This window comes from Lepidochelys kempii, chromosome 4, assembly GCF_965140265.1.
Source record: "Lepidochelys kempii isolate rLepKem1 chromosome 4, rLepKem1.hap2, whole genome shotgun sequence".
NCBI lineage: Eukaryota > Metazoa > Chordata > Testudines > Cheloniidae > Lepidochelys > Lepidochelys kempii.
The window spans coordinates 114,202,347-114,490,704 of NC_133259.1; the positions used below are offsets into that span (position 1 = coordinate 114,202,347).

At 42.7% G+C, this 288,358-nt stretch overlaps 1 protein-coding gene and 1 long non-coding RNA gene across 5 annotated transcripts; one reads left to right on the plus strand and one right to left on the minus strand.

The window, feature by feature from the left end:
* The first annotated feature begins 7,227 nt into the window (after positions 1 to 7,227).
* SLC2A9 (solute carrier family 2 member 9) lies at positions 7,228 to 214,678 on the plus strand. Of its 4 annotated transcripts, none has more exons than XM_073342503.1 (13): positions 7,228 to 7,390; positions 37,358 to 37,440; positions 54,739 to 54,837; positions 79,437 to 79,597; positions 84,990 to 85,114; positions 86,814 to 86,959; positions 104,112 to 104,244; positions 121,555 to 121,730; positions 127,009 to 127,119; positions 140,531 to 140,632; positions 144,535 to 144,610; positions 179,068 to 179,195; positions 213,705 to 214,678. In XM_073342503.1, exons 2-13 carry the CDS (start codon positions 37,378 to 37,380, stop codon positions 213,960 to 213,962), a joined length of 1,578 nt encoding a protein of 525 aa, XP_073198604.1. In that variant the 5' UTR covers positions 7,228 to 7,390; positions 37,358 to 37,377; the 3' UTR covers positions 213,963 to 214,678. The 4 variants fall into 4 exon arrangements, with proteins under 4 accessions (XP_073198604.1, XP_073198605.1, XP_073198607.1 ...); XM_073342504.1 differs by lacking the exon at positions 7,228 to 7,390 and adding an exon at positions 29,417 to 29,868; XM_073342506.1 differs by lacking the exons at positions 7,228 to 7,390; positions 37,358 to 37,440 and adding an exon at positions 42,283 to 42,596.
* LOC140910751 (uncharacterized) lies at positions 29,762 to 42,164 on the minus strand. The gene is made up of 4 exons (XR_012158724.1): positions 41,952 to 42,164; positions 39,650 to 39,723; positions 35,091 to 35,240; positions 29,762 to 34,183 (listed from the first exon to the last, which is right to left on the minus strand). It is a non-coding gene; the product is annotated as an uncharacterized lncRNA (long non-coding RNA).
* Positions 214,679 to 288,358: the final 73,680 nt, after the last annotated feature.

Sequence of the window (288,358 nt, forward strand, 5' to 3'; positions counted from 1 at the left end):
AAGGACCACTCTGTGGCAGTGATAGCCTGTGAGAGGGCAGAGTGAACCCACCCACAGAGTGAAAATCAGCTCATGAGAGCTGGTAAACCTGAATGTACAGCTGGAAGCATTTTGATGAGAAGATCTGGGAGCTCTCACCTAACATTGGGTTCAAAGCTTTGTGTTGGCCTAATGCTGGGTTAAAGATGTTGTTTTAGAATCCTTAAAGGGCTAGATGAATACTCAAAAGTAGAAAGATAAAATATAGCTTTATTCCCTTGTGTATCTTTGCTGTTCAGTGTGTTTTTTTGGAGGAACATGAAAAAAAAATCATTGGAATTTCCCAGTGGTGCTTTACTGAATAAATAGCACATTTATGCACACTTGAATCAATAACCTTAGATGCTGCAGTTTTTTCTCTGACCAACAAATAACGCCACCTACACTTGCAAGTCTAAGATTTTTCAAAATGTAGCTTTGACTGGATTTCCCCCACCTCCCCTCTTGCCAAACCCCCACGAAAGTAACCCAAAACACTGATGTCACTCTTTGCTCCTATATCCTAAATACAATTCCAGCATGTGTGGACAAGTCATACCCCAATTGTGATGACCACGAAAGGACTACCACCACACTCACTGGACTCAGTAATAAGCAGCTCTATGTACATTTCACAGGAAGTAATTGGGGCTGACATTGCTGTCTTTGATTAATAACCTCCTGCTTTTTTGACCTCTTTCCTTTCCTCCGCCGGTTTGCACAGCAGGCTATTGCTAATGGAGTCCTCCCCTCTACTCCTCCGGCCTTGCTAGTCCCACTTAGCTAATCTCATTGTTTTCTTCCAGTTTTTACCACATCAAACTCAAGTACCTCAAAAGACAGAAGAGCAGAAATACCTTTGCTAAGTTAAGCTTGTATTGTGAAATCTTAAACGTGACTCACCAGTTAGTTAAAACGCATCCTATAATCTTCAGTCTCAGTCCCAGTTCATGTAAAAAATGCTTAAAAGATTATGAGAAACCTGAATTTGGCACTGTTTAGACTCAAAGGTGTGGTACTATATTGAATAACACATCTCTAACGCTTATCAAGTCCAACCATTACAGGTTGTTTTTGTTTTTTACCTGAGTGGGAAAGCTAAAGTGCATTTTTATATATAATATGTAAACTTTCTTTTCAAATTTCTGTGATGTCTGTCTATAACATGTTAACTCTCCTGAAGCTTGGGTTGGCAGTCAGATTTCCTTTAAATATTAGTACCTATAACACTTGTGCCTTTACCCCCTTTGTCTGTTGTCCGTCACAGTGTTTATATCTAAGTATACACTGTTGGCTCTTTGGAAGAGGGACAAAGCTTCTCTTTTATTCTCAAATACCAGGCACACTAATGGTGTTGTATAAATAACCCATATAATTCTAAATCATTTAATATGTAAGTTTCTAGATTACAAAAGGTCCCTTTCGGTTCATATTCCTTTTCTAACATTTTCAAGATCATTTGAAAAAGGACTTCTTTCCTAAGACCACAACAAGGGCCATGTTCAAGATCTAAGTGCTTTCAGTGTAGACATAGGTACCCAATACTGCAAAAGCAAGATTAATATTAGTCTTTATTCAGGCTACTCATATTCACATACAGATTATTCATATTAGGAATAACCTGAATGAGCCATGGGATGACTGAGTTAGCAGACATGAGCCTTATCAATTCTCGCAGTCAAAGGAAGGCCTCCTTTTGAAAACAGAAAAGGAGTACTTGTGGCACCTTAGAGACTAACCAATTTATTTGAGCATAAGCTTTCGTGAGCTACACTCAGTGAGTTTTAGACTGGGCTTCCTGTGTGCTGAAGGCCTGATCTTGTGCCACTGAAGTCAATGAGACTGCTTCCATTGACGTCAACAAAAACAGAATCAGGGCTTTAGTGCATGGACCAGATCGTCTGCAGAATGACCACTTCATGGTTCTGGCCATGGAGGTACAATAGAGTATGAATGCTGCAGCCAGCTTTCCTGTTTCCAGCTGTGGCTTTTCAGACTTGTACCTAGTCCCAGGCCAAGACTTGGATTTCACTCTAAGTGTTTAAGGGTTCTTTCTGATTATTGTTATCTTTGGTATGTTGCCAAGTAACCAGGTTAATCTGGGTGAATGAAACAAGGTAAAATCTCTTGTGAGGTTGTGTAGCAGCCTGCACTTAGCATATCTGCTTGGTTTTTGTTTTACCTCTTCTTTTTGAGAGAGACTTCTGGTGCACATTTGGTCTTCATGGATCTGCTTGCCATGTAAGATAGAATGAATGTGAAACTGGAGGGAGATGAACTGAATGAAATGGATTTACTTTGCATAATGGGCCTTTTCACTGAGAGGAGTCATTTAAAATACTTTTGTGCATTTAGGAGTTTCATTTACCTCCAACAGGAAGAATTAAAATGAATATTTAAAAAGGAGAGTCAGTAAAACACGTTGGCTGATTTTCCCAAATGAGTCATTCTGAGGAATGAGGTGGAATCTCATACAGGTGCTAAGTGCTCATTTTCCTTATGAGGTGAGAGAAAGCACAAGGGTGGGAGGTGGGGCACAGGAACTGGAACACACAAGGATCCCAGTGAGTAGGGTGATCAGATGTCCCATTTTTAAAGAGATAGTCCTGTTTTTTGGGATTTTTTTCTTATATAGGCACCTATTACCACCTACCCCCTATCTCGTTTTTTCACAGTTGCTATCTGGTAACCCTAACAGTGAGAGAATGCTGGCGTAAAGTGGAGAAACTTTCACCCCTGGAGCATGTAAGGGTGAGTCTTAGCAAAAAAACATCATGACAATATGCAAGGTTACAACAGTGTTTGTGCAGCTCAGAGCATCAGGAGGTACAATGCTCAAACAGAGGATTGTTTGTTTTTCTTTGTTTCTTCCCTCTCTTATATTTGGAGACAGTTAGGAAGAAGGATTAAGAAATTCTCACCTTTTTAGTGTCCCTTTCACATTACAGGCTGGCAGACTCCCGAGCACCATCACCTCTTCCAATTGCACTTTGATATGAGTGTGAAAAGATCCATCTTGTGATGCTGTGGCATGGTCAGCAGAGAGCAGATAGTGGCCACTGTTTATTTGTGAGCTGTGAACGGGTGTGTTAATGCAACAGTACACCCTTTAGTCAGATAGAGCATTGCTCAGAGTCCACTCGATCTAGCCAGCTCCTCTTGCCTGAGCCTCTGTGATAGCGCCACTCTAGGCTATGAAGGGTGTTAGCGGCAGTCCTGGTGGGGGTGTACGGGTTTGCCCCTTCCATTTGGCGGGTTCAGCTAGTCCTGGTACTCATGAAGTCTGGAAACTGGTTTGCTTCTTAAGTTTCTGAGGGTCCACCAGGTGTAACCCAGGTCCACCCATTCCACTGGGTTCCAGCTCAGGACCCTAAAACCAGGCAGGTGGAATCAGGCCTTAGCAACTCCTTCTGCTGTGCCCTGAGCTCCTTCCCTAGGTTCTGTAGGCTTCTCCAGCCTGTATATTCAGTCATCCCTTTTCTGGGTGCTGTCCCTGGACAGCTTCTCACCAAACTGTTAGCAGGACTTTCCTTCTCCAGCCTGCCTGCTCCTCCGGCAGCCACCCTCTGCCTCTCAGCTCTTTTATTCTCCCAGATGCTTTGAGGCTGTCGATGAGTGCTGGCTGGTGGTTGCTGCATTAACCTCTGGGTTGCCAGGCCAATATGGTGTATATACACCCTATGACATCAGCCCATTTGGCTTTGGCTCTATTTTGTACAGCGCTGAGCACAGAATCACTAATATTAAGTTCAGGGCCATATCTTGTTTGCCTAACTCATGCTAGTAGTCCCAGTAATGTCAATGGAACTCTTATTCTCTTGTGCATAAAGCAACTGAAACGTGGGCCTCTGTCTGGCTACCACACCAGGATACTCATGTCTCTCACTTCCTCATCCCCACAAAAGCATGTGAGCTATAGAAGGGACTTGCACAGCCTTCCGTGGCTTCAAAGACAGATTTCTGAAAAAGCAGGACAACTTTTCAAATAGTTTTGGAAGCCTAGTTGATGTGCACAATCCTTTCCCTCCCTCTCTCATATATTCCCAGGATGGGTTTGCACATGCACATACCTAGGTATTAACCTAGCTTGTGTAACCCTTCTGCCTGTCAGAGTTGGCAGCAACAAGGGCTAATTGGGGATTGGTCCTGCTTTGAGCAGGGGGTTGGACTAGATGACCTCCTGAGGTCCCTTCCAACCCTGATATTCTATGATTCTATGGGTTCAGTATCTAGGGGTTCCATTCCAATAACACAATGCAAAACCGGCTTGAGCCCCCACCCAGTGACCTGGGACAAATATATACCACCCCCGCTGGGCACCTCCAAGAGGCAATACTTCCCCTCTCGCAAGCACATAGTCCGAGTGTAGCAAAAAGCCTTTTAATAACAGAGAGAAACAATGTGGCATTATGCAGGGGAACCACCACCAACAGGATTCATAACACAACCCATGAGCAAAAAACCCACCCCAAGCACATTGGGACGTGTCCTTTCCCTTTGGTTCTTGAGTCCAGCAACCCAAAATCACCCAATGTCCCAAAAGTCCAATGACCCAAAAGTCTCTGTCCCTGGTCAGGGCAGCCCCAGAGTTCAAAAGTTCATCTGCAGAGTTTTACCTCCCAACCTGGGTGGAGATGGGGAGGAAAGGGGTTAAGGAGCACCTTACATGGTCCAAAGCTGATGGCCCCACCTCTCCATGGGGCTCCGCTCTACCAGCCACCCCATGAGGTGTTCTAGGCATCCAACAAACTGCTCCGCTCTGCTCGCCATCCCGCAAATTGCTCTGCTCCACAAGCCGCTCTGCTCGCCATCCCGCAAACTGCTCCACCATATATCTTCAGGCTCCCCCACTACTTAACCCAACACTCAGTGATTTCAGCTCTTAGTAAGTTTAGCTTTTTTGTGACTTCAGCTTGTAGTAGGGAAGCCTCAGTGCTAGTGCACCATTAGCCCAAAGTGAATTCAGCTCAGCAGCCTGTAACTAGACTCCTAATAGAATCAAAATTAGCTCTGATATTCCAAAGTGGAGAGAGAAGGAAGTGCAATTAGCATGTAATGCCCTCACCGGGACCACCAAGTATTAATACCTATCCCCAGCCTCTCTCAATTCATAGAGTTTTGGAACCCATGTCCCTTACTTAGCGAGTGCTACTTAGTTGATGGTGAGTCCCTCCATCATAACAAAAGGCCAAATACAGCTCCACTGTCCTTGATTCCCATAATCAGGGTAATAACAATTCATTCTTCCTGCCCCAATAACAGAGACACTGGGGATCTCACAGCAGCCAAAGTGACCATTTGGGCAGCTATGGCCTCATTCTAGGCGGGGTGGGTGTGCCTATGCAAATGAGATCGGCCCCTGAAGTTCTTTTCCACAACTTGCCACACCTCACCACCAGATGTCAGGGTGGAGCTCATCCTGACTCTGCTTACATCTGCATACATCAGTGAGTGGGATCTATGCACCTAACTCCTGGGTCTGCACCATGGCTGTGTTCAGAACACTAGTCAAGAGTATGGAAGCAATGAAGCCAGGACTGAATTACTCATAAAGAAACTATTTCAATAGCACCATCAGGCTGGAGTATTCTATGCAACACAAGTTTTCCTCAAAAGTTGCAGCAGGATACTAAGTGATAGACATTACATCATCAGCACAAACTCTCATTGGCTGATCAATGATCTTGAAGACCAACATAGTTGCATAGCACTTTCTGAAAGATGGATTTTGTACATTAAGCCATCTTTCCAGGTATCTCAGAGACATTTGGGATTGAGCGGAAAAAACCTCCACTGTGGAAATTAGAAACTATCAGTCTGTTGCATAGGTGCACCACATAACCTACTTTCATTACCCTTGTCCTCTTTTCCCCCTTTTGTTTATCCCACTCATTGCTGTGTCTTGTTCTCAAAAGGGAATATGAACTCCTCTGGGCCGGGACTCTGTCTGTTCATCTGTGTTTAGACAGCACATAACACAGTGGGATTCAGTCCTGACTGGGGCCTCTAGGCACTACTGCAATGCAAATAATGAATACTAAAAATAATGAGGAATAGGGAAATTAGATGTGTCACCTATATTAAGGTTACTGGCACTGCTATTAAAGTCTCTGGGATCTAAGCCAGAAGAGCTGGTGTTGTAGGCAATTTACTCGGACTATTAAGAAAGGCATTGATGGATCTACTAAAGTGTGTTCTATATCCCAGAGCCTACTTCAAAAAGTGTAGACAGTCCTTCTGGCTGAATAGTGCTGCCTCAGTGGGAGGTGCAGGGAACTTGGAAGTCTAGGATCGAGTTGTAATGAAGTTCCTACACAGGAGAAAAAAAATATTCAAAAAAACTTCTGAAAGCCAGACAGCGAAGAGAACCTATTTTATTAGAAAAACCCATGTGATTGGAATTATAAAAGTCAAGGTTTCTCAGATGCTATTTACTCTTGAAGACTTATTCTGCTCTTGTCCTTATGAGGTAGGAACAATCAGAAATTTAAAAAAATCTTAGAATATAAAAATTAAATGGGACTTTTTTCTAATATGAGATTACTGAGAGTTTAAAATCTTGTTCATTTAAATATGAATTGAAGTTACTATCATCTACTACATCTGCCCTGAGTCCTCCAGCCAATTTTTTGCGGTTGTATAGTTTGATTTCTTTCTTGCTGTGAGGCAGACCCACAAACAGGGAAATCTGACCAGGCCGGTAGTGTCAATGTAATAAAATAAACAGACTTTTTTCCTCTTATCCTATTCAGTTCCAGTAATCATTCTGCCCCTACACTTTCTCATGCAGTAATTGTAGCAGTGGTTTGTAACACCGTTTATTTTTATTTAGAAGGGGAGTAGTTAAATAATATTGCTTATGGAGTTTTTGAGTTCTTTTCAACCCCTTTCCTGCCGATTGATTTTATTTTCAGCTTCCAAATATTTAATGAAGTATCTCTGGGAAATGACAAATGGCTCTGTTCATTCACATTCTATTTCTGCTCATGTTCTAAAGACTTAGGGCTACATCCTGCTCTGCCCCGTGAACGAGTGTGAAGGCAGTAGCCAGGATAAGACTCCTCTTGGTGGGTTGACGTATGTGCTGTACTGCACATTTAGCCTGTAGGCAGGAGCAGAGGGACGCCCTACTTAGTGATTATAGTTAGCTGGCTCACTGGACACACCTCCTTGTCCATAGGTAATATACTGATTGGAATTTAGTTTGCAGTTTGAGTCTTTCCTAATGCTGTCTTGAATGTTTTCTGTTCTGCTGCTTGGTTGGGTGTGAGAAGACAGGAAGAGACTCCCCACTTTCTCATTTCTCCCCTTATGTGCCAGAGGATTCAACTCGAACCCTGCAGCTGCCTCTCTACTCATCAATCTAAAAAAGGTTTGTTTTGTTTAAAGAAATACTATGATCCAGAGAGTTGTCTGTTCTATATTTACCTCCTAAAGTAAATGTTCTGTTATCAGTGTGATCTGTGAAGAGTCAACAAATTCTTTCTTCCATGGACATAGGGACAAATTAAGGGCATCTCTCAAAGAGAAATCACATGCTCTCTTTCTAATTGTGTCTGAAAATAGAATATTTTTATATAATAGCCATGTGCTCCTTGTTTAGAAGGAAAAAAAAACCCATCCACGGTGGAAAATGAGCTGAACCTTCCTTCCAAGCCCAAGTTTCTGTGTGTCTTTATAGTGTCATTGTGTATTGACTAATAAATTAAGTTAAGCTGTAAAGGGAGGATGGGAAGGATAAGATGGTTTCTATGGGCATTCAAGGGTATTAAAAGCCCTTAAGATATGTGCTACCAGGTGGCAAAAACTGATGGTGCCTGGATGTCTCTTCACCTGCTGTAGACAAAGGCTCAGATCCAGTGCTTTAACGGGCACTAGATCTCACTCTAAATCCATGTCAGGCTTCTGAAGATTAATTCAGTGGTACAGGCTAAGTAGTAGAATTTCTTCCCACTAAGCTGGAAGACAAGCAAATAAAGTAGAAGTCATCTGGTTTGTTGGAGGGATACATAGCATGCAATAATAAAAGAGATCCCAGAACTAATCCCTGTAAGATCTGATTCTCTGCTGACATGAGTGCTACCGATGGTTCAGTTAACTGTGGATTAAAATGTTTTGGGAAAGAAAAATCAGGAGAAGTATCAATGTAAACTTCAGCTGGTTTTAAAGGGAATGCATCAAATAGTTTAGGCCCTACATTAAGATTTCATGTAAAAATTAAAGTCTCACTTCTTTACAAACATATCGAGGATTCTTCTGAATCTTTAAATGGAAAGGAAGACAAATAAACTATAACCACTACAGCCTCTCTATAGTGCATAAAAACAAATAGCTTAAATGATGCAAAGTAAGCTGGACTTCCATACATCATTTCTTTTAAATAATCTATGGCATTCATCTGTCTAGAATAAGAGTTTCTTCTAGAGATATAACTTCTGTTTTCAAAGTGTGGACTTCCTGGGGTTTAGCAATCCTTCTTTCTAGAGGTGGTATCTTAGGGCTTTACTATTTGTCTATGGTAATGCTAACTGCCACAATTAGATGTGGAATCAAGTACGCTGGCTGTGGAATCAAGTACGTTTCTAGTTTCGTTTTCATTGGATTCCCAGGTGGTTACTTGGAGACAGTTTGACTTGTTGCCCTTTTATTTCAGAACATTACATAGCAGTTTAATTCCAACGTTACTTCAGGGGCATTTCCACCGAATATATAAAACACAAAATCGCTAAGTTAAAAGAACATTAAGATTGCACAGTAGAGCAATCAAAAGTTAGGGAACCTCTGCCACTTGAGTTAATAGAATAATAAATAGCAGTAGCATCTTCATTGTGGACCAGAACTAGATGTGAATGAAACACTTTGCCAGTGGGGTTCATAGATATTTGCTGACAGCAGAGGAATGGCAAGACTCAAGAATCTTCGGTTCCATTGCAGGCTCTGGAGGGGAGTGTGGTTTAGTAGACAGACCTTCCAACTCTCCATCCAATTTCAGTGTACTTCCCTGCCCCTTCCCCAGTCAACTGGCTCCCAGTCTCCCACAACCACCCACAGCTTTGTGTCCCAGTCTTCTTGCCCAAACAGTCCTATTTTCCCCTGATTCTAAGTTCTAGTATTCTTGCCCAACCAGTCTCATTCAGTTTCTCTCCACTGCACCCTCCAGTTTCAGTCTCACCAGACTGTTTGTCCCAGTATACTCCTTTTCTCCTCCTGGGTTCAGATTTTGTCATCCTTGCATTTGAATCAGACAGCTTGCCCCTCCATGCTGCCTGGGTGCTGTGGGGGTGGGGGGAGGAGGATGGTGGGGAGGGTCATTGAGAGCACAGGAAAGACAAGCACCCTGCTCTAAGTTCCAGTGCCCCAGTCCCAACCTGGCCCAGCAACTATTACAGGTGAAGTCCTGCTATGCCCCCTTTAGTTCTGGGCTGGAGCACGTTCAGTTGCTTTGTTGGAATAGCACATGTGCAATCTGATCAACACTAGTAATTCTTTAGCCTCATTCTCAGACATGGCTGAGCTGTTTAGGGTGAAATTCAACAGTTTAAGGCAGACACCACCAAAAATTTTAGCCCCAGTGACCAGAGTTTGGCAAAGTTAACAGGGCCTTATAACAGTAAGTATTGTGAAACTTTTTATAGCCCTACCAGTCTCACCTATTAGAAACTACCAGAGGTCCTCCAATATAGAGCCAATGTGGAGTTGCCTATTGTATTTAGCTGTTGTGGTTAACATTTCACTGTTTCTCTATGCAAAAATGTATTCAATAACACCTTAGAATTTTAAAAGTTGCTTTTATTATAGTAATGCAAGTAGAAAAAGAGCACGCTATTTTTAAAAACCATTAAACTAGAACTGACCACGGGATGAGAATTCCATCTCATGGCAACTTCTGAGGTTTGAGAAGTTGCACTGGCACAAAAGCAAAACCCTTTGAACACTTTAAAAAAATATTTGAATTGTGTCAGGGAAGGAGAGTGGGGTGGTGTGTGTGTCACTCCATAGTCTGAGGGTTACAGTACTGGGATGAGACCCACACCCCAGGCCAATACCCTAATCATCTAGCTATTTTGTTTTTTCCTCTGTCCCAGACCCAAAAACGTTCCTAACAAAAGTTTAGTGGAAAGAAATATGTCTCCACAAAATGTTTTGTCTTTGATCAAACAGCATATTTTGGCAAAAATATTCCAACCAGTTCTATGTTAAATCACTGAAAATAGTAGTAGTATTAGTATTGTTCTTCCCAGTGTCAGTTTCTCTTCCCTCTGTTATTCTGAAAACAATCCCACACATGAGATGGGAGCTGTATGTCATCTTCCCCAGCCTTAGGTGATTTCCAGCATCTGGTACATACTTCTTACTTCTGCTACCAGACTTACCTCCCTACTAACCATCTGATGTAACTCACCTCTCCGTTGCTGGTTCCCACTTCAGACTAGTTGGGAACTATCATACGGGTTAGGAAAATCACGTTGGGAGAGCAACTCAAGGAAAAAACGTCTTTGCCCATAGGGTGAGGTAGAATAATTCCACCAAGACACCGTTGGTGATCTACCCTACTTTAATGGCAAAAATCCTTTCCTTTTCCCTGGCACAGTGCCCTTTCACTAATCCTGGAGTTACACTAGGGTGTAACTATGTGGTTTTTGGCTAGTACCAAATTTAGACTGGGAAGATGTTGTTCTATTTGGTCATAATGATAATCAGTAGGAATCAAAAATACTGGAGATCTGTTTAACCAGGGAGTTTTCAAAACATCTTATAAAATTGCAAGACTATATCCAACTGCACCATGCAGACAGAGGGAGTAATCTGCCAGTGAGAAAAACAATGTCTATGGGTAAAATAGCATTTTACCATTATTAGTTGTTTTCTTAATATCCAAGATAAGAAAGGTTCTTTTTGTGGTCTCTATAGTTAAAAGTATAGTCAGCACAGCTAGGCCTTATTAAATGACCTTAAGAGGAGTGGAGAAAATATTTTCAGGAACACACTGAGAATGGTAAATTGAGAGAGGATACTGTTGACTTTTCAGTGCATTGCTAAAAAAGATAAATAAATAAATAAGCCCCCCAAGGATTCAATTTCTATCATTTGAAGTTATTCCAATCTTTTAAACTCCAAACTGTTTTAAAAAGGACTGTTAATTGTGACTCTTACTGGAACTCTTGTGCAAATGAAGAGGACATTATTACACGTGTTATGATCTTGCCAGAAGTTCAGAATGTTTGGCAGCATGTGGAAGAGGACTGGTATCAGTTCTGTATTCAGACATAAAACTTGTTGAAACAGATTTCACACTGCAAATGGAAAAGCCTTGCATCAGTGCTTGTGGGACAAATGCCTCATTAAATGTTTCATCTGTTTAATTATCTGTATTTCAAAACACTTTTCACAAATAAACCTTTTTATGAGATAATATGCATCAGATGTGGGAGAGAGGACAGATCTGAAGACTAAGGAAATATAGTTGTGATCTTTCCTTAATGTAGTCATGTAAGAAAGATATCAGTTTGTGTGTTTATGGAGTGTTCTTTGAGTTCTAATACTCTAATCCCTGATCTGGGCTGTGTGCAGTCTCAAGAAGCTGTAATTTTCTTCCTTATGTGTTCTGTTCACCACTTTATTTTATATCCCACACACAAACAAAAGAGAGCTAGGAAATAAATTTGATCGTATATCCCTGCTCCGATAAATACTTAATCCTTTATACAAAGAGAAACAGCACCATCTGAGAGTGAAAGAGGCCTACCACAAGAGCCAGTAGCCTCTGATGTGGGAGGCCCAGGTTCGACACCCTACTCTGAATTGAGGAGCGCTGATGCAGAATGCGGGGTGGGGACTTACAAATTGTGAAAGCTTTCATGGGACAACGAAAACCATTTGCTGATCAGTTCTATTGCAACCTCAACACCTTGCACTCCATGTGCAAGGCATAGTTCTTTGACCTTGCCTTTGCTGAGAAAGAAAAGATCACTGTAGTCAGACAACCAAAAAAACCAAAACACTACTGTGCACACACTATTTTTAACTGGGGAGAGGATGAGAAAAAATGAACCACACATGTGACATATTAGTCAAATCCCCATATGCTCTACTGGAAGGTGTTCAGATATTCTATTGATGGGAGAAGTATAAAAACCTGTACAGGTCAGCACATAGTATTTATATTTGTTTTGTAGGCTTAATATCAGTTTATCTGTAGCTGGGATATGCCAAATCTTATGGCTTCAACCACCATCCATCAGCAGCAGAGATATGTTCTGTGTTTTCATTATTAAATTTTGAAGCAGAAATTGTGTTATATGTTCCTATGTATACTGGGATAACACTGTACAGTAGAACCTCAGCGTTACGAACACCAGAGTTATAAACTGACTGGTCAACCACACACCTTATTTGGAACTGGGAGTAGGCAACCAGACAGCAGCAGACAAAAAAACAAAACAAAACAAAAAAACAACCAACAAAGAAAACAGTACTGTGTTAAATGTAAACTACTAAGAAAAATAAAGGGAAAGTTTAAAAAACTGATAAGGTAAGGAAACTGTTTCTGTGTTTGTTTCATTTAAATTAAGATTATTAAAAGCAGCATTTTTCTTCTGCACAGTAAAGTTAGAAAGCTGTATTAAGTCAGTGTTCAGCTGTAAACTTTTGAAAGAACCATAATGTCCTGTTCAGAGTTATGAACATTTCAGGGTTACGAACAACCTCCCATCCTGAGGTGTTCATAACTCTGAGGTTCTACTGTACAATCTAAATTTCCCAATAACCCCCAGAATTTACCCATGTTACTGTAATTGACCTTCAGCCTATTGTTGTATGATACTTTCACCAGCTTTATGATGTAATCTTGTTTTTTTTTTTTAAACTAACTGAAGTATTTCTGTGTGAATTTTCTTCTTAAGACTAAGGCCCTGAATCAGCCAAGCATTTAAACAAATGCTTAACATTTGACTTAAGCATGTGCAAATGTTAAGCATATACTAAAGTTCTTTATTAAATCAGAGCCTTAAAGCTGATTCCTGCATGTCCTTGAACATCTCCTGATATGCTGAGCATCCTCAACTTTCACTGAAGCCAGTGGAAGATGAGGGCACTTAGACCAATGCAGATTTAGGCTCTATTAGCATTGCCTTCAATCAGACAGTGGCCAACGTGCCTCAATCATTATAATTCATGAGTCTGAGGTCTATCTTTAACCAATTACTTGCTATTTCAAAGTATGCAATACTTTCATGATATGGACAATCAGGACTGATTAACCTATGAGACTTTGAGTCCATTATCTCTCCAGATTAGAGGCTACTCAGTTAATCTGTTTCCCACCCAAACCCTAGAGATTGTTTTGCCTTTTCTTTCAAGATGCTGGCATCTTAGTACTCTCAGGTACAACTAGTTCTCTGCCCCTTCCCTTGAACTAAGTGAAAAATGAATTAAAGTTGCATTCTTCACAGTGACATGAGATTTACAATTAGATATAATCAAGTTATGGTCATGTGCAATGGGTGAAGTCTCCAATAAAGCTTGTAACAAGATAAACAGACTGGTGCAGTTTGTCATATAGCTAGAACAGAGATGCCTTTTAACAGAAAAATCCTGTCATAATGGCTGCATTGTGTCAGTTACATGTTAAAGAACGTCAAAATTTTGCTGATTTTAATTCATTGTAATATATCATTATACTTCCATTATAGTATATCAGTGGTTTCATCGTTTTGGCTTATTAACTTATACTACTAAATCACTGCAGATTTTCAGGCTTTAAATAAATCAGATATTATGGTCAATTGCGTGAGTGGGCACAGAATTAAATGCAGATATTCTGGTTATATTTTACACCTGTGCTGGGGATGCATTGAAACAGCAGCAGCCTCCAGTGTGCCTATCAAGGAGAAGGAAATTTGGGGGGTCTCATATCCCCCCCTCAACAAAAAGTGACTGATAATTCTCCAACTTCTTGTTAACTCAGACAATCCAGCCCCAAGCTCCATCCCAACCTGGTGGCACATGGGGGACTGGGCATCCCAACTGTATTGTCCCCTCTCATGGGTCTTGCTTTGAACGCTTGCTAAATTGATTGATGATAGTTCAGGCAGGAGGGATGCCTGCAAGCTCTGCAACAGGCTAGGGAGCCACAGGACGGAAAGCAGGAGGAAGTTGCTAGTGTATGTTGTCTACACACATATCAGGTTTCAGGAGGTGGAAGGCGTGGGGTAGTCATGTGCCCCCACAGAACCTTTCAATTGTGTCCCCTCACTATCCACCTGTGTCGCCTCTGCATAAAGACAAGCATTAACATTTTGTAGGGTGCATCAAAGAGTTTTATGGGACTACGAAAGCTCATGCTCAAATAAATTGGTTAGACTCTAAGGTGCCACAAGTACTCCTTTTCTTTTTGCGAATACAGACTAACACGGCTGTTACTCTGAAACCTATCTCAAAGGTGTCTGTCATAAATATAAAGGGAAGAGTAAACACCTTTAAAATCCCTCCTGGTCAGAGGAAAAACCCTTTCACCTGCAAAGGGTTAAGAAGCTAGGATAACCTTGCTGGCATCTGACCAAAATGACCAATGAGGAGACAAGATACTTTCAAAAGCTGGAGGTGGGGGGGAGAAACAAAGGCTCTCTTTCTGGCTGTGTGATGCTTTTGCCGGGGACAGAACAGGAATGGAGTCTTAGAACTTAGTAAGTAATCTAGCTAGAGATGCGTTAGATTCCGTTTTCTTTAAATGGCTGAGAAAATAAGCTGTGCTGAATGGAATGTATATTCCTGTTTTTGTGTGTTTTTGTAACTTAAGGTTTTGCCTAGAGGGATTCTCTATGTTTTGAATCTAATTACCATGTAAGGTATTTACCATCCTGATTTTACAGAGGTGATTCTTTTTTACTTTTTCTTCTATTAAAATTTTCTTTTAAGAATCTGGATTGCTTTTTCATTGTTCTTAAGATCCAAGGGTTTGGGTATGTGTTTACCTACGCAAATTGGTGAAGATTTTTATCAAACCTTCCCCAGGAAAGGGGGTGTAAGATTTGGGAGGATTTTTGGAGGGAAAGATGTTCCCAAACGGGCTCTTTCCCGGTTATATATCTGTTAGACGTTTGGTGGTGGCAGCGATAAAGTACAAGGACAAAAGGTAAAATAGTTTGTACCTTGGGGAAGTTTTAACCTAAGCTGGTAAAAATAAGCTTAGGAGGTGTTCATGCAGGTCCCCACATCTGTACCCTAGAGTTCACAGTGGGGAAGGAACCTTGACAGTGCCATACAACTCTTTAGAAAGCATGTCATTTTGACTGTACACTCTACCACGATGTAGATATTCTCAAAGGCCTTTAACATTGGGAGAAACAGATTTTTTCCCCTTAAACAATTTGGCTAGGTTTGTGTGACATATGTGGCTTGTAAATGCCAGATAGAAAGAATGTCAGTCTCTAGAGTGGTCATTCTCCCCAGCAGAGTCAGCTTCCTCTCCTCTCCAACGTTAGGGGGTCAAGCAGTGCTCTCCATGCCTCTTCCGTCCTTAGCACCTTTGCTGAGACTAATTCTTTCAAGCAGACAAACATAAACATTGTTCACAAGTTTTCCAAGACTGAAGATTTGCTTTGGATGCCAAATGATTCCCCCCCCCCCCCGCCCCTGGTCTTATCAGTCAGATGTATTGTTAGTCCTCATTCCCCTACCCCCACCTATGCTCAGCCAGAGGCTCCCATTAAAGCTAAGATGCAGCCAACGTAGTAGGCAACTGGGAATACTTGGTTATCTGGACAAAGAGGAGATGGGAGGCAGTTTGTGTGGTGGTAGGGGAGAGGAGAAAGTAAGATATTCCTTCCCCTCCCAAACAGCCAACTTCCAAAGGATGGTTTTTCAAATAAATGGGGGATCTGGGGCTGTCAGAGGGTCTTATGTGGATCTAGAAGGTCTGTAAAAAAAAGTTTCTGCTTTTATAGTCTTAAATAAGAATGCACACCTGAAACTGCCTGGCAGCTGAGTGGGGAAGGGCAGGTGGCTTATTAGGAAACCTGTCTCCAGCAAAAATCTTCATGTTTTCGTGGGACCAAATGCACCCTTGTAGTCACACTAGACATCATTGTAATAATCTTTGTACAAAATATTCCTTGTGAGGTATCATTTGAAAAACAACTTGCTGGTCAATATCAAGATGTATGTAGCAACGTTATGTGTAAAGTTATTAAATGTCCCCGTATGGTATTAGCACATGTCCCCTCCCCCCCCCCCCAAAAAAAAAATCACAAGCCCTCCCTAGGGAAAAGTTGTTGAACAGGTCTATCCTAAACAAAGGACTGTGGCTGTACATTTCAATTTACATGTAAATTGTAAACAGGGTCCTCAGACACAGGGCCGTCCTTACCAATACGCAAAGCACGCAGCTGCACAGGGCACCAGGAAATTTTGCATACTGCTCTGGCCCCTGCTCCCGCTCTTCCCCAGGCCCCCGCCCCTGCTCTGCCCTGCCCCTTCCCTGCCCCAGCCCCGCCCTCACTCCCCTGAAGATTGCACACAGGCCCAACCTTGCACTCACTGCGTGATAAGTGGAGCAACCTGGCCCCAGCCTGCTCCGCTTCCTGGCTCCCAGCTGCGCCACCGGCAAGTGCTGGGGGATAGTTCCCCCCTCCCCCCAAGCCTGGCAGCCAGCGGAGCAGAGCAGCCTGGGGCTCCAGGCCTCCGCAGGCAGGAGAAAGGGGAGCTGGCCCCAGGCCTCTGTGGGGGTGCTGTGTGGGGCCTCAGGACTCTGGGGGGGGCTGGCCCCAGGCCTCTGTTGGGAACAGGGGGGCCTGGACACTTCCTGAGGGAAGTGGAAAGACCCAGCCCCAGGCTGCTCTGCTCCCCTGGCTTTCAGGCTTGGGGGGAGGGGGGAACCGCCCCTCAGCACTCGCCAGTGACGCAGCTGGGAGTCAGGGGAGGGGAGCAGGCTGGGGCTGGGTCACTCCACTTCCTGCAGGAAGTGGCCAGCCCCCCACCCATGGAGGCCTGGGATGGGGCCCCACACAGCACCCCCGCTCCCGGAGGCCTGGGGCCCCACACAGCCCCTCCGCAGTGGGGCTGCATAGGGCACCAAAATAGCTAGGGACGGCCCTGCTCAGATAGCAAGAGGGCGAAGACAGAGAAGGAAAATCTGCATTTCAGCAAACAGACGTGAGAAGAAACAGCATGTAACCTCTTTCACCACCAGACACCATGTCACCGTCTTTACTATGTACTGCAGTAACCCTATGGAAAATGCATTTCAAAGGGTGACTGAACTATAAAAGGGAAGGGCAAGAACACCCCAAGTGAACACCTCGACCCATCTCTTTTTCCTTTACTTAAGACAAAAACAACAAAAACAAACAGCCTTTGGACATTGGAAACAAATCCTGACCTGAAACTTGGTCAACAATGTAGCTGGGAACTGTTGGTAAGAATTTCACCTTGAACCAAATCTAGTTTATTAAATTTATGAAGCATTTTATCTTTTTCCTCTTGTAACCATTTACAACTAACTACAAAGAGATTTTAAGTGAGTACAAGTAGAAGCCATTAAACAAAATTATTTTATTCTTTAATTAAAACTAGTCCAGGGTTGTGAATTGTTTGGGTAACTCTATTTAAAAGTAGCAGAGTGTTGTATATTGATCCCCTTAAAGGGGCAACAGGTCTAACATATCTGGACCATCCAGAAGAGGACTGGACAGTGCAGGACGCATGTTTTGAGGGAAAATGTGGGACTGGAAGTGTGTTGGGTCACCCTGCAAGTGGTAACCAAGGTGGTAGAAGCCAGAGTGACTGATGTGTGACTGGCAGGCAACAGTTATACATGGACCCTCCTGGTGTTACCTGCATGCTAGAAGGCTGTTTGTGAGTAGCCCAGGTGTGAGCTAGAGCAGCCAAGCATTGTCAGGCACCCGAGTTTGCAGAGAGTCTCTCACTGGTCTGGACAGCACCCTAGAATGCCATAGCTGGTGACTGCAAAATAAGCACCAAACAGCTGTACAAGAGGCACTCTTGTGTACTGGCGAGGTGTCCTGCACTGCTGCTTGCACTGAACACCCTCTTCTATGTTCCTCTTGTTGTTTAATATTTGTACTAGCAGACTGCCTCGAAGCCCCAGTCATGGACCAAGCCCCCACTGCAAACCAAACCTGGGACATCTTTGAATACAGACTTTTTAACAATATGCTAAGCATCTAGGTGTGAATGTAATGGAAACTAAATACAAGTGACGCTACAATGGGGCCCTGATCCCTGACTGAGGTCTCTAGGTGCTACTCTAATACAAATAGTAACTAGCTTTATGGAGCCATTTCATCTTGGTGGGTTGGCCCTGAACTGGTGAACATGATCTTTCTAGGTAATGATCATCTCCATCTCATGATCATGTCCTTTACAGCTTCAGGATGTGGTCATGTCAGGGTGACACTGACATTTAAAGAGCAGTAGGACCAGTGCACCTGTGACTCATCTGGCCAAAGAATTGGGCTTAAAAGAGGGCACCTGGGCCCTAGAGGAGGTGGGACTCAGTGCAGGAGAGACTTCATGAGTTGGGGAAAACGTATGAGGTGAGAGCTGCCAGAGCCAGGAGATTGACAGCGGTTCCTGAGAGAAGGCTGAAGTCTGACAGCAGCAAGAAGAGTTTGCTGGCCGCCATCCCCAAGTCAGAGGGCCAGGGCCAGAGAGCTGAAGGCCAGGGAACAGCAGAGGGAGGTGTGTGCTGGCTCTAAGCTGGAGAGCTCGTGCATAGGGCTGGAGAGGGCTGAAGGCAGGGGAGCAGTGAAGGGAAGAAGCTGATGTCTCTACACTGGAGAGCTGGACCCAGGTTGTGATAGGACTTAGGGGCATGAAAGATGCTGATGTCGGTGCCTGCTGGGAAAAGTGGGGTTTTAAGAACTACAAGTGGGAAATGGGCTATGTTTCGGACTCCTGTTACACTCAGTGATTTCTGCCTCTTGGCATTGTTCAAAGATAAACTTTCTATTCATCACACCCATGTGTGAACATATTATCTACTCATTCCTTGATTTCAAGGGAATTTACTTCTCCTTTTTGACATTCCTCTTTCATGTTGTTTTTGGCTAAAAATGAAGAAGCGTCCTGTTGCACAATCACATCTGGGATTTACATGGACAGAAATTAAGTGTCAGCTAGCCTCTGTTCAAAAGGGTAAGAATCATGTAAAGCTATCATCAGAGTTGTCAATACATTTGTCTCGCAGTAGTACCCCCAGCAGAGTGAGTCCCGGAAAATTCAGTTCCCTTTGCAGTGGCTAGTGTGGCAAAGCAGCTCTCTCATTCCTGACGATACCTGCCTGCTTAGTTAGTAAATGGGAGTTAGGATGGCACTGTCAGATTTATTTAGGACCTGAACCACCACCTGAACTTGGGTTTGCAGAGCAGAAAACGGGCAAACATATTAATCTAGTGAATTATTTATCTACCTTCTAAACTTGTTGTTTCGGAAGCATATATGGGGCACCAGACTAAGCTGGGAGACTTGGGCTCTGTTCTTGGTATTGCCATGGACTTACTGTATGGCCTTGAACATGTCTCTGAACCTCAGTTTCCCCATCAGTAAAATAGGGATATTATTGAGAACTCCCCTTTCGAAAGCGCTTTGAGATCTATTGAACAAAAGTGTCAGATAAGGCCCTTATTGTGCAACTGGCCCTTTGCAGGTAGTTCTCTGGGGAATCCCATTGCAATCAGCAGGAATCTACATGGAGCTACTGCAAGATTGAAGTCTGAGTGTTTTTCCTTGTCATTAACACTGTATTGATAGTGCTTAAGAGACTTCAGAATATTTTGTAAGACTAATTAGACTGTCTGAAAGATATTAAGAAAAGTAAACTTTAGTCGACTGGCTAATTATAGACAGGAGGCTAATAACTTTTACAAGCAGTTGTTTCACTGAGTCACTCTTGAATGAGGCACAGGGCTCTCCATTCAAAAGATCAGCATTTGCTAATGGAAACCACAGTTATTTCCTGTTCTACATATAAGCTACTAGGTTAAATACTACTGTGCAGTAATTGGTGTTGAATATGGACTTACAAAGGAAGCCACCGACTCACCTGTGTTTTGGAAATGGGTTGTGCTATGAAGAATAAAAAGTCATCAGGAAGTTAGAAGTTGCCGCACTTAAGGCACTATGCAATCTTACTTCCTGTTTCTTACTGAAAACTGGAATTAGATGGGTCCCAGCAGCAGTTGTGTGGCTAATTAGATGCTATAATGCAGGCAGTAAGTAGTTCACCAGAATTCATATTAGCTACACATAATTGGTTACGCTAAACCCAACCTCATTCCTCCATGAAAATAACAGTTGGTACCTCTAGTGGAAGGCATGGCTGAACACATCCTCACCTAGTCAAGGAGCTGACTGAACCATTAGCAATTATCTTCAAAAACTCATGGAAGACAGGAGAGATTCCAGAGGACTAGCAGAGGGCAAATATAGGGCCAATCTGTAAAAAGACAAAGTCCTGGGGTGCACTCACCACAAGTGGCACATCCTCCTAGTCACTCTGGTCACTTCTGGGTGCTGCACCCTTCTCTGGCAGTCTCTCCGCCCATCATCTTCTCTCACCCTGTGGCCTCTCTCACTCCAGGAGCTGCAGCTTCCTGTTCATGACTTGGCCCTCCAACCAAGTCACTATAGTCCTCTCCTTCTGAGGTATACTGTCCAAAGGAACTCCAGGCAGATGGGAGATCCACATCTTTGAAGACTCATTGTCTTTTTCTAATGGCCCATTAAGGCTGATTGCTTAATGTCTGGTGGGCATTTCCCAAGTATACATACAGATGTAATTGTTACATAGTCAATATTCCTAACTTTATATACAGAAATGATACATGCATACAAAGTGTATAATCACATTCAGTAAATTATAATCTTTCCCATGATACCTTACATGAACCATCTTGCATAAAATATAAAAAATACAGTGTGAAGTTATAAGATTCCTCTCTATGGGGGTGTTAACACATGTTCCAAACCCCACAACTCTACCCAAACAGAAGCTGGCACATATATCTGTCCTAAACAAAGGAACATGTGCTCTGCTTAGTTTGCATTTAAGCATTAAACAGAGTCAGCAATCAGGAGGGGTAGACAAAAGAAGTTCAAACAGGTGAAAAAACCAGCAGGCTCTTTGGCTGCTGCTTCCCAGCTGGAAATGTTTTTCAGGAGGAGAACTGAAAATATAAAAAGGAGGGACAACAACCCCAAGGCACCCATCTCTCTCTCCTTGCCTATCATATTCACTTCACCAGAAGAGACAAAGGCTGGTAAGAGCCAAGGTGTGTCTGGCTAACTACAGCAGACAGACACAGAGCTGGGAGTGACTTACATGCTGGAGGCTGTTTGTGAGTAGTCCAGGTTGGAAACTGCAGCAGCAAAGCATTATAAAGGGCATCCTAGGTTACAGGGTGGGGGTGACACAGCTACTCACTAGTCTGGATTGTATGGTATGTCACAGAAAAAAGCTCACCTACTACATTTTGAGCCTTACAGCTCTGAGCTTAATTGAATGGTTTTATATAACCCTTCAGACTTGCTTGAGCCAATCCTGCCAGCAAAAATTTACTGGTGGAATATGGCAGGACTGCTGCAGGGACATATTGACTTCAGGCCAATAAGGTTGGGTAATATCATCCAATGGCCCATCCTAGCAACATTATTTTTCTATTCTGAGAGTTAGTGCCAATCCCTATAGTATTCAAGAGCTGAATTCATCTGGAACAGGCTAATTACATTGACACTCGGCTAATTATTTGTGGTTCTTTACTACTTCTGTTGCTTCTGATGAATAGAGAAAGATAACTACAAGATACTGCTGCTCCCCTGTCTCTTGCTGGGGCCATAGATGAGGAACTCAAATTGGGTCCCAGGAAGTGGGCGGGCGCAAGCTGAGGGGTCAAATCCAGGAAGTAATTGGGAAATTAGAAGTATAGGAAATGATAACAAGATGTGTGAAATATTTGGAACATCTTTTTTTAAAAAAAAATCTAACTGCATTTCTGGGAAAACAATAATTAACAGATTTTAACTTTAATACTCTTTGAGGTGCAAAAATATGCACTTTATTCATTAGCCTGTACTGTAGAAATCTAAGGAAGTCTTGTATCTTTCCTTTCACTCAATCAAAATCCACTAAGAATGACTAATCATTCAGTGTAAAAGCTTTAAGCTGAAACTAAAGTCTGTATTTTTAGTTCATTCAAAATTTCAGGGAAATCAACCTTAATTCACTCTGGATTCTGCTTCTTCCAGAACTGAGAAGAACAAATATTTGTACTGCATGCTTAACTTTACATTCACCCATAAATAAAGCAGTATATAAATATAAAAGTAAACCATTTTAAAAGTAAACAATTGCCAACCATTACCACATGCATCTCCTACTCTAAATGCAGGGAAGTATTTTGCTCATCTCCGATACCAGAGATTGATGGCCAATACTGAGTTCTAAATGTGAACAACGAATAGTGTTAACACTTGGCATTGGATTCTTCCATTGGCTTTCGCTCTGTATAATAGAGGGCCAAATTCTACTCTCAAAATTCCCTGCTCCTCCACAGACTTCCCATGTGACCTTTGGTAAGTCTGAGCCTCTGTGCCTTGTTCCTCTTTTATAAAATGGGAATAATGAGACTTCCCTTCCCCAGAGAGGTGTAGGAAAGATTAATATATTAAAGACTGTGAATTGGAGATCTATTGATAAAAAGCTCTATTAGAGCGAGGTATTTTTAAGTTATTTACACTGGAGACTCAATTGGGTTGCTCAGATATAACAGAAAATGTAATTTGCCCCAGGTGTCTTTCCTTCCTTCCTTGCTATTCTGGACTCCTGGGGGTCCTTTTTTAATTCTACACTGCTACTGGATGCTCAAATAATTACAGCTGCAAAAAACAAAACCCAAAACATCCTGCTTTTCCCTCTGTAATTGGCTATAGGATGCAGCCCCATTCTATCAAATGAAAACCTGGCCACAATGATCTATGCCTTCATGTTCTGGGTTACAGCAATTTGCTATGCCTATGTAGCAGTTCACAGACCTTTTTAGAAGCTTCAGTTAGTTCAGAATACAGCCTGAATTCTCAACATCATCAGCTTCAAGAACATCACTCCAATAGTCTACTCTGCACAGTGGCTCCCCATAGATTAGCAGGTCAAGTTGTAAGTCTTAGTCAGAGGCCCAAGCCCTTCCACTGGACTGCACTTGCACCAAAGTATCCCCCATTACTGTCTTCCACAGTTGCTGTATTCCTGGGGATTTCTGAAGCTGTCGATCTCAGGAACAAAGCTTGTGAAAGTGGGAGAGATCGAACCTTCTCAGTAAAAGGACCAAGGCTTTGGACCTCATTGCTGCCAGCAATCAGAATAACCACCGTCTCATGACTTTCAGAGCAAAGGGCAAAACACACTACTTCAGCAGATCCAACTAAAAACACCAAAGCAAAAAAGAGGAGAGGGACCAGGAGAGAAGACCAGAAGGAAGAGAGGAGAGGACTAGTTGGCCAGGGGAGGAAGAAGAAAGAATTTTAAAAATTAAGGTTAAAAAAAACAAGACAGCAACCAAAGACCCATAATCTTCAGTACCTCATAAGATGTAGAGAGGGAAAAAATTAAATTAGACCATTCATCTGTTTTTTTTTAATTAACTATTTTTGTAAGGCGCTAGGTTGCTTACTCTGGTGATAAACATTGGATAAAAACCTGGATAGGTAAACTACAACTGCCCTTCCCTGTGCAAAAAGACTGAGGAAGATGGAAATACGGATATGTTAACGTAGCAGAAATAGCTTTGCAGGAGTATCTAAACAAATTAATTACTGAAATGAAGACATTTATAAGGTTAGAGGTGGCCAAATCTGTGTCAGTTTTTTTTCAATGAAGTGCGAATTCTTATTTTGCCTTTAATAGAAAACATTCACTTCAGCTTTAGATATATAATCTCCCCATTTATGCAAGAGGCTGCTAAGTCATATCAAAATCGATTTTGGCTTTTTCTCTCCCCTACCTACCCACTTCCACCCCAGGGAAAGAAAAGAGTGGATAAAACACATACACCCCCCCCCTTCCCAAAATGAAATATTTTCATTTCTCAAAAAACAAAACCAAATTAATATTATTGGGGGGAGGAGGTGTATGTGAATCAGAACATTCCATGAAAACTTCTCACTTCATTCAGAATTCCTGAAAATGTTCATGGAAAGATCTTACTATTTTCTGCAATCAACTCATGTATTATACATACCTACTCCCCATTATACCATATAAAATGAAAGCACAGAGGTCTGGCACAAGCTAGAGATGCATGAAATTGCTAGTTCAGTGAATGTTATGTGTGTACTTTTATGTATAGTTCATAAATCCATAGGTTTAACCCAGCAGGGACCATTAGATCAACTAATCTGAGTTTTTATATACCCTAGAATTCCACTCAGCTATCTTTGTTCTGAGCCCAGTAACACATTTGATTAAAGCCTATCTTCCAGCAAGGTATCCAGTCTTGATAAGAAAACAGAGAGATGGAATAGAGAGGAAGTCTGTATAAACATTTCTAAAAGCAATGAAATGTAATATAAATGGTTTATTGATTTGAAAAATCAATCTTTGAGATCCTGTAAGAAACTGCTGCATGTTTATGATCTGTCCTTTATAATAGAGATCTCTTATCCAAACTTAAGGCTATATCGGCCATTTAAAAAATATTTAACATTGTGTCCATAGCATCATGCTGAATGGAGAGAAGAAAGCCACTGTCCCTGCCCTGGGAAGCTTGTTATCTAATGGACTCAACTCTCAAAGTGCTGAATGCACTGCCCCCAGTTCAGCCAAGATCTTGTGCTTTGCTGAATTGGGGTAGTGCACTCATTACCTTATGGGAGCCATTTCCTAGGGTTCTTCTCCTGCAAACTTTGTATTACCAGCTGTGGTCCCTTCTACCAAGAATTGCTTCAGTGTGACTCCTGGTAGAAAGAACTACGTGTGGGATCTCTACAGGATCATGCCCCTAAGTCAGAGTCAACGTGACGCAAAGAAAGACAAAAGCAGACGGGCAGGGAAACTTCAGACAAAATAAAGAGATTTCTGGTTTCACATGCGATGCTGTGCTGGCTCCTTTATTGTGTTTTTACATTTAGATTTAGTAGGGTGAGGGATTGAGTCATAAACTCTTTAAGTAATTTATATTACTATGAAAAACAACATAGTAATCTCTGGTCCGGTGACAGCAGCCTTCAGCCGGATGTAAAAAAAAAAAAATCTTTAAAACTTTAAAAAAAAATCAGAATTGAATAGGCTCATTTTCACCACTCATGCAGCAAAAGAGCCAGATGCTGGCTGTAACTGGCTAGCTGAGAATTCCCACAGTGGAGGGGGAACTGTGAGCTGGTATACAGTTCCATGGCATACAGTTTCTAAAGGGAGTAAGTTAAAGTAGGTTTACACTGCAGTTAGACACCCACAGCTGGCCAATTCCAGCTGGCTCAGGCTAAGGGGCTGTTTAATTGTGGTGTAGACATGCCTCAGCTCTAGAACCCTGTGAGGTGGGATTGCAATTAAACAGCCCCGTGAGCCTGAGTCAGTTGGCACGGGCCAGCCATGGGCGTCTAACTGCAGTGTGGATATTTGAGCACCCTAAGAGATACTCTTACTTATGCCAGGGCATCCTGGCCCTCAGAATCAGGGAGCTATATCCCTCTTCTGTGCCAACTGGATCTCAGAAACAGGAGAAAATATCCCCCCCCCCCCCAGTTTTTACACCTAATTTCAGTTGCCTGGTTAAAAATCAGTGGGAGTTCCCTCAAATGACACCAGTCATTTGGGAAAAAAATTCCTTCTAGGGGTCTTTTGCCTTCTTGAAAAAGGAAGAGTGGGGAGCAGCTACTGTTGCTAGCTGCCCTAAAATAATTCCCACATTTCAGTAACTGGTGAATAAAATAGCATGTGGAAATCAGATGGTAAGCTTCTTTCACTTCAAATGGCACTTGCTGCTCCTGCTAAGAGCAGTTTGTAAAGGCTACTTTAGAGAGAGGGGGTTATATTAATCTTTTATCTATACTGGGAACAATGTAGTTCCCAAATATGTAGGAAAATTACAGGGGCACTTGCTAGGATTTTTCCTGGCAATGACATGTTTTTGTGTGTAAATAGAGAGGGAAATGATTAATCCACACTAATTGCCAAGGTAGTGAAGGATAAATTATTAACCATCACTGTTCAGAGGAAACAAGCTATGAAAATGCCTTGACTACATTCTGCAAGCTCTTTTACAGCAGCCAGACTAGACCCATAACTGAGCAGTACTATTTGGCTCTCTGTCATTACTACAGATAGCCCAAAATATCAATGGAAAACAGCAAATAATTGTTTTTAAAATATTTCATAATTCTTTGTTTTTATTTACTGATCAGCTCTAATGAATGTACTGTACATAAAAAGTTTTTGAGCATCTAGGAGCAATCTCAACTCACATGAAAGTTGAAGGTGATCAACACCTTACAGGACTGGGCCCTTTTCTGTTTTCCACAGACATTTTTGGCCAACTGTAGTAGTGACAGGGAGCCAACTAACACTGTTCAGACACGAGTCTATTCTGGCTTCTCTGAAAAACCTTGCAGGATATAGTCAAGGTGTTTTCATAACTTGTTTCCTCCAAACAGTGATGGTTACAGAGAGAAGAGGAAATGAATACAAGTATCTGATGGGTCAGATCATGCTGGACAAATGGATCCTGTGGATGCGGTACCATTATCATTTTTCTATACTCACCATTTTAAATATTTTTGCATTCAACATAGTAGATTTTACATCCACTTCTTAGGATTTCTTCTTCCCAGGCTGCTGTCAGGAAAGATACTCAATTCTGTGGTTTAAGGGCTCAATACAGCAAGGTACTAAGTGCTCTGGCCTTGATCTAGCAAAGTATTTAAGCATGTGTTTAATTGTAAGCAAGCAGGTAGTTCCATTGACTTCTGTGGCACTAATATGCACCTTTAAAACTAAGCACATGCTTAAATGCTTGGCTGGATCCAGACCAGAATGCTTAGCGCCTTGCAGGATCGAACCCTAAACACTGGATTTATCAATCTGAGGCCAGATTTCCAAAGAGCCTAGATGTACATGCAAGAGCAACATTTGCATGTGCACACAAGTACTACTGTGTAAACTCAGATAACTAGCTTCCCAACTATCCGACTTATAGTCAGAAATTTCCTGAGCGGTCTGTGGAACAAGAGACAGATCCTGCTCCATTCATGTTAATGGCAAAACCTGCACTAATTTCAGTGGTGCTGGATCAGCAATTAAGTAACCTTTAACTATGTATTTCTTAAATAAGTTGTCCTTTTTGGTTTTCTTGTTTGCATTCTGCTTGGGAGGCTGTCATAAATATAAAGGGAAGGGTAAACACCTTTAAATCCCTCCTGGCCAGAGGAAAAGCCCTTTCACCTGTAAAGGGTTAAGAAGCTAAGATAACCTCGCTGGCACCTGACCAAAATGACCAATGAGGAGACAAGATACTTTCAAAGCTGATGGGGGACGAGAAACAAAGGTCTTGTCTGTCTGTGATGCTTTATCTGGGAAGAGAGCAGGAATGCAGGTCAGAACTCCTGTAAAAAGTCAGTAAGCAATCTAGTTAGATATGCGTTAGATTCTGTTTTGTTTAAATGGCTGATAAAATAAGTTGTGCTAAATGGAACATATATTCCTGTTTTTGTATCTTTTGTAACTTAAGGTTTTGCCTAGAGGGAATCTCTATGTTTTGAATCGATTACCCTGTAAGGTATTTACCATCCTGATTTTACAGAGGTGATTCTTTTACTTTTTCTTTAATTATAATTCTTCTTTTAAGAACCTGATTGCTTTTCATTGTTCTTAAGATCCAAGGATTTGGGTCTCTGTTCACCTATGCAAATTGGTGAGGATTTTTATCAAGCCTTTCCCAGGAAAGGGGGTATAGTGCTTGGGGGGAAGACGTTTCCAAGAGGGCACTTTCCCTGTTCTTTGTGTAACACTTTGGTGGTGGCAGTGTTTAACCTAAGCTGGTAAGAATAAGCTTCGGGGGTCTTTCATGCAGATCCCCATATCTGTACTCTAGAGTTCAGAGTGGGGAAGGAACCTTGACATGGTGGCAGAGCGGTGGGATTTATTCGAAATCAATTTGAGATTTTTTGGGGGGATCATTTTGAACCAGAAGCACAGTGGGATCATTTTGAACCAGAAGCACAGATTTTAAAAGGACATTTTTTCCCCCTTTCGGCTGCTTGGAAACAGGTTTTAAGCTGAAAGCAGTTAGAGTTTTTTTGTCTTTGCCTGGCGGCCAGAGCAGAGACAAAAGGGAGCTTGCTTTTGTGAGCTGGAGTTTCTCTACCTAAAGGCAGGGAAGTTAACCTCCTGCAGGGAAATTCACAAATTCTTCACAGACCTGAAGAAGTTTTTTTTTTTTTTTTAAGCTAAGAGCAACTAGAGGGTTTTTCTGTCTATTTGCCTGGAGACAAAGGATTTTTCTGTAGGCGGAGAATACTATCAGAGAACATGGGTATCAGGTTACAGCACAACCTATTTTTTTGACAAGCCAAGTTTTTGTTTGTTTGTTTTTATTTCTAACTCTCGGGTGTAAAGTTAGTTAAAAACAGAGAGGCAAACATGACAGAGCCCAAGGCAGAAACAGCCAAAGAGGCTGCCCACAGGAGAGCTATGGAGGCACAGGAAAAAGAAATGGAGGAGAAGGAAAAAAGGAGAGGAAGCATGCTGAGGAGGAGAAGGAAAAAAGGAGAGGAAGCATGCACTGGAGATGGAAAAGGCAAAGGCTGAGCAGAATCTACTGGATAACCCTAACCACCCTTCCCCAACAATCCACCAATGGGACCGACTATGTTCACAGTATGATGCATCCAGTGATATTGCTGAATATTTTCTCACCTCTGTTAATTATCTCCTAGCATTCCCCACCTCCAACCGAAAGCCTATGGTGTACCATATTAATTCTCTAAAGCCCTTTTATTCCAGAGAATTAAAGGTTTGTCAGTTTACATCCCAGGGAGGAGATGACGCTGAGTGGCCTGAAGGTGTCTACTATGAAGGGAAAAGTGCTGGTGGTGTGGAAGAGGTGAACTTCTCCATGACCCTTGGGCGTATGCAGGGACAGCAGATCAAGGAGCTGTGCACTAGCTACGCGCCGACGTTCTCAGTCACCCGAGGACTGACTGAATGGGCATACCACTCCACTGACACAGGTAATGCTCACCCAATTAAAGCCCAACCTTACTGGGTGTCTCCTCAAGCTAAAACTGCTACAGAACGGGAGATCCAGGATATGCTACAGATAGGGGTAATCCGCCCCTCTGGCAGTGCATGGGCATCTCCAGTGGTTCTAGTTCCCAAACCAGATGGGGAGATACGTTTTTGCGTGGACTACCATAAGCTAAATGCTGTAACTCGCCCAGACAACTATCCAATGCCACGCACAGATGAACTATTAGAGAAACTGGGACGGGCCCAGTTCATCTCTACCTTAGACTTAACCAAGGGGTACTGGCAGGTACCGCTAAATGAATCTGCCAAGGAAAGGTCTGCCTTCACCACACGTCATGCTGTATGAATTTAATGTACTCCCTTTCGGGCTGCGGAATGTACCTGCCACCTTCCAAAGACTTGTAGATGGTCTCCTAGCAGGATTGGGAGAATATGCAGTCGCCTACCTTGACGACGTGGCCATATTTTCGGATTCCTGGGCAGAACACCTGGAACATCTACAAAAAGTCTTCAAGTGCATAAGAGAGGCAGGACTAACTGTTAAGGCTAAGAAGTGTCAAGTAGGCCTAAACAGAGTGACTTACCTTGGACAGCAGGTGGGTCAAGGAACTATCAGCAAAGTGGATGCTATCCAAAAGTGGCCTGTCCCAAAGTCAAAGAAACAGGTCCAATCCTTCTTAGGCTTGGCCGGATATTACAGGCAATTTGTACCGCAATACAGCCAAATCACTGCCCCACTGACAGATCTAACCAAAAAGAAACAGCCAAATGTTGTTCAGTGGACCGAAGAGTGTCAAAAGGCCTTTAACCCACTCGACAAGATGCTTCCAGTCTAAATAGCTGGTTGTTAAGGACCCATTCAGGGTAATGGGAAAATAGGCCTTAGGAGAAGCTTATCCCCCACCTGGTGAGCCTTCCTGTGGACGTTTCGGCCAGCCTGTAAGTAGTGGCTGCTATGATTCTGCAAGGACATGTGACCAGACCACATGTCTCTGGACTCCATTTTGGGGGCCTGTATTTTTCCACAAACAGGCTGGGAACTGTTTTTGGAACAAAGACTTCCCGTTCCCACCATATGCTAAAGCTGTATAAGGTGGGGAGTGACATCTGTTGTTCTTCATTTCCCCACGTGACTACATGTGAAATACAGATACACAGTCAATATTGATAACTTCAGATACAAAAGTGATACATGCATATGAATAGGATAATCATATTCAGCAAGTAACTTTTCCAATGACACCTTACACGCCCCACCTTGTACAAAATGCATCATAATTCTCTCATAATCATATCATAATAATATCACTATGAAGAATATGGGGTGCAGTGTCACGTGGTGTTTATAAATGCAGCATGTGGATGCCTCAGTAAGAGATGACTTAGCAGCCTCTTGCATAAATAGATGTACTCATTAAGACCTTTTGCTGTATCACAAATGTATTTTGAAGAAGTTCCATAATTCACATGCTTTTTCAACAGTTTCTTTGGGTAATTATTTTTCCATTAAAAGAATCAAAGCTATTACATTTTATTTTCAGACAGAGAGAGAGAGGCCCAAGGTCTATGATGGGAAAATAGGAATCACTATACAGGATCAATATGTTCACTATCTTATCTGCCAATGTCTAGTAGCAGATGCTTCAGAAAGTGCAACCTTCCTCTAAGCCTACCCCCCACCCCCAATAAATTAAAGTGTGCAGTAACATCTGTGCAGAAGTTTAGCATAAATAGCAATTGGTTCCACCTTGCGCTTTGCTGTGACGCTGAGAGTTCATTTTCCACACCTGAAGAAAAGCTCGGCGTGGCTGGAAAGCTTGTCTCTCTCACCAACAAAAGTTGGTCCAATAAAAAATATTACCTCACCCACCTTGTCTTTCTAATATCCTGGGACCAACACGGCTACAGCAACCCTGCATTTTTACGGATTGTCCATATTCAAGTTACAAAGCTGCATATCAAACATTTAAAGCCCAATAACTTAACTTTTTTAAAATAAAAACTAAAAGCAAGCCAAGATCAGGCTAAAAGCCAGCACAGAGGTGATGGCAAAATGCTTTTTCCTGGTGAGTGTGTAACATGCTTTGGCTGGGCATTCTTGTACTTCTAAATGCAGAGGAAGTGGAAAAGTGCTTTTAGAGGAGAGTTAGTCAAATAATGCTTGTCAGACAAAAATGTGGTTTTTCTGTTTTGGTTTGTGAACCATTTGTGAGCCTGCTAATGTTTTTGGTACTCATAACTATTTCAGCTCACTCATTCTCCCCTTAACCTCTGCTGCCCTCGACACAGACCCACATGGTGGTGGAGCTGTGGCTGGACTGGGTTTTCTGGGGCTTTCCTTGTAGAGACGCCCTCCAGACCAATCACACCATCTAGCTCTGAAGAGCCCTCTTTATTGGTCACAAGGGAGGGAGGAAGCTGCATCCTTGTGCACACACTTAGGCTGGGCTCAGGGAGGGAACAAAGGGTCATTCAGACTCTTATGCTACTGCAGAAAGTTTTTTCCTTTACACCTGCCTGTGCACTGGCAGCCAGGGATTAAGCCAAGCAGTTGGTTCTGTTCCTTGGAAAATTATATTGGTGTATAATTGCTCTTTGTTGTTGTGATGCTAACTATTGTTTCCTTTACTCTTCAAGCGAAGCCAGAATTCCGTTCAGGTTGAGGATCTTCCTCAACATCATGTCACAACTTTGGGGGTAGATGTAGCCTTTGCAGCAGCAGCAGCAGGGTAAATTTATTCAGCTGTTTGCACAGGCATGAAAAGTAGGGAGGGGTATGTATTTCCCACAGCTGGGATCCATGTGTAGCAGGGACTGAAAGGCTCAGAGGCTGAGACTTCCTGGTGTCTGTTCCAGCAGTGGCTCTAACTCTCTTTGGTAGGAGTGAAGTGTGGCTTGGTGAAAGCCACATGTCTAGGGCTGGATGGGCCTGATGGTATCTCTAGCCAGGTAGCCATTTTGATTTTGGGGTCTGTCAATCAGGACAAAGGGGTGGTTCATGCTTAGGCTGATTAGCTACAACCACATTTTGCTGCAAGCCTATGTTTATGTCCCTCCTTAATTTGTTTACATTCACATGTTTGTTTAAAAAAAGTTGTGGCCATTATGCCATAAATCAGGGGTAGGTAAACTTTTTGGCCCAAGGGCCACATCTGGGTATGGAAATTGTATGGCAGGCCATGAATGCTCACAAAATTGGGGGTTGGGGTGTGGGCTCCAGCTGGGGGTTCAGGCTCTGGGGTGGGGCCACAAATGAGGAGTTCAGGGTGTGGGAGGGGGCTCCAGGCTGTGGCGGGGGTTGAGGTGTGGGAGGGGATGAGGGCTCCAGCTGGGAGTGCAGGCTCTGGGGTGGAACTGGGGATGAGGGGTTGTGGGTGCAGGAGGGTGCTCCAGGCTGGGACCAAGGGGTTCAGACGGCCAGAGGGTGATCAGGGCTGGGGCAGGGCGTTGAGGAGCAGGAGGGGGTCTGGGGTGCAGGCTCGGGATGGCACCTACCTCAAGCAGCTCCCAGAAACAGCAGCATGTCCCCCCTCTGGCTCCTTTGTGGAGGCACAGCCAGGCGGCTCTGCACGCTGCCCTGTCTGCAGGCACTGCCCCTGCAGCTCCCATTGGCCTTGGTTCCCGGCCAGTGGGAGATGAGGGGGCAGCATGCGGAACCCCCTGGCTGCCCCTACACATAGGACCTGGAGGGGGGACATGCTGCTGCTTCCAGGAGCCTCAGGGAGCGGGGCAAGCCCTGGTCCCGGCTCCTCGTCGGGAGCTTGAGGGTCAGATTAAAACGTCTGGTGGGCCAGATGCAGCTCCCAGGCCAGAGTTTGCCCACCCCTGCCATAAATGATCCTTAACTTGTAAAGTGTCTTTGTGGGGACGCCCTAGGCAATTTACTTTCTTGATTTAAATGAATTTTAAAACTATGTGTATTTCAGGAACTTACGATTCGAGTATTTGCTGTTGGTGATGTGACTGGTCATTTTTAATTGCTTCTCCCGACTGACTGACTGAAATTCTTACCAGAAGGAAAAGAAATCATGGATATGCCATTGTTGCTTCAAATTCACCAGACTCTTGGGGCTCTCAAACCTTTGCATGATTACTCAGCAGTGGTTCAAATATGGAATACTATGGCCCCTACCACCAGCAGCAACAGCAAACTAAAATTGAGCTATATATATATGCATGTTCAAATCTGTTTTTTCATGATCTAACTCAACCTCATACGCAACAAGATTATCTTTATATGCTAGTAGGTACAGCCTACAAATAAACATGAGCTAAGTAGCTGTCTTAAAATGACCTCATTAATACTACTATCATAATACAGAGTAAAATTCTGGCCATCAGATTAATTTAAAAAAAAAAGAGCTTTTCCCTTTTCTTAGATTTCAGATCTCAGCACAATGACTGAATATTCTGGGGGAAGGATAATCTTCCACTGCTGTGACAAAGCACAAAAATTACATCATAATTATACAATCATTATGTCAATTGGAATAAAATAAAGAGTCCTCTCTTAAAATAAATGTTTTCTCTAGTGTAATCCACCTGAGCCTCCAGGAGAGATTAAAAATTTATATGTACAAATGATGAATGAAATGGTTAACAACAAAAAGTACAAATCTCAGCCTTTGACCTCCTTCACATAAAAAAAATTAAAAACCTTTCATTTAGGTTTAACAAAAGGCTAGATGTATGGACACTGTTCCTGCTGGCTTTACTCACATGATTAACATTCCGTCCCCCTCCCCATTCAAGTCAACCAGGTCATGCGAGATGTTGAGTGCTGTCATGTATGATTCCAGGGAACTCATAGGAGACTTGCAGCATCTTGCTTCATAGAATGCCAGGGGCTTCATTTTCAGAGTTACGGAGACCCTCATATTGACTTCCATTCTAACTGTGGGTGCTCAGGCCCTGTAGAAGTCCAAGAAGGGTTCAGTTCACTATGTGTGTTTTTGTTTGTTTGTTTGAGTAAACAGCTAACAAGAAAGAAAGTGCTTGTGGCATAAGTAGAAAATTTCTACCTTGGAATATTCTGGTCATGTAAACTGCCTGGGAATCCATCTTGGCAACACTTTATTTTGGTCTATGATTTATCGTCATCATAGCACTTTTGCATATTCAGGAATACATTTACTTGCTTGCTGATGCTGAGTTGAAATTTCAGCTGTAATTAAATTTGCCTGAAGCACCGTCATGAGGATCTAAGTTTATCACAAGGCTTACTTCTTCTTATACTGTAAATGCCATAGTAAAACACAAGCCCTATTATGTGGCTTTCACTTCAAACCATAAATTGTTTACTTAAGCCCCAGCTGAGACCAATCCTGAGCCAAACTTCAATAAACATGGGCTAAATTTAATAAGAAATCCAGAATCCAACAGAGTTATATTCTGCAGACTTGCATCAGTTTAAATGTTTACAGTACTGGGGTTGGAAACCGTAAGTATCATGGGCACTTACATGGTCCCATTACTGTAGTATCTGTGCACCTCCCAATCTGTTAGGGGTGCTGCAAGAATACACAAATGTGAGATGGGAAGTGCTATTATCCCCATGTTACAGATGGGGAGCTGAGGAAGAGAGAGCCTGAGCGACTCAGGGCTTTTTCTTCACTACGGGCTAAACTGGTGGTGCTGCAATCAATGCAGCAGTGTCGATATAGCGGGTCTGGTGTAGATGTGATAAGTCTATGGGAGAGTGTCCCACCACCCCCCCCCCCCCGACATAGGGCGGTGTAGACACCACTGTAAATTGATCTAAGCTACATTGACCTCAGTTAAGTAACTTACATAACTATCATAACTTAGATCAACTTACCTTGTTAGTGTAGACAACGCCTTACTCGAGATCATACAGGAAGTCTGTACGAGACCAAGGAATTGAACCTAGGTCTTCTGAGTCCCTGGAACATCCCTAACCACCAGATCATCCTTCCTTTCTCTGAAACTCCCACTAGTAATTGTTAGCCTGCAAATAAACAGGAGCTAAAATGTGTAACGTTAAAACACATAATGATTTGGGTATCTCAGAACAAGAATTAATAAAAAACTTAGAGCATTACTTATTTACTATTCTTCCCTGTGTCAGTTTTGATCTAATGCCCCAGCATGGTATTATAAGACACTGCTGTTGGAGGTAGTGTCGTCTTGATGAGCTGGTCAGCAAAGATAAGTGATTAGCTGTGGGGTACTAAGCCTAGTATCCTGGCTACAACCCAACACTAATATTGTAATTTCATCTAGCTACCTAAATTCCTCCTGTGGTTTCAATGGGTATTCTGTCTGAAAATCCTGCAGTGTGTTTTGCTGTGCATTGCTGAACAGCCGCTGCTTTCTACTCTAGAAGTTGATTAAATGATCCTTGTCCACAACTTTTTCATTAGGGCCTGAACCACCTCCTGCTGCTGCTCTTTATTTGTTAATAGTAGTGCCTAGAGGTCCCAACTAGGCCAGAAACCCGTTGCACTAGGTGCTGTGCGAACATATAGTAAAACACAGTCCCTGCCCTTACAATTTTAAAGGAGAAAAGACCCTGATTCAGTTAAGTACTTAAGCATGTGCTTAAGTTCATCCTATTTAGCACACCACTTAAGCACATGTGCTTAACTTTAAACGTATGCTTAAGCCCCAGTGACTTCAGTCAATTCAGTGCTGTCTTTAGTAGAGATGTTTTCCTGAACTGGACTGAGATGAGTAACTCAAGTCAGTAGGACTACTCCCAGGAGTAGTTTCATAGATTCCAAGGCTAAAAAGTGTCAGGGGAGACGTTGGCAGCGCAGCAAAATGCCCAGGCCACCACCAGTAACTGCTATACCAATTGCCATATTTATTGCCAAAAGCAGCTATGCTAGTAGGCTTTTGTAGCAGCCTTAGCACAACTAGGCAGGCCAGGAGGGGAAGGGGATGTGCACCAGAAGTGACCATGACCCTGCTGCCGTCCTTGTCAAAGCTTTCTATGAAACTGCTGAAGTCTGTCTTTTAAAAAAACAAACAAACAAACAAAAAACAGAAAGTCTAGCTATATCTTTGGACTGTTGTGTGGAAGTACAGCTGCAGGACTAATGGTTTTAAAAGTGCTTGCTTAATGTTTTTTCTTTGATTGACATGTTAATGTAATTATTGCAGTTACTAACATAAAAGGGGTAGATAGGTCTGAATAATTTGAATTTGACCTTCTCGACATCTCTTGGAATCCCCAGTGACAGGTGGATAGCTGACCACTTGAACCTTGTTGTTTGAACACTCGAGACCCCTCCAGACCATGGGTAACTAGTGGTTGGGGTGCTCTAACCTTTTGCGTCTCTGTGTGTGCTTGAGAGCTAATAAAATAGTAAGTTTGGATGAAAGCACTTTAGGTTTATGCCAATCTTTAATCAGATGGATGTGCTTTGTCCCCCTTTGATTTGTTCCTAACACTGTCTCACAAAGAGCATAGTTACCCTGAAGTTAGGGTTGAGAGAACCCTGAGTAACAAAGGGACCATTGTGATCATCTAGTCTGACCTTCTGTATAACAGACACCACTGAACTTCCTTTAAATTAATTAGTCTTTGAACTAGAGCATACCTTTTGGAAAAAAAATGTAAACTTGATTAAAAATATTCTACTGAAGGAGAATCTACCATTACCTTTGGTAAATTGTTCCAGTAATTAATTACCCTTACTGTTTAAAAAAATTATGCCTTATTTCCCATCTGAATTTGTCTAACTTAACCTTCCATACATTGGATCTCATTATATCTTTGTCTGCTAGACTGAAGAGTCCATTATCAAATATTTGTTCTCCATGTATGTAGGTGGAATGTGATCAAGTCACTCCTTAAAATTCTCTTTAAGTGAAACAGACTGAGCTTCTTGAATCTAGTATAAGGCATATTTTCCAACCCTTTAATCATTCTCATGGCTATTCTCCAGACCCTCCCCAATTTATCAACATGAAATAAGGTTTTCTCAGGTGCTTGCTGGATCAGGCACTATGGTGTGTGTATGTGTTTGTTTTTTTTTTTAAAGTGATTTCAGATTAAAGGTGCCACACTATACAAATGTACAGTAATTATAATAAATCTCCCCCCCCCACTATTAACAGATTAACAAGACGACAACAGAATGGAGAATAAAGAGAAAAGCAATGGTGAGATTAAAGAAAAACAGCCAGAGAAAAAGAAAGTGGTGAGTTGTTTTTCCCCCCCCACCTCTTCCTCCTAAATCTTTTATCAAGACAAACATTCACTTTGGGAGTAAAGATACAGAAGACAATTGACAACGAGCAGACTACTATCACTAATGCTCAGATCTGTAAAGGTATTTAGGCATTGCAGCGCTCAGAGTTGCAACATTTAATTATTTAGGCACCTAAATCTCATTTTTAGAAAGGGATTTAGGCACTTAAGAGCCAAAATCCCATTGACAGTCTGTCTTAAGAGCCTAAATCCCTTTCTGATCATGAGATTTAAGCTCCTAAATAATTTAGGCATTGAAATGGTGAGTGCAGAAGTGCCTAAATATCTTTACAAATCTGGGCCTAATTGCTTTACGATTTCTTTGAGGTGGAAGAAGAGTCCTGTGGTTCAGGTACAGTCATGGGATTTATGGGACTGGAGTTCAGTTTCTGGGATATCTTTCACCCTCTGTTGGTCTTATCTATTCAGACTGTAAGCTTTCTGGGATGGGGACTGTCTCTTACTGTATATCTGCACAGTGTCTAGCACACTGAGACCCTGAACTCTGGGTTGTTCCAAAATCTGTATAATGGTAGCAACTCAAATACTGCTTGGGGCAAACTAAACGTTTTAGGAGGTTTGAAGGAGAGGTGCTGATAGGACCCTTCCTGTGGAAACCCCTCAGTTTTGCTCCTCCCCTTGCTGTGCCAGAGCCTGTTTGTCAACTTTCTAGAAATGTTGCATAACCCTTCTCTCACAGCAAGAAGGGAGAAAGCTAAGTTGTCCTTGAGTAGGAGAGCTGGGGAGTTGTGTGAGGGAATGATGATTCGATGGCCATACATTAAGGTGGATGGCAGAGTATTTTGTTTGGTTGCTGATGGTCTATTATGAATGATAAGAAGCCAAAAGTGTTTAGTGTGTCCCGGCAAGGCTTGTGACAGTGTGTATGAATTTTTGTACAGATGCAGTTGCCCTGAAACTGTTTTTCCCCCTTCATGGTCCACCACTGGCATCCACTTAAAGGTTTCCAGCTCCCAGCCATGACCTGTCCTGCACAGAGACCCATGTCACTCCCTCCTGACCAAGGTTTTAAGGCTGCACAGCTCCCTGGATTTATATTGTGATATCCCCAACAAGCCAGGCTGCCTAAACAGAACAGTGTCTGCACTTTGCTTTCTCTCCAAAGGCTACGACCAGTGTATTGCCCATAGTTATAAGTTACCACACAGCTCCTTCTAAGAAAGTGTAATGCCCACAGACCCCAGTTGTCAGCGGGCGGGATTGAACCTGGGACCTCTGGAGCTCAGTACATGAGCCTCTACCACCTGAGCTAAAAGCCAACTGACTAATAGCTAAGGCTGTAGAGCAGACTCATTTTATTTCTAAGTTGTTTCCGTGCCACTAGATGGGACAGAACATCACATCCAGAAGGTGTGTGGGTTACACAAGCCCTCTTATTCTTAAAGTAAAAGCGTTACAGAGAAAACTTACTAAACAATCAGAATTCCTATACGCATGCTAAAGAGCTTACCACAGGTCAACCCCAACTGCAACCAAGGGCTCTAATTTGTTTTAGTCCTTAAAAACCCACTGCTGGGTTTTCTCTGTGGTTAGAAGTTCATATCCATCTTAGATCCAGAACAAAAGGGGGAACATCAGTTGTTTCTTTATACAGTTTAGGTCTTTGATTTTGACCTTCTGTAACAGGGAATCAGTGGACAATAACCCGCTCCTCAGAGTAGCTTCAAAAGTTCCCCCCCCCCCCCCCCATAACTGGAATGGCGTAATTTTCATTAACCTCTACCTAGGGATTCCCCAGGAAATCCACTTAACACTTATTGTCCCCGAAGTCCATACTTGTCTGGCATAGTTTCAATATAGTCTTTTTGAACTCCAGGGTCTTACAACTGATGTATCTCCCCGCCCTTGCCCAGAGAGGTAACATACAATCCTGGCTCATGATTATACATAAACTTATACAATAAGGTCTTTCAGGAACATCGCAGGAAATTTCCCTGTGTCTCACACACATTCCAAAGTTGAGGAGTGTATGTCTGGCTGGGACAAGGGGATTGGGGCAGGAGGAAGCAGTGTTTAAATGAGAAATACATATAGGGTGAGTGGGTGTCAGATTGCACCAGCACTGCTGTTTTTGCAAGTAAGAATGTAAAACTTGTGAATTAAATGAACCAGAAAAGAATATCAGGGTATTTGCTTACTTCTTTCTATCCTAAAAAGGAATTCTCCTACTCCAAAGGCCAGATTCTCCACTGATTTGAATCTTGCATCATTGCTGTGCAAAGCAAATGTAATATGTTATAAATAATGACAACATTTACACTCAGGTATCAATGAGTACACAAGGTACGTCAATGGAAAAATCAAATCCCACGAGCCACGTCCTGGTTTCAGAACAATCCAGGAAACATCAAAAGTTTCCACATTATAGCTCCTTTCACATTCACAATACTTTGCCACAACAAGCTAGGCATTTTTGTTAGTTATGAAATGAGCGACTGCAGCTGTATAGTCTGTCAGAAGTGGAATCAGTACAGATTTATGGCACTAATAAGTGCACGTGGTTGGGAACCATTCCAAAACATACTTTTCATTATTGCCAAGGGAACATTATTGTTGACTAGGTGACTTCCATAAAACTCTTCCAAATTCATAATCTACTGGTTTAGGGTGGACACATTAAAAAAGCAGTAGTTCCGACTTGAGTTTTTCCCTGCTCACATGTCTAACTACGATCCGTTATATAATACTACTGTAGGTGTGTCATGTCTGTTTGCCTGAAGGCTGGTGAAAACATTTAACTGCAGCATAGTTAAAGTCTCAAAATTCTCGGTACAACTGAAGCTTGTTCCATGTCACTCTTTCTGTGACCTGCCAACTGGAAATGTAGTGCACTGGATGAAAGCCCGTAGGCCTTAGTTGGGCAGAACTCCCATTGCATTCTAACAGGCATCTTTCCCAAGTAAGAATGGTGTATGGACAGCAGGATTGCACCCACAGTGAATGTACTTTACACAATCTGGTGCACCACATCAATAGTATGAGATTATATAGTTTCAAAGCAATTAACTGCTAGTTTAGATGGACTGGAGTGTTTGGATTTTAACTAAAGCACTTGTAAACTTCTAACAAAGCTGACTGTTCAACAATGGTTGTTTCTTCGTATGTGGATAGTCTTGTAATCTGCAAATCCCTGCTAGGGGGACATACTGACTTGATATTTAAGAACTAAAAAAGATGGACATGCAATTTCATGGCTAATTTGCATATACCACCATGTTTAAAATGACCACTGAGCCAAAGGTGCATGCAATCAATTGACAGGCACATGCAATCATGGTAGCTGTGCACCACAGAATGGCAGAAATCGAGGGCTCAAAAAGTCATTGAGTCCATCCCCCACCCATGTTGACGCGGGATTAAGCGTACCTGGACCATCCCTGCCAGATGTTTGTCTAACCTTAAAAACGTTAAATGATAGTGATTCCTCAATCTCTCTAGGTAACCAATTCCAGTATTTAACTATTTTCATAGTTAGAAAGCTTTCCCCAGTATCTTGCTTACATCTGACTAAAGTTTAATAATTTTGTTGTATTATAAACCAAAATCCACTATGTTCCTGTCTCAAAGTGTGATGCCAATAAAAAAAAACACAACAGCTAAAATATATCCTTAAAGGTCCACAGAGTAACTGCACCAAGCTTCTACTTTACAGAAGGAAAGACACTTACTGCTATATGGTGGTACAATATCACCCTACAAATCTGACCTCTGTAATTCCTCACTAAGACCTCTGACAATTACAGACCACCATGCAAGTACCAAATATCAGGGGTTATATGTCTCTTAGAGGTGAAATTGCTTGTAATTACTGCAGTGACTCTGGGGGCAACAGAAATGGAGCAACTGAGTAGGACAGAGTGTAGTCATATAATGCAGGTCACATAGAATCACAGGACTGGAAGGGCCCCCCAGAGGTCACCTAGTCCAGTCCCCTGCACTCAAGGCAGGACAGCTGATTACGTGTTTTTGCATGTGATAACACTGTTCCTATTCTGTATGGATAACAAAGGACAACTGCAGGGACTGTCCTGTTCTATGCAGGGCAGAGCCAGGCAATGGCGAGAACGGAACCAGCTGGTTTCACTGAGGTATTGAACTTCCCCTTGATTGCTCCTAGATCCGCACTGGCGCGGGGAGACACCGACCTGTCCCCGACTCAAATGCGCCTTCACAGGGGAACGCCATCTGCAGGGGTCATCGGTCGTTGAAAAAAAAAAAAATCACGCAGAAAGAGCGCGGGTCTCGCCCCCCGGTGGCAGGTCCCCAACACCCGCTCCTGCGGCTGCGGCCCCGGCGCAGGGAAACCCGTGACACAACCCTGTCACCGCGGCGGGCCTCTACCGCACGGTTCGCAGGAACGCGGTGGTGCGGGCGCCCCGCAAGCGCGCGCTGGGATTTCAACACGCGCAAGCGGCGGACAGCGCCGCGCACTGAACTCACCCCGGCTCCCGCAGGGGCCTCCTCCCCGCTGCCGGACTTTGCAGCGTGCTAGCCCCGGGCTGCCCGGCCACCCTCCCGCCCCCCAGGCGCAGCTGCGGCCGCTCCGCGGGTTTCCTCTCCCCGCTGTCCTCCGGCAGCCGCCCTGCAGGGCTGCTCCGGCACGCCCGCTGCACGTGCGCACGGAGTGGCTGGCTCGCCGCGCAGAGAGCTGGGCGAAGGCGGCGCCACGGGCCCAGACCGCCCCCGAAGACGGCCAGTGTAACGCCCCCAGCACCCGCTGCGGAGAGGAAGACGCAAGCAGCGCCACGTGGCTGCTAACGGTAATTTCGGCCGGCTTTGGGAAATGAAACCAGAGCGAGTCCGGCTGGCCCCGGGGAGCTGCGTTTGCACGGTTGCCCAACGCGCTCCGTTTCCCCATGTGCGGCTCGGCGGAGCGACCCGGCGGAAAGCGCGCAGAGCTCGGCGCGCGGGCGGCCCCTTCCCCGCGGGCGGCCCCTTGCCCGCGGCCGCTTTGCCCACCGCGCGCAGGGCCCGGCCGCCTGCTGGCCGACAGCTGGGCTCAGGCGGCAGCCCAGGCCCCCACCTCACCCGGAAATGGCCAACTCGGCGCCCCTGCTCCAGGGGACCGGCCGGAGAGGGAACAACGTAAGTAGCACCACGTGGCTGCTTAACGGTAATTCGTGCCGGGCTGGGAGCATGAAACGAGCCAGCCTCACCCCGAGGAGCTGCGTTTGCATTTCCATTGTGTGGCTCAACTAAGTAGTTTAGTGGAAAGACCAGACATGGCGTAGGATTGTCATGGACTTTATCCGCCAACACCGTGCAAATTGTACCATGACCAGAGGGCAACTGGAACCAAGTCTCTTGTGTCTGAAAGAAAGACAAAAATAAACGGGGAGGGACAAAAAGGGATTTTTTTTTTTTGTTCCATCTTGGTGGAACAAGTGAGTAGGGATGCACGGTACCTGGCACAGGTAACTGGGAGAGTGGAGCAAAAAACCCACCTTCTTTCTCTTTTAGGAAAGTTGTGGTGCTGTTGTTTTAGTAGAGAGACGCTGTCTGATACACAGCTGTGAAACTACACAGCTAAAAATACTGCCATTAGCAGAGTACCACACAGAGGTACGTGGGGGAAGGGAGTGAACTGTTGTCACCATTACTGAAGATAAGGAGAATGACCTTTACAGGTGCAAGACAAAGACTGCTACTTCAGCAACTTTGGAATAGGCTTCGAAGGGAGGTTGTGGAATCCTAAGGCAGGGCCACACTTGCAGATGTAGAGCGCGTTGAGTTAAATCAGCCTTCGCAGCACAGTAGGGAAAGTGCTGTAAGCTGTCCACACTGACAGCTGCAAGCACGCTGGCGTGGCCACATTAGTAGCTCTTGCAATGGCCACAGAGAGCAGTGCATGGTGGTAGCTATCCCAGCATGTAAGTGGCTGCAACGTGCTTTTCAAATGGTGGGGTGGGGTGGAGTGTGACAGGTCATTTGTTATGTGTATGTGGGGGGAGAGAGAGTGGGTTTTTGGGGGGCTAAGAGCATGTCAGCTTGCTGTCTTGTAAGTTCAGACAGCAGCAGACCCCTCCTCCTCCTCCCGCCTCTCGTACACAGCATTCTACAGTAATGGTTGCTTTGTCTCGGAGCAGATAAGCAGCCAGCTGTCAGAAACAGAGCTTTCAAAGGGCATATCTGCATTCCTACAGCGAGTTCAAAACAATGAGAAGAGTGGCCACTTGACTTAAGGGGATTATGGGATATTTCCGGAGGTTGATTAGAGGGCAGTAAATGCAACTCCTCGTTTACACTGATGCCCGGGCATTTCAACTAATGCGCAGCAACTGTTAATCTTCTCGTCGAGGTGGAGTACCAGGAGCTCTCTAGCCGTGGAGTCAGAGCGCTCTACGTGCCTTGCCAGTGTGGACGGATAGTGAGCTAGGGCTCCTGGGGCTGCTTTAATGCTCTCTAACTCGCAAGTGTAGACATGCCCCTAGTAGTTGGAGGTTTCTAAGAACAGGTTGGACAGTCATCTGTCAGGGATGGTCTAAGTCAGGGGTGGCCAGCCTGAGCCTGAGAAGGAGCCAGAATTTACTAATGTACATTACCAAAGAGCCACAGTGATACGTCAGCAGCCCCCCCATCACCTTCCCCCACCCTGCTCCCAGTGCCTCCTACCCACTGGCAGCCCCGCTGATCAGCACCTCCCCCTCCCTCCCCGCACCTCCTGATCAGCTGTTTCGTGGTGTGCAGGAGGCTGGGGGGGTGGGAGGGGGAAGGAGCGAGGGCACTGTAGGCTTAGGGGAGGGGGTGGAGTGGGGGCAGAGCCTGTGGCAGAGGCAGGGGTTGAGCAGTGAGCACCCCCGGCACATTGGAGAGTTGGCACCTGTCGCTCCAGCCCCAGAGTCAGTGCCTATACAAGGAGCCACATATTAACTTCGGAAGAGCTGCATGTGGCTCCGGAGCTACAGGTTGGCCTCCTCTGGTCTAAGTGAACTATATCCTTTCTCAGCACAAGAGGCTGGACTAGATGACCTGCATTTTATTTCTTCCTAAAATCACTTGTCTCATTGACAAGCCCATCTGAGCAAGAAAAGGACCAGAAATGGGGGATTTGGACTTCATTCCTGTCCCAGATTCCGAAAGAGCAAACTAAACTGAGGAGTCAAGATGTAAATATGCCAGCTTGTGCAAAGAAATATGGGTCAAGATTTGAAAAAGTGACTTGATTTTTGGGTGTCTTGGCTTGAGTGTCCCATCTTGAGATACCTGAAAAGCTTTCAGAGAGTAGGTGCTCAGCACTTCCTTAAAATTGGGCCCCTTTCAGGTGTCTCAAAAATCCAGGAACCTATATTAGTCACTTTTGAAAATCTAGACAGTATCTCTTTAAGTCACCCACGTACTGGTAAAATATTACATTTTACAGCTTGCTGTTTAATTGTAAAAAGAAAAGGAGTACTTGTGGCACCTTAGAGACTAACCAATTTATTTGAGTATGAGCTTTCGTGAGCTTTTCACGAAAGCTCATGCTCAAATAAATTGGTTAGTCTCTAAGGTGCCACAAGTACTCCTTTTCTTTTTGCGAATACAGACTAACACGGCTGTTACTCTGAAACCTGTTTAATTGTAGTCTTAGAAATGGACTGTAACTCTGTATAACTAAAAGTTTGAATTAGGCTTTAAACAACAGGGCTGCAAATGTTGCAATTCAAAATAAAAGACTGAATTTAAGAGTTGCACTCATTAGTGGATAAATCTTCTGTTAATTTCTGGACAAGAGAGACATGCTGTGAGTAAAAAAAAATGTTAAGATATGTAGGGGACAGTATGACTCGTAGGCCATGCTGTTGCGAGTTTTGGTGTTAATGGGGACATTTGGTTACCTGAATTTTGAGAGGCTCCCCCTGGATTGTTCAGAGATCTTTGTTCTGAACTCACTTTTAAAACGTCACCTAAAGGAGTGTCATCAGTGTGGTACAGGCAGAACTGTGCCTTGAATGGTGACCTCTGACTGATACAAGGAAACTGATGGCATAAAGTGTAAAGCAAAGGAGTGTGTGAGGAGTGGTAGTTTACTTTCCCAGTGATCATCCAAGTGTGTTTGTAAGGAATAAGGAAAAGAACTTTTGAAGTGCTTAGGATCCCATTAGAATTAATATTTTTCTCAAAAGCATTTGTCTGATAAAGCTCTTACTTAATTCTGCTTTCTTCTGTGTCTTGCTTTCCTGAAATTTGAGTAAATCTGCACTAGTGGGAGCAGAGAGGCAGGTCACAAACAAAAGTGAAGCATGCTGCTTTAAAACCCTGGAGCAAGCAATTTTGAGTGTTGGGGAACTTCCTATAGTGGTTAGAAGAGAGGTTGCATGGCACACAAAGGGTATGTCTACACTATGAAATTAGGTTGAATTTATAGAAGTTGGTTTTTTAGAAATCGTTTTTATATAGTGGATTGTGTGTGTCCCCACACAAAATGCTCTAAGCGCATTAACTCGGCGGAGTGCTTCCACAGTACCAAGGCTAGCATTGACTTCCGGAGTGTTGAACTGTAGCTATCCCACAGTTCCCACAGTCTCCGCCACCCACTGGAATTCTAGGTTGAGATCCCAATGCCTGATGGGGCAAAAAACATTGTCGCGGGTAGTTCTGGGTACATGTCATCAGGCCGGCCGGCCCTCTCTCCCTCCCTCCCTCTGTGAAAGCAACAGCAGACAATCATTTCACGCCTTTTTTCCTGAGTTACCTGTGCAGACGCCATACCACAGCAAGCATGGAGCCCGCTCAGCTCACTGTCACCGTATCTCTCCTGGGTGCCTGCAGTAATGCGATACTGCATTGCTACACAGCAGCAACAACCCATTGCCTTGTGGCAGCAGATGGTGCAATAGGCCTGAAAACTATCATCATCGTGTCTGAGGTGCTCCTGGCTGCCTCGGTAAGGTCGGTCCAGAGCGCCTGGGCAGACATGGGCGCAGGGACTAAATTAAGAGTGACTCGACCAGGTCATTCTCTTCAGTCCTGCAGGCAGTCCTATTGTACCATCTTATGGTGAGCAGGCAGGAGATGAGGATGGCTAGTAGTCCTATTGCACCATCTTCTGCCGGACAGGCAGGAGATGAGGATGGCTAGCAGTCCTACTGCACCTTCTGCTGCCAGCAAAAGATGTAAAAGATAGGTGGAGTGGATCAAAACAAGAAATACACCAGATTTGTTTTTTATTCATTTGCTCCTCCCTCCGTGAAATCAACGGCCGACAATTGTTTTGGTGAGGTCTGTCAGGGGCATCTTGAAAACTTTAATGGACATTCAGTCCTGCCTGAAATACCAGAAGGAGGGATAGTTGAGTGGGTTGAGCATTGGCCTGCAAAACCCAGGGTTTTGAGTTCAATCCTTGAGGGGGCCATTCTGTGTGACCGTTGTTTTTGTTTCTCCTTGATGTAAAGTCACCGCCGTTGTTGATTTTAATTCCCTGTAAGCCAACCCTGTAAGCCATGTCGCCCCCCCCCCCCCGTCAGAGCAACAGCAGACAATCGTTCCGTTCCTTTTTTCTGTGCAGACGCCATAACACGGCAAGCATGGAGCCTGCTCAGATCACTTCGGCAATTAGGAGCACATTAAACACCACACGCATTATCCAGCAGTATATGCAGCACCAGAACCTGGCAAAGTGAAATCGGGCAAGTAGGCTATGTCAGCACGGTGACGAGAGTGATGAGGACATGGACACAGACTTCTCTCAAATCGCAGGCCCTAGCAGTGTGGGCATCATGGTGCTAATAGGGCAGGTTCATGCAGTGGAATGCCGATTTTGGGCCTGGGAAACAAGCACAGACTGGTGGGACCTCATAGTGTTGCAGGTCTGGGACGATTCCCAGTGGCCGCTAAACTTTCGGATGCATAAGGGCACTTTCATGGAACTTTGTGACTTGCTTTCCCCTGCCCTGAAGTGCATGAACACCAAGATGAGCGCAGCACTCACAGTTGAGAAGCGAGTGGCAATAGTCCTGTGGAAGCTTGCAATGCCAGACAGCTACCGGTGAGTCGGGAATCAGTTTGGAGTGGGCAAATCTGCTGTGGGGGCTGCTGTGATGCAAGTAGCCAACACTATTACTGAGCTGCTGATATCAAGGGTAGTGACCCTGGGAAATGTGCAGGTCATAGTGGATGACTTTGCTGCAATGGGATTCCCTAACTGTGGTGGGGCCATAGACGGAACCCATTCCCTATCTTGACACCGGAGCACCAAGCTGGCGAGTAAGGGGGGAGATGTTTATGGTGAGGTGGGAGGTTGAGGCAAATTGCCTGGCCGCTGGTTACACGCAGCCAGACACCAGGGCAGTTAGAAGAGCACAGGAGGGTGCGGTGTGCATCAGAGAAGCTTTGAAAACCATTTTCATGGCTGGCAAAGCTACAGTGTGAAAGTTCTGTTTGTTTCTTCTTGATGAAACTCTCCCGCCCCTTGGTTCACTCTCCTTCCCTGTAAGCTATCCACCCTCCCCTCGTTCCTTTGATCACCGCTTGAGGCAATAAATCGTTGTTGCTTCACGTTCGTGCATTCTTTATTAATTCATCACACAAGTAGGGGGATAACTGCCAAGGTAGCCCGGGAGGGGTGGTGGAGGAGAGAAGCACCGGGAGGGGTGGCGGACGTGGGAAGGACAAGGCCACACAGCACTTTAAAACTTATTGAATGCCAGCCTTCTGTTGCTTGGGCAATCCTCTGGGGTGGAGTGGCTGGGTGGCCGGAGGTCCCCCTACCGTGTTCTTGGGTGTCTGGGTGAGGAGGCTATGGAACTTGGGGGGGAGGGCGGTTGGTTACCATAGGGGCTGTAGCGGTGGTCTGTGCTCCAGCTGCCTTTGCTGCAGCTCAACCATACGCTGGAGCATATTAGTTTGATTCTCCAGCAGCCTCAGCATTGAATCCTGCCTCCTCTCATCACGCTGCCGCCACCTTTCAGCTTCAGCCCTCTCTTCAGCCCACCACCTCTCCTCCTGGTCATTTTGTGCTTTCCTGCACTCTGACATTGTCTGCCTCCACGCATTCGTCTGTGCTCTGTCAGTGTGGGAGGACAGCATGAGCTCAGCGAACATTTCATCGTGAGTGTGTTTTTTTTCGCCTTCTAATCTTCTCTAGCCTCTGAGAAGGAGAAGATCTTGTGATCCTTGAAACACATGCAGCTGGTGGAGGAAAAAGAAAAGGGAGAGTGGTAGTTAAAAAGACACATTTTATAGAACAATGGGTACACTCTTTCATGGTAAATCTTGCTGTTAACGTTACATACATAGCACATGTGCTTTCATTCCAAGGTCGCGTTTTGCCTCCCCCCACCGTGTGGCTAGCCCCTCTCCCCTCCCCGTGGCTAACAGCGGGGAATGTTTCTGTTCAGCCACAGGCAAACAGCCCAGCAGGAACGGGCACCTCTGAATGTCCCCTTAAGAAAAGCACCCTATTTCAACCACGTGACCATGAATGATATCACTCTCTTGAGGATAACACAGAGAGATAAAGAACCAATGTTGTTTGAATGCCAGCAAACATACACTGCAATGCTTCGTTCTACAGTGATTCCCGAGTACGTGCTAGTGGCCTGGTGTGGTAAAGTGTCCTACAATGGTGGACGGAATAAGGCTGCCCTCCCCTTTTGCAAAGGCTTTGGGAGTACATCCAGGAGAGCTGCGAATGCCAGGGCAAATTAATCATTAAACATGCTTGCTTTTAAACCATGTATATTATTTTAAAAGGTACACTCACCAGAGGTCCCTTCTCCGCTTGGCAGGTCCAGGAGGCAGCCTTGGGTGGGTTCGGGAGGTACTGGCTCCAGGTCCAGGGTGAGAAACAGTTCCTGGCTGTTGGGAAAACCGGTTTCTCCGCTTGCTTGCTGTGAGCTATCTACAACCTCATCATCATCATCTTCCTCGTTTCCAAAACCTGCTTCCATGTTGCCTCCATCTCCACTGAAGGAGTCAAACAACATGGTTGGGGTAGTGGTGGCTGAACCCCCTAAAATGGCATGCAGCTCATCATAGAAGCGGTATGTTTTGGGCTCTGACCCGGAGTGGCCGTTTGCGTCTCTAGTTTTCTGGTTGGCTTGCCTCAGCGCCTTAAGTTTTCATGTGGCACTGCTTCGGGTCCCTGTTATGGCCTCTGTCCTTCATGCCCTGGGAGATTTTGACAAATGTTTTGGCATTTTGAAAACTGGAACGAAGTTCTGATAGCACAGATTCCTCTCTCCATACAGCGATCAGATCCTGTACCTCCCGTTCGGTCCATGCTGGAGCTCTTTTGCGATTCTGTGACTCTATCATGGTCACCTCTGCTGATGAGTTCTGCACTCACCTGCAGCTTGCCACGCTGGCCAAACAGGAAATTGAAATTCAAAAGTTCGCGGGCCTTTTCCTGTCTACCTGGCCAGTGCATCTGAGTTGAGAGCGCTGTCCAGAGTGGTCACAATGGAGCACTCTGGGATAGCTCCCGGAGGCCAATATCATCTAATTGCATCCACAGTACCCCAAATTCGACCCGGCAAGGCCGATTTCAGCGCTAATCCCCTTGTCAGGGGTGGAGTAAGGAAATCTATTTTAAGAGCCCTTTAAGTAAAAAAAAAGAAAAAAAGAGAAAAAGGGCTTCGTTGTGTGGATGGGTGCAGGGTTAAATCGATTTAACGCTGCTAAATTCGACCTCAACTCCTAGTGTAGACCAGGGCAAAGTGACACATAAACCCTGTGCAGGAGTGACCATTACCATTATAAAAGGATGAGGTAGAGGGCTATTCCTAATTGGCAGCATTTCTTAGACTTGTTGTCAAGGTTCCTTCCCCACTCTGAACTCTAGGGTACAGATGTGGGGACCTGCATGAAAGACCCTCTAAGCTTATTCTTACCAGCTTAGGTTAAAAACTTCCTCAAGGTACAAACTTTGCCTTGTCCTTGAACCCTATGCTGCCACCACCAATCATGTTAAACAAAGAACAGGGAAAGAGACCACTTGGAGACGTCTTCCCCCAAAATATCCCCCCAAGCCCTACACCCCCTTTCCTGGGGAAGGCTTGATAAAAATCCTCACCAGTTTGTACAGGTGAACACAGACCCTTAGATCTTAAGAACAATGAAAAAACAATCAGGTTCTTAAAAGAAGAATTTTAATTAAAGAAAAAGTAAACGCATCACCTCTGTAAAATCAGGATGATAAATACCTTACAGGGTAATCAGATTAAAAACATAGAGAATCCCTCTAGGCAAAACCTTAAGTTACAAAAAGACACAAAAACAGGAATATACATTCCATTCAGCACAACTTATTTTACCAGCCATTAAACAAAAGAAATCTAACGCATTTCTAGCTAGGTTACTTACTAACTTTTTGCAGGAGTTCTGAGCTGCATTCCTGATCTGTTCCAGGCAAAAGCATCACACAGACAGACAGACCCTTTGTTCCCCCCACTCCAGCTTTGAAAATATCTTGTCTCCTCATTGGTCATTTTGGTCAGGTGCCAGCGAGGTTATCTTAGCTTCTTAACCCTTTACAGGGTGAAAGGGTTTTGCCTCTGGCCAGGAGGGATTTTATAGCACTGTGGACAGAAAGGTGGTTACCCTTCCTTTTATATTTATGACACTTGTACTCTGGGTCTTCTTTAACCCAGTAGGCATATGTATCTAGTCTCTTGCTGCAAACCTCATTCTTTCACTGAGTTTTGGAATGCCTAGAGTGCCTGTCCGTGACCATGATTTGGGAATGCCCAGCTGGATCTGTTCTTTTAATTGCTTTTTTGCTATTTACCTTCTAGCCTGCCTTTAACTCAATATTTGAAGCAATTCTAGTGGTGCAATAACACTGGTATGAAGGGTGGCAAGTATCAAGTACTTGGACGCTTCTATTGATAGGTGTAAAGAGCCTGCATTTCTAAAATTGCCCCTTCTAATCAAAACTGAATGACACATTTTTGTTTCGTTGTTTCCTTCTGGAAAATTGGCTGATCGTAACAAACCATCTTGTAGTAAGCGGTAAACGCAATGGAATACATTTCCCACCCACGACTTCCTGCACATAATTCTCACTGCCTTGAATGGGAGAAGAATGGTTAACAAGCTGTGTAATTCTCTGAAATTTACCATAGTGCACAGAAGAAGTTATAAACTCTAGGCCCTCCAACATAGCATGTTTGTGAGCTCTCCCTGACTTCAAATACAGGAGGTGACTGACCTCAGCAGACATTGTCCCCTCATGGTGCAGCCTTTGCCTCGACACATTAATCTCCCACAGTTTATTATGGTCAGGCATGGTTTACTAACAGTGCAAAGGGAAAGGATGCTTAAGAGCCTCTCTGTCAACTTCAGTAGACGACGGACACTGTATGCTGATCCACTAACCAGTTGCAGCAATGATTCCCAGGATGAGGCAGCTATAAAGTCCCTAATTATCCCCCGGAAATGCTCTGGAGCCAGTAGATTATTTCTAAAGTGGCTCCATTTTAACAGGCCCATCCATTCCTGAGAGGAATAGAGACTATGATAATTGTCCTTAGGAACTTTTTTTACCCTGTATCTGCATTCCAGATGCAGACTCATCTGTTTAAGCCCAGTCTGATTTATTTCCTAAATCCCATTTTCAAAAGGATTTAAGCATTTAGAAGACTAAAACCTTTGACTTTCAATTACTGTAACCGCTTCGGACAAATTTATGGGATATCTGCATGCCACAAATTCAAGGGCCAATAAAGATGAGCTGTCATCTAGGATCAGCGTCCCAAAGTGACTCTTCCAGCGGGCCAGGAATTTCCATGAGCAATTCTGTAGAGCTTTGATTCACAGGAGGTACAGGTCGCTTCTCTGACTGTGCTCTGGTACCCATGCTGAGGACACCTTCCATTCTAGTCAGCTTTGACACAGAGAACAAAGTGGATAATGTTGGGGAAATAGGAGGAACATTTAAATCCCAAACCTATCACTGTCCATAAAAGGGACAGCTTTCACAGGCATAATCAGAAACTGAGAGAAACCGACATTTTTGTGGTGTCGATCTTGACTTGTGATTATGAGAATAGTGAAAGATGAATGCACTTGATACAAAATATTCACTGGGATGCAAGACTGTTAAGTCTGGCAAAAACTCCAGCTGCAGAATGATCTTACCCTCTGTGCGGGTGTTGAGATGGCAAATATGAAATGGCAAATTGCCAACACAAGTGGTGAATGCAAAGACAAACTTAAAGGAGAGGCACCAGTTGGCAATTACTGGCAGCGACACGGTAGGAAAAAAACCTGTCCAGCTAACAGCAACTGTTTGTAGCAAATAACTATGAGAAAATTTGTCTCAGATCTTCAAAATAAAAAAAAACTAGAAATTATGGAGCCCTAGCAGAAGGTTTCCTGTTCCTGGGCTGTCTCAGCGTAACTGCTGGGCTGATCTTGGATACAATACAAATATGACCTATAATGAAGACTCTATCTGAATTGCAGGATGATCTTCAAATAATTGTAGCTGAATTGCGGAAAAGTATTAATGGATCTTTATTAATAGCAGTAATTTGGAAAAGTCACAGTAGACCTATTTGTTTAAGAAAAATTTGCTAGGATGATATAAACACTCAACTATTATGTTATGCCTGCGAACTTTTTGATAACCAGACAATTTGATGCAACTATAGGGCCGTAACCAGGGAGGGGTGAGTGGGGTAGTTGCCCAGGGTGGAAAACCGGGGTGGTGGGGGGGTGAAATGACAAAAAACCTGGTAGGGGGTATAGTATTGCTACCCTTGCTTCTGTGTTGCTGCAGACGTCTGCACTGCCTTCAGGGCTGAGAGGCCAGAGAGCGGCAATCGCTGGCTGGGCACCCTGCTCTGAAGGCAGCACCATTGCCAGCAGCAGCACAGAAGTAAGGGTGGTGATACCATGCCTGATGCAGGACTCTACCCCCCCCCCATCGTTTCCCCCCCACCATCATTTCTCCATCCCATTTCCCCCTTTCCTCACTGGTTTTGTGCCCTGGGTGGCTCCCCCGCTCACCCCACCCTGGTTGTGGCCTGCACAAAACTCTTCAAGATCATTTCATGTACTAATGGGGGAAAAAAGTGTGTGTTGCAAACCTCAAAATGTATGCACAATTGTGGACTGTGCAAAGTAAGCTAATTTAAAACAAAATGGCTCTTGAAGCCTTTATATTGCAGAATCCACAATATTGTGAATGAAATAGGACCTTACCTATAATCTAGAACAGGGATGGGCTAACTTTTTGGCCCGAGGGCCACATCTGGGTATGGAAATTGTATGGCGGGCCATGAATGCTCACAGAATTGGGGATTGGGGTATGGGCTCTGGCTGGGGGTTCGGGCTCTGGGGTGGGGCCAAAAATGAGGAGCTCAGGGTGTGGGAGGGGGCTCTGGGCTGTGGCAGGGGTTGTGGTGCGGGGGTGAGGGCTCTGGGGTGGGACTGGGGATGAGGGGTTAGGGGGCGCAGGAGGGTACACCAGGCTTGGACCAAGGGGTTCAGATTGCCGGAGGGGGATCAGGGCTGGGGCAGGGCATTGGGGAGCAGGAGGGGGTCCAGGGTGCAGGCTCTGGGAGGCACTTACCTCAAGCAGCTCCCAGAAGCAGCGGCGTGTCCCCTTCTGGCTCCTATGTGGAGGCACGGCCAGGCGGCTCTGCTCGCTGCCCTGTCTGCAGGCACTGCCCCTGCAGCTCCCATTGGCCATGGTTCCCGGCCAGTGGGAGATGCGGGGGCAGAGTGCGGAACCCCCTGGCTGCCCCTACATGTAGAACTTGGAGGGTCATGCTGCTGCTTCCAGGAGCCACGCAGAGTGGGGCAAGCTCTGGACGCCACTCCCTGGTGGGAGCTCGAGGGTCGGATTAAAATGTCTGGAGGGCCAGATGCGGCCCGCAGGCCATAGTTTGCCCACCTCTGGACTAGGCCATACTTCTTCTGTGCTCAAGAATAAAACTCTCTTCTGGACCTGCATTAGGTTCTGTAGCCAATCTGCATTTCTGCAGTCAGCACCCAAGGGGATTGAGGTTTCTGTTGAATGCAGCTTTTAATTTTTTACATCTTTTATAGTAAAATAACAGGTGCAGTAAAAATGTGCACATTGCAAGACTTTTGCATTAATCTCATTTTAAAATATATGTACAAGTTTGACAACTTCATATCAACATTCATTTCAGTTGAATTACAAGTGAGAATATGTTTCCAAGCTGTTACCCTTTGTCTTGAGGATGTACTTGATCGTCTGCAAGACACTGTTATTAATAATTATAGCTGTATCTTAAAAAGTAAACTGATGATTCCTAAATTATTTTCTTTTCAGGACTGGTCTGGCAGGCTTATTATTGCCTCTTTAGCTGGAGCTTTTGGGTCTTCATTTCTTTATGGTTACAATCTCTCCGTAGTGAATGCACCCACAGTGGTAAGTGACTGAAAGCTTTTAAAATCTAATTCCAGTAGAGGGTGATGTTGTCCAAAAATTACACAAACTATTTGAAATACTTGTTTGTAAGACTTTTTGTATAGTGGGAGAGAAAAGAGATATAATAACTTATGAAATACTTTTGTTCCCTATAACTAAATTTTTGTAATCTTTTGTTTGTTTCTTTCTCCCATGAAGTCACAGTGTAGTTCTAATGTTTGTCATGAAAACTAAGTGTTCCTTTTGAAATGAGTAATTTCATTTCATATGAGTTTGTTCTGTGTGGTAAAATAATTCCAGAAGCAGACTTTTAAGTACTAAGTATATACAGCTATTGACTATATACCAACTTTTGATCACATTGTTCTGTTTTTAAGAATTGTAGAGCATTCTGTTCTCACAGTTGGATAATAGAGTTTGCTCTTGCTCTTCCTTCTACTGGGGCCATTCTATTGCATTTCATACTGGTACCTTGTTTATGGTCCATGTAGTGAAACTGCTATGTTGGCCATTTATCAACTATGATTGCAAGTTCTGCTGATGGAATATATTAAATGAATGGAATATTATGAAATGATCTATAGTATATTTTTGGAATTTTATTCTGAATATTATTACAAATTAAGGTTTAAATGCTTTGTTCAAAGTACACTTATCATTAATTGGTCTGTGCTCTTTTTTTTTCTATCACAAAATAAGAATAAGGGAATAGTCAATGAAATTGAAAGTGAAAAATTTTAAAGACCTTTTGTATAATTTATAATTAACCAGTGGAATTCATTGCCGGAAGAGATTGTTGACACCAGTGGTTCCTGGTTTTACTGAAATTAATGGAAGTTTTTCCACTTAATTCAGTGCGGCTTGGTTTTTACCCCCAAGAGCTTATTCAGATTCAGCAGATATGATATTTCATGAATAATGAGAATGTTCTCTGTTACTGAATAGGGTAATAAACTTAAAGAATATAAATCCTCATGCTTCACAGCACAAGCAAATCATTAATCCATAAGGTTAGGAAGATACTTGGATTGTGGGAAAGTTTTTTCCGTAAATTTCTAGGAACTTCCTCTGAAGCAGCAAGTACAGGCCCCTGTCAGAAAGAAGACTAGATAGATCGTGTCTGATTAGTTATGAGCTACATGTTTGATCCATTATGGCATTTCCTGTGTATCACTCACTTCAGCTTGTGATCTTGGTGGATCTCATAAAATGAACAACTTCGGGAAAGTTCAGTACATAGACAGGTTTCAGAGTAGCAGCCGTGTTGGTCTGTATCCGCAGAAAGAACAGGAGGACTCGTGGTACCTTGGAGACTAATACATTTATTAGAGCATAAGCTTCCATGAGCTACAGCAAGGAAGCAACTTGGGAAACTGAGGTGCCGCAAGTACTAGTGATGGTGATACTTTTTCCCCTCTGAACAAATATTGCCCTAAAATAGTCTAAGGGGTCATCCTGAGCTTAGAAGGCCCAATTCTCAGCTGAGGCACAAAACAGGGTGCCTAATAGTTAGAAATTGTTTTTGCAGGAGTAGAAGTGAGTGAGTGAGTGTGTGTGTGTGTGTGTGAGAGAGAGAGAGGCAGCTGTTTGATAACTGCACCTGAGGCTTGTAACATGACAATTAATCATAGTGGAGTTGTATTTATTATGCAGCTTTGACCTCCTCACTTTGTATGCTGCTCCCCAACGCAATCTATTACACGGTTCAAAAGCAGATGCTGCCAGTGCTGCTTATTTAGAACAAGATTGTACCATTCTTATTCACATTGTTGTACCTCATTATGGACTACACAGAGGTTTTTACCACAAGCCCTGAGTAAAGGTGTCAATATGTAGGTATGTTGCCCCAGGAGCTGAACCACAACCTGTCTTCTGGTTTCCCTCTCATGCTGGGGAGGAAAGCACAGATCACTTTCCTGCCCATGCCAGCTTAGCTGCACAGGCCAGTGCTTTGGGAAAGGGGGTAGTGTGTCCTGGTGTGTCTAGGACAGTCCTTACTGGAAATGCCAAGGTCAAGGCAGGCTGCAAAAGGGAGAGCAGATATTCCCAAGATTGACTGGGTAACACTTAACTGTTAAAGTCCCCAACCAGTCACAAACTGTACTTCTCATCCCCCACACTAGTTAACAAGAAGCAAAAAATAAATCACACAGCCCCCTCTATTGCATTTCATTTCTCTGGCTCCCAGTCAGCACCTAGGTCCAGTACAGTGGGAAGTTATTTAAAAAACTTCACATATATAAAAATGTTCTTCTGACCCCAAAGGGTCAGCCACATTACCAGGTTAGTACAGATTTGGATCTTACCCAAAATATCATGCTGCCAGCCAATTCTTTAGTGCCTAAAACTAAAGGTTTATTATAAAGAAAAAAGAAAGAACAAGAAGAGAGATGTTAAATGGTAAAACAGTCACATGCATACAAAGATTCAAAGTCCATCAGGTTCCTAGCAGTACTGGTGAATTTGCTGGCTTGAGCACATCCACAGTTTGGAAGGGTCATTCAGTCTTTTGTTCAGAGCTTCGTTTGTAGAAAGGTTAGTCTAGAGGTAAGAAGCAGGAATAAAGACGCAATGGAGAAGATGCAGCTTCCTCTTATAGTCTTTTACGAGGCAGCTTGATTTCCTTTGTTCCAAACACAAGTTGCCCAGCACATGGCCTGGAAGCCTTAGACCATTCTGTCCATAGGCATGCCCCTGCATGCCTTGCTGAGTCATAGGGTGTATCCCTTGCCTTCTGAATGGATCAATTGTATAGCTGATGTCAGGGTAGGCAGTGCTAAAGCCAATCTATCTGGGGGTGTCATTCAAATGCACAGCACATATAGACACACCATACATATAACTTACAATACAAAGATGATACAAACACATAAACGAGATTATTATACCAGGCAAATTATAACATTTTTGCAGATACCTTAGGCGGCATATCTGGCATAACTCATTGCAATTTTACAACGTTGGTATTCATAATATCCTAAAGTGCCCCCTCAAATTCCATATAGCATCACAGGTAGAGTCAAGACTTTGCTCATGCCCTGCCCCTATTGTTCACTTTTTACCTGTATGCATGGAAGGGGGACTAGCAGCCATGCAGAAACTGGTCTCCACCCTGCCCAAGGGAAGTAGATATCTTCTGCCCCAATATTCTCCTGCATGGATGTGTAGCATGGGTCATGATTCTCTGTGAGCAGGCCCTTTGGAACCAGAAGTGGTTGCAAATTTTCCAATGAAAACAGAATCTTACACTGCAGCTTCCAGGGTCTCCAGGGCAGCCTTACTATGCAGATTACCCTGGGTTGGAGATAACAAGGCTTCCAGATCTCTGAGCCAGCTGATTCCCTGTCCAGCCGCCACTGGGGTCTGGAGAGCATAATTAGTTTAGGAAACACCATGGGTGGGATCCACAAAAGTACTTAGGGAGGCACCTAAGTCCCTTTGGTTCCATTGTGATCCACAAAACTCCCACTGAACTGTGTAGGTGTCTAAACTCATTTGGCACGTAATTTTTTTTTTTCTGGTTAAAAGTTCCCCCAGCATTTACGTTACTGCCTCTGGGCATGCACATTGCTGCCTTCCTCTAGGCGTCTGGATGCCTATTTCCTGCCTAAAGCCCAGAGTGATTCACAAACTATGTGCAGGGCCCAGTATGGTAGTTGTCCTCTTAGCACACCTACCGGATTGGGTCCCATTCAAAATCCAGCCATAGGAGGTGATGTCCTCCTTATAACCTTTAGCCCAGTGAAGATATGGGAGCCCTAGATTGAATTCCCCCATCCCTAGTAGAGGGGAAGACAATTTGAATAGGGGTCTCCCACACCTCTCAAGAGAGTGTTCTAACCACTGGCTTATGGGATATGCAGTTGTGCAGCTCCTTCAGTCTCTCCTGTTGAAGGTGTTCCACTGTGGATAAATACTTAAAGAGCTGTTGGACCAGAGAGCACGAGAGAATCGGAATGACTGTAGTCCAGTGGTTAGGGAACCCACCTGTGAGTCAGGAGACTCAGGATCCACTCCTCTGCTCCAATCACTCTTTCATTAGTTATCTACAGTGCAACAGCTTCAGTAGAAGAGATTGAGGGAGAATATTCCATAGTTTAGGGGTTAACACACTCTCTGAAGGGTGGAAGGCTCCTATTCAAAATCTTTCTCCCCCTTTGTCAGAGATGGGGGAATTGAACCCTGGTCTCTCATATCCCAGGTGATTGCTCTAACCACAGGGCTAAAAGTCATAAGTTAGGCACCAGCACCACCTCCAGCTCCTTTGTGTGGAGTGAGGCAGGCGCTCAACTCATTCCAGCAAGAAACTCCTTAGAGGCCTAAGCTACCTGACTCCAGGTATCGGGTAACCATTTTTGGATCTCCAGCAGAACTGGATGGCCTCCCTGCAACCTGGACTTCAGTGCCCGTCTCTGAGAGAGGGATGGGGCTTAGCATACACCTCTGACATTGGCATCTCCTATTAGCTAGCTTAGGCGTCTCCCAGCCACCTAGCATGCTGGCTTCTGTGCATTGTGTTCTTAGATTCCTGTCTCTCTTCATTCATTACACAGGGAACATAGGTGCATAACTTGGCTTTGTGGATCATAGTGTTCCTGGATTTTGTAGACATCTTAAAAGTTAGGTGCTGTGACACTCGGCATTGCAACGCCTACGGCCCTTCATGGGTCACACCCCATGCGTCTGTGTTTCCAAAATGAAAATTGTTCTGAATATCAAGTTTCTGAGTTTCAGTCAGCTCTAACTGGGACTCCCTGTGGGGTAAGGTGCTACTAAGTGTGAGTAGAGGGCCCTGAATGAATTAGATGTTAATAATTAGCACCTTTTATAGCGCTGTATATCTTACAAGTGCTGTACATACACTTGGCAAGCTAACAAATTGAGGTGCTGAGTCAGTAAACTTGGGTGAGCGACTGAACTGTTTTGATTGTTTGCAGCTTGACTCTATATACTGCTGAGCCCTTCTGTGATGTGCGGAGCACCCTCAGCTCCTGTTCATTTCAATGCAAGTCTCATTGATGTCCAGCATCTCGCAAGAGGTGCCCAGCACTACACAAGATCAGGCCTCTCATTCAGATAAAACTGAAGAAAGGAGGTACTATAAAGGGAGGTAGCAGGTAATAAAAACCTGGACAATATAGCTGTTGATAAAAAGTGGATACTTAGGAAATTGGATCTATACAAATCATAAGTCTTCTCATAACAGAAGAACTAGGAGTCACCAAATGAAATTAATAGTCAGCAAGTTTAAAACAAACAGAAGGATTTTTTTTTTCACACAATGCACAGTCGACCTGTGGAACCCCTTGCCAGAGGATGTTGTGAAGGCCAAGGCTATAACAGGGTTAAAAAAAGAACTAGGTAAGTTTATGGAGGATAGGTCCATCAATGGCTATTAGCCAGGATGGACAGGAATTGTGTCCCTAGCCTCTGTTTGACAAGCTGGGAATGGGCGACAGGGGATGGATCACTTGGTGATCACCTGTTCTGTTCATTCCCTTTGGGGCACCTGGCATTGGCCACTGTCAGAAGACAGGATACTGGGCTAGATGGTCTGATCCATCTCCCCCCCCCCCCCCCCCGCGGCCAGTATGGTCGTTCTTATGGAACCATATGCCGGAAGTGAATCCAAAGCTGATTCAAAACAACTGGCTATCAGGTCTTCCCAGGACAACCGTCAAGGAGAATATACAAATACAATTTTATATCGGTGTTTAGGGACGTACTGTCTCCTCAGACAGGAGGAACCCCTCTCCACCAGGGCCTGACTGCAAGTCTTAACTCATGCTAACAAGCAGCAATGGAAGTAATCCCACTGGAAATGCGTCAACTTGTTTCCACCTTGCTGCAAGGGGGAAATAAAATGCACTCGTCCTTTTGCTGGTGCAGCTTGTTTCCTCCGCCATGCTAACTCAGCTGTATTGGCTGGTGCACTGAAACTGGAGCTCAGCCCATTCCCCACCCTTGCCCACTCACCTTCATAGGAGAGGAGTAGCAGCCTAACAACAGCTGTTCTTCGTCCTGCACAAGGTATGACTATGTGGGTAATCCACACAGGAGAATAAGGGGTCTCCTTGGACCCTCTTTGTCCCTTGCACACATGCGCAGCCCTATATGTGGCTGTAACAGAACTCTCTCCAAAAACAATTGGGAAAGTTTGAGATGAACAGTTTGGCTGGGTGTAAATCAAAGACCCGTGTTCTTCTGGACTTCTTTTCATTCAGTGCACAGATTGCGCTTTTGGGTGAGGTCTCTGGGACACCAGTATAGCAGTGCACTTTGACCTCAGTCGTGGAAGTGAAAAATCTCTGCCCTTTATTACTACACGTTGTTTGTTTTCTTCCTGCAATAAACCAGATTTGATAGTATCATCGGTTTCAGAGTAGCAGCTGTGTTAGTCTGTATCATCTTGTACCATGAAAGTTAGAACTGCTGTAGATGTAGTTCAAGATGATAACTTGGAATATCTACTCTGGCACCCATCACTGTAAGATCTGGAAGGCTGTAAAATTAAGAGCTAGATCATTTACCTTCTATATGAGAGAACTCTCGTCCCTTCTGTTTGTAGCCTATTGTTTTATTTAAAGTTAATTTAGTAATGCTATATTACAGGGAGTCCTTGGACTTAGGATGCCCGACTTACGTCGGACGCCACTTACGATGCTTTTCAATTGACTGCGCATTTCGCCCCTACAATACTTGTTTCACCCTTATGATGCTCAATTTTCATAAAGTTCACTTGAAATCACTTCCTGGTTGCATTCTACTGGTATGGAGCTGGAAGGGGTCATTTCTGATTGGCTTGTGGTATAGGGTCATTCACTGGTCACTTACTTATGTCAAGCATTTCTAAGGGTATGTCTACACTACGGAATAAGGTCGAATTTATAGAAGTCGGTTTTTTAGAAATCGGTTTTATATATTCGAGTGTGTGTGTCCCCACACAAAATGCTCTAAGTGCATTAACTCGGCGGAGCGCTTCCACAGTACCGAGGCTAGAGTCGACTTCCGGAGCGTTGCACTGTGGGTAGCTATCCCACAGTTCCCGCAGTCTCCGCTGCCCATTGGAATTCTGGGTTGAGTTCCCAATGCCTGATGGGGCTAAAGCATTGTCGCGGGTGGTTCTGGGTACATATCGTCAGGCCCCCGTTCGTTCCCTCCCTCCCTCCGTGAAAGCAAGGGCAGACAATCGTTTCGCGCCTTTTTTCCTGAGTTACCTGTGCAGACGCCATATCACGGCAAGCATGGAGCCCGCTCAGGTAACCGTCACCCTATGTCTCCTGGGTGCTGGCAGACGTGGTACGGCATTGCTACACAGTAGCAGCAACCCCTTGCCTTGTGGCAGCAGACGGTACAGTACGACTGGTAGCCGTCATCGTCATGTCCGAGATGCTCCTGCCCACGTCGGCTGGGAGCGCCTGGGCAGACATGGGCGCAGGGACTAAATTTGGAGTGACTTGACCAGGTCATTCTCTTTAGTCCTGCAGTCAGTCCTATTGAACCGTCTTATGGTGAGCAGGCAGGCGATACGGACTTCTAGCAGTCGTACTGTACCATCTTCTGCCAGGCAGGCAAGAGATGAGGATTGCTAGTAGTCGTATTGTACCATCTTCTGCCAGGCAGGCAAGAGATGAGGATGGCTAGCAGTCGTACTGTACCATCTTCTGCCGAGCAGCCATGAGATGTGGATGGCATGCAGTCCTTCTGCACCGTCTGCTGCCAGCCAAAGATGTAAAAGATAGATGGAGTGGATCAAAACAAGAAATAGACCAGATTTGTTTTGTACTCATTTGCCTCCTCCCCTGTCTAGGGGACTCATTCCTCTAGGTCACACTGCAGTCACTCACAGAGAAGGTGCAGCGAGGTAAATCTAGCCATGTATCAATCAGAGGCCAGGCTAACCTCCTTGTTCCAATAAGAACGATAACTTAGGTGCACCATTTCTTATTGGAACCCTCCGTGAAGTCCTGCCTGAAATACTCCTTGATGTAAAGACACCCACTTTGTTGATTTTAGCTCCCTGAAGCCAACCCTGTAAGCCGTGTCGTCAGTCGCCCCTCCCTCTGTCAGAGCAACGGCAGACAATCGTTCCGCGCCTTTTTTCTGTGCGGACGCCATACCAAGGCAAGCATGGAGGCCGCTCAGCTCACCTTGGCAATTAGGAGCACATTAAACACCACACGCATTATCCAGCAGTATATGCAGCACCAGAACCTGGCAAAGCGATACCGGGCGAGGAGGCGACGTCAGCGCGGTCACGTGAGTGATCAGGACATGGACACAGATTTCTCTGAAAGCATGGGCCCTGCCAATGCATGCATCATGGTGCTAATGGGGCAGGTTCATGCTGTGGAACGCCGATTCTGGGCTCGGGAAACAAGCACAGACTGGTGGGACCGCATAGTGTTGCAGGTCTGGGATGATTCCCAGTGGCTGCGAAACTTTCGCATGCGTAAGGGCACTTTCATGGAACTTTGTGACTTGCTTTCCCCTGCCCTGAGGCGCATGAATACCAAGATGAGAGCAGCCCTCACAGTTGAGAAGCGAGTGGCGATAGCCCTGTGGAAGCTTGCAACGCCAGACAGCTACCGGTCAGTTGGGAATCAATTTGGAGTGGGTAAATCTACTGTGGGGGCTGCTGTGATGCAAGTAGCCCACGCAATCAAAGATCTGCTGATATCAAGGGTAGTGACCCTGGGAAATGTGCAGGTCATAGTGGATGGCTTTGCTGCAATGGGATTCCCTAACTGTGGTGGGGCTATAGACGGAACCCATATCCCTATCTTGGCACCGGAGCACCAAGCCGCCGAGTACATAAACCGCAAGGGGTACTTTTCAATAGTGCTGCAAGCTCTGGTGGATCACAAGGGACGTTTCACCAACATCAACGTGGGATGGCCGGGAAAGGTGCATGATGCTCGCATCTTCAGGAACTCTGGTCTGTTTCAAAAGCTGCAGGAAGGGACTTTATTCCCAGACCAGAAAATAACTGTTGGGGATGTTGAAATGCCTATATGTATCCTTGGGGACCCAGCCTACCCCTTAATGCCATGGCTCATGAAGCCGTACACAGGCAGCCTGGACAGTAGTCAGGAGCTGTTCAACTACAGGCTGAGCAAGTGCAGAATGGTGGTAGAATGTGCATTTGGACGTTTAAAGGCGCGCTGGCGCAGTTTACTGACTCGCTTAGACCTCAGCGAAACCAATATTCCCACTGTTATTACTGCTTGCTGTGTGCTCCACAATATCTGTGAGAGTAAGGGGGAGACGTTTATGGCGGGGTGGGAGGTTGAGACAAATCGCCTGGCTGCTGGTTACGCGCAGCCAGACACCAGGGCGGTTAGAAGAGCACAGGAGGGCGTGGTACGCATCAGAGAAGCTTTGAAAACCAGTTTCATGACTGGCCAGGATACGGTGTGAAAGTTCTGTTTGTTTCTCCTTGATGAAACCCCCCGCCCCTTGGTTCACTCTACTTCCCTGTAAGCTAACCACCCGCCCCTCCTCCCTTCAATCACCGCTTGCAGAGGCAATAAAGTCATTGTTGCTTCACATTCATGCATTCTTTATTCATTCATCACACAAATAGGGGGATGACTATCAAGGTAGCCCAGGAGGGGTGGTGGAGGAGGGAAGGAAAATGCCACACAGCACTTTAAGCACAGCACTTTAAAAGTTGACAACTTTAAAATTTATTGAATGACAGCCTTCTTTTTTTTTGGGCAATCCTCTGTGGTGGAGTGGCTGGTTGGCCGGAGGCCCCCCCACCGCGTTCTTGGGCGTCTGGGTGTGGAGGCTATGGAACTTGGGGAGGAGGGCGGTTGGTTACAGAGGGGCTGCAGTGGCAGTCTGTGCTCCAGCTGCCTTTGCTGCAGCTCAACCATACACTGGAGCATACTGGTTTGGTCCTGCAGCAGCCTCAGCATTGAATCCTGCCTCCTCTCATCACGCTGCCGCCACATTTGAGCTTCAGCCCTCTCTTCAGCCCGCCACTTACTCTCTTCAGCCCGCCACCTCTCCTCCCGGTCATTTTGTGCTTTCCTGCACTCTGACATTATTTGCCTCCACGCATTCGTCTGTGCTCTGTCAGTGTGGGAGGACAGCATGAGCTCGGAGAACATTTCATCGCGAGTGCGTTTTTTTTTCTTTCTAAGCTTCACTAGCCTCTGGGAAGGAGAAGATCCTGTGATCATTGAAACACATGCAGCTGGTGGAGAAAAAAAAAGGGACAGCGGTATTTAAAAAGACACATTTTGTAAAACAGTGGCTACACTCTTTCAGGGTAAACCTTGCTGTTAACATTACATACATAGCACATGTGCTTTCGTTACAAGGTCGCATTTTGCCTCCTCCCACCGCGTGACTACCCCCTCAACCTTCCCCCCTCCCTGTGGCTAACAGCGGGGAACATTTCTGTTTAGCCACAGGCAAACAGCCCAGCAGGAATGGGCTCCTCTGAGTGTCCCCTGAAGAAAAGCACTCTATTTCAACCAGGTGCCCATGAATTATATCTCACTCTCCTGAGGATAACACAGAGAGATAAAGAACGGATGTTGTTTGAATGCCAGCAAACATACACTGCAATGCTTTGTTCTACAATGATTCCCGAGTACGTGTTACTGGCCTGGAGTGGTAAAGTGTCCTACCATTAAGGACACAATAAGGCTGCCCTCCCCAGAAACCTTTTGCAAAGGCTTTAGGACTACATCTAGGAGAACCGCAAATGCCAGGGCAAAGTAATCCTTTCACATGCTTGCTTTTAAACCATGTATAGTATTTTAAAAGGTACACTCACCAGAGGTCCCTTCTCCGCCTGCTGGGTCCAGGAGGCAGCCTTGGGTGGGTTCGGGGGGTACTGGCTCCAGGTCTAGGGTGAGAAACAGTTCCTGGCTGTCGGGAAAACCGGTTTCTCCGCTTGCTTGCTGTGAGCTATCTACAACCTCCTCCTCATCATCATCTTCTTCGTCCCCAAAACCTGCTTCCGTATTGCCTCCATCTCCATTGAAGGAGTCAAACAACACGGCTGGGGTAGTGGTGGCTGAACCCCCTAAAATGGCATGCAGCTCATCATAGAAGCGGCATGTTTGGGGCTCTGACCCAGAGCGGCCGTTCGCCTCTCTGGTTTTCTGGTAGGCTTGCCTCAGCTCCTTCAGTTTCACGCGGCACTGCTTCGGGTCCCTGTTATGGCCTCTGTCCTTCATGCCCTGGGAGATTTTGACAAAGGTTTTGGCATTTCGAAAACTGGAACGGAGTTCTGATAGCACAGATTCCTCTCCCCAAACAGCGATCAGATCCCGTACCTCCCGTTCGGTCCATGCTGGAGCTCTTTTGTGATTCTGGGACTCCATCATGGTCACCTGTGCTGATGAGCTCTGCATGGTCACCTGCAGCTTGCCACGCTGGCCAAACAGGAAATGAGATTCAAAAGTTCGCGGTTCTTTTCCTGTCTACCTGGCCAGTGCATCTGAGTTGAGAGTGCTGTCCAGAGTGGTCATAATGGAGCACTCTGGGATAGCTCCCGGAGGCCAATACCATCGAATTGTGTCCACAGTACCCCAAATTCGAGCCGGCAACGTCGATTTAAGCGCTAATCCACTTGTCAGGGGTGGAGTAAGGAAATCGATTTTAAGAGCCCTTTAAGTCGAAATAAAGGGCTTCATTGTGTGGACGGGTGCAGGTTTACATCGATTTAACGCTGCTAAATTCGACCTAAAGTCCTAGTGTAGACCAGGGCTAAAGCATATAGCCTAGTATGGCTAAGCTAAAATCATACCTTGCATTTCAGCCCTACTTAAATGCCTAATATAGAATTGTCCCCTCTAACTACTGATAAATCTTATATGTCTATAATCCTACAATTTAATTCTATTTAGCATACAATAATTTTATATTACATAACAAGTTAGTTAATCATAACATGACATAATAAATTAAAATCAGTGGTTACATGTTGGTTTATGCCATTTGCTTATGGTCCTGGAGCCAGGGAAAAATTCCTCATAAAGGCTTCCCCCAGCACAGGAAGATGGCAGCCGTTCTCTGGGAGGGTGCCTCAGTGAAGTGCCGCAGGTAACAAGTGGTGGTGTTAACAGCACACAATCTAAAGATTTCTTGTAACCTTTTATTTTTGGAAGTCGGGGGTGAGCATGGGCATGTTCTCTAAAATTTATTCATGCTGTTTGTCATTCTTTAAGGGGCCTGATTCAAAGCCCATTGAAGTCAATGGGAGTCTTTCCACTGACCTCAATAGACTTTAGATCAGGCTCTCATTAGAATAGATAGTTGATGTACAGCTCTTTAAAACAAGGTTGTTCTTTGGTTTTGTTTTTTTATGCAAAATTATCCTAACAGTTTTCCATTATCTGGAGGGTTTCCATTTATAGTAAGATGTGATATGCAAATACCCATGGACCTGTTCAATTTTCTTTTTCTTTTTCTTATTTCAATTAGGACTTTTTTCAGATACTTTGTGTATATCTTTGTAAACAACAGAGCATACTGAGAACTAGTTTACATGAAAATTAGCTATAATATTATAAATGGAATTTACATATTTTAGTAATCAACATTAACAAAAAATGCTAATATAAAGCCTTATAAAATGATCTTCAAAATTCATTTTGGTATGAGAGAGAATCTTCAGAGAAAGAGAATGATTGAATGATTGTGTTCCAGTTTCTCACTTGTCTGTGTGCTGCTGTATAAGAAACAAATGACAAGGGACCTTGTCTAATCTCAGATCCATTTTGGGATTTGGTTTAGAAGAACATGAACAGGTATCATTTTGGGGCATTCCCTGAGAATGGACCAAGTTCTTAACAAGCTATCGTAATTTTTCCATTACATTTATAAATATGTTTAACAGCAGCTTCTAAGTGCACGATGTAGTTTAAAAAGCAGTAATTTTATAAAAAAGTTAACAGTCAGGCAAACTGATTCACTGTCAGTTTAAGGATGCAAATCTCCTACCTATAAAAAAAAAAAATTGGACACTTCCCAAATAACCCCTCCTGCAAAAATGGATTCCAGCAATAGACTCCTGGCTCTGCACACTATATATAGTTGACAATATCTTGTCTAAATAGTTGGGTGTAAAGGATTATTTTCCCCTCTTTCCTGTCTCCTACATCTTCATTATCCTGATTCAGTCCTCTCTACTGCTGGGTTTCCCTGCTCTTTTCTAATGCATCCCTCTTGCTTTCTATCTTTGTCTAGTACATTTTTCTACCCTTTCCCCTCCTCTTTTTGTTATGCTAGTCACCAAAAGGTAAAGTTCTCTGCTGTGATGCAGTTGCTGCCAGGCACAGAGACTGTTGTTTTGTTAGTTATCTTTGCTCTGGGTCCAAGTCCTGAATAGGAGGAATTTCAGGAGAGTAGTGTTATCACTTTCGTTAATACAAATAAATAATAGAACACATGCTAGCAGTCAGTGGGTCCTGTCACAGGTTTTTTTCTGCTCTACGTGGTTGGAGTAATAAACCCTGTTTTCAAAAGGAAACTTTTTTGTTAGACAAAATGATTGGAATGTTTAAGCTGAGAAAGGCTGTGCCATTTGATTACCTAACCTGCCATATGAATCATCACTTTGAACATTCCTTACAGTTGGCTGCTCCCACCCACTTTATCATAACATTATTTAAATCATGATGGGCTTTTACTCATGTGTATTTTACTTCTCTCTAAGGTGGTGGAAAATCTTTTGAGATGTGGCAAACTTAAAACTAGATCATAGGTTTAATTGGTTTTAGTGGAGAACTCTGAGACTGAACTAACTTTGGTTTTACTAAGGGTACGTCTACAGTATGAAATTATTCTATTCGAATTTTCGGAAGCTATTTTATACATTCGGTCTTCTGTGTCCCCACTAAAGCGCGTGAATTCAGCAGATTGCGTCCACAGTACCCAGGCTAGCATCGAATGTCGGAGCGGTGCACTGTGGGTAGCTATCCCATGGTTCTCGCAGTTGCCGCCACCCATTGGAATTCTGGGTTAAGCTCCCAGCGCATGATGGGGCAAAAACATTCTTGCAGGTGTTTCTGGGTGTGTGTAGTCAGAAATCTGCAGCAGACAATCGTTTCGTGCCTTTTTGGCATGCAGACGCCATACTGCTTTCAGCAGACGGTGCACCGCTGCTCTCCATGAATCCACCTCTCCAACTCAACTGTACTCGGCCATTGTGAACTGAGCAGCACAGCTTCCACTGCCAACTCTGCTCTCCCGCTATTGCCACGCTTCCGAGCTTCTCCATGTTGTCTGTCCTGGGCTCCCACCTCTGAAAGCCACAGAAGACAACCATTTTCTGCCATTGATCGGCTACCATGAACCGAACAGCACAGCTTCCACCACCAACTCTGCTCTCCTGTTATTGCCACGCTTCCAAGCTTCTCCATGGTGTTTGTCCTGGGCTCCCACCTCCATGGAAGCCACAGAAGACAACCATTTTCAGCCGTTGTTCGGCTACCGTGAACCGAACAGCACAGCTTCTGCTGCCACTCTGCTCTACTACATTTCGCACCCTTTTTCCAGGATTACCCATGCAGGTGCCATAGCCATGGAGCCCGATCAGATCTCCGCTGCAGTTTTGACCATTGTAAATACCTCGCGCATTATCCAGCAGTATGTGCAGTACCTACAAAACCGGGCAAGGAAGCGACGACAGCACGATTACTATACTGATGAGGACATGGACACAGACGTTCCTAGAAGCATGGCATGTGGTGACTGGGAGATCATGGTGCTGTTGGGCCAGGTTCATGCTATGGAATGCTGAATCTGGGCCTGGGAAACAAGCACAGAGTGGTGGGACCGCACAGTGTTGCAGGTATGGGATGATTCCCAGTGGCTGAGAAACTTTCGTATGCATAGGGCCACTTTCATGGAACTTTGACTTACTGTCCCCTGCCCTGAAGCGCAAAGACATCAAAATGAGAGCAGCCCTCACAGTTGAAAAGTGAGTGGCTATAGCCCAGAGGAAGCTTGCAATGCCCGACAGCTACCGGTCAGTCGGGAATCAGTTTGGAGTGGGGAAATCTACTGTGGGGACTGCTGTGCTGCAAGTAGCCAACGCAATCATTAACCAGCTGCTATCAAGGGTAGTGACTTTGGGAAATGTGCAGACCATTGTGGATGGCTTTAATGCGCTGGGGTTCCCTAACTGCGGCGGGGCGATAGACGGAATGCATATCCTTATCTTGGCCCCGGAACACCGGGGCGGCCAGTACATAAACCGCAAGGGGTACTTTTCCATGGTGCTGCAAGCACTGGTGGATCACAAGGGACGTTTCACCAACATCAGCATGGGATGGCTGAGAAAGGTGCATGACGCTCGCATCTTCAGGAACTCTGGTCTGTTTGAACAGCTGGAGGAAGGAACTTACTTCCCAGACCAGAAAATTACTGTTGGGGATGTTGAAATGCCTATAGTTATCCTTGGGAACCCAGCCTACCCCTTAATGCCATGGCTCATGAAGCCGTACCCAGGCACCCTGGACAGTAGTAAGGAGCAGTTCAAATATAGGCTGAGCAAGTGCAGAATGGTGGTAGAATGTGCGTTTGGACGTTTGAAAGCGCACTGGCGCAGTTTACTGACTCAGATCTCAGGACAACCAATATTCCAATTGTAATTGCTGCTTGCTGTGTGCTCCACGATATCTGTGAGAATAAGGGAGAGACATTTATGGCGGGGTGGGAGGTTGAGGCAACTTGCCTGGTGGCCAGTTTCGCACAGCTAGACAACAGGGCGATTAGAAGAGCACAGCAGGGCGTGCTGAATATCAGAGAAGCATTGAAAGCCAGTTTCATGACTGGCCAGAGTACGGTGTGAGAGTTGTGTTTGTTTCTCTTAGAGTTACCCGCCCCCTATATATATATATATATATGTCACAATTTTTAAAAACTGTTCTTTATTATTTGTTGCACAAAACATTGAGAGAAATCAGAAGCTAGATGGGGGGGGGGTTGGGTTGGGGGGTGGAGGAGGAGGAGGGAAGGACAAGTCCAGAAACCAAATCAAAATTTAGGATATGCCAGCTTTCTGCTGCTTGTGCAATCCTTTGGGGTTGACTGTGTGGGTCCCTGTAGGTCCCCCCCCCCCCCGTGTTCTTGGGCATCTGGGTGAGGAGGGTATAGAACTTGAGGAGGAGAGAGGGCAGTTATTCAGGGGCTGCAGCGGCAGTCTGTGGTCTTGCTGCCTTTCCCACATTAGATCCACCATACAGCGGAGCATGTCAGTTTGCTCCCCCATGAGCTTGACCATAGCATCCCACCTGCTCTCATCGCGTACATCCCTCCTCTCTTCGTATTCATGTAACGCTTTACGCAACTCTGCAATTGTTTGCCTCCATGCATTCAACTGGGCCCTGTCAGTGCAGAAGGACTCCATGAGCTTGGCAAACATGTCGTCCCGAGTTCATTTTTTCCGCCTTCTAATCTGGACCAGCCTCTGGGATGGAGTAGATAGGGGCCACATTGAAACATTTGCACCTGCTGCAGGAGGAGAAAAAGGGAGGGTAGTATTTTAAAAGATACATTTTAGAGAACAAAGGGGACACTGTTTCTCAGTGAAACAGGCAATTCATAGTACACAGCACATATTCTTTCTGTACAAGGTCTCATTTTGCCTCCTATACTGAAGCGTCTGCCGCTTTGGTGTGAGTAAACCTTCATATGCGGCCAGGCAACAGAATTCAGCTTGCAGGCAGCCTGTGGGCTCTCTGGGATGATCGCTTCACACAACACCCTCCCTCTTCCCACCCCCCCACCCCGCCCGCGCCACACACACACCACGGGGCTCCGTTGAGGCTCTGAGCAGGGATGAGCCCTTTAAACTAAACGCGCACAGCTCAGCATGGCTGGGTTACCCCCCACCGTGTGGCTCCGATCAAGCTCTCACTCACCAGAAGTGCCTTCTCCAGGGTCATGGTCTAGGAGCATGCTTTGGGAGTAGGGGGAGGCTATTGGCTCCAACGTTAAGAATAGTTTCTGGCTAGGGGGGAAAACAGATTCCCCACTTGCCGCCTGTGCACTGTCCTCCTCCTCCTCCATTCTCCAAAAACTTATCCTCCTTGCTCCGTGCTCCTCCCTCCTTGCAGGTGTCCATGGACAGTGGTGGGGTAGTGGTGTCGTCACCCCCCATAATTGCATGCAGTTCACGGTAGAAGCGGCATGTATGGGGTTGTGACCCAGAGTGCTGGAGCTCGTCTGCGAATCCAGGGCCGTGTGGTCTCTTGAGATGGTGGACTCTGCATGGTCGCCTGTGATGGTGGACTCTGCTGATGGTCACCTGTGCTGATGGTGACCAAACAGGAAATTCAAAAGTTCCTGGGGCTTTTACTGCCTACCTGGCTGGTGCATCGGAGTTCAGAGTGTTGTCCAGAGCAGTCACAAGGGAGCATTCTGGGGTAGCTCCTGGAGGCCAATATCGTCGAATTGCGTCCACAGTATCTGTAACCCAGAACTGCAATCTCGATTTTAGCGCTATTCCACTTGCCGAGGTGGAGTACAGAAATCGGAGTAAAGAGCCCTTTAAATTGAAAAAACTGGTTTGGACGTGTGGACAGAACCAGTTTTATTTGAGGTAACTCGGTTAATTCCGAAATAACCGCGTACTGTAGACCAGGCCTAAGTTACATGATATTTCCAAAACTGAACAGGCCTAAACTATGGCACAAGTACAATTTCAGGCTACTTTGCATTTTATTACATACCTTCTAGTCTCTTTCCTTGCTAGTCTACTGGCAAGAGCTGATCTGAATTCTTTGTTCTCTGCCATTCTGAGTTCTCAGTGACACCTTCTACCCCATTTCTGTTTACTGATGTTAACAGGTCTTGTCGCACACAGGCCCCAACCTGTGTTTTTTCAGGAAGGATCTTTGCAATGCAATCCAAACTATTTTCATGTCCTCAAGGATCACATGTCTTTAAAGTGATGTGAGGCTTATTAACAAATTTCACACAACTCCTCTAACCAATTGTGGTGTTTACAGCTCTTCCCAGCCCCCAGATTATATCAGCAATAGCAGTCCATAATAGTCACCAGCTCCACTTGTCTGGAAACAGCATATTTTGATATAGGAGCATGCCTAATATCTTTTTTTAAACCACTATATGGTGCTAAAACACTAGGCATATGATTCAAATGCCACAAAATGCAGCTGTATTTGTATGGTACGGTAGCTGATTCCTATAGAACTAGCTTAACTGCTTTAGTGCTTATCTATAGAATTAATTTCTTATGAGTCCCTGCTCATTTAGCAAAGTGGTAAAGTGATTATTATTTGGAATGTGGCTACATCACACATGAAATAGACACTTTTGTTATTAAATGAGAAATTTTCTGCCTCATTCTGCACCCCTAAACTTAATTCATAAAGCAGCTTTCAAAGTTTGACTTTAGATTAGAAGGGGAAACGTCATAACTCAGTCATACAAGTGACAAATAGATCTTGACTTTAGCAATATGTTAAAAAGATGGGGTTGGAGGAATTGGTTTTGTTTTGTTTTTGACCAGTATGTGACCAGCAATTGCAAACTTTTGTAGCTTTTTATTTTTTCCTTAGGCTGCAATGAATCTGTTTCTCATGTCAATTCTTTGGGGTAGGGACTATGATGTTTATTTTACATTTGTGCAGGGCTAAGCACAGTAGGACCCTGATCCTGTTTGAAATCTGGGTGCTACAATAACATAAATATCGAATACTAATGTTTAGCATCTCTTGGGCTATTAGTGTTTTGTTAAGGGCTATTATTTTGCCATGGAACAGGGTATTTTAAAAAAAAGCCATGGCAAATTTTGGCTCAATCCTGGATTTGTGCCTCATCTCTCATTATTAATGCAGAATGCTTTCAGTCCTGTCTTGATCAGCTGGCATCTCTTGAGGTGGTATAACCATGGGTGAAGTAGAATATATTTTCTTTCACTCACTCTGTAGAGCTACTGAGGGCAGAAAGTCTATTTTCCCACTGCAGGTGTATCATGAGCAGGAGCAATGGGTCTCTTCTATTTCTCTTTAGGAAGCTCAGGAAGTTGTCCTCTTCTTCCTCCTCCCCACATTGGATTTCTTGGAAGGAAAATATGGTTTTCTTTGCCCCTCAGCTGGGATTAAGAACAGTAAGAAGCAGCATCTCAGGTTTCTCAGGAAAAAAATGGGAAGTCACAGAATTCATGACCCTCAAGTCCAAAGAGCCGTAGGAATAAGGGACATGAATTGATAGGGTTATATTAATTTCAGCCTTCACTCAATGTATAGTGGCACAACTCTTATAGAGAATTATAATGTTTATCAGCAAAATATCCCTAATTCAATTGTGCAGGTTTGTTATGAAAATTTATCCTGCCTGTAAGAGCTATTCAGGGGACACCATCACAGAGCCTAATAACATCAGCCACACTATCAGAGGCTCGTTCACCTGCACATCCACCAATGTGATATATGCCATCATGTGCCAGCAATGTCCCTCTGCCATGTACATTGGTCAAACTGGACAGTCTCTACGTAAAAGAATAAATGGACACAAATCAGATGTCAAGAATTATAACATTCATAAACCAGTCGGAGAACACTTCAATCTCTCTGGTCACGCGATTACAGACATGAAAGTTGTGATATTACAACAAAAAAACTTCAAATCCAGACTCCAGCGAGAAACTGTTGAATTGGAATTCATTTGCAAATTTGATACAATTAACTTAGGCTTGAATAGAGACTGGGAGTGGCTAAGTCATTATGCAAGGTAACCTATTTCCCCTTGTTTTTTCCTAATACCCCCCCCCCCGACGTTCTTGTTAAACCCTGGATTTGTGCTGGAAATGGCCCACCTTGATTATCATACACATTGTAAGGAGAGTGATCACTTTAGATAAGCTATTACCAGCAGGAGAGTGGGGTGGGGGGAGGTATTTTTTCATGCTTTGTGTGTATATAAAAAGATCTTCTACACTTTCCACAGTATGCATCCGATGAAGTGAGCTGTAGCTCACGAAAGCTTATGCTCAAATAAATTGGTTAGTCTCTAAGGTGCCACAAGTACTCCTTTTCTTTTTGCAAATACAGACTAACACGGCTGTTACTCTGAAAGTTGACATCTAGTAATTCTGCTAAATTTAAGTGTTTATTGGCATTTCTATTATAATCCTATTTATATGTAGAAGCTCTAGCTTTGGCACTTCCATGTCTATCAGGCTAAAACCTGACACCAGGCTTCAAGGAAGGATGATAGACTTGTGATTAAGACACTCAACAGGGCTGGAGAAGACCAGGCTTCAGTTTCCGGCTTGGCTACTGACTGCCAGTGTGACCTTGGGCAATCACCTAATCTACCTTCTGCCTCATCTCCATTTTACAGAGGGGCAGCTAATACCGTCCTACCTCATGGGGAATAGAATCCACTAATGATTATGTCAGATACAATGGTGATGAGGTCCATATGAGCCTAATGGGTAAGGCATTGGCCTCCTAAAACAGAGATTGTGGGTTCAAGTTCCTTCTGGTGTGAAAGTGTACACTTTCTCCATCTCTTAATGTCTCCAGATCAAGTCTGGATGCCTTTGTGGAAGATACGCTTTAACCTAACACAGGTTATTGGGTTCAATACACAGGTAATTGGGTGACATTTAGCGGTCCTTTCTGGCCTTAAACTCTATGACTCTAGTAATGCCTAGACAGATAGATGGATTCTTAGCCTGCTAGTAGATTTTACTATACAAAATCCCTTATCAGTTACACTGTTTAGGGGGGAAAAGTTGACCTCTGCCATTGCATTCCAATTCTAGATGTTCTCTCAAATAGTAGCATTTCTTAAATGTCTGATCTCTGCCTCTTCCCACACCCCCGCATAACTAGAAAATAACGCTCCTATCTGATACATAGTATCAGTTTTTTTCTTCTGTGGAACTGTCCTTTGGCCCTGGAGAAGTTATTTTCTAGCATGGGTTCTTGATCAGGGCGTTACAGCCAGGTCCAAGAGTGGTTGTGACTCTCTACTTTTCTTTATAGCTAAATGGGAGGAGGAATCTGAAAATCTTTTTCTCTTTTATTGTGAGGTCAAGCAGGGAAAAGGTTGAGGTCCCCACTGACTAGAGTAAAATCATTGCCATCTTTGCTTCAGAACTATACATGGCAGAGTAATGAGTGGATACCAGTGTGTTTGGCTGTGTCTCTGAATACCTTTTAATGTCCTGGAAAGATAATACTGCTATTTCTTTACATGAATATATGAAGACTCTCTCTATTAAAAAGCTCTAAATATTCAAGACAAAATAACCTCTTCTAAAAACTGAGATATAAGAGCACTTTTTTCAATTTAGTTTATGCCATTTTGCAAGGAGATTAGGTTAAAAAAAAAGCCACTCTTATACAAGATAAGGTATCAGGATTGTCAATCTGTCTGTATGTCACTTGGAAGTCGAGAATGTCTGTAGAGTCAGTGCAATGGAAACTGCTACAGGTGTGGTTGAGAGCCCTTTTGGTTTAGCGTTATGAGCAGGTTGAATCATCACTGGGATTTGAAATCTGTTACTGTCCAGTTTTTAAATTTTTGCCCATTTTGACTTCAAGAATTACAGCTATCTGGTATACATGCCTTACTGTAGTTGTATCTATGCCATGAAGAGTGCTAGAACATTGAGATATTAGAAGTAACTCAACCAATCAGCACCCTTAGTCTACAGCTAATTTGCATGCAGCTGTGTTATTAGTTGTTTGAGAAAGACTGCACGGCTGATGGATTACTTGATCCAGCTGCCACACCCATGCAAAACATAGGCTTTCCCATACTAGTTCTGGAATAAGAATGTCCCTATGTGGAATATTGCTGATATAACTACATTGGTTTAGCTATACTGGTATAATTTACCATTATAATTGGTGAGTGCTCAGCACCTCTGAAAATGAGGGCACTTACTTCAGCACTTAAATATACCTTTAGAGGCCTGATTTCTCATCCAAGTTTTAAAAGATTGTCCTTAAAATTAATGAAAATAGACCATTTGCAAACAAGTCCATGACCTTGGGTTCAACCTGAACTGCAAAATGTAAAGTACAGTAATGACTCTTATGTCATGGTGAGTGTACCATAGGCCTTCACTCAGAAAATGTACTATTTCTGTACCTTTTATAGTCACTCAAAAAAACTGAGGCAAATTTTATGACAAGTTATGTATGAGTCAGAATGGAACACTGAAATGGTAAAATGCCAGAGGCTAACTGGATTCCAGCTGTGTAGCAATTTCTTGGTGTCATTTCATAGCTTTTTTAAAAAAAATACATCCTTCAAGCAGTGGAAATAACACAATTAGCTTTGATGCGAAGAGATAGAAAGCATTCTTCATACATTCTCTGTGCAGGAGATTTGGCATTTAGTTAATTTTCAGGATAGGTACTTGGGGTTATATTATGTGGTATAAGATAATAAATGGATCATCTACCCTTTGAAAATTGTAAATTTATTGCATAATTATAAATATGTTGCGTCACTGTTTTGAATATCCTTTTAATGAACCAGAAATATGTTTCAGCTTTCCTTACAGCTACTGTGCATTAGGGCTCATGCTCTCATTTTTTCAGATGCAGAGTCCCAAGGCACGCTGAACTCCCAATGAATAAATACAGCAGACTTTCCTTCTTCACAGTCACTTTTTTTTCATTTATATAACTTATTTCCATTCCATTTCATCAGCTTAGCTTCCAATGAAACTGTAATACCTGCCCCCATGCCTGGCAACTGCCACTTACCCTCACCCTTACCATAGCAAGGTCTAGCACCCCTTTATTATTCCCATATTTATGACCTTTTTCATTTGTTGTATTTGCAGAAAACCCCATTAAAGTTAATGTAAAAATATCCATTCACGTCAATGGGTTTTGGTCCAGGCTCAAAATGCACTTCTTTTTAGATGCAACCAGCACTCACAAATAGCCTCTGGGAGATGCTGGGCCCCATTTGTGACTTACCATTGTACAGTCCAGACTAATGAGCAGCGGTGTCCCCCCTGCTTAGCAACTATGGGTGCTTTACAATGCTTTGGTTGAAGCAGCTTCCAGCTGGTCTGCTCAGAGCCTTTCAGCATGCAGGCTACACCCTGAATGTTGGTGTGTAACTGCAGCCTGCCATTACCTGGATTACACTCTGACTCTTGCCAGCCTGGGTTATACTTCAGGGTGACCCCAACACACCCCCAATCCTAGATTTCCCCCCAGAAATGTATGTCCTCTACTGTCCAACCTTCTCCTGGACCAGGGGTGGCCAACCTGTGGCTCTGGAGCCACATGCAGCTCTTCAAAAGTTAATATGTGGCTCCTTGTATAGGCACCGACTCCAGGGCTAGAGCTACAGATGCCAACTTTCCAATGGGCCAGGGGGTTTTCACTGCTCAACCCCTGGCTCTGTACCTACATGTGCACCGACCGATAAAAAGCATCAGTATAAAATATTTTCATAATCGTCAGTTACAGAATTTGGGGGGGGATTAAAACAGAAATCATCCCTGTTACTCTCTCCTGCTTTTGAAGTTCCATTTTATGGGACAAGGCAGGCTAGTCTCCTCATTATCAGGAATCATCTTCTGTTGGCGTCTCGCTTCTTGTTTTTCCTCTTGAGTTTCTGTTCCTCACCAATCTCCCACCCCACATCGCTCTCTACAAGTGACATCTTTTCTTCTTTCTGCCTTTGTTGCCCTTTTTCTTCTCTTCCTTTCCCTTGGAGTTTTTCTATTTTTAAATTGTTTTCAGTAGAGACCTATGGAGTATTCAGTAAAACTATGTGTTCCTAATATAAGGATACTACAATACAATATTAACAGCATTTTGCTGTGAATTTAGATTGTAACCTCTCCGAGGCAGGGACCATTTCTTTGTTATATATTGGTATAGTGCCCGGCACAATGGGCTGTAGCTGCTACTGCAATATAGATAATAATGATACCCCTTTTCACGCAACTGGATAGCCCATAATTTGGGGTCTTGTAGGTTGTTCCACTTAGGAGGAGAAATTGGAGGTGCAGTTCAATTCTTTGATGCAATTTTGCTTATTCATTAAGAATGTACAAAGTCTTGTTTCTCTGATTGTAGTAGGAATCAAATAGCAGGAGACAATTCCTGTGTCTGCGGTTCCATGCCTGCCTATCCAGCTAGTGCTCCATACCCCAAAATCTTTTTATTTTAATTTTGTCTTCCAGCCACATCCCAGCTTTCTGTTACTGTGGCTTGACTTTCTATTTCTGCTTCTGTCTTAATCTCTAGTGCCTGGGTCAGCATCAGCTCAAGTTTTTTCATGTGCCTGTGTGTTGAGTTGTACTGCTGTTGGTTCAGCCACTTCTTCACAATGGCTTCTTAATGTTTATCCTGAATGTAAGGCAGCAGCTACACCCAACTCATAACAATGTATAACTCAACCCATAACACTGATAACTGAATTTACATATTTTTAATTTGTTCCAAATCATTCAAGATTAGGGTGAAAACAATTAAAGATGGATGTCACAGGTGTCTATTCTATACAGAAAGCTACTATTTTGCCATTGTTTAAATCATGATTGATAATTTCAGTGTCCTTACTCGTCAAGTAAGCTGCTTTCACACATACCATTATTGTCTCTTTACTTTCAGTATATCAAGAGGTTTTACAATGAAAGTTGGGAAAGAAGATATGGCCACGTAATAGATGGAGGAACTCTTACACTCCTCTGGTCTATAACCGTGTCTATTTTCTCCATTGGTGGACTGGTGGGTGCGATAATTACCACACCAACTGTGAAGTTCCTTGGCCGGTAGGTACATTACAAAGCTCTGAATTTGGTATCTTATTTACCCTTTTTATAGCATCCATAAAAATATTTTCTAACATAATAAATTTCCTTCTCATTTTAAAGACCTTCAAATTAGGAAAACTACATTAGATAGCTTCTAAATTTTATATGATCTGATGGTGCTGCCCCACAGGAGACAAGGAAAAGTTTACCATTGTTATTGTTTATAATTCTAAATTTGTAGCATTCACCAGAGATGATAGTTGAATCAGGGGGCTGTCTCTTTTGGAGTAGTATGCACAGATTGAGTTTCGTAGGGCCATTGTTCAGGGTTGTCCCTGGGTAAACACTGACCAGCTGTAACATGTATTTCTAAATTCCATGGCTACTGTAAAGCAGAATACTTGCATTGGCAGATTTCTGCTTTCCTGCACAGCTCATACCAAGAGTCATATCCGGAGGTGGCTTCGGGTCTGAAGTTAGCCAGAGAGAAATGGGGAGCTTTGGGAAACTGTGAGGGAGCCAGTAAAATCTTAAATGAGAGGATTTGGGGGTGGGGGGGGTGTCCTTGCACCAAAATATTATTTCTTATATTCAAGAGGGGTTTTAAAGGTTAAAAAACTAACTTCAGAATTTTTTTTAAAAGAAAGTCTCATGAGTATTTCTTTAAATCCTTTAAGATGACTCACAGAATGACTTGCTACTGGCAAATTAGGTTCTACTAAATGTCACCACAGGGGCTCAAATACATAGACATGTATAAAAACATCCCCCCCCCCACTCTCCCTGTTCTGTTTTCTCTTGTCTTTTAGCCTTTATTTTCCTCCTTTTTTACCATCTTCTTCTTGATTCTAATTTCTCCCTTGTCTTACTCTACCCGTTATTTCCCTACAATCCAATTTCCTCAAATCTTCTGTCTCCTATACTTCCCTTTTCTACACGCAGTCCATTTTTCTCTTCCTTCCCCATTTTTCACCTTACACAGTATGTTTTGTGGTTATTCCTACATTCACACAGCAAATATCTATTCTCTGGCCCTCCAAATCCTTTGTCCACTGTTTCCCTTTCCCACCTTCAGTAATTCACCAATTCTGTGCCTTCCCTCCCATCAATTCACCAATCTATTTTGTTCTCAGTATCCTTTCCCCTCAATTTAACAACTCACTTCTCAGCCTCCTCTCCAACTCATCAATTCACACCCTTCCCAAATTCTCCATCTCAGATCACATTCCTAGGCTATGGGGTTAAACTTCCAAGGTTTTGTCCATCTGCCCATAGAATATGGGAATTCAAGTAATGAAAATAGATAGCTCTGCCATGCAGCTACTGTATGAGCACAGAATAAGGATTTGTAGCTGGAAGGAACCGTGCCTTCAACAGCTGTTGAAGGATCAAGACTGCCCATCAAGAAGGAGTTTTCAGGAATACTATTCACACTGCAGTCCTTTTGGATAGTTAATATTCATGATAGGTATGGAAACTTGTCTAAGTATTCAACTGTAGTACCTAAAAAGGGCACCAAAACAGTGACAGACAATAAAAAGCCCTTTCTGCATAGTACAGTGTGCATGCGGGCTGCTGGATGGTGTGAATAGTGAAACTGACTTTAATTTACACTGACTTAGAACAGTGAGACAGAAGGGACCAACATATTGTCCAGAAATAATGTCTCTGTTTTGAAATACAGCACTCAACATTTATTTATTTGTTGCTGGACTAAAGATTACATTTCTCAGAAGTAGGGTAAACTTTTCAAAAGCATCTGAATGACTTAGGAGCCTAAGTTCCATTGATTGGGCTCCTAAGTGCCTTGGGTGAAAAGTAATCATGAAATGATAGAGTTCCTGATTCTAAGGAATCGTGGGAGGGAAAACAGCAGAATAAAAATAATGGATTTCAAGGAGGCAGACTTCTGAAAACTCAGGGAGTTGGTAGTTAAGATACCACGGGAAGCAAACCTAAGGGGAAAAACAGTTCGAGAGACTTGACAGTTTTCCAGAGACATTATTAAGGGCACAAGAGCAAACTATCTCACTGCATAGGAAAGCTAGAAAGTTTGCAAGAGACCACCCTAGCTTACCCAGAAGATCTTCAATGATCTTCAAACAAAAGACCTACAAAAAGTGGAAAATAGGTGAAATTATGAAGGATGAATATAAAAACAAGAACACAAGCATATAGGGAGAAAATTAGGCCAAGGCACAAAATGAGATTAAACTAGCTAAAGACATAAAGGGTAACAAGAAAACATTCTACAAATACATTCGAAGCAAGAGGAAGATCAAGGAGAGGGTAGACCCCTTACTCAATGAGGAGGGAAAGATAATAACAGAAAATGTGGAAATGTAGGAAGTGCTAAATGCCTTTTTTGTTTCAGTTTGAACCAAAAAGGTTTGTAGCGATCGGACGTCTAACATAGTGAATGCCAGTGAAAGTGATGTAGGATCTGAGGCTGAAGTAGGGAAAGAACAAGTTAAAAATTACTTACACAAGTTAGATGTCTTCAAGTCGGCAGGGCCTGATGAAATACATCCTAGAATATTCAAGGAGCTGACTGAGGAGATATCTGAACCATTAGCAATTATCTTCAAAAAGTCATGAAAGACTGGAGAGATTCCAGAGGACTGGAAGAGGGCAAATATACAGTATATCTATAAAAAGGAATAAGGAAAAGCTGGGGAATTACAGACTAGTCAGTTTAACTTCAGTATGCAGAAAGATAATGGAGCAAATAATCAAGCAATCCATTTGCAAACACCTAGAAGATAATAAGGTGATAAGTAACAATCAACATGGATTTGTCAAGCCAACCTACCAATCAGTCATACCAACCTACTATCTTTCTTTTACAGGGTAACAAGCCATGTGGATAGGGGGAAGCAGTAGATGTGGTATATCTTGACTTTAGAAAGGCTTCTGCTAACTCCTCAGAAGCAAACTAGGAAAATATAGCCTAGCTGGAGCTGCCAGGTGGGGGGGTGCATAACTGGTTGGAAAACCATTCCTAGACAGTAGTTACGAATGGTTCAGAGTCAAGCTGGTGGAAGGGCATATCGAATGGGGTCCCATAAGGATTGGTCTTGGGTCCAGTTCTCTTCAGTAGCTTCATAAATTATGTAGATAATGGCCTAGAAAATACACTTATAAAGTTTGCGGACAAGACCAAGCTGGGAGGGATGTAAGTGCTTTGAAGGATTAGAATTAAAATTCAAAATGACTTGGGCAAACTGGAGAAATGGTCTGAAGTAAATAGGTTGAAATTCAATAAGAACAACTGCAAAGTACTCCACTTAGGAAGGAACAATCAATTGCACCCATAAAAAATGAGAAATGAATGTGTAAGAAGGAGTACTGCAGAAAGGGATCTGGGGTTTATGGTGGATCACAAGCTAGATGTGAGTCAACAGTTTACCACTGTTGCAAAAAAAGCTAATATCACTGAGAATATAAAAATGGCCATACTGGGTCAGAACAATGGTATATCTAGCCCAGTATCCTCTGTTCCAACAGTAGCCAATGCCAAGTGCTTCAGAGAGAATGTACAGAACAGGCAACCATGGTGTAATCCATCTCCTGTTGTCCACTCCCAGCTTCTGGCAACTACAGGCTAGGGACACTTGGAGCATGGGGTTGCATGCTTAACCATCTTGGATGATAACCACTGATGGACCTGTCCTTCATGAACTTATCTAGTTCTTTTTTGAACCCCGTTATCGTTTTGGCCTTTACAACATCCCCGGGCAATGAGTTCCACAGATTGAGTGTGCATTACATGAAGTACTTCATTGTATTTATTCCAAACCTGCTGCCTATTAATTTCATTGGGTGACCCCCAGTTCTTGAGTCTCAGAGCTGGGGTCAATGGACTTGGCTTGTGAGAATCACATTGCGGGGCTAAAAATAGCAGTGTAGGCATTTGGGCTCTAAGCCTCTCGCTGGGTTTCAGAACCTGGGCTCCAGCCTGAGCCAGAACATCTGCATTGCTAGTTTTAGTCTCCTGAGCCTGAGCTCTGCGAGCCTGAGTCACTTGCCCTAGGCTCCGAGACTTGGCACCGTAGGTTTTCCTTTGCCGTGTAGACATACCCTGAAACCCTTTCAATTAATCGCTATCCTAGGGGTTGGCGAGCCCTGCCAATCCATTTCTTATATACCTATTTTTAGGAAAAAGAAGCCATTTGGAGCTTTTTTCTTTGAGACAGTAGGTAATAGAGACATCCAGTCAGATGGTAGTGATAATCTCAGCATTGAGAGGGCTTTTATATTTAATCCTTCAGCGGGGAATAATCATTACAGAATTAATCTTGGTAGAGCTATTGATTTCATATTTTAACATTCTTGTTACACATGCGTGGCAAAATCTGACCTTGTAACCACAAGGAAGTAAGGGAAGCAAAGAGTCAAAAGATCCAGGAAATTCTTCATGCTGCCACTTCTATAGGCTGAGCGAGATTACAGTGTTTTGATTCACAGCTCAAAAGATATGGAAAGAGAGAGCATGGGCAGCAAAGAATAATATGGATAAAACTGTATTTAAATGATAAATATATATGGCTGTTGTTGTTGTGATAGAGGAAAGGCAGAGAGAGTGGGGGTTTTTTCAGACTTGGTTTTGGAAATGTGGAAAAATTTTTCATTTTAACTACTACTTAGTTATTTCATCCAGTGATAGTGAATTTGGAAAAATAGATGGAATTTCATAACAAATTTAAAATTATGGAGAATTTCCAGATTTTTGTGAAAAGAAGTTGGTTTTACCAATGAACTAAAAAACCCAGATGTTTTGCCCAGCTGTACATGAGCTCACTTTCCTTTTATATACCTATAATATCATGAATGAGGGACAAATTTTGCTTTCAGTTCTAACAGTGTAAATCTGGTGACATCCATGAAGTTTTTCCAGATTTCCATTCTGTATTCAAGAATTGAATTTGGCCACATTGCAGTACATGCTGCAGTTTTCCAAACACTGATCTGTTGAAAACTTTGTAAATACCATGCAAGGTTCTACCATCTTTTTCAACATATTGAAATTTGAAGTATATCTTATTTCTTTTACAATTTGAAACAGTTGACCCTGCTACATATGTCCCGCTATCCAGAACGTGCTAATCTTAAATATATCTTATCTTGCTCTTGGGAAGCATAAGAAAGCAAATCTTCATGCCTTTGAAATTTGGACCTTTATTTTGTGACACTAGTTGTATTTATTCTACAGCAGATATCTTTAGCTGCAGTTTTTTGAAACTCTTTCTGTAATGCTTAACATGAGTGAACCTGTGTTAAGCACTGTGTTTTTAATGATCTGCAATTTTATGTACAATTTAGCTATTTTAATAAATGTATGTTAATATGACTATTTAAAAATGTTATGTACAATTTTAATATAAGTGTAACATATATATTTTTCTTTCAGAAAACATACATTGCTAATCAATAATGTATTTGCAGTTGTGGCTGCATTGTTGATGGCTCTTTGTCAGATAGCTGGATCATTTGAAATGCTCTTGTTGGGCCGCACTGTGATGGGTATTCATGCAGGTAAGCTTTATGTTATGCTGTATATACATGTACAGTTTATACTAGGCATCCTCTGCCACCCTTTAATTGAGGAGTGATTTCTATGCATAATCCCACTGAAATCAATGGGAACAATCAGTATGAGTAAGGATGGCAGAATCTGACCCTTAATGAAGAAACATAAATGGATATTAACCATGACAGAAAATTTCCCTTCGTACAGAATGTCTGTCTTCGCAAAACAGAAACCCTTTGGGTAGGAGAACATGGCCTGTCTATTAAAGCTGCTTACTATTTTGCATTTTGGTGTTGCTAGATGCCATATCAATATGATAAGATAAAACTGAAGGCAGAGAACATGGCTATCCATTTGTAATAAATGTTTTCCAACCCTTAAAATACCACGTGGAACCACCACTTCCACCAAAATAATTTAGTAGGTTATCTTGTTTGTAAGAACTAATTACAGTAGCCTTGAAGATACATGTGTTGTTAACATAAAAATTGGTACCTTTATACCAATGTTAATCTGCTGGACTAAGGTGGCTTTACGCTGACTTTTTTATTTCCCCACATTTTGGGGTGTGTTCCCCTCTCTAATTCATGCATGCTGTTAAAAGTCCATCAGAATTGTAAGCATGTTTAAGGGGAACATCTCTCTCTCTCTGCTGATACAACAAGGATGCATTCTGTAGTGTAAATGTTGTATTTAATATTGTCTAGTTGACATATTGCTAAATCAGGTTGTTGGATTTTTCTTATTTACATGTGTCCAGGTTATTGATGAAGTGACAAGAGACTTCCATTGTGAACCATTACACATTCCTCCTTCCTTCTCTTCCTATGCTGCTGGTGGTTGTTCTGGTGATGCTAGAATCAGTCTAGTGAATGTTACAGACATTGATGTCTTTCAGGCATCAGAATCTCTAATACCCCATTAATAGCATTAACAATGGACAAGCAATGGGAGGGTTCAGACATAGCAGTGTATGGGGTTTCCACTGGAAAATCTAGGGTTGAGGCTTCACTTTCTTGCTACACTGCATGCACATCTTCACAACACACAACCTTTGCAATAAACACAACCTGAAAGAAGGGTGAAACCAGTGCGGTATCAGCATCCTCTCCCTTGCTATTCTTTGACAGGGAGCAGACGATGGCCCCTTGATACCCAGAGAATTGAGAGAGGCATCCTGCTATTACTCATCTATGCTCCCCACACTGATAGTTGCCTTCTTGACAAGAAGGTCAGTGCTGTTTTAACCCACTCCTTAGCACACACATGCATCCCATCCGGGGATAACTTAGCCCTTTCCTTCCTACCGGTTTTTTTCCGGGCAACCAAAAGGACAGCTTCCCCATCCTGCTTATTTTGGATGTCTGGCTGAGTAAGGCAACCCCCGCCCCAGGACCCTAGTGGTAATTTCTATAGAATGAACAGCCCTCTTCATATTGTAGCAATGGAGTCCTGACCAGCATGCATCATTTCAGATATGTAATTAAAACTACTGATGATTAGATGGTACAAGGATACTAGTGCACGCGTGCGCACGCACACAAGCATACGTTCTGTTCTATATAGGTTCTTATGCCACCCTCATCATGGTGGTGTCTGAGATTGGTAGTCAAACTTTTCTAAATAAATTCTTGCTCATTTATTGGTTCAATGTTAAGTCAATTGTACTTACAGCAATTTCTCTGCTGTTCCCTTCTTTCACAGGTGTCTCTCTCAGTGCCCTTCCCATCTATTTGAGTGAAATCTCCCCTAAGGAGATCCGGGGTGCTCTGGGGCAGGTCACAGCAATCTTCATCTGTATTGGAGTTTTCGTTGCTCAGGTTTTGGGGCTGCCAGAAATATTTGGAAATGTAAGTACTTAGTGGATGTTGTCCTTCTGTGTGTTGCATTTAAAGAGTGACACTGAGGATTGTGACTGTTCCTTCTGTAGGCAGAAAACCACGCTATGGGAACAAGTACATAACTTTTCCTTCTTCACTTTCTCCACACCACTCATGATTTTATATACCTCTATCACATCCCCCCCTTAGTCTCCTCTTTTCCAAGCTGAAAAGTCCTAGCCATGATGATTAAGTACATACACATCACACACACAAGTCTTTTTTTTTTTCCCACAAGTTTGTGTGTGTCATGTGTATGTACTTAATTATCATGGCTAGGACTTTTCAGCTTGGAAAAGAGGAGACTAAGGGGGGGATGTGATAGAGGTATATAAAATCATGAGTTGTGTGGAGAAAGCAAATAAGGAAAAGTTATTTACTTGTTCCCATAATATAAGAACTAGAGGCCACCAAATGAAATTAACGGGCAGCAGGTTTAAAACAAATAAAAGGAAGTTCTTTTTCACACAGCGCACAGTCAACCTGTGGAACTCCTTGCCTGAGGAGGTTGTGAAGGCTAGGGCTATAGCAGGGTTTCAAAGAGAACTAGATAACCTCCATCAATTTAAGTCCATTAATGGCTATTAGCCAGGATGGGTAAGGAATGGTGTCCCTAACCTCTGTCAGAGCGTGGAGATGGATGGCAGGAGAGAGATCACTTGATCATTACCTGTTAGGTTCACTCCCTCTGGGGCACCTGGCATTGGCCACTGTTGGTAGACAGGATACTGAACTGAATGGACCTTTTGTCTGACCCAGTATGGCCATTCTTATGTTCTTATTAATGAGGTGGAAGAGTGTGGCTTTAGATAGTCAGTCAGTCAGTCAGTCAGTCATTTTGGATATGCAAGAGTCATTATGAAGAAAATAGTTACAAAAGAGGTTTCCAGTCTGACAACAGAATATTAAACAGCCTAAGTGGCTGGAGTAGGTTCCTTTTCTCCCTTTTCCTGATGGGAAATTGCTGGATTTTCCTAGTATTGTTCACATTGTTTGTTTATATTTCTTAAGATGTGAAAAAGGTGCCTAGAGCTTTTCAATAACTGTTTTCTAAATGACTTCTAAAAATTTATATAAAACTGACAAAGAGGATACCATATGACCTTGAATAGAGTGACAGTGTTTCTAATATACATCTTCTTATGGGGTGATTTTAATGTTGCTTGTAATATAGCCCTACCCTGTAGGTGGTTATGAATGGATCTTATTGTTAAGTATCAGAGGGGGTAGCCGTGTTAGTCTGTAGCCACAAAAACAACGAGGAGTCCTTTAAGGTGCCACCAGACTCCTCGTTGTTCTTATTACTGCAAAGCAAATTCTGCCACCTGCCAATGTCTTAATTTAATAACATCCTAATTGATGGTGTCATTGACTGTAAAATGTGGAGAACTTAAATATGCAGGAATTTGCAAAAAATGTGCAGGAATTTGCAAAAAACAGACAAAGAAAGCCCCAATTAATAGTATCTTGATGAAACCTGCAAACCTCACCAAGGGTCATATCCTTAGTAGCTGGTTGTGCTAAATTATGGAAAACTAACTGAACAAAGGATTTAATCTAAGACAGGGGTCTCAAGCATGTGGCCCAGGGGCCGCATGCAGCCCACAGAGTTATTTCCTGCAGCCTGCCATAGGCGCCGAATCCACTGGCAGCCAAGCTCTCCTCACCCACCATACCTCCCACCCTGAGCGTGCTGCATCCCCGCTCCTCTGCCTACCTCCCAGCACTTCCTGCCGCTGTTTGGCGACACTTCAGACTTTTCAGGGGGAGGAGCAGGGACGCGCTTGGGGAGGAGGCAGAGAAGAGGCGGGACTGAGGTGGGGATGGAGTTGGGGTGGGGACTTTGGGGAAGGGGTTGGAATGGGGGTGGGGAAGTGTTGGGAAGAGGCGGGGCAGGTGCGGGGCCAGGGGGAGAGGGGCTTTAACCAAGGTAATTCTGAAAGTAAATGTGTGTTTCCTCATTTGAGTGAGGTGCATTACTGAGTGTTTATATTTTATTAAAACCCCTCATCGCATTAGTTTTAAAAAAGTTAATACATTGACTTTTAATAGCATACTATATTACTCTTCATTTTTTACTATATTTTTGTATCGTTGTATGAAAATGTTTCAGTGATGCGGCCCTTGTGGTGATTTGAGTTTGAGATCCCTGATACAAGATAAATTGGCCTTGTTTACTCTCATAATTGTTTAAAAAACTGACACACCACTTTTTATTGTTGCATGTTGGATTGTTAGTTTCTATCAGAAATAGTTGAAAGTAATATTTGTTACAAATTTAGCTCCTTTTTTTGTTCATGAATTCTTAACAAATGGATCCTGATTTCTTTGAAAGCATTTGTTATTCATAAGTATTCACTGAATAGTTTGAAAAAATAACCTTTAGACTATATCTTCGTACATTGTTCTCTCTGCTCTTCATTTGTGTTGCATGGTTGGTCAGCTACATCAGAGGGCATTTTTTCTGTTCTCTGACTGGATGATTGGAATTTTTAAAATAAGGAAATAACAGATAGGAAATAACAGACATCCATTATGAACTTTCAGATCCATAATCATTAATATTAAAATATGTAAAAGTTTCAGGAATTTTAATGAAGTCAGTGGTTGTCTGAATACTTGTTGTAATGAAAAGTAAGACTCCTACACATGGGAGTGAATAGAATATGGGCTTGGATTTGCCAATCAGATGTTTCAGTATTCCAGGAAAACTCTGTGGTATGTGGACTTGATCCAAAACCCATTGAAATGAATAGGAGTCTTGATTAATGCCTTAATTGCCAGCCTCCTCTCTGGCAGAGTATGGCACTGTCCTTTTAAGTGTGGAAATGCCAGTGGACATTGGAACTGTGAAGGTGCAATATTTATAACTAATGTCGCTGTTATAGACTCTCACAGGTAAAACCTTTTCACTACATCGCATTTTACGCTCTCTGGGTTCTGTGGGTTGAGATGCTGGCTCAGAGTTAATGCAGCAGAGAAAGGAACTGAATCCTCACCTCAAAATAAAAATAACATGCAGTATGCTTGTGCACCAAGGATTTTTCTAACTTTTACTTTTTGTGAGGGAGGTAACATCATACTCACAGCTTCATTCCTACATTCATGTCGGGCTATGTGGATTCATGCTGGTGGACACACTAGCCGTACTTCAGACATGTATGTATTTTCCCTTGTACATTGCCTTGAGAGTTCTGATGCAAAGATTATATACATGGTGCATATGGAAGTGTAGAGTCTCTCTCTCTGTGGGTTCTGCACTGCTTTGGCCACCAGCATCGTAGCAATGCTGTTTCTGCTATTTTGTCCTTGTTGAATAGGATGAGGAACTGATGTTTCTGGTGTATTGCTGATACTATCACAACATTTTGGAGAAGCATTCTTAGCTATTTCTATGTCATATATTGGAATACAGACATCAATGTTGTAAGCAAACTAATTTTTTAGCAAGGGATGTAACCATCAGAGGAGTGAAATTCTGAAATAGCTTTCCAAAGGAAGCTGTGGGGGCAAAAGACCTATCTGGCTTCAAGATTAAACTTGATAAGTTTATGGAGGAGATGGTGTGATGGGATAACATGATTTTGGTAATTAATTGATCTTTAACTATTCATGGTAAATAGGCCCAATGGCCGGTGATGGGATGTTAGATGTGGTGGGATCTGAGTTACTACAGAGAATTCTTTCCTGGGTATCTGGCTGGTGAATCTTGCCCATATGCTCAGGGTTCAGCTGATCGCCATATTTGGGGTCGGGAAGGAATTTTCCTCCAGAGCAGATTGGAAGAGGCCCTGGGGGCTTTTTCGCCTTCCTCTGTAGTATGGGGCACGGGTCACTTGCTGGAGGATTCTGTGCACCTGGAAGTCTTTAAATCGTGATTTGACGACTTCAGTAGCTCAGGCATAGGTGAGAGGTTTATTGCAGGAGTGGGTGGGTGAGATTCTGTGGCCTGCATTGTGCAGGAGGTCAGACTAGATGATCATAATGGTCCCTTTTGACCTTAATATCTGAGTCTATTGGAATGAATGCAAAGGCCATCACAGTAGCAGATTGTTGAGATTAAATACAGATATTTTTGGATTCTGACATGTTTTTACTGCCTTTGACTCTGAAGCTAGTTAAATGATAATATTGAATCTATAGATGCTGTCCTCCTTAGAGTGTAATATTTTAAGAAAGCTTAATAGGTCTCTGGAAATCAAGTTAAACAGTCACACTGCTGGTTCTCTACTGTACCTGCTGTGTCAATGTCCCCCAATTATTCCAAATCCCCTTTTCTCCCCTTAATTTTGGATAAACACTAGTTTGAACTTCAAGGCTCTGATTCTGACCTCCTTTGCACAAATACAAATAATAAAGTCTACTATATCTCCATGGAAGCCAGTGGAGATACATGAGTGTAAAACCATTTTTGAGACCAGAATTGGGCACAGAATATAATTACTTTAAAAAAACTTTTCCACAGGTGATCTGCTTCTCTGTATCATCCCAGTTCCTATGTCGTAGTGTGCTAATTAGACCACCATCATGCTTCAGCCTTCTGTAACCTGAAGCCATTATTTCTTCAGGAAGCCAGAGCAACTGCAAATGTAAACTTATGCTGGCCCACAAGAATGTAATTGTGTTATCTTGAGTAACATGGGAGATATAATATTGCCACTGGCTCCAAAATTACTTAATTTTGAGCATTCATGGCTTTTTTTTTTAGCATGTGCAACTTTTAATATGTTCTTTTGAGGATAAGGCTGTTTTTCATCCAGTTCGTTGTCCTGTCAGGACTGTTCCAGGCAGAGTAAGTCCAAGCTTATAACGCTTCTCTTGGAGGATTTTTCCATGATCTAATACTGGTACATCCCATTGTCAGAAGGATTTCTCAAATGTTTTCGCTTTCTTAATTTTGTCCCATTGATCCGAGAGTTAGCTCTGTGAACAAACCGTTCCCATTGCTGGGGTATGCATGATATGTGTGAATTGTGTCTCTGTCTATACATTTCTCTTTTGTGCGTGTGTGTGTGAGAGAGAGAGAAAAGAAATATACACAAAAAGTCTGTGTACATATTTATAGGGAAGGATGCTAGAGCTGTCTATAACTAAGGTTGCCTGATAGTTCTCATTATATGGCCCTGTTTTCAGTTATTTATAAGGTTGGCAAACTTTAATCATTTGCCCTGAAATTTCACATGCCAGGTGCCTGCTTGAAGCAATGTTTTTGCAAAAAAATTTCCAGCCATTTTAGAGAACAAGGCTAGGGAAAAATACGTTGTTTTGCCCATGTAAAAAAATTCTGATAATCTTTCTCTCTTCCCACTCCCTCCCCCCTAGTAGCTCTTGACCCCATACTTTGGAAGCAGGGGCTTGAAATTTGGCAGTTGGGTGGCCTTTGTGTCAGGATGTGCTTTGTGCCATCCCTGAAAATATCCACCCAAATTTGGCCAAGTTATAAGCCTTTTTTAAAAATTGCAGATCGCACACGCTCAGGAGAAACATCTTTGATATCGGCGTTAAGAGTCCATCCTCCCTGAGCATGCTTGGCAATAATAACTCAGGCACTCTAGTGCTAAGTGCTATAGAAAAGCCCAAGAGGAAATTAATCATGATAATTCTCTCTTCAGAGCAGAGGCTGCCTAGTAAATAAGGTTTGGAGCTGCACACTGAACAATGAGAAAACAAAATATTGAATAGCTGCTCATTAAGTTAGCACCATCCATCAAATCTGCTGGATGAGGCAGGGGTCATGTGGAAAAAATGGTGTGTGATTGTGTAACTAAAGACTGTACCATAATGCAAGAGTCATATGCAAGGGCCATAATTAAAATTGCACAGATAACTGTAATTCTGCTATTTCCTAACCTTGAGTGTTTGACTTAGCACCTTTTAATAATATTCTTTTAATATAATTTGTGTGTATATACTATATAATTATATTAAGCTGGAAAATCAAGTAAGTGTATGGTGATATTATTTTTTTTTTTAGAGGTTCTAACATAACTAAACCAGAAGGGATAGTTTAGTGGCCTAAGTGTAACACACTCACTAAGCATATCATGTCCCCCTTTACTGTCTGGTGCAAATAGATTTACACATACAGCTCAAGAAGTAGAAGCCTGTGCTTTTGTTGTTGGTGGTCCTGGTTCAGTACACCAGCAAATGTTTTGGAGGGACAACAATTAGCTGATGTCACTGTGCGTAGAGATCGTAAATCTTGCAACAGATCACTTCTGTCTAATGATACAGTATTTTATTTCTCATTTGTGTCTGTGCTTGTCATGAAGATGTTCCATATATATTCATCCTTTTCTCGTAAGGAATGACACACACACAGAATATGTAGTGCTAATCTAAAGTTCCATATAGATGCTTTGGTGAGCTCAACAAAATTAGCTGTAATTTGCTTCCACAGTGTCATCTGAACACCAGTATAGAGTTAAAATTTTATTAAATAGACTTGGGAATGCATTATTCCTTAGCTGTTCAGTTTTGTGTTTATCCATCTTTTTTTTTTCTTTTTTCTTTAAATCTCTAATGAACCTTTACGCTGTAAGGAAACCTGCTTGTTCTTTATGCTTTGGATGTACTGGAGAATCTCTTCTTTCAGCAATGTACATGAAATTTATGTGAGTCTCTCCCATTCACAGTTAAAATCTAAGTTACATATGCATACCCCATGTATAGATGGGATAGACTCCGGGGAATTCAAATAAGAAGTGCGTATGCGTGTTTTCCCTTGCAACAGGAGTGGTCCATTCTTCTTTGATTGACACCTGCATAAATGAGGAATAACCCCATTTTGGGAAACGGAATTACACCAGCACAGAACTAGAGTAGGCAAGAACAGCATCAGACCTGGGTTTCAAATTGATTTTTTTTAAATGTCCGCACACTAATTTTGCTGTGGCTATGTTGTGCTTTGCAGCTGTCACTGAAACAATAGGAGCAAATAGATTTTTTGTTAGTTTGTTTTTCTTCCTTTTTTTTTTTTTAAGAACAGTAAAGCTCCATCCAGTATTTGAGGAACTGGCAGCTGTCTTTGGCCAGGCCTGCACTAGAAACTTTTGCCAGAATAATAATGTTGGGTAGGGATGTGATTCTTTACAACATTCTGATACTGGCAAAAAGCCCTAGTGTAGATGCAGTTTATACTGGAAAAGAGTCCCTTTGCCAGTATGACGTAGTTCATTCAAGAAACTGGTATAAACTATATTGGTAAATTAACTCTTTTTCTGGTGTAAGCTGCATCTCCACTGGGGTAGTTTGCCAGTATAGCTATACCAGCAAAAACATTCTAGTGTAGACTAAGCCTTTGTGACCTGTGAAAAATATTCTGCATCAAATGGGATCTTAAATGGATTTTACTTAGGCATATATTTTATATCAAAATACCAAGAAAATGTTAGTAGTTCCCTTTCTAGACTTAATCTTTACTAGTCCCCAAGAAATGACATGATATTAGAAGTAGAAGATAATTGTTTTTAAAACCTTTTACATATGAACCTTTTGTATTTTGCTGGTTGCATTTTCTTATGCTTTTAAGTGCTGCTTCAGATGCACTGAAATATGTTGTATAGCCAGCTACCTCATAATTTTCTGTATCGTTGAAGGCACAATAACCTGTCCCAAAAACTAAGCTACATTGCTTCTCAAAGCCTCATTGTTTGTTCGGCTTCTAAAACTGCTCCTTCCTAGGACTTTTTGTACTTGACTCAGACTCAAAGGCTGCCTGGTAACTAATGATATACTCTAAATTCAGTAAAGAAAGCTATAAAGAATTGTTCCCAGGCAGCCGCAGCCTTCAGGTAGAGACTAAGGAGAACATGATCTATGACAGCTGAAAGACTGTTAAATGTTACTATGATAACATGAAGAGCAATCCATCCATTTCTAGTGCTGTGATTCCTTTAAGTGTAAGTGTGTGTGTGTAAATAAATATAAATCCTGTCATTGAAATACTTATGACAGTAGTCAAAGAGATTTCTCTGTGAGGGGAGTGTTCTGTTATTACTTTAGGATTAAAAGTTGTTAGGTTCCAATCCTGTGGTGGAAACTGCATGGATGGAATCCTGACCCTTCCTGAAGCCTCATTTAAGTCAGTGGGGCTCTGCACAGAAGTCTGTCTACATGGATGCATACTAATTACATGTGAATGTTACACTTTCAGATCAGATTAAATGTGAGCATTTTATTAAAGCTTTTTGTTAGAATCCAACAAACACTTACAAACAGGGTTGGATAAAACCCAGTGCTGGAGCATCTTTCATGAGCCCCAATCTCTTCTGAAACCACACTCTACTCCCCAGAGCAAAGTCCCTTTGATTTCTTCAGCACAATTTTAAATCTTAAAGGAACCATGTGCAGGAAAATAGAACCCTGGCATTCTATCCAGATCTTATGTCAGAAAAAGTTACATTTACACTAATATACAGAGAGCTTCTGAGCTACACAAAGAACCATCATAGCCTCTCCCTACCAATATTTAAAATAGTAAAGAATGATAGAGTTAAACCAAGGCCCTAATTCAGCAAATTGCTTACACATGTACCTGACTTTAAGCACATAAATAATAGTCCCAATGACTTCAGTAGGATTTCCTTCCTGAAGTAGGGCCTTAGCATTACAGTGAACATAAATCTCCAGCTATCAGCAAGACATTTAAACCCTGTGTCACTTAGAACAGTTAGTAGAATGAGTCAAAGAATAGTCTTGGGTGATCTTAAAGATTTTTAAAAAGCATTTTATAATAGGCTTAGAAATAAGATACCAGTAGAAAATATAGGGTGAGATTTTGTGTTGTGCCTCTAAGAAACAAAGCACAGAACTCACAGCCTGGGGTGATGAGTGGGGACTAAGGTGGCTTTAAGCTGTTTTTTGTGACCTCCTGTCCATTAAATCCTCCATCAACTTTCAGCCTATACTTCAGGGCTTACTTGATTAGGAATGGATTTAAGCAGGTACTTAGGCACTTTTCTGAACAGAGGGCCCAACTTTGTATAGCTGTGTCAACGTTGCATTATGGGTGATCTTGCTGCTATGAATTGGTGCCCAACTCTACCCTTCCCAGATGTAAGAGAGTTGGTTGAGGGGTAACAATTATTAACAGAGCACAGTTCCCTTTGAGGCACACTCTTAGGAGCTGCATACTTTATTTATCTAGCTGTGATGTATGTGATATACCTTTCCCAGTGGCACATAAGGCAGAGGATGTAGTTTTTCTTAAGCAATTTTCTTGTCATACAGCTAAGCATTTCTACCTAATTATAAGCTGTGAGTTGCTGAGCTGGAACTCAGAAGCCACCCAGAACAAAAACTAAATCACCCACTGGTGCATGACCTGGCAACAGTGCAGGGCCTGGCCTGTTGGTTAGTGCATATTGCTGTAGGATTTTAAATCAAGAACCGTGTGCATTTATCTCTATATTAAATTTGTTTTTACAGCACTGGAATTGTACACAGGATTTTATAAAACCTAGTTTGAAAGGTTACAGGGGTAAAACCACCAGTGGAAAGACTAAGACAGCTTCTCTGCAACCAGCCCTTTGAGTGCTGGCTTTGTTTCAGGTAGCCACAAACACTAATAAATTACCCATGGTGCTTTGCTTAGTCTCATATGGTCTGTTCATAAATATCAGTATTCCCAAAGATTAGAAGTGAACATGTTTATTAATTTGAAGTTTTTTTAAAAAATTAGTGAAACTCTAGCATGTTACAAAACCATCTGTATTTGCCTGTTACCTGTATGGAGTTCATTAATTAATTCAATAAGACATGACATTGCAGCAGTGAATCTCCACATTTGCAAATAAAAGCTCTGATTTTAAAAAAATATTTTAAAAATTGAATATGCTGCAAGACTTGGTTCCACAGGGTTTAGGAGTAGTTCATGAAGACCAATCCTGTGTAACGTGCTCAAATCCTGATCCCAGTGCTGCATTCTTTAAGCCTAAAAAACTCGAATAGATTATTTGGCTGTGTGGGTATGGAGCCCTGTATATGAAATATGATCAAGCATTATGTTAGCACTGCTCATAGTGTCAGAGTGAGAGTAAAACTCTCTGATACTGATTTCTCTCTTGTTGTAGGCATTAGCAGATGCTCTAGTACCAAGTCCTTTAATAAGTAGTGAGTCTTAAAAAATGTTTTGACCTGTGACTTCCTTTCACATACAGTGAAGATACCCACCCTCTAATTATTCCATATGCCTGGGAATTTTTAGAATTTCAGTTACAAAGACAAGTAGCTTTCTCCCTATGTGTATGTGTTTGCAATCTGCATACCAAAATCGAAGTAGACTGGGCATCCTGCACTAACTAGCACACAGTTATTCTGTTGAGTGATGGGATATATTTTCTAATACTTTCCATAAGAGTGCATTTATTTAAAATATTTTTCATTTATACATTGGCTGTTGAAAATAGATCATTGCCCCCCAACACACGCACTGTTTTAGTATAATCCAGTAAGAAAGGACTAAATAAATGAAAGTTAACAGAAATGATGGAAATAATGCCGTAATCACTTGTGGAGTGCTGCATCTTTAAATGTGAAGTGAAGACCAGCTGTTACTTCAACAGGTTGAAAATTAGGTTCAGAATAACATCTGTGAAATGCTAAGGAAATTAATTCTCTGTACCTTGCACAATATGACCTAATGAGTAGAGCTGGGTGAAATTTTTCATCCAAAACTATTTTTGTGTGTGAAAAATGCAGATTCGGGAACACAAAAATATTTTGCAATTTTTTTATTGGTTTTTGTCAACTTGTTGGTGTTGGGGGGGGCAAGGGAAACAAAAAAGATCAAAACATTTTGACATTTTTGAAATGAAGCATTTCAATTTTTCAGTTCAAAATGACTTTGTTTTGATATTGCTTTCAGTTTAATTTTAAAAAAAATTGAAATTGCAACCCATTTTGTTCTTCCATATATATGGTAGAACAAAATGGGAGAAAAAAAAGGTTTTGGTTAGACTTGAAATCAAAACTTTTTATGGAATTGCCAATAAATAATAAAAAAAGCATTATTCATACAGGTCTACTAGTGAGTAAAATGTCTAGGAATCTGGATGCTGCTGTTAATGTTGCATTTTGCATCCATCTTTCTATCGTACTTCTGTAGAGCCTAATCCAAACCCTGCTGAAATCAGTAGAAAGACTTCCATTGAATTTAGTAAGTTTTGATTGAAAATTGTAATGTCACTGTCTCCAAAGTCTTGATTTTTCCTTATGTTGGCAATAATCTTTATAGAAATTAACACTTTTTGGAAAGCTCAGGTTGGAGACAAGAGTCAGAGAGCCAGGGCATCAGCAGGGGGAATATCGAGTCTACAAAAGAGAGTCTCTAATTTCAGCTACTATATCCAGTGCCTTAGGGGACTGTGGCAGAAGAGAAGGAGCAATTGCATGAAAGTCCTGCTCAGTCCCTGCATCATGGGACTAGAGCATGCTCTGTACATATGGAATATTTAAAGAATTTAGCTACCAAACTAACAAATCTCTATTGAGCATGTGCAAACTGAGATTTCCAGAACACCTTGCCGGTTTGTTTTGTTTTCTGAAAAAGAATTTTTTTCTCTGGTTCCAGAGAAGAACTTGAACAATTGCAAAGTGGTTTCAAGAAATTCACTGGGAGATATAAGACATTCACAAAAAATCCCAAAACAAACAAACCAATGAGAGAGAGAGAGAAAAAATGTTTTGAGTTGGTACGAGGAACCTGGATTTGGATAGTGTAAATCATGAGAGAAGTGAATGGAAACAGAATGTGAATTTGCAGTATTCTAGGGCCTGACTCAAAGCCCATTGAAATCAATGGAAAGGTTCACAGGTGCTTAATGCCAAGAATATTTCTTAACACATACACAAGAGGAAAACAACAAATTGCTCAATTTCCCTGTAGAAAGGGTCAAAAATCTTTAGCCTACAGGGGAAAACAGCAGACTTGTAAGGTCTGTGTGAACTACAAAGTCAGTGTGCATTAAAATGCATTGTTAGAAGGTGAGGGCACCTTTTTTATTGCTTTAGATAAAGACTGTCTCTCTTTTTCTTTTTTTTCTCCTTTTTGTAAATAAAAAGTAAAATTCCTCTATAGAGGAAACAAAGGAAGATCAATGTCTTGTACAGTAAAAATAGATTTTTATTGTACTGTGCTGGCCTGAAATTTATTATAAGGACTGAATTCATTCTCATGTATAGCTTTTCACAATAATAGTTTTAAAAGACGTATTTGGAGAAAAAAGTGAAAAACTGAAAAGCCATGGAGTAAAGATTTATTGCAAATAAGACTCCCTAGGCTGGCAGAACATTAATAATAATAATTAATAATCTACAAAAGTAATTTGTTTTTTTTTCTCCTTTGCATGGTGTCCTTGGCACTATGGAAAAAATGTACAAGAAATCTGAGACACTAATCAAGAGTCAAATTTTTATACATTACTTTCACAGACCTAATGTAACTTTAGAAAAATTTTATGTTACTGTTTTACCTTTTACAATGTTTTGGGAAGTCATCATGGGCTCTAAATGGAAATAAGATGGGTTTTTGACCATTAAAAATGAAGAAATTATCTACTTCTAGCTGCCCACAAAGCAAAACAGCCAGTTACAATAGCTGTGTGCTTTGTAGTGTCTTCTTTTGTTTGACAAAGGTTTGTTATTCCATTAACAAGTGTGTTCTCAGTCTCCTTTACACCAATTAAAATGGCTCTCTCATTTCATGATCAAATAAAACAAATAGACTACTGCTCATCCCATCTCCGTTTACTTCTACGCTCCAAGCTAGGGATTGTGATTTCCCCTGCTCCTGTATGCACCCTCTTGCTAGCTCTCATCGAGCTAGCACAAGTGTAAGTAACAGTGTAGCTGTGGTTGCACTGGTAGCACCAGTAAAGGCACAGCTGAGCTCTGCCCACTACAAACCTGCCCGAAACTGATGGGTATGTACTCAGCAGGGCTCAGCTATGCCTCTGCTGCTGCTGCTCCTCCCTGTATGTCACTGATCTGTATACTCAGGCTAGTATTTGGACGTGGGCAGGGGAATCCCATCTCTAGCTCCTAGTGTAGCGATAGCCATAGATGGCTAGCAACTCCTGATGTTCCTAATGTAAATAAAAAGCTTCCCCCTCAAATTCCTTTCTTCCTGAACGCTTGAGAGGGGAAAAAAAGGGCCCTGCAGCATTTATAGTGTGGGGGTCCTGTTACAGAAAAATACTGAGACACAGTTGAGAGTAGAGCTTGTTGGAAAATCTTTTTTTTCCACCTGTGGAAAATTTTGACTTTTTAGTGGAAAATCCCAAACTGAAAATTTTGATTCAGAAATGCCACTGCTATGCCTCAGGAGAATTGTTGTTTGGGTATCCCATGTTCTCATTCTCCTCTAGGGGCTGGGCTCCCTGCCTGGGCTATGTCTCTCCGGATGAACCACAGTCTCCCCTCTGGCTTGACCCCTGGCCACAGTGCATTATGGGAGATGCTGTCCTTCTGAGGAACCTGGCCCGTACAGGAGAATGCGCTCATGAGGCGCCCAAACTACAGCAACGGTGACAGCAATCCAAATCAAAACATTTTGTGGGGGGAGCAGGTATGGGTGTTCAGTTTTTGATAAAAGGTCAAAACTTTCCACAGAAAGTGGCCACTTTTGGAAACCTAATTTTCCATTCAGAAAGATAGAAAAATGGCAGCTGGCTCTTGTTGAAAGATTTGGGCTTTGATTCTGCTGGAGAAATCATTTCCAAAGTACTTGGAGAGGTGCTCTGAGGGCTTGATGATGCAAGGTGCTGAGCACTTTGCTCCAATCCAGCCAAGCCTGTGAAAAGCACATAACTGAGCACAAGTAGCCCTACTGAAATCTGAGCAGTTTGCTCCACACCTTTCAAGATCAAGTCTCTAATTAGAATGAATGAAATGAAATGAAACCACCAGCGATAGGCAGAGTGAAATCATACTTTATGATCATCTTAAAATGAGACCACTGCTAAGATTGTTATCCCAATGTTAATTACAGAATTAGAACATAAGACATTTTAGGAACAGAAAGATACCAAAAGGTCATTTTGCTTTTCTGAGTTAATGTTAATCCTGTTTTCTTGCTTTTTTCACGATACTCCTACATATTTCCATTATTTCTTCAAAGGGAAACCCAGATTTCCCTTGATACATTTTCTGTAAACTGCCTTCCCCAGAAACCCTTCTTTTGAAGTACTTTTCCCTGAGTTCCCCATCTGCTTCTTGTTTTAAATAATGACAGTATTCAGTGTCGTGATCAAATTTCAGTGATTTTCAAAGATTATTATGGAAGAAAAGTTAAATCTAAAATCCACTATGCCGGTAACTTTTCATGAGGTTTCCTAGGTAGCTCCATACATTCTACTCTTGCAGCTGATTTTCTCCGTGACTGAATGTCCATATGTTACATAATATCTTTGTAGACAAAGAGTCTAATATTGAACCCAGAGGACCTGAGTTTGGTATGCAAGGTTTCCACTTTCTTTTAAAATTATATTTCTCGGAAATATGGACAACGGCATGAATTCCTGATTATATTGATAGAAATTAGAGATGTGAAGGATTTCTAGATCATCTTGTCTAGTTCCTTGCTAATATAGGAATCTTCCATACAGCAGTCCCTGGGCAGATGGTTCTCTCAAATGCCTTGTCATGTCCTGGTTTGAGATCCTACTGATGGGACACTTCTCTTGTGACGCTATTCCAGTCTGATAGACTTCTTTCTAAGGATTTTCCCCTCCCCAATAGCCAGTTTACATTTTCCTTTGCTAAGTTTCATTCCATTATTCCTAGTTATCCCCTTCCATTTCCTCAGATGAATTTAGGCAATTTTGCCCTTGCATTGGTGCTCAAATAGAAATTGCCAGACTGGATGAGACCTGAGGTCCACCTGGTCCAATACCCTGCTTCTGACGGTGGCCAGCACCAGATGCTTCGGAAGGTGTAGGAACTATGCAATAGGCAGATGTGGGGTAATCTGACCTCCACATAGTCTCATCCCTGGTTTCTAATAGTTAGAGATTGTCTTAATCACTGAAGCATGAGATTTAATAGTCATTCCCCCAAAATGTTTATTAACATTAATGATGATAACTCTGAATATTCTTCTTCTTATCCATATAAACGCCCAATCCCTTTTTGAACCTTGCTCAGGTCCTGGCTTCAGTGATTTCCTGTGGCAGTGAGATCTCCATTGATAACATGGAGGTGCTCAGATACTACAGTGATAAGTGTCGTATAAGTACCTAGACAAATAAATACCTAGACTGGTGATGGAAGGAAAAAATTTCTTTATTCATGTTCTTTTAGTTTGTTTCTTCAAGTGCAGTGTAATAGAGGAATCTTCCATTTGGTGTGATGTTATTCCTGTTTTATTATTTACTGTCAAGTAATCTTTAAAGAATTTCACTGAAACTACAGTAAAATACCTTTTAAAATAATATAACTAACTGTAACATTTTAATAGCTGCAATGTTTAATAGTCACAGACTGTCAGTTCATAATAGCTTATGTAATACAGTATGAAATTACGAGCCTTATTACTAGGGAAAGTCCAAGATAAATTAGCATGATCATTTTTCTAGCTCTTGGTGAATGTCATGCATGCATAATGCTGTTTAAATGTTGTAATAAAATCATAATGTTAGAATTAAGGCACATTTCTTATTCACTCTGCCAAGGAGTTATAAATAGACTTGGAAGTGCAGGTTAGATTAAAAGGTTTTCAATTACTTTGCTGTTCTGTTTTTTTCCCCCTCAGTCTTAAAAAGAGAGACAAAAAGAAAAATATAATTCCTTACACATTTTACTGTATTTTTAAAAAGAGAGCAAGGAAATGACTGAAAAAAAAATCAAAACAGGTTTTATTGAGTTGTGGAGGGGAATGCTATTTGCTTGATAACTTCATTTTTCCCTTTAACAATTTTAGGTGAAAGAGAGAATAGTGATCCTGTACTCCTACTGTTTGAACCATTTCTTTTAGAAAACATTATTTTCTAAATGCAAAAATATCTACAATATTAAATAAATAGTATTCTGTGTTTTTATAATTCAAAAGTCTACTGTCTTATTAGTGCTGTGCTCTTGTGCTAGAGCTAGATAATTATAAAAATAAATATTTCATAGAACATAGCCAGATCATGACTCCAAGATAAGTGAAGAGAAGGGTAAAGATTATGGTGAATTGTGTTTTTGTGCCCTCTACTGGATGGAATTAGAACTGTTCAGCTATATATGGAGAGCCAATACTGCTAAGGCAAAATTTCCTTTTAGTTAAAATAGTAGAGGCTTAGGGTGACATCTGGACACCATTGAAGTCAATGGGCACCTTGGTGTTTTGAGACAGGAGGATCTAAGGTGTACTCCTAGGGCCAATGAAGTTTGGAATGGTCACAGTGTGCAGCGTAGTAGCAACCATGAAATTCTGGTCACCCACCAATTTGCTGCAGTATTATCTTGATTTTACACATGGCACAGAGATTGAGATTGAGTTCGGTGTCTCAGTTCAAGTCAGAAGTACCCCATTCTGAGCCCCATGCTCTGATTACTAGAAATAAAGAATATGCATTGAGAAAGTAGAATTTTTCCTAAATATAATTTTTGTCATTTTTATGAGGTGTTGAATGTGTTGTAGCCAGTCTGAATGATTTTTAAACAAGTAGATAGAACTAAGATGCAATGAGCAGTCGTCTGTAACTATATAACCACTGTAATACTGTATTGCTTCCTAAAGTTGACAGGTGATATGGTGATAGGGTTTCATTGTGGTCATTTTGACTTTGTTAATATTGAGTCATTTTGGTTGTGGTTTGTAATATTAAAGGGAAGCAAAAGCATGCCATATATTTAACCTATCCCAAGCCTCTTCCCAGCTCCCCTCCCCACTCCTCTTTTTCACTGATGCTCAGTTGACTTTTTTTATATTCTCTCTTCCTCTTTTTCCCCCTCTCTCTTCTCCCCGCACACAGAGGCTGTGTTCAAATCACAGGCTAAACTGAAATGGAAGAATTATTACAATGTCCATTTCACAAAGTTATCTCAAAAGACACAGCTTGCTCCCTCAAAGCTATTTTTCATCTTGGCTTCACTAAAGGGAAACCTTACTAATTGTCATGTTTGCATCTGTTTGTAGGAATTTTGCTGGCCCTACTTATTTGGAGTGATTGCTGTTCCTTCACTGATTCAAGTTGGGATTTTGCCCTTTCTCCCTGAAAGTCCTCACTTCCTCCTCCTCGAAAAGAATGACACAAGTGGAGCAGAAAAAGGTACAGGGTAATAATCATTTGCCACATAGTATAAATGTTGATATTAAAGGGATGCTCGCTGGCGAGTAATTTTGAACATCATGCTTTCCGTAGCCTACAAACTAAATATGATCTTATTAGTTTTTTCCCTTCACCATTTTTTGTGTAAGTGAAGTAGCTGCCGACTTGATTGATAACTGAAGACCTCTAATTTTCCACAGAACAGGTACAGCATGGACAATGGTGATGGAAGTTTTCCCACATTGCCGTGTCATTCTGTCTCACCCTTTACCTGGCAGGATTTATATCCAATAAACACTTAAATTTAGCAGAGTTACTAGATGTCAACTTTCAGAGTAACAGCCGTGTTAGTCTGTATTCGCAAAAAGAAAAGGAGTACTTGTGGCACCTTAGACTAACAAATTTATCTGAGCATAAGTTTTCGTGAGCTACAGCTCACTTCATCGAATGCATCCGATGAAGTGAGCTGTAGCTCACAAAAGCTTATGCTCAGATAAATTTGTTATTCTCTAAGGTGCCACAAGTACTCCTTTTCTAGATGCAAGTATGTAGAACATCTGTCCTAGCCTAAGGTAGAAGCACTTGACAAAGAGAAGGGGTTCACAGACTCTGTGGAATCTTGCAGGTACTGAAGGAAGTGTACATTATGTCTAGTTAGTGATTAGTTCTTAGCTCAGATTTGAAAAGAGATTGGAGATTCAGTGACATGGAAAATGCTTTTCCAACAGGAAAGAGCTGCAGAAGGCCTGCCTGCTAACAGTAGTCAGCTTGAGTGACAGGGATAGGAAGGAGGTGGGTGATAAATGAGCCAAGAGGATGAAGGAAAAGGACCAAGATTGTCAAGCCCGAGTGCCTAAAGTTGTGCTCCTAAGTCCTCATTTAAACTCTTAAATAATTGAACTGAATCAGTGTCACAGTGTCCATTGATTTCTGTCAAAGTTGCGAGGTACTCACCACTTCTTGAAAATCAAGTCACTTGGCAGATGTCTAAATATGGACATAGGTGCCTCACTTTAGATTCCTGCTTTTGAAAGTCTTGGCCAGGGTCTTTGAAGTAGGCTGGAGTAGGTCTATGGAGAATTTTAAAGCAAGAGAGAAGTTTTGAATGAGGTCTGCAAAAGAATCCTATGAGCTATTTGTGGGGGTGTTGTGGTAACTTTCCTAATTATATTAAAAAGGGTTGGATTTTAAAGTGACTCACGTACTAGTGTTATTTTTTTCCAGCAGTACTTGTTCATTTAAAAATACCACAGATGACTATGAAAATTGTACCAAACAAAGCCGTTCTTTGTGTGCTTTTGCATCATAAATTAATACATTACTTAAAGAGTTAATTATCTCACAGTACATTTTTTAACCTATTTCCATGGTAAAGGCAGAATTTTGAGACATGACATAATTTTGATATGTCTGAGGGAAGAATCCAGCTCAGGACTGTGGTTTTGTGGCTGTCAGATATTTGATCATTTGTGAAATGTCTTCAAGTGCATTTTTGCATTCCTTTTGGCTGGGTCAAACTCTCAGAACAAATCAGCATTTAGAATTAATAAACCACACCACTAGATGGAGAACAACATACTGTACAGGTTATAGTAATTCAGTTACAATAAACTTAGGAACTTTACTTTGTTTCTGGCATGAATACTATTGAATATTCTGTTCCATTCTGCATAAATTATCTTATATCATCCGTGTCACTTTACAGAGTAGCAGCCGTGTTAGTCTGTATTCGCAAAAAGAAAAGGAGGACTTGTGGCACCTTAGAGACTAACCAATTTATTTGAGCATGAGCTTTCATGAGCTACAGCTCACTTCATCGGATGCCACTTTAGTATCTGAGTACCTTCCAGTCGTACATTGTGACATGACTAACATCTGTTATGTGGGTTCATTCTCTCTCTCTCTCTCTCTCTCTCTCTCTCTCTCTCTCTCTCTCTCATCCTCTCTCCAGGGGGAGATAGGTGCATGCAGTGGAGTGTTTTGTTTTAGAGGGTTTTGTTGTGGTTGTGGTACATGTGCTTTGTAAATACTTAGAATACTTCTAGGTTTTATTATAGGTGTTCTGTTTTAATCCACACTTCTCTGATCTGGGCAAAAGTCTCTCTCTCTCCATTTCCTTCCATGCAATTTTATAAGCAGTAAACACACACAATAAATAAATATTATTAATAAAAACAAAAAAAGTGGAAACCAAATAGGACAACTCCCATGTTTCCGCACATGTCCCTGGCTTGGTTTCTGGTGAGCACAACCACCTGAAGCTAAAATTCATCCCTGTGTAGTGGGTGAGCACAAAAGCTATGTGTCATTTTAGCCTTATTTTGAGGAGTTAAGTGGTGCATGGGTCTGTGCTAACACTCCATCCTGAGAGATACCCAGATGCTGACTTTAAACAGGTTCAACTGCACCTGATCAAATCCCATCTGTTAGTTACATCCTTGAGCTGCCTCTGATGGGAATTAACCCCTGAACCGATAGGCCATACCCTGGTTCAGCAGGGCCTGCTCTCAGGAATACTACTTGGATAGAGTACAGCAGGGCTTTTGAGGCTTATTCCAGACTGTGCATAGAAGACCTGTATACTCTATTGTGTTGCCACTGATGTCAGTGGGACTGGGGTTCCTCATGTAGAATGAGGATTGAATTTGTCCCATCCATTTATCAAAGAAGAACTGGAGGGACCTGAAGACTTCGGAGACGCAAATACGGAATAAAACCTGTCAGAGAGTTCACAAAATAGGCTCTTTAAAAAGCCAATGCTGAATCTGGGCTTTAAAATAACTCACCTGCCTTGTATCTGGTGCCAGTGACCATTGCTTATAGCATATCAATAGCTTGTGTCATGGTTTTAGTGTATGTATATTCTGAGAATGACTTGATTGCTAATCCAGAGGCCTAGGAATAGCCACCTAGGAAGTGGCTAGCAAACTGGAGGAGGATTTCAGAGTTGCAGGAAAATCTATCATGAAAGCAACATTACCAACACCTAATTGCCAATGCTTTAGTAGTTGAAATGAGTTTTAGCAACCAACTTACTGGAAATTACTTTTGTGAGTAAGAAAAGTGATGATAATGGGCAGTCTTAAAAACTGCTCTTTTAAATTTAGAAGCTTTTTTGAAATGTGAGTCTTAGACCATTAAAGTTTCCAAACAACTTCTTAAGAGAAAAAGGACACAACATTAACATTTTGGGCCTGACTCACTTTTAAATCAAACAGCAATAACAAGCTACATTCTAGTTGAGAGAAGGCCAAACTTATTTGGAATCTTTTTGGAATCTGTGGCTTGTAAGGACAGAAGAAATTAATACTGTTCTTTTAGAATGGGATTTCCCAATGAGCCTACGAGATTTAGGCACCAAAATATTGAAATGCAGTGGGATTTTGGATAACTCCCTCAGTTCCCCTACAGCAGGAGTGGGCAAACTCTTTGGTCCGAGGGACACATCGGGGTTGTGAAACGGTGTGGAGGGCTGAGTAGGGAAGGCTGTGTCTCCCCAAACAGCCTGGCCCCCACCCCCTATCCACCCCCTCCCACTTCCCGCCCCCTGCCCTACAGTCTTGATTCACACTTCAGGGTTCTTCTGCTAGATATCCTGACATATGGTAGCTCGGACAAACAATTGCAGGTGCAAAACAGGCAAGCAGAATTTTAGGGGTCACTTGGAAAGTGTGATCCATACATTTTGTGTATAAACCAGTATGAAGCACATGTTTAATTAAAGCATATCACCTGCTACTGTACAATAAGTACTATTAGGTACTAGTAAGTCACTTACCCATATCCACATGTCTTGGTGGGACTGCTGCAGGAACTTGAATATGGAAAGAGGAGTGCCCTTGAAGACCTGTTCAGAATAGGGTAGTATGGAAGGAGGCAAAAGAGATGGCTTGTGAGCGAAGCAGATGAGTGGGCAGATGAATTCAGCACCGTCGGTGGAGTGGGATTTGGAATTAGTGACAAAAAGAGACAAGGACAAATAAATAGAAAGGGTTAGGGCTATACAAAGGGAAAGTCAGGAAGCTTGAACTGGATACAGTGGAAGAGCTGCAGCCAATGGAGGGAATCAAGGAGAACAAGCATGACCTGATCAGATCAACAACCAAGGAAGATGATCTTTGTGTCAGCTTTTTCTGTGGACTAGAGAGGACAACGTGGGTGTTGGGAAGTATGTCTACGCTGCATTGTAAATCCAGGATCAGATTCTGGACTGAGCCAAACCCACTACCATCCATACGCAAATCTTTCTGACTCAGGTCAGCACCAGATCCTAGGACCCACCCATTGACACTCAGGTCCTGTCATTTTGCAGTATGGATACAACTCAAGCCACAGACCCAGGTCAGAAGGTCTGTGTAATGCAATATGGATATGTTAGGATGTTTGTGAGACCCAGGTCCAGAATTATAAAGCCAGGTTTACTATCCAGTACTGTGAATACTCAAGTGTGGGCTTGAAATATTGAGTCCACAAGCATGAGTCTCACATATCGGGGTTTACAAATTTATGGCTGCCATTAAATATATATTTACTTGAAAGTATGTGTAACCCTTCTACCAGTCAGAGTTAGAAGCAGTAAGTACTCCAGATGTAACTGCCAGTCAGCAAAATGGGTGCAGCCACCCCCAGTGAGGAAGTAGTTGCTGGCGTCCCACTTGCTGGTCAGTTTGAAGGCTTTACCCTGGTCCGGTTTACGCTTCAGGGTTTCCATGTACAGTGAGTGGATAGCTGCCTTCAGGGTCCTCTCCAGCATGCCTCTGGCACTCGGGGTGACGATGGTGTTGTCATCGGACCTGATCTGCGGCATCCAGACTCCCAGCTCCTGGCGCTCCTTGCACCACTCCCAGCGGCAGCCGATGCGCTTCCCCAGGCGATGCATGGCATTGCAAGCGCGGGACCACAGTGAAGCAATGTTGCTCCCATCCCATCCGAATTCGCTATCCAGGGAACCGCTCAGGAAGCTGGCGATGTCTTGGTTGGAGGGGGCTCTGCTGATCCGCTTCTTTGTCACGTCATGGAAGGCGTTCACCACGATGTTCCGTACCATGGCGTCGGGACACATCAGCAGGCGGAAGGCGTGGGTGATCACCGCAGCGTCACACAAGTCACCCATGCGGGGACATTGGCACTGCCATGCCTGTGGGCGACGTAGACCAGCTTGTTGCTGGCTCTCTGGGGAAGAAACAGCCACTTCTTCACCAGCTGCTGGACGATCTTGTCTGCCTTCACCACGGTGGATCCCCTTAGGACGAACGAGATGTGGGGGATCAGGAAGGTGTTCAGGACGTTTATCTTCTGCCATGGTGCCAGCAGGGAGACGTCTATCTTGGTGGCATCCTGCAAGATCTCCTGGATGGTGTCCTCGGGTGTCTGCCAAACACGGAAACCCGTCGGCATGCTGGTATGCCTGCCCCTCTGCCAGGGGGATGACACGCTCACCCTGGGTCTGGAACCCCGTCATCTGCACCGAGTCCCTTTTGCTGCCGTCGATGTGGAGAGTTGCGCACTTCTTTGCATTGAAGCGGAGCCCCATCCAGTTGGCAGCTCAACTGGTGGCGTCTAGCATACATTGGAGGCTCTCTGGGTCGTCCTCGGTCAGGACCAGGTCGTCCGCGTAAGCCAGGACGCTCACCCTCTCACCATGGAGGTTGAAGCCATCTGTGCCATTGGAGATCGCTCTCAGCAACTGCTCCATGTCGAGGTTAAAGATGATGGGGCTGAGGGGACAGCCCTGCTTAACTCCGCTCCGGATCGGGATCTCAGCGGTCTCCCCTTCGACCGAGCAAATGGTGGTGCTGCATCCCTCGTACGCTTCTCCAGTCAAACGAAGGAAGTTCTCTGGCATCCCAAACTCCTGGAGCGTGGCAAAGATGTGGTGGTGGGGCATGGACCCAAAATTAGCCAGATCAAGCCACACTACCGCCCACTGCCTCCGCGCCCTTCTGGCCGTTTCAGTGGTGGTTTGGAGGACGAAGTTGTGTTCATAGCAGCCCTCGCAGGACATGAAGCCTTTCTGGATGGAGCTGATGGCTCCTCCGCTCGCTGACCACTCTGTGATCCTCGATGCCAGGCAATTGGCATATAGCTTGTACATCGTGGAGCAGCGGGAGATGGGTCTTCAGTTGCTGGGGTCGTCCTGCTTGCCTTTCTTGTACACCAGTACCATCATGGCCTTCTTCCAGGAGCTGGGAGTCTGGCAGAATCACTTGCACTGGTTGAAGAGCGTGGTGAGGTCCAGGCAGCTGGGATCTCGCTTTTTCAGGAGGCTGTAGGGATGCTGTCTTTCCCAGGAGCTGTGTTTTTTGTTTTTGAGAGTCTGGCCATCACTTCCTTGGGCGTATCGTCAATCTCCAGGACACCTGCTTTGTCAACATGGGGCAGGGAGTGGAGGCACTCTGTGCGCTGCACGTCGTCCTGGGCTATGCGGTTGAATACATCCTTGAAGTAGCTGTAGAGACGCTCAGATGGGATCGTGCAGTAGGATGAGGGCCCATCTAGGATCTCCCTCATGGCCTTGGAGCGGTTCGCCTAGTACAGCTTTTGGATCCTGGAATCCGCTGCTGGATCGTAGCGGCGGTAATTGGAGAAAGATGGAAAGATACTACAGTGATGGAAGCTCTGGAGATGCATGTAATAACAATACAAAAATGTTGAAGGGTTGGAACAGAGGGTGGTAGTGGGGAACAGAGTGCCGGGGTCAGAAAGAGGGAACGAGAGAAGCTTACTGTCTTGGTAATTGTCTTACCTCTTAGATTGTAAGCTCGTTTGGGCATTGACCATATTCTTGTACAGCACCTAACACAATAAGATCCTGATCTGTGACTGGGTCCCTTATGCCCTGCTGCAATACAAATAAATAATAATAATAATTGTGATGTGGTAGGGAGAAATTTGTCAGCTCTAGAAATTAATTGTTCAGCTAAAGAACACTCCAAAGAAAGCTTTCTAAGTATGCTGTCTCTAATTGGGAAAGAATAGCCCTGAGCAAATAATTAGTTTCAGTGCAGCTGTGATGATGTATCCTATAAATGGGTAAAGGAATTCAATGAGTGTTCTAACTTGCAAGAAAAAATATTAGCATGTGTTAAGTGTCAAAAAGTGTCAAATAACTTTACACATCGTGTCACATTAGCATCTACTGGTCATATATAAAACCGTTTCTCTAATATGTTCAGTCATACATTAAAACACCCACACTTATGAAAGAGGGGATACAGCAAGTACTTAAAACTGCTTCCATGCTGTAGCACTGCCAGACCTCCTTGGTAAGAGATACGATACATGTATTTTTTAATTTTCAAAGGGATGGATTTGAGTTGATGATGTTTGATATGGTGAAGGAAAAAACAAAAGTGGCTATTTTTGGACAAAGCCACCGAAACTATTTGGGTGGGAGACATTGTGAAGCCAAATTCACAGCTGGCACAAATGGTTGCAAATCCATTCACTTAAATGGAGTTGCTAACGCCTACATCTATGGTGAATTACTTATTTTATTTATTTATTTATTTGATTATTTATTATTTGTCTTATTCTAGCCCTAGTCATGGACCAGGACCCCATTGTGCTAGGTGCCGTACAAACAGAGCAAAAAGGAGTTTACAATCTAAGTATAAGACGAGATAAATGGATACAATCAGGGCAATAAAAGGTAACAATGAGACAATATTGATTAGATGATGGGCCGTGGTCTCTGCATCAGCAAACTAACTGTTCTTCTTTGAGTACTTGCTCATGTGTCCATTTCACATTGTGTGTGTGCTCCCCACATGCAGCGGTGCTGGAAGTTTTTCCCTCAGCAGTATCTAGAGAGGAGCAGCTCTGGAGCCCTGTGGAGGGGTGCCCACATAGTGCAGTGTAAGGGGCGCTGCCGGCTCCCCCCACTCTCAGTTCCTTCTTGCCGCCGGTGACGGTGTATGGAATATTTGCCGCTCTTACTAGCGTTGCTTAGGCTTCATTCATGTGAGTTAGAGTTCTTGTAAAGTTAGTGTACATAGTTAGTAATCAAATTAGTTAGTCCTTAGCAGTAGATAGAGGTTTGTTAGTCCCATCAGGGACTTAGCCGGGAGGATGGGGCATGCCCCGGTCCCCAGGCTTTAAGCCCTGTGATTGCTGCAAACGGCCCAGGCCCGTGAATGATCTGCATAGTAGCTGTCTCAGGTGCCCCAGTGAAGGGCACATAAGTGGTAAGTGTCAAATCTGCAAGTCCTTTAAACCTAGGATCAAGAAAGAACATGAGATCAGGCTCAAAGCGCTCCTGATGGAGTCAGTGCTTACTCCGGCCCCAGAGCAAAGGTCTGACTCGGCACCCAGCACTGCGGCATCTGTGCGTAGTGCCCCACCAGCGCCATCAAAGAGCCAGCACTGATCCCCGGCCAAGAAGGTGGGTAGGGGATGGTCTCCTGCTCCCCACCAGGGGAAGGACAAGGCTGGGGGCGAGCTAAGACCTGCGCCGTGCAGCTCATCTCCCCCATCGGGAAACTGGGCCTCGGCTCACATCGAGCGATGCAGCCCACCCCGTTCTTTGCCTGGAAGCCCAGACACAGAGGTGGGCCTTCCTCAGCTTCAGGCTGCGCAGGAGATCTGGACCCTCCCAGTGCTGCCCACACTGGCCCCGGCAATGCCCAGACCTCCTTGGGACCTTTCAGTCTGCCTTCTCCCCAACGGTACCGCTCCCCATTGCGGGGGACATCCCGCCACCATTCACCCACTCGAAGCCGTCATGCCTTGGAGTTAGGGAGGCAAACGCATTGGAGCCCTCTACTGTCACCGGACCGTGGGCATCAGCAGCGGGATTCGAGGTGGACTTCACTGGTTACCTTGGCGCAGACCCACAGAGGCACACGCTCCCTGGTAGGAACATCGGAACCGGCCCTTAACGTCACTGGAACGCCGTTACGGATCCTGGGAATAATCGGAGGACCGCAGCCATGGGTCCTGCCAATGATCCCCAAGACAGATATTACCATATTCGGGGAGATCTGCCCAGCCCGCGATACTTCTAGATTCCGCTCCTCATCCTGTTACCGGTCTCGAAGTGCGAGGCGTGGACCGCTAGTTTCCTCTTGTGGATCTTCCAGATGCCACCGGTCACCAAGGTCCCCACAGAGATGCACGTCCCGCTCGGACCAGTCCTCCTCTAGATGTGACCATGATTATCGCCAGGCACTGGGTCGCTGCTCCAGTGGATCTGGATCACTAGGCAGCAATCGCTCTGGATATGGCTACAGTACAGAGCCAGGCTCCACATCAGCAGGGCAGCCACCCAGACCATCGGTGTCACCTGCATTGTTGGTACTGAAACCTGCCCTGAGACTCTAGGCCCAGTGGCCCAGCCCGTGGTACCCCTAGAACCCTTGGGGTTCACCCTGCAAGTCCGTGTGGACAAAGGGGAACAGCCTGCTGGACCACCAGTGGATGTCGTGGAACCTGCGGTACTGGCCACCACCTCCTCGTCACCGGACGAGGCCATCACGAAGCCCCCTCGTCCTGTTCCACCAGATGATGCTAAGGCGCACCAGGAGCTGTTAAAGAGGGTCGCATCCAACCTTGGCCTGCACGTGGAGGAGTTGGAGGAGCAAATGGACTCCCTGTTTGATGTCATCTTCTCCATAGCCCCTGCTAGGGTGGCTCTTCCCCTTCACGAAGGGGTATTGAAGATATCCAGCGCCTTGTGGTAAACTCTCTCCTAAGGAAGCTAAAGTTTCACATGATCTGCCTGGCCTCCATTATCCCCTCCCTGGATCTGGGACACCGGCTTGCCACCCTCGACCTGAAAGACACATACTTTCACAAAGCAATCTTCCCAGGACACAGACGCTTTCTCCGTTTTACAGTTGGCTCGGCCCACTACCACTTTGCGGTCCTTCCATCTGGCCTGGCTACAGCACCAAGGGTGTTCACCAAGTGTATGGTGGTTGTCACGGCCTACCTTAAGTGTCGGAGCATCCAGATTTACCTGTACCTCGATGACTGGCTGGTCAAAGGCAGCTCTAAGGCTCAGGTCCAATGCGATGTCACTATACTACAAGCCATGTGCTGCTCCTTGGGACTACTGATCAACCACAAAAAGTCCAGTTACTTCCATCCACGAGACTAATTTACTTGGCCAAGTGGATGAGGTTTTCCCGCTGGGCATCCGAGTGGGGCATTTCTCCCTCGCGTTCTTCAGTGCAGTCCATCTTGGACTGCTTACTGCAATTCAGGACCCAGGGCTCTTCCATTAAAGTGCACCTTGTGGCCATCTCCACATTCCACCAGCCGATCCAAGGTCAGATGGTCTTTTCTCATGATTGTCAGGTTCCTGAGGGGCCTCGAGGCTTTACCCGCAGGTACGGGCCCCTGTCCCGCAGCGGGACCTTAACCTGGTCCTCTCCAGGCCTGCCTTTTGAGCCACTGGTCTCCTGCTCCCTTTCCTACTTGTCCTGGAAAGTCACTTTCCTGGTGGTGGTGACGTTGGCGAGATGAGTCTCCTAGATTAAGGCCTTGACCTCAGAATAATCACCTTACACAGTGTTTTATAAACACAAGGTCCAGCTGCGTCCCCACCCAGCCTTCCTTCCTTTCACATGAGCCAGGACATATTTCTGCCTGTGTTCTGTTCCAAGCCACACAAGACTGCTGAGGAGAGGCATTTGCATGCGCTGGATGTGCAGAGGGCCTTGGCTTTTTACTTGAATCGTACCAAGCCTTTCCGTAAATTGACCCAGCTCTTTATTGCTACGGTGGATAGGATGAGGGGCCTTCTGATTTCTTTGCAGAGGATTTCCAGTTGGATCACCTCTTGCATAAAGACCTGTTACGAGCTAGCAAAGGTCCCTCCGCTGCTGATCGTCAAGGCCCATTTGACTAAAGCACAGGCATCTTTGGTGGCCTTCCTGGCACACATCCTGATCCAGGACATCTGTAGAGCTGTGAAGTAGTCCTCAGTCCACACGTTCATGTCTCATTACACCATCACTCAGCAGGCCAGAGATGATCCTGCATTTGGCAGAGCTGTATTACAATCTGCGGAGCCGTGAACTCCTACCCGCCTCCACGGGAACTGCTGGGAGTAACCGAATGTGGAATGGGCATGAGCAAGCACTCTTAAGAAGAAAAGACAGTGACCTTTTCCGTAACTAGTGTTCTTCACGACCATTCCACGACCCGCCTTCCTTCCGCACTGTCGGAGTTTCCGACAAGAAGGAACTAAGGGTTGGGGGAGCCAGTGGCGCCCCTTATAGTGTGCAATGCGGGCGCCACTCCCGAGGGCTAGATTAGGAGCTCTGTTTTAACCACGTTTAGCTTGAGGTGACAACTAAACATCCACAAGGAGATAACACCTTTCATCTTTACTTGTATTTCATTTTAGGCACTCTAAATTTATATTCACAGAAAATAGATACTGTAATGGCTGCTATTTAGTGTTGTGTGGAAAATTCATTATGAAACCCATATACCATACCACCCTGTTTTGCAAACCTTTCCTGCGTCTATTTTCAAGGAAATTAGGCTAGGGTTATGGTTCTGTGTGTGCACCATGGGAAACTGGAGACAAAACCAGGTAAAGGTCGAACCACAAATGATAAGAGAAAATTCAGTACAAGAACTATGACCCTGATCCTGCAAGGAGTTTCATGCAGGCACAGCTCCCGTGTGTGTGAGAGGAGTACACAATGAGTTGGCTGCCTTAGCTTTTAACTTCAGTTATATTTAATAAATCAAAATAGGAAGTCCCAGATTTATTCTTAAACTTTGCCACAGTTTGCTTATAAATGTACTAACAGCCCCCTATGCCCTCAGTAAATGTTTCATCTCTTGCTCCTATTTTAATAGGTATATAGTTACCAAGGCACATCCAAATTATCCTTTTTGGCTACTAGCTACCCTAATAAAGTCAGTGTTGTGTGCAAATACTAATTTTCACTTTGCCAAATATTTTGCTGCAAAGCCGAAATGGTAACAAGGTTCACGTAACTGGGAGAGGAAATAACTTTACATTCCATATTCAAAGGTCTGTGAAATTGGATAAACTTCTGTGGAACATGATGTACAATCAAAGCTCTTAGTGAGGAAAGAATGAGACATCTGGTATGTCTGCTACTGCATGGAAAAGAAAGCTAATGTTATCCAAAATGAATTTAATATTAATAATTTGCATCTATGTGGCACCTTTAGTCCAAGGTACACATACTGTTTTATAAACATTTAATGAGTTGTACCTAGCCATACCCTTGGGAAGCAGACCATTATACGGGTGTTTCCTTTTGAGGACCTGAGTATTGTAATCACCACTACTATCTCTATTTACCACTTCCCCCTCGTGTCTCCTTCGTGTATTTCTCTTTCAAGCCTCTTGGCACTTTCTCCCACACAGCTCCTGTGTTTGTAATATTGTTCCCAATATGCAACACAACAACACTTTCCTCCTTTAAGTTCCTTCTCAAAATTCACCTCTTTCTTTGATCTCTACAGCAATGATTCTTGCCCCTTCACAGTCTTCGAATGTTACAGCCAAGATTATCAAAAGCAATTAGCAATGTTTGAGTGCCTAGCATAAACTGGTCTGATGATTGGAGGCAGGGTGCTCAGCATCACTGCAAGCATATCTGTGCCACTCTAACCCTTGCCTCTACTAAAGTTCTGATGGTAGTCCATTGTGTGCAGATAGAAACCTTGGCTAGGACTGCCAACAGAACTGTACATTTGTGATGATGGGCTTTGTGGTATGTGCACCTGGAGACTAACAACTAGGTTAAGACACCAACTCGTTTCTTCACTGATCTGAGATGAATTTGAGCTAGTGGTTTAGAGTTGAAAGTTTCCATGTCCTATTACCAATCATTATGATTCTAGCATTTGAGTGTAAAGTATCTGGCACATAGTTGCCCGAGAGAAATAAAAGACCAGGGGGAAAGAAGTCTAAGAGATGCCAGAGGAATAAGTCCTGAGTCATTATGGCACAACAGGAAAGAAGTGAAAATAAAGCTTTCTTATAAAGATAAAAAGCCAGCCAGCCACAGATGGAAAAGTAAGTGTTCCAGGTTGGGTAAAAGTGAAACAAATCATTTCTTTTTGCCAGGACAAAAATTGCTATTGCATGCAATTCCAACAACTCAAATTAAAAAATTTAAGTTAATAAAATTAGACATAACTGACTGAAAAGCCCCATTACTGCACACTGGCCATCTCCCGGCCAGTGCAGGATTTATTTCCTTCAGTTTATTATCTTTGTACTTTGCTGAGTTTAAATGATACGAGTGTCTGAGCTTTCTACCACTTTTCCAGGCATATTCTTCCTTAGTCAAGCAGGCTTGAAAAATCCTAACAAATAATGTTATTAACGTATAAAATTATATTTCTGACATTATTGGAATTGGGGGGTTGGAGGAAATTTCAGGATAAGTGTTGAGTAACACAAAATCTTGTTAAATCTGCTGGAAAGGATACAGCATTGTACAAGTGTGCTCTATACTATGCATTAATGTAGGGAAATAGTGGTTTGTTGGCATTCATTGATTTACTGGTGTTTCACGTATTTGTGATGTTTTGCTGTTGACAGTTACATCTCTATTCTGAACTGCAGGGAGGGAAAGGAAAATGCTTTTTTTTCCTACCTTGTGCTCGATTAATCATTTTCTGTATTAACAATTTTTGACTTCCTCCTCTGGTTAGAAATATACCAAACCCCCTGTGCAGAGTGGACAGATTGCTTCCTTTTTACTTGACTGCACCTGTATTTTGACTGCATGCCCTACAGGGATGTTGAGAGTTCTGAGAACAGGAAAAATGAAGAAAATTGTTCACTGACCTGATTTACACCAATAAAAAAATAAAACAGATGCATTAAAAATATGTGAAGCTCTTTAATGTTGTACTTCTAATTACCTTCCTTATGTGGTGTTCTTCAATATTACCATCCTTAACAATAAAGAATATAATATGGAGATAGGTAGGTAGGTCGGTCATTAAATATACTAATACCTAGATTTACTTCTACTTTTACAGTTTATACCAAGTTCTACATACATTACAATAATTTAAACAAGAATTACTTACATCATTTAAAAAGTATAATTCAATGAATTATAATTTGTCCATGAGAAAAGGACACTTCCTTGGCCCCAACCACAAAACAATTAAGATTTGTTTATTAACCTACCTCTGCTCAAAAGACCTGCATAATTAGATGAATCTAAGCAGTGTGCCAGAAGGTTTAAAAAATAGCCTTGTCTGTGTTGCACCAAAGGGAAAACTGTGAGTTGTGGAAGAAAAAGCCCTTTAGGTATAATGCTCTGCTAGCAGCCCCCTTTCTTCCGAATGAAGTGGGATCCTGTACGGATGCCTCTCTTGGTCAGGGATGGTAGAATGGAGCATTGAGAGATGAGGTCTCTTGAGAATGCAGCTCTCAAAGTAGTTAGGTTGCTATAGGTTAAAGCTAATGACCCAAGATTTTCAAAAGTGACTACTGTTTTTGTTTGCCTCTGTTTTGGGTGCCCAGCTTGACTCACCATATTTTCAGGAGGTGATCAGCAACCAGCCCTGAAAATTAGACTCTTTAAAGGGTCTGTCTACACTTCAATTAAAGACCCACAGTTGGTCCATGTTAGCTGACTCAGGCTTCTGGGGCTCAGCCATGGGGCTGTGTAGATGTTCAGGCTCGAGCTGGATTCCAGGCTCTGGGATCCTGCGCTGGGAGAAGGTCCCAGAGCCCAGACTCCACCCTGAGCCAGAATGTCCACACCACAGCCTCACAGCTTATGACCCACAAGCCCACATCAGTTGACACAGGCCATCTGCTGGTGTTTAGTTGAATGTAGACAGGCCCTAAGAGGTCTCAAGTTGGGCATGAAAAAAATGGAGGTGTCCAAAATTGCTAGACAGTTCTGAAGATTTTGGCTAGGTCCTTTTTAATTCCACTGAGAACTGAACTGGTAGCTAACGCAGGTCCTGGAACATTGATATTATGGGGTTTTTGTTTGATTTGGGTGATGTTCTTAATAACATTAAAATTCCACAGTATGGCCTATTTCTTTGCTAGACAATGCTACAGTCCAGGAATTTTAGACCTTAAATGGAATGTGGGCGTTTCAATCGTCGTGACTCAGTGTATCTGTCTTTATTAGATATCCAAGTCCTTGGTACGGTCTAAAAGAGTGGCGTGCACATTATGCCTCTGTAGATAATACTTTGCAAAGCTGTGAATAATGTGAATAAGCCAAAAGTCCGCTTTTTTCTTTCTCAGGAAAATCAAAGCAACGCTATCATTTTCCTTCCTAATAAAATAATAATAACTGCTATTATTTCCTTAAAAGGAGGAATTTTAAGTGGCCTGCTGAGTAAATAATTGTTTTTGAGACTTGCTTCCTACAGTGTTCAGAACAGCCTGGTTACAGGAGCCTTTATAATGCAATTGATTCTCTGTAGCAGAAATAATTCCAAGGTGTCAAACATTTAAATATATGTTATGAAGCCAACCCCCAGGACATGTTCTTGGAGATTTTAATAAAAATATCAGCAATTTATAGCACACCCATAGGACGACTTCAAAATTAAGGGTTCTTTGAAAAGTGACTAATGCTTCTGGAAATGTTTTGTGCATGAATGCAGTAGAAAGCTCTTATTGTTCACAGTGAAAAGTTAATGCAGTAAATCCTCACACATTGTTATTGCATCAAGGTGGTTTAGGTTTTTTGTTTTTTGGCTGATGCATGTTAATGAGGTATAAACAGTGACATAAGGAAAGTGGTGTGAATTAGATTCCCAGTTTTCTATGTATGGGAACTGGGAAAATACTAACTGCTTTGGGTAATTCTTTCCAACCATTTAATACACCAAGGAGTTGAATCCTTGGCTGTAATCTGTCTACATAAAGAAGTTGTTTATTGTTTTAGGAAGGGTAAAATCTTTCAGCCCCAAATGTATGTTCTTTCTTGGCTTATAATAATTGCACCTTTCTGCTTTTTCTCATTACTTTTCAGTCTGTTTCATCTTCAGAAACAAAGTCTCTTGATCTCATTGCTACTTGCATTTGTTAGGTGGGATTTTCACCCATTTGCTTGGTCTAACACCGCTCTTTTTAAAGTCCATGGTAAAACTCCCATTAACCTTTATGGAACTGAGTTAGGCTAGTGCTTTGGAAAATCCCTCCTTTCTTCTGGATATTGTGGTGATAGGTGCTAGAGAGATACCATAGGTACATTGGATGCATAGATCTGTTACAATCAATGTTAAATAGTTCTGTGTGAATTCCAGACTTCCTCCTAAGTTTTTTCTCTTCTTTAATGTAAAGAATCTGTATTGTATTGTAACATAAACAGAGAGAAGGGGAGGAGGGAGAATGTATTGGCACACAAATACAGATGCTATGTAACTAAAAGCGTTTATATGCTGTACATAAAATGACCTCTTATTTATTTTAATTTAAATAAATGTTCATTTAATTCAGACATTAAGGCTCTTTCCTGTGAAATCAGGGGGCAATTGCCTCTAGTGCCTCCACTGATCAAAATTGCTGCGCTATCACAGAGCTGGAGAGGTGGGATTTTCAGGTCACTAAAGTTCCAAATCATTTGGGACTCGATGGGAGCGAGATGAGTCTCTTAAAAGGTTACCTTCTTGAGGCAAGGACCCTGTCATCTTATTTATCAGTCAAGCTCCATGTAAGTCTTTGTAGCTGTAGGTGAAATTAATTCTCCCTTCCTATATATCTTTGCCTCCACAACTGTTTCTTTTTAAATCACATCTTTAAATGTCCCACTTCTCCCTTTCCTATGCATTGTAATGTAGTTTTCCCCTCTGCTTTTGGTCTTCCGACTAAAACCTTGCCTATGCTACCAAAAATTGCCATTCTGATGATGAGTGTCAACAGGTGCTCAACTGGTTGGCTACATGGGTAGTCAGGACCAAATGAGGTGTTCAGCACCACTTGTGAAATCCTGGTTAAAATTTCCTTCAGTTTACATCCTCCATTGTCTTTTGTATTGTTTTGACTTGGTAAAGTATTTTGGAGATAGAATTTGTATGAAAGACGCAAAATAAAAGAAAGTGACTGATCTTGCAAGATGCTGAATGGCCTTGACGGCCATTGCCTTTGGCTGGAGTCGAGCAAGCTCAGCAGCTTGCAGGACTGGGCCCCAAAATTGCATTCCATTGTAGTGATGGTGGTAAGCTAGGCCACGCTCAATAAAAAGGGAGCCAAATAGCTACACTAAAGAGGTGAAAAACATTGTGTGTTTTTAAATGTATTCAACTTTTGCGAAACTCACCTGTTTTTTAAAATAAAGCATATTAGGTTTCTTACTAAGGTATCCGATTGTCCATTTGCAGCATTCCAGACCTTCCTTGGGAAAGATGATGTGTCTCATGAATTAGAAGAGAGTGAAGCACAGAGAAATGTTAAATTAGAGTCTGTCCTTCAACTTCTGAGAAACCGCTCTGTACACTGGCAGATCATTACTGTGATCATCACCATGGCCTGCTACCAGCTCTGTGGGCTAAATGCTGTAAGTATTCCTTTTCAGTATCCAGCCTGCTAATGGGTCACATCTTTTGTTAATCAGTATTTATATGTTCTCATACTTGACTATTTTCATAATTTATCATTTCTCTGCTATTCCTCGTGATGGTGTCCCTAACCTCTGTTTGCCAGAAGCTGGAAATGGATGACAGGGGTGGATCACTTGAAGATTACCTGTTCTGTTCATTCCCTCTGGCACACCTGACATTGTGTATGCATTGTTCTCTCTCTCTCACACACTTTCCCCGCTCCTTCCCCCTTCTCCCCCCTCATTCATAGTGGCAATTCACAGTCATTCACAATCACAATTTTTGGGTTTGGTTCAACCCGACCCAATTTTTTTTTAACTGCCAGTGAACTGAAAAATCAGTTATTTGCCCAGCTCTAATTGGGGTCTCCTGGGGGTAACATTTTCACAAGTGACTTAGGCATTTAGAGGCCTAAGTCCCTTTGATTTTCAGTAAGACTCATGCTCTTAGGAGCATAAGTCCCAGTTTGCAAAAGTGAGCCTTTAAGGGTCTATCTACACTACAGCTGGGAGCAAGGCACCTGCCCAGATAGATAGACTCATATTAGCAGGACTCATGCTAGAGTGCAAAAAATAGTGGTTTGGCTCTTGCAGCCCTGGCATAGGCTCAGGATAGCCACCTGAGCTAGGATTCAAGGGGCAGGATGGGCATGTGCACAAATGCCTTGTCCAAGCCTCCCTTAGTGCTGCAACGTCAACGTTGCTGTATTTAGCACGGTAGTGCAAGTCTGTCTACCCAGACTGGGAGGCTCACTCCTAGCTGCAGTGTGGACATACCTTAAAAGTCATGTAGGCACTTTTGAAAATGTTACCTAAAGTGATTTGTCTAAGATCGTACTGCAGAATAATGAATTGGAAATGTAACCCAGGTAACAGAAAAACTTTTCAACACATACGAGAAAGAAGTCTAAAAGATTTTCTTCAATTTTTAGGATACACTAGAAAAAACCTAGCACAGTAGATATTGTTTTCTTCTAACTGCAAGATTTCAGTGCTGATGACAGGGTTTTTTGTTCCTTGTTGTGGATATTTTGAGATGAAATGAAATGGAATTATCTTGTCACGCATTCTTTGTTACAGTTTATCAACTCAATTTATAAATGAAATAAATGACACCTACAGTAAGTAACACAGACTAATAAAGTTATGTGCTTGCATTGTTTAAAAAATCCCATAGATATATTTTCAGGGATATAAGGAGAAATGTGTGACTTTTGGCATATTTGAAAGACCAAAATTGACCAGCTCCAATGAAATATGACATGCTTTAAGAGCAAAATACCATATCTTTCCTGGTGGGGTATAATTTTTTTAAAACTATTGTACATATTCCAAAACTAATGCAGCATTTATTTTAGGTAGGCACATTTTGAAATCAAGCTCCATATAGAAATATCAATTGACAGTGCCCTGTAATTGTAGGAATTAGGTATTTTTATCTCATTTTTTCTTTTGTTTCTTTTTCCATATAATTCTGCCAATTATGTAAAATTTGTTACACAAGTTGAGTTTTGAATTAAGATTTGAAACTGATTTTCTAGTTAAATTATTATTATTGTAAAACCTTCTGAGATGCCTGCAAGAAAGCTGCTGTGTAATAGAAATTGGCTAAAGTACATACTGAATCACTGTTTCACTTTTCTTTGTTATGCCACTAAGAACTTAAGACATTCTAAGAAGAGGGTAAGGTACCTGGACATACCTGCTGCTGCTTTTCTTTGGTTGATGTCAATTTTATAGCCCTCTCTACTCTTTTCCTGCAAAATCAAATCATAGCTAAATTCAGCTCTTTGATATATTTACTGGGCTCCCATTGAGGTAAATGGAAATCATGCACATGTTCAATGACAGTGTTGCCCCAGCTGTTTTTTTTAACTTAATTACACTATTTGCATCAATCATATTTCACAGTAACTTATCCAGTATGTTCATTTCTCACTTGGGAAATATGTCTCCTTGAATTCCTTATTTAAGACTAAATTCAGGAAGGTATTTAAGCACAGTCCTAAATTTAAGTGGATGCATACTTCCATCGATTACTTAAAGTTAGGAATATGGTTAAATACTTTGCTAAATCAGGACCGTGCTTCTGTACATGTGCATACCTGAGCTTTGAATTCTTCACCAGTATAAACATCCACTGTAATCTTGAAAACGTAATCAGAGACTTAGTTTGAGGAATGCTAAGCATTTCTGAAAAAATCTCTTGGTACACAGAAAGTGTCCTCACACTTAGGCATATGTTGGAATCCTGTTATCTTGTGGAAATTGCCATTTTAATGTCTATTGGAATCTACAGATTATTCATCATATAGGAGGGCACAAAGAACAAGCAGGTTCTTTCTTCCCTATAGGATCTAAAAGTAGAACAGTGCAAGTATATGATGTCTTGCATGGTGTATACTGTTTTCTCAGATTGGGCCTGATCCAAACCCCACCGAAGCCAGTGCAAATAACTCCAGTTGATTTCAGTGGATTTTGGATTAGGCCCCCAGTCGGGACAGTGGGACTGAGAGAGAAAGATGCTACTGTCCTTTGGGCAGGAAAATAAGATTGTGCGCTTGCAGGCACCCACCCTCTCCTGGTGCAGGTTTCTTGAGATAACGTTGTTTTAATTTTGAGAGAGAATTAAAAAATAAGTATAGCCTTTTGTTTCTCAACCATGCAACCATTATTCTTACAGACTTGACATAACTTCCATAGGAATCCCACTGAAACCAGTGGGACTATGTGGCAATCAGGATTTGGCCCATGAGCAAGTATTTTGCCTACTCAGTCGCAAGCACTCAATAAATCCATTCTCACACAGACACAGTATTTTAAGTGGATTAACATTTTTCTCTGATTTCAACTGGGAGTTCTTTACAATGTGAAAATCCTTCATAATATTAAACTCTAAGATCCAGCTGGCCTGTGGTGGCCTACTAGCCAGGCAGGGCTTGCCATATGTCTTGCCCAGATGGGTGTGTCAGAAAAAAGATTGGACTGATCCTTCCACATTTATCCAAGAGCTTCAGATCATTCCCACGGGAGATTACCAAGTGGCTGCCTTCTGTAATTGTCCAGCTGGTATCTTGAGGAGTATATCTAGCAATTATTTCCTTCTAAGGCTTTATCTTGTAATAAAAAATCTCACCATTTAATTCCACCAAGTACATTATTTTCTAGATGCACCAGAAACTATAATGAAGACATTGATGATCATACTACTAGATGTAATTATGGTGAATCATTAAACAATCAATCACAGTATTCAAAAGAAAGCTGTATTAGTTCTACTGGTTAATAAAAAGTTGTATATGATAAATCTATATACCATGGACAAGGAATTAACTTCAAAATATAAATTAATAATAAAGTATCTCAGCCCTAAAGTACACATAAAACTAAATGAAATGAATATAATTTCTCATCACTGGTGAATTTGATCTGTTCCTTTTCTCTCCTGCTTCATATTTAATATAATTAATTTAAAACTGCTTAACATACACCATGTGCAACTTAAGATAGAATTTTGAGGGATAAAAAGTTTCTGATAGACAATCAACAAAGATTAATTTTATTTTGTAAATTATGTTTAAGGGCAAAGATGCTGAAATATTTTATCCAGATTACTAAAATAAATCATTGGCACTGGTTATTCTTCTCTCAAACAGTTATTCCTTGGCATGTGAATTGCACAGGGACATGAATGCTCCCTTTGCTTTTTGTTTCTGCCATGTCTAGTTGAGCTGAACCATTTTTTAATAGAATCATATTGTCCACGGGTCAGAATTGGGTGAACAAGATGGTAATACTCTTCTAAGCTCCACCCACACAAGGCACCAAGTCAGAATGTGGTGTCACATACTCTCTGGGCTGCTTGAGTTCAGACACCCTCACTAGGATCCCTTAAGACCCAGGTGCTTTGGTGGACTTCTCAGGCTTGACTTCCCCTCAGTGAGGTTCATATGCCCCACTGGGCTTATTAAACTTAGCTTCCCTTTGAAGAGGCTTTGGTCGTCTGCTGGCATCTTGTTTGGAGTGGGAGGATTGTCAATCTCTCCCAAGCCCATTCACTCAACATGCCAAGATGTTGTTTATGGCTTTCATTTTCAATATGGCAGGTGACGGGCTTTATTTTAGAGACTTCACATCCTTCTAGCAATCCGTTATTTTTCTCCTTCTCTGGTAATCAAAGACATCCCTTCTCTCTGTCCGCCAGATGTTTCTGCTTTACGGTTGCATCACATTGCATGTTTTGGCATCTGATTTTCTTTGTCTCATTTCCTTCTGTCCAAGAATCTCAGATTTCAAATAAATGTTTACAGTTTTCACTTCTCTGAACAGTAGCTGATGCTTTGGTATTGCCCAGACACATTATTTTAAAGCACAAGCACATTACATGGTGTACGACCGTCTAGGTAGAAAGCAGTCCTTACTAACTGTAGAAAATACAAATCAGCTTCATCCAGCCCTTCCCAAAAATCTATTGGCCTGTAGAGGTTTTAGAATGTGCCATGTTTCTGTGCTGTCATTTACTTGCCAAGGGCCATATTCATCAAGATACTGAATGCCTTTGATTGACTTGTGGGCCACTTGCGGGCACTCAGTGTAACCCACTGGTGAATGTGTGTTAAAGTCCCACTCTGTGCCAGTCCATAGGGGAGATGAGTTGATACAGCCCCGAACTAGAGAGGCCAAGTTGTAGTAGCTCAGGCTTGTAGTTCTGGGGGTCCTCCAGTTCAGTGTGCAAAGTGTTGGCCAAGATGTCAGCCATCACATCAGTACCTTGCTGGGTTGGGCCCTAGATATTCTGTACTGCCGTGCATCTTGTGTAGCCATTTGCACTTGTGCAGAGTGGGTGTAAGATACTAGTTTAGTGACTTGGTTGTGTTTTACTCCCCCTTTTCAGTCTATTATGCACAGGTGTAAATATTACAGGTCACCTCACAAGGCGTAAGGCAGTACAGAATTAGACCCAATATTGTATTTCAGCTTTTATAATTTGCCTTTTAGGTTTTATCCATTTTTTGCTCAAAGTTCTTGATTTGTGAGTGAAGAAACAAAAAATTATACATCGATCATGTGCCCCAATTTAAGATTTATAGTCACTTCAACACTTTCAGGCAGCTCGTCGTGCAATATTATTTGGGTTTTTTTTAAATCTTCTATTTATATATTCAAATTAAATGTTCAAGTCCTCTTTTTCAAACTATGACAGCTAATGAAGCATTTATTTTGTATTTTAATATAGATCTGGTACTACACAAACAGCATCTTCAGGGAAGCTGGGATAAGTCCTAAACTGATCCCTTATGTTACCTTGAGCACCAGCACTGTTGAGATTTTGTCTGCTGTTTCTTCCGTAAGTTGAGTGATAAATTGGATATGTGTACATTTGATGATAAATAACCCCCTTAAAATTACTTATTTAATATTATGTTACTGATGTATTATTTTTTTATTCATGTTTAAAAACTTTATCAGCAGTCATATATTGATGATTAAGTTCAACAGCTTGAAAATACCTGTTGAGTCCAATTCTAGACCTACTTTCCATGACTCTGTAGGGTGTATATACCCCAGAATGACATTTAAACTATATAGCAACAGCTTTAGTATCAAATTTATCCAGATAGTGAGTTGTGAAACTGCTCCATGTAAATGAACAGAAAGAAGAGCATGGAGAAGTTTATCCTCAAGATCCCAATTCAGGGTTGGGCTAGGTAAAAAAGGTAAGTCATTTTGGACTTCAGAAAGCCGTCAAAAAGTGGTGATGTGACAATTATTCCATAGTGATTAATGAGTATCAAGCAAAATTTTTCACCTTGCATGGCGTACGTGTAAATGTTTGTTTATACACCAGCTGTTCATTTTACACAGTGATGGGAAGATAAGCAAAACAACCACAATCATGTGGAGGATCCAAAGTTCCATGTTTTCACTTCTGGCCCCTTCAGTGGTAGCGAATACAAAGCTCTTTAGCACCAGAATCTATAATGTGCCGTGAATGTATACTGAATTCAAATGCTAAAAATCCCCATAAACTTTTGATGGAGAAGTAGTAGCCACATACATTTTCATTACTCCCCACCCTCACCAGCAAACTTGATTAGACAACATGATACGCTATTGTGACAAAATAAAACCGAAGGAACTTTCAGTAGTTGAATAAATTGCTCACTGTTAGTGTAAGCTTATTTTTGTTTGCACTGTTATAATTAAAACATTTAAATGTTTTTGGAATGTGACATTGCAAATCAACAGATTAACTGCAAAGGTAAATTTCATACTTTTTAATTAAAGCTTTATCTGCATATATTCTAATACTATTAAAACAATATTACATAATCATGTTGGGATTTAAAGCATTTTTAAATGTTAGAGAAACAATCTTGGCAAAAAAACCATCCTAGTAGGATAACAAGTGTTTTGTGGCCCCTTAAATGTTATACTAAAATCAAGCTATCAACATTATTTCCATATTGTACGGGACATAAGGAGATCTTAAATGTCACAAAGGCCTTCTCCTGATCTTTGTACCTTTCCACACATCTATATTTAGATTTGTGATGATCTCAGTTTAGATACATAGCCACACTTTTAAATAAATGGGACATTATTTTAATATTTCTTTGTTTAAGATAAACACAAAAAATGATTTGGCAGATATTTTTATATGGGGAGGATGCTGACCTTTTGTTTTCTGGCACTGAAAATTACACGGAGAAGGTTTGATGATATAAAAGCCATTCTATAAAGAGGGTCTGTTGTCTTTTCAGTGGGTTCCATACAGTCAATTTTTAGGGCATGTTCAGAATACATTCTTATATCTAACAAGAAATGTCTAAGTTAGTTCCCGGTATCTGTGATTTCTTCAGTAAGTTTCTCATGCCCACAAGGTTATTTTTAATTCCCTTCTTTTATATGCAGTCTGCTTGCTGTGCCTCTGGAAATACTGATGTATGGAAATCTCTAACTTTTCAAACATGCTCTTATGAGATACACTGAAACATTGCTTTATAGACTTAGTTTTATTTCAAGAATCCTCTGGCACATTTTATTGTTCCTGTTCCAAGGGACACCAACTTGAATTTTACATTGCCATTTGAAAATGTTATACCTTCTCTTGTTCCAAGTAACTCCTAAGCCTATTATAGTTGGAAGAGATTGAAGGGGGTATGTTTTTCTTTTCTTTTCTTTTTCCCCAAGTTTGTTTCTTTTATGCATTTGCCAGCATTTTATGTATGTTCAGTTTCACTGTTTTGTTGATGGCAAACTGCACCACTCTCCTGCACTGCTCTGGGTGGGAGTTCATAAGCACACTCTTTCACAGGAATCTGCAATTAGGTGTTTACAAATAGCAACAAAATGAAACTGAAACCAGGTCACCATCAGGAATAGAACCCACCGCACAGGTCCCTACCAAGTGAGTTAATGAATTACAGTACCTCCATTGTCAGATAGCAACAGTAGACTTTTATCCTCTTTGCGGACTAGTCATTAAAAGATCCATGATGCAATTAGACAGTAGGTTATACAGGCAGCACGCTGTTGTATAAAAAGACAGCAGAGCATTTGGTAGTAGTGCTTTGGGTCTACCCAACAGACGGGAGAGAAGAAAAACCATAATATATATTTTTTGATAAAGAATCTAAAAAACATTCAATTCACAATATATCCTTAATACAGGAACATAAAATTCAAATAGAAAGTGTCCCTTTAAGTTACCTTCTGGGAATAATAGCCCAGTAATAATAGGTTGATGTGATCCTTGAGGAAAAACAAACATACAATGATTATAATTAAGGCTAAGATTTTGTCATGGATATTTTTAGTAAAAGTTACGGACATAGAATCATAGAATATCAGGGTTGGAAGGGACCCCAGAAGGTCATCTAGTCCAACCCCCTGCTTGAAGCAGGACCAATTCCCAGTTAAATCATCCCAGCCAGGGCTTTGTCAAGCCTGACCTTAAAAACCTCTAAGGAAGGAGATTCTACCACCTCCCTAGGTAACGCATTCCAGTGTTTCACCACCCTCTTAGTGAAAAAGTTTTTCCTAATATCCAATCTAAACCTCCCCCCCCCTGCAACTTGAGACCATTACTCCTTGTTCTGTCATCTGCTACCATTGAGAACAGTCTAGAGTCATCCTCTTTGGAACCCCCTTTCAGGTAGTTGAAAGCAGCTATCAAATCCCCCCTCATTCTTCTCTTCTGCAGGCTAAACAATCCCAGCTCTCTCAGCCTCTCCTCATAAGTCATGTGTTCTAGACCCCTAATAATTTTTGTTGCCCTTCGCTGGACTCTCTCCAATTTATCCACATCCTTCTTGTAGTGTGAGGCCCAAAACTGGACACAGTACTCCAGATGAGGCCTCACCAATGTCGAATAGAGGGGAACGATCACGTCCCTCGATCTGCTCGCTATGCCCCTACTTATACATCCCAAAATGCCATTGGCCTTCTTGGCAACAAGGGCACACTGCTGACTCATATCCAGCTTCTCATCCACTGTCACCCCTAGGTCCTTTTCCGCAGAACTGCTGCCTAGCCATTCGGCCCCTAGTCTGTAGCAGTGCATTGGGTTCTTCCATCCTAAGTGCAGGACCCTGCACTTATCCTTATTGAACCTCATCAGATTTCTTTTGGCCCAATCCTCCAATTTGTCTAGGTCCTTCTGTATCCTATCCCTCCCCTCCAGCGTATCTACCACTCCTCCCAGTTTAGTATCATCCGCAAATTTGCTGAGAGTGCAATCTATACCATCCTCCAGATCATTTATGAAGATATTGAACAAAACCGGCCCCAGGACCGACCCTTGGGGCACTCCACTTGACACCAGCTGCCAACTAGACATGGAGCCATTGATCACTACCCGTTGAGCCCGACAATCTAGCCAGCTTTCTACCCACCTTATAGTGCATTCATCCAGCCCATACTTCCTTAACTTGCTGACAAGAATACAAGACCGTGTCAAAAGCTTTGCTAAAGTCAAGAAACAATACATCCACTGCTTTCCCTTCATCCACAGAACCAGTAATCTCATCATAGAAGGCGATTAGATTAGTCAGGCATGACCTTCCCTTGGTGAATCCATGCTGGCTTTTCCTGATCACTTTCCTCTCATGTAAGTGCTTCAGGATTGATTCTTTGAGGACCTGCTCCATGATTTTTCCAGGGACTGAGGTGAGGCTGACTGGCCTGTAGTTCCCAGGATCCTCCTTCTTCCCTTTTTTAAAGATTGGCACTACATTAGCCTTTTTCCAGTCATCCGGGACTTCCCCCGTTCGCCACGAGTTTTCAAAGATAATGGCCAATGGCTCTGCAATCACAGCCGCCAATTCCTTCAGCACTCTCGGATGCAACTCGTCCGGCCCCATGGACTTGTGCACGTCCAGCTTTTCTAAATAGTCCCTAACCACCTCTATCTCCACAAAGGGCTGGCCATCTCTTCCCCATTTTGTGATGCCCAGCGCAGCAGTCTGGGAGCTGACCTTGTTAGTGAAGACAGAGGCAAAAAAAGCATTGAGTACATTAGCTTTTTCCACATCCTTTGTCACGAGGTTGCCTCCTTCATTCTGTAAGGGGCCCACACTTTCCTTGGCTTTCTTCTTGTTGCCAACATACCTGAAGAAACCCTTCTTGTTACTCTTGACATCTCTTGCTAGCTGCAGCTCCAGGTGCGATTTGGCCCTCCTGATATCATTCCTACATGCCCGAGCAATATTTTTATACTCTTCCCTGGTCATATGTCCAACCTTCCACTTCTTGTAAGCTCCTTTTTTATGTTTAAGATCCGCTAGGATTTCACCATTAAGCCAAGCTGGTCGCCTGCCATATTTACTATTCTTTCGACTCATCGGGATGGTTTGTCCCTGTAACCTCAACAGGGATTCCTTGAAATACAGCCAGCTCTCCTGGACTCCTTTCCCCTTCATGTTAGTCCCCTAGGGGATCCTGGCCATCCGTTCCCTGAGGGAGTCGAAGTCTGCTTTCCTGAAGTCCAGGGTCCGTATCCTGCTGCTTACCTTTTTTCCCTGCGTCAGGATCCTGAATTCAACCAACTCATGGTCACTGCCTCCCAGATTCCCATCCACTTTTGCTTCCCCCACTAATTCTACCCGGTTTGTGAGCATGGTCATGGGCAATAAAGAAAACTTCACTGGAGCCCATGACCTGTTCCTGACTTTTGCTAAAAAATATCCATGATAAAATTGGAAGGGACTGGGAGCTCTGAGGCCCTCACCACCCATGGGGGCTCAGAGATCCAGGGTCCCTCTGCTCCTTCCCCTCCCCCCCGTGGCAGAGGGGAGCTGCAGGGTCCCCCTCCCCATAGTTTGCCGCCACCACCGCAGTGGGGAGCTGCGGGGGTCCCCCTGCCCTGCTGCAGTGGCCAGGGAGCTGCAGGGGTCCCTCTGTCACTGCCAAAGTGGGGAGCAGCCAGGGGCTGCAGGGGTCCCTCTGCCCTGCTGCCACAGTGGGGAGCTGTAGGGTACCCGCCCTGCCAGTAGTGGCGGGGACCTGCGGGGTACCCCCACTGCCCCTGGCTGCTGGCAGCTTGCGGGCCCACTGCCTAAGGTGGCAGGGGTATCTTGCAGCTCCCTGCCGCTGTGGGAGGCGGCAGGATCCTGCAGCTCCCAACCGCGGGGCTGAACTCACGGAGGTCTTTGTAAGTCACAGATTCCATGACTCTCCGTGATCTCCGGGATAAAATCGTAACTCTAATTATAGTATTAATTTGCCCCTTTATAGCACTGTCTCTTCAAAGCATTTTCAAATATTATCTCATTAATACATAGCCATTACATTAATATATTTGCTTGCTTGCTATTAGCAAGCTTTAATTATAGCCCTGTTACTCTTTCTGTAGAGTAGAAATCCCAATGGTCACATAAACAAACAAGAACTTGAAAATTGAAATGCAGATATTGTTGCAAATACCACTGTTCCCAGGCTCATGCCCAGACTGAAACTCCTGTCTAGAATGTCTGTAGATTTTTTCATGAATCATACCATTGTGTGCTCCAGCACTTATGATCCCACTAGTTCAGTGGGCACATGCTGTATCAGTATTTGAATGAAAGACCAGAGGAACATTTAAATGCTGCGGGAAGTGGTCTCAGTGATTCAATATAGTAGATGACACACTTCTTCTCAGCCATTGCTCAATCAGTGTCCGAGTACAGGGTTTTATGGAGGACTGTGCTGCTGACGTTACTGCTTTTTTTTTTTTTAAGAGAGATGTAGAGAAACAGTGGTTTTAGCCATGCGTGCTCATTAAATATCCCATAGTATTTTTAATAAAGTAATAGGGGTGATAACTCAAGACTTCTGGTCGCATACAAACTCTGGTTGCCATGTTTTCCCTATCTAAATGTCCCTTACATTTTCAGTCGGGTAGGGAGTCTTCACTTGATGAACTATTAATTATCTATCAATTCAAAGATCCAGTTGTGCAATACATGCTTGCATTAGTAACTTCATTTACATGAGCGGTCCAGCTGAATTCAGTTTGTTTGTGAAGCACTTTGGAAATCTTTGGAATGAAAGATACTGTGAAATCTAAGTAGCTTTTTTACAATTATTATTTTTTTACTAGTAAATACAGACTGTAATGAGAAAATACCCTTTGCCAGTATTACTGTTTTTTTAAAAATTTACAGCAGTTCGCTAAAAATATTCTCTATTGCCTTTTTCCCCCCATAGAGTGCTTATAAAAAGATTTACAGCCTTTTAAAACAGCATTTTCCCCTTAATAAAATTAACCATGGAACAAAAAACTGTTAATTTTATCCAAGAGCAATGTTTATGCAGAACATCATCTATCATTTTATCCAGCTATAAATAATTGCCCATGCGAGCAAACATTTGGTTTTCTAAATTGACTGCCATGCTAATTTGTTTAGACCGCATAACATTTCAATAGCATGAATTTTTAGATGATTAAATTTTTAATGTGTTTCACTTAAACCTATGAAAGGTCTCCCAAATATGTGTGGTAAGTGGTAGCCAAAGAATACTCAATGATTTATTCAGTGTGTAAAGCACTTTATTCTTCTGGTCATAAAGAATGATTCACTAATTAATCTGTATTCATGAGCTCATCTTCATTTTGCAGTTTTTGAATGCAACTGTCTGTGATCCTTATGAAGCAAATTTGTGAGCTGAAAGATACTTAGACTAGTGTCACACCACATACAAATGTAAAATCTAGTAATGCTATAGTAGTGGAAAATAGCTACTGTCCCAGAAAATTTTCAAGAGCATTAGACATTCTTTTATGTGTATGTGTGTGTGTAGTGGTTGTCTTCTACTACATGGGGAATCTGGACTCAATAATGTAGGGCCAAATTATGATCACCAAACTCACCCTTAGTAGTACCTTAATCCACATGTATATTGAGGTCAATGTGACTATTTCTGGATTAAGATACTACTCAATGTGAATGAGGGTAGTCTGGGCTGTGAGAAGCACTGAAATCTACCACAAAGAACCAACCAGTTCAAGTTCTAGTTTAACTAAGGCTCTGTCTAGAGTGGCACTTTCGTCGCTAAAACTTTTGTCACTCAGGGGTATGAAAAAACACCCCCCTGAAGGATAAAACTTTTAGCAGCAAAAACCGCTGGTGTGGACTGCGCTTCATCGGTAGGAGTGTGCTCCCATCAATGAAGCTACTTCTCCTCGCTGGAGGTAGTTTTATTTTGTCGCCGGGAGAGCTCTCTCCCAGCGCTGAAGTGCAACCACACAGTGCCCCTTACAACGGCACAGCTGCAGCAACACAGCCGCACGGTTGTAAGGTGTGCAGTGTAGACAGAACCTAGGAAAGTAATCTGGTGCAAGGCAAAACCCAGCATTTCCTCCAGCCACCTCATCACCAAAAGGGGTCACTTGCCAAAACTATAGTTTAATGGGATGAGAGGAAGGGGGTACTATAATAATACTTAGCTCTTACGCAGTGTTTTTCATCTGCAGATCTCACGGGAGAGAAGCAGCATTATCCCAGTTTCTCAGATGGTGAAACTGAGACAAAGAGAGGTTAAACAACTTCCCCCAGGCCACACGGTCCGTCAGTATCAGAGCCAGGAATAGAATTCAGGTCTCCAGAGTCTTCCTTGAATCATCCTCCATTTACCATTAGAAATAGTTCTTATATTCAGGGTCAGAAAGTCAGAGAGAGGTCCCCAAAACCTGAAAGATAGAGCAGCTGAAACAGATGGGGGCTTCAGCATGCCTAAAAGATATCCAAAAAAGGGAATCCAATGGACCTCCTTCAGGAGGTGTTCCCTTACTGAGGGCCTTTTGATTGATCAGGCTGAACCTATAGACCAATGCCATCAGTTGCTGACAGTCCCCTGAATGAAGGAAATGCTCAACAGGTTGTTCTATGAGGGCATAAGAAGGTACCCACCCAAGTTGATGCAAGAGCCAAGCAGGACATATATTTATTAAAGTGTGATGTGCCCAAACTGGGTGCCTCAGGCTAAACTTCTAAATCCATATTTAGGTACCTGATTCTTTTTCTTTTTGCAACAGCATGGTTCATGTTCTAGGAGAAATGACTGTGCTGTGAATAAAGGGGCTACAAGTAAAACTATAAATCCACCTCTCTGGATTGTCTATTACTCTTTTCTTGGATGCAAGTGACTGTACCCTGAATGATGAATAGACATGAGATTTGATGATCTACTTAATCCTACTGCTTAAGATGGAAATAGCACAGAAGTGGCAAGTCACGTTAATCACATGAGTCTGAGTCTAAAGAGAAGCTCTTATTCAGGACAGGTTTCAGAGTAACAGCCGTGTTAGTCTGTATTTGCAAAAAGAAAAGGAGTACTTGTGGCACCTTAGAGACTAACCAATTTATTTGAGCATAAGCTTTCGTGAGCTACAGCTCACTTCATCGGATGCGCATCCGATGAAGTGAGCTGTAGGTCACGAAAGCTTATGCTCAAATAAATTGGTTAGTCTCTAAGGTGCCACAAGTACTCCTTTTCTTTATTCAGGACAGAGTCAGTCAGAAGCCTGTCAGGAGAAAAAAGTAATATAAATAATAATTATAATATTGAAAAGTAGTAGAGCATATTTAATAGCAGGTCTTAAGATATTAAGAGAGTAAAATTGGGAGTTTTTCTTAACAAAACTTGAGGGTTGGGGAAAATTTGAAATGAAGTATTCAGGAACCTACCGTAAGAACTACAGAATTGGGACCTGTTAGCAATTCCACTTCCTTATATAATCATTTTCACCACATAAACATGCCCAGAATTTTTGAATATGCTCTGATTTCATTATGTTAACACCAGTTTCTGCAGTTGACTCAAGTGGAAGCGATTGGCGATTGGTTTTTTAACACTGTATTTATTCAAAGGAGTTGTCAGTCAAAAGGTAGTTGTGTGTGATCTGTTGATAGAGAACATAGTTCCTTTGTTGACTGGTGATATATGAAGTTGTATTGCTACCTGAGAAAAGTTACATCAGTGTAATTTTACGGTTGCATTATTAATTGCACAGAAGTCAAGAACTTCAGAGTTATGTTAATCACAGAAACCACCACAACTCTTCCTTCCCGGGTGTGTGCTCATGATCTCACAACGAAGTGCTATATTTTGTACTATTTGGCAGGTAGCACAATCCAGAGTAATAGAAAGCAGCTGCACTTTTTCTGTAACCATAGGTGAACACGTGTATTTCCTTTTATGCCATATACAGTGGCTTAAGGTACAAAAAGATTTCTACCAGTTTTTACTGGTTTGAGAAATATTCCTATTACGGTTAAATGGTGAATGCAGAACCATAAATGCTTTAAAACTGATAGAAACATTTTTCACACTGAGTAACAAAAACATCTAAGTGGGTTTTGCTAATTAACAACTTTTGAGCAAGTTATCTGTCAAAAGAGGGGCTTATAATCAAAGTCTGTATGTTATCTTAACTGTAGCATTCTTTACCAATGAAACATGTAATAACTCATTACAAGCTCAATAACATATGACTTTCTTTTTATTTATTTGTTGAGACCTTTTCTCTTTAGCTTTCTATTTAATTTCAGTGGAGCATTGGGATCAATAAGACAAGGGGAATGGGAAATTCAGGAAGTATTACCATTCTATAAATAGAAATAATAACAAATATGTAATGTGAAAAAACATGGTAAACCATATACCTGACTGTGAAAAGAATGCTTTGGTATAGTTGTGTTTTGCTTCCTTTCCATTGTTCCCCCCCCCGCACCCCCACTGAAAACCAATAAATAGTAGGAAAGAGTCAAATGATTTCTTAGTTAAGAGAATATTAAACTTTTATACAAGATGTAAGGCTTTGGTGGCACTCCCAATCTGCTTGTAGTGCTGTAGGTATGTGCAAACACACACACATACACAAAATGGTCTAAACTTTCCCCCCTTCCTGGGGTTTGCTGTATTATTAAGGTAACAGCCATAAATTTCAACCTGATCTTGGCTGTTTCTCAGATTGCTCCTTGTATGAAATCTTTGCTCATACCCCTAGTTTCCTTTGTGTCACAATGACATTCATACCCTTTCTCTACTTCAGTACAAAAACACAATGTTGTGTAACACAGAAGATGTCCCATTCACAACCACCACCAACTCTATATGGAAAATTAAGGAATCCAGTTATGTCAAATGCATTGCAAAGCATCCAATCACCAACAACTTGTAGAAAGCGCAGTCTTCATCCAGCTCTATTCAACGTTTCTCATCTCTCACAACCATAAACAAATGTCCTACCAGAACAAGGTTATCCATATGCATAAGTGTTTTCAAGACTGGCTCTTTACTGGTAGTTGAGGGCTCACAACATCTCACAAAAGTGTTCAGCACCTTATATATCCAAGTCTCAGCCACTGAAACTATCGGAAGTTTTTAGAACGGTCAAATTTTATTTAGAGTGGCTTATTAGATTCAAAAGGGGACAAAAGTTTAAAACATAGCATGAAATTGTAACTTGTCATTCATATGTCATTATAGTCCTATTTTTATATATATGTGTGTGTGTGTGTATATGTATGTGTATATATATATATATATATATATAAAATTTGAATCCTTAGGTGATGCCCAAACCAGTTTCTTTTGCTATTTAAAATAATAAAAACCTCTTCATTTTGTTATTTAAAATAACTAGAACAATCCAAAGTGAAAGTAAAATGAATGAAAATAGTGCTGGAATCCAAAATAACTTGCACTGTAGGCATGACTTCTGAAGCATGACCATATCCAAGCACAATCCACAGCTGAAACTACAGTAGCATGACATTTATTTAACTTGAAAATAAAAATACACCTCTAGGATTGACATATATGGCAGGAGAAGTATTTGTAAATGCTTTCAAGGAAAAAGAGGTATAGAAAATCTGAAGCTAGTTTTTAATTGTCTTTGTGTCTTATTTTGCACCAGTTTCCATTGTGGTTTATAGATGACCACCTTATGCCGAGGGACAAACTCTGTGCATGGTTTGTATGACAGTTTAACAGAAGAATCCTACAGGAATTCTGTTTTGAAAGATAACACTGTTCTCACTCTTACAAATGAATAACACGTCTTTTCGCTTGCACCATAAACCACTTAATTAATTAATTAATTATAACATTCTCTCTATTTCTGTTAATGACTTACTTCCTACAAGTTCATCTGGGTTCTAGTTTTAAGGCAATAATGATTTACATTTAGGTTTATTGTGATGAACTGCAAAGCTGAAATGAAAACTGAGCCCTGGTCTACTCTGAAAAGTTTGTACTGGTATAGCTGTGTAGTTAGGGGTGTGATTTTTTTTTTTTGCCAACATAACTGTGCTGCTGAAAGCCCTAGTGTAGAGGTAGTTATGCTGGTATAACTGTGCTTTCTACCAGCATATTTTCTGCTGGTTTCCAAAGTGGCATAAATTATACTGGTATAAGCACTTTCATACTGTCAGCAGTACGCTGGTATTGTCTGTATCATTAAAACAGCAAAACTTTTTTTTTTCCCCCTAGCCACCCTTAGGCAGGGACATTCAGAACATATTCCTATCATTCTGTGGGGAACATTCAGCAAAGAAATACATTTCTTTACCTTTTAAATTTCTTTTACTCCCTCTGTGAAATTTTCTGGCAGGTTCTGTTTAGCTACAGGCATTGGTGTTCGTTCTATGACTTGATTATTGCAATCAGAGTTACCCAGAGGGGAAAAAGAATTATATAAAGGTAATTTACTCTCTCCTGTTTGGTCACCACAGACTGTATTATGGGGACTTCCCTGCATAAGGGAGCTAGACCTCAATCATGGAAGGAGCTGAGTGCTCTGGCACAGGTCCAGCAAAGCACTTACACATCTGTTTAACTTCTAACACATGAGCAGTCCCATTGTGAAGCATGTGCTTTGCTAGATCAGGGCCAGCATGCTCAGCACCTTGCAGGATCAAGTCCGTAGGGCATGGTCTACTAGTTGAAGCACAGAGATCTGTCTTCTGTTCCAAGCTCTGCCAAGGACTTTCTTTGTGAGATTGGGAAAATCTCTTGGGCTAAAGTTTTCCAACTACCTCTCCAATGGGGTGCCTCTGTTTTGACCCAGAGTTACTGGGCTTGAGTGTGTTTACTTGTGCAGTAGGGAAGGATAATTCTCTCCACTACTAATGAAGTTCTGTGGCCTGTGTTGTGGAGGTCAGACTAGGTGATTAGAGTGGTCCCTTCTGGCCATAAAATCTACATGGGTTGGTTTCTTTGGTCCACTAAGTTCACTTAGTGCTGCGTACCCCCATGCCTCTTCCATAACAACTAGCAGAGCTGAAATTTGTGGAGAGAGTACCCACTCCACAAGTGTTGTCCTCCCCCTCCACATCTACAGACACGTGCCTGCCTATAACACAACTTTTCCTGGAATTCCATGGCTGCAAACCACCACGGAGGCCCATGTAATTTAGAATTCATTTCATTTCTGCATTTCACCTTTCGCATGGGTGATGCTTGAACTCAGGCTTTCCGTCCAAGGTAACTATTTACCTGGCAAATAAATATTTGTGTCTACCTTTTTAAAATCATCTGAAGCAGTTATTTGACACATACCTTTTAGATTTCAAGTAATGTTACCCTTTCTTCATAAGAAAGCGATTTTAATTAGTAATTACTGGTGGGAATAGTATGTTAGAGAATGTTCTGATGTGTCTGGTCTAAAATGTATCTCACTCATTTACGTATGAATCTAGGAAAATCAATTGTTTTATACTAACCCTTTTTAGAGCTCTTTTTATTATATTCCTCTTTAGCAGACATACTCTGATTTTATGTGATTTTTTTAATTAAGTTCCTTTGTCTGCAAAGTAGTCAACATAAATAAATGAAAAGGTGCATAAATGCACAGGTTTCTGTGTATCTATGCCACGTTTGAATGAGATTTGATATCCACTGCACTAATGGAAATTGAACCTTCACCATTGCACTTTAAGACAGTCGATTACAAGTTTCACATTCTTCCATGTATAGTCCCATTATGGTTCTGTAGGGGAAAAAAATTTAACCTAACCAAATATTACTTATTTGCTCTATTTTTAATAAGCAATGCCGAATATTACAATTACCTGTTTTCCAAAAGACGTCAAATGATGTAATCTGACTGTAATTATGAACACACTGTAGCTGAGAATTAACAAAATGAAGTTAATTGTTACTATCTATGGTTTTTACGTAGCACCTATCACTTCACTATAAGAATTTTGTTAATTAACGAAGCTCTACTGGTTCTTCAAGAAAGTAAAATACCATTTCTTCTTATTCAGGGTTTAGCTGTTGAACGACTTGGACGTAGACCTCTGCTTATCGGAGGTTTTGGTTTGATGGTCATCTCCTTTACGATACTTTCAGTATCCCTGACTTTACAGGTACAGTATATTCATTACGTAACTATTCTCTTTCATTTCTCTATTTTAAATGTCCGGTATATAGTACTTCTTGGCTTCAGCTTACTTCTGTGGACCATTCCAACTTTTGATTAAGTTTAAATGATGGCCTATTCTGAATTGGAGATTTAAAGTTCTGTCTTCTGCTTAATTATAAACTTAATTATTTCAGAGTGTGACTGTTAGTCATAATGTGATCTAAAAGATTGTCTCATTCATTTCTTACCAAGTGAGAGTTTCATGCAAGCAGATTGGAGAGGATAATTTTGCCCATGGTTGAGAAACGCTGCATTCAACACCTCATACTTTTGCTGTAAAACCGTATATATCGTCTTGAAATTTCTTGCATTCTCTATGTGCCTTCTGTTTACTGGTGATTTTTTTGAAAAAGCAAAAAGGTTAAATTCAAACAGAAGGCTCCTGGGGGAGAAAACATTCCAGTGCGACCGTAGCTTTGAAGTTCAGTTCAGCTATTTGGACTCAAAAGGTGAAGATTCATTATTTGTTGGAGGAAGCACCTGGCATGGAGATGCAGGGTTAGCATTTATTTCGCAAGAGATTATGTCAAATGATTGGAAGAAGGTTATTAAACAAACGATAACACTGAAAGGAAATCAGTTTGTCTGCCTTTTTTGTCCTCCGTTTGTATGCATTATCATGTACAGCTTTCTTTTGTTCTTGGGGCCTGAAAAGTAGAGTTCTGATAGATTGGAACAGCCTGCTTTTAGTGATCTTTCAGCAAGTTGTTCTTCTGCTGGCTATAGTCAAGATTTCTCTGTCTTTGGAACAGCAGCTAAAATGAGCCTCACCATTTATCTTACTGCAGTATCCTATTTCTTTGCTTGAGTTAATACGAAGGGAGCCACTGACGGTATGTCTATATTGCAAACCAACGTGTAATTATACTATGGGTAGGTATACCTGCTCTTGCTTTAATCTGGCTAGTGAAGGTGATAGTAGCAGTGACGATGTGGCAACACAAGCTTCAGAGTAGGCTACCTATCCCAGTAAAATCCCGCCAGGGACCCCGGGTACATACTTGGGTTCTTTTCCCATGCCCCTGTTTCTTCACTGCTAACGTACCTGCGCTAGCTAGCTTATGGCTAGCACAGGTATGGTCACTGAGGCTATAATTATACCTTACTGTGCAGTGTAGACATACCCTCAGAGTCAATGTGAGTAGCATGTGAACGTAGTAAAACCATCACAAGAGCTAGTGAGTGGAAACTGAAGCCAGACAAATTCAAATTGGAAATAAGGCACAAATTTTTATTAGTGAGGGTGATTAACCAGTGGAATAAAGTACCATGGGAAGCAGTGGATTCTTCATCTCTTGATGTCTTCAGATAAAGACTGGATTCCTTTCTGGAGATGTGCGTTATCTGAAGACAAGTTATTGGGCTCAGCATAAGGGTAAATGGGTGAAATTTAAGGGCCTGTGTTCTACAGGAGGTCAAACTAGATGATCTAATGGTGCCTTCTGGCTTTAAACTCTATGAATTTGTGAACTATCTGAATAGGACTTACCATATTGTCAACTGTATGAAACAACAGAACTGTACTTTACAGACGAGGTCATAAAACCAAGGTTGTTAGCACAACCACAAGACACATAAGATAGAAGGCTGCAAGTTTTGTTATGAGCTGACTGAAAAGTAGGCGTTTCCAAACCCTTTGATACATAATGTGACATGTTTAAACTAATTGGACTAGATCTTCAGCTGTTGTAAATCAGTGATGCTCCATTGACTGTGAGTTAGATTTTAGTGGAGTGACGTCAGTTTACATTAGCTGAATATCTAGTCCATTATGCATTAAGTATTAGATATAAGTCTGAACCAAGAACCCAGGATGCAAACAGCCTTGAACTCAGAGGAAAATTATATCTGGTTCTGAATTTGCACCTGTGTCCTCTCTGTATAAGGGGCTAACAAGTTTAGATCTGTGTTTTGGATCCAACATGAGCTCATCTCTGATAAATATATAAGTTTATGAATTCACACTAATGCCAAGAAGAGCCTTCACATATTATCATATTTTGAGAGTTAGTGTATAAATGAATAAACAAGTTAAAAAGGAACAAACCAGTATAGTACTTTTTTGTTTGAACCTGTACATCAGTCATTTATATTGGCAAGTATAGGTATGATGATGCTTCAGATACTCTAAGTAAATATATCTTCATATTTTGTAAAAATAACAAAGACTTGCGACCTCACTATAACATTCTGCTATTCAAAATTTTCTGAGAAATAAGATGAGACCACAGGGCTGTGGGAAGAAATCGGGAGTTTTTATTTTTCAGCATTACATAGATCAGGGACTGTGGTCTGGCAATTCAGTAGAATTCTCTCTCCGTATTTAAAGCTAGAGGGAAAGCTCATATAATTTAGAGAGATCCTATTGAATCAAATGTTGCCTTCCTTTAAGCTCTTCTTTTTAATCTTAGTCAGTTCCTTTTGATTACTTTTTACCTGTATTGCTGTTGCTTCACTTAGTTTTCTGTAGACAAAATGAACTCCTCACAAAACCACGTAATCTGTAATAGAAATAGTAGTGTGGAACTTTGGAAGAATACACTGGCTGTGTCTACACTGTAAGCTGGAAATGTAAATTCCAGGTCAGGGAGACATACCCGCACTAGATCTGATTAAACTAAAGCATTAAAAATAAAGTGTAGCTGCAATGGCACAAGGAGCTAGTTGCCCTGAGCACATACCCATGCAAGATGCTAGTTATATACCCTGGGCACCTATACCGTCTCACCGCTCACGTTGCTGAGGCTACATTCTGTTTTACCACGTTAGCTTGATGAAAGCTAGTGCATGTAAGCCTCTTTGAGCTGGAATTGACACTTCCAGCTCGAAGTTTAGACATACCCAAAGACTTATAAAACCATCTACAATCTATGGCAGTGGTGGGTAACCTACGGCCCATCAGGGCAAGCCGCTGGCAGGCCGCCAAACCATTTGTTTACATTTGCACGGCTGCCTGCAGCTCCCAGTGGCCGCGGTTCGCTGTTCCTGGCCACTGGGAGCTGCAAGTGGCCAAGCAAATGTAAACAAACGGTCTGGTGGCCTGCCAGCGGCTTGCCCTGATGGGCTGTGTGCAGCCCACGGGCCGCAGGTTTCCCACCACTGATCTATGGGCTGATCCTGTGGCTGTCCTTTTCCATACAAAACTTTCCTTTACTGCAGAATCAGATCCATTAGGTTGTTTGTCTACAATTTCAGGATGTGGCTGAATATCCCAACCTGTTTGACCACACCCAATGTATATTATTTTAAGCTTAGTACGTATGAAAGGCCATACTGGATAAGACTAAAGATCCATCTAGCCTAGTATCCTGTCTTTTGCCAGATGCTTCAGAGGGAATGAACAGAACAGATAATCATCAAGCAATCCTTCCCCTGTTACCCAGTCCCAGCTTCTGGTGAACAGAACTCCCTGTCCCATTGAGAGACGTGTATTTAATCCATCCTTCACACAGATTAACTTTGTCATTTAAAAAATCTGCCATACTGGCTTTAATAATATGGCAGAGACATCTGGGGAAGGTGACTAAGAAGAGTTTGTGCAACCCAAGGAAACTTTCACAGCTTGGCTTGAATTGCAGCATAAGAAGTTATGAGTTTTTTGAATATTTGTGGCTTCTTCAATGTAGCAGACCTCTTGACATTTCACTGTATAGATTCCAAATTTTAATTTTAATACAAATTGTCTAATAAATATTTCAGGAATACTGATTTCTAAGACTAACTCTTGGCATAAACCCTAATCTATGGAAAGAATGTAAAGAATATTTTGTATTCCATGTGATCTCTTATTAGGCATTTGACATAAGTAATGCTAGTGTGGGTTATTTTTTGTTGTGTTTTTTCCAGAATCGTGCATACTGGCTCCCCTATCTCAGTATATTTTGCATTCTTGCAATAATTGCATCATTTTGCATTGGCCCAGGTAAGTAATTTTTTTTCATGTTGTTCCATGTCATTTCTCCATGCACCAAACACTAAAACATGCACATTGAAGTGACATGACATTAGACTTTGCTATGTGTGTGGCAGGGATTTGTGTGTGTGTGCCTTGTATAAGAAGATAATCAGAAAGGTTAGTCTCCTGTTGATAATGCTTCTGGGGTTCCCCATTGCATGTCAACTCTATATAGACTTCATGAATTTGAATCTGATGCCTTTGGATCACTATGTTGTTAGTGTGCCAATAACGACATCTCACTTGTTCTCAGTTTACCTGTGCGGGTTCTGTCAGGATTATTAGGCTTCTTCATGGCAATAGATACAACTTTATATACTGTATATTCTTAGTTTGCGGTCTTTATTACAATGAACTCTAGGACTCATTGGAGCAGGGGTTTCAGTAGAAGTATTAAGAAACACTGACACATAATGAACTAGATTTGGAACCCAGTTACATCAGTGTAATTTTGGAACAACTCCATTGATTTGAACATTGTTACTCCAGGATTACATCAGTTTAACAGAGAACAGAATCTGGCTTTGTGAATTAGCAAGTAACTAATTTCGATAGCATATGTTTGCAGGTGCAGAAAGAGGAATTTAACCAGAGCATAGTTCATGTACAGTATGTGCTGCTAAAAGGAGGTGTGGGTTTTTCCCAGAGATTCTGTAACAAACTGTTCTTCACAAAAAAGGGGAGTGGGGTGTGGTGAAATGAACTGCTTTTGTGGTTTTCCTTCATATATGTTCTGTTATAAATCCGAAAACAACATTTCTGTCCCCATCACTTCTGCCATGGTTTCATCCATTTTTTCAACATTTCAACATTTTTTTCTCCTTTCTTTTTAATGAAGCTGAAATTTAACGTGATTCTTTTGTTTCGTTTCCTTGCCTGTGCATCATTGTTGTCGTCGTCATCATCATTACTTACTTAGGCCACTTTTGTCTTTTGTGGTGGTGTTTTATTATTTAACTGCTACTGGGAAGACAGCTGGAAAAGGCAGCATCCTGTGTTTTGGGATCCTCTAATAAAATAGGACTAAACTGTAATATTGAAACCCCCCCTCTCTACCCTCTGAGAGAGAGGTGTTACATATCCATGACAGCTCAGAAAAAGACCAGGAAGCTATGACTCTGACTCACAAGTTCCTCCCTAGTTTCCTAATGCTCCTGGGGGAGGGACTGTGTCACTAATCTATGCCAGTCTCCTTCCATGCTCTCTGAACTTCACTGGCTGATATATGGATGGAGCCACACTAACTTGAAAAAACTGAAAATTTCCTGCCCTGCCCTCTATCTGTGTGGGAGCCCGGGAGCAGTAGAGAGTAGAAGTCCCTTGAAGACTGCTCTTTCTACCCCCACCTAACCCTGGCACTGAAACCCGTGATGCAAATCATCATGCAACCCCCTTGTGCTTTTGTAAGGGCAAATTTCAGTTCTGCCCAAGTTCCTCATGTTTAAAACAAAATTCTCAGCAATAGATTGCTGGGTTTTTAAAAAAAGCATTTTGAAATCAAAGCTGGTTCTCAACCAGATAGTCTTGAGAGATCAAGTGGTGACTTTAAACTTCTTGCAATTCTCCTTTTAAATCTGCAAAAATAGTTGAACTCCTGTAAGTAAGTAAGTATGAACACTTGTAACCTCTACTTATTTTTCTTCCAAAAAGCCCCATAGAAACAAATTTACAGAGTAATTTAGGCCAACCCTAAAAGATATTCACTAGTTTTCAAAACTTCAAATGTACATCACAGTTCAACCTTTTAAAATAAATCCTCCACTTTTTTCCTTTTCTTTTTTCCTCTTTTTTCCTTTGTTCCCTATGATAGATTATATTTTTGTTCACTTAGCTGTTGTCCCTTCATTGCTGCCAGTCAGTATTTTCTAATGCATTTTGCATTCGTATTGAGGCAGTACATCTATAAGTATGCAAGACTGGAACGTCTATTCAGTATCACAGACTGCTTCCTATAGAAAATCTTTAAAATTGCAGCATTCTTCTTGCTGTTGTGTTTTCTGTTTCTGTTTTTTGAAAGGAAGAAAACATGGCACTTTGTTTTCTTTACAACCACCCCATCTACCATTCCGATATAGTCAAATACTCTAATTGCTGGGGAAAATATGGTGACTGTGATGGATGCTATCAGCACATGATACAATAATCTATGAATATTCCAACCTTATAAATTTTGTGTATGTCTTTATGAGCTAGGGATTGTATTCCTGATTCAATACGGGTGTTAAAATGTTTCCTCAGGAACTATAATCACTAGGGAATAATTAATGCACATCCCTAAGGCAAGTAATAAGTCTGAAGAAGTTTCATCCCTGGGGGGAAATTACACATACTGGTTTGACATGGTTCAAGAGGCCAGGCAAATAAAGAACTGAAAGCCATCTAAAGTGACCACCCTGACTGAGGAGGGAGGTTATTTTCACACTTGATCCAGAGCCTCCATATGGAGGCTGGGTGATACCTGGTAAGCTAGACATGTGTATAAGCTATTTGTTGTTTGGGTGAAATATTTTCTCTATAATGTTTCAGAGTAACAGCCATGTTAGTCTGTATTCGCAAAAAGAAAAGGAGTACTTGTGGCACCTTAGAGACTAACCAATTTATTTGAGCATAAGCTTTCGTGAGCTACAGCTCACTTCATCAGATACATATTGTTAACCTAAAAAAAAGTGTAACTGAAAAGTACAACATCCACATCTGTCCATGTCACAAGACAGAGGCATAACTTTGAAATTTTTAGTGCAATTATCGGATCTACTTTGAGAGGGACAAATGTGGTTGCAATCCTAATAATGAGGTTTCAGTTCTCATAATTTAGGCTTGAGTGTGCCTGAGCACAGGCTGGCACATAAGCTGCAGGAGGAATTGTGTCATAGCTGATTCCCTTCCTGATTTCCCTTTGTCCATGGGTGGTGGGAATTAACAATTTGCTGCCAGTTTGTACCAGCAGTAAGTTATGACACCCCTTGTCTGGCATATCTGTGCTGGCTAGTGTATTGGAAAATAGAGCCCAGGTTCTACTCATTTCCTGATCCCGTTCTCTTAATCTGTGAGGTGGTAAACAAGCATGTAGCAGTTCATTCTTTTCTCTCTCCTTGCCCAGTTTCAAGGTCTGGGTCTTGTGTGGAGAGTGAAGAACACCAGATGATGTCACTCCCTGCCTTATACAGCTTTAGCATATGGTGGGAACCCTTTGTTTCAAAACTTGTCTCCCAGATCAGTTTGTGGAAAAATACTGACATCCCAAGATGAAGTCCAGAGACATGGTCTGGTCCTATGTCCTTGCAGAGTCATAGTAGCCATTACTTACAGGCTGTCTGGAGCATTCTCAGGAAGGCTCACAAGGAGGACGATAAGCTTCTCCTGAGGCCTATTGTTTTCCCTAATGGCTTATTACTCTGAATAGGCCCTTCCCCACCCACCAGTCTAGACTGAAAGCATCTTGCAGCTATACACCCAGGTATAACTACATTTGAAATATAGATACATAGTCAATATTCATAACTTCAGATACAAAAATGATACATGCATACAAATAGGATAATCATATTCAACAAATCATAACTTTTCCAGTGACATTTCATATGGCCGACTTGCATAAAATGCATCATAATTATGCTATAATATCATAATAATATCACTATGAAGAATATGGGGTGCAGTGTCACAGTATTTCCTAACGTTTTCCAGTGGTGGTCTATCAAAAAGTTCGTTTAGGTTCTAAATGACCACAGGCTGGAGTTCAACAGTAGTTTGTGAACTTAAAACAGAAAAATATCCTTTGAAAAATAACAGACTCTTCTGTAGGTTGTGGGGAAAATGCTGCTTCTAGGTACTTATTTGTTTTCAGTCTTTTTAGTTATCTCATGTAACTACAAGTATCTGGATGCAAGATTATTTCTGGTTAAGGAAACACAAGTTAGTAAATAGCTTTTAAAGAGCAGTCCACACAGGAAGCAGGAGCTGCAGGAAGTCATTGTCTCTTGCCCACACATTTCAGCTGAAATATCTGATATATTTGATCTAAAGAAGCTTCATGTGATTAAAAAATAGACACAGACACAGAATCAAGGGGATTGGTTCTGGTTACTATGGAGTCAAACAAAACAGAAAACAAATGGTGTTGCTGTCTTGGGATGCTCAAAACCATAGGTCAGTGTGACCCCTCTGCATCAGTGAGAGAGAGATTTTGCCGGTGCTAACCTGGGTGACACTCCCTGTCTCCACAGTCTGTTAGCCACCCCAGACAAATTTCTCAGGACTCTGCCAGCCCTTACTTTGCCTTGCAGGTAACACTTGGTGCACCCCAGTTCGCAGGCCACCTGGAAGAGTGTTCCCCTGAGGTAACCAGCCCATCACTGGGCACTCACAGAAATTATCAAGTTTGCTATCTCCAAAGAGACAGTGTACAAACCAGCTTGTTTCGTTCAACTCAAAATTCATGCTTTGCCTAATATTACTGTATTGAGATCTACTTATGATAAAACAAAGTGAAGTTTATTACCAAAGATAGCGTTTTAAAGTAGAAACTGAATTGGTTACAAATAAAACAAAAGTATAGCACATTCCAAGAGACTAAACATATCTAGCAAACTACAACCCTTTGGCTAAAGCAGTTTTCTCACTCTCACAACGTTTTTCTGTAAAGCTTGCTGATTCTTCTTCAAGCAGATGCAGCTGTATATTCCACTTAGGCTTGTTCACACCCAGTATATCAGAGCTGGAAAATTTTGCCTAGCAGTACCCATAGGAGGCAGCCCTTGCACCTTGTGCTCATAACCCCTGCCATGGCTATCTGAGGGACTACCACCTCTGCCCCCTCAGTTCCTTCTTACTGCCATGGCTGGAGTCTGAGCGCTGTGTGGTTCCTAACCTTACAAACTATCTGTGTCTTAGTGACTTTTTCTAGTTGTATATAGTTAATTTGTACCCTTATATAGTGTTAGTTGGTTAGCTTTAGTTTAGTTTAAGTATTTCCCGGTGATGCCCTCATGGGGGTTTAAACATTGTCAGTCATGTGGGGCAGCGACCTCCAATAATGATCCACACACACAGTGCTTCCTGTGCTTAGGCAAAGCCCACATCAAGGAATGGTGTTTCTTTGGCAAATTGTTCACAAAATGGACTCGTGGCGAGGGATCTTTGTCTAAAGCCACACTGCTCCAACAGTCCACAGCCTGATTTGGCACCAAGGGCTACATTGGATCGAAGGTCACCCTCGGGTTCTGAGAGTGCTGCTGTTTCCTGCTCTGGAGCTAGAACCTCTCCAAAGAGATGGAGGAGCCATTCCCCAGCAAGTGCGCTGAGGAAAAGGTCACAAAAGAAGATGGAGGCTGCTCCAGGTCATGTGAGGACCCATGTGTCTCCTCCAGAGGAGCATGGACCGGCATGGTGTGAACACCAAAGCACAGGATGGAGCAGGTCCTGTCATCCACTCCCCAATACTGTGCTTGAATGTCAGAGATCCCATACCATCCACCCTAGTTCCAGGCCCAGGGTGTCTGTTGAGTCTGGTACTGATGAGGGTGATGTCAGCACCAGCTGTTTCCACTTAAGCGGCATAGCAGGCAGCCTGTTTGGTTCTTCCCCAGCCTTTCTGTTCCAGCCTCTCCATTAGTTCAGGACTTTGCCAGGGCTGCATCATTTATAGCCCCGGGTTGGGCAGCTGTTGAACCTCTGTTGGCACCACACCCCAATGTTTCCCTTCTACAGACAGTAGAAGTGGGGCCCGTGGTAGGCTCAGCACAAGGGACCTACTTGGCACCAGGAACTTCTTTGGCACCCACGCTGTTGGCGCTGCCATTGTTACCATGGTGGCACTCACCTCCCTCCACTTTGGCACCATCAGTCACATAGGTAACACTGCTGACTTTGGGGTCAACACTGCTTCTGGCACCAGAAATGACAGAGGCATACTCAGTGTTGGCAGTACTGTTTCCACCATTGGTACCAGTTCCCTCTTCATACTGGGCTATGGAGTCATACTGGTTGTTGTCTCCGCTTTTATGTCCTGAAGCCCGGGACTCCTCAGTATCCAGGTTGGGATCTTCCTCTTGTGCTCTCCATCGCCTGACCCTATCAGGGGCCATTCATGGAACCCTATGGGTACCAAGATTCTCTCATCTCACGGTCGGGACAGGGGCCCGGTGCCCACTGGCCACCAATACTCTATCCATACCACTGGTCTCCGTGGAATCTCTGGAATGTTCCTCAGTTACCAAGGTCCCACTCCTCATTTCTCTCTAAGACGAGATCACTGGGCAAGTCTGGTGACCATTGATCCACCATAGGCCCAAGCACTGGTTAACCTTCCCCTCAAGGAGCCTCCGGAGTCTTCCCATCCAGGTCTGTCAGTCGTGGAGCAGGCTTTGGCTCTGGCACAATTAACCACTTCATCTTCATCCCCAGACAACTCCATGATGCCTGGCTCTTCTTCCTGTTCAGTACTGGAGGATTTCAAGGCATACCAAGCACATATGTGGTGTGTGGCTGCTTCGCTGGCTATTCAAGCAGAGTTTCTGCAAAAGAATACACATAAGTTGTTGGCTATCCTGCAGCCATCTGCCCCTGGGAGAGTCACCCTTCCTATAAACAGTGCACTCCTAAACACTGCTAAGGTTCTCTGGAGCACGCTGACTTTGGTACTGCCTACTGCAAAGCACCTGGTGCAGGGATTTAAAGCTTTTTACTCCCACCTACCTGCAAATTTCGTGGGTGTAACCCCTGTGAACGATAGAGCCTGGAAGGGAAGATTTAAGTCCATTCCCAAGGACGAGGACTCCAAACAGATGGACCTGATGGATAGGAAGATTTACACTTCCTCTTCCTTGCAGATGTGCATTGCTAACCAGCAGACTATGCTGTCCAAATATGACTTTGTGAACTGGGTGGTTATGTCTAAGTTTGCAGACCAGCTGCCTGAAGCCTTAAGGGAGGAATTTCAGGCATTTATCACTGAAGGCTACTTGGTGGCTAAGGCTCTGTTTCAGTCTGCACTGGATGTCACAGATACTTTGGCCAAAGAGGTGGCCTTGGTGGTGACCATGAGATGGGCAGCATGGCTGCAGAAGTTGGGTATTGCCCCCTGTGTGCAACAGGCCATAAAGGATTTGCCCTTCAACAGCCATGTGCTTTTTTTGGACAAGACAGATGAGACTCTGCACTCCTTCAAGGATGCTACGGCTACCCTATTGTTCTTGGTGTGGGGTTATATGCTTGCAGTGCAGTCACCACTACAGTGGTCAACAGCAGCACAAGCAGCAGCAGTATCATATGCAGCACTGATTTTGGCAGTCTTTCTCTCCCCCCGAGATCATGGGGCGACCCCAGAAAGGGGCATAGAACCCAGAGGAGGAGGCATTCGGGTTCAGGGTTTGGCCAGTTGACACACCTTCCCCTTGCAGCCTCCCCAGGCACCCTTTTTTGACTTCTTGGTCCACAGCAGTATTTCAGTCGCCATTCCCTTCCCCTTGTCCCTTCTGTCTGGGGACAGGTTGGCTCACTTTTTCAAAATGTTTGGGGCTCGATCACCACTGACAGCTGGGTGCGAAGTGCTGTCAGATCAGGCTCTGCCATCCAGTTCCTTTCCATCCCTCCCCGTCCCTCTTCAGGGACCCCCTCATGAGAAACTACTCCTCAAGCAGGTTTGCTCTCTACTGGCTATGGGAATTGCATAGGATGTTCTACCAGAACATCAACATCAGGGTCCGTGCTTCTTTTCCCGGTACTTTCCAGTGCCTAAAGCCAAGGGAGGGGTAAGACCTATGCTTAACCTTTGTGGCTTCAACAAATATATCCACTACATGAGCTTCCGAATGGACATTCTATCGACTGTCCTCCCTCTATTGTCTCAGAACAACTGGTTTGTTGCTCCGGACCTTTCATTTGGTGATTTTGCCAAGCAACAGAAAATTCCTTTGATTCGTCATAGTGGAGTGCCATTTTCAGTATACGGTGCTTCCCTCTGGCCTCTCTTCTGCCTGTCAGGTTTTTACCAAATGTATGGTAAAAATTCTCACACTGTCAGTTCAGCCTCCCATACCACTTTCTCTCCCTCCTGAACTACTGACACAGAATCACACTTGCACTTTACATCCTGCACTCAGCTCCCTGCATCTCATGGCATGGCTGCTTTGTGGCTGAATAAGCAGGAAGTACAGTGATTGGCAGCTGTTTGACAGGTCCTATTTGACAGTAGAAAGCCCTCTACCAGAATGGTCTATTCAGAGAAATGGGAGTGGTTTTTGGTGTGGTCATTAGGGCGTGGAATCCAGCTGACACTGGCTTCTGTCCAGCACATCTTGAAGTACTTGATGCAAAGTCACTGAGAATGACATCAGCATTTCAGACCCCCCATTCAGAGAATATCAATCTTCTCCAATGCCAAGGAAGCAAGATTCTTAAAAGGGCTTCTTCTTCTCCATGCTCCTGTCGAAGAGCCAGTTCCTATGTGGGACCTTTCATGGGGCCTCCATTCGAGCCCCCAACATCTTATCCCTTTCTGCTTACATATTAGAAGACTAGGAGTACTAGTGGCACCTTAGAGACTAACCAATTTATCTGAGCATGCATGCTCAGATAAATTGGTTAGTCTCTAAGGTGCCACTAGTACTCCTTTTCTTTTTGCGAATACAGACTAACACGGCTGCTACTTTGAAACCTGTCATATTAGAAGACTGCATTCCTGGTAGTGATGACATCTGCAAAGAGTGTCTGTGAGTTATCTGCTCTGAGGATCGAGCCTCCTTAAACACAATTCTCTCAGGACAAAGTGACTTTGAGGCCTGGTATATTTGAACTGTACATTTGCCTGTGTTCTTAAGCCACATTAATCTCTGGAGAAGCAGCATCTCATTACATTAGAAGTCAGGCAACGCCTAGCATTCTGTCTGGACAGGACTAACCATTTCATGCTTTGCCTCGGTGGTTTGTATCACATGCAGATCGTATGAAGGGGCAAGCGGTCTCTTTACAGTCTCTCTCTCTAAATGGATAACATCCTGTATCAAGTGGAATATTCCACCTACGTGGGCTACACAGTTGCATCTACTTGAATCTAGATCCTGATTTGATTGAAAATAAATGGTTTATTTAGTGTAACTGTGGTTCTTTGAGATGTGATACAGACGTGTATTCCATGACCCACTTGCCATCCCCTCTGCAGCGGAGTCTAGTCTGTGGGCATTCGGTGTGAAGAAAATGAGGGGGGTTGAGGCGGTGGTCATATAGCCAGGGGAGGAACTATGAGCACAAGGCACAAGTGCTGCCTCCTATTGGTACTACTAGGCTAGGGGTTCCTAAATTTGGCCAGGCCTGCACCGCTTCCCGCAGCTCCCATTGGCCGGGAACGGCAAACCGCGGCCACTGGGAACTGCGAGCAGCCATATCTGCAGATACTCAAGTAAACAAAGCATCTTGCGGCCCGCCAGGGCTTACCCTGAACAAGTTTGGGAACCCCTGTACTAGGCAAAATTCTCCAGCTTCCAGTGTGCTGGGTGTGCATGCACCTAAGTGGAATACATCTGCATCACATCTCAAAGAACCAGAGTTACATTAAATAACCATTTCTTTTCAATCAAATCAGGATGCAGATTTTCATGATTCCCCCATACAATATCAGAGATCTCCTCAATAAATGGATAACAAAATGTCTTTTTGCTTCTCCTTATATTTCCCCAAAACTCATTGTTTTGACCCCAGAGACAAGACAGCTACCCTGTGGCTTTAGTCTGGTGTCTTCCCATGCTGATTTCACATACCCTCATTAGTCTGTTTTCCTGTTGACTTAATATGCAAATGAGGCTTTCTTTGTGTTGGTTTATCCTGCTTACTTTACATCAGAGATCTAGGCAGATGGGTAAATCAACATTCCTTTGTTTAGGAAAAACTTATCTATCAACCCTGCCTGGTTACATAGTGTCATAAATATAAAGGAAGGGTAAACACCTTTAAAATCCCTCCTGGCCAGAGGAAAAACCCTTTCACCTGTAAAGGGTTAAGAAGCTAGGATAACCTCGCTGGCACCTGACCAAAATGACCAGTTTGGAGACAAGATACTTTCAAAGCTGGAGGCGGGGAGAAACAAAGGTTCGCTCTGTCTGTGTGATGTTTTTGCCAGGAACAGAAAAGTAATGGAGTCTTAGAACTTAGTAAGTAATCTAGCTAGATATGCATTAGATTCTGTTTTGTTTAAATGGCTGATAAAATAAGCTGTGCTGAATGGAATGCATATTCCTGTTTTTGTGTCTTTTTGTAACTTAAGGTTTTGCCTAGAGGGATTCTCTATGTTTTGAATCTGATTACCCTGTAAGGTACCTACCATCCTGATTTTATAGAGGTGATTCTTTTTACTTTTTCTTCAATTAAAATTCTTCTTTTAAGAACCTGATGGCTTTTTCATTGTTCTTAAGATCCAAGGGTTTGAGTCTGTGTTCACCTATGCAAATTGGTAAGGATTTTTATCAAGCCTTCCCCAGGAAAGGGTGTAGGGTTTGGGGAAGATTTTGGGGGGAAAGAAGGTTTCCAAGCGGGCTCTTTCCCTGTTATATACTTGTTAGACGCTTGGTGGTGGCAGCAATAAAGTCCAAGGGCAAAAGATAAAATAGTTTGTACCTTGGGGAAGTTTTAACCTAAGCTGGTAAGAATAAGCTTAGGCGGTTTTCAGCAGGTCCCCACAGCTGTACCCTAGAGTTCACAGTGGGGAAGGAACCTTGACACATAGTTTAAACATATTTAGTATATATGTACAAACTTCTTGTATGACACCTGTACACACAATTCTTAGGATGACCAGCTTTTATTTGATACCTCATACAACATTCTTTATAGATACATACTAGGACAGCAATGTATTAGGTGTAGTGAGATTGTCAGGCCTGATAAGAGATGCTGTTACATGACAGTGATCCCTTTGCCATTTGGCATGGAGGGGCTCATAGGATCACACAAATCCAAAGAAAAAGTGCCAAAAAAAAAAAAACCTCTATAAAGTCTCTGAGCATTTGGGTTAGGTACCACAGGCATGGAAGAAAGTATATTGACTTTTATTGAAAATGTCTTTCAACTTTATGCCAGTAGAGCAGTCCAAAGCAACTTCAGCATAGGGGCGGATCTGTACTTTGTTTCTTGAATAATTTTTTCAATATACTAACATTCTATAGGCTAGAACAGTGAAAATAAAATAGAATAAAAATTAACCTCTGATTAATTGATCAAAAAGCAAAGATGATATATGTATTCATGAGTTCAATGGAAACTCAATGATGAGTAGAGCTGATTGGAACATTTCCATCTAAGTAAAATTTCGTCAGATTATGTTACGTTGAAGTCAGAAAGTTTCACAAAGACATATTAGTTATGACTAAGTTTTGTCAGGAACATGTGAGGGAGGGGGAGAGAGAGAGAAACTTCCTAAATACAAAAAATCTCATTTCGATCTGAAAATGGATATTGTGACACACATTCCACTTTCACAAAAACATTGGAAAGGTGTTGCAGAAGGAAAACAAATTTCAAAAGTTCCTATGAAACAGAATTGTCATCTTGTGCCCAGCTCTAATGCTGGCTTTAGCTACTTATTTGAATATTAAATGTAATTAGTTAACATAATTTCAAACCTCAGTATTATCAGCCCATAAGGAGGTAAACAATAGGCAGTCAGGCTTTCAGACTGGGCCTTCTGGAAAGTGTCCACAAGGAACTGCACCCGCAATTCAACGCTTGCAATCAATTACCAGAAATCCGCATAAATGAATTACAAGTACAAAAATGTCCATGAAAGAATGGATGCCCAGTTTAAATATCACACCAGATATTTACTGTCCTGGCACATAAATGTTTTAATCCAATCAAAAGCCAAGATTGTATTAAATTGTAATGTTCCTTTATCCAGGTTTGTTAAGTATTCCAAATAGTTTAGCATTTTGTATGTGATTATGTTGCTATTTGTCCACTGCTTATAGCCAATACAGCCTGTTACTAAGATTCCTCCCCCCTCCTCCAATTATGAAATTAGGGCAATATCTTTTAGAGCAGAATCCTGCAGCTTTAGCAAACTGAAAAAAACAGACTTATTTTTTCACCTGAAACAACTAGCATTGACCTAATACCACTACAGGGAGATACAATCATGCTATCTGTCCTTTGACCACTGAAATGGCATATAAACTAAGACAACAAATATGAAGCTTTTGATAAACAAAAACAGAGACACAATAGTATTCCTTGTTTTGTGGAATGGTATCAAAAAGCTATTTGCTACGGTAGAGAGGAAATCTGTCTGCGTCTGAATGAGGAACAGTGAGTAATAATGTTGGGTGAACCTTCAGAGATCTGAAGTGTTGGTTCTGTGTCTGTTACTTGAAGTTTATCCCAACCATCTTTGCTCTGGAAATTGTACTAGTTTGGATCCAGCTCAAGTATGGGATTGATATTTTTTTCAGTTCTCATTTATGCCTTTGATAGTTTTAATCATAGAATATCAGGGTTGGAAGGGACCCCAGAAGGTCATCTAGTCCAACCCCCTGCTCGAAGCAGGACCAATTCCCAGTTAAATCATATCTAGGAGTATGACATAGGGTTATAGACAGTTGAAAAGTATGCTACCAGTCGAAGAAGCTAAGGTATATTAAGTGGTTGGGTTGACTGTATGCTTAGAATAAGATAGGTGTTAAAATATTGACTAACTGAGAGAGAAAACAAGAAAGAATACTTTTGTGTCCGAGGGTGAGCTTCTGCATGGGCAATTATCTTGCCTTTCTGATCCATCTCTTTAACTTCAGTTATTTGTGGAGAATTAACTGTGTTTACTTGGGTGCTATTTTCATGCATTTCTTGTAACCTCATGAATCTAACTCCCTCTCTCTTTGTAATGCCATGTGGAAAATCTGAGTTGAGAAGACCCAGCTCTGAATGTTCGTGCCCAAAATAGCTGAGGACGTGTAGCAATTCTAGTTTTGAAATGTTATTTTCTTCCTTTCCTCGGATGCTTCTCCCCAAAATAAGAACGGACTAAGCCAGTTATAATAGTGGGCTCTCTTCCCTTTTCCTCAGAGAAATACATGACCAAAATAGACCCTCTAAATACCCCTTTTCCCTGGCTACCCTATAACTAGGGCCTTACCAAATTCAAGGTCCATTTTGGTCAATTTCATGGTCATAGGATTTTAAAAATAATAAATGTCATGATTTCAGCTATTTAAATTTGAAATTTCTTGGTTGTGTAATTGTAGTAGAGGTCCTGCCCCAAAAAGGAGTCGTAGGGGGGAGGTCGCAAGGGTTTTGTAGGGGGGGTTGCAGTACTGTTACCCTTACTTCTGCGCTGCTGCTGGCCGTGGCACTGCCTTCGGAGCTGGGCACCTGGAGAGCGGCGGTGGCTGGCCAGGAACTGAGCTCTGAAGGCGGAGCTGCCACTGGAGCAGCAGTGCAGAAGTAAGGATGGCATGGTATGGTATTTCCACCCTGACTTCTGCATTGTTGCTGGTGGTGGTTCTGCCTTCAGACCTGGGCTTCCAGCCAACAGCCACAGATCTCCAGCTACCTACTCTGAAGGCAGTGCAAACTGCAGAAGTAAGGGTGACAGTACTGTGACCCCCACCCCTAAAATAACCTTGTGACCCCCTGTGCAACTCCCTTTTGGGTCAGGAACTTGAGAATTTGAGTAATTTGAAAAATGCTGGTCTCCCCCTGTGAAATCTGTATTGTATAGGGTAAAAACACACACAAGACGAGATTTCACAGGGGGAGACCAGATTTCACGGGCCGTGATATGTTTTTCATGGTCGTGAATTTGGTAGGTCCCTACCTATAACAGTCATCTTCTAATAGTGATCTTCTAAAGAAACCTGTACACTTCCTGGAAAGTGATCATCTTTGTAGGGAGATGCCTTTCTGGTCATTGTATTCATTCATTTAAAGACTAGATTCTGCCATCATTACTGACTTTGACTAGTGCCTCATTGAAATCAGTGGGACTGCTCGTAAAGATTATTCAGTGTTAATAAGGGTGACAGATTCTCTAAGCAGTCCTGATACAGTAGTTTCAGGGTCCTGACTCTGCCACCCTTATATTCATGTTCTGTAGCACTCTTCTCCACAATTAGTGACTCTTGTTGCAAATGGCTCAGATTCTGTGAACCTTCTTCCAGTTGTGTAGCGCCTTCCTCCAGAAATAATCCCGTGGACTTCATGTAGCATAAGGCATCATTCCAAGTGCAATAGGGGTATCAGAATCTGGTTCAATAAGACTACTTGTGCGGTACGGTATTACTCAACATAAGTAAGGGTCATCAGCCCTAGAAGTACTAATTTAGCAGATGTTCTGGCAGTAGGAAACATAAAATGTACCCTAATAATGTGCTCCCAGAAAAAGAAAAGAATTTTTAAAAACCCCAACAGTTTAATTTAAAAAATAATCCTATAATACCAGGATTAATGTTTCCCAACGGTTACTTTTACTGCTGACTGCATTAATACACAGGGCTAAGACATACTAGCAAACTAAATTGTCTCAGAAGGAGATTTCACTTATCTTTTGTCTCTCTTTAATAGTTTGTGACTTATTTTATGGTTTTGTAATGATTTAGTTCCAAGATTAATGGAACTTTATGGAAAGTGATTCAAGATTGAATTTAGACACAAGGTATATATGGTAAATTATGGTAGTTGCACATTTGGCATATGTTAAATTGGTGGCATGTTGTGGACAGGAGGAAATTCAGAGGAAATGGTTGATGCACCCTGAGGTTGGTATTTAGATTTTAAATCAGTCTGGACTCGTATTCTGAATGTCAGCACAAAGTTGTATTGACGGTGGAGCTGGTTGTGAAAAAAGGGTCACTTTGAAAGTCAGGAGGCTTGTTCGACCTGAGAGTGCAGTAAAAAAAAGTTCCTGAATCCATGACAAAAGCAAAGAGTTACACCATTCACATTTATATGTTACATTATGTGCAGCCAGAGAAAAAGGACTGACATAAAATGCAATTTCAGGGTTACCTTCTGAAAAGAAAATTACAAGCAGCATTGTGTGGTGGTATTGTAGTTTCTCCAGTTACAGGGATGCATGTATTGAGTCTCATCTCAATGCACTCTTTTTAGTGCACTGTGAGCAAGTGTTAGATCCAGGCTTGAATTCATAAGCCTCCATTTTCAACAGAAATTTGTACCATCTAAACAAATCCTATGTCACTTTTTGTGTGTTTTAATTTAAAAAGCCATTCATTTTAAAATGCCTGTGTATTTTCAAACAGGGACTTTGATCCTTTCGGTTAGAAGCTAATGAAATCCTCCCAGGCAACAGGCATGTTTATATGATATAAGAGGACAGATTAAGACCTCTTTGGAGGAAGTAACCTTTAATAGTCCTTTATATTAAATAAAAAAATAAATGGGCTTTTTTGTAATTACGGGGCCTTTTTGTAGGTTAAACATTAGATCTAAAGATGTGCTGACACAAAAGCAGTTAAACAGAAAATATTCCAAACATTTTACAGTGTGGTCTAGTCCAGTTCAGAGATAACTCCCACAATAATTGAAGTCAAAGAATTCTATCCAAATATGAATGAACCAAACCATAAAATTGTGAGGGATGGAGGGTTTTCTTAAGGCTCCAGAGCCCCGTTACTTATTAATATTCATCTATTATACAGGGCTAATGGTGTCTGAGATATGTTACAAACGTTGGATAGGGTCCCTGGTTTGAAGATTTTATAAGAGCTTACAATTTAACTATGTCAATTTGCTTCACGATGGGAATTGCAAGTAATGTAAATGTTTGCAGCATGTACACCCACAGAGATGAGCTGAGGGAGTGGCCAGTTTTGGTTTTGCATAACAAATACCGGGCGAGGTTTGAGTCCAGGTTCCATTTGATCTGAACCAGCAAAGTTCAAAGGTTCTCACTTGTTTTGTCTCGCCAGGGCAGTGGCTCTCAACTTTTCCAGATTACTGTACCCCTTTCAGGAGTCTGATTTGTCTCAGGTACCCCCAAGTTTCACCTCACTTAAAAACTACTTGCTTACAACATCAAACATAAAAATACAAGAGTCACAGCACACTATTACAGAAATATTGCTTACTTTCTGGTTTTTACCATATAATTATAAAATAAAATGAATTGGAATATAAATATTGTACACACATTTCAGTGTATAGTATATAGAGCACTATAAACAAGTTATTATCTGTATGAAATTTTAGTTTGTACTGACTTTGCTAGTGCTTTTGATGTAGTCTGTTGTAAAATAGGAAAATATCAACTCATCTAGAATAGCTGTACCCCCTGGAAGACCTCTGTGTACCCGCAGGGGTACATGTACCCCTGGTTGAGAATCACTGCCCTAAGGGACACACCATGGTGGTTTGGGCTGTGCAGAAACAATACCAGGGTTGGTTTGGATTTTGATGCATTTTATCTGTCAGAATGTGGAAGGTGACCCCCTCACAGTATTAAATAAGATATTATTACTGACATCTCAGAATTAATACACTTTTAATTTGGTTTGAATATGCGCTTAGAAGTTATCTACATTGAGCCTAGAGTGTAAGCCTGTTGACTTTCGTAGAGTTTCACTAGGGATGCCGTTTTGGGCTTTTGCAATTAGTAAAGGTTTCAAAAGAAAGATGAGGGTCTACAATAACTGAAAGGTTATAATCATCTGTATCTGTCAGATATGGAGAATTACTGGAGATGACACTTGAGGACCTCCACATCAGTAAAGCTTATGAACTTTCCCCTTTTAACAATGGATTGTGGAAAATGATCTTCATTTCAATTAAAATTGTAGCTTTCATATTGTGATTACTGCAGCACTTGAAAAGAACATTAGCCTTGAAATATGTTTTCCTGAATGATGGTTAATTGCTTGTTAATGACTCACAGCTCTAAGACAATAGAAATCCACTGCTAAGTTGGAAAAAATTCAGCCATGTGTTTTAGAATTTTGCATATCCCTAAAAGTTTATGGTGAAGATTTTCAGAAGTTGCCTGTGGCGTTTGGACACCCTACTCCCATCACAACTATTGGGAATTGGGTGTTCAAATTAGATTGGTGGCTTTGCAAATCACTGCCTACAACACTGGTATATGCAAAGGTGAACAAACAATTTTCTTTTGTACACTATGAATAAAGCAGTGTATTTATAGTTACCACACAACATTATTCCTGTACTAACAACATTAGCAGGCCTTAATTCTTCCTTGTGCATGTGCACACACACATACCCATGCACGCACGCACACTCTAAAGGCCAGCCTTCCTCTGTTTGTTTAAGGCAGTCGACTAGTGGAACCTTGATTTATTTGTTCCCAATTAATAGTTTAAAGATTATTAATAGGACCAAACTGAACTCTTTAAGATTCGAGCTTTTGGGGCAGTTACAGATCATTTAATTTAGTGGAGGATTATGAATGGTACAAAAAGTAATTGAATTAAGACTTTATTTAAAATAAAATAATTAGGTAAAGCAAACAGATGTTACAATATAACCATACACTGCATTTATACTCACATTCCAAAGTATAATGGTGCATCCGGTGGTGATCTGTCCTTGGATGAGAAGAATGTGTATATAATTCTTTCTCTAATGAACGATGCATACTAATCTAAAATGACTAACTTCTTTATAATCAATTATAGCACCCTGTTAATTAATTAAGCTTGTCTGTTACCATATCTATATTTCCACTGCCATATGTAATGTTCTGTACCCCAAACCCAAATATCTTTTTTTATTGGCTATTAATATAAAACATCAGTCTAATTATCATTTGTGTCAATGCAAATTCTGTGATTACCGATATCCCAAAACATCCAAAAATTCCCCTACAACACTTGTTAAAACCTGTTAAAAATATATATATATTTACCATATAACCGAAGGTTATCTCCTAACTTATCTCACTTCACTCATATTTTACTAGGCCTTTTTGTTATCAAGCCAAAATTTTGGCCCAGAAACCTATTCTTTACTTACTTTTCAGCACATTTCTTTTTAACTTAAGCAAGCATGATCTCTATAGGTTGCACTAGGACTTAAGGGTTAAAATGTAATAAGTTTTAAGATGCATTGTTAAATGACCCTAAGGACAAGAATGTATTTTCTTGCAAACTTATTTTCTATAAGGAACACCACACAAATGAGCACCAGGAGGAGTTGTGTGGCAAAAAATACACTGGGTAGAATCAGTCTGGTGGGAAGGCGCAGCACTCATCCAGAAATATGAGTACATGGGCAAGGCATTGATTGACAAAGTATGTTTGACCCAGCAATCAATAACCCTCCTAAGATCTAGAGGATTCACATCCAGCTCCTGCTGACCACTTCACTTTTGGAATGACTGGATGTCCCAAAGCAAACAGAGCTACATTGGCTCACCAGCTACTCTCTCAGACACTGAAGCAACCAAAGTCTGTGCAGCCTTCTCAGTTCTTAGAAAAGTATGGTCACACTGAGCCAACACACTAACCTGCAAGCTGTATTGACCTTCCACATCACCCCAGCCTCCATCCCAACTCTCTGTGACCTATGTATGTCTATAGAGTGTTTAGCTTTTGGTTAGGCCACGCTACTGATATTTACTCAGGATAGAATCAGGATCAGTCATGTTCCAATAGAATGTGTATCCAGCAAAATTTCCTCAAGGATCTAGTAAAAGATTCAGTTTGTATGAACATCCAGAATGTAGATGCCATCCAAACCTTTTCAGAATGTAAAAAATGTGTAAGGCTATCCTCTGTTCTGAAGACCTGCCATTTCCCCTTCTCCTGCATCATTTCCTGGAGACACTGTGAACGCTCATCCCTTCATCAGAAGGAAACCTTAAAACCTCTGTTGGGCTTTAGCGGCTGATATCAATTTTCTGGATGGGACATCATCATGAATGGGGGGAAGGCCTCAAGCTCTCTGTTCATTCCCTTCTCCCTCCAGTGGCAGTGTTGAGTCTGGCCATTGGGCACAACACCAGCTCTACTCAAATCATGTGCCATTCTGGGCCATCCGCATTATTTATTCCCCAGAGTGCACACATTACTTACTCCCCGGTGCACGTCTGAAGCCCTAGAGTCCATGAAATTTTAATGACTTCCGGCAGTCATTAACAAGGAAGCCTCAGTGTCTTGCCTATTTTAAATATACACAGAAAACCCAGATCCTATCATCCCAGCTTCAGATAGAGTTTGGCCTAGAGTTTTGGCCTAGACTTTGGCCTAGAGTTTTTGGATCCTTTAGGATGAAAGGGACTATTATAAATATAAGACAATATAATTGATTATTATTATTTATTATGATTGTTATTGTTAAAATATTTTACCAGGGAAGCCTTAGATATCACATCAAATTTTTAAGACAGTTTTGAATGAGAGGTAGTTCACAGCCAGCAACGTTTGTTGCTAATGGACTGTTATCATGAATTCATGACAGGGAACTCATGCCTGATTGATTTTTATATAAGTATGTTATCAAGGGAAGTAGTAAACCTAATTTAGCTGGATTTGTAAAATGTTGTGATTCTGACATGACTATAAGAATATTGTGCATTTACGCCGCAAGTTGTCACACCTGTAAATCATTAATTCCTGGTATTGCTGTCTGTTGCAAGATAGAAATGTAGTAGATAATCCAACTGTTTAATAGAGTTTAAAGGGGTAACTATAAAAAGCTTCTTTAGTTCTTAAAGTCCATTTGCTCATAATAAACTAAGGATTAGCTGAAGTAATTATTATCAGATTCTGAAGCTTAAAAGTGTAAAAGTAATTCTACCTGAATAATGATTTCTAGCTATGTAGTTCAATAAAGAAATTATTTGCTGTATGTTCAAGCAGGTGAGTGGAAAGACAGATTATAATTAGGGTTTTGATATGGCACATGGAGTCTGAGAATACAATTAAGGTGGTTAAAATAGAGTTTTTACATGTAGTTCAAGAAAAGGGTGTATATCTGAATAATGTTTTATGCCTTAGTTGAAGTACAGAATTGTAATGGTGAAGCAAAAGGCAATATATCTCCACTTGATTAATAGCACCAAAATAGATAATTATTTAGATCCAGCTTTCTGTAGATTTCCCAACCATCTTGATGTTAAATTCGCAGGCATTTCATTGTGATATTGTTAAGACTACTCCAATTGATTCCTGACGAGGCTAAGCTGCTGCATGTTTGTTTTGTAATTCTTTCAGTTTGTTTTTAAAAAATGCAGCCATGTACTTAGGTTCTGTGTTTGTACAGCACCTAGCACAATGAGGTTCTGATTTATAACTTTTGCTATCAAAATACAAATACTAAAGAAGAAGAATAGGCTGCTTTAAAAAATATCATGTTACCCCTTTTCTAATCTCCTTCTGTTGTGTACTGAGTCTTTTAATTTTACTCTAAGAACCAGTCACACAGTGGTTATGCATCCAAAATTCTAACTGAGGTCATTTGGATTTTTGACTGTGTACTAATTTTTGTATTGACTCCTAACATTCAGAAATAGCCCAGTCCTCTCGATGCACAATAAAAGTTGACGCATTCTAGTGTGTTTAGCATGCCACGATATAAGGAATTTTCAGGGTTGAGGGTATTCTGGTGAAGAATGATTAGATTTCTGATGCAGCAAGACTGCAGATCTCAAAGTACTAAGGGCTTGATCTAGCAAAACTGAAGTTGAAGGGCAGATTCGAGTGGTTTTCCTTGGGAGTTGGACCTGAGCCTAAGCCTCTGAATGTCTTATCTTGGCATTCACTGGATCTTATGTAAAACGTATGTTGTGTTATTCAGAGATTGTCTTTGCTTTGAATATTCCAAAGCCATGGTCTAAAGTGTAGAGGAGCTCTGTCCAAAACATTTATATCTCCCATGTCACCATGAATCGGTTCTGAAATACAATTTACTGTGAGATTGTCACTATATTAGAGCAGATAAGAGATTTTATTTCAACTCATCATCCTGAAATACTTGTTAGAGATGAACAGATATGGAGGGAACAGCAGATTTATGAGACTTATTGAAGGTGAGACCAAGGAGCTAGAATTTGATGCAGTGGTAAAAGTGGAGCTAGTAGAAAGATTCAAAGATGTCGTAGGTAGGTGACATGATCAAAATGACACTCTTACCAGCTGCTTTTTGAATTAACCAGAGGTAGCAATGTGGTTGTTGTGGAGACCAGAGAGAAAAAGTTTACAGTAATTAAAACAAAAAATAATGATGACTTGGATAAGTGTTTCAGTTGTATGGAAAGAGAGAAAAGAACAGATCTTTTAAAAGTTATGTAGGAAGAAGCAACAAGATTTGGACATTGCATAGAAGTATTGGGTGAGGGAGCAGGGAAAGTCAAAGATGACCCCTCCCCGCAAACATTACAAGCCTGGGTGACGATGAGCAAGTTAGTGTTATCAGCAGTGACAGAGGACGAGGAAACTGTAGAATGTCATGGAGGAAAGATAAGGAACCATGGTAAGTTTAAAATGACATTTAGGTATCCAGGAGATCAGGTGTATTTAATGGGAGAAGGGAATTACAAGCACCAAGAAAGGTGAAATTTTAATCCAGTTGAAATTCCTGTGGTTCTTTTGTTGCAGAGTGTACTTTTCTTGTATAAAAACAATTAGGAGAAAGAATAATGCAGCCAGTAAATTACGGTTCTGAAAATTCTGCTTGAGAGTGCTGCCTTTTGGAACTGAGTATATACCAAAACTCAGTAATTACTATTCAAGGAAGGACGAACTTTTATTCAGTGGAGAACAAATCATCAGGTGATTCAGATTAATGGTATTCTTAATTTTTGCAAATTAAAAGAAAGCACAAGGAATATGTGGGTTTTTTTAAAGATTACCCTAATGGGCATAAAAAAATTATTTTATTTTTTTCTCATCTAATGGTTTTGTATCTGTACTTAATTATATATTTAACCACTAAGGAGTAAAGTACATAGACTTAAAAACCTAAAATTTATACTAATGGAGTTATTTCACCAGATATCAGTTTATACTTTTTGTTCACACCATCGGTTAATTTATTTATTTACTCTGAGATGAGTTTTGTTAATATGGGTTATGCACCAATAACATTAATAATGCTCCCAGGGCTGACTTTCTACATGCTGTTAAATTGATACACTTTCTGAGTACCAAACCAAAATATATGTTAAACAAAAGATCCCTGAAATAACATCCTGGACCCACGGAAAGAAGGCCCTTGAAGAATTCCACCAGGATTTCAACAATTTCCACCCCACTATCAGCCTCAGCCTGGACCAGTCCACACAAGAGATCCACTTTCTGGACACTACAATGCAAATAAACGATGGTCACATAAACACCACCCTATACCGGAAACCTACTGACCGCTATACTTACCTACATGCCTCCAGCTTCCATCCAGGACATACCACATGATCCATTGTCTACAGCCAAGCTCTACGATAAAACCGCATTTGTTCCAACCCCTCAGACAGAAACCATCACCTAGAAGATCTCTATCAAGCATTCTTAAAACTACAGTACTCGCCTGGGGAAGTGAGGAAACAGATTGACAGACTGAGATGGGTACCCAGAAGTCACCTACTACAGGACAGGCCCAAAAAGGAAAATAACAGAACACCACTGGCCATCACGAACAGCACCCCAGCTAAAACCTCTCCAGTGCATCATCAATGATCTACAACCTATCCTGGAAAACAATCTCCCACTCTCACAGGCCTTGGGAGGCAGGTCAGTCCTCACTTAGAGAAAGCCCCCCAACCTGAAGCAAATACTTACCAGCAACTACACACCACACCACAGAAACACTAACCCAGGAACCAATCCCTGTAACAAACCCTGTTACCTTCTCTGTCTCCATATCCACTCTAGTGACATCATCATTGGACCCAGCCACACCATCGAAGGCTCATTCACCTGCACGTCTACTAATGTGATGTATGCCATCATGAGCCAGCAATGCCCCTCTGCCATGTACATTGGCCAGATCGGACAGTCTCTACGTAAAAGGATAAATGGACACAAATCAGACGTCAGGAATGGTAACATACAAAAGCCAGTAGGAGAATGCTTCAATCTCCCTGGACATTCAATAAGAAATTTAAAAGTAGCTATTCTTCAACAAAAAAATTTCAAAAACAGACTTCAAAGAGAAACCACAGAGCTACAATTCATTTGCAAACTTAACACCATTAATTTGGGCTTGAATAGGGACTGGGAGTGGCTAGCTCACTACAAAAACAATTTTCCCTCTCTTGGTATTGACACCTCCTCATCAATTATTGGGAGCGGATCACATCCACCCTGACTGAATTGGCCTTGTCAACACTAGTTCTCTACTTGTAAGGTAACTCCCTTCTCTTCATGTGCCAATATATATTTATGCCTGTATCTAATTTTCACTCCATGCAACTGAAGAAGTGGATTTTATACCCACGAAAGCTTATGCCCAAATAAATCTGTTAGTCTTTAAGGTGCCACTGGACTCCTCATTGTTATCCTGTTAAAGAGCAGACCTGTGACTGATAAAAACTAATAATGCAAGATTATCGATTGTAGCAGCTTTAACTATATTTCATTTTCTGGAATATAGTTCAGTACATGACTAGTAGTAATTATGTACTTCAGGATGCTTGGTAATATTATTGTGTCAACTGATAGAGCTTTAAATGGTCTGGTTCATAAAGACCACTGGGGCCAGCTCCTCAACTGATATTAGTTGGTGGAGCTACGTCAGTTTACACTAATTGAGGGTCTGCCCCAGTGCTTTGTTTTGTTTGAATCTGTGGCATATAAGATCAGTTGACTTGTCCCCTGATTTATTGATGAGGGACTGAAGACAAGGCCCTGGCGTGTGGAATTCACTTCCACCAGCAGTTCATCAGAGCCTGAATTTGTTGACCTTCAGGTCATGGCACAAAACCTTCCTGTTCTCCTAACCAATGGAGGAAAGAGGCCAGGATGAGTAGATGGGTTGGAGTGGTGGGAAAGTTTTAGGAGGGTCCCTGTTTTTTGGACATTGTGTCCTAATTATCATTTGTACTTGTTATAGATATGCCACTTTAAACCAAAATACTGACGAGGCACATTTTAGATACTTAACTCTGAAAAAGTCAAGCAGTACAGACTAAAGGTCTCAAGTTAAATCCACAGAGATGACCACAGTGTCTTTGTTCATGAATCAGAGCAGTGTTACATCCCTGCCACACATATTCTGCTCCTAATTCCCTAAATGGGATTAGCTAGGCAATACCACTTTTGCATTTGAATGTGCTACACTGTTATTTGTTGAGCATTATTCTGTCAAATGGAATTTACACTTTAAGGAGATGTTCTGTAACCTGTCAGATTATCTCAAAACTCTAGTTAAATATTTTTCAGAATTTTTGCTCCATGTATAGATTAATAGAAATCAGAGATGGAAAAGACATATTAGGTCATTTAGTCCCTCTGCTGCTGAGGCAGGGGTGTTTCCTACAATATTCTTTTTTCAGCACTTTATCCAGTTTTCTTTTAGGCCATGTCTTCACTTCATGCTTAACCCCAGGTTCAGCAATTGCAGGCTATTCAGTGTATGGCAGCCAAACCCACTTCAGCATGACCATATGTTGATATAAGCATGCTGCTGTCATGCCCCATGTCCACACCAGCACTGTATCTGGTTGTGATACACACCCAGATAGTTGTATTGTTTATCCTGAGATACATTGCACCACAACTCACTACACCATTCTATCCTCACAATTGCAGAGTGTTATGGGGCAACATGCCTGTCCACTCTGGGGATTGTGTGAAGAAATTGCCTTGGCCCAGGAAGTTCATTTCCTGGCAGGACCAAAGTCGGTGTGGTGATGTGCTATTCTGTGCCAGAGGTCTGAATCCTACTTGCCTTAATAACCAACAGCTGCTGTTTTTTATGGAGGCAATGTTTCTTTTCCGTGCCTTTGCTGAAGCTGCTGCCAAGAGACCATGGCAGGTGTTTCTGAGACTACTTTTGGCCCAGAGAAGACACAGGCAGCAGCTTACAAGCAGAACAACAACAACAAAAGAACAGGACCATGAAGTGTTTGAGTGGATGCTGCTTTTTAGGGGAGATCCCCTCCGCGTACTTGCATGCACATGTGCGCGCGCCCACACACACACGCTGCTAGACTGGGACCACCAGCACATATTGTTAGGGCCACATTGTGATGCAAACATGGGAGACCAGCAGTGAGGCCAGGACTTTCACATGAGGTGTATAAGGAGCTTGCTCCTGCCCTTGAGAGGCAGAACACCCAGATGAAACGGCCTATAATGGTCCAGAAGTGAGTTGCTATTGTGCCGTGGAAGCTGGCAACACTAGACTGTTATAGATCTGTTGTTAATCAGTTCGGGGTTAGCAAAGCCACGGTGCAGGTTACTGGACTAGATGACCTCTTGAGGTGGCACAGCAATCATGGAGGTATGCCAGACAATTAATACTGTGCTGTCCCATCCCCCCCTCAGGTTGTAAAAATTGGAAATATTCCTGAAATAACTGCAGGGTTTGAATGGATGATGTTCCTGAACCGTGCAAGTGTGACACTACCTAGGGAGGTGGTAGAATCTCCTTCCTTAGAGGTTTTTAAGGTCAGGCTTGACAAAGCCCTGGCTGGGATGATTTAACTGGGAATTGGTCCTGCTTTGAGCAGGGGGTTGGACTAGATGACCTTCAGGGGTCCCTTCCAACCCTGATATTCTATGATTCTATGACTGTGGCATATCTCTAGCCTATGTATGCCATTTCAAACAAGCGAGTACATTAACAAGAAAGGCTGCTACTCCATCATTGCACAGGCCTTATGGACCACCATGGCATATTCGATGGACACCAACATTGAATGCAGTATCATGGTGCATAATGCCAGGCTATTTCAGAAATCTGGGTTGTGTCAATATAGGCCAGCTGGTACATTTTTTCCCCCAACAGTCGTGCTGTGATTTTTAGGTAAACTGCTGCCCTAGTTGATAAATGTTTATCTTGATATGCGCCAGATTGGATAAGAGGCAGTTTAACTACATGCTGAGCATGTGCAGAATCATGATGGAATGTGCCTTTGACTGACTGAAATCAAGAGGGTGCTGCTTACTCACTTGTTTGGACAGTTACCACCACACATGTAAAGCACACAAGATATCCTAATCACTATATATATATGAGATGGAATGGATTACCAGTAATGATGCTTTGTGGTCTGCTTACAGACAACTACCAAATGCAACTATTTGTGGTCCTGGGTCTGTTTAAAAAAAAAAAAGCCATGATAGATGTCTCGTACACTTGCATTCACAATCTGCAGAAGGTTTACACTGTGGTCGATTAATGGTGTTGTATAGCGCATTGAGCTGTTGCCTGGAGATCAAATGTAGTGTTTATGCACACATTAGAGAAATAAAGATTCCTTCTTCTTTACCTTTATTGACATTCAAATTGGAGAAGGTTTAGAGTGCAGCTGATATTGCGGATATTGTGAGGATCCATGAGTGGCTGGATGGTGAGTGGCTCTCTGGCTGGCTCTGTCAGTCATTGTTGGGCATGAGTTGTAGGGCATGGCAATGTCGAGGCAAATCCACAGGAGTCATGTGCCCCGTGGATTTGCCCCTCCACCTCATGAGCCAGAACTTGTCCCTGTGAAATTCAATGTCTCATTCCCTCTGCTCAATGTCATGATGTTGATATTCATCCAGAAATTTTTCCTCAGCCACTTTGTCCTGCTCTTCATCACTTTTCCTCTGATTCCATGTGATTTTCTGATCAAATGGAGCATTCTTTATGCATTTCCATTACTAAGTCCTCTCTAGTCCTCCACTGTTTTGACATCAAATTCTGAAGTCTTTCACTGACATTGAGTGGTATCTTAGTTGGCCTCCCATCCCTGGAAGACTCTGTGAGTACATTTACACTGCAGTAAAAGACCTGTGGCACAGCTCCGTTGACTCAGGCTCATGAGATTCGGGCAACTGCAATGTAGATGTTTGTGATCAGTGTAGACCCCCCATGTGTAGTTTGCACAGAGGTGGGCAAACTACAGCTCGCGGGACCCTTCTGCCCTGCCCTTGGGTTCTTGGCTGGGGAGGCTAGCTCCCGGCCCCTCTCCTGCTGTTCCACCTCCCCCGTAGCCACGCCACTGCGCGGGCAGCACAGGTTGCACCCACCCACCTCCCAGGCTTTCCAATAAGCCAGTCCTGCCGCTCTGAGCGGCATGGTAAGGGGGCGGGGAGTTTGGATAAGGGGCAGGAGGTCCCAGGGGGCAGTCAGGGAGCAGGGAGCGGTTGGATGGGGTGGAGGTTCGGGGTGGGGGGTTGTCAGGGGACGGGGAACAAGTGGGGTTGGATAGGCGGGGGAGTCCTGGGGTGGGGGATGCCGGGAGGGGGCTGTCAGGGGACAAGGAGAGGGGGGGTTGCATGGGTCGGAGGTTCTGAGGGGGGCAGTCAGGGGGCGGGGGCCAGGCTGTTTGGGGAGGCACAGCCTTCCCTACCTGGCTCTCCATACAGTTTTGCAATCTTGATGTGGCCCTGGGGCCAAAAAGTTTGCCCTCCCCTGGTCTAGCCCCAGCCCTAACATCTATTTTTAGTCCAACAGCTGGAGCCAATTGACTCAGACTCTGAGGTTTCTTTGCAGTTTTGACATACCCTTCTACTGTCTCACTTAGTCCAGACAGACACAGGAAAAATATTTGCAAGTATTTATAACTCCCTGAAATTTCATACTCCCTATACATGGCCACAACTAAAACAGAGCAAATTTTTTCTCAAGGAATACCATTCTCTTTGGTCATTCAAAAGAGACAGAGTTTCTACCCTTCCCTTGGGACTGTTCACCAAAGCAATAAATTTCCTTGATACTCAGTTTAAATATTCCCTTTCTTAATTTCATCCCAGAAATCCTACTTTTACTCCACTGACTTCAATGCCAAAGTAAGGACTGAGTAAAAACAGAGTAAGGATCTCAAGATTTTGCTCACTTTGCATATTTTCTATGATCAAAAATTTGCTCCTGTATTTAAAAGCCTTTGAAAGAGAGATTTAGGTTTTATATTACATTCATCAACTCCTACTAAGCAGCATTTATCTGAAAATATACCATTTAACTAAATATTAAAGACTGCACAATTTTTATAATACAATTTTATTGTTGATTCATATTTTATATATATATTTAAAATGCACACTGTTGTATATGCAAAATTCATGTGCATTTGTGTGCCTAAATTCATGAAATTGCCATTTGTATTTATTTATTTATTTTTGTGCTGTAATATCAGTTGCATACATAACTGACTATTTGGATGAGTAAGTGGGCATTTGTGAATGAATTACATTGACTGCAATTTTGATAATTATGTATGCAAATAAATATTGCACAAAAATACCCAAATATTATTGTCTGCCAAATTGTGTACACACACATTTTTGGGTGTTTATAAATCTGACCCATAATATATTACAGCTGAAATAAGAGACTTGTAAGTTGTAATGGTGGTAGCAGGTTAACAGGTATACTAGTTTTTTATTAAGACATCACAGTGTGTTAAGAGTTCCTCCTCCTATTATATTCATTGCAACTCTGAAAAGAATAAAGTAATAAAAGTGAATCACCACCTTAATTATGGTCGGTGCACTAGCTCTGTAAATTCATGTTCAGAAGCTGCCTTGCTGAAAATCTCCTACAGGAAAGTTTCCTAATGTACATTTTTTTTTGTAATGATAAGTACCAAAAAATAGCTATTTTAATGAAAAACTTGTTTATAGCCTTCTGATGGTGATGCTCAGGTATGGCTCATTCTCAGTGGGAAAGTACATCATTCAGAGGTGTGCTGAATCCGTAATGTCAGCCCATGTAAATACACACAGTGGAAGTTGCAAGATCCCACAATCATGTGTTTCAAGACAGCCATGGCACCTTTGTGAATTGGTCAGACTGGCTGCTTTTATTTATCATTTCCAATAACAAAAATCATATGTGAACATAGGCCAGAAATTTTCAGTTCACGTTAGTGGTAGGGAAGGGGACACTTGAATGAGGGCACTCGCTCATTTGTATGGAATGACTGATAAAGACAAACTTTATCACAACAATCCAAGGAAACTCTAAAACTTAGTTTGCCTACGGTGTCCATTCCTCATTTTTTCTTTCACTGGTATACGTGTCAAGATGATTCACCTTGGTGGTGTGAAGACCATATTTGCACCTCCTTCAGTTTGGCAGGTTCAGTTTGTATAAACTTCCAAAATCTGAATACTGAATCTAAGCTGAACCTCTTTTGGCACGGAAGTGTAGTTACAAATATCACAGGAATAATAATAATTTGCATTTAATAACAACTTCCATCCAAAAATCTCATATTTTACAGACACTGATGAAGTCTCACATCCCCCACTAGGACAGGTGACAGATATTGTAACCACATGCAACACCTCTGGGCTTATGTATCATTTTGGGCTAGCGACTGTCTGCAACTCCAGGGGGGAGGGTTATCTCAGCTCCTACAGGAACCAGAAACAATGTGTGGGGGGTGATTAAGGTGAATCACTTAGGTTGTAAATACCTCCAGAAATGGATCACTCCGTGGGATGGTTTGCGTATGCTGGTTCAAACTGAGTTTTCCAGAGACCATCAGACAAAGGAAGTTTCAGGAATCAAGGCTGTTGCAGAGCCAGTCTCCAGGCCACCTAACAGTTGCAGCTGGCCTGTAGTAGGCTGCCTGGTTGGCTGTGCTGCCTGAATGGTTGGAAAAGTCGGCACACTGGCTCTTCAGCCCGGCATCTGCAGCAGTTCAGTTGAGTGGCTGCCAAAAGCATTTACCCATGGCTGTGATCGCTCCTGCCTTGTTACAGCCTTGCCTCACTGGGTAACCTGGTTCTGACCATGGGCTCCAACTCCTGACTCTGGCGGTGGCTCTTGGCTCTGTCACCTGGCTCCAGTGCTGACCCTAGGCTCTGATTCCTAGGTACTGACTCTTGTTCTGACCGTTAGGCCTAATTCCTGCTCTGCCCACTAGGCATGATTGCCCAGGTCCCAGTCACATGACAGAAAGAGCTTTTGCTATAAAAAAGAGTGAACTGATTCAGGGCCTCCTTTCTGATCCAACAAGCGGACAGGACTATCCAAGGAGGGCCCCAATCCTTGTGGGAGGGTTGGAAAGACTTTGGCTTACTAGGGCCCCTTAAGACTGATGGGTGATTCCTGGTATGTTCAGTGTGTGTTTACATCTGTTTATTGTTTTTATCATGTTTTCTCTGTAATGCTTTTACCTTTTAAGAACATGTCTGCTTGTTTAGCTGTGTGGTGGCTTGTGACTGCTGGCAATACACTGATCATAGCCCTTGGACGGAAAGCAAAGCCCAAGCACTGGTCTTTAGGCAGACTGGCTCTCTGTGGATATCCTAGTCTAAGGCAGGAAGTTATGAAGCCTTAAAACTCCGCCTCTCAGAATGGAGTGGGACCAAGTTCCCTGCCCAGAGACAGGTGATGGCTTGAGACCTGACTGAGAATTGAGGTACACAAAGGTTAAGCAACTTTCTCAAGGATATGGGAGAGCCAAGAATAGTACCCAGATTTATAGAACCATAAATTGTAACAAAGAAAATGGTGTTTTCCTTTCTTTTTCCTTTCTTGTTTTTAACTGAATGCAATTCCCTAGGAAATGCTGCTTAAAGTGTGAGGTAGGCCCCATTGTATGTGTAACTGATCAGTTGGGGGACTAAGACATGTATCCCAGTGGCTTTCCAGAGACTCTGCTTTTGTTCAAAAAAGAATTAAGGGCCAGATTTTTAAAGGTATTTTGGTGTCTAAAGATACAAATAGGCACCCAGTGGGGATTTTCAGAAGTGCCTATCTGCATTCGTAAGCACCTAAATACCTTTAAAAATCTGCCTTAACCTATAGTTGCTGTGGAGAAAACCTTGGAAGTGTCATCTAAGTGTAACCAATGCTGTGATGTCAACCTGAATTTGCAGAGAGCCTGAAATGTTAAATCTGAGGTGTATGCTGACCCATTCACTTCAATGGGTTCTGCAGATTCAGATACCAAAGATGAGGCTTAAATGTCAACATTATTTGCTGTTTCACTGTTTACCAAAGCATGCAAGAAGGGAGAGGAAGATTATGAAAATCTGCACAGCCTGCTCTGCATCACAATTATCACAACAGACCACTTATTTTGGGCAGGCCTGGTTAGGTTAATGGGGAGAAGTGATTTCATTTTCCTGAAAGGAGGCTGTTTTCCTAAGTCTGAGACATGCTGCTCTAAAGTTTAATTGTCATAGATGTTGGTGTAATTTTCATCTAAATTGATTCATTGATGTTAGAGGGCCAAATCAAGCCAACAATAAACAGTCGATTTTAATGATGTACATATCTAGATTGTGTATCTTGTCCATTCATATTCCTATACTCAAACATTAAATCCTACCTATACATACAGTGCCTTAGCTTGGTCACTCCTCTGACATCCTGATCTTGACCTGTATCTCACTGCTTTTTACTCTAGATTTCTCTACTCTAGGTTTCATATTGAAAGGCCGTTGGATCCTGAGCCAAGACCCCTTTTTCAAAGGTTATTTCCATGGTTTGTCCAGTGGTTCAATCCCTGCTTCATTTCACTCTGTTTTGCAGTGGCTCCTTCACCACAATTCGATGAACCATGTACTGACTCCTGGAAGACCCCTTCATCCCCATGCCTCATGTCCTAGTGCAGCATAAGCCCTGTGATATTTTAAGGCTTTGCATCAAAGAATCTGTCTTAACCCAGCCTCCTCGTTTTCCTCAGAACTGCCCTATGCTTCAGCTCAGTCAGACTTTCCTTCACACACGCAGAGGCTGATTCATTCTCTCACGCCATCTCTGACATCATCCCACTGCAGTAGCGTATCCTCCCTATGCTAGCTAGTCAGTGCCTTTCAGAAACAGTTGGCTATATCCCCCTGAAGTGTGGAACAACTTGTTTGTGCCATCTCTAATATTCCCCCCCCCCCGCCGCCCAAAAAAAAACAAAAACACTTTTGGAAAGGCCTCCACAGCATCACTCTCCCTTTTCTTGACTTCTAGAAAATCTCTTGGACATGGTTTTAATTAAATTAATTAAGATTCTTTTTTAATTACATTCAAGAGCTCTGGTGACTAATGTAAAGCATAGGCTTACTGGTGCTGAATATGTATCCAGAAAGCACACATGATTTTTCAAGAGCCTGTTTTTCAAGTAGCACAGTTACATTTATGCTTTATGACATGTTTCTGTCCTTCTGTTCTCTTTCTTTTTGCCTTTGGCTCTTTTCCTCTCTTATACAATGTGTATTTTCTCAAGTGGATCTAGAACAAGATTTTGATTATACTGACAAGAACAGCAACACCTCTGTAGCTTGTCCTACAGCAAAGGCATGACAGAATAAATAAATATAAATAAATCCTCATTCTATGGTTTCTGCGTATGCAGTGCTTCACTTCCTCTCTCCACAGGGCAAATGCTCTGGCAAACAGCTTCCTCACATGGCATGTCAAGATCTGAAACAGATGCTGACATAACAGATGCAGTTATGTTGCCTGCCAGAACCTAGAAGTTGAACCCAGGTCCCAAGAGTACGGAAATCTCTCTGTGCAGGGAGATTAGGAGGATTAAGAGACAGTGTGTTGCCTGTGCTTTGTAATATACACTATAAGAGATGCTCCTATTGAACCATTACATATCACTTCATTATACATCTTCAAAGTGCTGTACAGAAAAGCCAGTGCACTCTACTAATTCCCCATAGAGATGAATACAGTTTTTTAGTTGTAGAATATGGACAGGATGGGTAGCTTTGAGGTAATAGCACTTAGTGGCTTGGTACCTCATTTCCCCATCTGTAAGATGAGGATAACAATACTACCTTTCTGTCCCCTTCCTACTGTCCATTTAGACAGTAAGCTCTTTGGGGCAGGGACTGTCTTTTACTGTGTGTATGTACAGACCTAGCGCAATAGGGCCTCAAATTCAGTTGGGGCTTTCAGACACTGTCGTAAGATGAATAAATTATAGTAATAGTTAATATGATGCATGCTGAACTGTACTATCAGTCAGATGGCTTTTTGTTCATCCCATTCCCCTCTTTCCATGTGTCCATTGTTTCACTAGACTTTAAGTTCTTTGAGGCAGAGACCGGTCTTCCTACTGCATGTTAGTAAGGTACATGCCCTATCTTTTCTATATGTCCCTTTATATGTCTGCAAAGGGTTATGTCTTAGTGTTCATAGTATGGTTGATACTATATGTATTTTAAGTGTTGTACTGTTAAGCACTAGTTACTGTATTGTAGCAGTCTATTGGTATATCATTTTTAAGCACTGACAAGTGTGTTCAGTGCTATGCAAAAGCCAAATGAAGTTAAAGTCTCCACTCAAGGAGATAACAATCGAAAGGACAAAGAGAGATCAGATAGAAACATACTGGGAGACAACACAGAGAATGGATATAACATACAATAGGGTTTGTTTTTTTAAATTTGTGGGTAATATGGAAAAATGGATTTTCCAGAGGGATTAGAATTAAAAGAACATTTTCAATATAAACTGTGTGTGTGTAAAATAAATAACAATGAAAGTATACCAAATAAAGTAGTAATCATTTGTCTTTTCATCATTTCCAGCTTCACTGTCACAAAAATGTGAATAATTATGAAGTTATTTAATATATCATCTTTCTTTTTTAAAGTATATTTCTAAATCACCTGTCCAAATACTAATGTTTAACATAAAATCTGTTTCAGAATATCCCTCAATCTGCAGCATTTTGACTGTTTTAGTAAGAACAGGAGTTAAACTGCTCCCATGTGTTATCAACTTAAAATTAAATTGGTAAACACTTTGGGCTCCATTATCCATTCTAAAAAGAAAAGGAGTACTTGTGGCACCTTAGAGACTAACCAATTTATTTGAGCATGAGCTACAGCTCACTTCATCGGATGCATACCGTGGAAACTGCAGCAGACTTTATATACACACAGAGAATATGAAACAATACCTCCTCCCACCCCACTGTCCGCTCATGCTCAAATAAATTGGTTAGTCTCTAAGGTGCCACAAGTACTCCTTTTCTTTTTGCGAATACAGACTAACACGGCTATTACTCTGAAACCTGTCATTATCCATTCTGTTACCAGTTTTACGTCATTCTAACTCCACAAAGGAGTTATACTCATGTAAAGCTGGTATAATGGAGGGGAAAGCCAAGCCCTTTAAAATTAAAGTTTCAATAAACCATGTGGAATAATAAATCGTAGTGTTCAAGGTCTACCTGTTATAACTTCACACCAGAATAGAGATGGAGAGCTGCACCAGACAACTGATTGATGTCGCAGATCTCATGTCGCAGATCTCAGTGCTTGTGAATTTTTGACATTTCCATATTGATTGCTACCACAGCTTTAGGCATCAGAGTTTATTAAACCAACCATTTCTTGGCTGTTACATTTCAGGTGGGATTCCATTTGTCTTGACGGGAGAGTTTTTTCAGCAGTCTCAAAAGCCTGCCGCATTTCTGATAGCTGGGACAGTCAACTGGCTCTCCAACTTCTCAGTGGGACTTCTTTTCCCTTTCATTCAGGTAAACACCCTGCACAATTAACTGTATGATAGTTGAATTAATAGTTTATCATTGGGTCATTGTGAAACTTTCTTTGTTGAGAAGTGGATTGAAACCTGCACCTCCTTTTGGTGCATTTAAGTGTGTCAGTTGTAAATGTGTGTTATGCTGAAGCTCCACTTAATGGAAAGTGAGGAGGAAAATATTATTATGTTGTGGGCTTGTGAACAATAGCTTATTTCTGGTGGGGAAGGTGGGTGTGACGGGATCCCCCCGGGGTGCAGCCTGGGACTGGGATGCATCCTGGGACTGTGCCCCCTGAAGTCTCCCCAGCCTGTGCTGTCTTTCACAATGCCTTGCTAGTGACCAGCAGCAACCCCTCCAGGAGCTGTGATCACTCAGCACAACTGCATGTGGAGTCCCCACACCCAGCCGGATTGTATGAATGTTCCCAGAGCCACTCATGAATCACACAGAGAAAGGCACCAGCCAAATCCCCTCAGCTCCCAGCACTGTACTCCAGGAATATACCATCTTGCACTGCTCAAGATGGGCAGTGCATATTTATTAATTGGTTCACCACTTCAGCAATGGAAAGTGGACATACACCAGCCTTTGGAAAACCTGAGCAGTTTTGCCACACTCTTCATACAAACTCACTGATAAAGAAAAACAACTAAACAAATGTGTTGACTATAAAAGGTAGATTTTAAGTGATAGGCAAAAAGTCAGAGTTAGTTACCAAAAGAAATAAAATATAAGCACACAGTCTAAACTCTCAACCTTATTAGACTGGGCAGCAACTAGATTAAGCCGTTTTTCTCACCCCACTGAATATTGCAGTCCTTAATATACAGGTTTGTTCCTTAAACCTGGGCCAATCTCCTGTGTTGTAGTCTTGTCTTCTTCTCAGTGTCTTGGTTGATTGCACCATAGGTGGGGGCAGGAGAAGGGCCCAGTGTGGTCCACTCTGTCTGTTTTATACCCTCAGTCCATGTGCTTGGGGAGCACAAGTCCAGGCATGTTTGGGGGGCATTGCTGAGGGCTTGTCTACACTGACAATTTACAGCACTGCAACTTTCTCACTCAAGGATGTGAAAAACCACCCGCTGAGGGCAGCAAGTTTCAGCGCTGTAAAGCGGCAGTGTAGACAGAAAGTGCCAGCCATTCTCCCAGTGCTGGTAGCTACGCCCTTCATGGAGGTGGGTTTTTTTAAGAGCTCTCTCTCAGCGCTGCGCCGTGACCACACAAGGCACGTTAAAGCGCTGCCGCAGCACCACTTTAGCACTTCGAGTGTAGACTAGCCGTGAGTCTCTCCAAGCGAGGTTGAGCAGTTCCCCTGGTGTGGCCTCATGCAGGTGAGTCATTGCATTGTAGCTCCCTTGCTGGACAGTGGCTGTTGATGGGTTGTTTGACACCCTGTCCAGGTGTTGGTTACTTTCCTTGCTGTTGCCTCTGGGGAGGTAATATCCGGCTGATTCCCCAATTTACAGCATGTTTTAGTGACCACCATACAACACAATTCTCATAACTTCATATGCATTAATGATATACATGTATGGATAGAGAACTGACTTTCAGCAGATCATAACCTTTCCCCTAATACCTTACAAGGCATGTTTTATATGTAAGATCACGATTATATGAAAATGAGGAATATGGGGTTGCAGTATGCTCCTCCAAGGTATAAAATGTCACAATGGGGACTTAGAGAAGGAGAGAGTTATGCTCCCAAAAAATGAATGATGACATTCAAAGAAATGATGAACATGGGTGATAAATCAGGACTTCAGGTTTGATCCAGTACCCGTTAAAGTCAATACCAAGATTCCCATTCACTTCAGTCAAATGGGATTTTGGATAGAATCATAGAAATGTAGAAGTGTAGGGCTTAAAGGGACTTTGATACCAAGTATATCTAGAAGACCATCATTGACAGGTGTTTGTCTAATTTGTTCTTAAAAAATCTCTGTTGACCGGGATTCCACAACCTCGCTTGGAAACCTATTCCAGAATTTAACTGTCCTTACAGCTCTTTTCCTAATGTCTAATCTAAATCTCCCTCACTGCAGATTAAGCCCATTGCTATTTTTCCTACCTTCAGTGGACAGGGAGAACAGTTGATTACTTATAAAGTCCCTCCTCAGTCTTCTTTTCTCAAGACTAAGCATGCCAGGTTTTCTTAAACTTTCTTCATAGGTGAGGCTTTGTAAACCTTTTATCATTTTTGGTGCTCTCCTCTGGACTCTCTCCAGTTTGTTTACATCAAGCTTTTTGACCGCTTTGTCAGCCATATACCTGTCGCAGTGCTACATGTGTGTAGCAGGGTCTCCCCAAACATAGCAAAGAACCCTGTTTTTGTTTCCCCACTTTCAGGCAAGCTGGTGGGCTAGTTCACTGGCCAGTGCATCAGTGAATCTACCACCACTGACAATATTTCAGTCCCTTTCTCCGGGGATGCATTTATTGTTCAAACACAGCTAAATGTCAGCCAAAAGAGGTAAACCAGGTCTTGGCCCCTGCTAAAGCCTTTGCCTCAGAGGTCTTTTGCTGCTGCCTACATAGCAGTTATCTCCACCCAGGCCTTTCATCTGGCTGGTGTGGCAAGCCCTCCTTACCAGGTTTTTTCCTGAGTCTCCTGCATGAGCATCCCTTCTCCCTGTAAGTGAGCTGCTTGTTGGCCTTTTATCTCACCAGCTGGGATGCAACTAATTAATCACAGGTGGGGACTAAACCCAGCTACCTGGAAGGGCCATCCCACCCTGTGATAACATGATAAAAGTGAAATTCACAATTACAAAGCCAAAGTAGTGACACCATAATTGCCTGTTACCATTTTAAGTGGATACAAACAGAAAATGTTTTAAGGAAAGAAAGCAAAAGTTTTTCACATTTAAATGTTGTCCAGAGGAGAACTGTTCTGGAAAGTCTGAGGCTAATTAGACAAGTCCTTTCTAGATAATGAGATTTGGAATAGGTGGTGGTTTTTTTAATTTCTGAAAATTGCTTTTTGTGTCTACTCATAACTGAAAAAATACTTGATGTAAACCATGTACTGTTTCTGCTAGACATGTATTCTCAGTGAGAAGAAGCATATAGGACATCTTTTACCAACTAGCACTAGTTAAATTTCTCTGCATGGATTATAATTTATGTGAGTGATCTGGAAACTGTTATAAACACTGACCCAGATAATCTAATCTTGCATTTAAAAGAGGGGGTAGTGGGGAAGTCTTTAGCCTTTTGATTACTAAGAACACATTCAAAATGTAAACTGAATACAAAGATCCCAGTCCTTTGTACCTTTCCTACTCCTTAGAGGTGAGTGAATAACTGATGTTTTGGGTTCAGGGCTTAACTGAAAAATCCAAAAAAAACAAATCTGAACTGATTTAGTGTTTTTGGTTTTTCTTACCAAAACAAAAAAAAACAGAAAAAAAAATCATCTTGGTCGAACGAAAAGACATTTTAAAAATGAAACGTTGATTCGAAATGACATTTTCTAAATGAAACAGATCAATTTGAAACTAAATTTCAAAATGGCTCATTTTGAAAATGTCAAAATGAACTCTCTTGACTTTTTTTAAAACAACTTCCTCATATTTTCGTTGGCCAAAACTTCATTTTTTGGTAAATTTATCATTCATCAAAAATTGTTGTCATTGACTTCCGTTAGACTGCTCACAATAATAAGCCCCAAGAGTCTGATCCAATCTTCAGTGAAGTCAATGGGAGTCTTTTCATTGGCTTCACTAGGCATTGGGTCAACCCATAAAGTAAGAGTAAGGATTTGCAAAATGTACTTTGTGCTTCCTAACTCTGCTCCTGTTGAAGTAACTAAAGCTCCCATTTTCTTCAGTGTAATTAGGCTAATGCTCTGTGATTTTGAAAATCCCACCATAATTGTGTACATTTGTCAGGGCAGTTTTCTCCTGAAAATGACACTTTTTTCAGATTTTTCTTGTAGGACATTCAAGGTGCCTCATGTTTGCACATCTCTCATTTAATGTGTCCATGATTATCTTTGCTAGATTGTATTATATGTATCCTGTGTTTCTGCTAATTCTTCATCAGAGGTCATGCCCTGAATGTTAACTCTTTAAAAAGGCACTATGTAGGTCTCAGCAGGCTAAAACGTGATTGAAATTCTTTGGTTTTTCATCTTATACTAACATTTTTCTAGTGATTTCATGTTGTCCTGGGAAATACACAATTTAGCTTCATGAAAAATTCTACTTTTTATGACAAAAATACATCTTCAGTTATACAGAAGGCAACGTGTACTGCTGTTTTTGTGTGTTTGTTTTTTGTTCATAGAGCTTCCTTATAATTTGAAATCAGATGTATGTACATGAAAACAGTTACTTGTGTTTTAATTTTCTTCTAAGATTATTCATGAAATTGACCAGTAATGCCTTCCTCATTCACAAAGCTAGAGAGAATAAATCAGGAGTTTAAGAATGGTCTTCCTTAACTTTCTCTTTGTCCAGCTCCTTCAGTCAGCTTTGTTTTCTGAATTATAGCATCTGAGTCACATACTTCATTACAGAGTCAATAGCCCCATAGTCATTTCCTGGTTAAGGCTGTTGTAATTTTGTTCTTATAGCATGATATAAAAAAACCTTATCAATGCTTGAAACATCGTAACAAAATGATTAATCCATTCAATCTGTTTAAGTTTTAGTATGATTGCTCCATGAATTATTTCAATAATTTCTTTTATAAAGCAACAAGAAGAGGCAGTTATTTATACATATTTTATACTTTTCACAATAGTTTTATGTTAAAATTTTTGGGGGGAAATGTGTAAAATATTCATAGCTATTGAAAATTAATTGGTTTCAGAGTAGCAGCTGTTAGTCTGTATCCGCAAAAAGAAAAGGAGGACTTGTGGCACCTTAGAGACTAACCAATTTATTTGAGCATAAGCTTTCGTGAGCTACAGCTCACTTCATCGGATGCATTCAGTGGAAAATACAGTGGGGAGATTTATATACAAAGAGAACATGAAACAATGGGTGTTATCATACACACGGTAATGAGAGTGATCAGGTAAGGTGAGCTATTACCAGCAGGAGAGCGGGGGCGGGGGGAGGAGAAACCTTTTGTAGTGATAATCAAGGTGGGCCATTTCCAGCAGTTGACAAGAACGTCTGAGGAACTGGGGGGGAATAAACATGGGGAAATAGTTTACTTTGTGTAATGACCCATCCACTCCCAGTCTCTATTCAAGCCTAAGTTAATTGTATTCAGTTTGCAAATTAATTCCAATTCAGCAGTCTCTCGTTGGAGTCTGTTTTTGAAGTTGTTTTGTTGAAGAATTGCCACACTGTAATCGAGTGACCAAAGAGATTGAAGTGTTCTCCAACTGGTTTTTGAATGTTATAGTTTTGATGTCTGATTTGTGTCCATTTATTCTTTTACACAGAGACTGTCCAGTTTGGCCAATGTACATGGCAGAGGGGCATTGCTGGCACATGATGGCATATATCATATTGGTAGAGTTGCAGGTGAACGAGCCTCTGATAGTGTGGCTGATGTGATTAGGCCCTATGATGGTATCCCCTGAATAGATATGTGGACACAGTTGGCAACGGGCTTTGTTGCAAGGATAGGTTCCTGGGTTATGGTTCCGTTGTGTGGTGTGTGGTTGCTGGTGAGTATTTGCTTCAGGTTGGGGGGCTGTCTGTAAGCAAGGACAGGCCTGTCTCCCAAGATCTGTGAGAGTGATGGGTCATCCTTCAGGATAGGTTATAGATCCCTGATGATGCGTTGGAGAGGTTTTAGTTTGGGGCTGAAGGTGGTGATGGCTAGTGGCATTCTGTTATTTTCTTTGTTGGGCCTGTCCTGTAATAGGTAACTTCTGGGTACTCTTCTGGCTCTGTCAATCTGTTTCTTCACTTCAGCAGGTGGGTATTGTAGTTGTAAGAACGCTTGATAGAGATCTTTTAGGTGTCTGCCTCTGTCTGAGGAGTTGGAGCGAATGCGGTTGTATCGTAGAGCATGCCTGTAGACAATGGATCGTGTGGTGTGGTCTGGATGAAAGCTGGAGGCATGTAGGTAGGAGTAGCGGTCAGTAGGTTTCCGGTATAGGGTGGTGTTTATGTGACCGTCGCTTCTTAGCACCGTAGTGTCCAGGAAGTGGATCTCTTGTGTGGACTGGTCCAGGCTGAGGTTGATGGTGGGAGGGAAATTCTTGAAATCATGGTGGAATTCCTCAAGGGCTTCTTTTCCATGGGTCCAGATGATGAAGATGTCATCAATGTAGCGCAAGTAGAGTAGGGGCATTGGGGACAAGAGCTGAGGAAGCGTTGTTCTAAATCAGTCATAAAAATGTTGGCATACTGTGGGGCCATGCGGGTACCCATAGCAGTGCCGCTGATTTGAAGGTATACATTGTCCCCAAATGTGAAATAGTTATGGGTGAGGACAAAGTTCAGCCACCATGAAAGTTCAGGTTTACCATGACATTATCGGGGGATACTGTTCCTGACGGCTTGTAGTCCATCTTTTTGTTGAATGTTGGTGTAGAGGGCTTCTGCATCCATAGCGGCTAGGATGATGTTTTCAGGAAGATCACCGATGGATTGTAGTTTCCTCAGGAAGTCAGTTGTGTCTCAAAGATAGCTGGGAGTGCTGGTAGCGTGAACTCTAGAGTACAGATGTGGGGACCTGCATGAAAGACCCCCTAAGTTTATTCTTACCAGCTTAGGTTAAAACTTCCCCAAGGTACAAACTTTTACCTTTTGTCCTTGGACCTTATGCTGCCACCACCAAGCGTGTTAAACAAAGAACAGGGAAAGACGTCTTCCCCCCAAAATATCTCCCCAAGCCCTACATCTCCTTTCCTGGGGAAGGCTTGATAAAAATCCTCACCAATTTGCATAGGTGAACACAAACCCTTGGATCTTAAGAACAATGAAAAAGTAATCAGGTTCTTAAAAGAAGAATTTTAATTAAAGAAAAGGTAAAAGAATCACCTCTGTAATCAGGATGGTGAATACCTTACAGGGTAATTAGATTCAAAACATAGAGAATCCCTCTAGGCAAAACCTTAAGTTACAAAAAGACACAAAAACAGGAATATACATCCCATTCAGCACAACTTATTTACCAGCCATTTAAACAAAACAGAAATTGAAAGCATCTCTAGCTAGATTACTTACTAAGTTCTAAGACTCCATTCCTTTTCTGTTCCCGGCAAAAGCATCACACAGACAGACAGACCCTTTGTTTCCCCCTGCCAGCTTTGAAAGTATCTTGTCCCCTCATTGGTCATTTTGGTCAGGTGCCAGCGAGGTTATCTTAGCTTCTTAACCCTTTACAGGTAAAAAGGACTTTGCCTCTGGCCAGGAGGGATTTTATAGCAGTGTATGCAGAAACGTGGTTACCCTTCCCTTTATATTTATGACACGCCCCCCAAATCACAGATAGGGTGAAACACTGGCAGTCAGTTCACCAAAATGTCACCTAATAATTAGTTTGAACATCAAAATTTCCATCAATCCCTGTCGTTAAATTTAGTGAAGTAAGATACTTGCCTGACCCGTGCACTAAAATGTAGAGTTAAGATTCTAAAGCAAATACATAATTGAAAATATTATATGGGTTCCCATCCTCATTGTAGAATATTGAAAGTAGAGTAATTTGTTTGTATCGATTTCTTAAATTGGTTTCAATGTGATAACTATTTTAAAAATTGAAAGTTAGAGGGAAGGTCAAAATTAAGTTTAAAATGGAAAGCAGTACATTATATGGAAATATTCAAGGTGTATTTGATCTGCTCATCTGAATACTACATTATAATCATATCACTGCAGTGCAAAAAAAGTGTGGCTCTAATGTTTTCAAAACAGTTATTTGTTGCTCCCTCTTTATTACACAAACATTGTGGATTAGCTACCCATTTCTAAATAACATAAGTTTTTAAAACTTTTTTCCTCTGGCTGTATTCTGCTACCATGAAAAACTGAAAACTGTTATGGTCCAGTCAAGACTTTTTATTCTCTTCTCCAGGAGTCTGCAACTTTAACATGTCCCTGCAGTCCTTTTCTACTGGCAGATGGCAAAATTCTATGTTTATCTGGTCATATCTTTGTTTGTGGGGACAGCTGCTCAGATTGAGCTGCGAGGTTTAGGTACATATAGTATTTACAACAAGAAAATTAAGAAGCAAAGCCGTAATATCTTTTAAATAACAGATGTCAAAAACATTCATTGTTTTATGCATTAAATTTATTAGCTTAAGATTGTAGGAATTGTGATGTCTTCATCACACGTGATCTTGTAACCTTTTCATATACAAACACATGATAAAAATTGTATTTCTCAGTCTGGAGGCATTTCAAACTCCTATTCATCACTTCAGGAGACTGCCTCCTGAGAGGTGTTCAATGCTCTCTGCACCCTCTAATTTCATTGGGCATTGAGGACACTCCATAGTTCATAGGATTGGGCCCTGAAGACAAAGACAGACCTTAATGAGAGAAGGGAGTCTGTAGACCAGATTTACGAAACAGCTCACAAAGATATTGCAGCCCCTTCCCCCACAGTGCCCCAGTGTTTCTCTGCGTGGTAGAGTTTTAGACTGTTTTAATGCTGTCTGCTTTATAGGCCAAATCCCAAAGTCCTTTATTCAAACAAAATGTCCATCAAATGGATATTTGGACTGAATTAGCACTTCAGGGTTGGTTCCTGTTTCCTAACATATACATTTTTCCATGTGGATCTTGTATCTGGGAGGGTTATTTTTATAGCTGTCCATAAAACAGCCAACAGATCCGATGCCATGTAAGTTGGGGCTGAGTAAGTGCACTCTTAGCAGCATGGTGACAAACTGCAAGAATGTCCATGGGACCTACCCACATAATCACCACAATTTTTGAGGGAAACTTTCTTAAAAGTTCTCTTGAGGGAAAATCCCTGCAGCTGCAATAGTAATTTTTAAAGCTTTATTTCTATTTTTAAATACTTTGTCCAGGGTGGTGACAACAACTTCTTATCATTCTTGGATTTAGCCTCATAAGAATGGCCATACTGAGTCAGACCAAAGGTCCATCTAGCCCAATCTCTTGTTTTCTGACAGTGGGCAGTGTCAGATACTTCAAAGGGAATGAAAAGAATAGAACAATTATCAAATGATCCATCCCCTATCGTCCAGTCCCAGCATCTGACAGTCAGAGCCCTAGGGACACCCAGAGCATGAGATTGCATCCCTGATCATCTTGGCTAATAGCCACTGAGGGACCTACCCTCCATGAACTTATTCGTTTTTGAACCCAGTTATACTTTTGGACTTAACAACACCCCCTGCCAACAAGTTCCACAAGTTGACTGTGCATTATGTGAAGTACTTCCTTTTGTTTGTTTGAAACCGGCTGCCTGTTAATTTCACTGGGTGACCTCTGGTTCTTGCATTATTTGAAAGGGTAAATAATACCTTTTTCTCCACACCATTCATGATTTTATAGACCTCTATCATATGTCCCCAGTTGTCTCTTTTCCAGGCTGAACAGTTCCAGTCTTTTTAATCTCTCTTCAGAGGGAAGTTCCATACCCTTAATCTTTTTTTTTTTTTTTTTGCTCTGATCTAGACCTTTCCCAGTTCTGATACATTTTTCTAAGTTGGGGCAACCAGAACTGCATGCAGTATTCCAGGTGTGGGCGTACTGTCGATTTATATAGTGGCATTATGATATTTACTGTCTTCAGTATTCCAGGTGTGGGCGTACCGTGGATTTATATAGTGGCATTATGATATTTACTGTCTTTATTATTTATCCCTTTCCTAATGGTTCCTAACATTTTTGTTAGCTTTTTTGCATGTTGCTGTACATTGAGCAGATGTTTTCAGAGAATTATCCAAAATGACTCCAAAAACTCTTTCCTTAGTGGTAACAGCGAAGTAGACCCCATCATTTTGTATGTATAATTGGGATCATGTTTTCCAATATACATTGCTTTGCATTTTTCAACATTGAATTTCATCCATTTTGTTGCCTAGTCACCCAGTTTTATGAGCTCCTTTTGTAACTCTTCGCAGTCTGCAGTGGATTTAACTACCTTGAATAATTTTGTATTATCTTCAAGCTTTGCCATATCACTGTTAATCCATTTTTCCAGTTCATTTTTGAATATATTGAACAGCATTGGTCCCAATACAGATCCCTATTTACCTCTCTCTACTGTGAAAACTGACCATTTATTCCTGTCCTTTTTTCCCTATCTTTTTAACTAGTTATCAGTCCATGAGAGGACCTTCCCTCTTATCCCATGACTACTTAGTTTCCTTAAGAACCTTTAGTGAGGGACCTTGTCAACGGCTTTCTGAAAGTCCAAGCACAATATATCCATTGGATCACCCTTATCCACATGTTTGTTGATGCCCTCAAATAATTTTAATAGATTGGTGAGGCATGATTTCCCTTTACAAAAGCCATGTTGACTATTCCCCCATCAAATCATGTTCATTTTTGTGTCTAATAATTCTGTTCTATACTCTCGTTTCAACCAATTTGCCTTGTACTGAAGTTAGGCTTATCAGCCTGCAAATTGCCATGATTGCGTCTGGAGCCTTTTTTAAAAATTGGTGTCATTAACTATCCTCTAATCATCTGGTATAAAGCTGATTTAAGTGAAAGGTTACATACCACAGTTAGTAGTTCTTCAGTTTCATATCTGAGTTCCTTCAGAACTCTTGGGTGAATACCATCTGGCCCTGGTGACTTATTACTGTTGAATTTGTTAATTTGTTCCAAAACCTCCTCTGTTGACACCTCTCTCATCAATCTGTTGATGATTTAACTAGGAATTGGTCCTGCTTTGAGCAGGGGGTTGGACTAGATGACCTTCTGGGGTCCCTTCCAACCCTGATATTCTATGATTCTATGATTCAGTCTGAGAGAGTCACCTAAAAAGAATGGCACAGGTGTGGGAAGTTCCCTCAGATCCTCTGCAGTGAAGACCAATGCAAAGAATTCATTTAGCTTCTCCACAATGGTCTAGTCTTCCTTGAGTACTCCTTTAGCACTTCAGTTGTCCAAGTGATCCCACTGATTGTTTGGCAGGCTTCCTGCTTCTGATGATCCATACTTTTAAAATAAATGCACTGAACTGGGGCATGAATCTCAAACTTCTAAGGGCTCACTCCACTTCGGTACTTAAAGCTAAGGATATTGCAGGTAAAGGAAATCACTGCTTTCTATTATTTGCTCACACCTTGAGAAAGGGCATTTTTTTCAGATATCTTAAAAATAATATACTGAGATTGAGTATTTGCCTGGAGAGCTGGAAATCTTACTGAATATATTCTATCTAAACAGAGCAAACTAAAGTCCTGATCTTGCAAAGATTGATGCAAATGTGTAACATTACACACATGAGCGAGGGATTACCGGCATCCATAAAATTAATTATCGGCCTCGGTCTTCCCCAAATTGAGACCTAAAACCCTCAACATCCTGGCCAAATCTCTTGAAAGTAAATTAAAATACTAATTTGCTGTATTAATGTGATCATTTAGTAATGGGTTTGTTGTCTTCAATATTAAAGTTATTTATTTATTTAAGCTCAGCTCTAATTATTTAATTATTTCACTTGCCAAAAACTGTATAAGCATAATATAAAAACAGCAAATGACATGAGTTTAAGAACAAGCAATGTTGTCTTTTATGTAACTGTAATTACTGTATCAGTTCCACACTGACTGGCCAAGACTTTCAAAAATGTGTTCCTAAAATTAGTTTCTTACATCCGTATTTGGCTATCTCAATAAGTTGGCTGATTTTATGGGCTCCCAACAGAACCCAGTGAAGTCAGTGGGAGCTGAGGGTGTTCAGCATGTCATAAGAGACATTCACCATCTGACAGCATCAAGCCCTAACTTCTTTCTTAGACACTAACTTCACTCATTTACTATAGATAATGAGCTTGCGCCAATCCCTGCTTCTGCCCTGCATGAGAATTTTGACAGTGAGTGTTGGAAATCATCCATTATCTCAGTTTTGGGTAATGTCCTTTGAAAATCATATTAAACCATCTTGTGGGTTTAAAGGGCACATAAAGTCCTAACGAGAGCTGTGTGAATTGAACCAAAACAAATTTTTTTCTAAAATATTGGAGGAATCAAAAAGTTTTTAAAATGTATTTAAATTTCAAACATTTTTAAATGTTTTTTAATTTTTTTAATAAAATCCAAGGAAATTTCAAAACAGAAAGTTGATTCAAATCAAAAACTTGAAATGTTTCATTTCAAAACTGTCAAAACATTTTCTATTTTTTCACAAATTTTTGAGTATGTTTTCTAACTGAGTTTCATGTAATTGACATGAACTTGCTAATGTTGTACTATCACCAAATCTGTATTTTTCACTGAAACAAGTTCTGGTTGAAAATGTTTCCCTTCTGTATTTCTAACTTGGGAGTGGTTGGGTCATTACAAAACCTAAACCTAATTTCCCCAATACTAATTTCCCCTACTGTTACTCACACCTTCTTGTCAACTGTCTGAAATGGGCCACCCTCATTACCACTACAAAAGTTATTTTTCCTCCCTTGGTATCCCGCTGTCAATTGAATTGTCTCGTTAGACTGACCTCACACTTGGTAAGGCAACTCCCATCTTTTCATGTATTTTCCACTCCATGCAGCTGATGAAGTGGGTTCTAGCCCACGAAAGCTTATGCCCAAATAAATTTGTTAGTCTCTAAGGTGCCAAAAGGACTCATCGTTGTTAAAACAAAGCAAGTCTTTGAAAATGTGGCCTGCAGTATCAGTCTTTTTTCTACTGTGTGAAATTATTTCAAAAAGTAAAGTGACCAAAACAAATCTTGTAAAAGGCTTGTAATTCTCCTGGACCATATGAATAATACATTGGTGAATACAGTTTCTTGAGATCTAAAGTATGTGTCTCATGTCCCAAGCATCAGGTCGTCCATACAAGTAGTATTCATAGGCTCACTGCTCAAATGCATAGGATCAGGCTAGTATAAATGTCTTTGGCCGTTGCCTTTCAGATAATTTTTCAGGGCTCTTGAAAGAGAGTGATTGATATATTGCCTCATAATAAGATCTCATTATTAATTTTAAAGAAGGCATGTTGTCAGAAATGGGATTCTTAGTAAATCCATGAGAGAGATTTTAGCTCATTCTAAGAAATCTGTCAGGTTGAAATGTTGAACTCAGTTATGTCTGTTTTCCTCTCTGTTATGTACCAAGTCGAAATGTTTGCTAAAGGTTCCTTTTGGGGAATGCATAAAACATGAAAAGGTTCACTTTGTGATTTTCTTTTCTGGATAAATAATGAGTTGGACAGTACTATTCAGAGCTAAGTGAATACAACAAAAAGATTCCAACAAGTATTTACTTACATTTCAAAATTAGTTCACTTGCACAGTGTCCTTTATGTTCTTTACCCAAACATTTAAGTAATCAGTTTAATGATCATTATTGTTTGCTGAAAGCATATTTGAAACAGGCATCTGCAAATACTCATTCAAAGCAAATTTTAAATTTGCACATGCCATCATGCATTCATGCTGTCGTATGCCCATCTAGTCAGGGAGCAGAGATAATAACGTATCTTATGCGATCAGTCACAGCTTACCAATACAGCTGAAATTTTAGACTGGGATTTTTGAAACTGCTCACCATTGACTGAACTCTGCTCCCATTAAACTCAATGGAAGTCACTGGTGAAATTCCCATTGACTAATATTCCTGCAGAGTTCAGCCCTCACTGAGCTTTTTTGAAAATCCCATTCTCAATCTTTAAGTATTTAATAATTGTAGTGTATTCAGGATGAATCTATAGAGGGAAAGAAAAAACTCACCAAAAATTGTAAAACAAATTTGAGGAAACAGTGTTCTCATGTGAGCTAAATCATTTGTAGCAATTTTTTCTCTCAAGCCTAGTACAATTAGAGAGAGAGGTAATGGGGCAGAAAACCTCCACGCAAGGCAGGAAGGGATTAGTGGGCTACTGGAGGCCCAATCAACCCCAAATTAGGACACCTGGAGCAGGAAATAGTCTTCAAGGGAGGAGCTTAAAAAGAAGAGCCCTGCTCAGCTCGGGGGATAGGGAGGATAGTCAGAGAGATATGGGGTGCTCACTGTGGGCAAGAAGGCTGGCTAGGGTCAGAGACTGGTGCCTACCAGCTCTCCTGGAGGAATAGGAAGAGTTTATGTTGCTTCGGACTTGTTTGCACTTTGATTGCTTCAGAAGCAGTAGGACTGTAAGCGACCAGCCAGAGGGCTAAGTCTCTGCAACCCAGAAGGTGTTGGAGGCTGGGCAGAGCAGTGGGCGAGTTGTTGGGAAACTGAGGTGAGTCACTGCTGCTGTGACAGACTGACGATATCCTGCAATATCTTGAGTGAACTTATTGAATTGAGTTAATACCTTTGGGGTCCATGGTATTAAAAATGCAATTGGGTATGTGTTATTGTGGAATTGTGTGCATTTCCATGGGAAGGGTGAATAGGAGAACATCAGGAGTGATTTGGCAAATTCACTCAGGTTGTAACATCTCCAGAGAAACCACCCCCCTGGAAACATATGCCTGTATTAGTTCAAAGTAGATTCTCCAGGGTCGAATAGACAAAGCAAGGGATTCTGGATAAATTACCTGGTTTTAAACTGGCTTAGGGCCTTCTTCCTGGTCCAGCATAGGACTGAGCCTGTCCGGATCCATGTTAGGGTTGGGGTTAATTCAGGTAAGTTTATTCGCGTGTGTGCAGGTTCTTTTATTGCTTTTAATATGTTTTCTCTGTAATGCTTTTTACCTTAATAATGAAGTAGACTTGCATAAACTTGTAGATTTAAGGCCAGAAGGGACTGTCATGATCATGTAGTCCAGTGGTTCTCAAACTGTGGGTCAGGACCCCAAAGTGGGTCATGACCCTGTTTCAATAGGGTCACAAGGGCTGACTTAGACTTTCTGGGTTCCAGGGCTGAAACCGAAGACCGAGGACTTCAGCCCTGGGCAGTGGGGCTCAAATTACAGGCCCCCTGCCTAGGGCTAAAGCGTTTGGGCTTTGGTTTTCGCCCCTCACCAGGGGTGGTGGGGCTTGGGTGGGCTCAAACTTCGGTCCCCCCCTCCTGGGGTCATGTAGTAATTTTTGTTGTCAGAAGGAGGTTGTGGTGCAATGAAGTTTGAAGAAGGGGGTTGTGGTGCAATGAAGTTTGACAATCCCTGCTCTAGTCTGACCTCCCACACATTGCAGGCCATGGGACCTCACCCACCCACTCCTGTAATAGAATTGTGTGGTACTTACAACTGTTAACTCTCTCTCAAGAGAAAGCAAGCAGGTGTCCATGAGCAAACTGTCTGTTGCTGGGAAATACACAGTGAAGGCAGGGAACTGTGCAGCCTGGAAATACCCTGTTCAGAAGGGAGAGAGGTGTGGGTCTCTACTCAAGAGAGGAACAGCTAGGGAGGTGGAAGCCTGAGATTGGGTGCCCTTGCTCTACCACTGAGGGGAAATACGGGTGCAGTTGCCCTGAATTGTGACAGCTGCACTGCACAGTACTACAAGGGGGCACTCTGTTAGGGAAGCACCAAAACATATTTGTTCTTTTTTAGAGGAAAAAAGGAGACCGTATAGGTCAGTTAAGTAGAAGAAGAATCAAAATGGGGTCACATTAGGTTCCTATATACTTTGGTCATGGAACATTACAAATATGTAAAATGGCCAGATCTCTAGATATTAATAAAAAAGATTTTTTTCCTCAGGCTGTTTTAATGTTTCAGGATAAAAGGAACAGTATGAAAGATGCTTATTGCTTTTTATCATTGCACAGTTCCACAGTCCTTAGCTGAGAGAACACCTCTTACTATTTATTACATTTGCTAAGGCCAGCTTGGATGATACTCTTGCTGTCATTTTTTGGCATTACAACCTCTGATCCAGTGGAAAGACTTTCTTTGTGCTCGTTCCTTTGGAACGCTCTCTCTTTGGAAATCTGCTAGGGAGACTGTGTTGGGTGACCCTCAAGGCAGGATGGCAAGTGTATTCATTTGTTTCCCTCCTTGATTGTTTTTGCTTTCTCTCTTTATTCATTCTTGACAACCTGAGTGCCCATATCATTTTGATGGTGCCAGGAATAGTTCATTAACCATGGGGTTAATATCATTTCCAGGTGGGGTTCTCAAAAGCGCTGAACACTGGCTGTTCTACAGGTGTCACTGGGGCGGAATTATGACAACAATGAGCGCTTTGGAAATCCCACTGTCTCTCTTCAAATATTTGTGTGAACAGTGCTTCGCTCCTCCAGCGGTAGGCACTTTATAAATTGCGCTGCATCTTCACTAGCAGGTTCCCATCCAAGTACAAATCCACACTCACCTTGCTGAGCCTGTGATATCTAATGGGATCCCAGCACAAGCTAGTGTACTTCAAGTCCAGAGTCACATTCTCTGCAATTGCACTGACTTCAATGGAATTACACCAACAGAGCGATTGTCTCCACATTGTTTTAGCCAATGGAATCTGCAGAGGACAAGACAAGACCGAATGAACCCTATTTTTGTATGTATCTAATTTTTAGTGCGGGATCTTTTTCTACAATATTTGAATATCTTGAATCTATTCATCTATGAGGTTAAATTACATTTCATGCTACTTGGCTTGGAATTAGAGCACCACATTAATTACTTTGCACAAGCTTCCTTTTTAATCATTAGATTGTGGGTATCATATGAACCCTCCAGGTTACTTAAAAGCTTAATTCCTGATATGAATTAGTCTTTGACTAAAACTCACAAATAGATTTAAATATTAAAAGTAAGCCATTTACATCGGGAGCAAAAAAAGTACGTTTGTATAGAGAACATAAAAGAGAAAATTAAGAGTCCATTCATTGCGTTGTGTATACTTTCTTTCTAGCAATGGACTTTTGATCTAGACTGTCTTGCAAGCTTTTCAAAGTTACGCTAATCAGAGCTAGTGGTGATAGCTTATGTGACTTAAGCTTGCTGACTGATGTTCTAATGCTTAGAGCCCATCAGATCAGAGCTTTCCATCTTTGGAAGCTGCAAAAATGCACCCTTTTCTATGTATAGCAGGTATAAAAATAAACACTATAAGGGCCTAAATCAAAGCCCATCAAAGTACTTCTAGCAGTCTGAGGGTCATTTAGCTACTACTGTGTGCTGCCAATTCTTTGGCTTTTCTTCCAAAGCTGTCAACAAGGATTACTCATGTGTTGTAGATACCAGTCTGCTAGGATCCAGACAGAGGTCACCAGATTATCTATCACAAGGGACTAAAGAGCCATTAATAACTGTCAGTCTCTATCACCATGAGCAGTATTCAGACTCTTAGAAACATAGAAATTGAAGTCTGTGTATCCAGGTCATCTAATCTAGTCATTCTTAATTTTTCCATACCAGAATTCCTCCGGTCATTTAACCAGAACCCTCTTCCCCTTTAGCTATATGGAATGGGCATGGTGTTTGTGACCACCCGACATGTGTTCACTATGCCTCTGGGGTCACAACCCCCAAGGCTGGGCTGACCTAAGTTGTTCAGTCTTTTAATTATGGTTTGATTGAAAACTCTGCTCTTTTGAGTTTCTTGATGCTTGTACATAATAGAATGGAGCACAGAAATCAATAGGGATCTATATTAGCCTATCAGTATGCGTAGGATTTTCACACCACTCCTTTTCTATGTCAGGCTTCAGTTTAGAAGCCATCGTTATGAAACGCGGGTTTACTTCAGAGACACTAGCAAATCTCCTATTCTAGTAGAACTACAGAACGCAGCTCTAATTATTTTTACCAGAAAAACATAGTAAAATTGCAGAGGACCAAAACATAGACAATAAAGTAAACAAGAAATGGCCTATAACAGAAAAAAGTAGTACAAATATTAATATAGTGGCTTAGCCTTAGGCCATAACGCAACAGGAAAAATTAATGGAGCTGCAGAAGTTCCTCAAAATACATGACAATTTAGCTGTGATAAAACTGAATATCAGTGATTCAAGAACAGCTGCTTGCAATTTTTCGGTTGTTCTACAATGGCTAATAAAATGAATCACATTTCAGTTTATGGCTATGTCTTAAAATCAATTTGTATACAGTGAAGTAAAGGCAGCAAAAATAAACTTCTATTTTTCATCATTAATTTTTCCTTTAGTGTTCATTATTAAAAAATTAACTAACCATAGGTTTTGCACTTAATGTGTAAAATGCTTTAGGCCAAAACTTTTAAACCCGTGTGCCTAAAGTTAGGCTTCTAAATGCATATTTAAGTACTGTGGGTCTAATCCGGCACCCGTCAAAGTCAGTGGAACAGGATCAGACCCAAAATAACTAAATATATAGCCTTATTTTCAAAAGTTCTGAGCTCCCACTGCTGACTTCTACAGGTGCTGTTGGTTAAGTTAAAAACTAGAAACTGGCTGGAAAATTTTCAACAAAATGTTTTTCATTAAAAAATACTGATTCATCTAACCAAGACTGTTCCTGGGAAAGGGTATGTTTTTGGGTCAAAATAATTTATTTTAAAATATATATATAGTTTTTTTAAAAGGTCAAAATTGAAATGAAACATTTTGAAATCATTAAACCAAAATGTTTCAATTGATCCAATCAAAAATTTTCACAAATCAAATATCTGAAAAAATATTTTGAAGATTTCAACTTTTTCTCCCAATTCAAGATGGGAAATGTTTTTTAAATTCTTATGAGACAGGAAAATTATGCTGCACAAAGGAGAAATATCCTAATAATGCTTAACTTTACATTAATGTTTACTAAAGCATTGGTATAGCATTAAATAAACAATGTTTATTTATGGTGTTCCCGGAAGTTTGCCTAACTTGTAGCTCTTGAATAAAATGGAGCTGTGCAATTGAAAAAGTTCAAACAGAACATGAAATCCTTCACACTCCTATTAGAATGCAGACCAGGAAAGTCAAAAGCTCTTCAAATTTATTTTCAGCTGCTGCTATTAAAATTTTGCAACCCTTACTCAGAGAACTATAGAATCAAGCTAGTACTTTGTAACTATTACCTTCAAGGGCCCTTATAAAATTCTGGAATTTAAAATGCTCCCTTTGGCCTTTCTGTTTAGTGCTTGATCACAAACCCACTGGGAGTGACTTTAGCTCTCAAAGACTTTGAAGTCTATAAAATTGATCCGTCTTTGAAAAATTGATTTAATGAGATCTTGCAGATGAGCATTTATGCAACCCATACATTTAGGCATAACCTATGGCTGAAAAGCTTGAAAGGCTGTGGAACAGGGGAGTACATTAATGGGGTTGAGTACTGGGGGGAAATGCATTATGTCTTTGTAAAGAGCAGTGGCTCCAGGGGCTTGGGAATCAGGGTGGGCAGCAGAATTAAAAGGTGTAGCCATCACGTCTCCTGTTCTCACTCAAATGCAGAGCTGTCTAAACTTACTAGTGTGCATGGGGCAGAGCCATAGTCGCAACTACATTGTGCCCTGGCATTCCTCTTCTGGGCTTTGAATGATGCTAACTGTGCTGGCTGCCCATTCAACATCTTTGTTTCCCAGTAGTTTGCAGCCAGTTTATTTGTCCCCATTCTCCCTCCCACCCTCTAGCACATCTGTTGCAGGACTAGCCATAATCTCACCCTTAGGTTCTTGTCTCCTATTAGTAAAAGCTGGAGATGGACCTGTCCAGTTCTTCAGATGTCACACACACTCAGTTACTCCCTGTTCCCAGGCTGGACTTTCAGATGGACGGTAAATTGCAAATCTCATTATTTGCAACGTTGGTTTCACCTTCTCTCACCAGGAATTTGAAAATAGGCTGTGTAGGGATGGGGAGAGAATTGTGTCAGTGGAGAAAGTTCCTCATTTTTTCAATAATCCTTCTCTACTAAAACTGATCACATTTAATAGATTTCTTTGACTTTAAGGCCAGAAGAGACCTGTGGTGATCTACTCTGCTGCATAACACAGTCCATCAAATTTCACTCAATTATTTTGTAATCTAGCCCATCTTGTGGTTGAACAAGACCATATATTTTAGAAAGACATGTAATCTTGATTTCAAGATTCCAAGGGATGAAGAATTTCCCTTGGTAACCTATTGCAATGATCAGTTCCCTTCACCATTAAAAATTTGCATCTTATTTCCAGCTTGAACTTTTCTGACTTCATCTTCCAGCCTTTGGATCTTGTGGTGTTTTTGTCTGCTTGATTAAAGAAAGCTTGAGTATCAGATACTTTCTTTCTTGTTGTAAATCTGTCTTTTTAATTAATTGAACCTTTTGTTTTGTTCATTAATTCTTTGTGAACAGACTGATTTTTATTAATTTATTTGTAATTGTTTGGAAAGTTTATACAAACAAATTTCAACCGATGTGCTGTTCGCAAATTCTTTGTATAAACTGCTCATAATTCACAATCTGTAGTTCAGATCACTAATTCTGTTCCTTGATTGGGTGAATGAAATTTTAAACAGGAGAATAATGAATAACTAATAGCATATAACAGATGCTCTTGCCTGCCTGTGGATAGCCTCATCCACCCTGAGATATAGGTGTTCATATAGAGACCACCCATTCCCCAAACATTCATGGGAACCAAAATTCATTCATGTGAGTATTTGTGAGCCCAAAGGGATACCCTTGTATGTGTTTGTATGTCTACACTGCAGTGGGAGTGAACCACCTAGCTCAGGGGAGACAGACTTGCACTAGCAGGGCTCAGCTAGCACGCTAAAAATAGCAGTGTGGATGTTGCAGATCATGCTGCAGCTCAAACTCTCAAGTCTGCCAGGTCAGGTGGGCTTTATAGTGCAGTGCCATTTTTAGCTTGAGCCCCATTAGCGCAAGTCTTGTCTACCCGAGCTGGGAGGCTCACTCCATGCTGCAGTGTATTCATATCCCAAATGGCCAGACTTCAAATGACTGATAGTAAACGCTGTTTTGCCGTGTTCACCAGCTCCACCCACTCCTCTGAATTTCCATATCACTCCATTATGCTGATAAGTAAGGGTCCTGTAGGGTCCTGTAATTCTGTTAATTTAATCACAGAAGTATTGCAAATATTTGCTCAAGGAAAGCTCAGAATTGAATCTGGCAAAATAGAACACACATGGAATAGCTATTTTAATGTTCTCTTTTTACACAGCATTATTAAGTGATTTCCTGTGCCATTTAACTAAAGGATTTGTGTGAGTTCAACCTAACCTGGGCCTTACAATTGACTATAAATTACCAGAATATTTATTGAATTGTGGTCTGACTGCCATGTTACTTAAAGTAGTCATCATGACATAGTGATACTGTTTTTTTTTTGTTTTGGTTTGTTTTTTTAATAACTGATTTATGGATATAAATGCCATCCATAATGCCATGAAATATCTGTCCTGTTCTTTTGTGTTTAGGCCAGGTCTACATTACACCCCAGTATACATTAAACTAAGATGACAAAGAGTTCTTCTGCCAACATAGTAACACCACCTTTCTGAACTACAACGAGGAGTCCTTGTGGCACTTTAGAGACTAACAAATTTATTCGGGCATAAGCTTTCATGGGCTAGAACCCACTTCGTCAGCTGCATGGAGTGGAAAATACAGGAGCAGGTATAAATACATGAAAAGATGGGAGTTGCCTTACCAAGTGTGAGGTCAGTCTAATGAGACAATTCAATTAACAGTAGGATACCAAGGGAGGAAAAATAACTTTTGTAGTGGTAAGGAGAGTGGCCCATTTCAAACAGTTGACAAGAGCGTGAGAGTAACAGTAGGGGGAAATTAGTATTGGGGAAATTAGGTTTAGGTTTTATAATGACCCAACCACTCCCAGTCTTTATCAGGCCTAATTTGATGGTGTCCAGTTTGGAAATTAATTCCAGTTCTGCAGTTTCACTTTGGAGTCTGTTTTTGAAGTTTTTTTTGTTGAAGAATTGCCACTTTTAGGTCTGTTGTTGAGTGACCAGGGAGATTGAAGTGTTCTCCTACTGATTTTTGAATGTTATAATGATTGATGTCTGATTTGTGTCCATTTATTCTTTTGTGTTGAGACTGTCCGGTTTGGCCAATGTACATGGCAGAGGGGCATTTGCTGGCACATAATGGCTTATATTACATTGGTAGATGTGCAGGTGAACAAGCCCCTGATGGTGTGGCTGATGTGGTTAGGACCTTTGATGATGTGTGTCCCTTGAATAGATATGTGGACGGAGTTAGCACTGGGGTTTGTTGCACTCTGAAACTTTTCTGAACTACGTTAGCTAGGCCAACAGAAGCACATTTCTGTCAGCTTAGTTGCATCTATACTGGGGGTTCTGTCAGCAGAGCTATATCACTCAGGGGTTGTGAATGTTTCCCACTCCTAGACAACATAGCTATGCCAAAGCAACTTTGTGTAGTGTAGACCAGGCCTGAGTTCCTCCCATGCTGCTGAAATAAAATGTTACTTGACCGGTTTTGATTCTGTTTAAGCACATCAGTGTATTTATAATACACATTTCAAGGGCCCAGCCTAGCATTTGAGGTTGGATAATACCAGCTACTGAATACCTCATGTGAATTGAGGACACTTAGCACTGCACAGAATTGGATACTCTTTTCATAGCCAGAATTTCTACTAGCTATACTGGGAGTTTTGGTTGCATAAGGAAGGCAGGATCAGGCCCCAAATCATTGCGTAGTAGAACAGTTTTATGTTAATGCATGTTAAACTCCAACCCAACGACAAAGCCTGCATAGGCAGACCCCTGCAAACTGTCTGGGTCTTACAGGAGGATCAGGGCCTTAGATTGTATGTTCTTCACGACAAAGATCCTATATACCAGTGGTTCTCAAAGCCAGTCCACCGCTTGTTCAGGGAAAGCCCCTGGTGGGCCAGACCGGTTTGTTTACCTGCCACATCCGCAGGTTTGGCCGATTGCAGCTCCCACTGGCCACAGTTCGCCGCTGCAGGCCAGTGGGGGCTGCAGGAAGGGCGGCCAGCACATCCCTCAGCCCGCACCGCTTCCTGCAGCCCCCATTGGCCTGGAGCAGCGAACCGCAGCCAGTGGGAGCCGCGATCGGCCAAACCTGCGGACGCTGCAGGTAAACAAACCGGCCTGGCCCGCCAGGGGCTTTCCCTGAACAAGTGGTGGACCGGCTTTGAGAACCACTGCTGTATACTGTATTTTATATGTTTGCAAAGCACTAGGTAAATATAAAGAGTTACATAAATAGTACATATGAATGATAATCAGTCTGCCTCTTCAATTAATTTCACGTCTCTTTAGCAATTTAAGATGTTACATTGATGTACTCTTACTTTCTATTTCAGGTTGCTCTTTTAGATCATTGAAGTTAAATTAACACTCACATTTTAAAGCAACGTTATGCTGTAAGATAGCTGAATTGGCAGTTTCACAGAAATTTCTTTTTGTATGACAGTGAGTACAGTGCATTTAACTGTGGCAGTCATCAGTAGGGTGACTAGATGTTCCATTTTTAATGGAACAGTCCCATATTTAAGCCCTTCTGCAAGTGTCCCGACTTTTTCTTTAAAAGGGGCAAATTGCCCCATATTTTCTGTCTTCCTCCCCCCACATCAGTACTGGCGGTTCCTGCTGGCTGGATCACTGCTCGCCAGCGGTGAGTGTGCGGGGGGGGGGGTGTGCAAGGCTAGTGATGGGGAAAAGCTGCACCGTGCAGGGGTGGGCCGCTCTCCCTGCTGGTCCATCAGTGCAGTTCCCAATGCATGCTGACTCTTGGCTACCTGGGCCCCGTCCCATTTACAGCTGGCACTGGCTGCGTGCTCCAGGCAGTGGCCGGTTACATGTTCCCTCTGCTGCCCACCCATTGGCCCTTTACGTGCTCCCCCTCTCGCTGTCCTCTCCCCGCTTTGCCCCTTCACCGCCCCGCCCAGCCCCGCTGCTCCTCCAGATCCCCCCCCCCCCCCCCCCCCACGGGGTACATCCTGCTCGCAGTGCTGTGCAGAGAAGCAGCCCTTGGTCAGAGCGCTCAGCTCACCAGGAGCCTGGCCGGCAGGCTCCTTCCTTCCCCCACTGCCTCTGGCTGGGCTGGAGTCCTGAGAAAGCACAAGACTTTCCACACTTGCCAGGAGGAGCCAAGCCCTGTGTGTGCCAAAGCCCCGTGCAGCGCTGGCATAGGGAAGCCTCTCCGCCCCGCAACTAAGCTCTGGAATATGTGGGGGAAGTGATTTCCAGCCTGTTCCCACCCTGAACCTGCTCCACAGCAGCCACACCAGGCAGGGGCTTAGCACCCTCTCCCCCACCACCACCCTGGGTCCTGCCCCCAGGGCATCGGGGCTGCTCCATCCCTTAGGCACCCTCCCCTGCTGAGCCACCTCTCTGGCCAGGCTCCGCGGCTCAGCTGAAGGCCCTGCAGTTAGGTTCCCTGGGCCTCGGAGCACAATGCAACCTTAGGGCTTAACCCCTTCCTGCTTGGGCTGTTGCTGGCGGACAGGAGGCAGCTGGGTTATGTCAGTGGCGAGCAGCAGCCTGGAAGTGTTAGCCTCCTTTAGACACTTAGCAGGCAGGAGGGATAGGCTGCTTCCAGCCGGGGCAACGTGGGTTAAGAAGGGCTGAGCTCTGGAGAGACATAGGCCAGGTTATCTCTTCTCCTACTCCTCCTCCCCTGTGACTGGAAGCAGCTCCTGTCCCTTCCCTCCTGCACAGGGCCAAAAGGCTGCTGTTGGCCACATTCTAGTGTGAACATTGGCAGGAATCTGATGGTGGGATGTGATCCCGCATCCCCCGCCCCCCACTGCCTTGAGAAGAGGTGGTGCCAGGTACCAGGAAAGGCAGGTTTATCGCGAGGGTCCAGCCAAGCATGGAGGGCGGAGAGCACCAGGCAGGGAGGGTAAGGTCGGTCGGTCACCCCCGCCCTCCCGTGTGAGAGAGGGATATGCGTGGGGAGAGGTCACCTCACTCTGTATGGGTGGGGGTAGAGGTGTGTGTCACCTCTCCCTGTGTGAACCCTAAAGCCTTAAAGACAAGAAGGTAAATTAAAAAGAATCCAGCTATGCAGGATTTCTTTTTAACAGGGGCTCAGTCAACTTGATGTTAATTTGAACATTTGTACTGCATAGTTCTGATTGGTTGCTGTTGACCTTGCTTGAATATGAGTAATTTTACCAGGTGTCCTGTATTCAGCATAGGGAAATATTGGCACCCTAGTAAGGAGGTACATACAATAACACAGAACTCTTCACAGTGTACCTTCAGTGAGGACTCAGATCAGTGTAAGCTTTATTGAATCTGGGATTTTAGTGTGGAGGTGCTAATTTATGCTTGCTTCTTTGCCTAAGTAACATTAAAAACAGCAGTGAGCTAATCACTTTTGTCCTGGAGTGTTCCAAAATTATTGTGTGTTCTGTGCCTGTTTTCAAAAAGATGATTGCTCTGTCTTACCTCTGTTTAATCATGACTCTGCCATAATGTGAAAGAGTCAAAATGCAGAGCATTGGAAGAAGAAGAGGAAATGATGCCCCTTGGTGTGGTGACCTACACAGCAATGCCTTAGGTGGCAATTGCACCCCCTTCAGTCTAAGTAAGTGGCACCATTTAACTCTTAGAATACCAGTAATGGTTCCCTTCCAACTCTTCCTCTCCCAGTTAAATGAGACTTCCACCCCAGCTGCCAAAACTGAGAGCCAGAACCTAACCTTTGCAACCCTGCAGAGACCAGTTGCTTCTTCACTGTCTCATCTGCAAGTTTCCGTGTCAGTTCCTCTTCACACTTGCCTCCTCACATAACCTGTTCCTCTCCTGCCTGAGCATCAGGCAGGAGTAGCCTGTTAGGTGCAGGCCTGGAGATGGAGGAAGGGGATTCCTGAAGCAGGGAGGCAAGGCAGAACTCTTCAGTCAGACAAGTCTTAAGCCATAGGCTGGAAACTAGCCTGAGAATATCACACTGTACTTTACCATGGAAAGTAAATGGAAAAACTGATAGTTTAGATAATGAGGATATATGTCATTTCTAATACAAACTCAGGAAGAATGAGGTTTTTGCTATAAGTGCATAGGAAATTGGTGGACCAAAAATGAAGTTTCATTAGTTTGGGCCAGTTAGTGAGTGGGAGGAGCCTTCCTTCCACCTTTCAGGGTCTGAGTACATCCCCTATCCTCGGTGATGGCTGTGATTTTCCTTCCTCTCCCCCCACCCCCTCCCCCGGCCTTCTCTTTCCCTGGAGACTCAAACCATCCCAAAAGGGACAAGGAGGAGGCAGACACATTGTTTCCCAGCGCCATCCCTTGCAGCAAGGCCGAGGCAGTGGCGGGGGCAGGGCAATAAGTTGCATGATTTTTGTGTAGTGGTTTGAATACATAAAGACCTAGGTAAGGGCTCAGTCTGCAAGGTCTTGAAGGCTAAGACATTTTGATTAAAAACAAAAATCATTGGAGCGGAAATAACTGGCTTGCCGATACGGCTGCATGAGTCGGAATGCTGGCGTATGAGAAACGTGGTACGTGTTGATTTCTTTGTCCAGTTTTAAGGATGGTGTTCACTGCAGTGTCTTTTTTTAAAAATCTGCTTCGTTCATCATAGTCCAGCTGGATCTGTGCACAGTAAGAACTGCCTGTGCCATGAAGTGCTGCTCATTCTGTTCTGCCTGCTATTAAGATGCAATGAGGCTTGATATGTGTTTTAATTTTCCCCCGTTTCCCTTGTGTATCTTCATTTCTCCTGGTGAAGTGGCACTTCCACATCATTATACATTTCATTAGCACCCTGCATGCACCTCCATATTGTTTCTGCCTCATTTTTCTACACTCAAGAGTCCCCTTTTTAGTTCCTGAGATTCACTTACCCAGTAGGGTTCCTTTTGATTATTTCCACCAATGTGTAATGATACATTTTAAATTTTTTTAAATTATGCTGCACAATAATTTGAATAATGGGGAGTACTGACAAAAAAGTGAGTAACAAGGCTTCCCTATCCATTGGTATTATCTTAATCGAGTTATTTTATGCTTTTATAAGTGTATTTGGTGTTTTAAAATAATTATGTCTGTAGTTAGAGAAATGACAATCTTTTACCAAAATAATCAGCATTTCTTTTCACTTTCTCATGGGAAGGTTAGACAAGGAAAAGCTCATTAGGGCTATTTCTACTACAAGTACAGAATTAAATGCTGCATCATGTATTAAGGGGGAAATATGAAATGAATGGGAGTTAGGCATCTAACTGCAATTTATGCCTTTCAGAATCTCCTCCCCATTCCTCCTGGAATATTGCATACAGGTCTGGTATCCACATTTTTTAAAGGATATTCAAAATTGGAGTGGGTACAGAAAAGAACAACAAAATGCCTTGCCCTGGAGAAATTGCCTTATCGTGAGAGACTTAAAGAGCTCAGTTTGTTTAATTTATCAAAAAGAAGACTGGAGGGTGACTGGGGAGAAAATACTGGGTACTAGTGGGCTATTTAGTCTAGTGGAGAAAGGCAGGACAGGACCCAATGACTGGAACCCAAAGCCAGCCAAATTTCAAATTAGAAATTAGGCAAAATGTTTAGCAGTGAGATGATTAACCACTGGAACAAACAACAGCGGGAAGTAGTGAATTCTCCATCTCATGATGTCTTCAAATCAAGACTGGGTGACTTTCTTACTATCCGTTTTAAACCTCCTGCACCTACCGCTTTCCTGCTGCCTAAAGTAGATGCAAGGAGTCATATGGGGTTTCTTCAACAATGCATTCATCTCAGTTGGTGGCTGATTCTGAAACATATTGTCACAAATTTAAATGTCGTCATGAGTAAATATTTCACTGCTGATCGTTTTAATAAAAACATCCGATCAGCGTGCTTATCAGTTCTCATCACATATCCTCTCATGTGCCAGAAACTCCAATTCATCCCTAGTCAATGCTCATGACCTCTAAGTTGCCCCCATGGCAATTTCTAAAATGCAGGCATGCAATGTCAAAATCTGTGACATTACTCTGAAAACTGCAAATTTAGGAGCAAACTAAAATGCATTGATGATGATATTCACTTTCATATTTAATTCAGTAAATTCAGGAGCTGATACAGAATGTCTAATGTATTCCACTGGGTGTTTCAGAAAACAAAGGGCCTCGCTAAAAAATTTAATCAGAAAAATAAGAATGATAATTGGGAATTGATTAAGAACACCCAAAATCCACAATCAAGGAAGAAGGTCATATTGCTTAGAAATCTAACTTGGGTTAGCAGGGAAGTGAAGGGAGCTTTATTTATATTTTTTAATATTATATATAACAAAAGGAAGGGAGATAGTAATGAACATAAAAATCAGAAGCTAGGAATTCTAGAAAATTGAGAAGGGAAGCAAAGGGACAGAAGGAGATAAATCTCAAAATGTAATTGTAAATGGGGAATCATGATTGAGTGGTTATGTTTCTAGTTGGGTCCGATGGGGATCAGTTCTTGGCTTATCTTATTTAACATTTGTATCAGTGACCTGGATGAAAACATAAAATCATTACTGATACAGTTTTCAGGTGACGCTAAAATTTAGGGAGTGGTAAGTAATGAAGATGGCAGATTACTGATACAGAGTGGTCTGGATCTGTTGGTAAGCTCGGTTCAAGCAAACAATAGACATTTTTAATATGTCTAATTGTACATGTATGCATCTAGGAATAAAGAATGAAGATCATACTTACAGGATGGGGGACTTTGTGGAAAGCAGTGACTTAGAAAAAGACTTGTGGGTTGTGATGAATAATCAGAGGAACATAAGCTTCAAGTGTGACACTGTGGCTAAAAGAGCTAATGTGATTCTGGGAATGCATAAACTGGGGAATCTCAAATAGGTTATTTTATGCCTGTATTTGGCACTGGTGCAGTTACGTCTGTATACTGCGTCCAGTTCCGGTGTCCACAATTCAAGAAGGATATTGATAAATTGGAGAGGATTCAGAGATGAGCCACAAGAATGATTAAGGATTAGAAAGCATGCCTTATAATTAAGGCTACATTTTAGTCATGGGTATTTTTAGTCATGGACAGGTCACAGGCAGTAAACCTGTCCATTACTTGTACTATATACTACTAACTAAAACTTGGGCCGGGGTCTGTGGGTGCTGGGAAGGGTGGCCTGAGACGAAGCTGGGAGTGGACCCCTGCTGATGGGGTGGGGGGGTTGCAAGTGTCAGCCTAGGACCCCCGCTGGTGCCAGGGGTGCAGGGGGCCGCATGGCCCAGGACCCCCACTGGTGCTGGGGCCAGGCAGTGGCACGCAACCCGGGACCCCTGCTAGTGCTAGGGGAAGAGGGTTGCCAGGGCTGGCAGACTCCCTACCCAGCTCCGCACATCTCTCAAGAAGCGGCCGGCATGTCCCTGCAGCTCCTAGAGGGAGGGAAGCTCCAAGCGCTGCCCCTGTTATGAGCACCCGCTCTGCAGCTCCCATTGGCCGGGAACCGCAGCCAATGGGAGCTGTGGGACGGTGCCTGCAGGCAGGGGCAGCGCTCAGAGCCCCTTGACCCCTCTGCCTAGGAGGAGCTGCAGGGATATGCCGGCCACTTGCAGGGAGTGCCCCTCAAGGTAAGCACCTTCCCGCACCCCAAACCCCTGCCCCGGCCCTGAGCCCCCTCTCACACCCAAACTGCTGCTGGCCCAGGGGCTGCCTGCCACACTGGCCGATGCGAAAGTCAGGTAATCTGTGACTTCCATGACCTCTGACAGACATGCAGCCTTACTTATACAGTAATGATAGACTCAGTGAGCTCAATCTATTTAGCTTAAAAGGAAAAGGTTAAGGGCTACCTTGATCAGTTTATCAGTACCTACATGGGGAACAAATATTTGATAGTGGTATCTTCAGTCTTGTAGAGAAAGGTATAATGTTGGAAGGTATAATGTTCCAATGGCTGGAAGTTTAAGCTAGACAAAATCAGACTAGAAATAAGTTGTAGATTTTTAACAGAGTAATTAACAATTGAAACAGTTTACCAAGTATCATGATAGATTCTCCATCACTGGCTATTTTAAAATCAAGATTGGATGTTTTTCTAAAAGAGATGCTCTTGGAATCATAGTGGGGAAGTTCTAAGGCCTATGTTATACAGGAGGTTAGATTAGATGATCAGAGTGGTCTGTTTTGGTCTTGGAGTCTATGAATCTATGAATTTAAATATCAGTTGTTGCAGAGTACATGGGCTCTTGATTAAATGTCATTAATTTTGCCCCTGTAAATAAACAGCAGATTAGGAAAATGAAGAGAAGGGCAACAGTCCCCAGGTAAAATTCCCCAAACAAGTAACGGGGTAATCCGATAATAATTATGAAACACTGCCGCTATTCTAGAGATGGCAAATCAGGTACAAATAAAAAAAATACTCAATACATTTTAGTTTGGTTTTGGATTAAATTTCCATAGAGAATAATCTCAAAAAGGTTCACAGTTCAGTTAAAAAACATCAGGTCAACATCAGAGCAAGATAATTAAGGTTTCTTTTTCCAAATGAGAAGATTTTAAAAGGCCTGTTTCAAAAGCTCAGGTTTCTTCAACACCTCTCCAGAATGAATTCATTCACTCATTCTCTTCTCTGTTTCTGAGAATACCTCCTGCCAACTGGTAGTTTAATCCTCTTTACAATTATCACACCATCACTTAGTAACTGAGCCCTACAGCAAGATGGACTGAATAAGGAATCAATTGACACATTATTAAATGATCCAGCAAGGGACATTCTTCCAGGCTATGGTACTTACAGAATGTAAACAGGTGTAGATTTTTCCTCTTTTTAACAGCTTTTGAAAGCTTTAAGTTTAAAAAAATCTTTCAGCATATACAGAAATCATAGCAACATTTATTTTAATACTAGATCTTTTTTCAACTCATTTCACTTTTCTTGATTTGAAAATGAGCTCTCTAATACTTGCTCCATGTGGGTGGATGCTGCAATTTGAAAGAAATGACTTTTGATAAGGGCAAAAATCAATACTCAGTGTCTTTCAGCGTTTGCTTGGGTGTGGAGGGAAGATAATGCCTGTACTTTGTCTCTGCACACAATAATAACCCTACGCAGGCTTGGAACATTTTTGTATCTTTTATCCTGTTGAGAGGGTCCATTGACTGCACTGCATTTACATCGAAATGGAGTACCTGTCTTTAAAAAGGGGAACAAAGAGGACCTGGGGAATAAAGCCTAACTTTGATACCTGGAAAGATACTAGAACTAATTATTAAACAATCAGTTTGTAAGTACCTAGAGGATAATGGGGGGAAGCTGTAGCCATGATATATCTTGATTTTTAGTAAGGCTTTTGATGCATTCCCATGGGACATTTTTATACATGAACTAGGGAAATGTAGTCTAGATGAAATAACTTTAAGGTGTGTGCTAAACTGATTGGAAAACTGTACTCAAAGAGTTGTCAATGGTTTGCTGACATATCTAGTGAGGTCCCACAGAGGTCAGTCCTTGGTCTGGTACTAGTCTATATTTTCATTAATGACTTAGATAATGGTAAGAGTGGAGAGTCCACTTCTAAATTTGCAGATGAGGCCAAGCTGAGAGTGGTTGCTAGTACTTTGGAGGATAGCGTTAGAATTTAAAATAATCTTGACAAATTGGAAAACTGATCTGAATTCAACAAGATGAAGTTCAATAAAGGCAATTACGAAGTACTACACTCTGGAAGATAAAAATCAAATGCAAATCTACTAAAAGCTGAAAACTCACATTCAAAATTACAGTTCTCAAGATGACAGGATAACTTATGGAGACATTGTGAAGTTATTTTTCATAGCTATTAAATCCATTTGTTTCTGTCTGTTCATAAGCTTGAAAGCCAGATCTGCGTCCTTACCAGAACATTTCCCCTCATTTCATGTGTACATGCTCTTATTATTGCTTGGTTTTTCAGGAGCATTGGGCTGCTGCATTTAGGGGGCCTTAGTCAGTATATCAGAGGATGTGCTTTCTTTGCATTTCAAAAGTGAATAAAAGGGCAGAGCCAGATTAATTATCCCTGGAAACATTGTGACTAGCCAAATTGGTAATTCAGCCAGAATATTAAAAATGACAGGGTAAGAAATCTCTTTTATTGGACTTAGCCTTCACCAGAGAGTGTTTTGTTTTGCATCAGTTGTGACACCTAGTATTTAGGTGATGGTAACTGAATGGGACATGTAAAATAATGTTAGGCATAGTACAAACACATGCCCCACACCCCAAAGAGCTTGCATTCTAGAATGTAGATGTGGGACAACAAAGAGGGGAGGAATATACTATAAGGTTGGGGAAAGTCAGGGTTTCATAAAGATTGTGTGAAATTATCATCAGTTCCTGTACACTTAATGACCAATTGTAACTGTGTATATGTGTGTGTGTGTGTATATATATATATATATATATATATATATATACACACACAAATCATAGCTCAATTCTTGTAGGCTTCACAGCAGAGATGAGTGTTTCAGCGGAATTTGAATGTGGAAAGGATAGTGACTTGGGCCGAGATACACAAATGAGATTTAGGCAAAGTGACACTGAACTTCACAATGCTTAACTTTTAGGTGCATAGAAGAATCACTGGCACCACACTGTGATCCATGAGGCTTAGTTAGGCTAGGCTCTCTATACAATGAATGGGGAGGAATAGACACTGTATAATATGATCCACAAAAGCCAGCAGAGTAGGCAGGGAGCTGCTCAAGGCAGCCAATGGGAGATTCCGATGAGATGGGTGCATGCTAAACCCCACCCCTCCAAAGGAGCTAGGCACCCAAGACCAGGTGTGCAGGGAACAGTCTCTCTCTGCCCTTTATCTGCAACCGGGAACCCCCTCCTGGAGTCACTTGGCTTAGACATCTAATTCAACTCTGTTGAGAATGTGTTAGGCACCCGCCTCGCTCCCCACAAAATAGCTGAAGGAGGCGCCCACCTTATAATTTTTAGCCTAGTGATTACAGCACTCACCGAGGATGTATTCAGGAGACCCAACTTTAATTCCACCCTCTCAGCGGAGGAGAAAGGATTTGAACATGGATGTCCCACCTCTCAGGAGAGTGTTCTAACCACTGAACTATGGGATATTCTGAGGCAGGGTGCCCTCTATCTCTCCTATTGAAGCTGTTCCACTGTGGCTAAATACATCACTAGGCCAGGGAAAATGAGAATGACCCTGAAGTTTGGCAACTAGGGTATTAACGGGGGAGGTGGGAGACTGAGGAGCCAGTCCCCCTGCTCCAATCAGTCTTTGTTTGTCTTCTATACAACTTGCCTTCTAGCAACCTCTGTCTTTAGAAAAGTGTGTGTGTGTGTAATGTCTAGTTCCCTTTGTATTTTTTACTCATGACTGCATGTCAGATGTCATGGAAAATATGCAATGTGTGTGTAGCTATTCTTTTATTAGGTCTGCAACCAATGCTTAGTTCTAAACTTTGCCTTGCAAATAAAAATAAATGAAAGATTTGTTGTGGGTACCATACACATCTGGTTTGAGTGTATGAAGTTACATAAAAACAGAGACGGGAGATACTTCAAAACTCCAGTTGATATCCTGGCTCCATTGAAGTCAATGACAGTTTTGCCATTGACTTCAGTGGGGGCAGAATGTCAGTCTGCATTCCCAGTTTAAAGAAACTGTACCTTGCAATATTGTGTCTCGAATACTACAGAACATTTTGAAAAATTGTTTTATAAAAACTTGGGTAGACTAACAAGGGTCATTTAACAACCAGCAGGATAGAAACACTGTCATTTTGATAATATGCAAGTCCTACAATCTAGCTAGAGTTTTCATGATAAATTATTGAAGTTAGTTATCACTTTTTTACAGTAGAGCATTTGCAGCAGTAAAATCTGAAGCATGTAAACTTGGATTGTATTTCATATCACTGATCTTAGTTAATCCTTGCAATGCTCTCTCTTTTCTTGAGAAAGGTAGCTCTTATTGTAACATCTTTTCCTATATAATATATACCTATAACTTTAGAAACAGGGGGAAAAAAAATCTGTGTTTGACTTTATAATCTCAAAACTTTCATTCGGCTCCCTGAAGGCTGTGACAGATTCTTAATATTGTGCTAACCTAAGTACAAAGGGGTGCTACTAAAAATATTGGCCAGCATTTTCAAACCTAGATGTTGAAATCCATATTTAGGCACCTAAGTAACTGGCCTGATTTTCAGAAGTGGTGAGCAGCCTCAGGTCCCATTGAAGTCATGTGAGTGACTCCTCCATCACCTGCTTTGGAGTGCAACATGACTCAGGAGCACCTTGATTGCAATCCTGTGCTCCTCTGAGCTCCTGATCTGGCCCTTAAGTAAGGGTCCTGGAGAAGGTTGGAGGAAGCTCTTTGTACCCTCCCTTCCTCATGAAGTAACTGAAAAATTAGCATGTTTAAACTGGTAATGATTTGCTCTGCTGGCTTGCAATTAATGCAGCCTACTATTGTACTTTGTACTATTGTACAAAAAAATTGCTCCAGGTCTCTCAATATAAATGCAATTCACCCAGGCTGCTGTTCTGTATGTTTAATGTACTTTCTTTCAAACAATTCCCAAGAATTACTTCTAATCATAAGATTCTTGCCTCTCTAGTATCTGTAATGTTGGTTTCATTTGTTTTCTGTTCACAGGCTGGACTGCAGACATTTTGTTTCCTGGTGTTTGCTGTCATCTGCCTCGCTGGAGCTACTTATCTGTTTTTTGTCCTGCCCGAAACAAAAAATAAGACTATTAATGAAATCAGCCAGGCATTTGCCAAAAGGAATAAAGTGACTTTAGAAGGGCGGGAGATGAGCCAGTTTTCATCAGAAATGAAATCAAGTGAAGAACAAGAACATAACTTCTCTTCTACACTGGAGAATGGTGAAACTAAAAACAGAATAATCTAAGCATTCAGTGTTCTTTTTATGGAAAAAAAATACCCATATGCTCTGCTGGTTTGGAAAGCATGTGATCATTCTAACAGTTCAGCATTTGTGTTATTAATACCCCTGTGTATGTTGGGGGCGGGAGGGTTGTTTTGTTTTTGTTTTTTAATCCAGGAGAATATGGGCATAAAGTAAATCAGTGGCAGCTGGGAAGTTGAGATGAGGTACAGTGATACCTGGTGGGAACAAGACCCAGAGTTTCCAGGAAACGTGTGGAGTGGATCATCAGGTGAATGGAGGGGGAGGGGATCAGGACTAGGAGAGGGAAACTGGATTGGCAGTGGGAACTGGGTGGAGGGATCCTGAGCAAGGACTGGCTGATCAACATGCCACATGCCAGCTTGCATGGGTGGACCTATATGCTAGTGGCAGAGATTGGGTGTGAGTCAGTGGATGCGAAGAGAAGGAGAGGTAAGTTTTATTTCTCAGCTTTTCCCAATAGGCTTTTAAAATTGCACTTCAAAATGAAAGGGACAGTATCGTGGTAATTTTTTCCACCTTCATTTTTAATTTTAGCTGCTTTCCTCATAAGAACCTCTCTCGCTCCCACTGTCTCCAGAAGACAAACTGCAATTTGTTTCCATAATTACTGACGTGCTTCCTCCCTCCATCCCACAAATACTAGCAAGAGTGCTAGATTGGTGGCACTGTGTTTCTGTTGTTTAAAGCAAATAACAGTGAAGCATTTGTTCTGAAAACAAAAACTCCACATATTCTGAATAGTGGGCTCCGGGGAGATAGGTACAGGAGAAGAAAAAATAATCAAACATTGAGCTGCCCAGACTATAACAATAGTAACATTTTTTAAAAGCACAAGTCCTATTTTCAAAAGTGATTTAGGAGCCAAAGTCTCACTGAAGGCCTATGGGACTAATGCTCTGAAGTGCCTAAGTTAGTTTTGAAAATGGGGCTTAGGCTCCTAAGTCTTTAGGTGCTTTTAAAAATGTTACCCAATGTCCATTTAATTTCATGATAGGAAAATAGCAGGGGTTTCTGGTTTGTGACGTTGACTCTTCCTGATTCTTAGTGTTTTTTAGGCAAGTTATGGCTCACTTTTTAATATTTTTCAATTATTTTCCTTTAATTCCTTAGGTGCTTAGATACTATAGGGATAAGCACTTTCTAAATAAAATAATAAATCCCATAATTAGCAGTCTTTGGGGATAAGTCCTCAGTGAGCATGTACAATCTCTTAGGGTGAGCCATGTTTCTCTATGAGCTATTTTGCACAATACTAAAATTGTAAATTTGACATGTATATTTTATTTTTAAAAAGTTGTTCTCAGATGTTTGCCTCGGTGAGGATTTTTTGGTTTTAACCTAATATGTTTTTAAATCATACCCTAAAATAAGTTGTTGTTGCCAAATAATCTATGCTGTATGCTGCTGTTGTAGTAGCCATTTTGGATCCAGGGTATGAGAGAGACAAGGTGAGTGAGGTAATGGCTTTTATTAGACCAACTTCTGTTGCAGGGAGAGAGAGATGACCTTTCCAGTTTACATAGAGTTTGTCTTCAGGTCTGGGAAATGTACTCAGAGGGTACTGCAGTTGGTCCATGGTAGCTGACTTGGGCTCAGGCTATGGGGCTGGTTAATTGCAGTGTAGACGTTGGGCTCAGGCTGGATCCTGGTCTCTAGGGCCCTGTGAGGTGAGAGGGTCCCAGAGCTTGGACTGCAATCTGAGCTCAAACATCTACACCGCCGTTAAACAGCCTCTTAGTCCAAGCCCTGAGAGCCAGAGTCAGGTGGCACACACCAGCCACAGCTGTCTGATTGCAATGTAGACATACCCACTGTCACTGCTAAATACAAGGTGGAACAGATTGTTTAGCATAAGTAGTTAACACATATTTCAAGGGACTATTCAAGGTGAGGTGGCTAGTTACCACCTATCCAGGTATAGGGGAAGGAAAGAAGGGGGGAGGGGGAAGCAATAATCTATAGTCCCTCCTCTGTTCCTTCTCCTCCCTCCCCCAGCCCATGACTGAAGACATGTTAACTGGCTGCTTCATTTTGATTGTATTCAGCTGTGATACACTGAGCACATTTCCCAGACTGGAAGAAGAGCTCTGTGTAAACTCAAAAACTTGTGTCTCACCAGTAGAAGTTGATTCAATAAAAGATATTACCTCACCCACCTTGTTTCTCTAAATGCGATATACTGTGATTTGTATATTTTTGTACATACTGCCCATATTAACCATTACTAGAACTTAATTACCCAACGGAGCAACTTCATTGCTGGGTAACAGGAAAGAATGCTCTCGTTCTCCATACCAGATTTTACATTGGGTAGCTACTGATGTCAGTGGAGTTACTCCAATGTATAATTTGGGTAATATCATGGACAATCAGACTGTTCTGCTGCTAAAGAAAAGTGTAATGAATCAGGATTATGCCAATGGAGAATCTTTTAGGACTAATCAGATCTTTAGGGGGAAAAACTACACCAGTATGTTTCCTTAAAGAAAGTACTTGAAACTGCATAGCTCTTGTGTGCAGCCTGTGTGTGGTTTTGTTTCTTTGTTTCTTGGGTTTATTTTATTTTTTGCTACACAGGTTTTTGAAGTAAAAAAAAAATCGCCAAAGCCCGTGCTGCTGGGTTGGTGAACAATACGAACATTTAAAATCTCAGTTCGAGCACAGAGGTCTTCCTTTTCCGACTGATAGAATGGTGGGAGAACTTTTACTCAACTTGAGGGGTACCTTACTTCACAAGCTAGGCTTGCTCTCAGAGTAAGGTACTACTCCACTTGAGTTAGGTTGTTATAAATGGGCTCTTAATAACAATTAAAATTAATAGTTCATGCTGCTCATCTTCTAAGCACTTGGTAGGCATTAATCCTTGATAATATTGACCTTTGATCAATTAAGACTGCATTGGCATCCTGATATATTACTGAACTTCTGAAGCAAGGTTTAACCCTTCAATAATTGAATGCAACCACCAGCAATCTCATTTTGAGCTCAGCTATGAAGGTTCTTTCAGCACCTCATTAAGACCCAAATGTTGTTCACTGCTCTCCTGCCATGCATACAAAGCATGCATAAATGAAGCTTGGACAGAGGATCAGAGAGGGGTCAGGTGAAACCTCCCTTCACAACTAAGGGGCTTTTATAGTACTAGCAACTAGGGCTCTACATCCTCTCTAGGTGAAGGTGCCGTGACATATGGCTCCATTAGCTCCTCTCTTGCCACAGCCTAGATGTGCACGCATGCACTACTGCAAAGAGAGGCATAATAGAAAAGTCTCCATGGCACATAAGGAGTGCAAAGTCCCTTTGAGTAGCCCCCCTGTGTCCTGTCTCCTATGAGCTGTATCACATCAGTTCTGCTGAGTTTAGGGCCTTCTGGGCTTATAGGATAGGGAGCTGTGGAGGTTAGACACCTGTTGATTTGTTCCAAATCTTTCTGTAAGAGAGCAGTACAGAGTGAAAATGTCAGCATCAGGGAATATTAGTTCAAACATTCCACTCACTGCCTAGGGGAGGTGATTATAGTATATTCAAACTTGGTTTCTGGGAACACCCAAGATTTGCATAACTCCCTCATTTCCAACCCCAGGGGTGGTTTTGAATTGTTCTCAAGTATTGCGTAGCAACATTTCCCCCCTTTTTATGGTGTTATAACTTCAACAATCAAAGGCTAGAATGTAATATGCTGACAGTTCTTCACTGGTTTTTCTATTTGGGTCTACAGACTATCTACAGCCAAACCTGTACATTTGTCAATGAATGTTCTGCTTGTGCCATGTTTGTTTCTCTAAAATCTGAATTAATGGGAAAATGCTGCACTGTGTCTTAGTTTTTAAAGCAGTATTAAAAATGGATTGTAAGTGTGTGACTACTTCATACATAGATTTCACTGATCAAAGTAGAAGAGTTAAACCAACAAGATGCTAGGATCTGTTTCATTTCTGGAAAATGTGAGATTATCCAAAGTTGAATGTAAGGTGTCATTACTCAGTTTTCAGTTGCATAACCTGAGTTTTTCGTGTGATTCATTATTAAAATCTTCTATGTACAGTCAGGCCTGGATAGTCTGTTATTTTTCAAATGGAAAGAGTAGAGGTATGGCCCTCAGGATCAGAAGGGGGGGTTTAGGGAGGGGGGCCACATTCAGTATTGAACCAGCAATTGCCTCTTCAAATAGGAGATAAAATAATAAATTAACAATATTGTCTTGGCTGAATAAGAGAGAATGTGTGTGTTGTCAGGGCGTACAAAGGCAGTGATCCAGAGCAAGCAAAAAAGCATCGCTTCTGGCATTTAAAAAAAGGTGAAAACTGAGTTTGCTGCGCTAGGGAAAGAACACAAAGTGGAAGATGTCAGTAAAACTATGCAAAGATAATTCCCAAAATGGTGAAAATTGAAATACTTCCCTGTCAGATCAAACAGACAATGTTCTGTGGTATGCTAGGACAACATTCCGAGAAGGGAAATAGGGCAGATTGCCTGTTGCCATGTAAGTTGCCAATTGCCACGGTAAAGAGGGAAAAAAAGTTATTCTCCCCCCTTAAAGGCCAGTCAAGAAATGTGCCATGCTCATCACCTCCTATCTGTTCCACCTTTGCCCAAATTTATACATTTTTCATGTTGGTTTTGAAAGTGGGAAGATGATTAATAGCTACCTAGAGGAAACAAGTGAAAGAGTATAGAAGTGGATAAATGAATTCCTTTGTAGGCTTTAGAGTAGCAGCCGTGTTAGTCTGTATTCACGAAAATAAAAGGAGTACTTGTGGCACCTTAGAAACTAGCCAATTTGAGCATAAGCTTTCATGAGCTTTCATAAGCTTTCATGAGCTCTGATGAAGTGAGCTGTAGCTCACGCAAGCTTATGCTCAAATAAATTGGCTAGTCTCTAAGGTGCCACAAGTACTCCTTTTATTTTTGTAGGCTTTACCATCTACGATGATGCGTTAGTGGAAGTGATTAATCCCTTTCAAGGCCAAACCTTATTGAAATATATGTATAGAATTAAGGTAGCTTTGTCAGCTTCTTTTTAGTGATTAAAAAGGGCTGTTTGATACCATGTAAAAAACAGATATGACTAATCCAAAACCATTGGAAAAATCCATCAGATTTTGCTCTCTAGGGGATAACTGCCCCTCTAAATCTTACATTAAAAGTTTTAGGCCTTGTCTACACTATACAGGTTTGTCGAGAAAAATCAGGTTTTTGCTGACAAAACTGGAGGTGTACACACTTCAATGGCACTTCTGCTGACAAAACTCTCCTACTCTGCTGACAAAATCAAACCACCTCATCAAGAGACGCAGAGCTTTTGCAACAGTTATATCAACAAAGTGTCAGTGTAGACACCAAGCTTGATTATGTCACTGTAAATGGCCTCCAGGAGGTGTCCCACAATGCCCATCCTGATCGCCCTGGGTCAGCAGTTCAAACTCTACTGCCCTGCTCACAGGTACACAAGCTTCTGCCCCTCCCCCTTTAAAGGTCCAGGAAATTTTGAAAATTTCACTTCCTGTTTGCTTGGCGTGAACCACTCACATCACATCTTTCCAGCTGCCCATGGCAGTTCCACGCAGCAAATGCTCTCCTGCTTAGAGTACACAGGACCCAGTGGATCTGGGGAGTGTATGTGCAGTCCCAGCGCCGCTCCAGCTGTAGGAACTTAGATTTCTACAGGCAGATTTCTCATGGCTTGTGTGATAAGGGTTTACAAACGAGTCACGTAGCAGCACAGTGTGAAGATAAAGGAGCTGAGGAAGGCATACCAGAAGGCAAGGGATGCAAACCTTCACTCTGGTACTATGATGAAGACCTGCCGCTTTTATAAGGAGCCATCCTCAGCAGAGACCCCACCTCCACTGCCAAGAACCCTGTGGATACTTCATCGGGGCTGGAGGCAGCGGACAGTGGCCCTAACGAAATTGTGGATGAGGTCGTCAAGCTGGAGGATGATGCAGAGCACACGGCAGGGTTGTCTGGCAGCACAGGAAGTCAGGACCTCCTTTCCACTGTGGAGGGGTCTAGCCAGTCCCAGCAGTCAGTCTCTGGTGGGCATGATACAACAGAGGAGAGCCCTGATCTTTTTGAGTTGATGCTGCTCGGTTAACTCATATGCAGTGTAGTTGTCCTTTGCTCTGTGTATTCTAGAAGTGGATGAAGGGATAGAAATGTACAAGACTAGCTGTGTTTGAGTGTGCTCCATATTCCCCTGTGTAGCAAAGCAGTGCGGCAGAACAGTGTGTTAATGCACACGGAGATTTCACAGGAATCCTCCAGAGAGATCTGAAGGAAATTTTCCTGGAGCTACTTACCAATCTTCTGCTGAAGGTGCTTTGGCAGAGCTGCTTGTTTCTTCCTCTGTTGCAGGAAACTTTCCTGTGCCAATCAGCCATGACTTGTGCAGGGACCAAAGCAGCACACAGGCAAGCAGCATAGGGACCCGGTCTGAAGCCACATGCATGCAGCAGATGCACCCTTACATCCTTAATTACCCTCAGGAGTGAGAGGATTGACCCCTGCATGGAAATTGGTGACAGATTTTACAATATTGTCCTTAGTCACCTGCACTGATACCCTTAAAAATAACACACACACACCTAGACCCTTTGCCCCATCTTGAACAGCCAATCCCCACCTGGGCTGAATTCACCATGTTTAGTGTGTTCGCCACAATATGCCCTTGCCAAAGGACAGGGAGAAAGTGATTAATACATTAAAAGATGCATTTTACCGTAATAATTCAACGCTCTGTGTGAACTAATTAGCATGCTTCTGTTACTGTTTCTTGTGTTTCTGCAGATGTGGCCTTCAGGGGAACCCCCTACACAATGGTGGGGTGCCTCTACCAGATAAGCAAGCAGCCAAGGCAGAGCAAGAAGGACATGTTCTGAGAGGCACTCCAATCCTCAGAGGCCTAAAAAAAGAGAACACAGGAAATGGAGAGAGACCCTGAAGCAAAAGTGTAGAATAGAAAGGCAGGACAGAAAGGTGAGTGAGCAGCACATTTTAAAGGGCCAGGAGCGGATGATAAAGGTGATAGAGGTGTGAACAGAGATATTGAAGTCCCAATTCACGCTCCAGGCAGAACACATGCATGCTCGCTCGCCCCTGCAGCCTATACAGAACTGCTTTCCATGCCCCCCCCAAACTCCTCCCATACATTCTTTGCAACTTCCCAGAATGTCTCAGTACCCTGTTTACTCCACCCCTTTGTAGAACTTCCAAAATAATAGCTGGACATACAGACAGCTCTGACAGCATACGCTGCCCTACACTGTCATTTCCCTTCCCACCAAGCCTTTTGTATGTGTGTTAATTGGTATATAATAAAACTTTGTCTCCTACACAGGGTGGTTGCTGCTGGTAGTAACACATAGTGGCAATTTGATCACTTGCTGCCTACAAATCCTGGTCAGGAATAGTCAGGATTCTCATGCAAGGCGGCAAGAGAAGCATGGTGGAGTGCTGTACAGTAATGTGTCTTTCTGGTAATCATTGTCACAGTGTTGCCTCAAAGCCTTTCTGATTCAAATAGCCCCCCGTTATGCCCCTCTAATAGCTCTGGTACCTGACTGCTCAAATTCAGCCGCCAGGTGATCAGCTTCCACGCTCCACCCCAGGGGAAAAACTTTTCACCCTGAGCCTTACAAATATTATGGCCATGGGAAGGTTTTCCTCATTTAGGTCTAACCTGCCATACAGGCAGTGCCAGCACACTTTTAATCTGCCAAAGGCACAGTCCATGGTCATTCTGCACCTGCTCAGCCTTTTGTTGAAGTGCTCCTTGCTGCTGTCCAGGTTTCCCGTGTCAGGTTTCATGAGTCATAGGAGTAAAGGGTATGCTGGGTCTCCCAGGATCATTATGGGCATTTTAGCATCCCTCCCAGGAATCTTCTGGTCTGAAAAGAAAGTCCCTGCTTGAAACTTTCTGTACAGATGGTGTTCCTGAAAATGCATGCATCATGCACCTTCCCTGACCACCCCACGGTGATGTCAGTGAAAGGCCCATGATGATCCACAAGTGCCTGCAATACCATAGAGAAGTACCTCTTTCTATCGATGTACTCAGTCACAAGATGGGCTGGGGCCAGAATTGGGATATGTGTGCCATCTATTGCCCCTCTGCAGTGAGGGAATCCCATTGCTGCAAAACCATCCACTATTTCACACACATTTCCAAGAGAGACAGTCCATTGTAGCAGGATGCGATTAATGGCCCTGCACGCTGCATTAACGTAGCCCCAGCAGTCACCTTTCTGACTCCAAACTGATTTGTGACCAACTGGTAAAAGTCCAGTTTCAACACAGCGATCATCACATGCTTCTCCACCAAGAGGACAGCTCTCATTTTGGTGTCCTTGTGCTGCTGGGGCAGGCTCCACTCATCTGAAAGTTCTGCAGTCACTGCTCATCATCCCAGACCTGCATCACAATGCGATCCCACCACTCAGTGCTTGTTTCCTGAGCCCAAAAGCAACGGTCCACTATGTTCAGCTTTTCCGTGAATAACAAAAGTAATCTGGTGTTGTTTCTTTCCATGGCACACAGTAGGTCAGGCAACTCTGATTCCTGTTAAGATTTGGAGCTCGTGATATACTGCATGATCATCTGTGATGCGTTCATAACAGCAACCACCACAGTAGAGAACAGCGCAGGATCCAGCCTTTCAGACAGAGATGGCGGGCACACAGTAAAAAGGGGCCGTTGAAAAATGCCACAAAATGCCGTCGAAAGCCCACGGAATGCTGGAACAGAAAGAACTGCATCATGGGGCACTGAGCCCACACCCATGATGCACTGCGATCCACTCTGCCTTCCCACAACTCCTAGCTGAAGGTGGCATGTAGCATAGTTGGATAAGCACCCAGAGTGCACTGCTCTGACTGTCAATGCTAGTGCACCAAAGTATGGACATGCTCAGTCAACAGACCGCTCATGCATGTTCACACTATGCTCTATGTAAATATATCAGTTTTTGATTGTCAGCTTAACTTTTGTTGACAAAAAACTCTGTAGTGTAAACAAGGCCTTAGGGTAGTAATTTGATTCCTTGAGTCAAATGTAATCAAGCAGACTTTATTATCAGAAAAGTGAGCTCTAATAGTATCTTTTGCTTGTGGGAGGGGTAACAGAAAAAGACATATTAAATCTGTTTTTTTGGTTATCTGGCTTCAGATTTACATTTGGATCCGCAATTTGAGACGTTAGAGGGGCCTGATTTTTAGAGAGGCTGTGATCCTCACAGGGCCGGCTCTACTGTTTTTGCTGCCCCAAGCACTGAAAAAACCTGTCACCACTGAATTGCCGCCGCAGATGGCAGGAGAGAGAGACACTACTGCTGAATTGCCGCCGCCGCAGACACTCTGTCTTTCTCGCTGGTGCCTGGAGCCAGCCCTGGATCCTCAGCACTTTCTGTAAATGAGACCCCCTGTAAGGCTCATCAAGTTGGGCACCCAAAAATTGAGGCATCTAAAATTACTAGTCAGTCATTGTCAGGGTTCCTTCCCCACTCTGAACTCTAGGGTACAGATGTGGGGACCCGCATGAAAGACCCCCTAAGCTTATTTTTACCAGCTTAGGTTAAAAACTTCCCCAAGGTACAAACTTTGCCTTGTCCTTGAACAGTATGCTGCCACCACCAAGTGATTTAAACAAAGAACAGGGAAAGAGACCACTTAGATGTCTTCCCCCAAAATATTCCCCCAATCCCTACACCCCCTTTCTTAGGGAAGGCTTGATAATAATCCTTACCAATTTGTTACAAAAATCATTAAAGACCCAAACCCCTGGATTTTGGAACAATTGAAAAATCAGTTAGGTTTTTAAAAGAAGGATTTTATTTAAAAAAAAGGTAAAAATAATTTTTGTAAAATTAGGATGGAACACACTTTACAGGGTATTCAAATTTAAAACACAGAGGATCCCCCTCTGGGCAAAACCTTAAAGTTACACAAAACAGGAATAAACCTCCCTCTTAACACGGAAAATTCACATAAAACAAAAGAAACTAATCCGCTTTGCCTGGCTTACCTATGCTGGTTGCAATATTGGAGACTTGGATTAGGATGGGTTGGAGAAGATGGATTTTTGTCTGGCCTCCCTCAGTCCCAAAAGAAATTTACCACATTAAAAAAAAAAAAAAAAAAAAAAGCACAAACAAAACCCTTCCCCCACCCCCACAAGATTTAAAAGTATCTTGTCGCCTTATTGGTCCTTAGGGTCAGGTGCCAGTCAGGTTAGTTGAGCTTCTTAACCCTTTACAGGTAACAGGATGTTGTCTCTGGCCAAAAGGGATTTTATAGCACTGTATACAGGAAGGTAGTTACTATTCCCTTTATATTTATAACGGTCATTTTTGAAAATTTTTCCCTTAAGACCCTGATCCCTTCACCAGAGTTCAAGTGGCCAAAAATAAAAATAAAAAAAAATTAAAATCCTCTGAGCAACTTGAATGGCACGTTAGTCTTATTACATTTCAACTTTCATCCCTGAGGTGAAAAATGAGTGTATTTCCATTAAAAGTCCGATTATGCGAAGTGCTAAGCTTTCCCTGGAAGGAATTTAAGAATTAAATAGCTGAGCTTCCAACAAAAATATGCAATTGCTCATTAAAATCAGCTACTGTAGCAGGGGACTGGAGGGTATCAAATGTTGCACTTATCTTAAAAAAAGGTTCCTAGGGCATGATCCAGAGAGCTACAGAGCAGTGAGCCTTAATTTGGTACATAGTAAATTAGTTGACATTATAATTAAATAGAATTTTAAAATAGATTGTAATATGAAAAGGACAAACCAGGAGGCCTTCTGCAAAGGAAATTCATGCCAATGCAATGGAATTCTTAGACTTAGAGCATGTCAGTAAGAGACTAGGTGAAAGAGAACCAGTTAACACATATTTGGACTATCAAAAATTCTTTAACAGAGTCCCTCACAAGAAGCTATTATAGAAACTGAGTGTTCATGAGGTGAGAGGTAAAGTGCTGTCATGGATTAAAAATTGGCTAAGAAATAGAAAATAAAGAATAGGAATAAATGGACCATTTTCAACATGACAAGACAGTAAAGGTCCTTGTCCCAAAGTCTGGTCTTGGATAGGTGTTTTAATATGTGTATCAGTTATCTGGAAAAGGGTGTCAACAACTAGGTGACTAAAAATCTTCCAAAGAAGACTGTGAGGAACTTGAAAAGGACTTACTAAAGTTAAGTCAGTGAGCGTCATGATGCCAGATGAAATTAATAATTGACAAATGCAGGCAATGTATTTTTGTAATAAATAATTTGTGCAACTCAAGAGGGAGTTAAATAATAAAAGAGGAGGGTACACAAAAGAATGAGCATGAATGTAGCACAAAAATCAAGATATTGAGAATAAAATTAATCAATGAACCAAAGAACAGGAAGAGAAGAGATATTATTATAACCTATACACAAATTCTAGAAGCCTGGATAACAAACAAGAGGAACTGGAATTTAAATTTAATTTAGTTGGTATTACTGAAACCTGGTGGGAAGATTCACTTGACTGGAATGTTAATATCAATAGTTATAACCTACTTATGAAGGAGTGAGTGTTCAAAAGAGGAGAGGGGAGTGGTGCTCTATATCAAAAATGATATTACCTGTTTCTGAATCACTGATAAAGTGGAAGAAAATGATCTTGAATACTTATGGATCAATTTCTTAACAGATAGAGCACAAGATGGGGTATTAGTTGCAGTCTGCTACAGGCCACCTAATCACACTATCAAACAGGATGACTGGCCCCTTATACATTTATCTATAATGTGTAGGGGAGGGGGGAAGCTATGTGATCATGGGGGACTTCAATCTGAGTGACATATTCGGGAGGTCTTATGCTGCCAGTACTAAAGTATCCTTGGAATTTCTAAATATTATAGATAACAATTTTCGAATTCAACAAGCATTGCATCCAACATAGGAGAAATTCTATATTAGACCTCATCTTGACAGATAAAGAGGAACTGATCACAGAAATAAAATGGTTGCTTAGGTACAAGTGATCATGACTTGATCGTATATAATGTTCAGACAGAATAAAAACCAGACCAGTCATACATACATACATACACACACACACAGAGTGCTTTAAAAGGGCTAATTTCACAAAACTGAAAACAATTATGAGCCAAATCAGGTGGAAGGAAGAATTTAATCAGAAAAATGTGAATAATAATCAGAAATTGCTTAAGAATACTTTACTAGAAGTCCAAAAAACAATGATCCCACAATCGAAGAAGAAGGCTATGTTGGCTAAAAAAAACAGCTATAAAAAATTAAAAAATAATATATAAAAGATGGAAGAAAAGAGAAGTTGATAGTAATGAATATACACCAGAAACTAAGAATTGTAGGTTTCAGAGTAACAGCCGTGTTAGTCTGTATTCGCAAAAAGAAAAGGAGTACTTGTGGCACCTTAGAGACTAACCAATTTATTTGAGCATGAGCTTTCGTGAGCTACAGCTGAAGTGAGCTGTAGCTCACGAAAGCTCATGCTCCAATAAATTGGTTAGTCTCTAAGGTGCCACAAGTACTCCTTTTCTTTTTAAGAATTGTAGAACATTGATAAGGGATGCAAAGGGACACTAGGAGAAATCTATGGCCAGCAGAGTCAAGGAGGCATTTTGAAGTATATTAGGAACAAAAAGAATCCTAGCAATGGTATTGGTCCCTTACTAGGTGGAAATGGTAGAATTGTCAATAATAATGCAGAAAAGGCAAAATAATTATTTCTATTCTGTATGGGGGTGGGGGAATGGATGATGTCATATCACATAACACAAAAAATGATTTAGGGGCATGGAACAGCTTCCATATGAGGAGAGATTAATAAGACTGGGACTTTTCAGCTTGAGATGATGGGGCGTGGGGGTGGGGGTGTATGATTGAGGTCTATAAAATCATGACTGGTGGGGAGAAAGTGTTATTTACTCCTCCTCATAACACAAGAACTAGGGGTCACCAAATGAAATTAGTAGGCAGCAACAAACAAAAGGAAGAATTTCTTCACACAACATGCAGACAACCTGTGGAAGTCTCTGCCAAAGGATGTTGTGAAGGGAAGATTATAACAGGGTTAAAAAACGAACTAGATAAACTCATGGAAGATAGGTCCATTAATGGACCTATTAGCCAGGATGGGCAGGGATGGTGTCCCTAGCCTCTGTTTGCCAGAAGCAAGGAATGGGCAACAGGGGATGGATCACTTGATGATTCCCTGTTCTGTTCATTCCCTCGGAAGCAACTGGCATTGGCCTCTGTCAGAAGACATGATACTGGGCTAGATGGACCTTTGGTCTGACCCACTGTGGCCATTCTTATGTAGCACTCTCTTCTTTCTGCATCTCAGGAGAATGTTAAACAGCAGGTACTAAAGTTAGACATTTTAAAAATCAGCAGTTCCCAATAACTTGCATCCACGAGTTTTAAAGAGCTGGTTGAACAGCTCACATGCCCATTAATATTGATTTTCAATAAGTCTTAGAACTCTGGAGAAGTTCCAGAAGACTGGAAGAAAGCTAATTTGGGAGAATATTTTAAAAAGGTTAAACAGGATGACTGAGATAATTACAGGCCTGTCAGTCTGACATTGATCTCAGCCAAGATAATGGAGTGGCCGACAGGGACTTGATTAATAAAAAATTAAAGGAAGGTAATATAATAATACCAATCAACAAGGGTTTATGGAAAATAGGTCATGTCAAACTAACTTAATATCTTTTTTATGAGATTACAAGTTTGATTGATAAAGATGATATTGTTGATATAATATACTTAAACTTCTGTAAGGCATTTAAGTTGGTACCTCCTGACATTTTTATTAATAAACTAGAATGATATAAAAAGTCAACATGGCACACAAAATAAATGGATTAAAAGCTAACTCATATGTTATAATACTTACTCCTGCTGTGAGTGCAGGAGACTGGACTAGATGACCTCTCAGGATCCCTTCCAGTCCTACAAGTCTATGTAATTGTAAATGGGGCATCATCATCAAGTGTGTTTGTTTCTAGAGCGGTCCCTCAGGGATAGGTTCTTGGCCCTATGCTACTTAACGTTTTTATCAAAGACCTGGAAGAAAACAAAAATTATAACTGATAAAGTTTGCAGATGACAGAAAAGTTAGGGAGGGATGTAAATAACAAAGAGGACAGGTCGTTGATACAGAGAGAGCTGGATCTTGGTAAGCTGGGTACAAGCAAACAATAGGTGTTTTAATAGAGATAAATGTACACATCTAGAAACAAAGAATGTAGGGCATAAAATACAGGATCAGGGACTATCTTGGGAAGCAGTAACTTTGAAAAAGGTTGGGGATTGTGGTAAATCAGCTGAAAATGAACTCCCAGTGCAATGCTGTGCTCGAAAGGGCTAGTGTGATCCTTGGATGCATTAACAGGGGAATCTTGAGTAGGAGTAGAGAGATTATTTTAATTCTGCATTTGGCATTGGTGCAACTACTGATGGAATACTGTGTCCAGTTCTGAGGTCCACAATTCAAGAAGGAAGTTGATAAATTGGAAAGGGTTCAGAGAAGAGTCACGAGAACAAATAAAGGATTAAAAAACATGCTTTATAGTGATAAGCTAAATAGATTAAGCTCCTTTAACAAAAAGAATGGGAAGGGCTGATTTATAAGGTACCTATGGGGAACAAATATTTGATAATCATCTCTTCAATCTAGCAGAGAAAGGTAAAACATGTTCCAGTGTCTGGAAGTTGAAGCTATTCAAATTTAGACAGGAAATAAGGCATATATTTTTAATAATGGGAGTAATTAACTATTGAAACAGCTCACCAAGGATCATGGTGGATTCCCCATCACTAGCAATTTTAAAATCAAGATTGAATATTTTTCTAAAAAATATGCTCTAGGAATTATTTTGGTGAACTTCTATGGCCTGTTTTATACAAGAGATCAGATAGGTGACTACAATGGACCCCTCTGGACTCGGAATCTATGAAGATTTGCCTCCAGGTCATAAAATAAGAGAAAATGTTCCAGCAACAAAGTAAAAGCTCCAATCCAGTCTCCTCTTAAATTTATCACAAATTATACTGTTAAGTAGCAGTTGCATTTATTATCTTTGTTATTCTTGTGAAAATAAACAAACATTTTATGTTGTTATCGTACTGAAATGATATGGAGTGAAATCCTAGCCTGATTGAAGTCAAGGGGACTTTTGCCATTAGTTTCAGGAGAGGTCAGGATTTCACTTGGAAGCTTTAGGTTCCAGTCCTACATGCTGTCATGTGAGTTGTCCCATCAGCACCGATGAGATTACTCAGGTCAGTAAGGACTAATCAAGTCGGTAAAGGTATGCAGGACTGGGCTCTTAATCAGCAAATTGGAATTGCAATCTTTTACACAGGTTTCAGAGTAGCAGCCATGTTAGTCTGTATTCGCAAAAAGAAAAGGAGTACTTGTGGCACCTTAGAGACTAACAAATTTATTTGAGCATAAGCTTTTGTGAGCTACAGCATCTGATGAAGTGAGCTGTAGCTCACGAAAGTTTATGCTCAAATAAATTTGTTAGTCTCTAAGGTGCCACAAGTACTCCTTTTCTTTTTGCGAATCTTTTACACAGTACTTGTGAGGTCGTGCAAGTTTATTTTAAAGATAGCCAGAACATTGTTAAGACTTACCTGAGCAATGTAAAATTAGCCCCATCTCCACAGTTCCCTTTGTACTTTGAGAAAGCCACTCTACAAGAATTAGCATAATGCAGGGATTTGCCTAAGGCTGTTGTCTATAGAATTCCATTTCTTTAATTTCCTTACTAACATCACTCTGACCCACATCTGCAACTCAAAACAATACATTACCAATGTGTCCTTCTGACTGATTAGGTTAAACTGTGTCTCTCCATATCGTTACTGTTGGTTGCAGATTCATTCACTGACTCTCACAATCATTCATTGTCCTTTTCCTCTAACAGCACAATTGAAAGTTTCATTTAGTCCCTTAATATTTGTTTTTTAAAAAAAGACTAATATAGCAAATAAAACAAAAGCCCATAATTCTTCAAGTGATTGCTCATATAGATTCCAATGAGGGGTGCACACATCACATGCACAGTCTCTGAAAGCTTTTCCCCTAGCAGCACCCAATGGGTCGGCTATGGAGCCCCCGAGAGTGGCACCTCCATGGTGCTCAACATATGACCCTGCCAATCTGGCACCTCCTCAATTCTTCTTACGGCCAGTGACGGTTGTTGGAACTGTGGCACCTTGCTTTGCAAGCTCTCCATGTTTCCCTAGCTTCTCTTTCAGACTGTTTGTATTTTATAGTTGATTAGAACTAGAATAACTAAAAACCAACTAAGCACTAATCAGTCAGTTACTTAAATGTTGGGCTGGGGGTTTACCCTCCAACCCGACTGCATTCTCCTTGGGGGACTAACATGCCTAAGTCAAGCCCTGAAAGTCCTGCAACAAGGCCATGCCAAGAGGCGACCCTCATGACACTTGTTTAAAGTGTCTGGGGGAAGCACATCAGTCAGAAAAGTGCAGGATTTGTAAAGGCTTTCACCCCTGAACCAAGGAGGAGGGGGACTTTAGATTGAAGCAGCTCCTTAGGGAGGCAGCACTTAGACCGCAACCCACATCAGCGCCGCTGGACCCGGTGCCAGGGTGGCAGAGGCTGTACCGCGAAGGACTCTGGTAGAGCCCGCAGCACCGTCACTCCCCAGCACTGAAGACAATGAGACGGACCCGGCACCGATCCCATTCACCGCTGCAGACGCGGCACCAGAAGCAAGGGAGGAGTGGTTCCCTATTTCAGGATCCACCCCAGCGGAGCCGGCCAATGGGGCAAGTCCTAGGGAGGAGCCCCCGGCACCGAAACTTTTGGAGCCTGCACCATTCACTTCTGCCCCACAAGGGGGACTGTTGAGTCCAGTGCACTTGGACTCCCCACGCCTGGTGGTAGAAGAGGTGGAACTGCCTTCCACCCCAGACACCTTTTGAGGCTGCCAACTCATTGCGATGACGAGGTCCCCGGCCCTTCGTATTGAGCCTCTGATACCACCACAGGCAGCACCATCCTGGGGAAAGCTGACAACGATCTTCCCTCCGACTCAGCCTGCAGAGGGGAGGTACCGCTCGGAATCCCAACACCGCTCAGAGTCCTGGTGCCGGTCGCATTCACAGAGCGGGTCTGACTCGCAGCACTGATCCAGGTCCCTCCAGCGCTCCTGCTCATGGCACAGATTCCTTCTTGCGGTAGGTCCTGATCTCGACACCATTCGTATTGGCACTGATCCGGCTCTCTGCGCAGATGCCGTTCACGGGACCGCTCCCCATCCTCGCAGCACCGCTCCCCAGCTCAGCTGCGCTCGGCACTGCAATGGCCATCGCAGTCGCAGTTCCCATGTTCGGACTCAGAGATGGGGTCCAAATATTCACAGTGGCCCCAGCACAAGTCGGCATGGGATAGACTTGATGTCAGTGCAGGGCCATGGCCTGTGCAGTGGCATAGGCCAGTGCAGTAGCCATTTTGGACCCCATGAGCATACTACGAGGCCCAGGGGCCCAGTCCAAGGCCTCACACTCGATGGCGTCTGAGCCTAGGGAGCCTGAGGCAGCGGCCAGTCACCCCACCCACAGGGTGGCACCACCTCCTCTGGAACCCACCCCAGTTCCAAAGCCAGACCCTGGAGTGTCTGGCACGGAGCTAGAATGGGGGCAGGAAGTCCCTGAGGACTAAGAGGGTCCAGAGAACCCAGTTCCCACACTAGCGTCCTCGTCATCCTCCCTGGACGAGGCGGTTGCAGTCACCTCCAACCCCCTATAGATAGCCGTGCCCACCAGGAACTCCTGCACAGGGTGGCACGAAATATGAACCTGCAGGCTGAGGAGGTGGTAAAGTCGGAGGACCCTATGGTGGATATCCAGGCACCAGAAGGGCCATCCAGGGTCACTCTACCCCTCATTAAAACTATACAAGCCAATGCAAAGACCATTTGGCAGACCCCAGCCTCCATCCCTCCCACTACTAAGGGTGTGGAGGGGAAGTATTTTGTACCCTCCAAAGGGTTCAACTACCTGTTCACACACCCACAGCCTTGCTCATTGGTAGTGTTGGCAGTAAATGAGAGAGGGGCATGGTCAGCAAGCCCCAGTGGCTAAAACTAAGGGCGCGAAGCAACTGGATTTATTCGGATGCAAAGTTTACTCCATGGGGGGCTTGCAACTCAGGCTTGCCAACCAGCAGGCATCCCTTCTGTAGTGTGGGGGGACCAAAAATGGATGCAATACTTCAGATGCAGCCTCACCAGTGCCGAATAGAGGCAAATAATCACTTTCCTCGATCTGCTGGCAATGCTCCTACTAATACAGCTCTATATGCCGTTGGCCTTCTTGGCAACGAGGGCACACTGCTGACTCACATCCAGCTTCTTGTCCACTGTAATCCCCAGGTCCTTTTCTGCAGAACTGCTACTTAGGACAGAAGAATCCCACGCACCACTACAGGCTGGGGACTGACTGGCTAAGTGCAGGACTCTGCACTTGTCCTTGTTGAACCTCATCAGATTTCTTTTGGCCCAATCCTCCAATTTGTCCTGGTCACTCTGGACCCTATCGCTACCCTCCAGCATATCTACCTCTCCCCCCAGTTTAGCGTCATCTGCGAACTTGCTAAGGGTGCAATTTATCCCATCATTCAGATCATTAATAAAGATATTGAACAAAACCAGCCCCAGGACTGACCCCTGGGGCACTCCGCTTGATACCGGCCGCCAACTAGACATCGAGCCGTTGATCACTACCTGTTGAACCCAACAATCTAGCCAGATTTCTATCCACCTTATAGTCCATTCATCCAATCCATACTACTTTAACTTGCTGGCAAGAATGCTTTGGGAGACCGTATAAAAAAAGAATATGGTTTTAACTTCTGGAACTCAATGCTGAAGTTTAGGGAGCTGGTACCAGCAGAGTCCAGGGAGGAGTTTGGGGCAGTTGTCGAGGAGAGCAAGGCAGTGGCACAGACCTCCTTACAGGCCTCACTGGATGCTGCAGACTTGGCAGCGTGCACCTTGTCCTCAGGGCTAGCTATGCGGAGTAGTTGATGGCTGTAAGCCTCGGGGCTCCCGCCCAAGTTTCAGCGAACTATGCATAACTTACCCTTTGATACAGTGGGCCTGTTTGCTGAACAGACTGACTCCAGGCTGCATAGCCTCAAAGGCTCCAGGGCAACAATGAAAGGTTGTGTCACATTTCCATACTAGCCAAGACATATTCCCATCTGTTTTTTATCCTAAGCCTCATACCAGTAGCTGTGAGCAAAGGCTGCACTCTCTGGATGTTCAGCGGACGCTAGCCTTCTACATCGAACCCACCAAGCTGTTCAGGAAGTCGAACCAGCGGTGGTAGACCAGATGAAAGGACTCCTTGTCTCATCTCAAAGAATATCTTCCTGAATCACATCCTGCATCTGCATGTGCTACAAGCTGGCCAAGACACCAGCCCCGGCAGTTATGGCACACTCCACAAGGGCACAGGCCCCATCGGTGGCATTCCTGGCCCAGGTCCTGATCCAAGAAATCTGCAGGGCAGCAACTTGGTCCTCGGTGCACATGTTCACCTCTCATTACACCATCATCCGGCATGCCAGAGATGATGCAGCCTTCGGCAGAGCGGTGCTCCAATCAGCGATTCCATAACTCTGACCCCACAGCCTAGGAAGGCTTGGGAGTCACCTAATTGGAATCAATTTGAGCAATCACTTGAAGAATAAAAACGGTTACTCACCTTCTCGTTACTGTTGTTCTTTGAGATGTGTTGCTGATGTCCATTCCAGACCCACCCGCCTTCCCCTCTGTCAGGGTAATCGGCAAGAAGGAACTGAGGAGGCACTGGGTCGGCAGGGTCACAGACTGAGTGCCATGAAGGCACCACTCCACCCTGACGGGTGCTGCTAGGGGAAAATTTTTCCAACGACTGTGCATGAGGTGCGCACACACCTAATTGGAATGGACATGAGCAACACATCTTGAAGAACAACAGTTACGAGAAGGTGAGTAACTTTTTTCATCATGATCAAATTCTTAAGCAACTACTTGATCTTCTCTTATTCCCTTTGTTTTTTGTATTCACTTGTTTCTCTTTAGATGATAAGCTCTTGAGAACCAGCCCACTGTTCATTTGTCTGTAAAGTACTATTACTTTTGTGCTACACTCTTAGCACTAAGTCTTTTTCCTAACCTAAGTTTGGCTAGGAGGCAAAACATTTTTGCATTATAAGAATATAACATACTAATCCCATTTTGCATTTATATAGTGCCTTCCATCCGAATGGCTCCCAAAATGCCTTACCAACAGCCATGCAACTTCACTGAAGTCAATATTTTTGCTAACTATTTTTACCTGAGGGCTGGGATTAAAGTAACAGGCAGTAGGTGGAACCAGCTTCCCCTTCTCCACTGAAATTGAGAGAGAGCGCCTCCTTCTCTCCAGGACTTTGAGGAACAGTACTCTCCCACAGTTCCTCCTCCTCTTTTGCCTGGTGTGGCAAGAGCTCTCGCTCTTTTTTAATTTACTTCAATTACTGCCAAGGGCAATTTTCCTTATAATGTGGTTGACCCCAGCACCAGTCAGTATTTGCTTTAAATGCCTTGAGGTTTTTGTCTGTAGTTTATCTATTGAAAGAGAGGGGGGAGCTTTCTCCTTACTGGCAAGTACTAACCAGGTGGCAGGGCTAGCATAGCATGGTTACTGTCCCCCAGTCTCCAGAGCTCCTTCCCTCAACACCACCTTGCCCTCCCACCATTTACCTACATTAATGACCTTGGGAGAAGTGGGAGGCGGCTCCAAAACTTCAGAAAAGGATTTTTCAGGGAACGGCTAGAATGGAGGCACTGTCTCTCACCCCCAACTTTAAACACGTCCCTGACAATGTTCAGGGCAGAACCAAACTGTAAAGAGAATGTGCAAAACAGAATTAGCACATTTTTCCCACTTGGGATTAATCCACACTACAGAAGTATTACCAGCATAGCTAGGAGTGTGGGGGAAAAAAGGCACACCCTCTAGCTAGCTAGGCTATGTGAGCAAAACTCCCAATGGAGACACAGCTAAACCACAGAAGAGTGCTTCTGTCAGCGTAGCTAATGTCATTCAGGGAGGTGGTTCAGCTGTGCTGACAGAAAAACTTTCAGCATAAACTGTATTTACAGTAGAGGGCTCTGCTGGCATTGCTATACTGGCAAAGCATTCACAGTGGAGACAAGCCCTTAGGCTTATCAGCTTTGCCAGAAGCTGGGAATGGGCGACAGGGCATAGATCACTTGATGATGACCTGTTCTGTTCATTCCCTCTAGGGCACCTGGCATAGGCTACTGTTGGAAGACAGGATACTGGACTAGATGGATCTTTGGTCTGACCCAGTATGGCCGTTCTTATGTTCTTAAGGTGGGCACACAGTTGCCCTGTGGTTGGCTGACAAGGTAACATGCCCCTGTGAACTTGAATGAATCTTCAGCACACTGAAAGTGAAACAACTTTCATAACAGGTATAGTAAAAATAGTTGGGAGTTTTCAGCTTATATGAACATACACTGTCACTTGGGTTGAAAAAGTGACATCTAGTAGGCAAAAATGTTCTTAGCTTTTGGATGCAGTGTCCTGCTGTCAAACATTTTTATTCTACAACAGTTTCACTATAACTTACTTTCACTCCATAGGCCAAATTTGACTTTTATGCTGTTGTATAGAGTAATTCTAAAATAACTTCAGTGGTGTTGCTTCAGACATGCAGTGTGAGTGTAACTATAGCTCTATATTACATATTAGATATACATTTATTGAGTGTTATCATTTTGATACAGTACTAGTGGTCAAGAACTAAACAAGCCTCTCACAGCTATGATGGTGGACAGGGCTACATCTATTTTATTCTAGTTCTTTTACTATATTGTATTTATTTTAGAAGTGAAGGAGATCTAGCCCCACCTGATAAAATATTTTAAACTTGCAATCCTATGTGGAGATGTTTTGAATCCTTTGGGGTTTAAACACAGAATGCTGGTAGGCTGCAATGGGCAGAGGCTGCAGAAGATTCCAAATGGAATGGTGAGGAGAGACAGAGTAAAGAGAACAGATGTCAAGGGATGAAATTGAATAGGACTCCCATACTCACAGTAGGAGGGAGCTAGAGAAAGTGAGGCCAATGGCCTTCTGCCAGGAAAATTTTGAAAAGTGACAATCTCCCTGGTCTTGGAAGCTACCAGAAAGACTAGACATTAAACTTTTTCCCCACAATTGTGAATTTGTCCAAAAGCAGTGAGAGGGCTCAATAGTACTGTTAATTTTCTGTAAATAAATACATACATACATACTCTCTCTTCACTTGTCTAGTTCAATGAGTTTGTAAGCTAGGCATTACCTCTTTTCAATGAGGTTTTCTGGCAATGTATTTATCAAAAACAACATTATAAATATCTGAAGCCTGCCCTAAACAACCATGCTGTATTATGTAGCCCAGATACAGCAGGAAAATCACCAGAAAGACTTACTACTGTTTTAAAGGCACTGTGGAAAGGTAGGAATAGATTCTGTGCTGAATATATACTCTGCTTCTACACACATTTTACATGTCTGTCTGTTGGCTAAACTCAATATAGGAGTTAAGCCTGAGCAATCCGTTGTCATCTCCCCCACCATGCTTGCACATACCCACACACACACACTCACTCATGTCTAAGGTGTCCTAAACGGTCATTCAAACACAGTGGGAGCTCTGCTGAACGTGATATTTAAAGTATAGTTCTAATAGGCTAAACTGTCAAAATGGCTCTGTGGCCTCAGTGGAGTTATTCCTGGTCTGCACTGATGTGAGCAAAGAATCAGGCCTAATATTTAGTTATAACTGCCAGCACCGCACACACATTTGGGGCTCTGACAGTAAAGCTGGTCCATCTCATTCCATGTATGTATCACCAATAAAAAGTCTCTGCAGGCCAAATCAGGCTTTTCAGTTAGACTGATAGAATCCATTGTCTTCAGACCAAGTGAGACCTGTGCAACTTCATTAAAGTTAATGCTGTGCTGTTTTCAGAGGTGGCTTACTGTATTTATATATGTAGTATGCGCACACACAGTGTAGGAACCCAGCTTTTAATAGGGTTAGTGGTGCAGATGTATGAACAATTTGCATATGCAGCAAATTGCGTCTACAAAAAACTGTAAATGAAATATGGAAATAGTCAGTTGCAGTCATATGTGCATGCAATTACCTGATTTACTCTCACAACCATGGACATTTTCCTCACCTGCACAACATAATTTTGCAAATTTTGAACATGCAATTGCATGTTCGAATTTTTTTTTTTTTTAAACTTTGGCCCTCAGCGCTCTACAAGTCGGTATATATGAAAGTAGTGCCAGCCTTGACAGCAATAAGCTATAGCCAGCAGTTCTCAAACTTCATTGCACTGCAACCCCCTTCTGACAACAAAAATTACTACACAACCCCAGGAAGTGTGTGTGTGTGTGGGGGGGTGGCGAGGGTGAAGCCTGAGCATCTGAACCCCACCACCCCGGCAGGGGGCCTGTAACCTCAGCCCTGCCACCCAGGGCTGAAGCCCTCAGGACTCGGCCCCAGGCCCCAGCAAGTCTTAAGCCAGGCCTGGTAACCCACTTTGGGGTCCCGACCCACAGTTGGAGAACCCCTGAGCTATACCTTCATTCACATATTTGGTTAGAAGTTACCTTATTATTTAAGTGAGTAAGCAGACACACTTTCTTTATTCCACCACAGGTTTATTAAAATTAAATTATTGATATGTATGTAGAGAAATGTGTGTGTCTTTTTTCTCAGTTGATTCCTTCCTGTGAAATATAAATATGATTATGCCTGATTGAAGAAAGGGAGTTCAATCGTTCCTTGGTGGTTATACCTCACTTCCAAGTTATTGATGCAAAGAACGATGCAATCAGCCTCAATCCACTTGCATAACACTTAGTCTCTGCAAAAGCAGTTTGCATAAATCAAGGACCATATAGCAAATGGCCAAAAATTGTGGGTTGTGTGTCCAGGCTAGAAGAGTAACTATTCAAAATTTGAAATTTAGAACACCATAAAAAAAGGCACGCGAAAGAATTTCAGATGAGTTATTTTATATCCGTTCTTACATCCTCTAGATTATTGTATATAAAACATATTCAAATATTCGCACAGAACTTCACTAGCAGCTTTGAATGGCTCATGAATGTTTATGTTTCTTCAATATTTAAATTGGCATAGTTCTTTCTGCAGTGCACCTGATTTATTGACAGTGGAATGGAAAGAAATTCTCATTTATAGAACACCTCCTCATATACACTAGCAAGAGGGATAGCTCAGTGGTTTGAGCATTGGCCTGTTAACCCTGGGTTGTGAGTTCAATTCTTGAGGGGGCCATTTAGGGATCTGGGGCAAAAATTGGGGATTGTTCCTGCTTTGAGCAGGGGGTTGGACTAGATGACCTCCTGAGGTCCCTTCCAACCCTGATATTCTATTATTCTAAGACCTTATATAAAGATCTCTATGTTAGCCATGGAGGAACCCAGGGACAATCAGATGTGCAGGTTGGGGTCAGAGGTGACAGTAAGCAGGTACGCCCCGGTACGGCATACTGGTAAGAGCCGGTGCACCGTACTGGGGCAGCCCAGCTTCCCCAGGGGGCAATTTAAAGGGCCTGGGGCTCCCAGCAGCGGCTGGAGCCCCAGCCCCTTTAAATTGCCTCCAGAGCCCTGCCGCTGGAGCCCTGGGGTAGTGGCTGCAGGGCTTTAGCAGCAATTTAAAGGGCCTGGGGCTCCCCTGCTTCTACCGCCCGGGCCCTTTAAATAGCTGCTAGAGCCCCATCGCCACTACTCCAGGGCTCTGGCAGCTATTTAAAGGACCGGGATGATAGAAGAGGGGAGCCCCGGGCCCTTTAAATAGCCCCCGGAGCCCCAGGCTGCTGCTGCTACCCCGGTGGGGGGAGGGGCACTTACCTTACAGGGTGGGCTGGGGCTGGCTCTGACCCCCTCAACCCCACCCCTTCCGCCCTAGGCCCCACCCCTTCTGGGGGCCAGAGATGGCCCCAGAGTACCAGTAAGTCACTCGACTTACTTTCACCCCTGATTGGGGTTCTGTTGCTGACCACCAGGTTTCCAGCTATGCAATTGGATGGCTTAGATATGGTAATAGGATTTGTAAACTAGTCTTCCAAACCAAAAGCCTTTCACTTCCAGGCTGGAATCTGCTTCCAGATCTATAATGACCAAAAGTCATTCTTATTTGGTGGCTGGTCAGTTGCCTATGAGTTGATGAGTAACAGCCCTATTACTACAAAGACTGTCTTAAGAGTACCATTAACAAGAACTAGCATAGACGGATGAAGTGTATTATTCTAGCCTACATGTAAGGCCTGTTTCAGAACATCACAGGAGTTTAACCTACACTAAACACTAAGGTGCTTTTATAGCTTTTTCACCTAAGTGTGACATCTTAAACTAGGTTTATATTATGCTTTGGTTCTTTATAAGTTGACATTTTAAAGTGGGGGTGATGGGTTAAGTAGCACAATAGATTTTCACTATAATTTTACCTTCTGGGAACTGAGTTTGGTTCCTGGGTATAGGCCAAAGTGAATATGGATTCTGTGGTTATTTATTCTGATCCCAGTGTTTGTCCCCATAATAAGAACCATTTAATTATATCAAATGGCAAGGTGACTAACAAGGACGGGATAGATTATCATAGCTTCAGGTCATGCTAGCTGTATTTAAAGTAGAACTTTGTGGTATACTTTTAACACTGGAGTATTTTTGCATAATGAAATGTTCATATATTATAAAGCCTGTGATCATCTAGCCTAACCTACTGTATGACACAGGCCACAGAACTTCTCTGAATTAATTCTTGTTTGAACTAGAGTATATTTCTAATCTAAACTTGATTTTTAAAATTGCCAGTGATGGAAAATCTATCACAACCCTTGGAAGTGGTTTCAATGATTAATTACCTTCACTGTTAAAAAATTACACTTTATCTCCAGACTAACTTTACATAGTTTCAACTTCAAGCCATTGGATTGCTAGATTGAAGAGCCCTCTATTATCAAATATTTGTCCCCCATGTAAGTACTTATACCCTTATCAAGACACTCACATAGCCTGCCTCTTGAGCTAAATTGAACTCCTTCTGTCTAACTCTGTAAGGCATATTTGCAAATACTTTAATAATTCTCATGGTTCTTCTCTAAACCCTCTCCTATTTATCAACATCCTTCTTGAACTGTGCACACCAGAACTGGACACAGTATTCCAGCAAAGTTGCACCAATGCTAAATACAGAGGTAAAATAACTTCTCTACTCCTACTTAAGAGTCCCAGCTTTATTCATCCAAGAATCGCATTTGCCCTTTTGGCCACAGCATCTCAGTAGGAACTCTTGTTGAATTACCTGTTCACCAAGACACCCACATCTTTTTCAGAGTCACTACTTCCCAGGATAGACTCCCCCATCCTGTAAGACTGGCATAGATTCTTTGTTCCTAGATGTATGCATTCACATTTAGCCATATTAACATATACATTGTTTGCTTCCACCCATCTTACCAAGGGATCCAGATTGCTCTGTATCAGTGACCTGTACTCTTCATTATTTACCACTCTCCAACTTTGTGTCATCTGCATATTTTATCAGTGAGAATTTATGTTTTCATCCATGTCATTGATAAAAACATTAAATAGCCCAGGGTCCTAGCCATAAACATACCCCCTTGATGAGGACTCCCAATTTACAACTAACATTTTGGGACCTATCAGTTAGCCAGTTTTATACACAGTTAAGAGGAGATAAAATTATTGATAAGGCACTGCACAGACTGTCAAAAGGCCTTGCTTCTGTTACTGGCTTTGCCACTGACTGTTGTGTGATCTTGGGCAAGTCACTTCCTCTCACTGTTTCAGTTTCCCCATCTATCACATGGGTACAGTGCATACATTTAAATGTCCTGAGTAAATCCATGAGCACAGAGTAGAATGCCAGGATAAAACCAACTCTGTAGCAATGCAATCATGAACAGCCAAGGTTCCTGGAATTCTGCAGCAAGCAGTGGAATGTAATATTTTCTATGTTCCCTTGAAGTGCCCCAGAATCTCAATGACTCTGGCTAGAAGAGGAAAAAACTTCAAAGAACACTCCAGCTACCTACCAGACACACAATTCTTTCTCCAGAAGGAACAGACTGCATTCCAACTCCCTTAAACTCTTATCCCTTCTCCAACAATTATCAAGACCTTTGGGTGCAGTTTTCTCTGTGGACAGAATAGAACAGAAAATTCCTGAATTTTTAGTGACTTCATCCATAGATAATGCCTCTTTTCCAATAATCTAGTTATTTCTGTCTGCTACAAGAGGATGCAGCATGTACCATTGTCTTTCTAGTGAATTATGATAATTCTTATACAGGCTTTAGAATTTATTTTAACCTGGAACTTACATTACAAAATAAGCGATGAAAACACAAACTGTTCAAGTTGCATTTGCTTATATTTTGCAATGCACAGAGTGTGAATAATTGGACTGCAACTTGCTCATTCCACAGATATAGGTCACAACTGTGCTACTGACCTCAGTGGAAAAAATCACAATGGAAATCAATGCAAACAGGATCAGGCCCTTAATTAGCATCTAGAATATAAAAAGCTAAACATTGATTTGGAAACTCCCACAGTAATTACATCTGAAATCTACAGCACTTCAATGAAAGTGAAATCTTTACACTATACTATTAAGCTAAGCAGCAAAAAAATACTCCTGAATAATTGCATTTCCTTAGCTAACAAGTAGTGGTAGAAACAATCCTTGCTGATTTTCTAAATGGATATCTCCAATTCCTTTCAAATCCTTGATATGAACTGGACCACTGAGTGCTGTGAATCTGCTAGTCAAGAGGGCAACTTGGTAAAATGAATGCATGAAATCTAGCCATCAGCCACTGAGAATTATGAAAGCATCATATTGTGTACTAGTGATTTGATAGACAAATTTAATCTTCCTAAATAAGTCATGGTAGTATAGATTCAAGAAAGAAATAGCACTCTGAAAACAAATATAGTTTGGACACTGTTCTATGTATATATTCCAAATTCTAACATCTGCTGTATGATAAGCATATGCTGCATGTTTGCAGGACATACTTTCACTTGCTAAGGCAGTCCCTTTCACTGAAGAATCCTACACCTACTTCTAAAAGCTAAGTGATTTTTACTCTAAATACTCACACATTTCAAGTGCTGTTAATTTGACACACTACAGAACGTTTTCAGTAATATTTATGTAGATATTTTATATATGCCTGCCACACTCTAAAGCAATTAGAGCATTGAAAGGCATAATAAAAACAAACAAACAATCTACTCTTTGTAGCCCATGTACCCATTACTGAAGGTACACTATTAAGTGCCAGATGCACTATTAAGAGTTGAATTAAAGCTGTCCATAGAGGATGCTGCTTTCATCTATAAAACACTTAAGAGTCTTTTACTTATAGGATTTGTTTTTCTTCTTCCTCCATTATCCTTATTCCTGCTAGTTCTTGCTGTTAGTGCTGTAATATAATAATAATCCTATCTAAAAGGCCTCAACCTGAGATTACGTCATTGAAATTCCCATTTAACTACTCAGTTCTTCTCTGATGAAAATCTTTCTACCTAACCTAATATTAATCTTTACAACCAAATTAACATGAGATAGAAGATGTGACATAAGATAAAAAATGAACCCCATACATCAGCTGAATCATCCTCTCTATTCTCTGACATTGCCTCCCTTGTCAGAAATATCATGATTGCTGGAGTGACTGTTTTTAATCACATTCATTCCAAGATCAGTTTGCATAGTTGAGAAATGGGTGTAATCTCCAGGGAGGTTGAAAAGATGCTCAGATACTTTGGTGATAAGTTGTCAGGACCCTGCTACAGGGCGTGGGTAGAGGCCAGGGCCTGGGTTGGAGAGAGCTCGAGAACACAGGCTAAATTCAATCTGGAAAGTTAAGGTCAGAAGCAGCCATCCATACCAGTGTTATACCATAGGATCAGGTCAGAATTTAGGTCAGTTAGCTGTACCATGTAGAAGCCAGGTAGCCAGCCAAAGTAGGGCTAGTGGAACAAAGGCAGGGTGAGATGACCGGAGCAGAGCAGGAGATCAGGACCGGGAGTGAGGCCAGGTAGCAGGAGCAGGGCAAGATAGCAGGAGTGTGCAGCAGGATCTGTTTGCATCAGCAAAGCAGAGATCCACCTGGTGACACAAGCAGCCTCCAAGGTGTTTTCACTTGCCCAGGCATGTTATTTAAGGGCTATCAGAGAATACAGTAGACTCTGCCATTCAGGACCTCTGTGGGCAGTACATCCAGCGTTGCTTGACCCATAGGGCTCAAACTGCTGTTCCTCCTTTCACCAGAGGTGTTGGACCATAGCAGCCACCCAGGAGCCAGTAGACGTGGGTTGCAAACCCACAGAGCCGCACACAAGTGAAGTATAGTAAATAGGTCTCCTTCTTGTTAAAAGAGGACAGTCCCTAGACAGTCTGGTTATCGGGGCAGGGTGTGGATCTTTGTGTCTAAGCTCATTTGTCATGAAATTTCAGGCAAGTGACTTTAAGGATAGATCATTTTCAATGTAACTGGATTCAGTTGTTTTGGATTTACACCAGTCTAATGGAGATGAGAATCTAGTCCTTTCTAATTCACAAAGTTTAATGTAAATTTCACACAAAGGTAAGGTGTGAAATTAAGAAAAACACAACTTTGCAAAGACTAAACCCTACTGGGAAGAAAAAACTCATAAGAAGAGCTCTTGAGAGCTTGCATAAATACAGATTAATATAGAATAACAGAGCCCTGATCCTAGTTGGGGGTCCCTAGGCACTATAAACACAGATGTGTTATATCCTGTCTTCAACACAATCAGTCTTGGAGTTCTCATGCATTCTAGTGAGACCAAATCATAGAATATCAGGGTTGGAAGGGACCTCAGGAGGTCATCTCGTCCAACCCCCTGCTCAAAGCAGGACCCATCCCCAATTAAATCATCCCAGCCAGGGCTATGTCCACATTAAACAGCCAAGGTCCTTGCTAGTGAGAATGCTCTGCCCCAGACTCTCGAGCGGCATTCTAGAGATTGCCAGCCAAAATATTTCCTATAAGGACAGCTAACAGTGTGGAGTACTATAAAGACAAAAAAGGGCACAATCCTAATCTTTCTCCCTTTGCAGTTCACCTTTAGTGTTTGTACAGTGATTTGAGATGTTGTGTAAGTGCCAGGTATCATATCATGCTCTCGATCCTCATGCAGTTTCCTCTGGTGTTAATAGGCATTCTGTGCAAATATCAAGGGGGGAGAATACAGCTCATGTTTAGAAGATCACTTGGTTAAATTTTAAAGTGCCTGGAGCTCCTTCTGAATGAAAAGCACTAGATAAAATACAAATGAAAATGACTTATATCTTCTTCTAGTAATTGCAGCCTCTGTAGGGAATCTAAATTTCTTTGTTCCCAGATCTCTCTCCTAATTTGTAATATAATGAGCCAAAAGAATCTTTAGTATTATAATTCCTATTACCATAACAACTAACACAAATGGGCCAGACTAGTTAGCAGGTATTGAGTATACTTGTGCTACTTTTTTTTGTGATCACTATTAATTTGACAAATAAGCATGGTTACTTTCACTACTTAGTACAATTAGCCTTCTATTATGACCATTGGTTCTCTTACTATTTTCCCAATTGATAACCAATAGTAAAGAGACAATAATGCAGTACAATGAGTAAATATTTGAATGGAGCGAGATTTGGGGACACATTCTCTGCTGGTGTGAAATAGCATAGCTCCACTCTCATCAATAAAGAAAGGTCAGTTACACCAGCTGAGGATCTGGGATAGAAAAACATTATAGAAAATATAGTATAAGAAGCATTATACATTTTGCTACATAACCCTATATGCACCAGATTGCATGGCTTCTCACCCACAAAGGATTTAAGTTCAATTCCCAAAAATATACAACTACCATCACAACCATGATATCCCTGAAGTCACTATATTGATACAGGACAAAATTCAACTTCATTACGTGGTCTGCATGAGAGACTGGGTTAAATGGAACCCATTGGTGAGTGTGTATTATAGGTCCACCTCTGTGCTAATCCACAGAGAATGAGTCTACTACATGTTTTAGCTTGGGAGCTTTAGCTCATGCAATAGCAGCTCATGCTTTTTAAGCCCTGGAGGACCCTTGTTTAATCCCTGTTGAAACCAAAACTTTAGCCATTACATAAGAAATCCTTAATAAATAGCCGTGTGTTTAATATACCCTCTGCTGGGGTTTGACACTAGTGAAGCTTTGTTGCAGCAGCTCAACCAGTGGTGTATGTGTCTTGGTGTACCTCAGATTCAGAACATCCCTCAGTGGTGGTCAGCCCCAGTGGAAATTCTGGGGCTCCATTAGATAGGCTCCATTAGAACCAGTTAACTGACTTCTAGTGGAAGACCAGTTGCCACAGGAACCAGTATTGTTCCAAAACCTAGTTGCCAATTAGAACTGGCTGAAATTTTTCAGCTGGTATTTCCACTACGGTTGGGGTGGTAGGTACTTGAATCTGAGATATGTAAGGAACTGAGCCCTCCTGGTTTGATGCCACTGCTTGTGGGACAGTTTGTGATAGATGAATATTACCAGAAAGGAAATAAAGTTCCCCAAGGTCTCCAAACTGTAGCTTTCAACCAAATTTCTCTTTAGTCACTGGGTATAATCCACAGCACCTGTCTTCTCTTGCTATCAGTGACTAGCCATTGCTTAGTGCTGTAGCATTCTCCCGCTCTGCAGTATTTGCTGGGGATGTGCTGATTAATCTAGGTGCCTGCGAATGTGGATCATGTCTGTACCTGAAGAGGAACAATTCCTGCTTAGTTCACATTGTCTCTGTTATGATGGAGCATTGTGATGTAATGCATCTTGGTCACAATTTAGTTCTCTCACTTTTTGGTGTCTGTGTTTAACTGGAAACCGCTTGCTAAGGTCTAGCAGTAGTGGGCCTATGTGTGACTGCAGATACTGTCTACTCAGTCATGTTTCTTTAAATCTGTGGCAGTGCCGAGTAAGGTTCTACATGTAGATTTTCCAGTAAAGTTGAAGGCAAGACAGGGTCCACCTACACCGCACACCACAAGCGGCCACATGTAGCGTACGTGTAACTAGACACCGCAGTGAAAAGCCTGCTGCGTCCACACCGTGACTTGTAGCTACATGCCTCAACGAAAGGTTCTGACAGGGAGTAGGCAGTGGCGAAATGCGCCAGCAGCAGTGAGGCAGCAGGACACAACAGTGGTAAAAATAGCAGTGTAGATAGGACAGGTACTGCTTGGACACGTAGAGAGCCATGTAGGGCAGTGGTTCTCAAAGCCGGTCCGCCGCTTGTTCAGGGAAATCCCCTGGCGCACCGGTCCGGTTTGTTTACCTGCCGCTTCTGCAGGTTAGGCCAATCGCGGCTCACACTGGCCGCGGTTCGCCACTCCAGGCCAATGGGGGCTGCGGGAAGCAGTGAGGGCCAAGGGACGTACCGGCTGCCCTTCCCACAGCTCCCATTGGCCTGGAGCAGCGAACCATGGCTAGTGGGAGCCACAATTGGCCGAACCCGCAGAAGCGGCAGGTAAACAAACCGGACCGGACCGCCAGGGGCTTTCCCTGAACAAGCGGCGGACTGGCTTTAAGAACCACTGATGTAGGGTACATGTCCGCAGAGTTCAGGTGTTTCTTTACTTGACTCACCTAACCAATGCCTCTCCATCTAAATTGCTATTTATACCTGAGCTAGGGGGTGTGGGCAGAGTATGTACGCTATGTGATCCTGGCTGACCTGGTCATGCTAGAGTGTATTGAGATCAATTCACTTGCGTATTAGATCAAAGCAATTGTAAATGTTTATGTGTTTTTGGTGTTTAAATTTCATAAAACTAATGGAAGATTGCTAGTACATTATGACAGGAGTAGATAAGTGAAAACAATACAAGTAAACATTTACATGGTAAATGCCTTTGCAACTACATTACCCATCAAAGAAATCTTGTGAAATGCTAATGAAGGACTTAAGGTCTTTAACAGAAAATGCTGATTTCACAGCAAGTGGCCATTATATGTAACCCTTCTGCCAGGCCGAGTTGATAGCCGCAAGAGCTGGGTTCCATACACAGGGGTTCCCTCTCATCAAAGCAAATGCAAAACTGGCTCGAGCCCCCACCCAGTGACCTGGGAAAATCTTACAGACACCGCTGGGCGCCTCAAAGAGGCAATACTTCCCCTCTCACAAGCACAGAGTCTCGGTGTAGCAGAGAATCTTTAACATGAGGTAAACGACATCAGCATTAAACTGGGAAACCACCACAGCTACGGTTCATCAACCAAACCATGAGCAAAGACCCACCCCAGCAAATTGGGCCAGGTCCTTTCCCTTGGGTTCTTGAGTCCAACAACCCAAATGTCTCGAGTCCAGCAACCAAATCACCCAAAGTCCAAAAAGTCCAACAACCCAAAAGTCCAGCCCCAGAGTTCGAGAGTTCATCTGCAGAGTGTTACTCCTCAGTCTGGGTGAAAATGTGGGGGGGGGGCAAGGGGAAGAGGTAAGGGGCACCTTACATGATCTGAAGCTGACTGCACCGCAGCTCCATAGGGCTTCACTCCGATCCGCTCCACGAGCCGCTCCGCTCCACCAGCGGTCCCACAAACTGCTCCGCTCTGCAAGCAGCTTCCACCGTCCCACGAGCTGCTCCACCAGCCGATCCACGAGCCCCTCCAGCCATCCCATGAACTGCTCTGCTCCGCATCCCACAAGCGGCTCCCACCGTCCTGTGAACTGCTCCACCAGCCGCTCCAGCCATCCCGCGAACTGCTCCGCTCTGCAATAGATCTTCAGGCTCCCCACTACTTGACACAGTGCTCAGTGATTTCAGCTTGTAGTAGTGGGAGCCTCAGTGCTGGTGCACCATAAGACTAAAGTGAATTCAGCTCTGCACCTATAGCTAGACTCCTAATAGACCCAAAATTAGCTCTGATGTTCCACAGTGGAGAGAGATGGAGGTGCAATTGATGTTTCAGGCCCTCACAAAAGGGGCCCACGCCACCAGGTACTAATACCTGTCTCCAGCCTCTCTCAATTCACAGAGTTTTGGAACCCATGTCCCTTGCCTAGCGAATGCTACTTAGTTGATGGTGAGTCCCTCCATCATAACAAAAGGCCAAGTACAGTTCCACTGTCCTTGATTCCCATAATCGGGATAACAATTTATTCTTCCTGCCCCAATAACAGAGACAGTGGGGATCCCACAGCAGCCAAAGTGACCATTTGGGCAGCTATGGGCTCATTCTAGGCAGGGTGGGTGTGCCTATGCAAATGAAATCAGCCCCTGAAGTTCTTTTCCACAACTTGCCACCTCACCACCGGATGTCAGGGTGGAGCCTGTCCTGACTCTGCTTACATTCTCCCCCCAGCCGAGAATTTGTCATCCTGACAAATCACATTCCCTTTATACCAACTCATTGGCTTCCTCCAAAGGGCCTCAGGAAGCCCACTTTAGCTTCCATAAGCCTGTGTGCTAAATGTATGGGCTCCTCACTAGTCACCCCAGGTGCATAAGTTAACCGTTTTACTGGTCTTATCACCCTGTCTCGTCTATTGAGAATCTCTGTTGCCGTGGTAGGGGGAACATCCCCGAGTGACGAATGGAGAGGTTTCCTTCGAGGATGTCTCCATTCCAGGATACACCAGGGTTGTGTCTTCATCCTCAGACTCACTCTTGGATGTGCTGCATGGGGGTAGGTTAGCTGCAGATGTTGGATGGTGGCTTTGGTCTAGCAACTTTATCCTGCCCGGTTGCCCTATTGTAGTCCATCTCATAAGGGATACTTACTAATTCCCCCACCGGGAGCAAAAGGTTTCTATGCACTGTCTTTATTTGCCCTGGATCCTCTTCAGGTTTGATCTTGTAGACCGGCAGGTCTCCCAGCTTTTCCATCACCAAGTAAGGTACTGCCTTACATCCGTCAGCTATCTTGTGTTTGCCAGCAATACCCAAATTTCGCAGCAGAACTTTGTCCCCCGGCTGGAGCTCCTGCAAACGTACCCTAGCATCATATTGACGTTTGTTGCGGTCTGCGTTCTTCTGAGCCACAGATGAAGCTAAGTGATAAGCATCTCGCAGCTTTTCCCTTAGTCAGGATACATATTGCTGATGAGTTTCATAGCTATCTCCATCCTCTGATACACCAAAGCACAAGTCTATAGGTAATCTTGGTTCTCGCCCAAACATCAAGAGATATGGGGTGACTCCCGTAGCATCATTCTTTGTGGCGTTGTAGGCATGCACCAAAAATGTGAAATGTTGGCTCCAGGTTGCCTTCTGCTCTGGTCGCAAAGTCCCCAACATATCTAATAGGGTTCGGTTGAACCTCTCTGGCTGAGGATCACCTTGCGGGTGATAAGGTGTTGTCCTAGACTTTTTAATTCCTGCTATCCTCAGCACCTCCTTCAGAAGATGACTCTCAAAGTCCCGCCCCTGATCTGAGTGCATCCGGGCTGGGAATCCATAAACTGAGAAATATTTTTCCCACAGTACTCGAGTGACAGTGATGGCCCCCTGATCACGTGTGGGATATACCTGTGCATACCGCGTAAAATGGTCAGTCACTACTAGAATGTTCCCAACATTCCTCTTGTCTACTTCTAAAGACAGGAAATCAATGCTTCACCCCTCCCTTTTGGCAAGTAGTGTATCACGAATGTCAGTATCTTGCAGCTGGGCTTCTTGCCAGTCAGCCGCATTGAGCATGGGCAAAGGAGATTGGTCGAATGCAATATAGTTCACTGAAGCAGAAGGCATGCATTCAGAGGGCAGGCCCAAAGCTTCTGCAACACATCCCTGAAGGCTCTCATGGGCCTCTGGCTCTCGGTGACTCACACTGCAAGATATGGTCAGAGGTCAAAAGTCTAAGTGCCTTCCTCACTCACTGTCATCAAAGGAAAGGCCCATGTGGGTAGAGAGACTGTCAACTTGTCTTCTGTGAGAAGATGTAAATATGGATTCAAAGAAAGATCCTTCATCTCTGGACTGTTTGAATTCTAATAGGGCAGAATTTGAAGTTACAAACTGTGATTTATCTATTATATTTGACCCGCTTTAACCTCTCAAAAACTCATTCTTTTTTCTTAGCTAACAAACCTGTAGTTTCAAAAAAAAAAAAAAAAAAAAAAGAAAAGGAGTACTTGGGACTAACCAATTTATTTGAGCATAAGCTTTCGTGAGCTACAGCTCACTTTATCGGATGCATACTGTGGAAAATACAGAGGATGTTTTTATACACACAAACCATGAAAAAATGGGTGTTTATCACTACAAAAGGTTTTCTCTCCCCCCACCCTACTCTCCTGCTGGTAATAGTTTATCTAAAGTGATCACTCTCCTTACAATGTATATGATAATCAAGGTGGGCCATTTCCAGCTCATCTGATGAAGTGAGCTGTTGCTTATGCTCAAATAAATTGGTTAGCCTCTAAGGTGCCACAAGTCCTCCTTTTCTTTTTGCAAATACAGACTAACACGGCTGTTACTCTGAAACCTGTAGTTTGTTGATCATAGAATTGGCTGCAAGCATTATCTTTGGTGTAAGATCTAGAGTACCAGTTGATCTAGGATGAATGACTGGTCTCTTGGGACTGGGATAAAACTGATGTGGTGTGATTTTAGGTTTAAGTAAATTTTTAATCACAAAGTTCAGTTTGCCGGGGTGACAAGACAGACTGGAGAGTGTAAGGTGACTGTCTGTGACTCCATGGTAAGACTGGTACTGTGATCCAGAAGTTTACATTTGTTATTGACTTGGTGAAATCTAATAGAATATACCACCAGTTTGGGGCATCTGCCCTTGTTTTCTGACAGTCTGCCCTGAGATAGGCACTCACAGTTGTGAGTCACTCCAGACAGTGCGACACACTACACATCGCCGTAAGGAGTGTGCAGTATAATATAGACATAACCTTAAAGCTTCTCTGGGGGTAACACTGTTTTTCCTTTCCTAACAAAGTTCCTTATTCACTGAGACAAGGGGAAGGATATATTATATCCTTTTCTTATTGGCCAGAAAATCGGTTCAATAAGGGATACTACCTCACCCATCTGGTCTCTCTAACACCAATACAGCTACAGCAACACTGCATGTACACTCCTTATTCACTGTAAGAAAATAGGGCTCTTCATTTCATTATTACTGTCAAATGATAGCATGTCAGGCAGGGACTCATTCTGAACCAGCAAAAACAAGAGGCAAAGAAAATGCTAGTGTTCATCCCTCCTAAAGACTTTCAGTTTGATAAGGCTGAGTGGAAAGAGAGCTTCATCAGATTCCCAGCTGTATCAAGGCTTACCCCAGAGCAGCAAAGCACAGGTTAGCTTAGTAACTTACGCAATGGGCAGTGAAGCTGACAATACATACAAATCACTTGCCTTTACTGAGGAAGAAGAGAGAGAGAGTGTGGGGGAGGGGGCGGGCATTTCCTCAGTGCACAGTTATTTGGGCTCTGCACTGGGTACAGCAATTCTCCCTGAGGATGAAAGTCTTGTAATCAGTTATTGTCAGAGTTTCTGATGTAAAAATCTGAAAGCCAAAACAAAGTGTACATGAGACTTGAATGTGAATCTCTCAGATAAGTGCCTTACTTAAAGGAATGTAGAATAATCAGTTATGGAGAAAATTCAGAGGAAATATTGACTTATTTACTGGAGGAAATCTGACTCCCACTAAACAGCCTGCCATCAGCTGTAAGTACTGGATTGCTACAGTGAGATTTGCTGGAGTTGAAGGGGACTTTGTAATATATGAAAGGATTAACCAGGGGATCAAGATGGTCATCTGGTTATAATACTACATTTATAGAAGCCATCTCACTAACTTCTGAGGTTCACATAAGCTTGCCACACTTTTCAGCATTCTGACATTAATTTCAACATAAGGAAAGTTTCCCCTTTTTAATAAAGTTGATTTAAATTTACAAAGGAGAGCCAACTAACAGGTTCACACTCTTCATCTTAAATAAAATGGAAGGATAATCAAAACCTGGTAATCAATTATGGTTTTTTATTTCAAAATGTCAGACTTTGGGACACGAAGAAAATTAGTTAGAAAAGTCAACTGGATGGAAGAGCTCAAAGACGTAACTATGGAGGAGGTTTGGAATTTTCTTTAAACCAACTATAAAAAAAAAACAACTATCTGCAATTTGCATGCCAAGCAAGTGGGGGAAAATTGAAGGGAAAGGCTCCAGACTCAACAGGACGAGTAATACCTCAAAATGTTATTAAGAGTAAGCAAAGTTACATCTTGGAGGTCATAAAATTTAGGAATGAAGTGAGAATTGATAACAGTCAAGCTGAATAAGATCTTGCCAAGGAAATTAAAATAATAAGAGGGGTTTTTTTTAAAGCTATATAAATAAAAAGAGAATAAGGAAGGATATGGTCAGGCTGCTATGCAGTATGGACAGGGAAGAGATTAAAGATAATTTAAGTCTGACCCAAACCAATATGAATACTTTGCCCCACTTCTCAATAAAGATGAGAATATGGAACATGGGTATGAAGGCAGGAAGGCTGATGGAAGTGAGTTTATAAAAATGGAAATTACCACAACTGAAGCAGAATTAAAACTTAAGTAGCTTAATGTGCTCAAGTTGGAGACACGGGATAATTTCCATCCCTAGAATACTGAAAGAGCTGTCACATGAGACTGCCAGTCCATTTGCAAGGATTTTTTTTAAATAAATATATCTATTTGGGAATAGTACCATATGAATTGAGAATAGCTAACATTGTACTTACATTTAAGAAAGGAGTGGGGTAGGGTGGAAGTGATCTGGGCAATTATAGACTTGTTAGTCTGGTCTCAGTAGTATGAAAGGTTTTAGAACATACATTTTGAAAGAGAATAACTAAATTCATGGAGGTAAACATAAGAGGAGGCATAATGCAACATGGATTTACTAGACTGTAGATTGTGCCAGATTAACCTGAGATACTACTTTGAGAAAAAAAATCAGTTAAGATCAAGGCAATGCAATAGATCTAATACTTGGACTTCAGTAAAGCATTTGACACAGTACCACATGGGAAATTATTAATTTATTTAGCCCTGGCCTACACTAGGAGTTGAGGTCGAAGTTAGCAGCGTTAAATCGATTTAACCCTGCACCCGTCCATACGAAGCAGCCTTTTTTTTTTTTTTTTTTTTAACTTAAAGGGCTCTTAAAATTGATTTCCTTACTCCACCCCCGACAAGGGGATTAGCACTGAAATCGGCCTCGCTGGGTCGAATTTGGGGTATTGTGGACGCAATTAGATGGTATTGGCCTCCTGGAGCTATCCCAGAGTGCTCCATTGTGACCTCTCTGGACAGCACTCTCAACTCAGATGGACTGGCCAGGTAGACAGGAAAAGGCCCGCGAACTTTTGAATTTCAATTTCCTGTTTGGCCAGCGTGGCAAGTTGCAGGTGAGTGCAGAGCTCATCAGCAGAGGTGACCATGCAGAGCTCATCAGCAGAGGTGACCATGATGGAGTCCCGGAATTGCAAAAGAGCTCCAGCACGGACTGAATGGGAGGTATGGGATCTGATCACTGTATTGGGAGAGGAATCCGTGCTATCAGAACTCCATTCCAGTTTTCGAAATGCCAAAACATTTGTCAAAATCTCCCAGGGCATGAAGGACAGAGGCCATAACAGGGATCTGAAGCAGTGCCACATGAAACTGAAGGAGCTGAGGCAAGCCTACCAGAAAACCAGAGAGGCGAACGGCCGCTCCGGGTCAGAGCCCCAAACATACCACTTCTATGATGAGCTGCATGCCATTTTAGGGGGTCCAGCCACCACTACCCCAGCTGTGCTATCTGACTCCTTCAATGGAGATGGAGGCAACACAGAAGCAGGTTTTGGAGACAAAGATGATGATGAAGTTGTAGATAGCTCACAGCAAGCACGCAGAGAAACCGGTTTTCCCGACAGTCCGGAACTGTTTCTCACCCTGGACCTGAAGCCAGTACCCCCGGAACCCACCCAAGGCTGCCTCCTGGACCTGCCAGGCAGAGAAGGGACCTCTGGTGAGTGTACCTTTTAAAAATACTATACATGGTTTAAAAGCAAGCATGTTTAATGATTAATTTGCCCTGGCATTTGCGGCTCTCCTGGATGTACTCCCAAAGCCTTTGCAAAAGGTTTCTGGGGACAGCCTTATTCCGTCCACCATGGTAGGACACTTTACCACACCAGGCCAGTAGCACGTACTCGGGAATCATTGTAGAACAAGGCATTGCAGTGTATGTTTGCTGGCATTCAAACAACATCCGTTCTTTACCTCTGTGTTATCCTCAGGAGAGTGATATCATTCATGGTCACCTGGTTGAAATAGGGTGCTTTTCTTAAGGGGACATTCAGAGGTACCCATTCCTGCTGGGCTGTTTGCCGGTGGCTGAACAGAAATGTTCCTCACTGTTAGCCACGTGGTGGGGAAAGGCAAAATGTGACCTTGGAACGAAAGCACACATGCCATGTATGTAATGTTAACAACAAGGTTTATCATGAAAGAGTGTACCCATTGTTCTATAAAATGTGTCTTTTTAACTACCACTCTCCCTTTTTTTCTCCACCAGCTGCATGTGTTTCAAGGATCACAGGATCTTCTCCTTCCCAGAGGCTAGTGAAGATTAGAAGGCGAAAAAAACCACACTCACGATGAAATGTTCTCTGAGCTCATGCTGTCCTCCCACACTGACAGAGCACAGACGAATGTGTGGAGGCAGACAATATCAGAGTGCAGAAAAGCACAAAATGACTGGGAAGAGAGTAAGTGGCGGGCTGAAGAGAGGGCTGAAGCTGAAAGGTGGTGGCAGCATGATGAGAGGAGGCAGGATTCAATGCTGAGGCTTCTGGAGGATCAAACTAATATGCTCAGGCGTATGGTTGAGATGCAGGAAAGGCAGCAGGAGCACAGACCGCCGCTACAGCCCCTGTGTAACCAACCACCCTCCTCCCCAAGTTCCATAGCCTCCTCACCCAGATGCCCAAGAACGCGGTGAGAAGGCCTCCGGCCACCCAGCCACTCCACCCCAGAGGATTGCCCAAGCAACAGAAGGCTGGCATTCAATAAGTTTTAAAGTGTTGTGTGGCCTTGTCCTTCCCTCCTCCACCACCCCTCCTGGTGCTTCTCTCCTCCACCACCCCTCCCGGTGCTACCTTGGCAGTTATCCCCCTAATTGTGTGATGAATTAATAAAGAATGCATGAATGTGAAACAACAATGACTTTATTGCCTCTGCAAGCAGTGATCGAAGGGAGGAGGAGAGGGTGGTTAGCTTACAGGGAAGAAGAGTGAACCAAGGGGTGGGGGGTTTCATCAAGGAGAAACAAACAGAACTTTCACACTGTAGCCTGGCCAGTCATGAAACTGGTTTTCAAAACTTCTCTGATGTGCACTGTGTCCTCCTGTGCTCTTCTAACCGCCCTGGTGTTTGGCTGCACATAACCAGTGGCCAGGCAATTTGCCTCAACCTCCCACCCCGCCATAAACATCTCCCCCTTACTATCTCAGATATTGTGGAGCGCACAGCAAGCAGTAATAACAGTGGGAATATTGGTTTCGCTGAGGTCTAACCAAGTCAGTAAACTGCGCCAGCGCGCTTTTAAACATCCAAATGCACATTCTACCACCATTCTGCACTTGCTCAGCCTGTAGTTGAACAGCTCCTGACTTCTGTCAAGGCTGCCTGTGTACAGCTTCATGAGCCAGGGCATTAAGGGGCAGGCTGGGTCCCCAAGGATAACTATAGGCATTTCAACATCCCCAACGGTTATTTTCTGGTCTGGGAATAAAGTTCCTTCCTGCAGCTTTTGAAACAGACCAGAGTTCCTGAAGATGTGAGCATCATGTACCTTTCCTGGCCATCTCACGTTGATGTTGGTGAAACGTCCCTTGTGATCCACCAGTGCTTGCAGCACTATTGAAAAGTACTCCTTGCGGTTTATGTACTCGCCGGCTTGGTGCTCCAGTGCCAAGATAGGGATATGGGTTCAGTCTATGGCCCCACCACAGTTAGGGAATCCCATTGCAGCAAAGCCATCCACTATGACCTGCACATTTCCCAGTGTCACTACCCTTGATATCAGCAGATGTTTGATTGCGTTGGCTACTTGCATCACAACAGCCCCCACAGTAGATTTGCCCACTCCAAATTGATTCCCAACTGACCGGTAGCTGTCTGGCATTGCAAGCTTCCACAGCGCTATTGCCACTCACTTCTCAACTGTGAGGGCTGCTCTCATCTTGGTATTCATTTGCTTCAGGGCAGGGGAAAGCAAGTCACAAAGTTCCATGAAAGTTCCCTTACACATGCGAAAGTTTCGCAGCCACTGGGAATCGTCCCAGACCTGCAACACTACGCAGTCCCACCAGTCTGTGCTTGTTTCCCGGGCCCAGAATCGGCGTTCCAGGGCATGAATCTGCCCCATTAGCACCATGATGCCTGCATTGCCAAGGCCCATGCTTTGAGAGAAGTCTGTGTCCATGTCCTCATCGCTCTCATCACCATGCTGACGTCGCCTACTTGCCCAGTTTCGCTTTGCCAGGTTCTGGTGCTGCATATATTGCTGGATAATGCGCATGGAGTTTAATGTGCTCCTAATTGCCAAAGTGATCTGAGCAGGCTCCATGCTTGCCAGGGTATGGTGTCTGCACAGAAAAGAGGCGCGTAACAATTGTCTGCCATTGCTCTGACTGAGGCAGGGGCGACTAATGACATGGCTTACACGGTTGGCTTACAGGGAATTAAAATCAACAAAGGGGGTGGCTTTACGTCAAGGAGAAACAAAAACAACTGTCACACAGAATGGCCCCCTCAAGGATTGAACTCAAACCCCTGGGTTTAGCAGGCCAATGCTCAACCCAGTAAACTATCCCTCCCTCTGGTATTTCAGGCAGGACTTCATGGAGGGAGGGGGGAGCAACTGAATACAAAACAAATCTGGTGTATTTCTTGTTTTGATCCACTCCATCTATCTTTTACATCTTTGGCTGGCAGCAGACGGTGCAATAGGACTGCTAGCCGTTCACATCTCCTGCCTGCTCACCATAAGATGGTACAATAGGACTGCCTGCAGGACTAAAGAGAATGACCTGGTCAAGTCACTCCTAATTTAGTCCCTGCACCCATATCTGCCCAGGCGCTCCTGATTGACCTTACTGAGGCAGCCAGGAGCACCTCGGACATGATGAGGATGGTTTTCAGGCCTATTGTACCATCTGCTACCACAAGACAATAGGTTGCTGCTGCTGTGTAGCAATGCGATACCATGTCTGCCAGCACCCAGGAGACATATGGTGACAGTGAGCTGAGCGGGCTCCATGCTTGCCGTGGTATGGCATCTGCACAGGTAACTCAGGAAAAAAGGCGCAAAACAATGGTCTGCCCTTGCTTTCACGGAGGGAGGGAGGGAACGGGGGCCTGACGATATGTACCCAAAACCACCCGCAACAATGTTTTAGCCCCATCAGGCACTGAGATTTCTACCCAGAATTCAAATGGGCAGTGGAGACTGTGGGAACTGTGGGATAGCCACCCACAGTGCAACGCTCTGGAAGTCAATGGTTGCCTCGGTACTGTGGACACACTCCGCCGACTACATGCACTTAGAGCATTTGTGTGGGGACACACACAATCGACTGTTTAAAAACGCTTTCTACAAAACCAACTTCTATGAATTTGACCTAATTTCATAGTGTAGACATACCCTTAGAGAAAATGGTGATTAATACAAGAATTGTACAGTGGGAAAAGGGAGAAGGCAGCTGATTGTGCTGAAAGAAGAACTATCGGACTTGAGGGAGGTTACTAGTGGAGTTCCAGGATTTGTCTCGGGACCAATCTTACTCAATGCATCCGATGAAGTGAGCTGTAGCTCACGAAAGCTTATGCTCAAATAAATTGGTTAGTCTCTAAGGTGCCACAAGTACTCCTTTTCTTTTTGCGAATACAGACTACACAGCTGCTACTCTGAAACCTTACTCAATACTGTTATTAATGACCTTGGCACGAGAAGGAGGAGGGTGCTAATGAAACTGGGCGATAATCCAAAGTTGGAAGGCAGTGTCAGTATGGATAATGATCAGGTTATTGTTAAGGAAGATCTGAATGACCTTGAAGGCTGGAGTCACAGAAATGGGATGACATTCAGTAGTACAGAGTTCAAGGTCATGCACTTAGGGTCTAATAAGAATTTCTTCTATAAGCTGGGGTGGCTCATCAGTTGGAAGAGATAGAGAAGAGAGACCTGGTATATTAGTCAGTCAGAGGATGACTATGAGCTACCAATGTGATACAGCTGCGAAAAAGGCAAATGCAATCCTAAGGTGTATCAGGTCAGGCATTTCTATCTTGGATAAAGAAATACCGTGCACAGTTCTGGTCACCCATGTTCAAGAAAGATGGATTTAAACTGGAACAGATGCAGTCATAAATATAAAGGGAAGGGTAACCACCTTTCTGTATACAGAACTATAAAATCCCTCCTGGCCAGAGGCAAAACCCTTTCACCTGTAAAGGGTTAAGAAGCTAAGATAACCTCGCTGGCACCTGACCAAAATGACCAATGAGGAGACAAGATACTTTCAAAGCTGGGGCGGGGTGGGGGGAACAAAGGGTCTGTTTGTCTGTGTGATGCTTTTGCTGGGACCAGGTCAGAAATGCTCTTCAGAACTTCTGTTAAGTTAGTAAGTAATCTAGCTAGAAATGCGTTAGATTTCCTTTTGTTAAATGGCTGGTAAAAGAACTGTGCTGAATGGAATGTATATTTCTGTTTTTGTGTCTTTTTGTAACTTAAGGTTTTGCCTAGAGGGATTTTGTGTTTTGAATCTGATTACCCTGTAAGGTATTTACCACCCTGATTTTACAGAGGCGATTCTTTTACTTTTTCTTTAATTAAAATTCTTCTTTTAAGATGCTGGTTGCTTTTTCATTGTTCTTAAGATCCAAGGGTTTGGGTCTGCATTCACCTATGCAAATTGGTGAGGATTTTTATCAAGCCTTCCCCAGGAAAGAGGGTGTAGGGCATGGGGGGAAAGATGTCTCCAAGTGGGCTCTTTCCCTGTTCTTTGTTTAACACGCTTGGTGGTGGCAGCATACAGTTCAAGGACAAGGCAAAGTTTGTACCTTGAGGGAGTTTTTAACCTAAGCTGGTCAGAATAAGCTTAAGGGGTCTTTCATGCAGGTCCCACATCTGTACCCTAGAATTCAGAGTAGGGAAGGAACCTTGACAGATGCAGAGGAGAGCTGTAGGATGATCTGGGGAATGGAGGGAGGGCCTATCTTATGAGAGGAGACTGGAAGAGCTTGGCTTGTTTATTTTCGTAAAGAGATGACAGAGGGGATATGACTGCACTCCATCAATATGTCAGGGGGTTAAACACCAGGGAGGATGAAGAGCTATGGGTCAGCTCAAGGACAACGTTGGCACAAGGACAAATGGGTATAAACTTGCCATGAACAAATTCAGGCTGGAAATTACAAGAAGGTTTCTAAACATCAGAGGTGTGGAACAGCCTCCCAATAGGAATTATGGGAGCAAAAACTGTAATTAGTTTTAAGAGAGATCTGGACAAATTTGTGTGGGGGTATTGCTTGCTCAGGGTCTAACTGGTCGCCATACGTAGGGTCAGTAAGGAATCTTCCCATGGGTCAGATTGGCAGTGATCTTGGGGTTTTTTTGCCTTCCTCTGCAATGTGGGTGCAGGTCACTTGCCGAGATTGTCCAAGTATCTCTCATTTTAATCAATTCACTGTCACTGCAGGGGCCTTTGACATGGTGCACCTCAGTCCCTCCTATTCTCTGCCTGTGACACAATAGTTTAGTCTCCTAGGGCTGTAATATGGTTTACTTTTAGTTTCTGGGCTTAGTGTACAGGTGCCAGATGATGTTTGGTGGCTTGTGATATACAGGAGGTCAGAACTGATGATCTGTTGGTCACTTCTGGCCTTAAATTCTACTCCTCTTCTGGAGGGTTATGGAATGAGTACAGGATGGGTTAAAGAGAAAAAGTAGAGCAGCAGTGCTGTTACCATCTGGAACATTTGGAGCACAGGCAGCTGTATTTCTAAAAATAGAAACTCAAAACAAGTAAAAAAGCACTAAAAATTAGCTATGCTCACATTTAAAGAAGAGAGAAAGGAAAGGAGCAAGACATATCGGCACCACAAAAAGGCTCAAGAAAAAAAATGGAGGGAATTAATGAGAGAGTTCCCTAGTATCCTAAATAAGGTTAAAAGATCTCTAAGGAATCCATGTGGAAAAATTGTGGAACCACCTGCACTCTGCCCATTAATCCATCTTCCAACCAGACCGTGTCTTACGTCCCCAACATCTGATCTGCTTTCAAAGAGCCACCTGGTCTCTTAAAGTCACCAGCCACAGAAGTGTTCCCTGTTTTTCTATCTGATTATGGGCCAGGCAATATTCAGTCCTGGTTCAGTGCAACCTTAAGGCACAGTGAGCCAGAGTCCTTGATGTGGTGCAGCCATTTTGTACCAACAGACTCTGGCTCTAAATCAGTCTAAGCAGCCCAGGGAGTCTGAGGTGATTACCCTCACCTCAGTGAAATGGGCGATCACCAGGGTATAGAGCTGACACAGGGGCTTTCCACCACTCCCCCTCTGTGCTGCCATTGTAACAGGGAAAATAGTAGATGGCTGGAGGGAAAGGGATTGTGGCCAGCCACATTGTGGCTCTTCGCAGCCTGGTGTAAATTATAGCAGTCCCAAGGCAATTGGATTGATGGTACGAAGACAATTGATTTTATAGTTGGAAGGACATTTAAAAATAGTATCAGTAGAATGGTTAAAGCCTGCTGTAATTTTTTTCTATGAAATCCATGGGATATTCAGAATATATTATGGGTTTCTCCCACACTTCACTAGGAAAGAATCAGAGTGACTCAACTCACTGTGGTACAGAACAACAGGATCTGGCCCCAGAAGTGACCCACAGGGAAGGAGTGTGGTGGTATAAATGCGTCGGACTCTCTTGTGGTTCCTAGCTCTGAGTTGGGGGTGGGAGGCATGGCACTTCAAGAAGGCATAGTGATCTCTTAAAGTTTGTCTACACTGCAATTAAAAACCCACAGCTGGCTCATGCCAATGACTTCAGCTCAAAGGGTTCAGGCTAAGGGGCTGTTTAATTGCAGCATAAATGTTCAGGCTCGGGCTGTGATTCCACGAGGAGTGAGGATCTCGGCACTTGGGCTGCTGCCCAAGCCTGAACATCTACATGCCAATTAAACAGCCCCACAGCCCAAGCCACTCGAGCCCGAGTCAGCTGGCACAGACCTGCCGCAGGTTTTTAATTGCGGTGTAAACACACCCACAGAGTATCCCAAAGCACATGGGAAACATACTTAGTGTACTTTTTCCTATGGAGCTGGTCAGCTTTGCTGGCTGGTGAAGAGGGAGAGTAGATCCATTGACCTGCCTCCTTCCCAACCCCTTTAGAGTAGCTTGCACTACAAGGGGTACTAGCAAGTATCAATCCCTGCTCCTAGAAGAGACCCCTGGGAATGTGAGTAGCCCTAGCACAGGGAGCATGAAGGCAGAAAGCTCACTGAATCCTCTACCTCCCATGTACCTCTAAATAGGTACCAGTCACAAACTTATTTTTACCTGCATCAATTTGAGACGAGCCACATCTCTCAGCTGTGGTTTTATCACTCCTGAATATAGCATCAGTCACTGGCAGCACACAGCATCATGCATGGTCTCTCTTGGAGTATATCTTCCTTGAGAAGTTAGCCTGGGTGATCAGCGCATGGGTTAGCATAGGCCAGGTGTGAGGAGACATGCTGCAAAGCCATACCCAACTTACTGTGTCCTCACTGGTGCTGCACTCCCATTTCCCTGTGTCACTAGCAGTCCTGGGGGCATAGCACGTGGTTCTTTATGCTGATTTTCTCCCAGTGAGTTGTAGGAGAATTCAGCTGTCCTTCTAGGCACATAGAAGGAAATGTGGGAAGGCACTGGAGGACTACAAGCACTTGAGTGATTTAGCCTGAGTCCTAACTGTAGGGTTGCCAACTTTGAAACTGCAGAAAACTGAACACCCTTGCCCCACCCCTTCTCTCACCCCCCGCTCACTCAATCCTCACTCCCTCTTCCCCACGCTCACTCACGTGCTCATTTTCACCAGGCTGGGGCAGGGGTTTGGGGTACAGGAGGGGGCTCCAGGCTGGAGCTCAGGGGTTCAGAGTGCAGGGCTGGCCTTACCATGAGGCAAACTGAGGCAGCCGCCTCAGGTGCCAGACTGTGGGGGAGTGTCACTAGGACCCAGAACGTAGAAAATTATGTCTGCTGCTGGTGCATATGTATTCTCTCTACTCTAGATGCCCAGAGATGGTGGAGTGCTGTGCTGGAGGAAGGATGGCACAAGAGACATAACTGGCAGGCAGGAGAAAAGGTAAGAGGAACTAACAGAAAGCAGCAGGAGCTGCAGGAAGAGAGAGAGGAGAATCAGCCTCTTACGTACCTCTCTAGCAGCCCCAGGAGCCTGGGCTGATTAACACCTGCTTCTCAGGGAGCTTCCTGTTTCCTGCTGCTTCCCTGAACCCACTTGCGGAGAACAGGCAGTCAAGTGAAGTAGTAGGAGCCAGTTACGCCCTTAAGATGCTGATATCTTCCCTCACTCAGGCCCTGCTACCAGCCTGCTTATTTGTCCCCTTCAATTACACGTTGAGAGCCACTATAGCTGGCACAGAACATCAGTCATGAGTAAAGGAAGAAAATGCCCCTCTGGGGCAGCATTTGGAAAAAGCAAGCAAGCAAGCAAGCAAGCTTTTCTATCTAAGCAAGAAGGAGCTCTCCTGAGATCCATAGACACAAATGTTCATGGTGAGCCTTCCAGCCCCAGTGAGGATGTGAGTGGCGAGGAGATGCCTGATCTTTCAGTTAGTCAGAGTGCAGGTGACCTGGCAGCCACTGCAGCATCCATATCTCCATCTCAAATGGATGTAACCATGCACATTCCTGAAGAAAAGTGTAGATCAGAGAACAGCTGCTGCCAAGTTTAGTTCCTTAAGTCTAGATGATCCAAGACTGTAGACCCACTTGAGCAGTAGCCTGAGGAACTACCTTGTACTGCATGGGACACAGCAAGTGGAAAAACTTCATGTTCCCCAAAGACAATGAAAATAGAAGTTTCCATCCAACACATTAGTGGTGTGAAATCCCCAATGATGACAAAGTGGAGAGGCCATGGCTTATGTACTCAGAAACCCGGAATGCTGCATAATGTTTTTGTTGCAAATTCTTCCAGTCTAATGTTCCAGCCACATTGGGTTCTACATGAACAAAGGGCTGGAAAAATCTGGCTAGAAATCTGGCATGCCATGAGAAGACAGGAAATCACCAGAGAGCATTCCATAGGTGGAAAGTGCTTGAGATGAGACTAACGTTAAAGGCCACCATAGATGATCAGCATCAAGAGATGATTGCATCAGAGTCTCTTTACTGGCAAAATGTTCTGAAAAGGCTCATTGGCATTGTGAGAATGCTTGCGACCCAAAACCTAGCACTGCGTGGCACCTCAGCTCAGCTGTACGTGCCAAACAATGGAAACTTCCTTAAAATTGTGGAGCTGATGGCTGAGTTTGATGCTGTACTCCAGCAGCATCTAAGAAGAGTCACCACCCAAGAAATGTGTACACACCACTACCTTGGAAAAAAACATTCAAAATGAGATCACACAGTTACTGGCAACAAAAGTCAAACAGAAGATTGTGGCAGATCTGAAGTCAGCAAGATATTACTCTGTTATTCTGGACTGCACACCTGACGTCAGCCATACGGAACAATGGCTTTAATGGTGCATTTTGTAACAACAGAACCTAGGGAAAATGTCCCTGCAATGGTGACTGTCAGAGCATTTTCTAGAATTTATTGACATTGATGATATTACAGGAGCTGGTATGACAAATGTGCTTCTTAAAAAGCTAGAAGATATGGGAATTGTGATAGCTGACTTGAGAGATCAGGGCTACGATAATTGTGCCAACATGAGAGGAAAGAACAGAGCAGTGCAGACACGGATCCGAGAGTTAAACTCTCGAGGTTTTTTTGTTCCATGCAGGTCTCATTCATTGAAGTTGGTGGTCAACAAGGGCGGCAAGTTGTATGGGCCTGTGGTGCTCAGGCTCCAGCAATATTCAGGGCCCGGGGGCCCAGCGCCAAAAATGTTTGGGGCCGGGTCTCTCCCCTGGCCCCGCCTGCCATCCCCCGCACCTCTCCCAAATGTCCCCTGGCCCCCACTTGCTGCCCCTGCACACCTCCCCTGGGTCCTGGAGTGTCCCTACCTTTCCCCTGCAGCTCCACGCTGCCTCCGCCCTGCTGGCTCCCGGCATCAACTGCTGCCACAGGGTCCTAGTGCCCTCCATACACTACTGGCAGGGCAGGCTCCCCTGACCCTGCCCTTCCGCCTAGGAGCCTTCCCTTTTCCAGTGGGATCCTCCACCAGCACGGGGCCCCCCCTTGCCTGCAGTCACCACTCCTGCCATATGCTGGGCAAGGGGCAGCCCCATCCCTCACCCCATTGAGGCTATAATGAGGGGGCACATGTGATGGCAGCCCTCTCTCCCCCTCAACCTGGCATCCACCACAGGGGAAGCGAGGGGGCTTCCTGAACCTGAGAGGGGCCCATGGAGCATGTGCAGTGACAGTGGTGCAAGGTGAGTGTGCTGCCAGAGGGAAGAGGGGGGCCCCTCCCCCAGAGCTCACTGCTGCTGGCAGGGAGAAGGCTGTGGGGAATCCTCCTCTCTGGCCCCAGCTCAGGGGCAGCTTGCTTGCACCCCAAACTCATCCCCAGCCCTGCCCCCCCAGAGCCTGCACCCCAACCCTCTGCCCCAGCCCTCTGCCCCTCCCACACCCCAAACCTCTCATCCCCCCCGCACCCTGACCCTCTGCCCCAGCCCTGAGCCCCCTCCTGCATCATGAACCCCCGAGCCCTCACCCCAACCCTCTGTCCTAGCCCTAAGCCCCCTCCCACCCCCCAAACCCCTCATCCCCAGCCAAACCCCAAACCTCCATCCCTGCACCCCCACCCTCCGCACCCCCTACAACCTCCAACTCCCTCCCAGAGCCTGCAACCTTCACCTCCTCCTACACTCCCAGCCCAGAGCCTGCACCCAAACTCCATCCCAGAGCCTGCACCCCCACTCCCTGCCCTAGCCCAGAGCCTGCACCCAGTACCCAAACTCCATCCCAGAACCTGCACCCCAGACCTCCTCCCCCCACCCAAACTCCCTCCCAGAGCCTAGGCAGATGGGGGGCAGAGTTTGGGGGGGGATGGTTCTGGGCACCACCAAAATTTCTACAAAACCTGCCATCATGGTGGTCAGTGACGCAGCATCAGCTTCTAGTGAGCCTGCTGAATTTTTTTAATGTAATTCAAAGCATCTATGTATTTTTCTCTGCATCAACCCATTGGATGGCAAATTTTGAAGCAACATCTGAGAACATCCTCTCTGACACTGAAACCACTGAGTGCCACATAATGGGAAAGTCAAGTGGAGGCGATAAAGCCTATCAAACACCAAATTGGGAAGATAAATGATGCCATAATTGCCATTATGGAGGATAATGCTATGACAAGAACTGTTCATGGGAGAACAGTGGCAGAGGGAAATGGAATCACCAGAAATGTACATAACTTCAAATTTCTGTGTGGCTTAGTGTTGTGGCATGACATACTGTTTGAAATAAATGTTGTAAGCAAGAGATTCCAAGGTGTTGACCTTGATATATCTGGAGCAATGGAACAACTGGACAGAGCAAAGTCATACCTACAGTCTTACCGGTCAGATGAGGGATTTCAAAACATTCTGAAGACTGCACAGAAGTTGGCAGAGGAAGTTCACACTGAAGCTATTTTCCCACCCATTCAAGAATACAAGAGTCACTCAAGAAGACGATATTTTGATTATAAAGCACGGGATAATCCCATAAGAGACCCCAAACAACAATTCAAAGTTGAATTCTTTAACCAGGTGCTAGATCATGTAATACAGTCAGTTGAAGAACGTTCATGCAGCTTAAGGAACACCACAGTATATTTGGGATGTTGTATGATATTCTAAAACTCCTCACTGTACCTGAAGAAGACCTACACCAGCAATGCAGGGCACTAGAGACAATGTTGACACATGATGACATACACGATATTGATGCGAGTGATTTAGGAGATGAACTGAAAGCCCTTTCAAGATACATTTCAGCAGGATCAACTCCAAAGCCTGTTCTGGAATATATGTGCATGAATAAGATGACCACCCTCTTTCCAAATGCTTTTGTTGCTCTGTGCATACTTCTAACACTTCCTGTAACAGTTGCCAGTGGAGAACGCAGCTTCTCCAAGCTGAAGTTAATAAAAAACACATCTACGCTCCACAATGACATAGGAGAGACTGTTTGGCCTTGCAACCATCTCAATAGAGCATGAGTTGGCACAGACTGTGGACCTTCAGCAGGAAGCAGTTCAAATCTTTGCAACCAAGAAGACACGGAAAGCACCACTTTGATTATTCAAACAGATAAAAATGCCAGCGTTTACTATGCAGACAAGAAAAGTTACGTTTGCTGTTCAGGTGTTTGAAAGTTAAGTTTCAGAGTAGCAGCAGTGTTAGTCTGTATCCACAAAAAGAAAAGGAGGACTTGTGGCACCTTAGAGACTAAACTTTATTTGAGCGTAAGCTTTCGTGAGCTATAGCTCATTTCATCCAGTTAAGTGTTAACTTAAAATGCCTTGTTTAAAGATTTTAAGTTGTTAGTTCTCCTTTCTTGGGGTAGGTAGCAGAGCAGTACCATGAGAGGAGTAGAACAGGAAGAAGGCAGTATTGAGACCTTTCAAAGTTTTGGCCCAAGCGAAGGGGCATGGGGGCGTCATTTGAGCTCCCCGCCTCAGGTGCCAAAATGTTGTGGGCTGGCCCTGTCGGAGTGTGGGAGGGAGCTCCAGGCTGGGAGTTGGGGTGCAGAGAGGGTGAGGGCTCTGGCTGGGGTGGGGCTTTGTGGTGGGGCTGGGGATGAGGGGTTTGGAGTGTGGGAGGGGGTATGGGCTCTGGGGTGGGGCAGAAGACGAGGGGTTCAGGGTGCTGGAGGGGGTTCCAAGATGGGGCAGGTGGTTGGGGCATGGGAGGGAGTTCAGAGTGCAGGCTCTGGGTGGCACAGACCTCAGGCAGCTCCCCAGAAGCAGCAGCACGTCCCCCTTCCAGCTCCTAGGTGGAGAGGCGGCCAAGGGGCTCTGCACGCTGTCCCTACCTAGAGGTGCCACCCCCACCACTCCCATTGGTTGTGGTTTGCAGCCAATGGGAACTGCAGAGCCGGTGCTCGGGGTGGCACCCGTGGGTGGTGGCAGTGCATGGAGCCCCCCTGGCCGCCCCTCCACCTAGGAGCTAGCGGGACATTCCGGCCACTTCTCAGAAGCCACGTGTAGCTGGGCACAGAGCCCGCCTGCCCTGCTGGTGCTGCACGCAACTAGACTTTTAGCGGCCTAGTCCAGCTGTGCTGATCAGAGCCACGAGGGTCCCGTTTCGACCGGGCAGTCTGCAAAGTGGGTGAATCACCAGCTTGAGCGAAAGTAGAACCTGAACTCTAGCCTATATACTCAGCCAGGCTAGCTGGCCCAGACTGAAAACATCATTAGTTGCAGGAATCCACCCATGAAGATCCAGTGACAGTATCTCAGCCTTGTAGGCTTTTCTTGTGCCCCAAAGAACTACAGCCAGAATTTAAAAGTACTTGTTTGGGTTGGGTTTCTGTCCCCATAATTGTAAATGAGTATATTAGGTACGTTTATACCTGTTACAACTCTCATTTGTCTGAGTCTTCAGGTTTGTTTTCATACCTCTGAGAATGGCTCAAACCTCATGCTAAAACAACGAGCAACCAGTAACTTATCCATGTATTGGCAACCGCTGCTCCAGCATACTGTGTACCATTTACAGTACAAACACTTCTAAAATTATCCCACCCTCACTGGGAAACTGCCTAATACACCTGTAAACTTGCCTTGGAAAAAATCAGATTATGGTTGCTCTCTGTCTCCTCTGTCAACACAAATAAAGATAAGTCAACTTAAAGTAAATTCTAAAGAATTTAATTTGCTGTCAAGATTGGAGTGCCTGCTGAAATTGAACTTTTAGAATAGATCACACCTAAAACAATATTTTCTCCCATCTGTGATCATTACAGATGTCTATCATTAAGTCTTTTGTCTGCATTATCTTCACTTCTGCACTGAGACACTTATAATAGCAGTTATGGTCTTAAAAAGAAAATCTTTTTACTCCATCACTTAAGAGCTTGACTAACATAACTATTAAAACACTTTGTCTTTATTTCTGAAGCTATTTTTCAACTATTTCCAATGCAATCCCAGATAACATTTCTGTCCAACAATTCTGTTTCCAGAAAACTAAAATGAAAATGAAAAACTAATGTTAAAATTAATTTAAAAGTTGTGACACAAGCTGATAAAAGCTAGTACATTTCAAGTTAAGGCTTCCATTCAACTTCATTCTTCCCCTAAGGCACTAATTAATAGTTTAAAAGGACTAGCATTGCCATTGTAACACTCTGGATTAGGTAAAACACTCAGAGGTTTAATGTAATAATACAAGCGTGTGGGAAGTTTAAATTCCTGTCAGCTGTGAATCTAGGAGCGTAAGATAGCAGTCAGACTGGAAAAATAAATTAGTTTCAGACACACTAGTAAGTCTAAAACTCAGCTAAAACCAACAAGGTTTTCCTGGTTTCAGTTAAAACCATAAATGGGGGTGAAGGCATCAACGTCTGGCTGCACAGATCTGATTGCTGGACCATGGCCTAAAGGAAAGGAGATGGCCAACACAGGAACCATAGGCAACAAGGTGAACCTTTTAGAATTTAGGTCCTGTCATTTCTCCATGGAAGCTACAGATCCCATGGTGCTTTCTAAGTGTAGGCAGACTGCCTTGATATCTTTGCCAATTAGTTGCTACTTTCTACACCAAGAATCGGTGGTCTTTCAGTGGCAAGGTAATTTCTACCTCTATGGTTAGCTCCAGAAGGAAGAAGAAAGGAAAATCTGCAACTTGTCTGCTCTGCTGGCGATAAGCAGTAACTGACCAGGTGGATAACACAGTTGAAAAGGTCTATGCAGAAATATACTCTTGTAATTTTCTCCTAGGTGCTTAACAATGAAGGCTGGGTCAGTATGTCTAGGTGGAGTCTCTTGAAAAAAATCAAGCCCCCACCAAGAATTCTGGGGAAAAACAAATCCTGCTCCAGTTCCCTGTGCAGGCAGGACTCCTCCCCTCCCCCAGGCACTCTGTCCATTAGACAAACAAGGGAAACTTTATTAAGAAAAGAGAAAAGGACACAGAAGCTGATGATGTCAAGGAATTATGACATGATTGGAATAACAGAGACTTGGTGGGATAACTCACATGACTGGAGTACTGTCATGGATGGTTATAAACTGTTCAGAAAGGACATGCAGGGCAGAAAAGGTGGGGGAGTAGCAGGACTGCTCAGAGCTCCGGTATGAAACTGCAGAAAAACCTGAGTGTCTCTGTATTAAGTTTAGAAGCATGAGCAACAAGGGTGATGTGGTGGGAGTCTGCTATAGACCACCGGACCAGGGGGATGAGGCTTTCTTCCGGCAACTCGCAGAAGCTACTAGATCACACGCCCTGGTTCTCATGGGCGACTTTAATCTTCCTGATATCTGCTGGGAGAGCACTACAGCAGTGCATAGACAATCCAGGAAGTTTTTGGAAAATGTAGGGGACAATTTCCTGGTGCAAGTGCTAGAGGAGCCAACTGGGGGGGGGGAGCTTTTCTTGACCTGCTGCTCACAAACTGGGAAGAATTAGTGAGGGAAGCAAAAGTGAATGGGAATCTGGGAGGCAGTGACCATGAGATGGTTGAGTTCAGGATCCTGACACAGGGAAGAAAGGTAAACAGCAGAATACGGACCCTGGACTTCAGGAAAGCAGACTTCGACTCCCTCAGGGAACTGATGGGTAGGATCCCCTGGGGGAATAACATGAAGGAGAAAGGAGTCCAGGAGAGCTGGCTGTATTTCAAGGAATCCCTATTGAGGTTACAGGGACAAACCATCCCAATGTGTCAAAAGAATAGTAAAATATGGCAGGCAACCAGGTTGGCTTAACGGTGAAATCCTTGCGGATCTTAAACATAAAAAAGAAGCTTACAAGAAGTGGAAGATTGGACAAATGACCAGGGAAGAGTATAAAAATATTGCTCGGGCACGTAGGAATGAAATCAGGAGGGCCAAATCACACCTGGAGCTGCAGCTAGCAAGAGATGTTAAGAGTAACAAGAAGGGTTTCTTCAGGTATGTTGGCAACAAGAAGAAAGCCAAGGAAAGTGTGGGCCCCTTACTGAATGAGGGAGGCAACCTAGTGACAGAGGATGTGGAAAAAGCTAATGTACTCAATGCTTTCTTTGCCTCTCTCTTCACGAACAAGGTCAGCTCCCAGACTGCTGCGCTGGGCATCACAGCATGGGGAGTAGGTGGCCAGCCCGCTGTGGAGAAAGAAGTGGTTAGGGACTATTTAGAAAAGCTGGACGTGCACAAGTCCATGGGGCCGGATGCGTTGCATCCGAGAGTGCTAAAGGAATTGGCGGCTGTGATTGCAAAGCCATTGGCCATTATCTTTGAAAACTCATGGCAAATGGGGGAAGTCCCAGATGACTGGAAAAAGGCTAATGTAGTGCCAATCTTTAAAAAAGAGAAGGAGGATCCTGGGAACTACAGGCCAGTCAGTCCCCAGAAAAATCATGGAGCAGGTCCTCAAGGAATCAATCCTGAAGCACTTACACGAGAGGAAAGTGATCAGGAACAGTCAGCATGGGTTCACCAAGGGAAGGTCATGCCTGACTAATCTAATCGCCTTCTATGATGAGATTACTGGTTCTGTGGATGAAGGGAAAGCAGTGGATGAATTGTTTCTTGACTTTAGCAAAGCTTTTGACATGGTCTCCCACAGTATTTTTGTCAGCAAGTTAAAGAAGTCTGGGCTGGATGAATGCACCATAAGGTGGGTAGAAAGTTGGCTAGATTGTCGGACTCAATGGGTAGTGAGCAATGGCTCCATGTCTAGTTGGCAGCCGGTATCAAGTGGAGTGCCCCAAGGGTCGGTCCTGGGGCCAGTTTTGTTCAATATCTTCATAAATGATCTGGAGGATGGTGTAGATTGCACTCTCAGCAAATTTGTGGATGATACTAAACTAGGAGGAGTGGTAGATACGCTGGAGGGCAGGGATAGGATACAGAGGGACCTAGACAAATTGGAGGATTGGGCCAAAAGAAATCTGATGAGGTTCAACAAGGATAAGTGCAGGGTCCTGCACTTAGGACGGAAGAACCCAATGCACCGCTACAGACTAGGGACCGAATGGCTAGGCAGCAGTTCTGCGGAAAAGGACCTAGGGGTGACAGTGGATGAGAAGCTGGATATGAGTCAACAGCGTGCCCTTGTTGCCAAGAAGGCCAATGGCATTTTGGGATGTATAAGTAGGGGCATAGCCAGCAGATCGAGGGATGTGATTGTTCCCCTCTATTCGACATTGGTGAGGCCTCATCTGGAGTACTGCGTCCAGTTTTGGGCCCCGCACTACAAGAAGGATGTGGATAAATTGGAGAGAGTCCATCGAAGGGCAACAAAAATGATTAGGGGTCTGGAACACATGAGTTATGAGGAGAGGCTGAGGGAACTGGGATTGTTTAGTCTGCAGAAGAGAAGAATGAGGAGGGATTTGATAGCTGCTTTCAACTACCTGAGAGGTGGTTCCAAAGAGAATGGTTCTAGACTATTCTCAGTGGTAGAAGAGGACAGGACAAGGAGTAATGGTCTCAAGTTGCAGTGGGAGAGGTTTAGGTTGGATATTAGGAAAAACTTTTTCACTAGGAGGGTGGTGAAACACTGGAATGCGTTACCTAAGGAGGTGGTAGAATCTCCTTCCTTAGAGGTTTTAAGGTCAGGCTTGACAGAGCTCTGACTGGGATGATTTAGTTGGGGATTGGTCCTGCTTTGAGCAGGGGTTGGACTGGAGGACCTCCTGAGGTCCCTTCCAACCCTGATATTCTATGATTCTATGAAAAAAATCAGCAGCAATACATTCAAATTAAGATTAAAGCACTCCATTCAAATCCCTCCCCACCAGTCTCTCTGAATGCCCAATAGGCCAGAGTTCCCAGGCCACCTACCACAAATCCCTCTGACAGCTCAGGTCAGCGAATAGCAGTAGCCCAGACACCTAAGGGCAGCAGTCTCTGCATGTTTAGCTTTGGCCTGTTAAAGCTTCTTTCCAAGTTGTGCAATGAGGTGCCACCACCTCACCCAGATTTTGTGACTCAGCTCAGTTTAAGTGCTGAGTAGTGGAGGATCACACTGAAGTCATCTCTGCTCTGTAACAGCCCCTCTGGTTTATGTTGAGAAGGCCTCGCTGTGCTATTGTCTGTCAAGGAGTCCTCTATGCACCACAGGATCCTTAGCATGAGGAAAACAAGAGCATCCAGGACACTGGGTCAGCGTCCTTGCTACCTGGAGATGAGCTGTTCACCGTAAGCAGAGAGTTCTTTCCCTTTCAGAGTTCAAACTTCACCTCTCTACCAGGTCTGGTTCAGTTAGGGTGACTTCCAAGAGTAACTGGTGGAATTCTGGGTATGTAAGATATGTCAAGGCTGTTGACAGCAGCTCTTCTATAAATCCAAGAATAGAAGGCGCAAAGAGCTCCTTCTGCTCTGAAGCTTCTACTTATAGGCTTATACTCCATTGTGCAGTTTGAATGTATAGAGAGCATATTCACCACAAGCAAAATAGGAGCAAAAGGTATGGCACTGCACTGTTCAAGCAAGCATTAAATTGCCATGACATATTTCCAGCATTTTCCATGTGCTTTATCCACTTTCTCTCCTTGTCTCACAAAATCAGGATTAATCTGAAGGTCACATAGCTTTTCTACCACATGCGTACCAGTTATCCTGTCATGATTCCATGGATTTATTATAGATCAATAATCTATCATAAGTTAAAAGTAATAGGAACTGATGAACCTAGAGAAAAGAAATCTAATGTGGTTATGAAATAGAATTTCATATAAAATGAGTTCATTATGCATCAGCTATCCTACACTGTTACAGATCCCATGTACATATCGATTTATTGCAGCTTTCCTAGAAACTACAACAACTGAAGAAATATATTGTATGAACAGTTCAAATCAACTAGTCTCAACATAAGCAGCTCTTGGACCGGATCAATATTGCTTAAGTGAATCTTTACTCAGATCATGTTCAGTCTGAGAAGCCTTAGCTAGACAAGCAAAGGTTCAAATTTGGATTTGCCAACAGTTTTTGCAGCCTATGGGAGACTCCCTAGAAAATCTCAAACTATTCAGGACATTCTGAAACTGGGGAATGTTTTGAATTATTGATCACATCATGCAAGACCCTGGGTTATACTGCACACGTTGAGAAAAATGGGAATTAAAAGATAACAGTATTCAACAGGAATTTTTTGTTAAATAACTAATTTTCACCAGCAATACAGAAATTCATTTAGAAGCTCTTCTGGAGCATTAGAAGATAGACAATAGTGTATTGAATAGTGAATGCTTCCTTGAGTTTGTAAAACAGAACCAGAGATGAAGTAGGGCAGTGGACACTGGGGAAGTATTTCTTCCTTCCCAGTGATGATGCAGAAATATCATCAATGCTCCGTATTCTTCCCTGCAAGATTTTTCCAACACAGGGGACAAACTCTCTGAGTTTCAACTCGAGTTCCCTGCACATTGTGACACCAGGGGCACAGGGTGAAACTGGCAGGGAATTAAGGTTTCTCTCTAAACCCACAGATATTCTGTCCTGAGAGCCACGCAGACCAGAACAAACCCAAAGTGGGGCACATGCCTACATTAGCAGACCTTAGGCCCCTGCTAGTCATTGGGACTAACGTGTATGGCAGAGGCATTACAGTAGTGCAAGCTGCCCCATAGATCTACTCCTCCAGAGCCAGTGCACCCCACAAATTAGAAAAGGCCAGTCAGAGAGGGGGTTGGGCCGGCTTAACTGAGTTAGGCTACTCAAGGTGTGCTGATTCAGCACATGGGGCACATCCCTGGTGATACATTACCTAGAATCCTATGGTCTGATTCTGCACCAGTGAATCAATGGGAGTTTTGTCCTTTCTTAGTATTTCCATATTTAAGGAAGTTTTCTAAGCAAATTGAATGCTGAAAATATGCAATACAGATTTTGAAATATATTAGATCAGCATCACTCTAATATATACCTCTCTAAAGGCACTCATCTCTGATGCACACATTTCTTAAATAATAATCTTTATTCTCATTCTGCTGTTTGCATTGTAGAGAAAAATCTTTTTAGTGGCCTACTTTTACTTGTATCATTTTCTAAATCAGTCACACTCCTGTTTTATCCTAACCAACAATGAATGGAAGATGAATTTGAAACATTAATATTAGCTCTCTTTTTAAAGAAAAGCATTTACAGTTCTCTTCACTTAGTGAGCAAGTATAATGGAACCTAATGATCATTGCATTTTAGTGGTATTCACCCAACTCAGTTTGCTTAAATGAAAGCTTCTTACAAACACAAAGCATGTACCAAAATGCTAAGGTATTGCTTCAGGAAAAAAATTGACTGTGAAATCCTTAACGTACATCACATCGACTGTTGCAAGGACAACCATTCAGTCCCTGAATCCAACCACAAGACAGCACTCAAATCAGCAGACCAAAGGGATGCCATCATAGTTCTCAATCATGATGACTACGTTAACAAGGCCAGCTGGCAACTCTCTGACACCACCTCCTATAAAGGACTCAGGGATGACCCCATGCCACAGTTCACCCCAGAATTTAAGGCTACCATCAAATCCTTCCCCAAACAACTCCAAAAGAAACTCTACAACCTCATCCCTCATGAACTCACCCCAGGGACCTTCTACGTGCTTTCCAAGATACACAAACAAGGGAACCCACGCAGATCCACCACATCTGGCCACGGCACTCTTACCAAAGGAATATTGGGACTAAAACCATCCTCAAACCACTGTGATGCTCTGTATCTTGGGGGAACACCCAGCACCCCCATGTTCATCCTGGTAAAAGGATTGTGTGCTATCCAATCGCAAAGTTTGTCATGTCGGGTGTGTTCGGAAGGCTCATGATGCATTGAGCATTGTTGTTATAGTGATGTTATTGTAATGTTATAGATTGTAATTTCATGTACATAGTTATGAGGCTGAAAATGTGTCTTCATGGCTTAAAATAAGCCCAGGCAAAAACTCTCCAAGAGAGAGGCAGTTCACCCCTCATCAGGGCACGTATGGGACAAACCCAGCCCAGCCTCACAGGAACAAAGGCCTAGGCAGCAACAAAAGGATCTGTTGAACTCTCGAGTGAGTCACCCACCTTCCTTTGATCAGTTTGGAACTTCGATGAGGTGATGCTCACCTAACTCTGAAGGTGGCAGGGAAAAGCCAAGAGGGAAGAAAGACGAGATGTTTGCCATGCTCTTCCTCTCTCTTCCACCTTCATCTACTGACATCACCACCAAGCAACTGGAGCGCTGATCAAAGGGGAGAGCCTGGCTGAAGAGCAACCAGCCAGCCTTTGGTGAAAAGCATCTAAGTTTGTAAGGGCATTGAAAGTGTTAAGATCAGCTTAGAAAGTGTTTTGCTTTTATTTCATTTGACCAAATCCAACTTGTTATGCTTTGACTTATAATCACTTAAAATCTATCTTTCATAGTTAATATAATGTGTTTGTTTATTCTACCTGAAACAGTGTGTTTGGTTTGAAGCGTGGTCAGAGACTCTCCTTGGGATAACAAGCCTGGTACGTATCAATTTCTTTGTTAAATTGACAAACTCATATAAGCTTGCAGCATCCAGCGGGCATAACTGGACACTGCAAGATGGAGGTTCCTAGGGTTGTGTCTGGGACTGGCGATATTGGCTAGTGTCATTCAGTTGCACAATCCAAGGAGCAGCTTACATGCTAGAGGCGGTGCGTGAACAGCCCACAAATGGGGGTTCTCACAGCAGAGCAGGGTAAGGTTGACTACCAAAGTCAAGGATTGGAGTGACCTAGCAGATCACCGGTCCAGATGAACATCAGTGGAGAATGTCACAACCACTCACCACACAAAGGTCCAGCTTCTTCCTGGACACAACTGACTTCCTCTAGAAACTCCACAACTTAAACAATCTCCCTTTATACACAAACATCCCTCACAATGATGGCATTGCTGCCTGCCTCAAATATCTACAAGACAATCGACACTCAGATATCCACCCCAAACCATCTGACATTCAATAACGCTTTGTCCAAACCACGGGAACAGCCATGGGTACTGAGATGCCTCCCCAATATACCAGCCTCTTCACGAGCCACCTTGGGGAAGAATTTCTGGACAAATGCACCATGAAACCAATGATATACCTGAGACACATGAATATTTGTATCCTCTGTACAGGTACAGATCACCTAAACTCCCTCAGTTTACCACCACAACTTCAACAACCACCATCCATCAAAATCTCTCTAGAACACTCCCACACCAGCATTAACTTCCTGGACACTGATCAGCTTCAACAATGGAACCCTTCAAACAACTGTATACAAGTAGACCAAATCACTACACTTATCCACAGATCCAGCAACCACCCTAAACACAACGAAAAAATTGGTTATCCACAGTCAGGTACTCAGATACCACAAAATATACTCAGAGGAGAAAGTTCAGAATACACATCTTAACACACTTAAAACTGCCTTCACCAAACAAGGACACTCTACCAGAGAGGTAGATCAGGTCATGGAACAGGCCATCCAAATATGCAGAGAGAACCTGCTTCAATACAGGGAGGAAAAAATACTCTGACCACACTTCTTTAATTGTCACCTCCCACCCCATCCTGGAACTCGTGTGGGATATCATTAAACAATTACAACCCATACTTGGTGGGGAACACTTCCTGAAAGAAATCTTTCCGGAATCCCCTTTGCTGGCTTTCAGACAAAGCACCAACCTCACCACACTCGTCATCAGAAGCAAGCTTCCCACAGACCAGGACACACCAACTCAATGCGGCACCAGACCCTGCCAGAACAACAGATGCAAAACCTTAAATCTTATCTACACTGATCAATGCCCCCCGCCACGACATACCTTCAAGATCCCTGAGTCCCACCCATGCCCATCACATGTGGTGTACCTCATCCGGTGCACTAAATGCCCTAACAACAACTATGTGGGTGAAACAAGACAATCACTCTGCACTCAAATGAACTCACACACAGGAAGATAAGACAAAAAACAACATATCACCTATAGACAAACACTTTTCACAAAGCGATTGCTCCATAACTGACCTTTCAGTACTCATCCTCAAAGGAAACATGCAAAAAACCTTTAAAAAAAACAAACAAAAAACAAACACACACAAACCTTTGCTAGACACTAAAAGTCATGGTCTTCATAATGAAACTGGATTTATGGTTTCTTACAACAATTAACTGGCCACTTCACCTTGAATGGGTTCTTTCAATGAGTGTTAACTACTTATGCTAAACAATCTGTTCCATCTTGTATTTAACTGTGACACTGAGTACCTTTCCCAGATTTGAAGAAGCACTCTGTGTGGCTCGAAAGCTTGTCTCTCTCACCAACAGAAGGTGGTCCAATTAAAAAAAAAAACACCACACACCACCACACACTTCACCCACCTTGTCTCTCTAATATACTGTGATTTTTATGTTCATGTACATATTCCACCAGAGGTCTCACCAGTGCTGAGTAGAGCAAGTCAGTTACCTCCCATCTATTACGTACAACTCTTCTGTTAATACACCCCAGAATGATATTAGCCTTTCTCAGTTGCATCATGTGTTGACTCAGTCAATTTGTGATCGATCCACTATAATCCGCAGTTCTTTTTCAGAAGTACAGTACTGCCACCTAGTCAGTTATTCCCCATGTAGTACTTGGGTATTTGATTTTTTTCCTTCCAAAGTGAAGTACTTTGCACTTGTCTTTATTGAATTTCACCTAGCTGAATTCAGACCAAATTCTCCAATTTGTCAAGCTTGTTTTGAATTTTAATCCTTTCCTCCAAAGTGCTTACAACTCCTGCCAGCTTGGAGTCATCCGCAGATTTTATAAGCATATTCTCCTCTCAGTTATCCAAATCAGTAATGAAAATACTGAATAGTACCAGACCCAGGACTGACCCCTGCAGGACCCCAATAGACATGCCCTCCCTGTTTGACAATGAATTATTGATAAGTACTCTGAATACAGGCTTTCAACCAATTTTGTACCTACCTTTATAGTAATTTCATATAGACCACATTCCCCTAGTTTGCTTACGAGAATGTCACGTGTGACTGTGCTAAAAGCATTAGTAAAAATCAAGATATCATCTCTGCTTTTCCCCCGCTCCCCCATCCACTAGGCCAGTAAGTCTATCAAAGAATTTGTTGTCTATTACCTCTAAGTCCCTAATTTTAACCTTTCTGGAACTCTTTGTATTGTTTCTCCGTTTTCACTCCCGCCCAACCCTATTGAAAATATTTGTTCCTAAAGACTTGCTTCACTGAAATCTCATATACTTCACTGCTGCATTCTGTGAACGCACCTTTTTTTCCTGTGAAATTGGATTAGCATATAGGGAGGCAGCATTTTTCAGCGTGTAGGGCATCAGACTGGAAGTAGTATTTTGAGACAGCAATATATTATTCCAGTTAGTTTCCCATCTTCCACTAATTTGTATAAGTAGTAATGTCCAGCTGATAGGGCCTCCGACAGGGAGTCAGGAGACCTGTGTTTTATTACCAACTCTGCCATTTATTTGATGTGTAATCCTGGGTAAGAGACTTGGTTTCACTCTGTCTTACCATCTGTAAAATGAGGATAATAATGGTTCTCTACCTTTAAGTGTTTTGAGATCCCTAGAGGAAAATCACAATGATATACTTGTATCACATGAGGATAATAAAATATTTTACAGTCCATTAGTAACCAAGGAGGTTAAGCAACATCAACTGGAAATAAACATTTTTTAAAATTGAGAGGCCCATTTAACTTCTACCCAAGAGTCCAAAAAGAACTGGTTAAGGAGATCTCTGGTCAGCTGATGTTCCTGTTTTTAATTTTTTGGAAAATAATGAAAATTCCAGAAAACTGAAAGAGTGCTAACTTTGGGCCAATATTCAAAAAAAGGGCAAGTGGGATGACCACGGTAACTATAGGCTGGTTATCCTGATGTCAATCCCAGGCAGGGGAGGGGCAGTTGAGGGAATCCAATGAGAGACTTAGGATAGGTCTATCTGGCCTTCTTTTCCTCTGCTAGAAGTGTCGGTGCCTGACACACCCCTAATTAAGAAAAACCTGCTCAGGGCATGCTACCATCATCAAGATTTAGTCTTCCAGAGGATTCAATTAATAAGAATTCAAAAGATTGAAATATAATTAATACCAGTCAACATAGTTGTCAGAGCTGATTTCGTTCTTTGAGGAGATTACAATTTTGCTTTGTAAAGGTAACTGTGTACATGTAATATACTTACTAAGTCAAACATGTTAGAAAAAAGTGTAGCTCATGACATTCTGATTTTAAAAATTAGCACTATACAATATCAATAAAACAGACGTTATACGGTTCATGAACTGGCTAACTGACAGATGTCAAAAAAAGCAGTCATCAGTGTGAAGTCATTCAATGAGTGTGTTTCTCATGGGATTTTGCAGGTATTGGTGCTAGGCCTGATGCTATTCAAAATTTTCATCAATTATATTGAATATAAAATCACTGTTGGTAAAATTTGCAGGTGCCACAAAGATTGGCAGGGTGGTAAATAATGATGGAAGAAGACCGACAGATCTGTACCTTTTAGGAATCTGGGTCTATTCAAGCAAGGCCTAGTGGATAGAGACTGGGACTTGGGGAGTGGTTAGGTTCTATTCCCAGCTCAGCCATTTGCCTGCTCTGTGACCTTGGGCAGGTCATGTCCCTTCTTTGTGCCTTAGTTGCCCTACCTCTAAAGTGTGGATAATGATACTGATCTCCTTTGAGATCCATTGAGGAAAAGGGCTATATAAGAGCTAGGTGGTATTATTATTATGGCAGCCAAATGCATAGTTACACATCTAGGAACAAGGAATGCAGGCTGTGCATACAGAATGGAGGAGTGTATCCTGGAAAGCAGGGACTCTGAAAAAGATCTAGGGGTCATAGGGGACAAGCAACTGAACACAAGCTCCTAGGGTGATATGCTGACAAAAAGAGCTAGTGTGGTCCTTGGATGTATAAACCAGGGAGTAGCAAGTATGCAGTTCTGATGCAAACAATTTTAAAAGAATATTGAAAAGCTGGAGAGGGTGCAAAAAAGAACCACAGAAATGATTTGAGGACTGTAGAAAATGCCTTAGAGTGAGAGACTTAAAGAGCTCCATCTCTATACCTTATGAGAAAGAAGACAGAGGTGATTTAATTATCTTCACAGGGCAAGTATAGTGGGTACTAAACAAGCTTTTTAATCCAGCAGAGAAAGACAGAACCACCACCAATGGCTGGACACTGAAGCAAACAAATTAATCTTTTTATTACTGACCTGGGCACAAAAAGTGGGAGTGTGCTAATAAAGTTTGCAGATGATACAAAGCTGGGAGGTATTGCTAATTTAGAGAAGGACAGGGATACCCTACAGGAGGATCTGGATGACCTTGTAAACTGGAGTAATAGGAATAGGATGAAATTTAATAGTGAGAAGTGTAAGGTCATGCATTTAGGGATTAATAACAAGAATTTTAGTTATAAGCTAGGGACGCATCAACTAGAAGTAACGGAGGAGGAAAAGGACCTTGGAGTATTGGTTGATCATAGGTTGACTATGAGCTGCCAATGTGATATGGCTGTGAAAAAAGCTAATGTCGTCTTGGGATGCATCAGGAGAGGTATTTCCAGTAGGGATAAGGAGGTTTTAGTACCGTTATATAAGGCACTGGTGAGACCTCACCTGGAATACTGTGTGCAGTTCTGGTCTCCCATGTTTAAGAAGGATGAATTCAAACTGGAACAGGTACAGAGAAGGGCTACTAGGATGATCCGAGGAATGGAAAACTTGTCTTATGAAAGGAGACTCAGGGAGCTTGGCTTGTTTAGCCTAACTAAAAGAAGGTTGAGGGGAGATATGATTGCTCTCTATAAATATATCAGAGGGATAAATACCAGAGAGGGAGAGGAATTATTTAAACTCAATACCAATGTGGACACAAGAACAAATGGATATAAACTGGCCACTAGGAAATTTAGATTAGAAATTAGACGAAGGTTTCTAACCATCAGAGGAGTGAAGTTTTGGAATAGCCTTCCGAGGGAAGTAGTGGGGGCAAAAGATCTATCTTGCTTTAAGATTAAACTCGATAAGTTTATGGAGGAGATGGTATGATGGGATAACATGGTTTTGGTAATTAAATATTCATGGTAAATAGGCCCAATGGCCTGTGATGGGTTTTTAGATGGGGTAAGATCCAAGTTACCCGGGAAAGAATTTTCTGTAGTATCTGGCTGATGAATCTTGCCCATATGCTCAGGGTTTAGCTGATCGCCATATTTGGGGTCGGGAAGGAATTTTCCTCCAGGGCAGATTGGAAGGCCCTGGAGGTTTTTCGCCTTCCTCTGTAGCATGGGGCACGGGTCACTTGCTGGAGGATTCTCTGCTCCTTGAGGTCTTCGAACTACAATTTGAGGACTTCAATAGCACAGATATAGGTGTGAGGTCTTTTTTAGGAGTGGTGGGTGAAATTCTGTGGCCTGCATTGTGCAGGAGGTCAGACTAGATGATCATAATGGTCCCTTCTGACCTAAATATCTATGAATCTATGAAAAAAAAAAAATTCAAACTGGAAATAAGGCACAGACTTAATAGTGAGGGTAATTAACCATTGGAACAAACTGACATGGGAAGTGGTGGATTCTGTCTCAATGTCTTCAGATCAAGACTGGATCCCCTTCTGGATATTATGCTATAGCCAAGCACAAGTTACTGGATTCAGTACAGGGGTAACTGGGTGAAATATAATGGCCTGCGCTAGACAGTAGGTCAGACTAGGTGATCTAATGGTTCCTTCTAGCTTTGAACTCTGAATCTATGAGTAAGTATTGGTTCCAGAGTAGCAGCCGTGTTAGTCTGTATCTGCAAAAAAAGCAGGACTACCTGTGGCACCTTAGAGAATAACAAATTTATTAGAGCATAAGCTTTCATGGGCTACAGCCCACTTCATCAGATGCCTAGAATGTCTACACTACAGAATAAGGTCGAATTTATAGAAGTAGTTTTTTTTAGAAATCGGTTTTATATATTCAAATGTGTGTGTCCTCACAGAAAATGCTCTAAGTGCATTAAGTGCATTAACTCGGCGGAGCGCTTCCACAGGACCGAGGCCAGAGTCGACTTCCAGAGCGTTGCACTGTGGGTAGCTATCCCACAGTTCCCGCAGTCTCCGCTGCCCATTGGAATTCTGGGTTGAGATCCCAATGCCTGATGGGGCTAAAACATTGTCGCGGGTGGTTCTGGGTACATATCGTCAGGCCCCCGTTCCCTCCCTCCCTCCGTGAAAGCAAGGGCAGACAATCGTTTCGCGCCTTTTTTCCTGAGTTACCTGTGCAGACGCCATACCATGGCAAGCATGGAGCCCACTCAGGTAACCGTCACCCTAGGACTCCTGGGTGCTGGCAGACGCGGTACGGCATTGCTACACAGTAGCAGCAACCCCTTGCCTTGTGGCAGCAGACGGTACAGTACGACTGGTAGCTGTCGTCGTCATGTCCGAGGTGCTCCTGGCCACGTCGGCTGGGAGCTCCTGGGCAGACATGGGTGCAGGGACTAAATTTGGAGTGACTTGACCAGGTCATTCTCTTTAGTCCTGCAGTCAGTCCTATTGAACCGTTTTATGGTGAGCAGACAGGCGATACGGATTGCTAGCAGTCGTACTATACCATCTTCTGCCAGGCAGGCAAGAGATGAGGATTGCTAGCAGTCGTATTGTACCATCTTCTGCCGAGCAGCCATGAGATGTGGATGGCATGCAGGCCTTCTGCACTGTCTGCTGCCAGCCAAAGATGTAAAAGATAGATGGAGTGGATCAAAACAAGAAATAGACCAGATTTGTTTTGTACTCATTTGCTTCCCCCCCCTCCCCTGTCTAGGGGACTCATTCCTCTAGGTCACACTGCAGTCACTCACAGAGAAGGTGCAGTGAGGTAAATCTAGCCATGTATCAATCAGAGGCCAGGCTAACCTCCTTGTTCCAATAAGAACTATAACTTAGGTGCACCATTTCTTATTGGAACCCTCCGTGAAGTCCTGCCTGAAATACTCCTTGATGTAAAGACACCCCCTTTGTTGATTTTAGCTCCCTGAAACCAACCCTGTAAGCTGTGTCGTCAGTCGCCCCTCCCTCCGTCAGAGCAACGGCAGACAATCGTTCCGCGCCTTTTTTCTGTGCGGACGCCATACCAAGGCAAGCATGGAGGCTGCTCAGCTCACTTTGGCAATTAGGAGCACATTAAACACCACACGCATTATCCAGCAGTATATGCGGCACCAGAGCCTGGCAAAGCGATACCAGGTGAGGAGGCGACGTCAGCGCGGTCACGTGAGTGATCACAACATGGACACAGATTTCTCTGAAAGCATGGGCCCTGCCAATGCATGCATCATGGTGCTAATGGGGCAGGTTCATGCTGTGGAACACCGATTCTGGGCTTGGGAAACAAGCACAGACTGGTGGGACCGCATAGTGTTGCGGGTCTGGGACGATTCCCAATGGCTGCGAAACTTTCGCATGCGTAAGGGCACTTTCATGGAACTTTGTGACTTGCTTTCCCCTGCCCTGAAGCGCATGAATACCAAGATGAGAGCAGCCCTCACAGTTGAGAAACGAGTGGCGATAGCCCTGTGGAAGCTTGCAACGCCAGACAGCTACCGGTCAGTTGGGAATCAATTTGGAGTGGGCAAATCTACTGTGGGGGCTGCTGTGATGCAAGTAGCTCACGCAATCAAAGATCTGCTGATATCAAGGGTAGTGACCCTGGGAAATGTGCAGGTCATAGTGGATGGCTTTGCTGCAATGGGATTCCCTAACTGTGGTGGGGCCATAGACGGAACCCATATCCCTATCTTGGCACCGCAGCACCAAGCCGCTGAGTACATAAACCGCAAGGGGTACTTTTCGATAGTACTGCAAGCTCTGGTGGATCACAAGGGATGTTTCACCAACATCAACGTGGGATGGCCAGGAAAGGTACATGACGCTTGCATCTTCAGGAACTCTACTCTGTTTCAAAAGCTGCAGGAAGGGACTTTATTCCCAGACCAGAAAATAACTGTTGGGGATGTTGAAATGCCTATAGTTATCCATGGGAACCCAGCCTACCCCTTAATGCCATGGCTCATGAAGCCGTACACAGGCAGCCTGGACAGTAGTCAGGAGCTGTTCAACTACAGGCTGAGCAAGTGCAGAATGGTGGTAGAATGTGCATTTGGACGTTTAAAGGCGCGCTGGCGCAGTTTACTGACTTGCTTAGACCTCAGCGAAACCAATATTCCCACTGTTGTTACTGCTTGCTGTGTGCTCCACAATATCTGAGATAGTAAGGGGGAGACGTTTATGGCGGGGTGGGAGGTTGAGGAAAATCGCCTGGCTGCTGGTTACGCGCAGCCAGACACCAGGGCGGTTAGAAGAGCACAAGAGGGCGCGGTACGCATCAGAGAAGCTTTGAAAACCAGTTTCATGACTAGCCAGGCTACGGTGTGAAAGTTCTGTTTGTTTCTCCTTGATGAAACCCCCCCGCCCCTTGGTTCACTCTACTTCCCTGTAAGCTAACCACCCGCCCCTCCTCCCGTCAATCACCACTTGCAGAGGCAATAAAGTCATTGTTGCTTCACATTCATGCATTCTTTATGAAGGAAAATGCCACACAGCACTTTAAAAGTTTACAACTTTAAAATTTATTGAATGACAGCCTTCTTTTTTTTTGGGCAATCCTCTGTGGTGGGGTGGCTGGTTGGCCGGAGGCCCCCCCACCACGTTCTTGGGAGTCTGGGTGTGGAGGCTATGGAACTTGGGGAGAAGGGAGGTTGGTTACTCAGGGGCTGCAGTGGCAGTCTGTGCTCCAGCTGTCTTTGCTGCAGCTCAACCATACACTGGAGCATACTGGTTTGGTCCGCCAGCAGCCTCAGCATTGAATCCTGCCTCCTCATCACGCTGCTGCCACATTTGAGCTTCAGCCCTCTCTTCAGCCCGCTACCTCTCCTCCCAGTCATTTTGTGCTTTCCTGCACTCTGACATTATTTGCCTCCACGCATTCGTCTGTGCTCTGTCAGTGTGGGAGGACAGCATGAGCTCGGAGAACATTTCATCGCGAGTGCGTTTTTTTTTTTTTCTTTCTAAGCTTCACTAGCCTCTGGGAAGGAGAAGATCCTGTGATCATTGAAACACATGCAGCTGGTGGAGAAAAAAAAAGGGACAGCGGTATTTAAAAAGACACATTTTATAAAACAGTGGCTACACTCTTTCAGGGTAATCCTTGCTGTTAACATTACATACATAGCACATGTGCTTTCGTTACAAGGTCGCATTTTGCCTCCCCCCACCATGTGGCTACCCCCTCAACCTTCCCCCCTCCCTGTGGCTAACAGCGGGGAACATTTCTGTTTAGCCACAGGCAAACAGCCCAGCAGGAATGGGCTCCTCTGAGTGTCCCCTGAAGAAAAGCACTCTATTTCAACCAGGTGCCCATGAATTATATCTCACTCTCCTGAGGATAACACAGAGAGATAAAGAACGGATGTTGTTTGAATGCCAGCAGACATACACTGCAATGCTTTGTTCTACAATGATTCCCGAGTACGTGTTACTGGCCTGGAGTGGTAAAGTGTCCTACCATTAAGGACACAATAAGGCTGCCCTCCCCAGAAACCTTTTGCAAAGGCTTTAGGAGTACATCTAGGAGAACCGCGAATGCCAGGGCAAAGTAATCCTTTCACATGCTTGCTTTTAAACCATGTATAGTATTTTAAAAGGTACACTCACCAGAGGTCCCTTCTCTGCCTGCTGGGTCCAGGAGGCAGCCTTGGGTGCGTTCGGGGGGTACTGGCTCCAGGTCCAGGGTGAGAAACAGTTCCTGGCTGTCGGGAAAACCGGTTTCTCCGCTTGCTTACTGTGAGCTATCATCATCATCATCGTCCCCAAAACCTGCTTCCGTATTGCCTCTATCTCCATTGAAGGAGTCAAACAACACGGCTGGGGTAGTGGTGGCTGAACCCCCTGAAATGGTATGCCGCTCATCATAGAAGCGGCATGTTTGGGGCTCTGACCCGGAGCGGCCGTTCGCCTCTCTGGTTTTCTGGTAGGCTTGCCTCAGCTCCTTCAGTTTCACGCGGCACTGCTTCGGGTCCCTGTTATGGCCTCTGTCCTTCATGCCCTGGGAGATTTTGACAAAGGTTTTGGCATTTTGAAAACTGGAACGGAGTTCTGATAGCACGGATTCCTCTCCCCAAACAGCGATCAGATCCCGTACCTCCCGTTCGGTCCATGCTGGAGCTCTTTTGCGATTCTGGGACTCCATCGTGGTCACCCATGCTGATGAGCTCTGCATGGTCACCTGCAGCTTGCCACGCTGGCCAAACAGGAAATGAGATTTAAAAGTTCGCCGTTCTTTTCCTGTCTACCTGGCCAGTGCATCTGAGTTGAGAGTGCTGTCCAGAGCGGTCACAATGGAGCACTCTGGGATAGCTCCCGGAGGCCAATACCATCGAATTGTGTCCACAGTACCCCAAATTCGAGCCAGCAACGTCGATTTAAGCACTAATCCACTTGTCAGGGGTGGAGTAAGGAAATCGATTTTAAGAGCCCTTTAAGTCGAAATAAAGGGCTTCATTGTGTGGACGGGTGCAGGTTTACATCGATTTAATGCTGCTGAATTCGACCTAAAGTCCTAGTGTAGACCAGGGCATAGAGTAAGAAGATATCTTTTTTTCCCCTCTCTCACTCACAGAGAAGTTGGAAGTTGCCATACAAACTGTAAGAGGCTTAATCTTAATTAATTAGCCTCTTACAGTTTGTATGGCAACTTCCACTTTGTATGGTGTGTGCACGCGCGTGTGTATATATAGAGATCTTCTTACTCTATGTTCCATTCTAGGCATCCGATGAAGTGGGCTATAGCCCATGAAAGCTTACGCTCTAATAAATTTGTTAGTCTCTAAGGTGCCACAAAGTACTCCTTCTCTTTTTGTGAATAAGTATTATCCTTGTTCTTCCTTTGCCCTTTGGTGGCACTAGGTAGGTGCCTCTGGAATGCCATGTATATTGTCATACTGCCACCTAGTCAGGTATACAAGAGGCGTAAGAATTTCCTACAAGAGTAGATCAGTGGTCCAGCTTTCAAACTGGATTGGCCTCCAAGATTAGCCTACCCCAAACACCACAAAGGAAGGTTTTCCCCTAGTGCTTAACAGTATTACCCATAGCTGTGATCAGATTATTGCTGGAGGATAATGACACATAGCCTTTGTAATAAAAGAGGATAGGGGAATAAAAGCTGCTTATTGGCCATAAGGTTTACATGAAAGAGGTATTTAAAAACACACTACTCTGTTACCCAGAAATCCACTGACAAATAGTTTGCCTATGAAAACAGTACCAGCAGTTGACCTCTTGACTGTTAACAGGAACGTGTGAATGTAGTGCAGTGGTCACCCCACTCTGGCCCTGAAGGGGTTAAAGCAGCCCTGGAGAGGGCTGTGGCTGGAAATAAGGGGATTAAGAACAGCTGGTGAAGCTGAGTGAGCAGCTGACCAGAGGCGTGGCCAGCTTAATTAAGGCCCAGCTGGCCCTTATAAGAGGGCAGTGGGCCAGAAGCCAGGGAGGACACACACTCTGCCTTTAGAGGGAGAAGGGCCTGGCTGCTGCGGAAGTGTAACTGGGTACCTAAGGTGGAGCAGGCCTGGGGGAAGGCCAGAGGAGCTGGGGAGCTCTGGCCTGGAAACCCTTACCCTTGTGTAAGGCCAAAAAGGGTACTAGGGTTACAGGGGGCAGCCCACTGCCAGAGGCAGCAGGTCCAAACCCCTCTTGCCTGTGATGAGTGGCTTATACACTGCAGTCTGAACCA

Excerpts from the sequence above, each read along its gene's own strand:
- SLC2A9 (XM_073342503.1), top strand. The coding sequence starts at position 37,378 with ATGGAGAATAAAGAGAAAAGCAATGGTGAGATTAAAGAAAAACAGCCA. Across the intron at positions 85,115-86,813 it reads TGTGATGGGTATTCATGCAG|GTGTCTCTCTCAGTGCCCTT; the intron begins GTAAGCTTTATG and ends CTTCTTTCACAG. Across the intron at positions 86,960-104,111 it reads TGCCAGAAATATTTGGAAAT|GAATTTTGCTGGCCCTACTT; the intron begins GTAAGTACTTAG and ends ATCTGTTTGTAG.